The sequence below is a fragment of the Delphinapterus leucas genome, chromosome 6 (genome assembly GCF_059928025.1).
Source record: "Delphinapterus leucas isolate spDelLeu-1000000601 "Yukka" chromosome 6, BTC_Dleu_Yukka2, whole genome shotgun sequence".
NCBI lineage: Eukaryota > Metazoa > Chordata > Mammalia > Artiodactyla > Monodontidae > Delphinapterus > Delphinapterus leucas.
In genome coordinates, this window is record NC_143134.1 from 40,511,242 (window position 1) to 40,755,961 (window position 244,720).

General features: G+C 39.3%; 2 protein-coding genes and 1 long non-coding RNA gene across 21 annotated transcripts; 2 read left to right on the forward strand and 1 right to left on the reverse strand.

Moving 5' to 3' along the window:
• Positions 1–36,150: 36,150 nt before the first annotated feature.
• On the reverse strand, positions 36,151–120,814 carry LOC149748917 (uncharacterized). Of its 2 annotated transcripts, XR_016393529.1 has the most exons (3): positions 118,815–120,792; positions 118,261–118,343; positions 36,151–111,720 (listed from the first exon to the last, which is right to left on the reverse strand). It is a non-coding gene; the product is annotated as an uncharacterized LOC149748917 (long non-coding RNA). The 2 variants fall into 2 exon arrangements; XR_016393528.1 differs by having other exon boundaries at positions 36,151–118,343; positions 118,815–120,814.
• TUT7 (terminal uridylyl transferase 7) lies at positions 120,300–190,917 on the forward strand. Of its 17 annotated transcripts, XR_016393527.1 has the most exons (31): positions 120,412–121,055; positions 121,454–122,004; positions 126,282–126,463; positions 126,831–126,947; positions 127,448–127,625; positions 129,361–129,449; positions 131,213–131,264; positions 132,229–132,298; positions 133,053–133,179; positions 135,492–135,611; positions 149,067–149,219; positions 152,101–152,281; positions 153,692–154,791; positions 155,204–155,354; positions 156,469–156,555; positions 157,163–157,263; positions 158,947–159,004; positions 163,822–163,925; positions 164,589–164,678; positions 165,529–165,642; positions 165,809–165,886; positions 166,512–166,689; positions 168,518–168,673; positions 170,285–170,332; positions 170,417–170,508; positions 171,846–171,961; positions 173,092–173,417; positions 175,583–175,659; positions 176,021–176,084; positions 183,494–183,573; positions 186,428–190,917. XR_016393527.1 is itself a non-coding variant. In XM_089913038.1 (30 exons), the coding sequence occupies exons 2-30, from the start codon at positions 121,485–121,487 to the stop codon at positions 176,479–176,481; spliced, it is 4,887 nt and encodes a 1,628-aa protein (XP_089769164.1). In that variant the 5' UTR covers positions 120,300–120,396; positions 121,454–121,484; the 3' UTR covers positions 176,482–177,604. The 17 variants fall into 17 exon arrangements, 16 of the variants coding, with proteins under 16 accessions (XP_089769164.1, XP_089769165.1, XP_089769166.1 ...); XM_089913038.1 differs by lacking the exons at positions 120,412–121,055; positions 183,494–183,573; positions 186,428–190,917 and adding exons at positions 120,300–120,396; positions 176,324–177,604; XM_089913039.1 differs by lacking the exons at positions 183,494–183,573; positions 186,428–190,917 and adding an exon at positions 176,324–177,604 and having other exon boundaries at positions 120,411–121,055; positions 156,493–156,555.
• A 1,154-nt stretch (positions 190,918–192,071) lies between these two features.
• Positions 192,072–203,694, forward strand: ISCA1 (iron-sulfur cluster assembly 1). Of its 2 annotated transcripts, XM_022558908.3 has the most exons (5): positions 192,072–192,260; positions 197,686–197,760; positions 199,076–199,129; positions 201,837–201,942; positions 203,399–203,694. In XM_022558908.3, the coding sequence occupies exons 1-5, from the start codon at positions 192,180–192,182 to the stop codon at positions 203,545–203,547; spliced, it is 465 nt and encodes a 154-aa protein (XP_022414616.1). In that variant the 5' UTR covers positions 192,072–192,179; the 3' UTR covers positions 203,548–203,694. The 2 variants fall into 2 exon arrangements, with proteins under 2 accessions (XP_022414616.1, XP_089769178.1); XM_089913052.1 differs by lacking the exon at positions 197,686–197,760 and having other exon boundaries at positions 192,130–192,260.
• The last annotated feature ends 41,026 nt before the right edge of the window (positions 203,695–244,720 follow it).

Genomic DNA, 244,720 nt, shown 5'->3' on the forward strand with positions numbered 1-244,720 from the left:
CAGAGGAAGAAACACTCCCAAACTCATTCTATGAGGCCACCATCAGCCTGATACTAAAACCAGACAAAGATACTACAAAAAAAGAAAATTATAGACCAATATCACTGATGAATATAGATGCAAAAATACTCAACAAAATACTAGCAAACAGAAGCCAATGACATATTAAAAGGATCATACACCATGATCAAGTGGGATTAATCCCAGGGATGCAAGGATTCTTCAATATTCGCAAATCAGTCAATGTGATACACCATATTAACAAACTGAAGAATAAAAACCATATGATCATCTCAATAGATACAGAAAAAGCTTTTGACAAAATTCAACACCCATTTATGATAAAAACTCTCCAGAAAGTGGGCATAGAAGGAATCTACCTCAATATAATAAAGGCCATATACGACAAACCCACAGCAAACATCATTCTCAATGGTGAAAAACTGAAAGCATTTCCTCTAAGATCAGGAACAAGACAAGGATGTCCACTCTCACCACTATTATTCAACATACTTCTGGAAGTCCTAGCCATGGCAATCAGAAAAGAAAAAGAAATAAAAGGAATATAAGTTGGAAAAGAAGAAGTAAAACTGTCACTGTTTGCAGATGACATGATACTATACATAGAGAATCCTAAAGATGCCACCAGAAAACGTCTAGAGCTAATCAATGAATTTGGTAAAGTTTCAGGATACAAACTTAATGCACAGAAATCTCTTCCATTTCTATACACTAATGATGAAAAACCTGAAAGAGAAATTAAGGAAACACTCCCATTTACTACTGCAACAAAATGAATAAAATACCTAGGAATAGACCTACCTAGGGAGACAAAAGACCTGTATGCAAAAAACTATAAGACACTGATGAAAGAAATTAAAGATGATATCAACAGATGTAGAGATATACCATGTTCTTGGATTGGAAGAATATATGTTGTGAAAATGACTATACTACCCAAAGCGATCTACAGATCCAATGCAATCCTTATCAAATTACCAATGGCATTTTTTACAGAACTAGAACAAAAAGTCTTAAAATTTGTATGGAGTCACAAAAGACCCCGAATAGCCAAAGCAGTGTTGAGGGAAAAAAACGGAGCTGGAGGAATCAGACTCCCTGACTTCAGACTATACTACGAAGCTTCATTAATCAAGACGATATGGTACTGGCACAGAAACAGAAACATAGATCAATGGAAAAAGATAGAAAGCCCAGAGATAAACCCACACACCTATGGTCAACTAATCTATGACAAAGGAGGCAAGGGTATGCAACGGAGAAAAGACAGCCTCTTCAATAAGTGGTTGTGGGAAAACTGGATAGCTACATGTAAAAGAATGAAATTAGAACACTCCCTAACACCATACACAAAAATAAACTCAAAATGCATTAGAGACCTAAATGTAAGACCAGACACTATAAAACTCTTAGAGGAAAACATAGGAAGAACACTCTTTGACATAAATCACAGCAAGATCTTTTTTGACCCACCTCCTAGAGTAATGGAAATAAAAACAAAAATAAACAAATGGGACCCAATGAAACTTCAAAACTTTTGCACAGCAAAGGAAACCATAAACAAGACGAAAAGACAACCCTCAGAATGGGAGAAAATATTTGCAAACAAATCAATGGACAAAGGATTAATCTCCAAATATATAAACAGCTCATGCAGCTCAATATTAAAAAAACAAACAACCCAATCCAAAAATGGGCAGAAGACCTAAACAGACATTTCTCCAACGAAGACGTACAGATGGCCAAGAAGCACATGAAAAGCTGTTCAACATCACTAATTATTAGAGAAATGCAAATCAAAACTACAATGAGGTATCACCTCACACCAGTTAGAATGGGCATCATCAGAAAATCCACAAACAACAAATGCTGGAGAGGGTGTGGAGAAAAGGGAACCCTCCTGCACTGTTGATGGGAATGTAAATTGATACAGCCACTATGGAGAACAGTATGGAGGTTCCTTAAAAAACTAAAAATTGAATTACCATATGACCCAGCAATCCCACTACTGGGCATATACCCAGAAAAACCATAATTCAAAAAGACACATGCACCCCAACGTTCATTGAAGCACTATTTACAATAGCCAGGTCATGGAAGCAACCTAAATGCCCATCGACAGACGAATGGATAAAGAAGATGTGGTACATATATACAATGGAATAATACTCAGCCATAAAAAGAAACAAAATTGGGTCATTTGTTGAGACGTGGATGGATCTAGAGACTGTCATACAGAGTAAGTCAGAAAGGGAAAAATAAATATCATATATTAACGCATATATGTGGAACCTAGAAAAATGGTACAGATGAACTGCTTTGCAGGGCAGAAATTGAGACATAGATGTCCACGTATGGACACCAAGGTGGGGGAAGCGGCGGGGGGTGGCGGTGGTGGTGTGATGAATTGGGAGATCGGGATTAACATGTGTACACTGATGTGTATGAAATTGATGACTAATAAGGACCTGCTGTATAAAAAAATAAATAAAATTAAATTTAAAAATAAATAAAATAAAATGAATAACCAGCAAGGACCTACTGTATAGCACAGGAACTCTGCTTAATATTATGTAACAACCTAAATGTGAAAAGAATTTGAAAAATAGATACATGTATATGTATAACTAAATCACTTTGCTGTACACCTGAAATTATCACAGCATTGTTAATCAACTATACTCCAATATAAAATAAAAAGTTAAAGAAAAAAGAAACATACTTCTGTTGTGCTAAGCTGCTGAGATTTCAGAGTTCTTTGTTATGATAGCATAACCTATCCTCTCCTGACTAAATGTATTAATGATCGTGGCATTCCTTCATATAACAAATACATACTGAATGCCTACTATGTGTCAAGCATGATATTTGAGGCATCCTATAATAAGTATATTACAAAACTGCCAAAAGAGAAATTAAAGAATAAAAATATATAGACTGAGGGATGAACAGCCTCATTCCTTTGAAGGAAAAGTGCTGAAGATGGGTGATTTTTGTCTTGGCAAGCCTAGGAGTTTCTTCAGAAGAGGTTGTCCAAAAGCAAGCTTAAATGCAAAGAATGCAAATCTGCCCTAATTAACTAGTGTTTTACTTTGTCTGAATTATTCCATACTTTCCTAAAGACTAGGTGTTCTCTAAGTAAGATTGGGAAGCAGTATGTCCAGAAATTTTTCTGCTGTCCTGTCATATCTGTACAGAATTCTTGGCTTTAGAAAAAAAAAACAACTACAAATCGAAAGGGAACAGTGCAAGTGGCCTAACATATCAGAAACTGTCACCAGTCCTTGTCAGTCAGCATTCCTGTGTCTTTGTCATAATTAGCCAGTGTGTCTATGAATTTTCTGGATTAGGGCTGCTTAATGTCAGGCCTCTTAAGACATTCATAATTTCCAATGAAATATTCACATGAGATAAAATTCCACTGCTCTTATGTACTTTGATTCAACATCTATAACTGCCTTGTGATATGACAGCGAATCGAAGAGGAAGAAAAATGTGGGGGCACATTGAGGCAGAATGCATAAGAGGCCTTTTAGTCCACTGTTCATCATTTTGTGTGGCAGAAAGTCCGGATAAAGGGAGCTACTCGGTGTCCACTTCTCTGAATCTCAAGCATCTCTTCTTAAAAATCAGCAGGATTGGGGCTTCCCTGGTGGCGCAGTGGTTGAGAGTCTGCCTGCCGATGCAGGGGACAGGGGTTCGTGCCCCGGTCCGGGAAGATCCCACATGCCATGGAGGGGCTGGGCCCGTGAGCCATCGCCGGCTGAGCCTGCGCGTCCGGAGCCTGTGCTCCGCAACGGGAGAGGCCACAGCAGTGAGAAGCCCGTGTACCGCAAAAAAAAAAAAAAAAAATCAGTAGGATTTCAGCAATCACATTGATCCAAAAGAGTTTGGAATTTCAACACAGACTGTGAGACAAACCTCAAGTCGTGGGAAAACAAAACTATCGTTAATTTTCTCTCTAATCAGCTTCACGGCTTTGCATGATGGAATATCCACAGCCACTTAATGCTGCGTGTCCCTCCCTTCCTCCTGCTGCTGCTCCGACTGAGGCAAAAAGCATTTTTAAATGGCTCTGAAGAACCTAGGGGCAGGACAGGAATAAAGACTCAAACGTAGAGGATGGACTTGAGGACATGGGGAGGGGGAAGGGTAAGCTGGGACGAAGTGAGAGAGTGGCATGGACATATATACACTACCAAATGTAAAATAGCTAGCTAGTGGGAAGCAGCCGTATAGCACAGGGAGATCAGCTCAGTGCTTTGTGACCACCTAGAGAGGTGGGATAGGGAGGGTGGGAGGGAGACGCAAGAGGGAGGGGATATGGGGATATATGTATATGTATAGCTGATTCACTTTGTATAAAGCAGAAACTAACACACCATTGTAAAGCAATTATACTCCAATAAAGACGTTTTTTTTAATTTTTTAAAAAGTGTTTTTAAAGGATTGTTTTGGAAAGGTTGTTCCCAGGTCTCTGTGTACTGGCCAGGGTTTAACCTCGAGTTTATAGAACTCCTGGGACTCTTCATGGAAGCTATAATGACAGTCCAATTTGAAATCTGGTGTGTTGGGCAAGAAAACCACAAATGCTGTCTAGGCACTTTATCAGCCAGGCCCTGCCTTTGAAAGATAAGCCCCTCCAAGGCAGAGGTCACAGTTAGAACGAGCTATTGCAGCTTAGCCTTCTGGCCAAAACTCTCAAGAATTAGGAGGGGTCCTGCCCAAAGCAAGCTCTGAATACACTCATTCCCTCTTATTATTATTTTCATTTTTAGCTCACTAATAGCTTATTTAATATTGAGTTAGTGCCCACTGAGGTAACTAACCAGATTCTCTTCGAACAGAATTGTAAAGTGCCTCTGAGCCCTTGATAACCAATAGCTTGCCTTGGGTTTTTTTTTTTTTCTTTCTTTGAAAAAATCTCTTATTATCTTGAAATGTTTTCCTTTATTAGACATTTTTTCAAATTACAAAAATAATAAAATTTTTTTAAATAAATATTTTTTTCAAGTTTCCACAAGATGCATGAAGAAAAAGCTGTCTAACACGTCCATGTGCATCTTCCATAACATTCTCTAGGCACATATACAAGCGTTACCGAGTCCAAGCTTATTCTGCTCGCCACATGACAGGCCAATAAATAGGGAGATGAGGTTTTGGGGCAAGGAATAATGACTTTACTCAGAAAGCCAGGAGTCCAAGAAGATGGCGGACTAATGTCCTAGAGAACCATCTTACCCAAGTTACAATTCAGGCTTCTTTTATACCAAAAGGGGAGGGGGTGTTTTTGGCTGTTGAAGACTTCTTGGTGTCAGAATCCTTTGTTCTTGCAGCTGTTACCATAGGTCAGGTCACAATGTTCCTATAAACCTCCTACAAGACAAATATTATTCTCTGTTCTACAACTTTTTATCTCTATATGAATAGAAAAATATTATACCCTTAAAGTATAACAGAGCCTTGAGAATGGGCTATCCTGTATATTTCAGGCTATAGGCAACATTCTTAACTGGAAGCAAAAGCAATAGAATACAAAGGTTAAAGTAAAAGAAACAGACCCAATGTGGAGTCAAATTTGTTCTTCCCTATTACAGAAGTACATGCAAATACAAAAGTACACACACATATACATATAGATGGGTTCATTGACAATTGATTGGATAGCTTTTGTTTTACAATCTAAAATAATGCTATCTCCATTACTTGGATATTTTCTTTTTCAATCTACAGCAGTTGTGTCTACAATTTGGTTGTTCAAACTCTAATCCTTTATTTCTACTTTTTTATACATATATGCATACACACATTAATTTTATATAAATGGAATTATATCATATTTGACAAAAATCTGCTTAGTGCAGTCTTTTTTTTTCTTTTCTTTTTCTCTTGACTTCATTTTTTCCTATCCCCACAATTCCTCAGCATCCCATGTTAGTAGACTAAAGTTATTGTCTTTATTTTTCTCTATGCTCATACCATCATAAACACACACCTGGAATTTTGTTGGTCCATGTTTAATTTACAAATTGGATCACTTTATACAGATTCCTCCACATCCTTTATTTTCTCATTCCATACTACTCTCTCTACTATATCTCTAATTCTTTGTTTTCAGTACTTAAAAATATACCTTGGTGAGGTGATACCCTTTAGCTCTTTGCTTCCAGCTTGCATTTGTTTGTGTTTTTGCTTTTCCTTTACTAACAATGCTTCAGTAAATGTGCTTGTAAATATAACTTTCCATATTGATGCTTTAATTTCTAAGGAATACAGTCACAACAATGGACTGCTAGGTTGGAAACCATGTGATTTTTTAAATTTTAATAGATCGTTTTAATGGCTAAATTCATTAGCAGTTGCCTGGTTATTTTCATAAACACAGTGTTAATTCACCTTGCTACTAGCCATGTGTAGGTATTACAGTCTTTTAAATTTTTGCCAGTGGTATTTCATTGTTACTTTATTTGTGTGTGTATGATTTTATTGGTGTGTGTATGATTTTTTAATTTTTTCTTGAAATATATTTGATTTACAATATTATATTAGTTTCAGGTATGCAACAAAGTGATTCAATTTTTTATTGATTACACTTTAAAGTTATTATAACATATTGGCTATATTCCCTGTGCTGTACAATATATCCTTGTAGCTTATTTTCTTTGTTACTTTAATCTGTATTTTCCTAATTACCAGTGTGTTTGAGTACCTCTTAATAACTATTTTAATTATGTTGATTCACTCATCTATAAATTACCAATAATTGTATTGGGTTGGTTCTCTTTTCCTAGGTTGCCTCTTAAGTGACACACCTACAAGGTGAACAGAAGACAGATGGAATTCACAGCCAAGGTCTAGAATAACTGGGAGGTGACTATAGTTAATAATACTGTACTGTATATTTGAAACTTGCTGAAAGAGTAGATCTTAAAAGTTCTCATCACAAGAAAAAAAATTTTTTTTGTAACTAAGTGTGGTGATGGATGTTAACTAAACTTATTGTGGTGATAATTTCACAATATATACATATATCACATCATTATGTATACCCAAAATTAATATAATGTTAAATGTCAATTATATTGCATTTAAAAAAAGAATAACTGGTAAGAACATGTGCAAGGAAAAGAGGGGATGGGAACTGCAGTTAAGTTTGCCAAAAGGCCAGTGATAACTGGAAGGTAGCTCTACTTTGAACACAGATCTGAAGATGGGCATTAGGACACTCTCTCCTTTCTCAGTCATGAATTAAGCAGACTCTCCCATGAGTTCAAGTGCTGAACTGGCCTAAATTGTGGAGGAGCAAGTTTGGTGGAAGGAAAGGGGACAGAAAATGAAGAGGAAAGGAGAAGGAAAGTAGCATGTGGAGAATGCCTGCCTTGGGCCAGTTACTGGAGTAAGCATTTTGCAGATATATTCCCATTTTTTCCTTGCAATGAACCTATAGATACTTAGGTTCTCTTCTCTACAGAGTTTCAGAGATACCAGGTAACTTGGTCCTTCATCATTCAGTTGATGAGGGATGGACCTAGGAGTATAAGCCAGGTCTGTCTCACTCCCACATCTATGCTCTTTCCCAGCCAAAGTGAAAATACCAGTGGAAACTTGAGTAATACACTGTGGCCTGCACAGAAAAGTCAGGTACATACAAGGTTCCATGCCCACCATCCTGGAAGCCTCGTTCATAGCTTTGGGTTCTACTCCCCTAATACCTCCATTCCCATAGTCAACACCACCCTCATATGACCAGCCAACCCGAATTTGGCAATTCGGTTTCACATAGTGTTTTTGATCTTCAACACTTATTAAGACTCTCTTGTGGGCATTTCACTAAGTGAGATAAGTCAGCTAGAGAAAGACAAATACTGTATGATTTCACTTAGATATGGAATTTAAAGAAGCCAAACTCATAAAAACAGAGAATGGTGGTTACCAGGGGCTGGGGAGGGGGAAGGGGAGAGATCAGGGAGATGTTGTTTAAGGGAACAAACTGGCCACTAGTAGATAAATAAGTCCTCAAGATCTAATGGGCAGCAAGGTGATTATAAACAACAGTGCTGTATTATAAACTTCAAAGTTGCTAAAAGACTAGATCTTTTTGACTATAATCTCTTCAAATATTTTCTCGGGTCCTTTCTCACTCTCTTCTCCGTCTAGGACTCCTATAATGCGAATGTTGTTGCATTTAATGTTGTCCCAGATGTCTCTTAGGCTGTCTTTATTTCTTTTCATTCTTTTTTCTTTATTCTGTTCCACAGCAGTGAATTCCACCGTTCTGTCTTCCAGGTCACTTATCGGTTCTTCTGCCTCAGTTATTCTGCTATTGATTCCTTCTAGTGTAGTTTTCATTTCAGTTATTGATTTGTTCGTCTTTGTTCTTTAATTCTTCTAGGTGTTTGTTCTTTAATTCTTCTAGGTGTTTTTTAAACATTTCTTGCATCTTCTTGATCTTTGCCTCCTTCTTTCTCTGATGTCCTGGATCATCTTCGCTATCATTATTCTGAATTCTTTTTCTGGAGGGTTGCCTATCTCCACTTCATTTAGTTCTTTTTCTGGGGTTTTATCTTGTTCCTTCATCTGGTACATAGCCCTCTGCCTTTTCATCTTGTCTAACTTTCTGTGAATGTGGTTTTTGTTCCACAGGCTGCAGGATTGTAGTTCTTCTTGCTTCTGCTTTCTGCCCTCTTGTGGATGAGGTTATCTAAGAGGCTTGTGCAAGTTTCCTGATGGGAGAGACTGGTGGTGGATAGAGCTGGGTGTTGCTCTGAAGGGCAGAGCTCAGTAAAACTTTAATCCGTTTGTCTGCTGATGGGTGGGGCTGGGTTCCCTCCCTGTTGGTTTTTTGGCCTGAGGTGACCCAACACTAGAGCCTACCCAGGTTCTTTTGGAGGGCTAATGGCGGACTCTGGGAGGGCTCAAACAAGGAGTACTTCCCAGAACTTCTGCTGCCAGTGTCCTTGTCCTCATGTTGAGCCACAGCCACAAACCGCCTCTGCAGGAGACCCTTCAACACTAGCAGGTAGGTCTGGTTCAGTCTCCCCTGGGGTCACTGCTCCTTCCCCTGGGTCCTAATGCGCACACTACTTTGTGTGTGCCCTCCAAGAGTGGAGACTCTGTTTCCCCCAGTCCTGTCAGAGTCCTGCAATCAAATCCCACTAGTCTTCAAAGTCTGATTCTCTAGGAATTCTTTCTCCTGTTGCCAGACACTCAGGTTGGGAAGCGTGATGTGGGTAGTCGAAAGCTTCCCTAACATAGGAAAGAAAATAACCACCCAAGTCCAGGAAGCGCAGAGAGTCCCAGGCAGGATAAACCCAAGAAGAAACACGGGAAGACACATAGTAATCAACTTGACAAAAATTAAAGTAAAGAAAAATTATTGAAAGCAACCAGGGAAAAATGACAAATAACATACAAGGGAACTCCCATAAGGTTAACAGCTGATTTCTCAGCAGAAACTCTACAAGACAGAAGGGAGTGCCATGATATATTTAAAGTGATGAAAGAGAAGAACGTACAACCAAGATTACTCTACCCAGCAAGGATCTCATTCAGATTAGACGGAGAAGTCAAAAGCTTTACAGACAAGAAAAAGCTAAGAGAATTTGACACCACCAAACCACTCTACAACAAATGCTAAAGGAACTTCTCTAAGTGGGAAACACAAGAGAAGAAAAGGACCTACAAAAACAAACCCATAACAATTAAGAAAATGGTAATAGGAACATACATATCAACATACATATTGATAACTACTTTGAACGTGATTAAATGATCCAACCAAAAGACCCAGGCTCATTGAATGGATACAAAAACAAGACCCATACATATGCTGTCTACAAGAGACCCACTTCAGACCTAGGGACACATACAGACTGAAAGTGAGGGGATGGAAAAAGATATTCCATGCAAATGGAAATCAAAAGAAAGCTGGAGTAGCAATACTCATATCAGAAAAAATAGACTTTAAAATAAAGAATGTTACAAGACACAAGGAAGGACACTACATAATGATCAAGGGATCAATCCAAGAATAGGATATAACAATTATAAATATATATGCACCCAACATAGGAGAACCTTAATACATAAGGCAACTGGTAACAGCTATAAAAGAGGAAATCAACAATAACACAATAATAGTGGGGGACTTTAACACCTCACTTACACCAATGGACAGAGCATCAAAACAGAAAATTAATAAGGAAACACAAGCTTTAAATGACACAACAGACCAGACAGATTTAATTGATATTTATAGGACGTTCCATCCAAAAACATCAGATTACGCTTTCTTCTCAACTGTGCAGAGAACATTGTCCAGGATAGATCACATCTTGGGTCACAAATCAAGCCTCAGTAAATTTAAGAAAATTGAAATCATATCAAGCATCTTTTCTGACCACAAAGCTATGAGATTAGAAAACAATTACGGGGAAAAAAAGGTGAAAACCACAAAAACATGGAGGGTAAACAATACGTTACTAAATAACCAAGAGATCACTGAAGAAATCAAAGAGGAAATCAAAAAATACCTAGAGACAAATGACAACAAACCAAAACCTATGGAATGCAGCAAAAGCTGTTCTAAGAGGGAAGTTTATAGCTATACAAGCCTACCTCAGGAAACAAGAAAAATCTCAAATAAACAATCTAAACTTACATTCAAAGGAACTAGAGAAAGAAGAACAAACGAAACCCAAAGTTAGTAGGTGGAAAGAAAGCATAAAGATCAGAGCAGTAAAAAATGAAATAGAAACAAAGAAAACAATAGCAAAGATCAATAAAACTAAAAACTGGTTCTTTGAGATGATAAACAAAATTGATAAACCATTAGCTAGACTCATCAAGAAAAGAAGGGAGAGGACTCAAATCAATAAAATTAGAGTGAAAAAGGAGAAGTTACAACAGACACTGCAGAAATACAAAGCATCCTAAGAGACTACTACAAGCAATTCTATGCCAAAAAAATGGACAAACTGGAAGAAATGGACAAATTCATAGAAAGGTATAAACTTCCAAGACTGAACCAGGAAGAAATAAAAAATATGAACAGACCAATCACAAGTAATAAAATTGAAACTGTGATTAAAAATCTTCCAATAAACAAAAGTCCAGGACCAGATGACTTCACAGGTGAATTCTATCAAACATTTAGAGAAGAGTTAACACCCATCCTTCTCAAACTCTTCCAAAAAATTGCAGAGGAAGGAACACTCCCAAACTCATTCTATGAGGCCACCATCAGCCTGATACCAAAACCAGACAAAGATACTACAAAAAAAGAAAATTACAGACCAATATCACTGATGAATATAGATTTAAAAAAACTCAACAAAATACTAGCAAACAGAATCCAAAAGCACATTAAAAAGATCACACACCATGATCAAGTGGGATTTATCCCAGGGATGCAAGGATTCTTCAATATATGCAAATCAATCAATGTAATACACCATACTAACACACTGAAGAATAAAAAACATATGATCATCTCAATAGATGCAGAAAAAGCTTTTGACAAAATTCAACACCCATTTATGATAAAAACTCTCCAGAAAGTGGGCATAGAGGGAACCTACCCCAACATAATAAAGCCATATACGACAAACCCACAGCCAACATCGTTCTCAATGGTGAAAAACTGAAAGCATTTCCTCTAAGATCAGGAACAAGACCAGGATGTCCACTCTCACCACTATTATTCAACACAGTTTTGGAAGCCCTAGGCATGGCAATCAGAAAAGAAAAAGAAATAAAAGGAGTACAAATTGGAAAAGAAGAAGTAAAACTGTTGCTGTTTGCAGATGACATGATACTATACAAATGGCCAGAGAATCCTGAAGATGCCACCAGAAAACTACTAGAGCTAATCAGTGAATTTAGTAAAGTTGCAGGATACAAAATTAATGAAAAGAAATCTCTTCCATTCCTATACACTAACGATAAAAAACCTGAAAGACAAATTAAGGAAACACTCCCATTTACCACTGCAACAAAAAGAATAAAGTACCTAGGAATAAACCTACCTAGGGCGACAAAAGTCCTATATGCAGAAAACTATAAGACACTGATGAAAGAAATTAAGGATGATACCAACACATGGAGAGATATACAGTGTTCTTGAATTGGAAGAATATATATTGCAAAAATGACTATACTACCCAAAGCAATCTACAGATTCAATGCAATCCTTATCAAATTACCAATGGCATTTTCTACAGAACTAGAACAAAAAATCTTAAAATTTGTATGGAGACACAAAAGACCCTAAATAGCCAAGGCAGTCTTGAGGGAAAAAAAACAGAGCTGGAGGAATCAGACTCCCTGACTTCAGACTATACTACAAAGCTATAGTAATCAGAACAGTATGGTATTGGCACAGAAACAGAAATATCGGTCAATGGAACAGGATAGAAAGCCCAGAGATAAACCCACATACCTATGGTCAACTAATCTATGACAAAGGAGGCAAGGATATACAATGAAGAAAGGGCAGTCTCTTCAATAAATGGTGCTGGGAAAACTGGACAGCTATGTGTAAAAGAATGAAATTAGAACACTCCCTAACACCATACACAAAAATAAACTCAAAATGCATTAGAGACCTAAATGTAAGACCAGACACTATAAAACCCTTAGAGGAAAACAAAGGAAGAATGCTCTTTGACATAAATCACAGCAAGATCTTTTATATCCACCTCCTAGAGTAATGGAAATAAAAACAAGAATAAACAAATGGGACCTAATGAAACTTAAAAGCTTTTGCAAAGCAAAGAAAACTACAAACAAGGCAAAAAGACAACCCTCAGAATAGGAGAAAATATTTGTAAACAAATCAACAGACAAAGGATTAATCTCCAAATATATAAACAGCCCATGCAGCTCAATATTAAAAAAAAACAAACAAATGGCCACGAGGCACATGAAAAGCTGCCCAACATCATTAATTATTAGACAAATGCAAATCAAAACTACAATGAGGTATCACCTCATACCAGTTAGAATGGGCATCCTCAGAAAATCTACTAACAACAAATGCTGGAGAGGATGTGGAGAAAAGGGAACCCTCCTGCACTGTTGGTGGGAATGTAAATTGATACAGTCACTAAGGAGAACAGTATGGAGGTTCCTTATAAAACTAAAAATAGAATTACCATGTGACCCAGCAAGCCCACTTCTGGGCATATACCCAGTGAAAACCATAATTCAAAAAGAGTCATGTACCACAATGTTCATTGCAGCAGTATTTACAATGCCAGGTCATGGAAGAAAGCTAAATGCCCATCAACAGACAAATGGATAAAGAAGATGTGGTACATATATACAATGGAATATTACTCAGCCATAAAAAGGAACGAAATTAGGTCATTTGTAGAGATGCGGATGGATCTAGAGACTGTCATACAGAGGGAAGTAAGTCAGAAAGAGAAAAACAAATATCGTATATTAACTCATATATGTGGAACCTAGAAAAATGGTACTGATGAACCAGTTTGCAGGGCAGAAATAGAGACACAGATGTAGAGAACAAACGTATGGACACCAATGGGGGAAAGTGGTGGGGGGGGTGGGGATGTGTTGAATTGGGAGATTAGGATTGACATGTATACACTAAAATGTATAAAATGGATAACTAATAAGAACCTGTTGTATAAAAAAATAGATAAAATTCTAAAATTTAAAAAAAGGCTAGATCTTAAGTGTTCTCACCACAGTAGAAAATGAAAACTATGTCATGTGATAGAGGTTTTAGCCAACACGCTCAGTCGTCATCATATTGCAATATATTAATGTATCAAGTCATCACATTGTACACCTTAAACTTACACAATATTATATTTCCATTATATCTCAGTGTTTAAAAAGACTATCTTTTGTGTCAGTCTTCTTTAGAAAGGGTGGTTTTAAAGTCACCAAGATTAAAAGCAAATATTCATTTTGCCACAGACTGAATGAATATCTCAGTTTCTGAACAGCTGGTGATTACAACCAAATTTATCATTTACCCATTAGCATTACAATCTGTTCTTGTAATGAAAGACAGTTATATAAAAGGACAAATGTTAGGCATAAATCCAAAGGAATGTCCTTGGAGTAACAGCTTCAGATACCAATTTAGATATAACCGATCTATTAAGAGGATTTCAAAGGAATATTGAAAGGGATTTTGGGGTAGTGATTTTTATTTTCTCCATTTGCAACTTAACAGTTACCCCACTAATATGTCCTACTTGTCTTGTCTTCTTTTTAACTACTCCCACTTTTCCCATCAGAGAAATCCACAAATATCTCATTCTGGAATGAAATCCAATCATTCAAGATCAAATCTCCATTTAGGACTTGAGAAAATAACCTTAATATATAAAGCATCCTTGGATTTTTCCATGAAGTAATTGACTGTGCAAAACAGAAAATATTACTCATAACATGAAGTTATCAGCACTGTACTAGAGAAGACACAAAACAGCCGGTCCAGCTGTCTCAAAGGCTCTAAGGGGCAGACACTCAGTTGAAACATTTGCTTTGACTTCTCATTTGACTGTCAAGTCTAATTACATAAGGGTGATTTGTGGTCCACACTAATTAGCTAAGAGCTTTGGACATTAATCCACTACTCAATAAGCAGCTCTCTGCGATGAGGTGATTTTCAAAAAAGACCAGTTCTGGCTTTATTGGTCTAGGATCTATTAGGATGAGGATATATGCACACATGCTCCTGAATGCCAGCTGAAGACATGCAGACTGTACACTTTTACACAGGGAGCTCTTTCTTCCTGGTTCCCTCTATGTCTTGTGGGCACATCACCCAGGAGCAAGTAGGGTGAGTTGAAGAAAGTGGGGAATACCACAAGGAGAACTTCAGTAAAAAGGAACCTGTGTATACCTGATAAAGGACTAGTATCCAGAATATATAAAGAACCCTTACAACTCAAGAATAAAAAGACTAATAACCCAGGTAAAATAGGGTTAATTTCACGTTTTTCCAAGGTAGATATACGAATGACCAAGAAGCACATAAAAAGGTGCTCAACATTATCAGTCATTAAGGAAATGAGAATCAAAATCAAAATTAGCTATCACTTCACACCTACTAGGATGGCTAGAATAAAACGTCAGATAACAATAAATGTTGGCAAAGATGTGGAGTAATTGACTTTATAGGTGAGGAAACTGAGACACAATGAGGACACATACCTTCCCAAAGTCTCAAAGCTAGATTCAAACAAGGTTTTTGTCTTTAGAGTCCATACCACTATGCTATTTTGCATCTTCTATGTTCTGGAGCTTTCAGAAAGCTACTATGAAAATATCATAATCAAGCTAGCTTGGACAGTAATGGGATGGGTCAGAGGAGGAAAAAAACATGTGGAGGAATTGGAACCCTCATACACTTGTGGTGAGAATATAAAATGGTGTTTTAGAAAATAGTCTAGCAGTTCCTCTAAAACTTAAACATGGAGTTACCATATAACCCTGAAATTTCATTCCCAGGTATATACCCAAAAGAAAAAAACATACATCCACACAAAAGCATGTACATGAATGCTTATAACATTATTCATAATGGCCAAAAGTAGAAACAACTCAAACATCCATCAACTGATAAATGGATAAATAAAATGAGGTATATCCATACAATGGAGTATTATTCAGCATAGAAAGAAATAAAGTAATGATACACACTACAACATAGATGAGCCTTGAAAACATTATGCTAAGTGAAAGAAACCAATCACAAAAGATCACCTATGATATGACAATTCATAAAAAATGTCCAGAATGGGGAAATCTGTAGAGACAAAATAGAGACAGAGAATAGACTAGTGGTTTCTTAGGGCTGGGTGGATGGAGGGGGAGGAGGGATAGAGTGGAGATAGATAAAAGCTATGAACTTTCTTTTTGAGGTGATGAAAATGTTCTAAAATTGTGCTAATTGTGGCAAATATCTGTGAATATGCTAAAAACCCACAGAATCATTCACTTCAAATGGGTGAATTGTATGGTGTGTGGATTATATCTCAACAAAGCTTATTTTTAAGGAAATAAAAAGGAAGCTGTGAGTATGATAAAAAAAAAAACCTCTCGCTGGCTGTCACTGGTAGAAGTGAATGGCAGGAGGACAGAATAAGTAAAAGAAGGGCTGTGGAGAACCCATGGTCCCATCCAATGGCAAGTTAGTAAATCAGATGAGTGGCCTAAGAGTCACACAGCTGGCATGACAGCATCAGAGCCCCTTCATTCATTTAGTCATTTAACAAATGTTTATTGAGCACCTTCCATGTGCCAAGTTATGTTCTAAGAAAGTGAGATATAGCTGTAAACAATTGTTTGAAAAAGAGAGAGAGAGACAGTGGAGGACGTTTACTGTAGTATTGCTGTGCTCTCAAAAACTGGAAACAACCTGACTCTCCATGAGGAATGGTTAAATAACCATGATGGAATTTTGTGCACCTATGCATTTATTTTAAATTATTATTGCAATCTATATCAACGGACCTGCTAGTATATTGAACCGTATGAAATTACCAATCTTATAGGTCAAAATGGTCAAATATTGGCAAATATTGTTATGTTAAAAAATACACTGCATGTAGGCTCATCAATTGTAACAAAGGGACCACTCTGGTGGGGGATGTTGATAATGGAGGAGGCTATGTGTGTGTGGAGACAGGGGATATATGGTGAATCTATGTACCTTCCAATCAATTTTGTTATGAACCTAAAACTGCTCTAAAAAATGAAGTCTATTAAACTGTAAAAAAAAATGCACACTGTGTTTAATAACATATGTATCTGTATTTGTATATGTTTTCACTAGGATAGGGGAAAATGTGAAAGATAAATACTTGGCTGTTACTATTGTGTATGCTAGGAGGGAGAGAAATGCCCGTGTGTGTGTGTGTGTGTGTGTGTGTGTGTGTGTGCACCTGTGTTGAGGAAGTATTAACTTTTTCTTTATATATCTTCACATTCTTTCATTTGTGACAATTATGTATTACTTTCATAGTTAATAAGCATAATCAAAAATTACAAATAAAAAAGAGAACACAGGAGGTGCTTATGGAACTGAATCCACAATCCAGATTCATCGTCCTTTATCTTCAAGTTTAGTTTTAGGGGCAGACTGTCTAGACGTGAACATCCACCATATGCTGAGGAAGTTTCATAGAAATGGGAACTGGCTGTGGATCTGGACTGTCTCGATAGCTACTCGAAAGGAAACACAATAAAAATAGTTTTGTAACATTTGTGATAAGACTACAGTACAAAGATTGATCAATTGACGTCATTAAATCAATTGCCCTTTGTGAGAGTTTCTGAGGACAAAGAAGTCCAGAGGTATTTTATGTGCAACATGAAATACGAGGTAGGAAATCAGCAGAGATAAGATTTCAGTACATTGATGTGTACCTTGATGGATTCCAATTTCCCTCCCTAACTCCTAAACGAAATCACAAACATTTGCTTCAAGTCTGGAATAAACTTGGAGCAAAGAGCTTCTCTCTTCTTTTTTTAATGAATTGCACTTTATATCATGCTCCTCTTGGGCACCTAAGAACATTGGCAGCATCACAACTCAAGAGGCATGGTGGGATCGTGGTTACAGGCACAATCTATGGGCACAGGATGCCTGGGTTCAAACCTCAGTTCTGCCACTCACTGATTTGCACAACCTCCTCCACCTTCACGCGTGTCCAGTTTCCCTATGTGGTCATTTATAAGGTGGGGATGACCATGAAAAAGCTCCTCTAGGGACTGTTATGAGGATTAAATGTGCTAATATATGTGAAGCATTTAAAATTGTGCCTGGCATTAAACCTTATATGTTTTGTGCATTAAAAACTTCTCACACCTAAATAGACATTTCTCCAAAGAAGATATACAGATTGCCAACAAACACATGAAATGATGCTCAACATCACTAATCATTAGAGAAATGCAAATCAAAACTACAATGAGGTATCATCTCACACGGGTCAGAATGGCCATCATCAAAAAATCTACAAACAATAAATGCTGGAGAGGGTGTGAAGAAAAGGGTACCCTCTTGCACTGTTGGTGGGAATGTAAATTGATACAGCCACTGTGGAGAACAGTATGGAGGTTCCTTAAAAAACTAAAAATAGAACTACCATACGACCCAGCAATCCCACTACTGGGTATATACCCTGGGAAAACCATAATTCAAAAAGAGTCATGTACCACAATGTTCATTGCAGCTCTATTTACAATAGCCAGGACAAGGAAGCAACCTAACTGTCCATCAACAGATGAATGGATAAAGAAGATATGGCACATATATACCATGGAATATTACTCAGCCATAAAAAGAAATAAAATTGAGTTATTTGTAGTGAGGTGGATGGACCTAGAGTCTGTCATACTCTACTTTCTGAAGTAAGTCAGAAAGAGAAAAACAAACAGCATATGCTAACACATATATATGGAATCTAAAAAAAAAAAAATGGTTCCGAAGAAACTAGGGGCAGGACAGGAATAAAGATGCAGATGTAGAGAATGGACTTGAGGACACGGAGAGGGGGAAGGGTAAGCTGGGACAAAGTGAGAGAGTGGCATGGACTTATATATACTACCAAATGTAAAATAGATAGCTAGTGGGAAGCAGCTGCATAGCACAGGGAGATCAGCTCAGTGCTTTGTGAGGGGTGGAATAGGGAGTGTAGGAGGGAGATGCAAGAGGGAGGAGATATGGGGATATATGTATATGTATAACTGATTCACTTTGTTATAAAGCAGAAACTAACACACCATTGTAAAGCAATTATACTCCAATAAAAATGTTAAAAATAAATAAATAAAAACTTCTCACAAAAGGTAACCCTTCTACACTGTTGGTGGGAATATAATTGGTGGAGCCACTATGGAAAACAGTATGGAGGTTCCTTTAAAAACTAAAAACAAAGTTACTGTATGATCCACCAATCCCACTCCTGGGCATATATCCAGAGAAAACTCTTAATTCGAAAAGACACATGCACCCCAGTGTTCACAGCAGCTCTATTTACAATAGCCAAGACGTGGAAGCAACCTAAACGTCCATCGACAGATGAATGCATAAAGAAGATGTGGCACATATACAATGGAATACTACTCAGCCATAAAAAGAATGAAATAATGCCATTTGCAGCTACACGGATGGACCTAGAGGTTATCATCCTAAGTGAAGTAAGTCAGACCGAGAAAGACAAATATTTCATGATATCACTTATATGTGGAATCTAAAAAATGATACAAATGAGCTCATTTACAAAATAGAAACAGACTCACAGACATAGAAAACAAATTTATGGTTACCAGAGGGGAAGGGGAGAGGGAAGGGATAAATTAGGAGTTTGGGATTAGCAGATACAGACTATTATATATAAAATAGATAGCAACGAGGTCTTATTGTATATTCAATATCTTGTAATAAACTATAAAGGAAAAGAATCTGAAAAAGAATGTATATATATGCATATATATGTATATATATATGCATATACATATATATAATCACCTTGCTGTAGAAACAGAAACTGACACAACATTGTAAATCAACTATATTTCAATAAAAAACAAAACAAAAGAACTTCTCCCAGCTTTGGCATGTCTTTCAAAAACTGGATATTACATGCTATTTTCTCTCATTCACTCACACATATGTATTGATTGACTCCTGCCTTCCAGGCACTGTGCTAGGTGTTCAGAATAGTAAATGAATGAATGAATGAGTCTCACAATTTCTCTGTTGAATGGTCCATTGCACATTTCAAAGTGTGCATATAATAACCTATATTATAAATCACTATATTTTTTCAAAGCAGGGAACAAACAGAAGTTGTTGGGGTTATATAATTAGTGGTGAAAGAATACACAAGTTTGAAACAGGACAGCACACACTAGATCCTCAAGGAGGAATGCCACTAACATGAGTGTGCCCACAGGACTTGACACCCCAACTGGGCATTTGTGGTGTGACTATAAATTACTGAGGCTAAATCCACAATCCAGAAATTTGACCTTGTTACCTCATGAGTTTGGTGAGTAACATCAATGCTTGGCCAAGTTTAGAGCACTATGTCTGCAGGTAACCATGCAAATTCACACTGGCCCACATGCACAGGCCTGAGAGAAAGCAGAGAACCAAAAAAGGGGTCTAACCAAAAAATGCTGAACTATGTGCCCCTCTTTTTAAATCTTTTCTCCCTGGGTTTCATGGGACAAGAGGAGAACACTTCAGTGTACTGGTTTGTGATTTCTATGTGTTTGGATGTGTAAACAAAGGAAGAGATGACTATGGAAACACCAGTGATCACTGGAAACTTAGGTCACCAGCAGCGTTTTCGTGGCTCAATGATTTCTCCAAATCAGTGAGGCTATGGTTTTGAGGAGACTTGACAATAATGCAGCAGACCCTGTTTGATACCCACGCAGGTCCTTGGACTCTTTAATCAGTAGAAATTGATAAGAGGCCAGATGAGGAATTCAGGCAAGGTTTTACTAGGACTCATGCTGCAGCAGGGTGGGGCGGGGAGGGTGATGGGGAGGCTAATCTGGTCCCTTAAATGGGGTGAGGGCGGATCGGTGGGTGGCTCAGGAGGCATGGCTTAAGTGGCCTGCCACCCCCTTGGTGGTGCTGTGTGCAGGGATCATGTGCTGGACCCTGCTTTCGCTCTTGGCACCTCAGAAGTGGCAGCTGGGTTTTGGCCTTTTTGTATCTTGCTGTTCATAATTTGCCCCAACTGCGCATGCGTGCGGTTATTTTTTGGTCCCTTATAATTTCTTCGTACTCTGATGCTGGAGGAGACGTCTGTCCAGGTGCAAGCACTCTGGTAAAGGATCCCAGGCTCCAGCCTATCTCACATGCAGGAAACTGCTTAGTGTACCCTGAAAGCACTGGCCGCTATTCCATTCACTCATTTGTTTATTCATTCTGCAGTTAGAGCTCTTTCTATGTACCTGATGGTATGCTAAAAACTGAAATTACAGAGTTTTTAAAATTCAGAACAAAAAAACAGGTACTCTCCTCTAAAATTTATAAAGTTTCACTCAGAAAAGAGTCAAAGTTCCTAGCAAAATAAATACACAATTTGGTATTGCTTTCATGTGGGCAACCATCAGCCTAATATGTCATTGTATCAACTGACCACAATTCAGATACTGATTTCTCCGGAGCTGGGACAAAGCTTAGGAAGTCTCGAGAAGCTAGAAGATAAGTAAGTGATCTTTCCCAGTATTGCTCCTGAAGGAACACTAGTCAAAATCATGCTTAGAAATGTCATTCCTATTGAGGATAAAGAAACAATACCTACCTGGAAACATTGCCATAACAATAGGCATCTTTCTGTTTTTCACGAGGCAAAAGTTCAGCTTTAAGTAACATTCCCCAGCAGACACCCCCCTCAGCTGGTTGGGGGTTGCCCCCATGAGTACACCTCCTCACCTGGAGACATTCTTTAATGCCCATGCTTCTCTGCAGGCCTCAGCATCGTATTGTCACTGGGCAGCTGTAAAATCTTTATAGCAGCAGGAATCTATTGACAGGTGGGTAAACCGTACATGCAGTAAAAATTCTGTGTGTCAGAATTCAGAAGTCAGGGCAGAGTCAGGCACCTTGTTGCATGCCTGCTAATGTAGAGTTTCTTGAAAGTCAGAGAATCCTTTTATTAGGGCATTCCCACCTGTTCACTCAGCTTGCCCCACCCAAAAGATTAATACATAAACAACCAAGCAATTAAATAAGGCAACCAGTTGAAAAATTTGTTCAAAATATGGAAATTTAAAACACAGAGAAATCATATTTGTTTGAGGACCTAAAGGATCCAGATATAATACTTGAGCTGCCCAAGAGGTCGGGGTGGGTCTCATTTTCAACGCAGGAAAATTTCATTTTCACTGTTGCATTGTGAAAATAACTTACAATGCAAAAGGTGCCCTAATTCTGCCGTTTGCAAAGAGGAGTTCTCTGAGGGTTATCTGCTACCTGACCTGTCCCAGGCTCACACCCTGTCTAGACCACGCTCGCCATTATCAGCAACCTTTAGGTATTAATCAAGAACCTACTCTGACCTGCCTAGCCTAACAAGCAGGGTGTGATAGAAGATGCAAGAGGAAGAGGAAACTCTGTTGCTCCAATGATTATAACTCTAAATAAGGAAGCTTCAGGCTTGATACTCTCCATTCCATCTGAGAGATGGCTGAGATGACAGGGTGCTTTTCAAGCCCTTGAACAAAAGAATCCATTTTTTTCTAACTGCTTACTGAACAATCTCTCTGACCCCTGATGGAAGGGAAGAAGCATTTGAAGCCCTATCGCCCTGAGGGCTCCCATCAGTAGGTCCAGGTCCATTCATAAATTTCAGTCTGTCTAATAGAACCCTAAGATGACCCTCCACAACACCTTCTTGCCCAAGGCTCCTGTGGGCATGGAAGGAGGAGGGCCATTGGTGGTCTCCTCTTCCCAGTCCCCCATGCAGGGTGCCCCACCTACTTATAGATACGTGGTCAGCTCCAAGGAAATGACAAGTGGTCTTAGTGATTTTATTCCTCTTATTCCCCTTTTGCATAAGGATTACGGGCAAGTACTTCCAAAGGAATATAACATTCTTAGGAAGAAAAGGCACTCAGTTGAGAACCATGCCTAACCCTGAACTCTACCTCTGCTCTAAACATGCCCTTGTAGGGAGCTCCATGGCCATGGTGATACAATGGTACCAGGTGACCAGGCCCACGTGATGGAATGCCTGACTTAATCCATTCATTGAACAAATACTCATTTACACATCTGCCACGTTCCCAGATTTTCCAATGCTAAATTTTCTGGCCAAATCATTGAAGAGTCTAATTCCCAAGTATGAAGTGGTAACAGGGACAGGAATGGCACAGAGATGTACAAGTTATGTACTGCACAAAGGTACTCAACCAAGGAGGTGAGTAGGAATTGAAATCTAGCCCATGCTCCTTTTACCAAGCTGGGTACCCATGGGGCTACATCTGCCCAGGGGAGTACACCTTTCCCTAATGTACAAAAAAAAACATTTTCTAGTCAAACAGAGGCCGTATGCTATACAACATACCACAGTACCCCATTATGAACTTTATCCCCAACAGATGAGGTAATTTGCTATTGCCTCAGTCTCCCCATCTGTAAAATGGGGACAATAGCACTTCTTTGTGTTTTATGCCTTGAGATAGTCATTATAAGAAGCAGACTGAGCTCACCAGAAAGAAGGTCTTCAAATAATGTAAAGCTCATATTAAATATTAGACTTTATTTCCTCACTTTGTCCCAAGAAAGTACTGCTTACTAGCCATCAGTCATCCTATGATCAGAGAGGAAAACAAAACTATTTTGTAGCCCTTGCCAAGGAAAGTTAATGAAAACTCTTATTCCACTAGCTATGTAACGGCCAGGAGAAAGACCCACCTAGGACTAGCTGCACAGCTAAATGCCTCTTCAGGAACCCAACGGAAACTTCAGATCAATTCCTAATCAACTGTGCTCTCAAGTTTTATATGAAAACAAAGGTCATAAACAGGACTACTAACCAATTTTTGCAAAGAGATGGAGAAAGAAGGGGACTTTCTTTCCTTGAGAGAAGATAGTGTGCCTCTCTCATCCTTGAGTTTCAGGGCCTGAATTGAACAGTGGTTGTTCAATGTTTGTTGACATTTGTGCTGAGTAGCCCAACATGTGCTTCCAAGTGGCCGATCCTCCCCTTCAGTGGAGAGACAGGGATCCAGATAAAGGATTAGGAGGGTCCTAAATAATTCCTATGGAATCATCTAATTTGGTTAAACCTACAGAAAAGGGACTTAAATTTCCATGTTTAGAAACTTCCTGTATCTAATCTAAATCTTGCATGTTCTTATTCCAGCGTTAGTAGCATCCGAAAGCATGGCTTGGAAGCAATCATTCTGATTCTACTGATCCAGACTAAAAGGTTGACACTTTAACTATATGAACACACTCCTTTCAACTTCTAAATGGATTTATCTTTCCAGGTAAAAATCTAAACGAACTAATGTTAGTGTCATTCGGTCATTCTATGACCGCTTGCTCTAAGGACAGTGCTTCTGAACTTCTTTTTGCCCAATTCATCATTCAGTTATAGACTGTATCTTCAGCCTTGAAGACCAACAGATGGCTTGCTAATTATCTGACTTAAAGAAAACGTCACGACAATAGTAAAGAGAAAGCAAGTCCTGTGGTCCCCATCTTGGTGGCTGGCAGAACCTCATTATCTGAAGTCAGGCTGCTCTTTTCTTCCTCTGATTCACTTCTCTCCTGAGAGTTAAGGAAGCAGTTTGCAGAGGTAGATTCTCGTGAACAACACTCACCCAGGCTTTAAATGCGTTTCCTCTGGTTTCAATTCCTGCAGCACACACAGTGACTACTCAGCCACTGAGTGGCTTCATTTCTCTCCCAAGCATACGGCTACTTAGGAACGTATTTACCGCCACCTTGTGGAACCAAAGCAAACACACTTGTAAAAAGTCTGTTCTATTCAATTTTTTGTCACTCGAAATTTTTTTCTCATTTTTTATCACTTTTTCTTCTCCGGGAAGGAGTTTCCATGCTGCTCTTGTTACAGGAAGCATCTCGCACCTGGCAGGGAAAAAAACAATCCTGCTTGCTTCACGGACTGTCATTCTTGGTCAAAATGGAGCTATGACACACGGAGAGCAAAAACTGCCATTCCCTGGAAAGCTCCTAAACCTCACCGACAATGCCAGGAATTGAACCATAATCCCAGATAATTATATTTACAAGAAAGGGCCTGCCCATAATCTCTCCGAAAAATAATGTTATTCACATGTGTTTCGTATAGAGATCCACATACATTGGTGTAGCCATGTTTGGATTCTAATCTTAGGCTAGAAAATTAGCCTGACCTAACAGAAGTGTTTTAAATTGCCTGCCCTACAATATATCACATCACTTGCTTTCAATGCAAGACTTGGTCTGGTTTATTTTCCATTGCATTTTTCTGTTGCAAAGACATTTCTATAGCTGTATATATCTCTATAGATGGCTCTAAGGGAAGGGCTTAGAAGTAAGGCTATACCCATGTTTGGATAAACATATCTATCTGTTTTACCTCAGAGTGAACTATCTCATCATGGGAAAGTTTTATGGGAAAGTTTAAGTCTGTTAAATATACACCAAAGTTTTTAAAGTGTTTGATTATAAGCAATGTGTCTGTTTTTAAAAAAATACAAAACCTTTTCACTTTGGAAGAAGCTAGTTTTGTACAGTTCTTAGCAGCTATGATTTTTAATATCTGAGTAGATAACTTATATTACTGCAGCTTTGGCCTGAACCAACATAATGGTTACTAAAACTATACAACATGGGCATTAAATCTGAACAGATACAATGTAGGAAGCAGCTAGAACCGTCTTTCAGCAAAGCTCCTTCTTTCATGAAACATACTATTTTTACTGGAAGAGAGAACTGACTCTAACCAGGGTTGTGATTTTCTCAGCACAAATACCTTTACAAGGCCTAAGAGATTCTGGAGTTGAAAGTTCAGTAGAGGAGGGGGGGGAAGAATGTGGGGCTCTCTCAGAAAAGCTCAGGAATCTCATAATACTAATGTAAGAACATCTGGGAGGGAAAAAAGTGTGACACAAGGCAGGCCCTAGAAAGGGAGCCAAGCAAATGCTTTTTCCCATGTTGGTCAGGAGCCCTGTAAGTTTCAGTCTCAGGTTTTCAGAGTATGGTCAAAGCTAGGAGGGAACATAACAGGTCGAAAGTCCCAGGAGTGGAATAAGTAATACAAGGAAAATAAACAACAGATTGAAAAATAAAATGCATTCTTGATACTATGCGATAGGCCCTATTTTTTATCTCTAAGTCCTCAAGAAGAGAAATAAAAGAGAATCCAACTGGAAGAAAGATCCATGAGCTCTTTCTGAGGAAAGGAAGTAAATTAGTCACCAAATATTTATTCAGAATGTTGTGGTGGCCATTGGTGCTGTTCATCAGAGTGATCAGTCTCCCAGGTTCATGGGAGAATTGTACTTCCTAGCTCCCAGGTGATTGGGTGAGGCCATGTGATTGATTTTGGTCAATGAGTAGAGAGCAGAAATGACATGGGTCACTTCCAGGACAGAATACTGACTTGCTGCAAGACTCAAGTTCTCTATTCCATGTGGCACAGTGGCCTGTAATTCAAGGTGGTAGCTGCTTAGCCACCCTGGGTCTCTGAGAGAATGCACACAACCCCTTGGCTATCTGCACTGAAGTGTAACGTAAGTGAGAAACAAACCTTTGTGGTTTAAGCCATTAACATTTGGGAGATGTTTGTTACTGCAACATGATGAAGCCAATCCTGACTGATACATACCCCCAATAGAGGCAATATGCTTGTCTTTTTGAAGTGAACAAAGGTGTGTGACACATCCTTATATTCAGGTAAAGAGTACCTGAAGCTTGTAGTGGAAAGGCAGGGAGGGCATTGTTTAGTGTAAGAAAAATCTTACATTTAAAAGCAGCTTTCTGTCTTCTCAAAGGAAGACTGAATTCACCTACCAAGCTATTGTTACCTTATTTTCAGAAAAACACCAAGATATGCCCTTTGGTTACATTAGTGCAAATCAAGAACACTCCCAGTGGTTGTTAGAAAAAAAAAAAAAACTCTAATTTAATTCAGCTCTTTTAGGGAAAGGAGTTAAGCCTAGATTTGGAAATGTCAATTGTTCCACAGAGTTGAGTCAATGCTTATTACAGATAAAATACACATTCATAAAATATCACTAAATTTGCTGTACTTTTTTGCCATTTTGTATCTTCTCAAGCAACAGATATTGAAAGTACAAGCCACAGCGTGGGGGCAGGGGTCCATTAAATCCTCTGACTATAAAAGGAACTGTTGCTCTACAAGCACTGAGGAACCGCCAGTTTTAAGCAACAGATTCTTACTTTATTTCTAAGAAGGCTGGAACTGACAGTACAGTCAGTGCCCTGGATGCAAGATGGGGATGAAATCTCCACAGAACACCATTCCTCCTTCATGCACCACTGCAGTTCTGCTACCTGGTGTATATGAGACCCACTATCTTTGAATTTCCTGCCCTCAGACTGATTAATATTGACATACACATATATGCATGTCCCTACATATAGGTTCATTCTAAAGGCAGATCTTGAGAAGGTCAGAAATGAGACAAACTTGAAAGACCATAGACAAGGTCACCCATAGACAGACCTGGCCAAGGTAGTTAAGATGCCACTTCAGTCTGACTCTTTTATCTTATGGAATTCAACACCAAGAGGCAAGGCTTTTAGTCCTAGCTCCAGCTGGCCACGTGTAACTAAATGAAAGCAAGATGCTGTTTGCCACACTGCATGACTGTGTTTAGAGCTTGGCACCAGCAAATTTATGTTCTATTTTTGTAAACCTGTTTGTAAAATATACCCTCTACTTGACCAGGAGTATAATGATGTCTACAGCTAAAACTACCAACAAGAGGAAGGTCTAAGGATTTCAGAACTAAACAAACTATTGTTCTGTTGGTTTTCTTAATCTACTGCTTATTGTATTTAGTGTCTTCCTCATAACAGGCACCATATTAAATGCTTTTTATTGTTTATTGTCTTTATTATACACAACATCACCTATATAGCATAAAATGCTATTGTCCCCATTTTAAGGAGAAGAAAAATGAGGCTTAGAGAGGTTAATTAAACTGCCAAGGTAATTAGCACCTTAACTGAGATTCACAAACAGGTCTGTTTTCAAAGCCCGGGTATGTATTTCATAACACCATTCTACCTGACTACTTTCCAGAAACTGCAGCCATCTGGTTTGGGGCATCGTGGACACTCTTTGATCTTTTTTTTTTTTTTCTTCGGTACGCGGGCCTCTCACTGCTGTGGCCTCTCCCGCTGCGGAGCACAGGCTCCAGACGCGCAGGCTCAGCGGCCATGGCTCACGGTCCCAGCCGCTCCACGGCATGTGGGATCCTCCCGGACCGGGGCGCAAACCCACGTTCCCTGCATCGGCAGGCGGACCCCCAACCACTGCGCCACCAGGGAAGCCCACTCTTTGATCTTTTATAAACATTTCACATTTGGAAATGATGACTATTCGTGTCACCTTCAAATAAAGGAGTATCAAGGAAGTCAGAATTATAAGATCATAGACCTGGAAAAGGCCTGAAAGCTGAACAGTGATGTGGTGGACTCCATCACGCACTAACAAAAGGTGGACAAGTCAGTGACTATAACTCAGTGTAACCATCTCAAGAGCCAACTGGACTGTAGACTCCTAATGAGTGTTATTTATCGAAGTGAACATATGCTGTAATGTATCAGTTTTCCGGTGTTTATTTAAAAAATCAACCACTTTACTGAATCATCACACCTTGCATGTGCATTGTAAACAATAAATCCAAGCATCAGTTAAGGACAACACTACATTACTAACTGTATCGTAACCAAGATAAACCATTCTTCATCTGAAAAAAACTTTCCCATCTTCATCATATATATTTTTTCAATGACTAGAACATTAAGTCTTTCGTTGTGGACCTGTATATTTATATATATTTATTTTATGTATATTTGGTAGATTGTGTGTGTGTGTGTGTGTGTGTGTGTATTTTTACTGGTCAAGTTATTTTAAAAATCACTAGTCAGTTCTCTGTGTTTATGATAAAGGGTGTACCTTCTCATCAGTAGAAGTCATTAAGTTATTTGGAAGCTTTTCAATTTTAAATAAATGTTGATATTTTCTCCCTCTTTAAATAATTATTTGCTTTGAATTCATCATTAATCCATTTATATTATTCTTACCCAAGTAATTTTTTAAAAACAGAATTCACTTGATATTTGTGATCAAATCTGATAATCATTGTTTCATGCCATCCCCACTGAGTAAAAAATTTAGTATATGAACAAATAATTAAAGCCAAATTATTAGTTTTTATGCATTCGAAGTATTTTTTAGGAACAAATAATCATACTAAACATAACCTTTAGCTTAAATAGATATCTTAATTTCATAGAATATTCATATATAGAAATAAATGCAAACTATATGAATATTTGTCATTTTTTACTTTCTCAAACTTCTCTCTGGAAACTTTATAAATTTAAAAAATTTGTTAAAGTAGGTTAAAGCATGCTACTTTTCTCTTTTCTTGTAAATTGTTTTCAGAAATAACATACATAGAAAAGTTCAGAGACCATAACACCCAATGAATTTTCATAAAATGAAGAGACACATGTAACTTGCACCCAGATCATGAAACAGAACATGACCAGCACCCCAGGGCCTCCTCCCAGTCACAACCTTCTGAGAGTAACCACTGAGCTGACCTAACCCCATGGCTTCGTTTTGTCTCTTTTCATATTTCATATAAATGGGATAATCCAGTATGCACTCTTTGTGACTGCTGCCTTCCTTCAATATTGTGCTTCTGAAATTCATCTCCATCGTTGCATACAGTTGCAGTTTGTCTATCCTCATTGCTGTATAGTACTGTATCGTAGAATATACTACAATGTATTTCTCCGTTACACTGCTGCATGGCACATGCATACACCAAAACATTATGCCTATTTATCTAAAATTCAAATTTAACAGAGCCTCCTGCATTTTGCCAGGTAACCCTAATCCTTGCCATCACTTACCATTCTCAGTAGAAGTGCCTACTTTCTTTAAAAAACAAACAACTAAAGCCACTTGCTACCCTTGTAGAATTGTATCTACAAAATAAAAGTGAACAGTTAACAGTTGTTCAGTTCATTTGAATGGACAGGGAAACTGGTTTGTTCAGGAGTAGCTCTTTCTCCAGAAAAAAAAAAGAGTCCATTTTCTGTAATGAAGTATGTCTTTTAGCTATCTACATTTATTAAATCAACTGGAACATGGCCAAGTCTTTATTTTTGATGTGTAAACAGCCTTAATTGTGTTAACAGTTTGCTTACAAATATAGATGTTGTAGTTATAACAATGTTTATTATTTCAATGAAGTCCTTTTATTCTTCAAAGCATTTTACAAATTACAAATTAAGCCCTACAATGGCCCTTCACCACCACCCCAGGGAAAAAGGGAATACAGTCCCAAAGTCAAGATATGAACCAACTGGTCACAGAGTAAATTTCAAACCTAAAACCAAAGATCTGGTCTCCATGTTCCAAATACCAAGCTCACATCAAGGGGAAGCATCAATATTCCACCTAACAAAAACTATTGCCATTCTGCTTTTCCATCTAAAAATGGGAAAGAGAGTTAGGGGTCAGGGAATGCTGAACTTTCAACAAAGTGCTTATTTTCTTTCTTAGATATAAGCCTCATCAGCAAGGTTTCAGCCTCAGTAAAGTTCCGATATGTTTTTGGATTCTAAAAATGTGTACGTATCAAGACCACCAGGTTCAGACAAGTGATAGCCACAGAAAGCCAGAATAATATAGATTCATGAAAATTTAGGGGGTGTCCAGAGGAAGTTCTAATATTAAATTCCAAATGATCATTGGCTGAGGAATTCTGAATTAGAAATATTCTGCTGTTATCTTCCAGTGTGATTACTAAACTAGTACTGAAAATTACAGAACTAGTACAATAAGACTGGTCTAAATTTCTCTCTTGACTTTCCCAGCCACAAAAATCTTGGCATGGGGGAACACTGTCCTAAAATGACTATTGTTCAATCCAGATCCTGAATGAAAGTGAGACTCTGAGGTTGTGTTGGGAACAGTTGGGATATTTCTGGGGAAAGCATTTCTGTCTAATTCCATATTTGTCTTCAAATATTAACCAATGATTTATGAAACTTTCCTTGACAACTAATATTTTAAAAAATAGAAATTGTGTATTTTCCAGAGTAGTTTTCACCCTGAATTATCCCCTTAGTTCCTCTGGAAATATCTTCAGCAAATTGCTTACACTAAAGACTTTTGCCCCTTTCTCTGAACTTCTTTTCTATTGAATGAAGGAAAATGGTCATTTAAAATGTAAAAATGTAAGTCTAAGTATGATTGGTGGCTATGTACTGAAAAATAAAAGCGTGAGATCTAGAGGACATACAATTGGGGGTGACAAAACATAAAGTTCTGTTCACAAGTGCAGAAAGTTAGACAAAATATATTCTTTAAATTAAATGAGCCAAAGATACACTATTGGGTAGGGAAGAAAAGTTGGCAAAGAGTCACAAAATTAAAAAGGGAGAGATTTTTTTAAAGACTATCTTTACACAGTCAACTATGATCCAGTATGGACAAAGAAAAATACATTTATTTTATTAAGTAGACAACTGTTTAGCTGAAACGGGGATTTTTAAGAGGTGAATTAGTGATGTGCCTTCAAGTCCATGAAAGGTTTGAAAGGTTCCTATTTACCCCACAAAACTGGTCATCCTCCCATGACCCCCACCCCTGCCATCTTCCTCATCTCCATAAATGACCCATCCATTTCCTCATGTCACACACCCAGGAGTCATTGTTAATTCTCTCTTTTCCTTATTCTTCTGCTCATTCAATCCATAGCCAAACATTGTTTTTCCTGTCTCCAAATTATGTCATAAATTGGTCCACCCATCCCCATCCTGACCTACACCTCCCCCTGTTCAGGCCCCTGTGATAGCATCAGGGCAGCAGCCTCCTACACGCCCTCTCTGCTTCCATGCTGCCCATCAACAGACCATTCCTCATGTAGCAGGCAGGGCACCTTTTAAACTCTTATTATTAGGTCATATCACTTCCTAACCTTTTTTTTTTTAATTAAAAAGACAACTGAGGGTTTCCCTGGTGGCAGTGGTTGAGAGTCCGCCTGCCGATGCAGGGGACATGGGTTCGTGCCCTGGTCCGGGGAGATCCCACATGCCGCGGAGCGGCTGGGCCCGTGAGCCATGGCCGCTGAGCCTGCGCGTCCGGAGCCTGTGCTCCGCAACGGGAGAGGCCACAACAGTGAGAGGCCCGTGTACCGAAAACAAAACAAAACAAAACAAAAACCCTACTGTTCGATCAAACTTCTTAGTACAGCCCACAAGGAACTGCACTAGCACCATCAAGATACATTTGCTGAATAAATAATACATAAAATAAAGGAGGGTTTTTAAGGGAGACTCCCAAGGAAAGAAGTAAGCCCCGGAGAGTAATAGCAAAAGATGGGTAGGGAGGCAGGAAAGATGATCCGTAAGTGTGTATGTTCTAAGCAGTTCATTGCCTGGTCTTTGTGATCAACTCCCAGAGAGGCCCCTGAAACTCTTCTATCTTCATATATCGTCTCTGCTTGCCCTCCCATCCCACTTCCCAGACTCCACACTCTGGTTCCATTACTTCAAGGTAGTGACTGAGGAAGCCAGAGTCTTTTGGGGGTTTTATCAGCCAGTTCCCTGGGTGCCAGGGTCTCTCCCTGCTGGTTGGCACCCTGAATGGGGGCTCCTTGGTCTGTGGGGATGGTGACTGCTGGGCTGGACCAGTTTCCTAGACACCAGTGATGTCAGGAGCCTTCACGGGGCTGCAAGTGGCTGAGATAAGACCAGGCAGATCTCAAGAATAACAGAACATTGAGTAGAATTCCCCGCGCTATACAGTAGAGGTCCTTGTCAACTATCTATTTTGTATATAGTAGTGTGTATATGTTAATCCCAAACTATATGAGAAAAGAATCTGAAAAAGAATGGATATATGTATATGTATAACTGAATCACTTTGCTGTACATTTGAAACTAACATAACATTGTAAATCAACCATACTCCAATATAAAATAAAAATTAAGTTAAAAACTAAAAAAGAAAAACCAAAAAAAGAAAAGAATCCAGAGATTATCGAGAAGTCTTTTCTCTTAGCCACACCTTCACTAATTCACAGAGACGAGATTTAGACACTAACCCCAGAAACATGTCATCATCTACTATTTGCCATCTGTTGTTTATAATACACTTCCCATTCCTAACATTCCTCACTGTGTGTTCAGTTATTCTCAATTATTTGCTTACCGTTTTTGCTTACCGTTGTATAACTTGAGTTAGGGAATCCCTCCAAGTATGTCACTACAGTTGGATATCTGAATTGGGAAAACACCAATTTCGGTTAAATTTTGGTGTGCGTCAGGTCAACAGTAAGCCTCACAAAATGTTGCCCTGACAAGCTTAATTCCTATCTGAGTGTACTGCGCCTTTTTAATGCCATCCATCCAGCAACAGAAACGTGACATATAAATGTCAGGACTAACAAATATAATTTGTGCAGGCGTGTGTGACAATTACATGGCTTATTTGTCGACAACTACAGGAAGGCCTATTTCAGTTAAAAAAACAATAGCATATCATTAGCACTAATGTAAAATTACAAAACTAAAAAAAGCAATGCAGGAAGGACTGGTTAATAATCATTAGTGTCAATTTGAAAATGTGTTTTCAATTCTTGGGCTGTCTCATAAGAACAACAACAACAAAGTAAACATATTTAAAGGTGACACTAATCAATTGTGACCTGGCCAGATATATTTTAAGTATTGTTAGAAAACAAGGACAATCTAAATATATTTATTTAAAATCAAAGGTTGCAACTTGAGAGAACAGTGTAAACATTACATGGAAATAAAAGAAATCAGACAGGAACTTCATTTTTATTCCCTACTGTCCTTTTAGATGTGCTCTGTGGGGCTATTTCTTCCCATGACCCTAGAAGAAAACTTGATCAGCCCCCTTTATTATTCTGGTCCCTTTTATACAACATGAACAGCTTGTACTCCAAGTCACATAGCAGTGTCAGTTTCAGATTTAAAATGCCCCATGACATGTAATAGATAAAGTTTTCATCTTGTTTTAAATTTTAAAGAATGTTTCATGACCTCCAAATCTGGTCCACTGCAGAGAGGAAGGCTGCACTTGGAGGAGGAGATGCTGCGGGCACATTTTCTCTTTCCCCATCTATATCTTCCATTCCTCTGCCTGCATCCGGTAGCCCTCCAGGGTCGGAGCAAGGAGAGGAGAAGAGAAAAGGAGGCAGGGAAGTTCTTGGATGCTACTGTCTGAGAACAGGACCATGGTGCTCTCTGGACTTGACATTTGTTTAAAGCTGACTTTCTTTCTCTTGAATATTTCTGTGGGTTTTTCAGATACCTTTTCCCCCTATTGGTAGGGATTTTGTACTTGCAGTTCCTTCCATCTGGGCAAATGATTCTCTAGTCCAACTGGTTGCTGGAGCCTTTTCCTGCAGCGAATAGACTTCAAGTGGCAGGCCTCTAGTGTCTTTCTGTTGAAGAAGCCATGCCCCTCCAGATGGAATCCTGGGGAGGAAGTGATACAACCCTGCTCTGGTTTTCTCTCGTGAGAAAGCCTGGTCCATAAGAAACACTCATGGGTCCTGTGCTCCTACAAACTCTGAATGCATGTTGATTCCAGAGATGCGGGAAGCTCTCCCGTGGTTCACCATCACAGCAGCGGGGCAGTCAGACAGTCATCCTATAGACTTCTAAATTTGAGTCCAACACCGGCTCACTCTGCCTACCAAACTGCAGGGGCCACATATTAAGCTGTCCAAATTTTCCCATTAAAATCCATCTCCCTGGGCTTTAGGTAAGAGACAACCATAGCTCTCCCTGAAGGCTGAGGAGGACTTGCAGCACATAGACAGATGGTTTTAAAAATCCTCTCCTCTAATCTCCAAAATCTGTCTGTTATAACCTTAATGTGGGTGGGAAGGATACAAGATTAATGAGACTGGGCTACAATGAGATATCATCTCACACCAGTCAGAATGGCCATCATCAAAAAATCTAGAAACAACAAATGCTGGAGAGGGTGTGGAGAAAAGGGAACCCTCTTACACTGTTGGTGGGAATATAAATTGATACAGCCACTGTGGAGAACAGTATGGAGGTTCCTTAAAAAACTACAAATAGAACTACCATATGACCCAGCAATCCCACTACTGGGCATATACCCTGAGAAAACCATAATTCAAAAAGAGTCATGTACCAAAATGTTCATTGCAGCTCATATCCCACCTGTTCTTCACCCTCATTTTGGAGTTATATACATGGATATACATATATATGTATATCCATGTGTATATATATATATATATATATATATATATATATATATATATAAACACACACACACAGTTCTCCCTCCTCCCTAGGCATTCGAGGGGGATTGGTTCCAGAACTTCCCCTGGATAACATAGTCCACTGATGCTCAAGTCACTTTTGTAAAATGGCATAATATTTGCATATAACCTACAAACATCTTTAAATCATCTCTAGATTACTTTTATTTTTTAAATTTAAATTACTTTTAATACCTAAATACAATGTAAATGCTATGCAAATAGTTGTTAAGTACACAGTAAATGCTGTGTAATTAGTTTCCGAGTGCAGCAAGTTCAGGTTTTGCTTTTGGGAACTTTCTGGAATTTTTTTTTCCAAATATTTTTGATCCACAATTGGTTGAATCCATGGATGTAAGGAATGCAGATATGAGGGGCTGACTGTACATTAATTATGAGGAGTGGGCCTTAGCCAGCATTTCCATTTTAGTAACCTGCTGCGCTAATTTTTTTGAGACATTCACTGCTGAGGCTGGTTAGACTCTCCAGGTGAATCAGTTGCTAAATATGCCTGGGGGGAAACCTGCTGCCATAACATACTAGAACATGATTCCACAGGCTATCAAAATGTCAGCATAGGTCTACTGGAGGCAAAAGGAGAAATTAGGTTCACTTCTTAGACCACTCCCAACTCCAGTGCTATGATCATGACCAGGTGATTCAACAGAACACCGATGGAAGAGCCTACAGGCTTTTCTGTAACTCAGCCCCACGTCCATCCCAAGACCACCACCAACTCCTCTAACACTGGCAGGCTCCCTGTTTCCCAGGGAGCTAGGAAACATACCAGCTGACTCCAAGGACACGTTCACAAGTTGAAGACAAGACCAGGCTACCAAACACCTTGGGCAAACAAGAGGATAACACCAGCAGCAACCACAAAAACTGGGGAACAGTGAACGTTCTTATAGCCCTGGTACCCTCCTGAGGAGGCAGATGGGAGTTCTGGTATATTCAAGCCCCTACCTTATATTTCTGAGAGTAAAACTCTCTGAACCTTTGGTGGCCATATAATTTATCATCCATAATGAGGCAGTTCTGAACAACTTGTATGTGGAATCCAAAAAAAAAAAAACAAATGGTACAAATGAACTTATTTACAAAATAGAAATAGAGTCAGATGTAAAAAAAAAACTTATGGTTACCAGGGGGAAAGGAAGGGAGAGGAATAAATTGGGAGATTGGGAATGACATATACACACTGCTATTTATAAAATAAATAATTAATAAGGACTTATAGCACAGGGAACTCTCCTCAGTATTCTGTGTAATGACCTACATGGGAAAAGAATCTTAAAAAGAGTGGATATACGTATATATATAACTGATTCACTTTGCTGTACAGCAGAAACTAACACAACATTGTCAATCAACTATACTCCAATAAATTTTTTTTTAAAAAGTCAAGTCCTTTATGAAGTGTCTTTATTGGTGAAAGTACAAATGGGTTAACAGTCTGCATAACTCACTGCCAAACCCAAGACCAAAAACTCATGTCTGAGAATTTCAATGTGAATATACCCTCATTTGATTTTTACATGAAACCACATAATTACAGGATTCCTGCATCTTTGGAAAATACTAGCTCTTCCTAATTGATCTTTTTCTCTTAATGCAGAGAATTTGCCCTTTTAAATCTTCCACTTTCAACTGCTACAATCATTTTTAAAGGATTTAAGCCTAAGCTATTAACTATGGCTTCAGAACATCAGTCTGAAAGATGGGAAGCAGAAATATGATTTATGTATAACACATCTCAACTAGATAAGAAGAAAACATTATCAAGTGTAATACCCACCACTGTTAGCCAGTTTATCTCCTAAGCCTTACTGAACCTAATCACCTAAAGAAAATTCTGGCGTTATATTTCTCATCGTTATTTTCTTAAAATAAATATTATATGGATCATTTATTTCAGATGACCTTTAACATCAAGTTACTTTTCCTTTACACAATGTGTGAATATCATCCAAATGACCTCATTAATCCTATTAAATTGGAGGGTTTTGATTGAGAGGCTTGAATAGGGAATGTTTTGCCCTTTGAAAAGGATAATGGTTTATTAGTATCAGTGGCTCAGTTTCTAAATTAACATGGAGTGGTGTGAATATTTCACATATATACAGCTCATTAAATGGATAAACATAATCACCATTCCATACTAAAGTAGCAAAAGGTTGCCCAAAGAATAAAAATTCACTTTCTTATTTATCATTATTTTCCTCAGCCTTTCTCCTTAAATTCTACACATACCTTCCGGTAACATTGGTTCTCCAGTTGTTAGGAAAGTTCCACTTCTCCCTCATAAATGAGGAGAAAAAGTACCTTTTTACTTTAACTAAAATTTTACATGTATTTTATAATTTTCAAAACATTGCTTATATGAGTTGGCCCATTTAAAATAGCACTTTGTGAAGGTCAGAAAAAATTAATTTTCAATGGTTCAATGTAATATATCTCATTGGATCCTTACAACCATCTTGTGAGAAAGATATTATTATTGTTGTTTTACTTATTAGGCTGATTTTTTTAAAAAAACATCTTTATTGGAGTATAATTGCTTTACAATGGTGTGTTAGTTTCTGCTTTATAACAAAGTGAATCAGCTATACATATACATACATCCCCATATCTCCTCCCCTCTTGCGTCTCCCTCCCACCCTCCCTATCCCACCCCTCTAGGTGATCACAAAGCACCGAGCTGATCTCCCTGTGCTATGCAGCTGCTTCCCACTAGCTATCTATTTTACATTTGGTAGTATTTATAAGTCCATGCCACTCTCTCACTTCGTCCCAGCTTACCCTTCCCCCTCCCCGTATCCTCAAGTCCATTCTCTACGTCTGCATCTTTATTCCTGTCCTGCCCCTAGGTTCTTCAGAACTGTTTTTGTTTTTTTTAGATTCCACATATATGTGTTAGTACATGGTATTTGTTTTTCTCTTTCTGACTTACTTCACTCTGTATGACAGACTCTAGGTCCATCCATCTCACTACAAATAACTCAATTTCGTTTCTCTTTATGGTTGAGTAATATTCCATTGTATATATGTGCCACATCTTCTTTATCCATTCATCTGTCGATGGACACTTAGGTTGCTTCCATGTCCTGGCTATTGTAAATACAGCTGCAATGAACATTGTGGTACATGACTCTTTTTGAATTATGGGTATATGCCATCATCAAAAAATTTACAAACAATAAATGCTGGAGAGGATGTGGAGAAAAGGGAACCCTCTTGCACTGTTGGTGGGAATGTAAATTGATACAGTCACTATGGAGAACAGTATGAAGGTTCCTTAAAAAACTAAAACTAGAACTACCATACGACCCAGAAATCCCACTACTGGGCATATTAGGCTGATTTAGAAAGGTTAAGAAACTGACACAAAACCATTCAGTAAAGTGCATGCCCAATATTTAGGTCCCAAATCTTCTAATTCCAAATTCTTTTTTTTTTCCTACTATGATGTGTTAAATGCAATACATAGCTCAGGGCTTTCAAGGTGTCTTGTGCAGAATGTTCAGGGTCTAAACAAGCACAAGAACCACTGACATTACCTTTATTTAAGTGCTGGAAAACAAATTATAAGGACAAGGAAAAGAGAAGCAGAAGGAATATAAAGAGTCCTATTGTATTCTTGATCAGCTGGGACTATCAAACCCCCCTTTATGGGTGGAATCAATGCACAGAACTACATGGCCTCTCAGACCATCCGCTTTCCCTTTAATTTGTGTTTCCCTTTTTCAAAAATGGATTTTTTTTCTAACTGATGTAATGACGAGGGTTACATCTAACTGCTGAGGGTCAGTTCTTCATAGAAAAAAGCCGAAATCATCTAATTCATCTTTTGAATGATCTTGATTCACACATGTCACTGGTCCTATCAACACACCAATGGTTACCAAGTAGAACCAGCGTCGATAACCTGCAAGGCAGACCTGCCAGCATTTTTAGGCTGCTTCCCAAGAATTCAGACTCACAGGTAGCAACAAGCACATAAAACCTGAGAGTTCAAGAATTGGAAAATAATAGATCTGAATCAATCTGACATCTTCTTCAAACCTTCTCCAAATTCTCAGTCCCTTCTCTATCACATCCCCCATAATAGAAATCCAGGGCTGCACAGGAAAAGAAATGAAAGTTCAGATGCATCTTGTCTACTCAAACAGAAGACATCCTTTGCTAACCTGTCATTGTATAAATAACATACTCTCTTCCACTAAGAGACCCCTGCTCTGAAGAAATGTTAAGAGTGACCTAGCCTTTCACATCTGGACAGCACATCTTGGCAATGCAATGTGAGAGAATGGTCCTCAGAAGATGGAAACATATTTAGAACCCGCACATTACAGGTAAGTTAAGCACGAAGGGAAGACCTAAATTCGCTTTGTAAACTAAATTGGTAAAATATGTTCTATCGGGGTGGGGGGGAGGGGTGTGGGCATAGTATATATTCATACCCACCTACTCAAGAAACCTCGAAAATTCCAGAGTTGTTAAAGTGACAGACTCAAGATACAGAGAAAGCTGATAATTCTGAGCACAAGGCATTTTACTTCCGATTTTCATTTTTAAAGATGTGCTTGCCTGACTTTTTTCAGACGTGTCTAAATTTCTCTGCTCCTGGACCCTGAGGATGAGTACCAAATGTTTATGGCAGGCTAAAGTGACTGCATCTTTGGAGGATACTTCCCTGTTTCTTATTTAAGGCACTAGTAATTAATCTGAACTGTCTTTTTTCAGACGTAGAAGAACCAGATTCTCCTTTCCTTCCTGTCCCCTCCCCACCCTTGCAGGAGAAATGCAGAATGCTTTTCCTGTCATCATAACCTTCTTGGATTTTTGAATTGTATTTTCTGATGAATCTGTTAAAGCTTCAGGCAGTTTGAGATCTGAGGTATCTGAATGGCAGGAAGTGATTTACTAAGATATATCCCCAGAGAACAAAGATTGGAACCAATAGTGATTTTATTAATAATATGAACACAGATTTTCTACATATAAATCACATCAGCATATGTTTCTAGGCTCAATGCCCATAAGCTTCCAATTTAGACTAGAAAATAAAAAAAAATCACATTCAACAATCTTATATTGTAGATTTGATATGGAACTAGTGAATTTTGTTCAACAAAACCATTCACCTCTAGGGAAAAAACCTAGTACAATAAATTGACTAAACCCAAAATATTCTTATGGCAAATTGTTAAAATAGTTTCAGAGAAAAATCATGAAAAAAATAACATAAGAATTCTCCCATAAAACACAAGTCTTAGATTTATGCTAATTTGTGGTGGGTTTGACATTTAATAATACATTTCTAGTTAATTGCTTTACCAAAATCTCCCTCTGGCCAACTGTCCGGATAATGCATTCCTTGCTTTTTAGTCAAAGAAGGGAGAAAGCGGGGGGGGGGGGGGGGGGTAGGGGTGGAAAGCCTTACATCTAGGCTTCTTCAAATTATTTACTAAAAAAATTTTAAGCAGCTCTGAGGTTAAGGATCTGAGCTCATTATTTATTTATTTAGGAACATGCATCTGGATCCTACTAGGTGTCAGAGACCAATAAAGCCCTGCCTGTCTTTAAGGAATTCACAGTCTAGTGGGAGAAAATGGCATGTAAACACTTAGAATACGATGTGTGAGTGCTAGCTCCAGTACCAAACACTCCACAAACAACTCCGTTCAGGACGGTTCTCATCACCTCCAGTGATGAGGCAATTAATAATACTGTCTCTGTACACAGGAAGCACAGGACTCTCTCATAAACACTTTACAGCATTATGTTAAGGCTAGAGTTAACAATTCAGATAGGTATTATTTGCTCCATTTCACAGATAAGAAACACAGCTTTACCTTGTACACTATTGGTGGGAATATAAATTGGTGCAGCCACTATGGAGAACAGTATGGAGGTTCCTCAAAAAACGAAAAAGAGCACTACCATATGATCCAGCAATCCCACTCCTGGGTAGATATCCAAAGGAAATGAAATCATTCTCTTGAAGCAATATCTGCTCCCCATGTTCACTGCAGCATTAGTCACAATAGCCAGAACATGGAAACAACCTAAGTGTCCACGAACAGATGAAGGGATAAAGCAGTGTGGTTTGTAAATACAACGAAATATTATTTGGTCAGTAAAAAGAAGGAAAGCCTGCCTTTTATGACAACATGGATGGACCTGGAGGGTAATATGCTAAGTGGAACAAGTCAGGGAAAGACAAATACTATTTGGTCTCACTTATATGTGGAATTTTAAAAAGTGAAACTCACCAAAGCAGAGAGTAGAATGACGGTTGTCAGGGGCTTAGAGGTGGAGCAAATAGGGAGATGTTGACAAAAACTGCAAACTTTCAGTTATAAGATGAATATGTTCCAGAGATCTAAGATGGAAGTGTTAACTAACCTTACTGTGGTCATTATTTCACAATTGTATACATATATCAAATCATTACGTTGTACGCCTTAACCTTACACAGTGTTATATGTCAGTTATACCTCAATAAAGCTGGGTGAAAAAAACCTGCATTTCAATTCAAAAGCAGCCATAAATGATACATAAATTAATGTGCATAGCTGTGTTCCAATAAAACTTTATAGACACTGGAAAAAAAAAGAAACACAAGTTCGGAATGTTTAGATCTTTGCTGTTCAATGGGTATAGTTTCAGTTATGCAAGATGAATAAGTTCAAGAGATCTGGTGTACAGCACTGTTCATATAGCTAACAATATTGTATTGTGCACTTAAAAATTTAAGAGAGTACATATCATGCTTAACATTCTCACAATGATAAAAAAAAATTTTAAGGAAAAAGGAAAAAAAGAGATCTGCAGTACCATGGGGGGTGGACAGAGATGGAAATGAACTCAGTATCTCATGTCTCGATGACAGTGAAGGGAGAAAACAAATAGCAAAGTACAATGTCAATACCCAAAATTCAGTGTATTTTCTCTACACCAACAGTGAACAATCAGAATTGACATTTTTTGACTAATGAATTTTTTATTGAAATATACTTGACATACAATGCTATGTTGGTTTCAGATATTCAGAACTGAAATTTTAAAAATACCATTTACAATAGCACACAAAAATGGAATAATTATAAATCTAGGAAAATATGTACAAATCTATGACCAGAAAACTATGAAACAGTGTGGAAAGAATTCAAATAAAATCTAAGTAAGTGGAGAGATATTCTTTAAAAGAAAAAAGAAGATATTTAAATCAATTGTCTAAAGCCACATAGCTAATTGTCAGGAAAGCCAATACCTGAAGCTCCTCTGGCTTGACATTCGTGCTGACTTAACTAAGCTCTGTGCAAATGTCTCATTGTGGATAAACCAACCTTCAGTAGCCCTTTTGTTGTATTACTGCAAACTGCAAAATATTGTTTCACCAAGGGAAACTTACTGAATTCTCAAGACAATTTGCTTTTGGAAAATTATAACTCTATTCCACCAGAGCATAAATTATAATACATTACATAGTCTTAGGACCTAAGGCTCCATTTTAATGTGAGAGCTAGAGGTGAAGAACTTCTAAACACCTGGAAGTGCCTTTTTACCTTATTCTAGAGTCGCTCCCTTATGTATCCCAAGATATCTGAAATCTCTTGCAGCTATTTGAGCTCATGTAAAACTAACCCTGCAGAGAACCATCAGGGTTTGTAGCAGATGTTTAGAAGCAGGTTGGTTAGATATTTAACTAGCTGAATTAGACGTTCAATTAGTTAAACTGTTAATTCACAGGTTCAGATGAGACAAGGCTTCCCTCAGTGGGTCCAGCCATGACTCAGTTCCACACTAAACCAAGCTTACAGATGGGATGGAGCCCATCATGTGACCCTTGGTCTCCAGTCACAGAAAAACTTAGAGTCCATCTGACTGAAAGGCCTCCTTTGCCCTGCCCAGGACCCCAGGGCATCCAGGATGTCTTGGAGACCTCCCTTCAACAGACCTAGACAGCCATCAGCAAATAGATCCACCTTCTATCTTGACTGGTTTCTTGAGAGGCATTTACAGATGGGTCACCTGTTCTCTTTAAATCCTATAAAATGTTTCTGAGTATACAGTGCAGGGTACAGCCACCATTTTCTAAATAATTACACATAGTGATTTCCTTACCTTGCCCTAAAGGGGAAAACGTACACACCTGCAGCAAATTCACTAAATGTGTGGTCCCCAATTATGCTTATATTTAGGACAATATATTCTTTTTCATGTCTTAAATATGGCCAAGTTAAAGCCTACATTGTTTTGGCTACTGAAGATACTAATAAGTGAGAGAAAAAGAATTTTGATTGGTTTCATCCCATAATACTTATAAGGGAAAAGTTTTCCTCCTATTAAGACAGGAGTATTACTTCAGTGTTTCAATTATTAGAGTATTATTTTCCAGTACTTTTTTCCTAAAGAAAAAACAGGTCTCAGACCTCACCCTTCTGTCCCTTTCCACTAATAGTAGAATTATTAGAGGTTTAGTGTTTAATTTGGTAATTGAGTTTTTGGTTGTGCAGGTGTTGGAGGATGTAAGGATGATTCTAGCACAAAAACTGGTTGGTCCATTGATGGAAACAGGGATCATAGGAGGTGAATCATTCTGAGGTGAAGATGAGAATCAGAAGCAGAGAAAGATCTAGGCTGGAATCACAGATTTGGGAGTTATTATACAAAAGATGCTGAAATGGGCTCTAGAATTTCTATCTCCCCCTGCCACACACACATACACAAAACATAGGCCTGTCCTTGCCTATGTAGGTGATGCAGAGACCTCATTCTGATCAGTGTGTTGGACAGATCTTGCAAAACGCTACATTCCTAGTTCATACATTTGCACCCTACATGGGATGGAGTCAAATGCATGTAGTCGTGCTAATTCAGTTGTTCGCACCCTAAGACTAAGGCATACCCAAGCACATCTGAGAACAGGCTATGTGCACAAGGGCCAAAGGAGTCACAGGGGAAATTACCAAGGTTAATTGATGCTAGGTCCATTTCAGAATAAGAAGCCAAATAAGAGAGGAAGATTTCTGAATAAAATATGTGCCTGTTGTGCAGATTACCCTGCCAGTCTTAGGGACACATGCCTCATGTCCTAAGTTGAGACAGGTTTCTTAAAAGCAAAGAAACACCCACGGATACTCCATGGTGCTTTGAGAGCACAGATGGAGCCACGCTGGGGCAATGGCTTTCTCAGAACAACCTCTGTGCAGAGGTGAGCACCATGAACAAGAGTCACCAGCAGTCTTGGCACGAGCTTTGCCAAGCCTCACCCCTGCAGTAGGCATCCCAACTGGCAGTGGTGTCTTTTCTTTTTAAGATTTATTTTATTATTTATTTTTTTATTTTATTTATTTTTGGCAGCATTGGGTCTTAGTCGCGGCACGCAGGATCTTCATTGAGGCATATGGGATCTTTTGTTGGGGAGCGCAGGTTTCTCTCTAGTTGTGGCATACGGGTTTTCTCTCTCTAGCTGCGGCGCACAGGCTTAGTTACCCCGCGGTATGTGGGATCTTAGTCCCCTGACCAGGAATCGAATCCACGTTCCCTACATTGTAAGGCAGATTCTTTACCACTGGACCACCAAGAAAGTCCCAGCAGTGGTGTCTTAACAGGTGAGAATTAACGATGATGCTCCCAACACAGACCCTAAAACCTTAATACCAGGTATCAGGGTCATCAGGAAAAACAATATGGCAGTCTGTTCTTTCTAGTGTGAACCACACCTGAAAAGGCAGGAAACGGCAGATGCCACGCAGCACCCAGGAAGCACATGAGAACTTACTCCATGTGGACTCCTAACACTGTGTAAGAGGAATTTGGGAATCTGGGATTTCCCGAATTTGTAGAGGTAGAGCCTATTTGTTACTTATTTTCATCTTAATCTTACCCCTAAGACAGTGTGACTTCAGAAGGACAAGTCAAACTGAAAAACAGGGCTACACAAGTAAAGAAAAATAAACAAATTTTATAACCCCCACCATTTCCCCATGCATGAAGAAGTATCTATATCCAGTCACCCCTCATAATGCAGAAGTTTCTGATTTTTTTCCCTAAGAAAATATTAAAAATGACATCACAGTTTCCTTTTCACCCCCTGGCAATGAAATGCTTACAGCAATTGCTTGTCTCTTAACCTCTCTTGTAGTCATACGGGCCCCCTTTTGCTTGAAGACAAGAAAGAAGAATCTTGTAGGATCCTGCTTTCTAATATTCATGGTTATCAGAAAAGAACATGTCCTTGGAGAATTCAAGGTAAACCTGAGACACAATAGCAGGCATTGTTCTCACAGCTAATTGGGGGAATCTGGATGGTGCCCAGGTTTGAACCACACAGAAGTAATTATTCCTTGCCCTTCACAGATAACTTTAGAAAAGCATTCCCTTACGTTTATGAACTTTTCCCTCTGCAGCATGAGAAATGCAGGAATGTAGCTCAGCCTGCCTTGCTTAGAGGAGATCTGTTTCCCAAAATTGAGTGCATTTGTTTAACCTCGTTTCCAAAAAAAAAGTTGAAAGTTTAGCTCAAGATTTGCTTTTGCGGAGTGGAGGGATGGAATTTTATCAGATTAGTGGGAAAATGATGGTGAGTGTCTGCCAAAGAATCATACTGCTTTCTTTTTCTTTAAAAAAAAAAAAATACAAAAAAACCCCATGCTGATTTTGCAGTGGGAAGTCTGCCCATATGACAAATTAGTCAAGATGAAATGCAGTGGTTTGGCCTTTCTGGAAATTTAATTCTCAGGTTTTGAAAAATCTGGGGAAAACAAGAAATCTTATTGTTAAAGGACAGTAAATTAGCATAGTGGCAGCAACCCTGGTAAGAAAAGCTCGTCTGCAAACAGGAAAGAAAGTTTGGAGACATTCTGAAGTGGAAAGGTTGCTTATAAAACAGTCATTTAAAATAACTACATGGAGATAATCTAAAACACGGAGAGAAAGAAGCACAGGAATAAAGGGAAGAATGAGGAAATTATGTCCAAGGAACTGAAAGTCCTGTACGGTTTTTATCCTTTGCTTCATTCTGCCCAAATGTCAGGACCCAGGTGCCTTTGGCTAAGATTTTAAACAGAGTTTAGACCAGAGTTAAAAACTTAAAGGTAAAAAATCTGAACCAGGGAATTCCTTGGCCGTCAGTCCGGTGATTAGGACTCTGTGCTCTCACTGCCTAGGGCGCAGGTCAGGGAGCTAAAATTTCATAAGCCACCCGGTGCAGCCAAAAAAAAAAAGAAACCTGAAACAGAGGAGAGAATCAGAAAAGAAGAAGCAAGGTCAAGAACATAGGAAGTGAGAGCCAGGTGGCCAAGCCAAGGTCAGGAACACTCAAAGTCAAAGGAAAGGGACAGAAAATCACCAAGTTCAAGCTCACTTACTAAAAGAGGGCAAGGCCAAAGAGGCCAAGGAGTGCTTTAACACTGCCCTTTTCAGGCTTTTCCAAGGAAACCCTAATGATAGAGAAGAGTAGATTCACAACCCCTAGAGATTCTGAGACATTTAGGCAGCATTTGTAAATATTATATAGCTTAAAAATTAATGGAAAATTTGCATTTTCCCCATACAGATTTGTTGTTTCCAATATAAAGTTAATATAAGATCAGTCTCTTCCACTGAGCAAAATAGAGTGCTCAGGAGGACACACCATATGCAAAAGCGCAGGAGAAACCCCACCCTCATGCACCTGGGAGATGAGAAGCCATGCTTGAGAAGCTCTGGGCTCCACCGTTACCCTTGGCTGCACTTCCACATGATGTTGGACTCTCACCATCCCTAGGACTCAGGACGAAGCCTGCTTCATCCACAGCCATCAAGGTAGCCAGGGACTGCAACTGTGTTTGCTACTTGGCACAAAGGGCGCCAAGTAGCAAGCACAGTTGTCTCAGAGACTTGTCTCAAGGCCACAATAATGTCTATCTGTTACAAAATATTTTTCCAAATGCCATGGAAGCCATATAAATGGGTCAAACAAAGGAAAATGTGGAGACATATGCAGCTGTAGGAGCACAGGGTACCAACTTCTAGCTGTCCATGTCCCTGACCCACATCAAGAACTCAACTTTTGAGTTCTTCCATATATGAGTGAAAAAAAAGATGTAGAATCTAAGAGCTAAATGGCAAATTTTTTAAAGGAGAAGAAACCAAGTCCAACAAAGAAGAAATAAACAAAAATTATAATTCACATCCTGACATATCAAAGCTATTTTTCGCAGATTCTCCATTTTAATAAAGGGACAGGACTTCCCTGGTGGCACAGTGGTTAAGAATCCGCCTGCCAATGCAGGGGCCATGGGTTTGATCCCTGGTCCAGGAAGATCCTATGTGCTTACACAGCAACTAAACCCGTGCGCCACAACTACTGAGCCTGCACTCTAGAGCCCACAAGCCACAACTACTGAGCCCATGCGTGGCAACTACCGAAGCCCGCGCACTCTAGGGCCCATGCTCCACAACAAGAGAAGCCACTGCAATGAGAAGCCCATGCACCGCTACAAAGAGTAGCCCCCGCTCACCGCAACTAGAGAAAGCCCCCGTGCAGCAACCAAGACCCAACACAGCCAAAAATAAATAAAAAATAAGTTTTTTTAAAAAAGAAAAGAACAAAGACAGGCTGGGTGTGGAATTAAGTTTGGGTGTGGGTTGCCCAGAAGGTAGTAACGTAGGCAAAGTCAATGAACAAAACTTTATTGGGGCAGGGGTGGGGGTTGAGATGAAGAGTTATTATTTAATGGAAATAGGGATTTAGTTGTGTAAAATGAAGAGTTCTGAAGATGGATGGTGGCAATGATTGCATAACAATATAAATGTATCAGTACTTAATACCACTGAACTGTACGCTTAAAAATGGTTTAAAACGTGATACACACACACACACACACACAAAATGCAATATTATTCAGCCATAAAAAAAGAAGAAAATCCTGCCATTTAAAATAACATGATGGATCTTGAGGGCATTATGCTAAGTGAAATAAGTCAGACAGAGGAAGACAAATAGTGTGTGATCTCACTTATATGTGAAACTAAAAAAAAAAAAACTGAACTCATAGATACAGAGAACAGATTGGTGTTGCAAGGCGGGAAGTGAGGGGTGGGGAAATGGGTGAAAGTGGTCAAAAGGTACAAACTTCCAACATGTACAATGTGGTGACTATAATTAAAAATACTGTATTATATATTTTAAAGTTGCTAAGAGAGCAGATCTTAAAAGTTCTCATTACAAGAAGAAAAATTTGTAACTATGTGAGGTGATGGATGTTAACTAAACTTACTGCTGTGATCATTTTGCAATATATACAAATATCAAATTAGTATGCTGTACACCTGAAACTAATATGAAGTTACGTGTCAATTATATCTCAATTAGGATGGTAAATTTTATAGTATGTGTAGTTTACCACAATTGAAAAAAAAATCTTTATGGGAGAGTGCAGTCCCAGGGAGCAGGAATAAGGGAAGGGGAGGCAAAACCAGAAGGGAGAGAGAGACAGAAGAAAGAGGCCAGCGATACAGGGGGCTGGCTGCTCCATCCTGCAGGATTGTCTCAGGAACTTCATGAGGGGAAGGGAAAAGCAATTAACTCCAGGCTCCACCCTGCAGGTTGGACACAGTTTGCCTCACAAAGTAATCTCTTGTATGCATCTGGAGTACACATCAGTGAGAATCAAGTGGTTTCATTGCCTGAGGCAAGACACAGTTGAGTTGCACACGCATGTAACTGGTCAGAGCCCTATGAAATTGATTATAGCAGTGGTGGCTGGAGGAAGAGACAGACGAGGCCATAGGGACGTGAAATGATGTTCAGTCCACAGATGAAATACAGAAACAAAGGGAGACAAAAATACTCTAAGTAATGCTCTGATGCAATGCTAAGCAATGCTCCAGTTTTGAAATTATCATTAAATACACTATTTTACAACTTCTGATCATCTGCCTACCACCTTTTACCATAGCTACATACCACGTTTATAATTAAACACTGGATTCTTTTTAACATCTTTATTAGAGTATAATTGCTTTACAATGGTGTGTCAGTTTCTGCTTTATAACAAAGTGAATCAGTTATACAGATACATATGTCCCCATATCTCTTCCCTCTTGCACCTCCCTCCCTCCCACCCTCCCTATCCCACCCCTCTAGCTGGTCACAAAGCACTGAGCTGATCTCCCTGTGCTATGTGGCTGCTTCCCACTAGCTATCTATTATACGTGTGGTAGTGTATATATATCCATGCCACTCTCTCACTTTGTGCCAGCTTACCCTTCCCCCTCCCCATATCCTCAAGTCCATTCTCTAGTAGGTCTGCATCTTTATTCCTGGCTTGCCCTCAGGTTCTTCTGACCATTTTTTCTTTTCTTTTCTTTTTTCTTTTTAGATTCCATATATATGTGTTAGCATACGGTATTTGTTTTTCTCTTTCTGACTTACTTCACTCTATATGACAGATTCTAGGTCCATCCACCTCACAACAAATAACTCAATTTCATTTCTTTTTATGGCTGAGTAATATTCCATTGTATATATGTGCAACATCTTTATCCATTCATCTGTCGATGGACACTTAGGTTGCTTCCATGTCCTGGCTATTGTAAATAGAACTGCAATGAACATTTTGGTACATGACTCTTTTTTTTTTTTTTTTTTTTTTGCGGTATGCGGGCCTCTCACTGTTGTGGCCTCTCCCGTTGCGGAGCACAGGCTCCGGACGTGCAGGCTCAGCGGCCATGGCTCACGGGCCCAGCCGCTCCATGGCATGTGGGATCTTCCCAACCGGGGCACGAACCCGCGTCCCCTGCATTGGCAGGCGGACTCTCAACCACTGCGCCACCAGGGAAGCCCCATGACTCTTTTTGAATTATGGTTTTCTCAGGGTATATGCCCAATAGTGGGATTGCTGGGTTGTATGGTAGTTCTAGTTTTAGTTTTTTAAGGAACCTCCATACTGTTCTCCATAGTGGCTGTATCAAGTTACATTCCCACCAACAGTGCAAGAGTGTTCCCTTTTCTCCACAGCCTCTCCAGCATTTATTATTTGTAGATTTTTGGATGATGGCCATTCTGACCAGTGTGAGATAATATATGTAGTTTTGATTTGCATTTCTCTAATGATTAATGATGTTGAGCATTCTTTCATGTGTTTGTTGGCAATCTGTATATCTTCTTTGGAGAAATGTCTGTTTAGGTCTTCTGCCCATTTTTGGATTGGGTTGTATGCTTTTGTGATATTGAGCTGCATGAGTTGCTTGTATGTTTTGGAGATTAATCCTTTGTCAGTTGCTTCTTTTGCAAATATTTTCTCCCATTCTGAGGGTTGCCTTTTGGTCTTGTTTATGGTTTCCTTTGCTGTGCAAAAGCTTTTAAGTTTCATTAGGTCCCAGTTGTTTATTTTTGTTTTTATCTCCATTTCTCTAGGAGGTGGGTCAAAAAGGATCTTGCTGTGATTTATGTCATAGAGTGCTTTGCCTATGTTTTCCTCTAAGAGTTTGATGGTGTCTGGCCTTACATTTAGGTCTTTAATCCATTTTGAGTTTATTTTTGTGTATGGTGTTTGGGAGTGTTCTAATTTCATTCTTTTCCATGTAGCTGTCCAGTTTACCCAGCACCACCTATTGAAGAGGCTGTCTTTTCTCCACTGTATATTCTTGCCTCCTTTATCAAAGATAAGGTGACCATATGTGCGTGGGTTTACCTCTGGGCTTTCTATCCTGTTCCATTGATCTATATTTCTGTTTTTGTGCCAGTACCATACTGTCTTGATTACTGTAGCTTTGTAGTATAGTCTGAAGTCAGGGAGCCTGATTCCTCCAGCTCCGTTTTTCCTTCTCAAGATTACTTTGGCTAGTCGGGGTCTTCTGTGTTTCCATACAAACTGTGAATTTTTTTGTTCTAGTTCTGTGAAAAATGCCAGTGGTAGTTTGACAGGGATTGCACTGAATCTGTAGATTGCTTTGGATAGTAGGGTCATTTTCACAGTGTTGATTCTTCCAATCGAAGAACATGGTGTATCTCTCCATCTGTTTGTATCATCTTTAATTTCTTTAATCAGTGTCTTATAATTTTCTGCATACAGGTCTTTTGTCTCCTTAGGTAGGTTTATTCCTAGATATTTTATTCTTTTTGTTGCAAAGGTAAATGGGAGTGTTTTCTTAATTTCACTTTCAGATTTTTCATCATTAACACTGGATTTTTTTAAAACTAACTCATTCTTTTGATTTAATTTTTGGCAGGTTATTGAGATATAGTCTACATACAGTAAAATTCACTCTTTTAAGGTGTGCAGTTTGATAAATTTTGATAAACACAGTTGTGTAACCACCACCACAATCAAGATACGTATTTCTATCATCCCATAATTTCCCTTGGGCCCCTTTATTGTCCAAATCCACCCCTACCCCCAGGCCTTGGCAATCACAGATTTCTGTCCCTATAAATCTGCCTCTTCCAGACTGTCCTTTAAAAAAGAATCATACACTATGTTACTTATACAATGGAATATTATTCAGCTATAAAAAGAATGAAATAATGCCATTTGCAGCAACATGAATGGACCTAGAGATTATCATACTGAGTGATGTAAGCCAAAGACAAATAACATATGATATCACTTATATGTGGAATATTAAAAAAATGATACAAATGAACTTATATACAGAACAAAATAGACCCACAGACATAACAAACATGGTTACCAAAGGGGAAAGGGTAGGGGGATAAATTAGGAGTTTAGAATTATCATAAACACATTACTGTATATAAAATAGATAACCAAGAAGGACCTACTGTATAGCACAGGGAACTATGCTCAACATTTTGCAATAACATATAAAGAATCTGAATATATATATATATATATATATGTATTGGTGTGTGTGTAGATGTATATATATATATATATATATATATTCCTGAATCACTTTGCTGTACACCTAAACTAACACAACACTGTAAGTCAACTATACTTCAATATAATAAATAAATAGAATAAAGCCAACATTACACACAAAAAAACATACAGTATGGGATCTTTCTAATTAAATTTGTTTTCTGTTTATTATAAAGCATGGGTGTGATATGAGAGTCATATTGTAATACACATCAAAGCACATATACCATTACAAAAATTAAAATATATCACCTATACCATATCTTCTACCATCATTTGAAAAACACCAAATGGATTTGACTGGGCAAGGTTGGGAGTGAGTGTAAACTAGCATGAGACCAAAAGGTGCATGTGAAGAACACAGGCAAACATCTGCTGCTAGAAGGTTTACAGTGCAGACAAAGGACATTTGAGCATATAGGTGGGCAATGGGAACAGAGGATGCATGAAGAATTGACCCCTGGAATTTCAGGCAAGTGTTCCTTGATTCAGACCCAGGGTTTATGGGCTATTTACAACCTCTGTGTGAACACCGGCCAGAACAGAGGAGCACTCTGTATTCAGAGCTTCTGGAACACGAGGTTGGTGTCCAAGAGAAGGACTCAAACTTGGGAAATAAGTCTGGTCTCCAATTAGTTCATTCACTCATTCAAGAAATATTTATTGAGCACTTACTATGTGCCAGGCACTGTTTGTGGTTCTGAGGGATACAACAGTGAACAGAAAAAACAAGTCTTCAATGGAGTTTACATTCTAGACTTAGAGACAGATAATCAATCCATGAATATATAATATGATGTCAAACAGTGATAAATCCTAGGAAGAAAAATAAAGCTGGCTGAGGGGATACAAGTGGTCCTCTCTTAGATAAGGTGGTCAGAGGAGACCTTTCTCAGAAAATGCTTTTAAACAGAGACCTGAATGAAGAAAAGCAGCTACTAAGGGCCACTTCTAGGATGAGGGTCAGTCTATGAGAACTTTCCACCAAACTCCCAATTCAGACTAAAACTCATTGTAAATTAAGTGTAATTAAGACAATTCAAAACATGCACAGAGAAAAATAAATGCAGGTATTTCTCTACTCTTCATAAACCTAAATGACCATTTTGTTTAAGACAATATGACCCAGAAATTTGCCACTCTTGGCTATTGGGTTTACTGTTGCATTGTTTAATCATGATGTGACAAAACAATAAAAAATATAACTGGTTATTGGCTTAAGGACAAGACTACTTAGGCACTCATGAGCAGAAAGTCATAGGCTTTTAAGACAACCTGTACGGGATGAAACAACACAAAGACAAACCTGGTCTTCTGATAATGAGGTTGCCCTGAGAAGATTATGATGGCTTTTATCTTCCTGGTGAGTGGTGAGGGTGTGGGATAGTCTAGGACACAGGTTGGCCAATTACAACCTGAAGGCCAAATTCTGCCCTAAGCCCCTTCACTGGAGCACAGCCATAACCATTCACCCTTTCATTTATGTATCATCTGTGGCTGCTTCTGCCCTACCACCACAAAATACCACATACTGGGTGGCTTAGACAATAGAAATTTATTTTCTCACAGTTCTGGAGGCTAGAAGTCCAAGATCAAGGTACCAGCAGGGTCAGTTTCTGGCAAGAGCTCTCTTCCTTACTCATAGACAGCTGCCTTCTTGCTGTTTTTCCACATGGCCTTTGCTCACTACATGTGCGTGGAGAGAGAGAGAGAGAGAAGCGAGCAGTCTCTGGTATCTACTTAAAAGAGCACTAATCTCATTGGACCAAGACCCCACCCTCATGACCTCATCTAATCCTAATTATTTCCCCAAGGCCCAGTTTCCAAATACACATCACACTGGGGGTTCGGGCTTCAACATATTAATTTGAGGGGACACAAGCATTTGATATATAACAGGCCATAATTTTTTAAATGAAAACCAATGTTTTAACCAAGTCTCATTTTATCAGTTAGGATTTTTTTTTCAATCCATCCTCTGAAGAATCACAACAAACCACTTTCCAGAGTCAGCACAGAAAGTATTGAGTATAACTTCATCTCTCAGTTAAAAGTACGTCTTCTATTAAATGTAGGAGCAAAGGAGGTCTTTTATTGCCTCTGAAAATTCGGTAAGTACTCATTTAGATCCCACAGAGCACATAGCACTTGGGAGATTACCACTTGGAATTCTAACTAACCTTTACTTTGCTGGTTTTTCATTTTTTTCTCCTTCCATCTCACTCTAGGCCCACAGTATAGTTCTCCTTATTCTTCATCAACTGGTAAATCGCAAGAGATAGAAAACCTAATGGAAAAACATAACATAATCAAGAGCCCCGATGAAAGGTAATGTGGAGTGTTTTCCTCCTTGTGATCCAAAAAGAGAAACAGCTAATCTTGCAATTGTGTTCATCTGCCTGTCTTCTAGACCTGCAAGTCCCATTCATCTCTAATAGCAATTTGGAGAAAATGGGTAAAAAATCTAAGTAGGAGGTAAGGGGCACTTGTGTTTGGACTGTATACCATTTCTTTCTTTCTTTTTTTTTTTTTTTTTGGCTGCTTTGGGTCTTTGTTGCTGTGTGCGGACTGCAGCTAGCGGGGGCTACTCTTCATTGCAGTGCACGGGCTTCTCGTTGCAGTGGCTTCTCTTGTTGCAGAGCACGGGCTCTAAGCACGCAGGCTTCAAGAGCTGCAGCGCATGGGCTCAGTAGTTGTGGCTCGTGGGCTTTGTTGCTCCACAGCATGCGGGATCTTCCTGGACCAGGGATCAAACCCATGCCCCCTGCATTGGCAGGCAGATTCTTAACCACTGTGCCACCAGGGAAGCCCCTGGACTGTATACCATTTCTAAATTCTCATCTCAACAGCAAATTAAAACCAGAGAGGAATAATTTAAACTATTTATTTATATCATACTTTAAAATAAGAAGCCAGCTGGAAAGATGGCAGCTTGAAGCCAGTGTGTCTCCTAATGTCCCTTTCTAAAGTAGTATAACAACTTGATCAGACAAGGCAATATGAATTGCTTTATCTCTTAGGGAAGGTAATCTGCCACTCTCTATTAAAAAGTTAAAAATGCCTACCCTCTCTAACTCAGGAAGCCCACTTTGAGTAAAGTGGCAATACATAAAGATCTATGTAGTAGTGCTTTGGTTGCTGGTTATTTGTAATGGTTTTATTGTGGAAGAAAATGCTAACCAAAGACACAATGCGTTGTGTTTGGGTTTACAGACAAAAATTGCTTTCTTTTAAATCTACTACAGTAAGAAATATCTAAGTGCATTGTTCATCTAACACCCCCAAGACAAAATGATTTGGAGTACAATGGACCTTAGGAAAGGTTTAATAAGCTTTAATAATCATTTACATTAGCTGTTACATTTTTAAATCATCATCAATTTTCACAATAACCACTGTTTTATGACCACCTATGTAATTATCTAAACAATGTTCCTAAAATGTTTGAAAGAACTAAGCTTTATAAAGAGTCTATACATGTCTACAAAATAAAGTTTATAGGAAAATTCTTGCCTTTTTCTCCTCATGTGTCAGGAACTTAAGAACAAATCTTAAAAGCACTTACTTTTCAGCTTCTCCTTAGCCCTGAGAATGGAGCTAGCAAGAACCTGATGGTTTAGTGCTCAACTTTCATTCTTAAAAGGAAAATTCATATTTCCCTTTTAAGAATGATTTCATATTTCTGAACTTATATTTCCCCTAAGAAAGAAGTGGATATACATTTCTTGTATGATGTCTATCAATTGGCTGAATAAATTGTGAGACCTAAATAATATGAAATATTACACAGCTTTATTTTTCAAAGTGAGTTTGGATCTACATTTATCACACCACAGGGAATTCTACATTGTGTAAAGTGAAAAAAGAAATTTGCTGAATTTCTTCAGCAAAGAAAAATGAGAGCATAGGCCAAAAAAATCCAGTTTAATACATAGAGTATATGTATGCTGTAATCCTAGTTTTAAAAAACAACCAAAAACAACCTCTATGTAGGTATATTAGGTATATGAATATATGTGTTCCATCTGTGTGTGTGTGTATATATATATCTTTGTATGGACAAAAAAAGGATTGAAAAGAAAGCATTAATTCTAGGCTATTAACATTTGGTTAAAGCAGATGCAGCTGGGGGGAGGGAATACCATAAAATTTTTCATTTATATTGTTTAAATAGTTATAATGATCATAAATTACCCTTGGAAATAACAACAACAACAGAAAAAGTAAAATTAAAAAAGGAAAATAAAGGGGGAGGGGAGCATAGATGGTGCCACTAAGTTCTTGCAAAGTTTTTTTTTTCTTTTTTTTTTTCTTGTGGGGTGATGAGGGTCTGGATGTGCACTCAGGGAGGACCTCTCCCTTGCTCTGCAAAAACTCTAGGAGGCAGGTACACCCATCTCCACTGGACAGATGAGCCAGCTGAGGCTGGGAGAAGCTGAGCCGTGTCTCTCTGCCTCCCAGTTCCAGTCTCACACCCTCCCCACACACTACATCACCAGCACGGGTTTAAACACTGGTGTCGTAACTATCTGTGCAAGCCCACCTGTCAGGCACTATGCTAGGCACTGGTGGGGAAGGCTGGGGCCGCTCTTTGAATAAGTCCCAGATGGGCCCTCTGCAGGAAAGGCAGCCTTGCACGCACTCACACCCCACCTCATGCCCCTAATCTCTCCTCAGAGGCAGGGGCTGCAGAAAATCCTGACATTTATTGAGCATCTACTATGTGCCAAGCCCTATCATAGGCGGTTAACACGTTTGGGCTCATGTAATCCTTACAAGAATCCTCTGAGTTACATTCTATATTATTCCCTTTTGACAGACCAGGCACGAAGTGGTTCAGTAACCTGCAGCAGGTCACACATCCAGTTAGTGGCAAACCTGGATTCACACGCAGCTATTCTGGCCCTAAGTCCCGGGGTCTCAACCACTATGCCCGAAGGCCTCCTCCTTTGGGACCCAGCTCCCCAAGACTCAAAGAAGGCAAGCGCCTTGTCTCCAACATGCCTTGCAGCCCAGTCCAGCTGTGACCAACCATCGTGGCTGCAACCCCCTCTCTGGGTTCAAGGCACGAGGGCCTTTCCATTTTAAAACCCAGAGGGATTGGTCATCCCAAGTCCGGGACTCCTTCCACTTCCCCAGAGTACGAATGGGACCTGAATGCATTTCCTCCTTCCATGCATATAAGCCAAAGGAGAGACTCTCTAACGGTGGAAACGCAGGCATCGGCCACAGCGTGTCCCTCGCCCCACTCTCTGAGCCCTAGCCTCCTAGGTCGGACCTCTGGGCCACCACCCCTCACCTCTGAGCCAGCGCCCGCCAAAGGTTTCAACCGGCCGCGAGAGCACGTGGAATCGCCACCGCCCGCCCAGCGGAGCCGCCACCTACCTCCACAAACTCCCCCAGCAAAATTGGCTTCTGCGCCTTCCCTGCGCGCCGCGGGCTCACCTCCTGGCGGAAGTGATGCAACCGGAAGCCGGAGGCGGATCATGCTGGCCGAGGGGGCGTTGTCTGGGTGGTTCGGCTGCCGGCGAACCCAGGCGAGCGGCGCTGAGGGCGGAGGCAGCGGCAAGAGAAGAGAAGGCGGCGGGGCGTGGAGCGGACTCTTAGGGGAAGGTGGGTGCCAGGCCAGGAGGCCAGCCTCTCGAGGGCGTGCGGGTTCGGCGCAGTGGGAGCACCCCGGAACCCCGGCTAGGTTCCCGAGGGCTGGGCAGGGCATGGAACCACCGCCGCCCTCGCATCCCCGGGCACCACGAGGGTCAGTGGAGCTGCCGGGTCAGGCGTGTTAACCCGCGGCTGCGCGGTGCTCTGGTTCAGAGACTAAGACGGGTCTGGGCCCTCGAGCAGGGCCTTCCCCTTCGTGCAGCTCCCTCGGCATGCAAACCCCACCCACCTCTTGCAAAGTTTTAAATGTCAATAATTTATTTCCAGTAATCTATATTGTTTCCTTGTTTTAGTTAATTTTTTAACTTTAGGTAATTCCTTTAGTTAATTCTTTCCACTTGGAATTCTTCCAGGATTTCCTTTTTTTTCTATTTTTTCTTTTTTTTCACATCTTTATTGGAGTATAATTGCTTTACAATGTTGTGTTAACTTCTGCTGTACAACAAAGTGAATGAGCTATATGTATACATATATCCCTATATACCCTCCCCCCTGAGCCTCCCTCCCACCCTCCCTATCCCACCCTTCTAGGTCATCACAAAGCACCGAGCTGATCTCCCTGTGCTATGCAGCAGTTTCCCAACAGCCATCCATTTTACGCTTGGTACTGTATATATGTCAGTGTCACACTCTAACTTCGTCCCAGCTTACCCTTGCCCCTGTGTCCTCAAGTCCGTTCTCTACATCTGCATCTTTATTCCTGGCCAGCTACTAGGTTCATCAGTACCAGTTTTTTTAGATTCCATATATGTGCATTAGCATATAGTATTTTTCTCTTTCTGACTTACTTCACTCTGTATGACAAACTCCAGGTCCACCCAACTCACTACAAATAACTAAATTTCACTCCTTTTTATGTCTGAGGAATATTCCATTGTATCTATGCACCACATCTTCTTTATCCATTCATCTGTCGATGGGCACTTAGGTTGTCTCCATCTCCGGGCTATTGTAAATAGAGCTGCAGTGAACATTGTGGAACATGACTCTTTTTGAATTATGGTTTTCTCAGGGTATGTGCCCAGTAGTGGGATTGCTGGGTCGTAAGATAGTTCTATTTGTAGTTTTTTAAGGAAGCTCCATACTGTTCCCCATAGTGACTGTATCAATTTACATTCCCACCAACAGTGCAGGAGGGTTCCCATTTCTCCATACCCTCTCCAACATTTATTGTTTGTAGATTTTTTGATGATGGCCATTCTGACCAGTGTGAGGTGATTACTCAATGTAGTTTTGATTTGCATTTCTCTAATGATTAGTGATGTTGAGCAACTTTTCACATGTTTGTTGGCCATCTGTATGTCTTCTTTGGAGAAATGTCTATTTAGGTCTTCTGCCCATTTTTGGATTGAGCTGTTTGTTCTATTGATATTAAGCTACATGAGCTGTTTCTGTATTTTGGAGATTACTCCTTTCTCTGTTGCTTCATTTGAAAATATTTTCTCCCATTCTGAGGGTTGTATTTTCGTCTTGTTTATGGTATCCTTTGCTGTTCAAAACCTTTTAAGTTTCATTAGGTCTCATTTGTTTATTTTTGTTTTTATTTCCATTACTCTACAAGGTGGGTCAAAAGGGATCTTGCTCTGATTCACGTCATAGAGTATTCTGCCTATGTTTTCCTCTAAGAGTTTTATAGTGTCTGGCCTTACATTTAGTTCTATAATCCATTTTGAGTTTATCTTTGTTTACAGTGTTAGGAAGTGTTATAATCTTATTCTTCTACATGTAGCTGTCCAGTTTCTGCAGCACCATGTATTGAAGAGGCTGTCTCTTCTCCACTGTATATTCTTTCCTCTTTTGTCAAAGATAAGGTGACCATATGTGCGTGGGTTTATCTCTGGGCTTTCTATCGTGTTCCATTGGTCTATATTTCTGTTTTTGTGCCAGTACCATACTGTCTTGATTAGTGTAGCTTTGTAGTATAGTCTGAAGTCAGGGAGACTGAATCCTCCAGCTCTGTTTTTCTTTCTCAAGGTTTCTTCAGCTATTTGGGGTCTTTTGTGTTTCCATATAAATTGTAAAATTTCTTGGTCTAATTCTGTGAAAAATGCCATTGGTAATTTGACGGGGATTGCATTGAATCTGTAGATTGCTTTGGGTAGTATAGTCATTATCACAAAGTTGTTTCTTCCAATCCAAGAATATGGTATATCTCTACATCTGTTTGTATCATCTTTGATTTTTTCATCAGTGTCTTATAGTTTTCTGCATACAGGTCTTTTTTTCTCCTTAGGTAGGTTTCTTCCTAGGTATTTTATTCTTTTTGTTGCAATGGTAAATGGGATTGTTCACTTAATTTCTCATTCTGATCTTTCATTGTTAGTGTATAGGAATGCAAGAGATTTCTGTGCATTAATTTTGTATCTTGCAAGGATACCAAATACACTGATTAGCTCTAGTAGTTTTCTGGTGGCATCTTTAGGATTTTCTACATATAGTATCATGTCATCTGCAAACAGTGACAGTTCTGCGGCTTCCTTTCCAATCTGCATTACTTTTATTTCTTTTTCTTCTCTGATTGCCAAAGCTAAGACTTCCAAAACTATGTTGAATAAGAGTGGCGAGAGTGGATGTCCTTATCTTGTTCCTGATCTTAGAGGACATGCTTTCAGTTTTTCACCATTGAGAATGGTGTTGGCTGTCGGTTTGTCATATATGGCTTTTATCATGTTGAGGTAGGTTCCCTCTATGCCATCATTCTGGAGAGTTTTTATCATAAATGGGTATTGAATTTTGTCAAAAGATTTTTCTACATCTATTGAGATGATCATATGGTTTTTATCTTTCTGTTTGTTAATATGGTGTATCACATTGATTGATTTGCTTTTATTGAATAATCCTTGCATTCCTGTGATAAACCCCACCTGATCATGTGGTATGATCCCTTTAATGTGCTGTTGGATTCTGTTTGCTAGTATTTTGTTCAGGATTTTTGCATCTATGTTCATCAATGATATTGGCCTGGAATTTTCTTTATTTTGTGACATTTTTGTCTGGTTTTGATATCAGGATGATGGTGACCTTGTAGAATGAGTTTGAGAGTGTTCCTCCGTCTGATATATTTTGGAAGAGTTTGAGAAGGATCGGTGTTGGCTCTTCTCTAAATGTTTGATGGAATTTGCCTGTGAAGCCAACTGGCCCTGGGCTTCTGTTTGTTGGAAGATGTTTAATCACAGTTTCAACTTCAGTGCTTGTGATGGGTCTGTTAATATTTTCAATTTCTTCCTGGTTCAGTCTTGGAAGGTTGTAATTTTCTAAGAATTTGTCCATTTCTTCCAGGTTGTCCCTTTTATTGGCATATTTTTGCTTGTAGTAGTCTCTCATGATCCTTTGTATTTCTGGTATCAGTTGTTACTTCTTCTTCATTCCTAATTCTGTTGATTTGAGTCTTCTCCCTTTTTATCCTGATGAATCTGGCTAATTGTTTATCAATTTTGTTTATCGTCTCACAGAACCAGCTTTTATTCTTATTGATCTTTGCTATTATTTCCTTCATTTCCTTTTCATTTATTTCTGATCTCATCTTTATGATTTATTTCCTTCTGCTAAGTCTGGGTTTTTTGTTTTGTTGTTGTTGTTCTTCTTCTTTCTCTAATTGCTTTTGGTGTAAGGTTAGGTTGTTTATTTGAGATTTTTCTTGTTTCTTGAGGTAGGATTGTATTGCTATAAACCTCCCTCTTAGAACTGCTTTTGCTGCATCCCATAGGTTTTGGGTCATCGTGTTTTCATTGTCATTTGTTTCTAGGTATTTTTTGGTATCCTCTTTGATTTCTTCAGTGATCTCTTGGTTGTTTAGTAGTGTATAGTTTAGCCTCCATGTGTTTGTATTTTTTACAGTTTTTTTTCCTGTAATTGATATCTAGTCTCATAGCATTGTGGTCAGAAAAGATGCTTGATATGATTTCACTTTTCATAAATTTTCCAAGGCTTGATTTGTGACCCAAGATGTGACATATCCTGGAGAATGTTTCATGTGCACTTGAGAAGAAAGTGTACTCTGTTGTTTTTGGATGGAATGTCCTATAAATATTGACTAAGTCCATCTGCTCTAATGTGTCATTTAAAGCTTGTGTTTCCTTATTTATTTTCTGTTTGGATGATCTCTCCTTGGGTGTAAGTAGGGTCTTAAAGTCACCTACAATTATTGTGTTACTGTTGATTTCTCCTTTCATGGTTCTTATCATTTGACTTACATATTGAGGTGATCCTCTCTTGGGTGCATAGATATTTACAATTGTTATATCTTCTTCCTGGATTCATCCTTTGATCATTATGTAGTTTCCATCCTTTTCTCTTGCAATAGTCTTTATTTTAAAGTCTATTTTGTCTGATATGAGTATTGCTACCCCACTTTCGTTTGATTTCCATTTGCATGGAATATTCTTTTCCATCCCCTCACTTTCAGTCTGTATGTTTCCCTAGGTCTGAAGTGGGTCTCTTGTAGACAGCATATGGGTCTTGTTTTGTATCCATTCAGCCAGTCTGTGTCTTTCAGCTGGAGCATTTAATCCATTTCCATTTAAGGTAATTATCGATATGTATGCTCCTGTTACCATTTTCTTAATTGTTTTGGGTTTGTTTTTGTGGGTCTTTTCCTTCTCTTGTATTTCCTGCCTAGAGAAGTTCCTTTAGCCTCTGTTGTAAAGTTGGTTTGGTGGTGCTGAATTCTCTTAGCTTTTGCTTGTCTGTAAAGCTTTTGATTTCTCCATTGAATCTGGATGAGATCCTTGCTGGGTATAGTTATCTTGGTTGTAGTTTTTTCCCTTTCATCGCTTTAAGTATAACCTGCCACTCTCTTCTGGCCTGCAGAGTTTCTGCTGAAAAATCAGCTGATAACCTTCTGGGGATTCCGTTGTATATTATTTGTTGCTTTTCCCTTGCCACTTTTAATATTTTTTCTTTGTGTTTAATTTTTGTTATTTTGATTAATATGTGCCTCAGTGTGTTTCTCCTTGGGTTTATCCTGTATGGGACTCTCTGCACTTCCTGGACTTGACTATTTCCTTCCCCATGTTGGGGAAGTTTTTGACTATAGTCTCTCCTAATATTTTCTTAGACACTTTCTTTTCTTCTTCTTCTTCTGGGCCACATATAATTTGAATGTTGGTTCATTTAGTGTTGTCCCAGAGGTCTCTGAGATTGTATTCAATTCTTTTCATTCTTTTTTCCTTATTCTGCTCCTCTACAGTTATTTCCACCATTTTGTCTTCCAGCTCACTTATTCGTTCTTCTGCCTCAGTTATTCTGTGATTGATTCCTTCTAGAGTATTTTTAATTTCAGTTATTTTGTTGTTCATTACTGCTTGTTTGTGCTTTAGTTCTTCTAGGTCCTTGTTAAACATTTCTTGTATTTTCTCTATTCTATTTCTGAGATTTTGGATCATCTTTACTGTCATTATTCTGAACTCTTTTTCAGGTAGTTTGCCTATTTCTTCTTCATTTATTTGGTCTTGTGGATTTTACCTTGCTCCTTTGCCTGCAAGATATTTCTCTGTCTTCTCATTTTGTCTGATTTATAGTATTTGAGGTCTCCTTTCCCTAGACTGCAGGGTCACAGTTCCTCTTGCTTCTGTTCTCTGCCCTGGTGGTAGGGTTGTTCCAGTGTCTTGTGTAGGCTTCCTGATGGGAAGCACTGGTGCCTGTATTCTGGTGGGTGAAGCTGAGTCTTTTCCCTCTGATGAGCAGGACTGTGTCAGTTGGTGTGTTTTGGAATGTCTGTGAGCTTAGCATGACTTTAGGTAGTCTGTGTGCTTATAGGTGGGTTTCTGTTCCTGTTTTGTTTGTTGTTTGGTATGAGGCATCCATTGCTGGGAGCTACATGCAGTTGGGTGGAGCTCTTGGCGATTAATCTTCCCTGGGGCCAGGAATTCTCTAGTAGTCCAGCGTCCTGGACTCAGTGCTTTCACCCCAGAGCCTCAGGCCCAACTTCCATTCGAGAAACCAAGACCCCACAAGTTGCTCGTCCCAGCAATAAAGGGGATTAAAAAAATAAAAAAGACTAACAAAACCCCAGGCAAACAGTGAAAAGTAAAATCAGACACACAAACACAGGGCTTCCGTGGTGGCGCAGCAGTTGAGAGTCCACCTGCCGATGCAGGGGACACGGGTTCGTGCCTCAGTCCAGGAAGATCCCACATGCCGCGGAGAGGCTAGGCGCGTGAGCCGTGGCCGCTGAGCCTGTGCATCCGGAGCCTGTGCTCCGCAACGGGAGAGGCCACAACAGTGAGAGGGCCGCGTACCGCCAAAAAAAACCCCACAAAAACAGAAACAAGGAAACATGCATACACACAAAATAAACAAAAACAGAACCAAATAAAACAAAAAAAGCAAGAGAACAACCAAACAAACAAAAGAAACGAAGAATGAAATAAAACTATTAAAAAGAAAACTAGGAGGTGGAGTCAAGATGGCGGTGTGGCAAGACACGGAGTTAGTGTCTCCCCATAGTGAGGGCACATGCCGGCCACTGGTTGGGGACTCTGACGACCAAGGAGACAGGAGGAACCCCAAAGTGAACTGGTAGGAAGTAGGGGGACTGAGGGGGGAGGAGAAGTGGAGGCCAGACACAATCGGCAGCCCTGAGGCCAGGGAGGTCAGGAGAGGCAGGATGGAGGGACTCTCCAGGAAGAGCGGGAGAGGACCTGAGGGTGATCGTCTGGCCCACACGGGCAGGGGAGCCTGCTGAGCTCCCAAGCCAGTACCCCCTCTCCAAAGCCCCACCCAGGACACATGGGTCCTGGGAGGTATAGGAGAGAGGCCGGGGAGATCAGGAGAGGAAGGGTGGAGGAGCCATCTGGAAGGAGGGGGAGAGGAGCAGAGGGCGATTGCCCTGCCCACTTGGGCCCAGGGAGCCTGCTGAGCTCCCAGGCTGCTCCCCAGTCCTCCAAACACCCCTCCAGGCTGCATGGGTCTTGGGGGTATAGGAGGGAAGCTGGGGAGATCAGGAGAGGCAGGCAGGAGGGCCCCTCCCAGACCTGAGGACCAGGAGAGGAGAGGAGGGTGTTTGCTCTGCCCACTCGAGGCCAGGAAGCCTGCTGGGCTCCCAGGAGAGGTCCCCTGCCCTCTGAGACAAAGGGTGGGGGCCACTCCTGGGCCCCTTCTGTTCCTTGAGCCTAAGCCCCACCCTCCACAACCTCCAGGGCCTTTTCCAACCCTGTGGGTCCTGAGCATTGGTGCCGCCCACCACCCAAACCTCACCCTTGATTAGGTCCCGCCCTCCACAGCCAAGGCCTTCCCCCCTCTTTTTTTTTTTTTTGGCCATCCCACGCAGCTTGTGGGATCTTGGTTCATGTGCCCAGGATCAGGTTGAAGCTCCTGTGGTATGATCTCTGAGTCCAAACCACTGGACTAACAGAGAACATCAGACCCCAGGGAATATTCATCGGAGTGAGGTGCCACGGAGTTCCTCATCTCAGCACCAAGACCCGGCTCTACCCAATAGCGTACAAACTCCAGTGTTGGAAGCCTCAGGCCAAACAACCAGTAAGACAGGAATACAATCCCATTCATAAAAAAAATAAAAAATGAGACAGCAAAAAAATTGTCACAGATGAAGGACCAAGGTAAAAACCTACAAGACCAAATAAATGAAGAGGAAATAGGTAACCTACCTGAAAAACAATTCAGAGTAATGATAGTAAAGATGATCCAGAATCTTGGAGATAGAATGGAGGCACGGACTGAGAGAATACAAGAAATGTTTAACAAAGATCTAGAAGAACTAAAGAACAAACAAACAGAGATGAACAACACAACAACTGAAATGAAAAATACACTAGAAGGAATCAATAACAGAAAAACTGAGGCAGAAGAATGAATAAGTAAGCTGCAAGACAAAATGGTGGAAATAACTGTCGAGGAGCAGATAAAGAAAAAAGAATGAAAAGAATTGAAGACAGTCTCAGAGACCTCTGGGACAACACTAAATGCACCAATATTCAAATTATAGGGGTCCCAGAAGAAGAAGAGAAAAAGAAACGGTCTGAGAAAAAAATTGAAGAGATTATAGTTGAAAACTTCCCTAATATGGGAAAGGAAATAGTCACCCAAGCCGAGGAAGCACAGAGAGTCCCATGCAGGACAAACCCTAGGAAAAACACACCAAGACACATATTAATCAAACTAACAAAAATTAAATTCAAAGAAAACATATTAAAAGCAGCAAGAGAAAAACAAAAAATAACATACAAAGGGATCCCCAGAAGATTATCAGCTTATTTTTCAGCAGAAACTCCTCAGGCCAAAAGGGAGTGGTAGGATATACTTAAAGTGATGAAAGAGAAAAGGCTACAGTCAAGATTACCCTACCCAGCAAGGATCTCATTCAGATTCAATGAGAAGTCAAAAGCTTTTCAGACAAGCAAAAGCTAAGAGAATTCAGCACCATCAAACCAGCTTCACAACAAATGCTAAAGAAACTTCTCTAAGCGGGAAACAAAACAGTAGAAAAAGACCCACAAAAACAAACCCAAAACAATTAAGAAAATGGTAATAGGAACATACATATTGATAATAACCTCAAATGGAAATGGATTAAAGGCCCCAACCAAAAGACACAGACTGGCTGAATGGATAAAAAACAAGACCCCTATATATATGCTGTCTACAAGAGACACACTTCAGACCTAGGGAAACATACAGACTGAAAGTGAGGGGATGGATAAAGATATTCCATGCAAATGGAAATCAAAAGAAAGTTGGAGTAGTAATATTCATCACAGATAAAATAGACGTTAAAATAAAGACTGTAACAAGAGATAAGGAGGGACACTACATAATGATCAAAGGATCAATCCAAGAAGAAGATATAAGTATTATAAATGTTTATGCACCCAACATAGGAGCACCTCAATAGTAAGGCAAATGCTAACAGACATGAAAGGAGAAATCAACATTAACACAATAATAGTAGGGGACTTAAACATCACATTTACACCAATGGACAGATCATCCACACAGAAAATAAATAAGGAAATACAAGCTTTAAATGACACAATAGACCAGATAGATCTAATTTATATTTATGGAATATTCCACTCAAAGTGGCAGAATACAGTTTCTTCTCAAGTGCACTCAGAGCATTCTCCAGGCTACATCACATCTTGGGTCACATATCAAGCCTCAGTAAATTTAAGAAAATTGAAATCATATCAAGCATCTTTTCTGACCACAAATCTATGAGATCAGAAATCAATTACAGGGAAAAAAACGTAAAAAACACAAACACATGGAGGCTAGACAATACATTACTAAATAACCAAGAGATCACTGAAGAAATCAAAGAGGAAATCAAAAAATACCTGGAGTCAAATGACAATGAACACACGATGATCCAAAACCTGCGGGATACGGCAAAAGCATCCCCCAAGAAACAAGAAAAATCCCAAATAAAGAAGCTAACCTTACACCTAAAGGAACTAGAGGAAGAAGACCAAACAAAGCCCAAAGTTAGCAGAAGGAAAGAAATCATAAAGATCAGAGCAGAAATAAATGAAACAGAAACAAAGAAAACAATAGCAAAGTTCAATAAAACTAAAAGCTTGTTCTTTGAGAAGATAAACAAAATTGATAACCATTTAGCCAGACTCATCAAGAATAAAAGGGAAAGACTCAAATCAATAGAACTAGAAATGAAAAAGGAGAAGTAACAACTGACACTGCAGAAATACAAAGCATCATGAGAGATTACTACAAGCAATTATATGACAATAAAATGGACAACATGGAAGGAATGGACAAATTCTTAGAAAAGCACAACCTTCCGTGACTGAACCAGGAAGAAATAGAAAATATAAACAGACCAATCACAAGCACTGAAATTGAGACTGCAATTAAAAATCTTCCAACAGGGCTTCCCTGGTGGCGCAGTGGTTGAGAGTCTGCCTGCCGATGCAGGGGGACGTGGGTTCGTGCCCCGGTCCGGGAAGATCCCACATGCCATGGAGCAGCTGGGTCCATGAGCCATGGCTGCTGAGCCTGCGTGTCCGGAGCCTGTGCTCCACAATGGGAGAGGCCACAACAGTGAGAGGCCCGCGTACCGCAAAAAAAAAAAAAAATCTTCCAACAAACAAAAGTCCAGGACCAGATAGTTTCACAGGTGAATTCTATCAAACATTTAGAGAACAGCTAACACCTATCCTCCCAAACTCTTCCCAAATTTGGCAGACGGAGGAACACTCCCAAACTCATTCTATGAGGCCACCATCACCCTGATACCAAAACCAGAAAAAGATGTCACAAAGAAAGAAAACTATAGACCAATATCACTGATGAACATAGATGCAAAAATCCTCAGCAAAATACTAGCAAACAGAATCCATCAGCACTTTAAAATGATCATACACCATGATCAAGGGGGATTTATCCCAGGGATGCAAGGATTCTTCAATATACACAAATCAATCAGTGTGATACACCATATTAACAAATTGAAGAATAAAAACCTTATGATCATCTCAATAGATGCAGAAAAAGCTTTTGACAAAATTCAACACCCATTTATGATGAAAACTCTCCAGAAAGTGGGCATAGAGGGAACCTACCTCAATATAATAAAGGCCATATATGACAAACCCACAGCAAACATCATTCTCAATGGTGAAAAACTGAAAGCATTTCCTCTAAGATAGGAACAAGACAAGGATGTCCACTCCCACCACTATTATTCAACATAGTTTTGGAAGTTCTAGCCACGGCAAAGAGAGAAGAAAAAGAAATAAAAGGAATACAAATTGGAAAAGAAGAAGTAAAACTGTCACTGTTTGCAGATAACATGATACTATATGTAGAAAATCCTAAAGATGCCACCAGAAAACTACTAGAGCTAATCAATGAATTTGGTAAAGTTGCAGGATACAAAATTAATGCACAGAAATCTCTTCCATTCCTATACACTAATGATGAAAAATCTGAAAGAGAAATTAAGGAAACACTCCCATTTACCATTGCAGCAAAAAGAATAAAATACCTAGGAATAAACCTACCTAGGGAGACAAAAGATTTGTATGCAGAAACCTATAAGACGCTGATGAAAGAAATTAAAGATGATACCAACAGATGTAGAGATATACCATGTTCTTGGATTGGAAGAATCAATATTGTGAAAATGACTATACTACCCAAAGCAATCTACAGATTCAATGCAATCCCCATCAAATTACCAATGGCATTTTTTACGGAACTACAACAAAAAATCTTAAAATTTGTATGGGTACACAAAAGACCCCGAATAGCCAAAGCAGTCTTGAGGGAAAAAAATGTAGCTGGAGGTACCAGACTCCCTTACTTCAGTCTATACTACAAAGCTGCAGTAATCAACACAATATGGTACTGGCACATAACCAGAAATATAGATCAATGGAACAGGATAGAAAGCCCAGTGATAAATCCACACACCTATGGTCAACTAATCTATGACAAAGGAGGCAAGGATATACAGTGGAGAAAAGACAGTCTTTTCAGTACGTGGTGCTGGAAAACTGGACAGCTACCTGTAAAAGAATGAAATTAGAACAGTCCCTAAAATCATACACAAAAATAAACTCAAAATGGATTAGAGACCTAAGTGTAAGACTGGACACTATAAAACTCTTAGAGGAAAACATAGCAAAAACACCCTTGAGTAATGGAGATACAAACAAAAATAAACAACTGCGACCTAATTAAACTTAAAAGTTTTGCAAAGCAAAGGAAACTACAAACAAGACAAAAAGACAACCCTCAGAATGGGAGAAAATATTTGCAAACGAATCAATGGACAAAGGATTAATCTCCCAAATATATAAACAGCTCATGCAGCTCAATATTAAAAAAACAAACAACCCAATCCAAAAATGGGCAGAAGATCAAAATTGACATTTCTCCAAAGAAGACATACAGATGGCCAACAAGCCATCTGTGAAAAGCTGCTCAATATCACTAATTATTAGAGAAATGCAAATCAAAACTACAGTGAGGTATCACCTCACACCAGTTAGAATGGGCATCATCAGAAAATCTACAAACAGCAAATGCTAGAGATGGTGTGGAGAAAAGGGAACCCTCTTACACTGTTGGTGGGAATGTAAATTGATACAATCACTATGGAGAACAGAATGGAGGTTTCTTAAAAAACTAAAAATAGAATTACCATATGATCCAGCAATCCCACTACTGGGCATATACCCAGAGAAAACCATAATTCAAAAAGACATATGCACCCCAGTGTTCATTGAAGCACTGTTAACAATAGCCAGATCATGGCAGCAACCTAAATGCCCATCGACAGACGAATGGATAAAGAAGATGTGGTACATATATACAATGGAATATTACTCAGCCATAAAAAGGAACGAAATTGGGTCATTTGTAGAGACATGGATGAATCTAGAGACTGTCATACAGAGTGAAGTAAGTCAGAAAGAGAAAAACAAATATATTAACGCATATATGTGGAACCTAGAAAATTGGTACAGATGAACCGGTTTGCAGGGCAGAAATTTAGTCACAGATGTAGAGAACAAACGTATGGACACCAAGGGGGAAAAGTGGTGGTGGGGTGGGGGTGTGATGAATTGGGAGATTGGGATTGACATGTATATGTCAATATGTATAACATGTATAAAATGGATAACTAATAAGAGCCTGCTGTATAAAAAAATAAAATTCAAAAAAAAATCTAGAAACAATAAATGCTGGAAAGGGTGTGGTGAAAAGGGAACCCTCTTGCACTGTTGATGGGAATGTAAATTGATACAACAACTATGGAAAGCAGCATGGAGGTTCCTTTAAAAACTAAAAATAGAACTACCGTATGACCCAGAAATCCCACTACTAGGAATATACCCTGAGAAAACCATAATTCAAAAACAAACATGTACCACAATGTTCATTTCAGTACTATTTACAATAGCCAGGACATGGAACCAACCTAAATGTCCATCAACAGATGAATTAATAAAGAAGATGCAGCACATATATACAATGAAATATTACTCAGCCATAAAACATAATGAAATTGAGTTATTTGTAGTGAAGTGGATGGGCCTGGAGTTTGTTATACAGAGTGAAGTAAGTCAGAAAGAGAAAAACAAATACTGTATGCTAACTCATATACGTGGAATCTAAAAAAAAAAAAAAATGTTACTGATGAACCTAGTTGCAGGGCAGGAATAAAGAGGTAGACACAGAGAATGGACTTGAGGACATGGGGTGGGAGGGCGAAGCGGGGGCAAAGTGAGGGTAGCATCAACATATATACACTACAGAATGCAAAATAGTTGGCTGGTGGGAAGCAGCAGCATAGCGCAGGGAGATCGGCTTGGTGCTTTGCGATGACCTGGAGGAGTGGGATAGGGAGCATGGAAGGAAGGGTCAAGAGGGAGGCGATATCGGGACACGTGTTTTCATAGGGCTGATTCGCTTTCTTGTGCAACAGAAACTAACACAGTATTGTGAAGCAATTATACTCCAATAAAGATCTGCCAAAAAATAAATAAATAAGAAATAAAATAGAATATCATTTAAAAATTTGTTTTAAAAATAAAAAATTTTAACATTTTAAAAAAGGAACAAAAACACAAAACCAAAAAATAAAACCAAAGCAGGGTGCCAGCTGAAGAATGAAGCAAAGAAACAAAACAAACCAAAAAAAAGAAAAAAGATTAAAAAGAAAAAAGAGAAAGGGGAAAGAAGACAACAGAAAAGCAACATAGAAATATTAAAAAAATAGATAATTTATTAAGGAAAAAAAGACAAAACCCCAGAGAAATGGTAAAAACAAAATCAAACAAAAACAGAAATGAGGAAATACACACATGCAAAAGAAACAAAAACAGACCAAATAAAACAAAAAGCAAGAGAACAACCAGACAGAAGAACCCCAAAACGAAATCAGACAATTAGAATCAGAACTAAGAAAAAGACAAAACCTAAAATCAAAACCAAAATAGTGTGCCTACTGAAGAATAAAGCAAGGAAACTGAACAAACTGATAAAAATGATTTTTTAAATAATAATAAAATAAAAAGGGAAAAAACACAGAACAACAGAAAAGCAAAGTAGAAATGGAAATATAAAAAACTTTAAGATATATTAAAGAAGAAAAAATAAGAAAACACAGAACAACGGAAAAGCAAAGTAAAAATAGAAATATATTAAAAAAATAAAAAATATGTTATAAAACACAAAGTTCCTAAAAGACTAAATAAAAAAAAAAACCTAAAACAACAACAGGACTTCCCTGGTGGCGCAGTGGTTGAGAGTCCGCCTGCCGATGCAGGGGACACAGGTTCATGCCCCGGTCCAGGAGGATCCCACATGCTGCGGAACGGCTGGGCCCGTGGGCCACGGCCGCTGAGCCTGCGTGTACGGAGCCTGTGCTCTGCGACAGGAGAGGCCACAGCAATGGGAGGCCCGCGTACCGCAAAAAAAAAAAAAACAGACAAAAAAACACCAGAAGAAATCCAGAACCAATTATGTTCCCTGGGGTCTCAGCTGTCAGTGTACTTGCACACGCTGTGAGCCACAACCCATCTCTGCCTCCCCAAGAGGCCCTCCTCTGCCTCTGGGCTGGTCTCTGGACCTGTCGTGGGCCCTGTGAGGACCACTCAGACTCTGATCTGCCCCAATTCCTGCGTGTGCTTCCCCCAACGTCTACAGCTGCCAGAGCTAGACCGTTTTCATTTGTGGGAACACTCATTGTCTACTCAGATATTCCAGACGCAGGGTCTACCTGGGTGATTGTGAGGATATAATCTGCAGCTTGTGCAGCTGATGGGAAGATTGTCAATACTCTTCCTTAGTCGCCCCATCCCTGGTGTTCAGCTTTGGTTTTGTCCCCACCTCTGCGTGTGGTCCACCCATAGTAGTCTGTTCCTGAGGCTGCCTTGGAGCTCTTGGGTCTGCCCCAGTGAGGATAGGGCACAGAGGTAGTATGAGTTCTTGGATCGTGGGAGCCCTGGCAGCACAAAATGTGCAGGGAAGCCGGTGGCCATGGGCGCAAGAGATATGGCCCTAGTGAGGGCCAGCCCTGGCTGGGCTTTTTCTGGTGCCCGGCAGCCAGTGTGTAAGGGCCAGCCCTGAGAGGGCTTCTTTTATTGTTCGTTGGCAGGTGCCGGCATGTGGGGGGAGAGAGGCTACAACAGTGGCTCCTCCCACTGCGTGTCACTCAGCAGTAGCACCTGCTTCCATGGCAGTCCAGTCTTCCTCCATAAGCATTCCCTGCTGTGGATTTCCTCCCTCCCATCCCCTCAGTCTGTCTCCCCACAGCCAACAGCAGTTCTTGCCCCAGGCCAGTTCCCTAATCCCCACACTCCAGCTTCCAGCCCCTTGCACACCTGTGAACACACGTCCCAGTCTGGGGCACACAGGGCCGCCGTACAGACCATCTGTGTATTTCTTACTTTGTCCCGTCTGCCACAGATCGGCTGCTTCACCCTCTTCCGACAGCTTCAAATGCTTCCCTTCTGTCCCAGTTGATTTCCCCGTCAGAGAGGGGGTTTCCCTGAATTCAGGAATCTCTCTTCTGCTTCAGCTCCCCCACCCTGGGGTGCAGGTCCCATCCTGCTTCCTCTTCTCCTCCTTCTCACTTTTTTTTTTGTCCTACCCAGTTAGGCAAGGATCTTTATAGTCCCTTCTGGTGACCAAGGTCTTCTGGCTAGTGTTCAGCCAGTGTTCTATGAGAATTGTTGCATCTATAGATGTATTCCTGATGCATCTATGGAGAGAGGTGAACTCCACATCTTCCTACTCCTCCGCCATCTTAACTCCACTGTCAGGATTATTTTTGATAAATTAGATTTATCTAATTTAACTAGCAGTTACCAATTTTATTAATAGGATTTATACATATTCAGGAATAATCTAGCATTAAACAATGCTGTGTAGAAACGAAGAACTAAGTTGTAAGCAATCAAAGTTTAAATGTTTCTAATGTGAAAGAAAAAACTTGAAAAATCAATAAGGGACCATAGGCCTTCGATTTGAATAAGTTCATCTATAATTTGCCAATGCCTTCAGACCAACTTTATAGGTATATATTAAGCTGCTGAGATTTATCAAGTAAAATCACTCTCCAAGTTTCAAGTAAGTATGTATAAATGTGTCCACTAGTGAAAATATCAAATAACATTTTGATAGGACTGTAGAGAAAGATGACTACTGCCTTAAGTACCCTAGCTTAAAAGAGTGCTCTTTGGGGGCTTCCCTGGTGGTGCACTGGTTGAGAGTCTGCCTGCCAATGCAGGGGACACGGGTTTGTGCCCCGGTCCGGGTAGATCCCACATGCCGCGGAGAGGCTGGGCCCGTGAGCCATGGCCGCTGAGCCTGCGCGTCTGGAGCCTGTGCTCCGCGACGGGAGAGGCCACAATGGTGAGAGGCCCGCATACCGCAAAAAAAAAAGTGCTCTTTGGGAGACTGACCTTGAATACTGGAATGAGGTGACATAAGAGAGGATAAAGATGCCCCACAACCTTCAGCACCCTACCGTTTATACACCCCAGTTGTCTTTAGGCAGGATCAAGCATAATTCTGACACCATGTCTGCTCTGGAAGCCCGAGGCTGGGGGGTGCTGGGAAGGGCAGGGAAAACAATCTTAGTCACAGGTTGTCTGATGACAATGACCTTGGGCGAAAGTACTCAGGACACCTGAGAGGAAATGTCTGCGTCTTCCCAGGCCTAAATTCCTTCCTACTGAGGAGAACATGCAAGACACTGTGAATATGTAACTACATGATTTGACCACAACTACATGACTTGATCAAAGGTGAAGGAGCAATGACAGATCAGCATCCCCAGGAGCTCTCTTGAGCCTACAGCCTCAAGTTGACTCTTTTTATAACTCAAATACATGCCCTTCGTGACCTCCTTCTGCAAGGAACAAATCTTCCCAAACTCCTCCCAAGAACTTTCTTCAAGGTAAGCTAACTAAATCACATGTGATTCTGCCTTTAATTACTGCTTATGACATTTGCATATGGTTTTATGCATTAGAACCCTGTTGCCAAAAAGAATCAAGACAATCGGGGACAGAGAAAGCACAGACAGATCTTTAACTCTACTTGGTCAGATTTCTACCAGGTAAATAACTCCAGAGCTCTGCCTAGTTTCTCAATACAATATTAATAGAATAATGATATACCCTTTACTATAGTTCCTTACTCTGATTTATGTAAAATATAATTTACCCCAACCCATCTTCCTAAGGTGACAGACAGCCTCTTAATCAGGCCCAATTGCTGTGTCCAAAAGCACAGTTTTGACTACTGATGATAACTCTGAGATAACAAATTGTTCCATTGCTCTGTGTTCCCCACTTTGTAAGGTTGCCATCATCCCCTTACAGAACTGTATGGATTTGTTAACCCCACTCCAACTCCCAGTTGGGGTAGAAGGAGACTTCTCGTACTCCCAAAAAGAGACCAAATCACAATCGCACATCTCTGATCGTTGGGTTTCATCTTGCCCTAATACCACTTCAAGACCAGTCCCTTTAAAGTGTTCAGTTCCGGACAACTCAGGACATGTCTCAGGAGATCCAGGAAACATCCCACAGCCCCATCAACCTGCATTCTATGTAGGTCAACACTAGTTACCTAAGAAGTGCATGATGAGGCGCACCCTGAACCCCCATAGCTGGGCTATAGAAAACATAGAAATAGTTATCACACCACTCAACACATAACTATTATAAAAGGTGATTTGGGATAAATGGTGGCCTGTCCTAGGCTCCATTTATTCATTAAAATAAGCTCTTCCATCTGATGAGCAAGGCTTACATTCTTAACTCACTCTCCCACTCTAATGCCACGAACTGAAATGTGATTGCTAATTTAGTACTTTTTCCCTTTGGTGAGGAGAGGCTGGCTTGAGTTTTTGCTTCAACTTTCCATACTCAGCAAACATCTTGAGCTTTTCTCTGCTGGGAAAAGGGTGATGTTGGCTTTGATTTCCTGCCCCATAATTTGTGTCGTTTTCCAAGAAAATGTGTGAATATTCACAACCGACAAACAAATTCAGGCGTATAAAAAATCCTTACTCATGTGTGGTTCATACTTTCCTCTCCTCTGCAAATGGGATCTGTCAAAAACAAATTAAGTAATTACAGAGTGTTGCTGCAGCTGTGTGTATCCTTCATTACATTATGACTGTGGTTAAGGGATGACTCTCTCCTGCCTGGTTTTTAAAATATTTATAATGGAAGGCGGGTTGTCAGGGCATGTTCTACTGTTGCCAGAAAAAACAAAAAGTAAATGAAAATGACGTTGATGGCATGGCATGGCTGTGTGTGTGTGTGTGTGTGTGTGTGTGTGTGTGTGTGCCCATGTGCATGTACAGTAAATGTTCTACTACGTTGTAAAAGTTATTCTAGTTACCTGTTTTTTCTAATTTATTTTCAAAAGCCCATAAAAATAGAACAGAGTGTCTGCCAATTCTCAAAAGACTCAATAAATAAAATATCCTTAGTACAAACAGTAGGATTTACTAACCCCAATTTATCATTTCTTTTAAAAATCAGCAGTCTCCACTGAAAAATAATATATAATTAAATAACAAGTATTTATCCAAGAAGATAACATCTTTAAGACCTAATGATCCTGCAAGGTGAGTGGTTGGTTACTTTTTGTTGTTTGAAATCTGTAAGAGGAAAAGAATAAAAAGTAATGAAAACTGGTTGATTATTCTAGAATGTCTTGCTTTAAAAATCCTACATTAGCCTTTGGACACTGATAACCTCAAAATCCTTAATTTCAGCATTCTAAATTAATAAGGATGAGAGAAGCAAACTTATCATTGAAAAGTTTGTGCCTACTTTCTTAGGGAAAGTCCTCCATCTTGAGGTAGGTAACTTTCAACAAACTGGATTTTCACAACTGTAAGAATACATGCATTTAATGTAAATACCAAGCAAAAGGCATCTGGATAAGAGAGGAGTTGTTGCACATGTATTATGGATTAAATTTATATCAACTTTTTAAGATAATACAGTTTATTTTAAAATATAACACTCAAAGAATGTTAGCACTTCAACTGGAAGAAACAAAAAAAGTTAAAATAGAATTAAAAGACACCAAAGAAACATAAACATAAACCAAGAAACAGGCCATAACTAAATGAATAAAATGTAGAAAAAAAAAAACAAAAAAATTAACACATACCCAATTAGAAAAAATTAGAAAATCCCCATTGTGCCAGATAAACAGAGAAATCAAGGCCAGAGGAAAGTGAGGACCCAACAGCAGCTTCAACCTCAATCACAGACCATAGAGGCTCAGGATTAATGCCTCTATGAGGACAGGAGATAAAATGTCTACACAGAGGGAAGACCTGTAGTTGGACATCCCATGTAAAGCACGGAGCCTTGAAGAACTACCTCCTCCATGAAAAGACTAAAGTCACTCCTCCCACCTAACCGTAAAAGCAGTTCAAAAGCTTACCATCTCTTCAGGGACTTGGGTGAAAAACAAATCAACTGTGAGAAATCAAAACCCCAGGTACCCATTATACACAGATGTAGGGTTTAAATCATGTAGCTGCTACAACAAACCATGCAGTTAATACTGACATAAAAATTGTTGATATATGGGCTTCCCTGGTAGCGCAGTGGTTGAGTCCGCCTGCCAATGCAGGGGACGCGGGTTCATGCCCCGGTCCGGGAAGATCCCACATGCCGCGGAGCGGCTGGGCCTGTGAGCCATGGCCGCTGAGCCTGCGTGTCCAGAGCCTGTGCTCTGCAATGGAAGAGGCCACAACAGTGAGAGAATGGAGGATAGGAATAAAGAAACTCAGTCTTTCCAAGACAAGTTAGGAAGGCAGAAAGCAAAAGCAAAAAAAAAAAGAAAAAAAGAAAAGGCACATGAAATAGAAACACAAAATAAGGTAATTAAAATAAGTCCAATATGCTAGTAATCAAAGTGACTGTAAATGAAACAAATGTGCCTGTAAAAGCAAAGATTCTCAGACAAGATTTTAAAAAACAAAAAAAATCCAGCAATGTGCTTTCTATAAACATATCTACAATGGCTCAAAAAGGTCACATGTAAACTAATGAAAGGATGAAAGAGAACATACCAGGCAAATACTAAGAAAGAAGAGGAGGAGACGGAAGGAGGACGAGGAGGAAGGGGAAGAAAGGGAAGGAGGGAGGGAGAGAGGGAAGAAAGGAGAGAGTGAAAGAGGGCAGGAAGAAACCAGTATAGCAATATTAGACCAAGAGATCTTAAAACCAAAAAAAAACACTATTTCAAATTAAGAGGGTCATTATTTAATGATAAAAAGAGCAATATACCAGGAAAATATACTTGCTTTAAATCTGTATGCACCTAACCTGGTAACCACAAAACACATTATATAAATAGTTCTGAAGAAATATTGACTGAAATTAAGACTACATTTGATTTCTTCTGTTTACTAAAATATTTTCCACTATTAATTAGTTCCTAATTAAACATTAACTTGTTCATTGTAAAAGATTTTGGTGACAATTATGTCTTAAACTACAAATTAATGGTAAATAAAGCAAAGTCCCTGTCCTCATGGAACATATTCCAGTAGGCAGATACATTTATTTCAAAATAAAATTTGAAAACACATGGCTCATATGTGAGAAATAATACTAATATCTAAAATAATATGCAGCACTCATATGATTCAGTTATATTGTCCAATGTCTAAATGGTTCTCTGATAATAAATTACATATTATTAAGAGATGTCTACTGTTTTAAGAGCTCCACTTTGTCCAATGGGTTTCATATGTTTGTTCACATATATATTTGTTTCTCACTTTTATTGAACATGATTACAAAGTTGACACCCCACAAGATGAAATAATGAAAGACAATAAGAATGGTCTAATGTTAAATATACAAAGCATCAAAAGAATGAGAGGTTACTGCCAAGTGTGCTTGTGGCCAACTAATAATGGTTATAAAAATAATGATTTCATAATCATTGGCTTGTTACATGAGAAATGTAGCTAAAAATCCACCACAGTTCCATGATTTAGGAAGTATAAATAGCAACACAGCACTTTAGGACACTCTTTCATCATTTGCTTTACTCTCCTAATGTAAAAAGCATAGATTCACTTAAAATTCTTCTTTGAACATATGTATGTATTTCCACTGAATCATATATTAAGATGATATAATGATGAAAATACTGAAATCTTCATGAAGTGCATCTCTTTTCATTAACTGCCAAAGTACACATAATATACGCCAGAAGAACAAACTACAACATAACTTTTTTAGATATGGTCAAAACACAGTTGGCACAAACTACCAAAAGAAATGTAGTCAAGTAGCAAGTGATATTTAATTTACAGCCTGAAATATTTACAGAAACTATCAAGCATTGATGATGAATGATAAGACTGTACTTACAAATAATTTCTGCTATAAATAACATGCATAGTTTTAGCCAGTATAAACACAATTCTAACAATTAGAATGAAAAAAAAAAGTCCTGAGATTACATCTGGTCCCCCCAGAAAAGTCAGCTTGATACCAAAAGAAAAAAAAAAAGTTTCTAAATGCTTAGAAAGCTTACCTAGAATGAAAACAAAAGTTTCAAATTAACCTTATATTTATGGAGCCCCATTTTGCTGTATGGATGATTTGTCATCTGTGGATTAGTGAGAACTTCTAAAAGTTATGTTTTCCCCATAAATGGGTCAGGTAACTGAGAGTTTTATCTGGGAATCTATGTCCCCAGATGGTCCAGCATTTGCTTGGAAGAAGCTTTCCTTGGATTTAATTTTCTGATAATTATGCATTGAAATGACTCATGGTGCTTTTGCCCATTTTATCCAGCCAGGTCTACCCAGAATCTCTATGTGTGTGTTACTTAACTTGCACCAACTCTGAGGAAGAGGGAAATTAACCTGAAGTTTTTGTGCATTCCTAGAGTCAATGAGTTTCCACTTTTATGTCTTCAAGGAGGAGGGCGGTGCAGTGAGAATGTGACAGACTATGCCTGCATAAAGGTGAGACCCCACAGGGTAACACCTGCCCAGTGAGAGTGAAAAAGAGCTAAACTCCACCACACAGGAAGAGGACTGCATGGAAACTTGCTTACCCCATCCTTGAAGCTAAAGGGAAAGGAGAGAAGGGGAAATATCTCCTGGGGGTTAGTACTCATTCAGTGGCCCTCACTAGGGTTTTGGTACCAATTCTGAGTGCTTAGATAACCCAAAGAATCTGAAGTGGAGAAGTCAGCTTAAAGTAGCTGCAGACAGAATTATTAAGGAGAATAAAGAAGATATTATATTTAAAGGGATAATGGATGAGATTTTTCAGAATTGCTGAAAGATACCAGTCTTCGGATCATGGCACTCAATGAAACCCAAGCAAACATACGCTAGATGTATCACAGTGAAACTGAAGAATGTCAGAGATGAAAATAATTTTTAAAAACAGCCAGAGAGAGAAGATAGATTACAGAGAAATGGCAAAAAGACCAATGTCTGACTTCTTGATATACATCCACCAGAAGCCAGAAGATAACACATTGAAAGAAAGAAAATAAGCAATCTGGAGCTCTAGTTCCAGCAAATATTCTTTCCAAATAATAATGGTAGAATCCAGGTGGTGAGTATATGGGTATTCACTATAACATTCTTTCAACTTTGCTATATGTTTGATAATCTTCATAATAAAATATTGGAAAAATACTTTTCAAGAATGAGGTGCAATAAGGACATTTTCAGATAAACGGAAACATTGTAAGGACTGTACTTTAGGCAAGAGTATTGTCTAAGAGCAAAAGGATTTGATGTAAAAAAAAAGGTGAGCAGAGATACTATAGTAGTAAATAGACAAGTAAATCTTTAAAAGTCTCTGTCTAAAACAATGATAATACCCTGGTTTGTGGCAGAAAATATTCTAGAGATAAAATACAACTGCAATAGTGTATAAGGGGGAAGGAGAGTGAATAGAATTTAAGCTTTCTGAGGTCTATTTTATCAGAGAACAATAAGGATACTGATTAACTTAAACTTTGACAAGCATATACCTTAAATTAGCTTTCATAGTGACTTAAAGATAGAGAGGACATAAATTCCAAACAAAAACAGAATTAGAAAAAAACTTAAAAACAAACATACATGTTGCTGCAAATGGAATTATTTCCTTCTTTTTTATAGCTGAGAATTATTCCATTGTAGTTATGTACCACATGTTCTTGATCCATTTATTTGTTTATGGACATTTAAGATGCATCCATGTCTTGGATATTGTAAATAGTGCTGCTATGAACATTGGGGTGCATGTATCTTTCTTTTTTTCAAAAAAAAAATTATTTATTTATTTATTTTTGGCTGCATTGGGTCTTCGTTGCTACACACAGGCTTTCTCTAGTTGCGGCGAGCAGGAACTACTCTTTGTTGTGGCATGCAGGCTTCTCATTGCAATGGCTTCTCTTGTTGCAGAGCATGGGCTCTAGGCACATGGTCTTCAGTAGTTGTAGCACACAGGCTCAGTAGTTGTGGCTCACGGGCTTAGCTGCTCCGTGGCATGTGGGATCTTCCCAGACCAGGGCTCGAACCCATGTCACCTGAATTGGCAGGAAGATTCTTAACCACTGCGCCACCAGGAAAGTCCCTGCATGTATCTTTCAAATTATGGTTTTCTCCAGATATATGCCCAGGAGTGGGATTGCTGGATCATATGGTAGCTCTATTTTTAGTCTTTTAAGGAGCCTCCATACTGTTCTCCATAGTGGCTGTACCAATTTACTTTCCCACCAACAGTGTAGGAGAGTTCCTTTTTCTCCACACCCTCTCCAGCATTTATTATTTGTAGACCTTTTGATGATGGCCATTTTGAACAGTGTGAGATGATACCTCATTGTAGTTTTGATTTGCATTTTTCTAGTAATTAGTGATATCTAGCATATTTTCATGTGCCTTTTGGCCATCTGTATGTCTTCTTTGGAGAAATGTCTACTTAGATCTCCTGACCATTTTCTGATTGGGTTGTTTGTTTTTTGGACCTAGAGATTATCATACTAAGAGAAGCAAGCCAAAGACAAATATCATATGATAACGCTTATATGTGGAATCTAAAAAAAATGATACAAATAAACTTATACACAAAACAGAAATAGACCCACAGACATAGAAAATAAACTTATGGTTGCTCGAGGGGAAAGGGACAGGGGGAGGGATAAATTAGGAGTTTGGGATTAATGTATACACACTACTATATGTAAAATAGATAACCAACAAGGACCTACTGTATAGCACAGAGAACTATACTCAATATTTTGTAATAACCTATAAGGGAAAAGAATCTGAAAAAGAATCTATACATATATGTATAACTGAAACACTTTGCTGTATACCTGAAACTAACACAACATTGTAAATCAACTATATTTCAATTAAAAAAACCAAAATTAAAAAATTAAAATAAAATAAAAAATAAATTCAAAGGATGTGAATAATTTTTTTTAAAAAAAGGAAAGGAGGGAGGACTAGAAAAAAGTGAGACAAAAGGAAAGTCCATAATAAAGCTAAATGGGCTAAATGAAAACAAACTGAGTTTTTAAAAAAAATTCAGAAGGCAGGTTATGCAAGTGTAAGTGATGCGCCTAAAATCAAAGGACATATAATGGTTGATAAACATGGGAAATATATATACTAAGTATACATACACCAATCAAAAGCTAAAGAAGCTATAGTAGCATCAGACAAAATAGTCACTAAGGCAGTAAGATTTCTATTTCTCAGAGTAGAATGCTGAATTGAACATCCTTCACCAAACTTTGAAACTCCCAAATCAAGAGTAATGACTCTTCAGACATGGTAACTTTGCTTTTTATCCTCAGTCTCTATAACCCTCTACCTTCATTTCCCTTTGACATAAGACATACCTGGAATCCTCACAAAATCTGGTCCCTCATTCTGAGTTCTCTGTCCCAGTTCTTCCACCTTTATTATAATAGCCTTACCCTCTGGGTTTCTGCCTTTCTCCAAACTTATTCCACTTCCCCCAACCCTCAAAACTCAACTTTTCCAGCAATTCCCTGGCAGTCCATTTGTTAGGACTCAGCTTTCACTGCCGGGGCCTAGGTTCAATCTCTGGTCAGGGAACTAAGATCCTGCAAGCCACACAGTGCGGCCAAAACAACAACTACAACTTGATTTTTCCATCTCAATCCTGGTGTTGAGGATTAGAGAGATCCAGGTCCCTTCTGGACCTCTGAACCAATTGCAAAATTGGGTAAAACAGATGAGATGTTTTATCTTTAAAAGATAAAGCTGCCTTTCCCAAATTCTTATATTTAAGATCTTTTCTGAATACAGTGGCCAAAGACATTTGTAATGATTTTGTCACCATAGCTATACTTTGAGAATGGCCAACAGTTAGTCTGTCTCAAAAAGCATGTCACATGAGAGTGATTAGTGAGTAACCAAGCAATAGACTGGAATTCTCCTTCCAAGCATACTGACCTGAAACAAGCACAGGGCAGATTGTGACTTGTTAGGGAAAAAGTGAGGGAGGGGGCAGTGGCTAAAGGTGACAACGAGAAAGGGCCAAAGAGAACAAGAACAAAACAGAGTTTACTTACTTTTTAACCTGGATTGACACTGAAAATGTTAACATATTATTGGAATTGGACATTTACCAAAACCTGTCAAGAGGAAAGGAGAAAATAAGTTGATCCCATAAAGTACAAATCCCTTTTTCTTTTTACTAAAGGGTGGAGGGCAGAATTATGATTAGTATTGAATTTCTATATTTTTTTTTCTCTAAAACATTTTTAGCCAAATGAGAAAGGCCTTGACTCATGTAGAAGACCAGGATCTAGGTGAAAAGAGCTTATTTTCAGCCATAAATATCAATATTAATTCACCTTCTAGCTGGAAAGAGAAGGTATAAACAAGAAAAAAGGCTAAACTAAAAGGAGAGATTTAAACACCTGCTCAAGAAGTACAAGAGATATCACAAGACCAAAAGTGAATGTCAAAAGAATTGTATCCCAAAGAAATGTTAAAAAAGATGGGCTGATAATATTACTATAGCATTCATTTCCATGCTGAAAGATAAGCAAAGGCAAAGAAAAGAGCCCCACATAAGCCTCTCTGAATAAGTACCTGGAAACACAGGGAGAATCTGAGAGAAAAAGAATGAGCAAAATGTTGCATAAACAGTTGCAGAAGCGGGTGAGAGCTGGCGAGGAGGGGTTGCTGCCTCATTTGCTCAGCCCACTGCCCTGTTGCTAGGGGAGAGTAACACTGTGGGAGTGAGTCAGGCAAGACAGAAGAGAACAGGAGGCATCCTATCTCTGCTAAGTCAGCTGTGGAGATAATGTAGCGCAGACATTGGAGACCCGCGGAATGGGAGCTGATGAGACAGGGAGGAAGAATGCATCCCAGCTCCCACTCTGCAGCCACATCAAAGATTTCAAGGATCAGCGAAAATGCCCAACCCATTACGCAAGCAATCCTGGATACCCAGAATCTAATCTGGTTGATGAGTTTATTCAGGCTACTTTTTTGTGGACTTGGTACAAAAATGCTCCAATGACTTTTCACCAGGGAAGCAAAACAGAAAAAAACAATCTTCATACACCACCCTCATCAACATTCTCCAATGGTAATAAAACAATTCTATAACTCTGCTAATTCCTTAACATAAAATCATGATCCCCAAAGACCAAATCATAGTCTCAGACTCCTTTCTCTGTCTTTTTGAGCCTAGATAACCAGCCTGTGCACTTATTTTCAATCCCAGAAATCAAAGGATAGGTACACTGCTCCCTCTACTGGCTTTGCAAGTGCAGTTAAAGATGAATTTAACCTCAGAACTCTCAGCCTTTTAGCAAGATTCCTTTCTCCAGTGACCAAGAAATAGAGGGATGATGCAAGTTTCTTTGTTTTTTTAAACATCTTTATTGGAGTATAATTGCTTCTCAATACTGTGCTAGTTTCTGCTGCACAACAAAGCAAATCAGCCATACGCATACACATGTCCCCATATCTCCTCCCTCTTGCGCCTCCCTCCCACCCTCCCTATCCCACCCCTCTAGGTGGTCACAAAGCACCGAGCTGATCTCCCTGTGCTATGTGGCTGCTTCCCACTAGCTATCTATTTTACATTTAGTAGTATATATAAGTCCATGCCACTCTCTCACTTCATCCCAGCTTACCCTTCCCACTCCCCGTGTCCTCAAGTCCATTCTCTATGTCTGTGTCTTTATTCCTGTCCTGCTTCTAGGTTCTTTAGAACCTTTTTTTTTTTTTTTTAGATTCCATATATGTGTGTTAGCATACAGTATTTGTTTTTCTCTTTCTGACTTATTTCATTCTGTATGACAGACTCTAGGTCCATCCACCTCACTACAAATAACTCAATTTCGTTTCTTTTTATGGCTGAATAATATTCCATTGTATATATGTGCCACACCTTCTTTATACATTCATCTGTCGATGGACACCTAGGTTGCTTAAAGTTAACCTTAACCAAAGATTTACAGAACCTTTACCAAACATCACATTAACAAGTTAATGTAAACATGTATACTCCAATAAGGATGTTTAAAAAACGTTCAAACCCTTAAAAATAAATTCTATTCAGTTATTTTTACTGATATTTGCTGGAACTATTGAAATTTTCTGATGTTGATGACCCTGGAGAGTCAAAGACCAGAAAACAAATTTAAGAAAGGAAAATAATAATACAGCCATTTCAGATGTTTCAAAGCAATGTTCCCACACATTTCCTATTATCTCTCTTCTCAATACTTGCAAAACTTTTGCCACCCCATTCTTCCATCACTGAAATGTACAAACATATACAGTGTCCACCTTCAATTTTTTCTGAATTCCCAGAAAAGTGTTTAGATGTACAGATTTTTTTAAGTAAAAGTGAAAATCTTGCAGTGTCCCTGGTAATTGAAAACTAATAGGCATAATGGCAATGGTCTAAAGATGCCAGCAATTGAATTCCCCTTACAGGATGGCTTAATGACTATTTCCCCCTTATCGATTATGTAGCAAGTAGTCCAAAGTTGATGTTTCAGAATGTATCGTCTCTCTTCCAAGGTTACAGTTACACCCCTAACTGATGTATTCAACCAAATTCACTTATTTGGTCATCTGGTAAATATTTACTGAGCACCTATAATGTGTTAGGCAATGTTCTAGGTGCTGCAGACTTAAGAGTGAACAAGTGACCTCATCCCCTGTTTCTCATTGAAAAGACAGAAGCCAGCTTAGTGAGTTCCCATTCATTCTCCTTACCTTTCAATGAGTTTGTACACCTCCACATATACTTGGTCAAATTCTAACTCTGTGAAGTCTTCTTTGACCAGCCTGGGCCATGAGTCTCACACCAACTCTGATTTTTCTGAAATGTCCTGTTATTAAGCCACTACACATTTCCTATCTAGACATGGGTTGGTATACAGCTGTATGCCAACAAATTAGATGTTATTCATGTCTGTTATTGCCTTGAATTAGTATTTAAAGATTTCATTGCCATCTGACTTTTCACACATATCTGTGGTTTTTCCTCAACTAAATTAAAAGTTCTTTGAAGCAAGAAATACATGACCTGACATAGAATTATATAAGAAATCTTAAAAAGGATATAAAAATAAAATCATATTAACAACCCATCTGTTTTGAAAAGAATAATATTACATTAAATACAGTTCATCAGCAAAGTTTTATATACTGTAAAAATTAAGCTGGTTATTCATAAAAATTAGATTTTTTCATGTTAAGATGTTAATTTTAGGGGCTTCCCTGGTCGTCCAGTGGTAAAGAATCCAACTTCAATGCAGGGGACACAGGTTCAATCCCTGGTTGGGGAACTATGAACCCACATGCCACGAGGCAACTAAGCCCGCGCACCGCAATTACTAAGCCTGCACGCCTCAACTAGAGAGACTGCGTGCTGCAAACTACAGAGCCCATGTGCTCTGGAGCCCACATGCCACAACTAGAGAGAGAAAATCCACATGCCACAACTAGAGAGAAGCCCGCATGCCACAACGAAGAGCCCACATGCTGCAACGAAAGATCCTGCATGCCGCAACAAAGAACCCACGTGCCGCAACTAAGACCCGATGCAGTCAAACAATAAAAAATAAATAAAAAATTTAAAAAGATGTTAATTGTAATCCTCAGGGCAATTTCTAAGAAAATAATTCATAAAACATAGTGAAAGAAACAACAGCAAGAGAATTTAAATGTCATACTAGAATATATCTATTTAACACAAGAAAAAAGGCAATAAAGAAATTAGAGGAACAAAAAGGATATAAGATATATAGAAAACAAATAACAAATGACAGGCAAAATCCTAGCTTATCAGTAATTATTTTAAATGTAAATGGACTAAACATTCTAATCAAAAGGCAGATATTGGCAGATTAGATATTTTTAATGATCCAACTATATGGTGTCTATAAGAGACATTGTTTTGATTCAAAGACACAAATAGATGAAAAGTTTAAAAATGGAAAAATGATATAGCATGCAACCAGTAACCAAAAGAGAGCTGGAGTCCTATATTAATATCAGGTAAAACAGACTTTAGGAAGAAGATTTTATGATGATGAAAGAGTCAATACATCAAGAAGATATAACAATTATAACATATATGAATCTAATAACAGAGTCACAAAATACATGAAGCAAAAATTTACATAAATGAAGGAAGAAATAGACAATTCAGCAATAATATTTGGAGTTTTCAGTAATCCACTTGCAATAATGGGTAGAACAATTAGGCAGAAGTTCAAAAAGGAAACAGAAGACTTGAAAAAAAAATAAACAAACTAGATCTAACAAATATTGATAGAACACTCCACCCAGCTACAGCACAATACATTCTTTTTTTTTTTTTTTTTTTGTGGTACGCAGGCCTCTCACTGTTGTGGCCTCTCCCATTGCAGAGCACAGGCTCCGGATGCGCAGGCTCCATGGCTATGGCTCACGGGCCTAGCCACTCCACGGCATGTGGGATCTTCCCAGACTGGGGCACAAACCCGTGTCCCCTGCATCGGCAGGCGGACTCTCAACCACTGCGCCACCAGGGAAGCCCAATACACATTCTTTTTAAGCATGCATGAAACATTCTCCAGAATAGACTGTCTGTTAGGGGAAAAAAGGAAGTCTTAATAAGTTTAAAATGATTGAAATCATACAAAGTATGTTCCTTGACCATAATGGAATGAAATTAGAAATCAATAATAGAAGTAACTTTGGAATTTTCACAAACAGGAGAAAATTAAACAACACACTTTTAATAACCAGTGTATCAAAGAAGAAATCACAAAGAAAATTAGAAGAAAGTTTGAGATGAATGAAAAGACACAACATGGCAAATTTGTGGAATGCAGACAAAGCAGTGCTTAGAGGAAAATTTAAAGCTTTAAATGTCTACATTTAAAAGGAAGATCTAAAATCAATAACCAAATCTTCCACCTTAGACTAGAAAAAAGAAGAGCAAACTAAAACCAAAGCAAAAATAAGAAAGGAAACAATAAAGATTAGAGTGGAAATAGATGAAATAGAAACTAGAAAAATAACAAAGTAACAAAAATAACAAAATAGAAACTAGAAAAATAACAAAACTAGAAATAGATGAAATAGAAACTAGAAAAATAACAAAAGAAATACAAAATTGACATGTCTTTAGCTAGACTGTTCAATAAAAAAAAGAAGATTCAAATTACTAAAACCAGGAATGAAAGAGGGGACATCACTATCAGCCTTATAGAAATAAAAAGGATCATAAGAAAATACTATGAACAATTATATGCCAAGAAATTAGATAACCTAGATGAAATGGAAAAATTCCTAGAAAGACAGAAACTACCAACACTGACTCAAAAAGAAATACAAAATCTGAATACAGATTCTGCTATAAAATTAGTAATTGAAACACTTCCTACAAAGAAAAGATAAGACCAAAATGGCCTTACTAGTAAATTCTACCCAAGAGTTAAAGAGGAATTAACAATGCTTCTCAAATTCTTCCCCCCCAAAAAATAGAAAATATGAAACACTTTTAAATTATACTATAAGGCAAGTATTACCCTGATACCAAAACCGAAGACATCATGAGAAGAAAACTACAGACCAATATACTTCATGAATATAGGCACAAAACCCCTCACCTGATACTAATAAACCAAACCCAGCCATTTATAAAAAGAATTATACACCACCGCTAAGAGTGATTTATCTTAGGAATGCAAGATTGTTTCAACATATGAAAATCAACCAGTGTAGTACACCACATTAATAGAATGAAGAGCAAAAACTACATGATCATCTTGAAAGAGATTGACAAGATTGAACATCTTTTATGATAAAAACACTCAGAAAACTAATACAAGGAAGTGTCATCAATCTGATGAAGGTCCTCTACTAAAATCCCACAGCTAACATCATACTTAATGAAGAAAAACTAAATACTTTCCCACCAAGATCAGGAACAAGACAAGAACGTCTGCTCTCATCACCTCTGGTCATCATTGTACTAGAGGCTCTAACCAGAGCAATTAAGCAAGGAAAAGAAATAAAAGCATCCAGATTGGAAAGGAAGTGAAATTATCTCTATTCACAGGTGACATGATCTTGTATATAGAAAATCCTAAAGAATCCAAACAAAAAAAATATTGGAACTAATAACTGAATCAGCAATGTTGCAGAATAGAAAATTAATATACAAAAATCAATTGTATTTCTATACATTATCAATGAAAAATACAAAAATGAAATTTAAAGAACAATTCAATTTATAATAGCGTAAAAGATAATAAAAATACTCAAGAATGAATTTAGTAAAAGAAGTGTAAGAATATACCCTGAAAACTACAAAGCATCATTTAAAAAACTTAAAGAACACCTATATTAATTGAAACACATACTGCATTCATGAATCAGAAGACTTAATATTATAAGATGGCAATACTCCCCAAATTGATCTACAGATTCAACATAATCCCTTTCATAATCCTAGCTACCTTGTTTTGCAGAAATTTATAAGCTGATGATCCTAAGACTCAAACGGAAATGCAAAGGACCCAGAACAGCCGAAATAACATTGAAAAAGAAAAAATTAGAGAACTCATGTTTTCCAATTTCAAAACTTACTACAGGGAATTCCCTGGTGGTCCAGTGGTTAGGACTCTGCGCTTCCACTGCAGGGAGCACGGTTCGATCCATGGTTGGGGAACTAAGATCCTGCAAGCCATGCAGCAAGTCCAAAAAAAAAAAAACTTACTACAAAGATACAGTAGTCAAAACAATGTGAGGGCTTCCGTCGTGGCTCAGTGGCTGAGAACCTGCCTGCCAATGCAGGGAACATTGGTTCAAGCCCTGGTCCGGGAAGATCCCACATGCCGCGGGGCAACTAAGCCCGTGTGCCACAACTACTGAGCCTGCACTCTAGAACCCACAAGCCACAACTACTGAAGCCAATGTGCCTAGATCCCATGCTCCGCAACAAGAGAAGCCACTGCAATGAGAAGCCCGCACACTGCAAAGAAGAGTAGCCCCTGCTCTCCACAACTAGAGAAAAGCCCGCACACAGCAACAAAGACCCAACACAGCCAAAAATTAATTAATTAATTAATTTTTTAAAAACCCAACAATGTGAGATTGGCATAAAGCTAAACATTTAGATCAATGGGATAAATAGACCCATACATCTATGGCCTGGTTTATATACCAGAAATAAATCCATATATCTATAGCCATTTGATTTTCGACAAGAATGCCAAGGCCATTCATTAGGAAAAGAATAGTCCCTTCAACAATGATCCTGGACCACCGGATATCCATGGGCAAAAGAATAAAGTTGGATCCCTACCACACACAGTACACAGAAATCAACTAAAAGAAGATCAATGTCCTAAAGAGCTAAAACCATAAATCTCGTAGAAGAAAATCTTCCAAGAGGGGAACTCTTCATGACCTCAGATTTAATGATGCATTCTCAGATATGACACCAAAAGCATAAGCAACAAAAGAAAAAGTAGATAAGTTGGACTTCATCAAAATTAAAAGCATTTGTGCATAAAGGACATTATTAAGAAAGTAAAAGACAACATGCAGAATGGGAGAAAAAACTATATATATATATACACATCAGATAAAGGTTTAGTATGTGGAATAAATGAACTCCTACAACTCAACAGTAAAACAACAAACAACCCAATTATAAATGGGCAAAGGACTTGAATAAACAGATTCCTAAAGAAGCCATATGGCCAAAAGGCACATGAGAAAATGTCAACATCATTAGGCATCAGGGAAACTCAAACTGAAACCACAAAGAGATACCACTTCACACGCACTAGGATCACTATAATCAAAAAGATAGATAATAAGAAGTGTTGGCAAGGATGTGGAGAAATTTGAACTGTCATACATTGCTGGAGGGAATATAACATGGTGTAGCCATTTTGAAAAACAGTTTGGCAGTTCCTCAAAAATAAAACACAGGGTTGCCATATGACCCAGGATTTTCACTCCTAGGTATAAACTTAAGAGAAATCAAAATATATTTCCACACTAAATAAAACTTGTACACATGTTCATAGCAACCAAAAAGTAGAAGCAATCCAGTTGTCCTCAACAGATAAATGAATCAACAAAATGTGTATACTATTCATGCAATGGAATATTTTTCAGTCATTAAAAGGAATGTAGTATTGATATATACTACAACATGGATGAAAACATTATGCCAAGTGAAAGAAACCAGACATGAAAGATCACATATTGTTCTTTTTAAAGATATTTTGGCTGTCCTGGGTCCCTTGCATTTCCATGACTCTTAGGATCATCAGCTCGGCCATTTCCACAAATAGAATCGATTTCATAGAAATGAAATCTATTTTGCAAATAGGCAAATCTATAGAGATAGAAAGTAGATTAGTGGTTGTCAGGGGCTCAATGAGTTGTCAGGGGGAAGAGAAAATGACCACTAATGGGTGCAGGATTTCCTTTTGGGGTGATGAAAATGTTCTAAAATTAGCTACTGGTAACGGTTGCAGAACTCTGTAAATCTGCTTAAAACTACTGAATTGCAAACTTTCAAAGAGTTAATTTTATGGTATATGGATGTATGGTATATTTCAATAAAGCCATCATTTTAAAAAATCCAGTCCATCCTAGAAAATTGGGATGGCATAGTTATTATATTCATTTTTCTTTCTAGCCCTCACAATTTATAGCAAGATACCTTGTACATAGAAGTGCCAAAAATACATACATGTATGAATGCATATTATTTTGCATTGTTCACAAAATGCTCCAAATATTAGTTGGAGTTTCTCAAGTGATTCAAACTCCTTGAGGCAAAGCCCATGTTTTAAATTTCATGAACATTCACCACTATTAGACCTTGCATAATGATTACACTTAGCCTGGAAATAGTTACAGTGGGTAGAAATGCTCAGTATCTTAATCCACCTGTAACTCATGATTGTTAAGGAGGCCATGCTGTCATGGGAGGACTCTGAAGTCAGACTATCTAGGTTTAAATCCAACTTCTATGATTTAATAATGGTATGATCTTGGATGAATAACTTAACCTCTGTGAGCCTTATTTTCCTCATCTGTAAGGACAGGATTAATAATAATATTGATAGTAACCACCTTCCAGGGCTGTGTGAGGCTTAAATGAGGCAAGGGGTGTAAAGTACTAATATGGCCTTATTATTCATTCATAGAGTTGCTCGACATTCACTGAGCACTGATTTTAATGCTCTGCCCTCAAAAGACAGAAGTAGGAGAAGACAAATCAATGCAGTGAAGTGCTCTCGCTTGGAAAGACATCCAAAGAACACAAGAGAGATTCCCAAGGGGTGAGAGGCTCTGTGTGTATGTGGATGGTCAGAGGCACAGGGTATCAAGAAAAGTTTTACGGAAGAAGTACCACTCGAACAGAACATTTAGTTAACTTAAAAAAAAAGTATTCATTCCCCAGGTTGAGAGAAACAGGGAAATAGGACATTCCAAATGGATGGAGTGATAAAAGGAAATCATCATTTATTTAGGGGGCTGTGATTAACTCAACACAAGAACAGATCCGAGGTGAGAGCAGTCACAGAAAAGGCTAGGGAAGCAGGAGCCGGATCGTAGAAGTCCTTGTTTTCCCCCTCACTAGGGCAGACTGAATTTCCTGGCAAGCGGGAATCACCCCTCCCCCACTCCAGCAGAGTCATTTTCTTTGGTTCGTCTTCTTTCCAAAGGTCATAGAGCAAAACAGAGGAAAGACTGAACCTTTGAGGCAGCTTGAGTATTTCCAGAGTGTTCTGGTGATGTCAATGCTGACAAAGCCAGTCATTCGTTGGCTGATCATCACTGAGCACCCAGAGGCTGCAGGACAATTACCAGGAGTGACAGTTTTCCTTGATAAATGCATCTGTACTTTGCACAATTCCCAGTTTCCCTTGCGTGCTCCCAGCATGCACTACTCCCACATTGGGCACCGGAGGTTGAAACAAGATGGCAGCTCCCAGAGGAGTGCCTTCAATTACCCATAACAAGCATCTGGGCATAAGCCCCCATCATAGGTGATTATGGCCACAGGTTAATCCAGCAGTTCCTCCTAATTGATAGCTTGGAGTATTGAAGAAGCCAGAAGTGACCACAACTCTCCAAGTTTTTGGAAAAGCCCAGCTGGCTGAGTGTCAGCTTTCCGTTAGACCAAACCTTGGTGTGTTGTTTAACCACATCACCCTTTCCTGGAATCTGGCCCTTTGGCTGACACTCCTCTGTGGAGACAGAGTGTCCCTTTTGTGGTTCAGAAATACCATGTAGGCTTTTCTTCTGCCTCAGCATTCGCATTTCTCATTCTTTCGACTTCTTCCAATCTGTTCTTCGCTTCTCTCAGAAATATGCTCAGTCTTTCCTCCCTCATTTTTTCAGTTTATTTTCTTCAGACTTGTTTTATTTTTTTCTTTTCCTTCAAAAGACCTGATGTCCCTTTCTTTTCCTGCTCCTTGATTTCTCCATTTCTCTCTCTTTCCCTCTGCCCTCCTCCCTCCTTCTCTCACTTCCTGTCTTTCTATTTTTTTCTAAACTGACCTCAGATGAAAACAATAGATTAATCATATTGTATATTTCATAACACTCTCAGCAGTTTCCATGCATGGCCCTCTTTTATTTGGTTCATGTTTTTTCTAATTTCTTGTTTTTAATAATGTAATAAGCACCAATGAATCTAACAACTATTGAAACAGAAAGGGGGATCTCACAATATCCTACAGCAAAACATTTGGTAGCCTTCTATCGTAAGCCCTGGCTCCCCCACACAGGGTATCCACCATGCCGAATCCTGGCCATCATTCCTTCCTTTATTTTAATACAGTTTTATTGTTTCTACATGTAGTTCTAAAAAATGTCTTACTCTAGTTTTTTAAGTTTATGAAAGGTATGGTGCTTTTATCTACTTCTTGCTTTGTTTTAGCCTTACTTTATAGATTTCTTTTTACTTTTTATTTTGAAATAAGTTCAAAGTTACAAAAAAGTTTCAAGGATAGTACATAAACTCCCATAGAGCCTTACTGATATATATTATTTATATTTTACTTATGTATTTGTTTGTTTGTAGAGAGAGAGTTATTATTCTCCAACTCATTTGAAAATAAGTTGCATATATCTTCCTTCTTTAGCCCCTAACACAGGGGTCCCCAACCCCTGGACCATAGACCAATACCAGTCTGTGGCCTGTTAGGAACCGGGCTGCACAGCAGAAGGTGAGTTGCAGGCAAGTGAACGAAGCTTCATCTGTATTTACAGCCACTCCCCATCGCTCACATTACCACCTGAGCTCCGCCTCCTGTCAGATCAGCAGCGGCATTAGATTCTCATAGGAGCACGAACCCTACTGTGAACTGCGCATGTGAGGGATCTAGGTTGCGCACTCCTTATGAGAATCTGATGCCTGATGATCTGCGGTGGAGCTGAGGTGGTGATGCTAGCGCTGGGGAGTGGTTGCAAATACAGATTATCATTAGCAGAGAGGTTGAACTGCACAGAGGCCATGATAAATCAATTGCTTGCAGACTCATATCAAAACCCTGTTACTGAGTGGCAAGTGAAAACAAGCTCCCGGCTCCCACTGATTCTGCATTATGGTGAGTTGTATAATTATTTCATTATATATTACAATGTAATAATAATAGAAATAAAGTGCACAATAAATGTAATGTGCTTGAATCATCCCGAAACCATATCCCCACACACACCCCTGCCTGATCCATGGAAAAATTGTCTTCCATGAAACCGGTCTCTGGTGTCAAAAAGGTTGGGGATCACTGCCCTAACACATCATTGTGTATTTCCTAAGAATAAGGAAAATCTCTTACATAACCACAAATGAGGAAATTTAACATTGATACTATGCTTATACTTTAGCAACAGTCCATTTTTAACTATCCCAATACAGTAAGTCCCCCACATATGAACCTTCAAGTTGCGAACGTTCAAAGATGTGAATGTGCATTTTCATGTCCAATCATGTAACTTACTTCAAGTGTCTGGCATTATCTGTAAAAATTGGGTACCTAGACTAACTTTATTGGACTTATAAACAAATTGGACTTGCGAACGCACTCTCAGAACGGAACTCGATCATATGTAGGGGACTTACTATAACAGCATTTACAGCAGTTTTTTCAAGTACAAAAATCTGATTCAGATTTGCACATGACATTCAGTTGTGTGTCTCTAGTCTTCTTTAATCTCAAACATTTCCTCCACAATTCTTTGCTCTTCATGACATTTAATATTTGTCTGGTATCTTGTTAACATCACTCAATTTGGGTTCTCCTGATGTTTCCTTTCTACTGCATTCAGGATACACTTTTTTGGCAGGAATACCACAGAAGTGATGCTATGTGCTATGTAAATCACATCCAAAGGCCCCTCATTAGTGACTTTAGCTTTGATCCCTTGATTATGGTGCTACCCTGTTTCTCTAGATGACATATTTGCATATATTCTTTGGAAAATTACTATTTCATTTAATAGCACACTGTTAAGACTCACCCACATTGATGCATGTCACTTTTCTCTCTCTCTCCCACACCCACCCACAGACACACACACCAACCTACACACACACACACACACACACACACACACACACACACATTTTCTTATCTTCTTTCTTCCTGTCTTCAATTTTCCAGCCACATTCTTACTCAAAATCAATTTGGAAGTATACAACTCTTAGCTGAAGTATGTACCATCTCTTGTTCAATTACTACAGACTAAATCTCCAAAGATTGGTGTATAACGTGCCAAAGATATGTGTTGTTATGAAAATAGGTGGCTTAGCAAAGAAGCAGATACCAAAGAGATCATAAAGGGACCCTTCGCCTTTTACTCACTCACCCAACTAACCTGTCGACATTTATTAACTGAGTAACTATTATGTTCCCAGCACCAGGCTTGACTAGAAGGGGGCATAAAAGTACAAAACCACAAAGGGCTTAGAAGCCCAATATACACACACACACACCACCAGCAGTTCACCGTGGACACCTCTCTCACACTTCAAGGCTCAGCTCAGAAGTCACCTTCTCCTGCCAACGCAGGGGACACGGGTTTGAGCCCTGGTCCGGGAAGATCCCACATGCCGCGGAGCAACTAAGCCCGTGCGCCACAACTACTGAGCCTGCTTTCTAGAGCCCGCGAGCCACAATTACTGAGCCTGTGCTCTAGAGCCCGCAAGCCACAACACTGAAGCCCGCGTGCCGCAACTACTGAAGCCCATGAGCCTAGAGCCCGTGCTACGCAGCAGGAGAAGCCACTGCAGTGAGAAGCCCACGCACCGCAATGAAGAGTAGCCCCCACTGGCGCAGCTGGAGAAAGCCCACGTGCAGCAACGATGACCCAATGCAGCCAATAAATTAAAAAAAAAAAAAGTCACCTTCTCTGTAAAGCTACCCATCCCTGCACCAACCCTACGTACCTGAGAACCTACTACTTGCCAAGCACAGTATTACATGCTTTCCTCACAGCAGTTCAAGAAGGCTCTGCCTTCTTATTTCAGCTCTCCTAATACAAACTATGTCCTTTCCGTGGTCTATTTAGTGCCACATTTTTCACAACTTTGTGCTTTTTATTGATGATTTCACTGTTTAAAATGACCCCCAAGCGTAGTGAAGTGCTGTCCAGTATTCCTAAGTGCAAGAAGGCTGTGATGTGCCTTACTGAGAAAGTATGTGTATCAGATAAGCTTCCTTCAGGCATGAGTTTTAGTGCTGTTGGCTGTGAGTTCAATGTTAATAAGTCAACTGTATATTAAATAAAGTCTCCTTAAACAAAAACATACATAAAACAAGTTTATGTATTGACCAATTTACAGAAATGTGACCAGAGACTGTTAGGACCCTAATTCTGTATTTTCCCTAAGAGTAATGCTTTAGTATCAGTAGTTCAGTGTTCCTGGTGACTGTAGAAAATAATAATACTGTGAGTAATAAGAATCAACTGTAGTAGGTGACAAATAAATATATGATGAAAAGATGAAGGAAAGAAGCCATCTGTTGGAAAAATGACATTAACAGATGAAAAGTTGCTTTATGAACCCACATGAAGCCAAATATACATAAATAGATTTTATATTAATATGATAAAGAAGTGACAGAAAGTAGATTATCCTATAATAAGGAGAACATGCAAAGGGGAAGGGGTAATACATGTACATTTCCTACTCAATGGGAAGAAAATGTTCTGTGACAATTTCTTTCCAAAAGAATGAATATTTATTATGCAAATTCAAGCACGTCTGGCTGCCGTGAATTTAACACTCCATAATTAATAACTTTCTGTATCTCACTGAGCACATTAAAAATCTGTATGTTTTACATTTGCAAAAATATAATAGCACCACATTTTTTAACCACAAAGGTTTTCAAGGGCCCACTGTAACTCTTTTCCAAATTTTTATTAATACCTTTTCCTTACTGAAAAACACAATGTGATTATCTCCATTTAAAAAAAATGCACTAGAATATTTATCTTTGACCTCTTCATAAAGCAACGAGAAGAGAGCTTTCAATTGACTTTGTAAAGCACATTCTAAACTGTTGCATGATGGGAGAGGACCTGACCTGACAGTTCCTTATCCACATGATTGTGGTAAAAGTAGACATAACATTACGGCTCAAACAGAACAAAGATGAGCTTACAAAGTACATGGTTTAAATAATTCCAGAGCTTTGGAACACAGATCTCTTTTTTCAAGACACGAATCTCATGTAACCATAATCATGATTGGCGGTGGGGAAGTTTAAAAACAGAGTGTCCCCCAAACCCTCCAGACTTAGTTATACCACAGCTAAATCAGGTGATTCCAACACATGATTCACATCCCACAAAAAATGAAATGTTTACAAAAACAAGGCTCCCAAAGGATAAAGTAGCCTTTTCTCAAAATCCATTCAAAATTTTAAGCCAATCTTTCTATGTTTTGCTTGCCATAACTACCAGGTTTCCTATTCTAAAATAAAAGGTTCATACAAACACACACACAATTTTCACATCTAAGTTTTAGCATTCTGACATATTTTAAAAGCAACTTTGCCTTAGCAGATTCAGGTCACAAGTCAAGACTATTACTGTAGTGATTTGTATATACATACATTTTTTATTACGGAAATTTTTAACCATACACAAAATGGTAGAAGAATAGTACAGCAAACTCCCATATACCAATCACCCAGCTTCCGAAATTATTAGAGATATTAGAGATATTTTTAAATGCAAAGAAAAATTTATACAGCATCATACCTTTTCCTGCCTACAACTACAGAAATAATAATATGACCACCAACACTGAATGCATTATAGAATATGAGCTGTTTGACCTGCAAACACATTAAATTTTGACCCTGAAGTGCCCAGGGGAGTAGCTGCATAGAGCAATTTTCCTAAATCCCTTGTATAATAAAATTGATGCTAAAAATTCACGTTGACGTAACATATGATTTTTTAAATTTTTTTTATTGTTATAAAGTTATGCATTTTCATTTTGTAAAGTTTGCAAACACAGTCACACAAATTTGCATATGGGTGGGTATTTTATGGTATTATGAAATAACTGTTCATTTTTTTTGGTGAGATAACAGTATTATGTTTAAGTAAGAGTATTATTTTTAGGAGGTGCATTAATGAAGTAATTGAAGGAGAAATGTTATAATGTCTGCAACTTGCTTTTCAAATGATTCAGCAAAAACTGTATATGCGTCTGTGTGTGTGTGTGTGTGTGTGTGTGTGTGTGTGTGTGTGTAGATCCAGGGTTGGCAAAATATTTCTGTTAAGGGCCAGACAGTAACAGTTTTAGGCTTTATAGACCAAAAGACAAAATCAAGGATATTTTGTAGATAACTGTATAACTAGTTAAAATGTTGCTGCTTAAAAATGTAAAAACCCTTCTTTAATTTATCAGTGTTGTACAAAGACAGGTGATAAGCAAGATTTGGCCTTGGCCTTAGTTTGCCAACTCCAAATGTAGATAGACAGATACATAGATACATATAGATAGATATAGATAGGGTAAATATGAGAAAACTAACAACTGTTGAGTCTAAGTAGAGGGCACGTGGATGTTCATTGTATTAGTCTTTCAAATTTTCTGAATATTTAAAGAATTTCATAATAAAAACTTGGGGAAGATACAAACACATAAAAACACAATGAAAATAAATATCATCCACAATACAAGTACCTAGATAGAGATTAACATCTTGGTAAAGTAGATTTTATTTTTAGTTCTTGGAAGGTGTGTTTTTTCCAACTGTAATGAGATCCTACTCTGTATAAAGTTTTATAGCCCGCCATTTTCATTCACCATTGATTCATAAGCATTTTCACATGTCAGCATCATATAATGGACATATATATTCCACTGAACAAATGTTTTAAGATGTCTTAACTATTTCCCAAGCATTGAACATTCAATGTGTTTCCAGTTCTTCACCCACACAAATAAGAATTTTTTAGCTTTTTTTCCATTTTGTACTTTTTATTTTGAAAAATTTTAAAGCTCTGGAAAAGTTACAAGGGCAATACCATGAACACCAGATACCTTCCACCTAGGTTCACCAATTGCTAACAGTTTAACACATCTGTTTTATCTCCCCTCTGTATATTTATTATTGTTATTGTTATTTTGAGAATCTTGAGTATATTACTCTTAAATTTCTTACTAAAATATATGAAAACCACTGAAGAGCTGATTTCCTCAGGGTTTCCAGTTTTCACAGTAAATGTCCTCTGAGACCTAACTGACCTTGAGTGGCAGAAAAAAGACTCAGAAATATACATATATGTTAACAAACCTAGTAGCTATTTTTAAGGACAAACTCAAATTAAAACCTTCACTTTGCCAACAAAAAGTTACATCATGTATTATTAGGAGTTAGATCTCTAATGCTTTACTTACTCTGTAAAGAGACACAGCCCCAAACACATTTTTCCAAAATGAGAATGTGACGTGTTAGTGTCATATCACACCTCTGTTGTAATTTAATTTTCTCTTTATACAGATTTTGCTCTGTCTCCATCCTCATCCAGCTTTGTGGGAAAACTCACCAAAGCTGCTTTGAATGTTTTTCTTTGACTCCACTGCCACCTAGTGTGGAGAAAAAAGAATTCTGGGCTCTGTAAAAAAAAATTGAATGTGTACTATCAATATTTGCTTACTTATCTGGATTCAAAGCCTGTTTTATTGCAGAATAAACTCTTGGGAACTACACCCACCATGGTCTTCTTGCTTTGCATTAAGTAAGAATTCTACGAAAAACAATCATACTTCAAAAATTAGACTATATTTCACGTTATTGTGAAACAAGGTGGGAGATAAGGCTTGGTATTCCCAATGTCCCTGTGGCCCACGTGGCCTTTCACTCCAATCACATACTCAGGTCGTTAAGGTGGTATTTTCCTTCTTTCCAGTGTGACAGGTTGGAAAGCGGGTGGAGAAAAGAGGGAAAGAAGGAGAAATTCAAAGGAAAGAGGAGGAGAATGAGAGAGGGTCATAGATGATGGGAAACATAATAATAAAGACACTAAAAAGACCAAAGATGGGGTATAGACACAAGAAAAGAAAATGGAGAGGGAAAGCAGTGCAATGTTAGAATAAGAGACACAGAGCCTAGAAAGACAGGGAAATATAGGGGAAGATGCAAGGAACCAAGGCAGAAAGAGGAAAGAAAAGAAAAGGGGAAGGTGAGGGGTGCCAGGGTTAGGTGGTCGTTCATTGATCAGCCTTGGGAGGGACCACCAGGCCAGGCCCGCACACCTTGGGCAGTTTAGAGATCTCAGTCCCCCCTGACCCCACATCCCACCCCATTGCACACACACTTCTGCTCCCCAGCCCTGCTTCGTCCTTTCCCTGATGCCCACCGCCTCCTTTCCCACAGGACAACTAGGGTATTTGTTACACAAGCTGTCCACCAGCACTGGAACATAAGCTCAAGGAGGGCAGAGATCTTGGCCTTTTTTTTCTTCCTGTTTTGTTCTCTGATGTATCCCGTGTCTAGAGCAATGTCTGGTACATTATGACATGCATTTAATAAACATTTATTGAATAAATGAAGGCATGGGGGGCACTTTAGAAATGGACAAGAAAATGTATTTGTAACGTTTGTTTTGCGTTGTGACAGTGATACCTTTTCTCCTGGGCAGATCACATTTTCATTCACAGGTTACCAGCTGGTTTTCAACACATCCTGCTACAGACTGAATGTTGTGTCCCCCTCAAATTCATATATTGAAACCTAACGCCCAATGTGATGGATGGTATTAGGAGGTGGGGCCTTTGGGAGGTGCTTAGGTCATGAGGGTAGAGGCCTCATGAATGGGATTAGTGCCCATATAAGAGACCCCACAGAGCTCCCTCGGGCCTTCTACCATGTGAGGACACAGGGAGAAGTCTGTGACCCAGAAGAGAGCCCTTGCCCAACCACACTGGCATCCTGATCTTGGACTTCCAGCTCCAGAACAGTGAGAAATAAACTTCTATTTTACATAAGCCATGCAGTATTTCATTACAGCAATCTGAATGGACTAGGACACTTCCCTTCCGAGGAGACAAGCACTTGTTAAAAATTACTGGCACTCAACTCAACAGTGGTTCTGAAAGTCAAATTCTGACATCAGAAACAGAGGTACCAATAGGAAACATGTAATAGGATCAAATCACGTTTTAGAGACGACAAAGCAAACTAGAGAAGAGATAGGTCCTCACTTCAGGCTAAATCTTAGAAAGAATGTTCTAGAGCAAGAAAAGCAAGTTATAAAAGGTTGTTTTGTTTCTTGCTATTTAATATGTTTAAAATTTCTCCTTTTCCTACATTTTCCTCCTTGTAAATTATACTAGATGTCTTATCTTTCCAATACCAGGCTCAAACAGATAAAATGATAACTGAATTACTGAACCTTATCAGTATAATAAAAGACTCTGAAAAGCTCATTTAAAAAATTACTTAGGAGTTAGAAGATGACAGGAAAAGATAGCAAAATCTTTAAGAAGGGCTGTAGAAAGGGAAAGCTTAAGGAAGATGTTTCTCTATCTGAAATTTGAAAAATGTCTGTGTGACAATGGCACACTTCATTACACTAATTGGAAACATTAGTGGCAGCTGAATTCAGTACTCAAAAATCAATGAAAAAGAATGTTTTCAAGTATCTCATGGATGGGCCTTCACTAGATGGAGATACAAAGGCTGATTTGAAAATCTGGTGCTTGAAGCACGTTTGTAAAATGTTGCTGATTCTACAAGTGCTCACACAAATAGGTCTTGCCAGCCAGACACTAACACTGCTTTCAGATCGCACATCAAAATTTTCCAAGCATTCACACATACGTTATCTAATTTGGTCCTCCCAATATGTCTGTGGTATAGATAGGACCAGGTATTATCTTCAGCTGCACCGTTTTGTGGCTTTAAAGGAGGGAAGCTGGATTTACCCTATTTTCCCATCTCAGCCTCCCATGTCATGGACATGATAGTCATGGCAGCCCAGGACCAGAGGTCTCTCCCACCTTCCACCAGACCACTGTGTGTCCTGGAGCAAATATCATGGCGCTGTGCATCCTAGTGTGTGAATGCACAAGGGGTTCTACATCTCAGATGGGACTTCTAAATAGTTTGGAGGAAAGAGCTGGTCACTGTCTGTGACCACAGGCAAGTAAACTCTTCGGGCTTTGGATTCCTCATTTATAAAGTGATCATGTAGTTCTGTGTGGTCTTTAAGGTAGTGGATTCCAGACAATGAGTCCATGGGTCAGTTTGAAAAAAAATTTTTTTTTAATTTTAAGGATTAACATAGGCTTGCCAACCCTTTATGTGCAAAATAAATTCAAGACGTCGACAACTACAACCATCTACTCACCCCACCCCTCCTCTCACCCTCACTACAATCAGTGAAGAATTGACACAGAGATCCAAATGAGGATCCAAAACCACTTTGTTATGGGGTTGGTCAAGTGCCAAGTGCTCCACAGAGTAATAGGGTGCCTCAGAAAGCTGAATAAAGGGATGCTAGCTGGCATCTCTGGAGGAGTTGGGTTTAGCAACCACGCCTGACGCCAGTCAGATGCAGCACAGCGTGTCAGGGAAGGTGACTCCTCTGCCTAGAGGAGCTGGGCCTGTGGTCCCCACACCTGTCCTGGTGGCTGCTTCTGGGGGCTGAGAAGTGGGCAGCTCAGCTACTGCCCCAGAAGACTCTGAAGCAGGTCAAAACAGAATGTTAAGATAACTTTAAGGCCATATACACTATAGGCCAAAAGTCATTGCTTTTTCTGTTTTCCATTCCAAATGATATTCCATTCAATACTCAGCATCACTCACCAGAGACCTTGCAGTGAACACCAGACAAAAGTCTAAAATACCCTAAATAACACAAAGCCAGCAACACATAAACGCCCAAATTTTAACCTAAACCTACATCAACGACCCCATTTCCAAAGAGAGGCTGAATTCCAAACAGGAAATCCTTTGACCTGGGTCAATTAAAGTCCGAAGACATTAAGGTTCAACATTTTCTCTCTCTCAGATTGCTGTATGGTACAAATCTTCTCAAGAACACAATCCTGACAGCAGAACTGTCTCTTTCATGAGTGTTACAGACAGAAGCTCATGGATCCCAGTGGCACAAAAGGCACTTTTAGGAGCAAGCCAGAGGTTAGAGGTACCATCCACATGCAAGCTTCCAATGGGATGGATCCTGAGAGAGGAGCCATGGAAATTGTGGCACTCCTGTATCTCCTTGATTGCCCTATCTGTGCTTCTCAGCTGAGGTGAAGAATGTATCCCACATCTTCTTCCACTCCCCAGCTCTATGCTCAGGAAGATGCTAGGACTCTCTGTGCATTTTTAGGCCATTCCCAGAACTATTGGTACAACGGATACCAGCTGCCACGTTGAGGGTCTGGCTCAAGTTCCCATAGAGAACAGTTATATACATACAGTGGAATTATTAGCCAAGCTTAAAAAAGAAGGAAATTCTGACACATGATACAACATGAATCAGCCTTAAAGACATTATGCTAAAAGTGAAAGAAGCTAGTCACTAAAGGATAAGTAAGATTCTTCTTATATGTGGTACTTAGAATAGTCAAATGCATAGAGACAGGAAGTAGAATGGTGGTTGTCAGGATCTGGAGGTAGGAGGGAGTTATTGTTTCATTGGTACACAGTGTCAATTTGAGAAGATGAAAAAGTTCTGGAGATGAATGGTGGTCATGGTAGCCCAGCAATGTGAATGTACTTAATATCACTGAGCTGTACACTTAAAAATGGTTAAGATTGCAAATTTTATATGTATTTTACTACAATTTTAAAACTTTTAATCATAAAAAATCTCTTAGCCTGCTTGTAGAACTACAAACACCGTTGTACGATTCTCTTCCATGATTCTTTCCAGCCCTTAGCTATGCAGTGATGCCAGAAACAATGAGACCGTCAAAGCATCGAGGCTCTTTTACTAAATTCTATAGCCAACCCAGCCCTTCTGAACTCTCCATTTTGATTCATAGAGGAAGGCTCTTCCTCCAATATTTCCACATCTAGGCCTATGCTGGGAAGAGAGCTTCCACTCCATGCTCTTGCCATCCAAAAGGAAGAGAAGCACCTAATCTGATCGATGAGCTGACATTCACAGGGTGTAGTTCACTGGTGGGCAAGGTCTGGGTGAGAGTTCACTGCACCTGTATGTCTCTTTGTGCAGTTAAGCAGGCTAAGCCCAGCCCAGTCTAGCAATCCAGAATTCTATCTCTGCTCCACCTTCTCTGCCTGTGACTGGGTGTGAGTCAGATCAGCCTTGTGGAGTGGACCCGGTTGAATTTGTTTGCAAGGGAGGGAGAAGACTGCCCTCTGGACTGGATTTAGAGTGTTGCTGAGCCCTTGCCCAGCCCAGGACCAAAGTGATAGTTTGATCCCCATCTGGGTCTCAGTTTCTTGAGCCTCTTCTCCTCCAACAGGGGCAAGAGAAGCAAAACTTTACCTTTACCTGTCTTAGGCTTTCAGCTGGGGCTCTTAACAACAACAACAACAAATTAACAAGAGAAAAACAAAGCATGCAGCTCACATCAGTCAGGAGAAATCTAAATGAAGAATAACTCAAAGCGGTGGCTTAGAACTCTAGCTTATATAGCATCTTCAACCAAGAACAATAAATCTCTAGAGAAATGATGGGACAAAGGAAAGCAGTTTTAGACTTCCAAGAGCAGCAAACTGTGGGGAGGTAACCATATGGGAGGACACTAGTGGAGTAAGATTTGTTTGCAGATTCTTCTGGTGTCTCTGGGCTGATAAGAGTCTATCTCCAGTAAAAGGAATATTTATAGGGAGTTCCCTGGTGGCCTAGGGGTTAGGATTCTGGGCTTTTACTGCTGTGGCCCAAGTTCAATCCCTGATCAGGAAACTAAGATCCTGCAAGCTGTGCCAAAAAAGTTTAAAAATTTGAAAATTAAAAAAAAAAGAATTTATACCCTGCCTTTAGGCAGAAAGCAGGGAGCTTTTCCTACATTTGCTGCTTCTTAATTGCTTTCAGCTCAAAACAACTTTTTCTGTCAAAGAGACATATTTTGGGGTGACATATTCTGGTTTTCTTCACAAGAAAGGGGGCAGCAAAGAAAAAGTAGAGAATGAAGGTTTCATTCCCCTCCAAATCAGAAAAGTAGAACAGATATTCTTTTTTAAAATCTCATTTTAAATTGAATACATTTTGCTTTATGCAAAAATCACTTTCTTGTTTCTTTGTTTTTCATTCTGTTCATATGCTGAAAGTGTCCTAATTATCATCAGTCCATGAACATACATTTGAGGAACACTTGAGGAGTATTCCTCTGAAGTACATTTTGCTCTAAAATTCTGTGATACTATTACTGTTGTCTCTGATTCCACCACGCCTCCCAGAATCCCAGGAAATGAAGGGGTAATAAAATATGAGTGTGGAAACCAGGTTTTAATGCCTTACAAAATGCTTTATGCAGATAAATATTTGACAGATAAAAAAAATAAGGTCTTTTCTCCTGTGCCAGGGCAATACAGGACCTCATCTAAACAAACCATCTGTTTATCTAAATCCAGGGTCTGCTTGGACTGGGACACTCTTATGTAGATGGAAAAAAATATATATATACCAGCAGTGACACAGCTCTGGGGCACACTGCATCAAAAATGATTTCAAAATAGGTACTCAGTTTATTTTTACTTCATGAGGCTGCCCGAAAATTCAGGTTTCTCTGGTTCATCTCCTTTGTGTATTTATTTATTAAAGTGAAATGATCATGTCTTTGTCATTTTATACACACCAGGCGTAAAGTTAAAAGTTACTTTAAACTGCCTTCATTCCATGAAGTTCTCCAGGTATCTGGGTTTGTGAGAACTCATCTATTTCTCTGGCAATTATTAGCTCATTCTCTCTACCACGTTCCCATGTAGAGAGGGAGAAAGAGAACTCTCTGTCCCCACCCCCACATAAAAAGCCATTCTCTCTTTGCAAGTAATTTTCTTTTCAGCTGACACATCCTAGATTGTTCTAAAAAGAACAGCGGCATGAGAAAATACAAGAACAGATGATTCAAAGACTCCCTGGGAACTGCCGAGCCAGCTCCTAATTGCAAATGCAAGGGTAGGCGAAACATCTGTATTCTGAGTCACTCCATTTTTCTAGAAGGGAGGATGTCGTTAGCCCTCCCACTGCATGAACCTCTGTGGTCTGTAAGTGGGCCCCAGAGCTGGTTCACGGTGTGCTAGATCTAGATCTAGAGACCGCAACTGAGCTCCCAACCCCCGACACACACACACAAACTCAACATATTTTGAAGTCATCTTAATTAATTGACCACCTGCCTCTGAGAGTCTTTAAGTCTGTATTTTTAATAATGAGTATGCAAAGCAACATGTGTGTGTCTGTGTGTGTCTGGGGAGGAGAAGGAAGTAAATAATCTTAAAAACCTACACAGGTTTCTGACCTTGATTCTCTAATGCCTGGAATGATACAAATTCAGGGATACGGCCTTTTGGGGAAAGAGATCCTAGGAAAAAGTGAAAAGGGAAGCAGATTTTTTTCTAGAAAACTATAAAAAGAGTTATTCCGAAAGAGAGCTGGTTAAGGCTTTTTGATTAATGAATAACAAAAAGATGATGGCAAGAGAAAAGTTAAGACATTGATGAGTGAAAACGAGAACTAACAGCAGTGAAGGCAGAGTCCAGTTCACCAATGTGTTTTTAGGCGTTACTGTCTCTTCTGATGTGACTCCTATGGGGAAATTTCACTGTTTATACAGAGAGTGTAAACAAATCTGTTGACCTAACAAAACACTGGTTTTCATTCCTCGCACCTTCCTCCCCCAGCCATGGTAAATAGCTTGACATTTAGGCTCATGGGTTTTGGTGTGAGTCAGAGGTTCAAATCCTGGCTCTGCTATTCATAGCTGGGTGTCTTAGGACAAGCTTACTACCCCCTCTAAGTCCCAGTTTCCACACTTACATGATGAGGATAATGGTCAGGTCTGTCTTGAAGGGCAGCTTACGAATATAAGGAGATAATGCAGGTAACCGCCACAGTGCAGCTCCTGGCACACAAAAAGGGCTCCAGAACTGTTGGGGTGGAGTGGGTTGGCCGTTTGTTGTTGATTTATCTAGATAAAGGCTCACACTTATGAACACCTGTTCTCCAGGGTAGGCACCAAAACCTCAGACCCTAAAGTGACAACATCACGAGAAATGCTTGTACAAAATAGCTCTGGGTAAGGAAATGCAACAAAACCTGAAAGAAGAACTGAGGATGCCAGAAATACCCACTTTGAAAACTTTGACAGGCTCAAGTGACTGCAAGAGGAAGATGGCACATTACGATACGGACTCCCTGAATTGGCCACGGGCACTACCTGGTGACTCCAGATACTAAAATGGTCTGTCCTCAATCTGATTTTGCCCAAATGTCCTCAGAGGAACACTTGAGAATGTGATCTTTTCTATCTGATGGAAGAAATGGGGAGACAGATGGTGGCTGGAAGTAATTGTAGGAAGGACCTGAGATAGGACAGCAGTAGGAAGAACACACCTTAGGAAGTGTGAGAAAGTTATTCATTACCCTCCTTTCCTCTCATCCTCCCTTTCACCAATCTCTCCCCCAATGCCATGGCCTAGAGCACTGGACAGTCTTCAAACTTGACCAGAAATGATACCATTGTAATGTAACATAATGATGTATTATTTTGTTATTACTTATAGTAGCTAGTACTAGACCTCATCTTCCACGAGGTCTATCTTTGTTGGGAAAAGGCCTGGGTCAGTCCACTCAGAGAAGGGGAATACCTACAGGGTCACAGATGTTGGCTGGTACCATGGCTTCTGCAAAATTATCCTGCATGGGGTAAGATGCCTGTGACACTCCTGGAATGGAAGAGGAAGAGTCAGGAGAGAAGAGGAAATTGGAAGAGAGAGAGAAGAAAGAAGAGTCAGTGAAATGATGGGAGGCTGGGTAGCAATGGAGGAGACAGCTCCTCATATTCTCACGAATACCACTAAACCCATGAAAACTTACTGAGTTCAGAGGTTACAAAACAGAATACACATGCAGAATCAGGAGCTAGAGAGGCAATGTGATTAAACATACATGTACCTACTAAAGGCTCAAAATGTCATGAGCAGGTATGGAAAGCTCAAAAAGACCTAGAGAAAATGAGAATGTATGAAAGTGGCACGCCAAGCTGAGGGAACTGCCTGGGTTCATGCATACCTGCAACCATGCACACCATCACTCATGCATCATTATTGGTTGAACTCCTATTGTGTGCCAGGCACCGCACTAGGCTGTGGAACACCATGGTGACAAAACCAGAGTTCTTGCTCTCCTGGTGTTTGCACACTAGTGGGAGAGGCAGACATTGATCAAGTAATTGCACAAGGGACTTCCCTGGTTGTCCAACGGTTAAGGATCCACCTTCCAATGCAGGGGATGCAGGTTCAACCCCTGGTCAGGAAAGTAACATGCCACATGCCACAGGACAACTAAGTCCGCACGCCACACTACTAAGCCCATGCACTGCAACTACTGAGCCCACGCACCACAACTAGAGATTCTGCATGCCGCAACTACAGAACCCACGTGCTCTGGAGCCCGCATGCCACAACCAGAGAGAAGCCTGTGCGCCACCCACGTGCCACAGCTAGAGAGAAGCCCACGCGCCACAACAAAGATCCTGCATGCTGCAACTAAGACCCAACACAGCCACAAATAAATAAATAAATATTTTTTAAAAAGAATCCTCATAACAAGCTCTTAAAAAAAATTGCACAAACATTGGTAAAATTATGATTGTGAGGAGTGCTATATAGGAGGAGCACATGATACTATGAGAGAATGTAACAGAGAGATTGGCCCAGCCAGAGAGATCAGAGAAGCTTCCCTGAATAAGTGATCTTATTGATCTTACTGATCTGAGCATTGAGTGATAAGATGTTAACTGGGTGAAGAAAGGGGGGAAAAGCAGCCCAGGAAGAAGAATATGTGTACAGGCCCTGGGGTGGCAGGTTTGAAGACTGAGAGAAGGCAAAGTGTGGCTAGGGAAAAGAGACCCCGGGGAGAATGGGCAGCACGACGCTGGAAGGCGGAGAAGGAACAGGCTCCTCGGAGACTGCAGACCATGTGATGCTGTCAGTCTTTATCTTAAGGGCAGGAGGAAGTCATCATAGGGAAATTGACAGGAACCCCCAAGAAAGTCTGAAAATGGCAAATGAGACCCCTGTTTACACTTTATTTCCACTTTCCTCGGCATCTCTACTGACTACCAATCAATGACAGCTTGTGTAATAGCATGCCCAAAATCAGAAAAGTAAACATTTAATTAACTTTGTTAACCTACTGATTTCATTTAAATAATTAGTATTTTTAAATGAATTTTCCATCAACATACAAAAAAACTCTCAATTCTGAACCACCATCAAAACACAAATGCCCAGTATGTAAATTCATAATTCAGTATTTAGTCTTCCATTACTTAAAGAATACTGAATTAGGAATCAAACAGCCTGAGGGTTTTTTGTTGTTTTTTTTTTTGCCTTATGCGGGCCTCTCACGTTGTGGCCTCTCCCGTTGTGGAGCACAGGCTCCGGACGCACAGGCCTAGCAGCCATGGCTCACGGGCCCAGCCGCTCCGCGGCATGTGGGATCTTCCCGGACCGGGGCACGAACCCGTGTCCCCTGCATCGGCAGGCGGACTCTAAACCACTGCGCCACCAGGAAAGCCCCCAGCCTGAGTTTTAATTCTGACTCTGGCACTTATTAGTCACAGGGCTTTGGGTTATTCCCCAAACCTCTCTGTCTCAACTTTCCTCATCTATAAAATAGGGTAATAACCCTTGCCCAACGTACCTCACAGGTTAAAGTGAGAGCCTTTTGTAACACCAAATAAAGAGATTATTAACCTTTCTCCAAATTGCAAAGGCAAATACACGACTTATTCAAATCAGATAACTTTTTTTTTTTAACCTCACATATCAAACTGTTTTGCAATATTGTTACAAAATAATGCTTTAAGGTCATTGCCCTCTAATACATTACAAAACTACTTGTGTACATAAAACCACCAAAATTCTTTGAAAAGTTTTTCCCTTATAGGTTATTACAAAATATTGAATATAGTTCCCAATGCTATATAGTTGGTCCTTGTTGGTTATTTATTTTATATATAGTAGTGTGTATATGTTAATCCCAAACTCTTGATTTATCCCTCCCCCATTTCCCCTTTGGTAACCGTAAGTTTGTTTTCCATGTCTGTGAGTCTATTTCTTTTTTTTATAAATTTATTTATTTATCTTTGGCTGCATTGGGTCTTCGTTGCTGTGCACGGGCTTTCTACAGTTGCAGTGAGGGGGGGCTACTCTTCGTTGAGGTGCACAGGCTTCTTGTTGCAATGGCTTCTCTTCTTGCAGAGCATGGGCTCTAGGCGCACAGGCTTCAGTAGTTGTGGTGCACGGGCTTAGTTGCTCTGTGGCATGTGGGATCTTCCCAGACCAGGGCTCGAACTCATGTCCCCTGCACTGGCAGGCGGATTCTTAACCACTGTGCCACCAGGGAAGTCCCTGTGAGTCTATTTCTGATTCATTAGTATGATGATCTCTAGGTCCATCCACATTACTGTAAATGGCATTATTTCATTCTTTTCTTCAGCTGAGTAATATTCCATTATATATATATATATACCACATATTCTTTTTTTTTGGCTGCGTTGGGTCTTTGTTGCTGCATGTGGGCTTTCTCTAGTTGCAGCAAGTGGGGGCTACTCTTTGTTGTGGTGCATGGGCTTCTCACTGCAGTGGCTTCTCTTGTTGAGAAGCACGGGCTCTAGGCGTGCAGGCTTCAGTAGTTGTGGCACGTGGGCTCAGTAGTTGTGGTGCATAGGCTCAGTAGTTTTGGCGCATGGGCTTAGTTGCTCCGTGGCACATGGGATCTTCCCAGACCAGTGCTCAAACCTGTGTCCCCTGCGTTGGCAGGCAGATTCTTAACTACTGCACCACCAGGGAAGTCCCAATGTCCCACATATTCTTTATCCATTCATCTGTCGGTGGACATTTAGGTTGCTTCCATGTTTGCCTATTGTAAATAGTGCTGCATGTATCATTTATATTTACAAAAAAGAAAAAAAAAGATAAACAAGAAACAAATAAATTTGCTTATCTATGGGGGTTGGGGGAAATTGAAGAGATGGAAAGGGGACAGGACCTGTCTGAATATTTTGAACCATGTTAAGCATTTCACATATTAAAAAAAATAAATTAAATCAACAAGAATGGGTGGGTAGGAGGCCCTGAAAGTGAAAAAAATGAATTACCTTGATTATAACCAAGTTAATAATACAAGAAAAAAGAATTAATCCAAAAAATATCTGAACATAATAACAAATTATTCTGACTATACACTTTCAGTGGGATATATTTCAAGGACAAAAAAAATCTCAAACGTTACTTGGTAAGTTTGTTTTGGATAATGCTGGTGAAGTAATTCTGAAACTGTTTTGTGTATGTTATAGAAATGAGCAAATGAGTAAATATATTGATGTTTTGAGGAAGCAGGGAGTTCACTGTGGGAAAACAAAGAGACAAATATGGAATGGAGGTAGAATTCTATACTACTGGATGGGATATCAATTAGAGTATCATTATGAACTCATGGATTTTAAAAAGTGTTTCTAGTACTGTCCACTGAGAGGACCTAAAAGCAATTCCACCCCAGAGCAATGAGCACACATGGCATCCAGGGCTTGTTTTCTAAACACCATTCCCCAAACCCTTTGGGAAAATGCATAATTTCAAGGTGAGCCTGGAGCATTTTCTAGTGCCAGAAATTAAGGAAGTACTCAATACTGAGGAAGGTACGTCAAAGAGATATAAGAACCCGTTTAAGGGGCTGCCACTTGCCAAATTTGGGACAATATGAGCATCAAAGTGAATAATGACAGGAATGGATTATAACACACTGAATAAAACAGAATCCATGAGTCTACACTGATTTTTTTTTTAATTTTAAAGCGATTAGGAGGAAAAAGGAAAGACTTCCTTTAAAGAAGAATGCTAACTAATAAACATAAAAGAGATGATAGAAATAGAAAGTCACTATTTCACAACAACCGTATTAATATTTGATTTCAGGAGAGAATCATCAATGGATACTAAAACCATTGGGAAAAATATGGGGAAACAGGATCTTCACACAGTCCAAAATATCCCATCACAAGTCACTCATTAACTACAAAGGGAAAAAATGAATATAATGGAGAAATACAGTAGATAACACCTTAATCAAATAATCCAACTGATCATCATTAAAAGGACATATTCACATCATATATCCTCTGTTGTGATACACTCAGATGTGTGATATATCACCTATTAGTATTCCTGCCAAAAATGTTTACCCTAAGTCTAACCATGAGGAAACAATCAGACATCTGCAAAAGAATGCACTTGGACTCTTCAAAAATGTCAATATTATGAATAATAAAAAAAAAAAGACTGTCAACCTGTGCTACATTAAAGAACAGAGACATGAAAATAAATACAATGCGATGCATGATCCTTGCTCAAATCTAGAATACCAAAAAAAAAAAATGTTAAAGGACATTACTGGGACAATTGCAGAAACTTAAATATGGACTGCATATTAGAAAGTAGTATTATGTCAATATTAAATGTCCTGAGTGCGATAATTGCACTGTGGTTACAGAGGAAAATATCCTCATTTTTAAAAGATACACGCTGAGAGTTTGGGGGCCTAGGTGTCTAGATATCTGCAACTAACTCTCAAATGGTTCAGCTAAACACTACACATATGCACAAAGGGAGGAAAAAAGGGAGGAGGGAAAGGAAGAAAATGTGTTAAAATTGTTGAATTACGTAAATGGTATATAGATATCCATTGTACATTTCTTGCAAATTTTCTATAGGTTTTCTATTTTTCAAAATACAGTGTGGTTGGGGGAGAAAGGGAGCTTTTCATATGGTCACTGCAAGAAGACAGCATAGTTAGATATACTTAGATAACCTGAGAACCAGTAAGTATTCTTTAGTTGGGTGAATCCTTGCCAAGAGTTCAAGCTCCAGCAGAAAGCCTCCGGAAGATATTGGAGACAGTCAAAGTTAGCAACAACAAAATTAACTAGTTAATACAGGACACCCAGTTAAATCTGCATTTCAGATAAACGAGCAATTTCTTTTTTAGTATAAGTATGTCCCAAGCATTTTATCTGGCAGCCCCACTCAGAGAAGCACTGTGGTCTGTTCCATGCCCAGGGGATAAAGTACAACAGTTCAAGAATACTAGAACCGTTCAAGATTAGAGCCATTGATATTTTTTATTTACTATTTTTATTTAATCAAAGTCTACTCCATTTTCTGTAATGAAGACTACTCTTCAACCTATATTTTCTCCTTACATATGGTTGGTACAGCCCTAATTTAGGCTTCATTTTCTCTCTGCATTGCGAAGCTTTCCCCCACTTCCACCACCTTTGACTTCTAAATACTACTTTCCCATCCTCTTCACTACCTTTCTCCCTTCTCAATTTCTACCTGTTTGGCTCAGGAGAGAATAGTTTCAAAGCAATAGATGATACTTAGCTGGGACTGCTTCTGGAAATTTGAGTCACTGTGTTAACCCCACCCAATGTCATTAGTTAAATGCCTTGACCTAGGCTGGTTGGGGATCCTCCCCTCCCAACGGAATCCCTGGATGTCTTGACATAGCATTTTTGGTACATTTGGCATCCATCAGGCCAGAGCAGCTCAGAGAAAAGTTTTATATATTACACTCTCTGAAATTCTCTTTTATCAGAAATGCAAATCAAAACTGCAATGAGGTATCACCTCACACTGGTCAGAATGGCCATCAGCAAAAAATCTACAAACAACAAATGCTGGAGAGGGTGTGGAGAAAAGGGAACCCTCTTGCACTGTTGGTGGGAATGTAAATTCATACAGCCACTATGGAGAACAGTATGGGGGTTCCTTAAAAAACTACAAATAGAACTACCATATGACCCAGCAATCCCGCTACTGGGCATATACCCTGAGAAAACCATAATTCAAAGAGTCATGTACCACAATGTTCATTGCAGCTCTATTTACAATAGCCAGGACATGGAAGCAACCTAAGTGGCCACTGACAGATGAATGGATAAAGAAGATGTAGCACATATATACAATGGAATATTACTCAGCCATAAAATGAAATGAAATTGAGTTATTTGTAGTGAGGTGGATGGACCTAGAGTCTGTCATACAGAGTGAAGTAAGTCAGAAAGAGAAAAACAAATACTGTGTGCTAACACATACATATGGAATCTAAAAAAAATGGTTCTGATAAACCTATGGGCAGGACAGGAATAAAGATGCAGACATAGAGAATGGACTTGAGGACACAGGGACAGGGAAGGGTAAGCTGGGATGAAGTGAGAGAGTGGCATGGACATATATACACTACCAAATGTAAAATAGATAGCTAGTGGGAAGCAGCCGCATAGCACAGGGAGATCAGCTCGGTGCTTTGTGACCACCTAGAGGGGTGGGATAGGGAGGGTGGGAGGGAGGCGCAAGAGGGAGGGGATATGGGAATATATGTATATACATATAGCTGATTCACAATGAAACTAACACAACATTGTAAAGCTATTATACTCCAATAAAGATGTTAAAAAAAAATTCCCTCTTATCACTGAAGCGTCTCCTTTTTTGGTCTTATCAGCTTCTCTTATTTTTCTTAATGTCTAAATGCTGGACAGCCTCAGTGTTTAATTCTGGGCATTATCTCTTCTCTCCCTTGGGTCCAGTGCTTCCCAAAGTTCAATCATATGTATATCGTCTTCATGATTTTTGACATCTCTCAATAATTATTACTAGTTTTCTTTAAATGGATATGGGGTTTTTTTGCAGTACGCGGGCCTCTCACTGTTGTGGCCTCTCCCGTTGTGGAGCACAGGCTCCGGACGCGCAGGCTCAGCGGCCATGGCTCACAGGCCCAGCCGCTCCGCGGCATGTGGGATCTTCCTGGACCGGGGCACGAACCCGTGTCCCCTGCATCGGCAGGTGGTCTCTCAACCACTGCGCCACCAGGGAAGCCCGGATATGTTTTAATTTATATCTTTTTAATTAATTTTTATTGTAGTACAGTTGCTTTACAATGTTGTGTTAGCTTGTACTGCACAGCAAAATGAATCAGCCATACATATACATATATCCCCTCCATTTAGGACACTACAGTGCATTAAGTAGAGTTCCCTGTGTTATCCTAATTTATATATTTTAAAAGAAGATTTTATACCACAACTATAAAGAGGAATTTAATATCATAAATAGAAGATAAATCTAAAAATAAAACCTCAAAATATATAAAATGTAATTTTTTACTTAGATTTAAAATAATAAAACAAATTATTAATATATAAACAAATTATTAAAATGCACACCCCAAAATAAATTACTCACGAGAATAACTGAGCTTTTCAGGATCAGTCAAGAATAGTGACTGGATATTTGGCATCACGTTCCCTGTCTTGGGCTTACAGTTAGAAACTGAATATCAGGAGGGAAGGTAATTTGCTGAAGATCAAAACAAAGTAGAGGCAGAGCTGGATCTATAGCCTGAGACTAATGAATCGCAGTTGCAGAGAGTGGTCTCAAAAACAGAGAATTCAGAAAGGAACACCAGCTCCTGATGGTGTGAGGGCTCAGTCAGGGGACAGGAGCTTGGTGCATGGTAGAGTAAAAAGAATATAAACACTGAAGTCTACAAGGCTGTGGTCACGTTGTGAATAGGCCGGTAAAGCCATGTTACCATAAGCCTATGACTACTCTTTGAACCTCAGTTTTCTAACTAACTCACAAATTGTAGAACTGCGAGAAGACAATCAGACACAAGTACTGAGTGCTCAGCCCAGTGGTTACACAATCAGTAGAAGTTTCCTTCCTTCCTCTCCCATCTTTGTATCACCAACACTGCCACAGACCTACCCACCACTAGCTATATCTCCTTTTAAAGGAGATATGGATTTTTTTTCTTCTGAATAATCCAGTCCTGATTTCTCTCCATCACTGCCGTGTCCAGTGCTGGGAGAAAGGACTTCATCTGTGCTGGGCTGCTTGGCAAGGAGAGGCAGCAGCTTCCTGGTATCTTTTGGGGGTTGGGTCTGTAAAGATGAAGATGGCCTAGAGATGACTTCTAAAAGCCTCAGGTAACCCTCAGCTTTCAGTTGCAATGGGAGGGCTGCAGGTTTTAGGGGGTAGCACATGAGCCCAGGGATATTCTCAGGTTCCTGATCCAGTGGATACTCAAAGGCCTCTTGGGAAGTTCGACCCCAGGAAAGCTGTGGGGGACAGGGCTGTGGGGAACCTAAAAAAGTCTAGAGTGCAGCATTTGATAATTGTGAAGATGAGAAGCAGGCAACGGGACCTAAGAAATAGCTGGGAGTTGGGTATTCAGTTTCCATGGGAAAAGGGGCAGCTGAAACTTGGAAGTAGGGAGAGGAAGGAAAGATGGGGCTGCTAGTCTCCGTGGCAACAGGGAGGGGAGCAGAACTTTCCATCACTCAGAGAGTAAGATTAGTTGAGGGAAAAGTTTGAAACATGTGGCCCATCCCCAGACTGGAACATGGGGGAAGTAGACTACCGAAGAGAAACATGGGATGATTTCAGGAGTGTGAAAATAACAGCAGGACACAGTCAAGCAGAGAACTGAAATTGACACTTTCAGGTACACTTGAGATTCCTTGTGTTCTTGAAAAGAATCCAGATGTTTCTGGATTTTTTTTTTTTTTTTTTTTTTTTGCGGTACGCAGGCCTCGCACTGTTGTGGCCTCTCCCGTTGCAGAGCACAGGCTCTGGACGCGCAGGCTCAGCGGCCATGGCTCACGGGCCCAGCCGCTCCGCGGCATGTGGGATCTTCCCGGACCGGGGCACGAACCCGTGTCCCCTGCATCGGCAGATGGTCTCTCAACCACTGCGCCACCAGGGAAGCCCCTCTGGATTCTTTTTGATGCCAAGGAATACAGACAGCAAAGTAGCCAGGAGATTGCCAACTGGGGGGAAGTAGTGGACCACCCACAATGAAAATCGCCTGGGAGTTGCAGCTAGATTCCAAGAGGGATGCATGATGCCATCACGTGTAGTAGGATGGGTCCAAGCTGGCAAGAGCGAACGACTGGCGATGGACTAAGCTGACAGAACTAACCACGAGCCCATGAGTCTCAGACCTCAGCATCAGATATCCAGCAACAAGGCAAAGAACAGAGCCTAGAAAGACCAAAGAAGCAAGAGGACCCCCTCAAAGAGGCTGTAGATGTGTATCTAGGCACACTTCTTTCCAATCATATGACTCCAGATCGTCACATCTCCAGATAGCATGCAAAGGAAGTGGAGAAGGAAATCTGAACAATAGGGCGTATACCCAAGAGACCAAACCATCAAAGATATGATTTAAATTAGCAAAGACTTGAGATATGTTAACTGGCAAGTTAAATTTTTTTTCCCCATAGTTCCCAGAGGGAAGTAGAGCCCCAGAGTAACATTAGCTCAAATTTAGGAGGAAAAAAAGTACATTCATCTAAGTGAAGTCTTAAATTTTCAATTTCAGGACATTTTTTACCTTTACCATATTTTTCAACACTTTGAAAACAGGGACTGTGACTATTTCTCTCATATATCAGGCACATATCAGGAATTCAACATCTGTTGAAAAAAATGAAACGGATGAATGACCCTAAATAAATGGCTGACTCTGGAACAGCACAGTCTAGGTTTTAGTTCATAGCGTAAAATAGCTCACTGATTTTCCTAAGGTTTGAAAACAAGCACTGGAAATAAAATTCCTTTACTTTACACAACTTCTTAGGTCATAAATATAAGGTCCTGAAACAATTTAAACTAAGAGACTTTGCGGTAGGCAGAAACGGGATCCTGTTAGCCCTCTGTAATTTGTTAATGACCTCTAAGGCAGACAGCCCCGATATTTCTGCTCCAAATTGTTGGAAATATGTCTGGACCATGATGCAATCACTGCAAAGATTCTGAGAAAATCAGTATTCCCTCCAGTGACATCCAAAAAAGAATCAAACCAAACTTTTCAACTGGATTTTATGAACTCCATGACCAATTTAAATTCCCATTACAGTACAATATTGACAGAAAGAGGTATCTTACCTGTCAATATCTGTTGATTAGTATTGCATCTTGTTTTAGAGAGCCTCATTTATCCTCAAGATGAATCTTAAAAGTACATTTTGAATAGAAGTTAGGCTTTGGGAAACACACTGAAGAAAACGCAAATAAAAAATATTTTAAACTCTTAAAAAGATGTGTCCTCTACTGCTCCTCTAGAACTCTAGACAGTCAAGAGTGACTTTTCCTAAACCGGTTGTTCCATACAGAGTTACTCGGCTGGGTGTGGTGGTGCTGCTCCTCCATATAATAAATGTAATAATGTATCATCACACTCCCTTTGGACTCCATAAAAGGCCATTGTCTGCCTGTCAGATTACTGGCTTGATTGTCATGTATTTTCAGAACCAAAGTATCTAGATAAAGCATTGTACAAAAGTTGTACCTACCTGTTTTAAATCACCTTTAGTATAGACAGTGGTTAAAAACAGACTCTGCCTCATTAGGGTTTGGATTCCAGCGGTTCCATTTACTTCACAATAAACGCTATTTCGCCCACCATCTTTAAAAGGGGGATAATGCTATTCTCCTAGTGGGACTGTTGTGAGGATTAAATGAGTAATTATTTGCAAAGCCCTCAGAACAGCGCCTGGCAACAGCCAGTACTAATGTGTTCATTTTAAGACCATTATCCCCACAGAATCTCATGGCTTTAAATTTAAATACCCTTAAAGAGAAATCAAAACTGTTGCATTTTCTCAAAGCTCCCTAATTTTATTAGTTGCTCGAGGCTTTCCAAGCATTTAGAACACTGCAGATAGCAAGGAAGGTAAAGTCAATGGAAAAGAGAGAGAGAAAAAAGGAACCCAGTTGTTTGCTAGTTGCATTAAAATATTCTCCGTTTGAAAATTCGAGTATGAATGCCCTCCTTGGTCATCCTTTGCATTTACACATTTTCTGCGAAACCAGATTTTGTTTTTAAGACCGTACACAATCCAAGAAAAAAGCACAGCATTTCTTTCTGAGCCATACTGTGATCCGGATGAACAGCGGAGGCTTAAAAGCTAGGGTCGGCCATTAAGACCTCACTGAGACGTTCAATCACTCGAATTATCAGAAAAACAGCACGAGCGCCACGAGGCCTCAGACCCACGCTGAACTTGCCCTGGAGTGGAGCATCCAGGGGCAAAGCGAGTCTCCGACCCGACCCGGGCACACGGCTACGCCTCACCGCGGGCTTCGCTTCTCTCGCAGAGAACCAGAGGCTTCCTCCACACGCCTCCCCGGTGCTTTTAAAGCCCAGGAGAGAGAGGAGCCCAGGCGAGGACAGCTCCGAGCGACCAAGAGCGGAGAGCCTACACTCAGACCTCGACCCAACTCCCGACTACCGACTGCCGGAAAATGCGCCCGCGCGGCGGCGGCGGCGGCGGCGGCGGCGGCGGAAACGGGAGCGGCGGGGTGGTGGGAGTTTCCGGCGTGCGCGGCGGAGCGCTCGGACTGGGGCACGGCCGGCTCCTAATAGCGCACAATGAGACAGCGCTGAGCGCCGGAAGTGGGGCTGGAGGAAAACACGGAGAGGGAGCCCGGCCGGGACAGGAAGAGGCGGGGGGCCGCGGCGGAGGTGGTGAGTGCTCACGGGCACCGGTTCCCCCCGTGTCCCTGTCAGACTCGCGTCCGGGGAGGGTCTTGGGTGGGCTCTCGGGTCTGCACAGTCGAGGGTGGGCCCGGCCCAGGAGTTACGTTGGCTGCATCCTCCGCCGGCCTCCTCTCCCCAGTTGCGAGGTCCAGGGAACCCCCGAGCCGGTGGGGACTGAGCTGTCGGGCTCGAGTCCGCGTCTTCACTTTGTGTCAGACCCTGCGGGGGCTGGAGAAGAAGGGATCTGGGTGGAGGCACTCGGCCCCAGCCCCTTGTCCGGCCGGGGAGACCCCGGAACCCTATCGAGGAGGCAGGTCACTTCCTGCTTCCTGGTCCCCGCGGTGGCTTCTTGGCCAGGACTGCGGAGACGCCTCCTGTTTCTCCGCCTCCGACCCAAAGGGTGGAAAACGAGGCAGATCGGGGGTGGGGCGGTCCCATGGGGATCGAAGAGGGAGAATTGCTGTTCGTGACAAAACCAAACTTGTTTGGGGTGGGAGGATGAGGACTGGGGGGATTAGCTTGAGTTGTCCCTTGGTCAGAAAGCCAGCCCCACTGACCAGAGTGGAGCCTTGGTCGGGAGCCCTCCGTAGCCCAAGAGATCGAAGCCTGTCGTTCTGAATAGTCTCAAGCGGAGCCGAGGTGCCGGGGTACGTAGAAGGGACTGAGAAGTGGAGTTGAGAGATGTACTGCGTTTACAAAGTTTCGGTTACTTTGTAGTAACACTTAAAAGTAATTGCCAGCTTGTTTTTAAAAGACTGGGGAGTTCTCTGAAGTATAGGCTTGGGCTGAGGTATTTGGTTTTGGGGGGCTTTGGGGGATTCTGAAGAAAAGAGCTTTTGTTATATCTGTATAATATCTATGAAGAATATTATAGAATTAAGCCTCCTAACTTCTAGTATAACGCACTAATTATTGGAACGTGATGGAAATTAGGAAAAGAAGGGTTTCTTACAAGCTTTTGAGCATCTGTGCAATAAATGTGTGGTACTTTGTGAACTTAGTATGATACCTTGTTATAGTTGGTCTCCAAAATGCCTTCTTCCAGGTGAAGATTAAGAAAATTGAAGTCAAAGATCATGGGAGATGCCACAAAACCTTATTTTGTGAGGCGTGCTAAAGAGCGAGGGACTCCAGATGATGAGGATTTCAGAAGGGGTCACCCCCAACAAGATTATTTAATAATGGATGATTATGCTAAAGGCCATAGCAGTAAAATGGAAAAAGGCATTCCAAAAAAAAAAGGAACACCAGGGAACTATGGGAATACCCCCAGAAAAGGACCATATGCTGTTTCTAGCAATCCATATGCATTTAAGAACCCAATTTACAGTCAACCCGCTTGGATAAATGACAACCACAAAGATCAGAGTAAAAGATGGCTATCTGATGAACTTGCTGGTAATTCAGACAGTTGGAGAGAATTCAAACCTGGACCTAGAATTCCTGTTACAAACCGACCAAGAAGAGACTCTTTTCAAGAAAGTGAAGATGGGTATAGGTGGCAAGATGGAAGAGGGTGCAGAACTGTAAGACGACTATTTCATAAAGACCTGACAAGCCTCGAAACTATGTCAGAAATGGAAGCAGGAAGCCCTGGTAATGTTTCCAACTTGTCAAGTTACAACCCTGACGTCAGCAATGTCTTTTATTTTTCATTCAAATGAGTTTTATTATTTTCAGCAATGCAGTTCCAGTTTTTCATAGTTTCTGCTTATTTAATGTGATTATTTTAAGGATTGTAATCATGTTTTTTGGGCAACTTCAATATGTTGCATGTATTTCCCTTTAAAAGTTTACTTTGCCACAAGGGTTATTTTACTTTAGTAAAACTATATTTCCCATTGGTACTTTTTACAGAAGAGGGTGATGATATCCCCCGGGGATATATCGTAATTTCTGAGGGGTATGTATGTGTTTTCTAAATTATGTATTTTAATTTTGTACTTGAATAATGAATGTATCTGTAATATAAACAACAGAATATAAAGCTTAAAAAAAAACTTATTCTATGTAAAAACACGATGTAAACTGCATATATCTCCTGCTACAGAGGGATATGTGTCTTTTGTGTGGATCTCAATCTCTAGAGAAGGACAGTGCAAGATTTTTTTTCTCAAAAGTGAACATGGTAAACAGGTTGAAAAACATTGTTTAGAAAGTCAGAAATTCAGATAAGATAAAAGCTTGTCCTTTTAGTTTCAGTAAAACCAAAAGCCTTCTAAGCACCCTATGTGCTTGATAATAATTGCCCCAGAGTTATTATTTATACCTTTTTCTAAAAGGTGAATAGATTTTGTCCATGTAGCATAAGAACAGAAGAATCAACCAGCCTCGTAAATCTTTAAGCTAAAAAGTACTTGAAGGAATTGCAGTGCTCTGTCATGGTGTATCAAAGGTAGAATCACAATTTTATTCAATACAAAGCAGGTAGCTGTGTCTCTGGAGAGGTTAAATTTATCCAGACTTGTTTATGCAGAGTGGTAGATGAGGAAGTGGAACTGAAATCAAGTACTGTGCTGCTCTGGCCATGAACTCGGCCTGGAATCTGACAGAGGGAACTGAACACGTATTCATAGTTTCTGGCCTTTCGTTTCTAAAAGTCTGTGTATATTTAAGTAGTTCTTTATTACTGTGTCCAGGCGAGACATGGACATTCTAATTTAGTTACCAATTGTTGGTCTTTCAGAAAAGAAAAAGTTGATCTTAAGCAGCATTACCAAAAGAAAGATTTATAGGTCAAAAGTTTGCAACCAGATAGATATTAAAAGAGACTGTTTACAGACCAAAAACCTCTTATTCTGTATTCTATATTCTATATTCTTATTCTGTATTCTGCCTAGTCTTAAAAGCAAAACTTAAGTGATTTTGAATAGGACCTGCATTTTTACTATCTTTTTGTTGAAGTCAATCCAAAAGTCCTGTGTTTGCGATATATGAAATTATATGTGTGTGCTTTCAGTTTCCAAATGAAGGACTGTTCAGTTTCTATTCCTTGAAAAATCTTCATGAAGAAAATATTAAGCTTTGGCATAACATTGCTTACTGTAGTGAGAAATTCAGTTTAAAGTATAAACTTTACACTGTACTCAGAGGATCCTAAAAAGGATCTCACTAAAGGGACTGAAATTTTCCTTAAATCAAACTTATATCTTAATATGGAAGGAAGATATTAAGTTTGATTCCTTAAATCAAACTTAATATCTTAATATTCCTTAAATCAAACATATCTTAATCATCTTCTTAAATGATGCAAGAAGATATAATGAAAATTATCTTAGAGTTGCTTTGTTTTTTAATGCTAACTTTCTATTTTTCAGTTCTACTTTACTGCCCCTACTTCATTCCTCATATATCCTAGATTGCCAATTTAATATATTTGGGACAATGCCATTAATGATCTTAGCTGGAAAATATCTGCTCAAATGCACTTGTCCTTTGTGAATGGAGTAATGGACCATATGCAAATGAAATATGAGAAACTTGGAGTACTGTATACAGAGAATTCATATTACTACAAAAAGCCTGGGATGAGCCAGGTAGTCTTCCTTTAAGTAATGATGGGAATTTTTTTTAGCAATACCCAGCTTTGCCTTTCTAGATTCCTTCAATGAGATTTTAACTGTTTTTACCATGCAGGCCTATGAAACTCAGTTCAGAAGTTTGTATTGCCTTGTCAGTTCCTGCCTTTTTTTTTTTTTTTTAAACAAACTAAGTGGTAGGGAGTTCTGGTCTATTTTAGATGTGAATGGGTTTGCTACAAGAAGGGATTTTTCTTATACTGTTAGATAGAAAGATGAATTTCAGAATTCCATCCATGCTCTAATCTCTGTTTTAAATCCCTTTATTGGATTTAGTCACGTGTCCCTGGACAAGTTACTTATTTTCTTGGACCAGCATGTTCCCTATCTGTATAATGGGGATAATATTAGCATCCATGACAGGATCACTGTAGGGATTAATCTGAGGCAGTGCACATAAAGTGCTTACATTGCATCTGTCACATGATAAAATACTCAGTATTGGTAGCTGCAGTTATTGTCATCATCAGACAATTTGTGCAGCCATCCACTTCTGTGTATAAAATAAGGTGTTAACTGTGCTCTTTGGAGGGAAATTAAAGTCACTCTTTCTAGAAAAATGATAGCAAATATAGTAAGAAGCCTTTGTGATCAAGAGAGAGGAGATGAAAAAAGGAATTTGGTTTCATATCAGTTTTTGTTTTGTGAACTAACAATGGACTTCTGTGATGATGTTGCACATGTTAGTGTAAACCTTTAATGAGTGTTTGCCTAAGAAACTTTGCCCTGAAAACTGAAGTCAGATGCAGTTATTTAGAGTTTTTAATGATAAGCAAATTAAATGAGAATAGACACACCTCTGAGTTAAAAGAATTGCTTATCTCAAAGGTTTATGCGGATCAGGAGTACTGTCCTTAAAAGACTGTGATAATTTAATTGGGCATAGGGGGAGTGTTAAAAAGCAATAGACCGTTTTTGACTACTTACCTTTTAGTATTCTATTTGTCCCATTTTGATTGCTTTAAAAAAAAAAAGACAACTGTATTTGTCCTAATACTTGTTTATTTTTTTTAAATTTCTGGTGTATTTGCAGAATTTCATTATATTCATCTCAGGGTAGTTTGAGTACAGTGCTTGCTGCTTTTCTTTTAGAGCTGTTGGCAATAGCTGTTTTTAAAATTAGAAGTCCTATACGTCCCTTTCCTGACATTATTTCTTTTCAGTCGACTGATTCATCATACTTGCTATACAAATAATGAGTTCCACTGAAAACTTGACATGGCAGTTGCCTCAGGCAGAGCATTTCAGTAGGTTTATATTTTCAGAGAGTAAATTTTGGTAAGCCATTTAAAAACTATTCAGTCCACTTATCACAATTTTAATTGCGGAAATGAATTTCATTTTACTCTTATGTGGTACTAGTAGCTTCATTTTCAGAACTTGATAGAAATTACCAAAGCTATTAAAAACAATTTTTTGTAGATCAGTCCCACAAGCATCTTCAGTTTTACTGAAGTTGAAAAGTTATAAGTTTAAAAAAGGAATAGATTCATTTATTAGTTATAAGGACTGTAGAACTAACAGCAGGGTTTATAAACAAATGAATTAGTCTGTACTTGTAGAAAACTTTTATTTCAACTGCTAATTGTTTTTTTCCTTTGAAATATGCTCAGTGTGCAGGCCGTTCAAAGAAGCTAAAATGAAAGTAAAGATAAAATGGGTAATAGTTATCCTCGGTAAATACAGTTTTGGCTTGGACTTCTTGATATTAATGTGGGGGAGGGCCCAATAATATGAATGCTAAATTTACAATTTAGTGATGGATTTTCACTCCAGATAAGAATGTAGTTGATTTCTGAGTTCTTTGGAGATAGACTGTCCATCTTTGCTCCATTGAGACTGTTCACTTATAAAAAATGAAAACAGATGTGGATAGTTTTCATTAGAATACCAGGTATACTTACAGGTGTACTAGGAAGCGTTAGATACATGTACATTATATATTATGATATATTAATTACATTAGAATTACAGGTGTACTTCAAAGGATAATTTTTACTATTGCTTGAGTATGCTCAGCAGTATACCAGGAAGAGATGATAAAATCAAATTTTATGGTTGAAGTAGAATTCTTTTAAGTTTTCCAAAAAGGTGGTTTCTGTGGATTGGTGTATCCAAATGTGAGGAGCTTAAGAGTATTTAAGCATTTTATCCATGGGAGAGGTATACCTTTCCTTTTGTTCTGTGTTCAGATGTCATTCAGATATCACATGATTTCATTAATATGTAAGTTCTGCTTTTTACTCAGAGTGGTGTTATTCAGTATTGCCAATAATATTTTCCCACTAACTTAAGAAAACAAGAAGCAGAGGTCCAGACCTAGGAAGCCACGGAGGACTAGAAATGGGGAAAATGAACAGGATGGAGACTTGGAAGGCCCTGTGATTGACGAGTCTGTGCTTTCAACTAAGGAGCTACTGGGCTTACAGCAGGCTGAGGAGCGATTGAAAAGAGACTGCATTGACAGGCTGAAAAGGGTAACAGCCTTTTGTTAGTTAAAATTTGTTAGTTAAAATCCTTGTTTTGGTTTAATCTATTAGTAATTGGGAACATGTGCTTTGATGAATTATATATCCTACTTTGATATTTAAGCACTACAAGTCAAAAGTGATACTGTTTGATTTAATAGAATTACTTTTTTTTTAAGAATTATTTTTCAAAAATGATTATTAGCATAGTGATAAAGAGTGATAGTACTATATTAACAGTTTTTAAAGTGAATGAGAAATCATCTCCTGGCCAGTTTTTGTTTACCTGTATTTTGTCTCTGTACATCTTTCTCTCTATATGTCTCTATAAATATGTGCTTATGTGTATGTCTCTATAAATCTATTCAAATTGTAGCGACCGAGAAACTACCCTACAGCAAAGTACACCTGCAAACTCTGTGATGTTTTAATTGAATCCATTGCATTTGCTCATAAGCATATCAAAGAGAAGAGACACAAGAAAAACATTAAGGTAAGTTTACTATAACCCAAACAAATATGTTTACTTGTCAGTTATTACTTGTCATCTTTATGACTTTCCTTAAGATTATGGTATTAGTAATTTTGCTACTTATATTGCTGAATTTATTTTGACCAAAATATTTTATACTGGTCAGATATGTTTGCTGGGCAGTCTTGTGAATTTCCTTAGGACAGTATCAGGATGAATGAAGCCAATGGTAGGACCTAGATATATGTCCTTAGGTCAGTAATAATAAAGTAAATAATTTGCCATTGCTATTTCTAAAGTTCTTTCTTTACACTTTTTCCTTATTCCTGTCTTCCCTCTATTATCACTTTATGTGCATAAAGAAGTGTGTGCGTGTTTGATAAGATGAAGACTAAAACAGCTAAAGTGAGAAGGAGGGCTAAGAAAAATATTCCAGAATACTGTACAGGGTGTTGTCTCTGTGAATGGTAGAAGGTAAAAACTGTGTGAATCATTTTTAATCTCAACATTGATATTAAAAGGAGAAGCAGGAGGAAGAGTTGCTCACCACGTTACCCCCGCCTACACCCTCCCAGATAAATGCGATTGGTATTGCCATTGACAGAGTGGTACAGGAGTTTGGCTTACACAATGAGAACTTGGAACAGAGACTAGAAATTAAACGTATCATGGAAAATGTGTTCCAACACAAGTTACCAGGTATTTTCTAGATTTGTTTTTCTTTTTATCTACCTAAAAGTACCCCATTCATTTTTCCTACCAGTAGTAATTTTTGCCTAATAGAAATTGATTTGCCATGTCCTGAAGCTCTCAATTTTATTGTATGTTTTTGTTTCTCCTGGCTTACCCTAAGGTAACAAAGACTTTTACATATGTTGTCATTAACCTGTCTTCATTGTGAGTTTCATTGTGTCTGTCCATTTACATGCCCCGTATTATTAGAGCACCATGGGACTCTTGTATATCTGTTTACCTTTCTATTTATTTATTTACTTTCTATCTCTAAGTTCAGTTTCTTTTTTTTTAATTGAAGTATAATTGACTTACAATATATTAGTTTCAGGTGTACAACATAGTGATACAGTATTTTTTATACATTACAAAATGATCACCACACCTTTCTACCTATTTACATTGACACAATATTTTGAGTTAAAATAAAGAAAAGTATCCTGGAGTCATTTTCAGGTTATCTGTGTCCATAAAAGGTTCTATTTAACCGCACTTAAAAGAATTGCACCATCTAAAATGAGCTTTCAAAACTAATTTGTAAGAGATTTTGTGCAGTGTTGAATTGATTTTTCCAAGTTATGTCTGTGGAACCATGGAAAACTATTTTTTTTCAAAGCTCCACAAGTGATTCTGATCCACAGCCAGGGTTGAAATCACTATTTGAATTTATCGCCATACCACCCATAAAACTGTTTGTTCTACTGAAAGATCATTCATATAGTATATGATTCATATTAATATATATCTGTTAAAAAAAATAAAGGGCAAGATTCTGCTCATCCCCCTGTATAGGTGTCTCATCCTTTATGTTGTAGACAAGCTCCTGAGAAGTCATTTGTAATTTTGATTTTTGCCATAGATTTTCATTGTAAAATTGAATGTGCTTTGTCGTGGAAAACCTGTTAAAACCCAAAGAAGTTGTTTGACTTAACAAACCTGGAAAAAAAAAAATACAAAGTCCCCTGGTGAGAAGGGGTAATTTTTTGGCACAACAATAGTAAAACATTGGGGAAAATGCTGTAAAATAAATATAGGTGGTACACATACACACGTCTTCCTCTGAACTGTGAATCTCTTGCTGCCTAACATTTTAAGTTATATCAGTGATACTATAATTATTTTCTAAACTTTTCCTAAAGGGATTATATTATGTTAAATTAAGCTTTTTTTCATAATACAATGAGTATTCATATTGAAAAGTAACTTTATGCTGATTTTTGTGATTATTGTTTTACTGAAACATGATCTTTATAGTAAATTATACCTATGTACGCTTTCAAAAAGGTGAATTGTTTGTATTAACTCTTCAGTATATACATACTATCAGGTTTACAAACGTATGACAAAGTTAGGCATCCCTTTTCGACTTCCACATTTAAAAAATCATTTCAAATAGTATTTTCTGCACAAAACATGAAATAGTAAAGTAAGTTTTAACATGTTTTACAACTGATATGAAAAGAGTGGCTATTAAACTAAACTGCAGTCAATACAGTCTTCCCTTTTAAATAAAATAAAATGAAGACAAGAGCAAAGAGTCACCCATTCTTGTCCTTTGCTTATGCCAGACTTGAACACTGTTTTTCTTTTGTGTGTAGTTCTAATTGATGGTTACATTTCTGAAATAGCAGTGTCTTGTAATAACTTTTGAGAAATTTTAGTTTATTTATGACTTGTATTTATTCAATTTTTTTTGTTTTAGATTGTTCTCTGAGATTATATGGGTCATCCTGTAGCAGATTGGGTTTCAAAAATTCAGATATAAACATTGACATTCAATTTCCAGCCATTGTAAGTACAAAGTGAAATGTTAGAATTTTCACAGAGTGGTACAGAAATTCATTTTTTCCCCAAATGTGAGCTATATATGGATATATTTTAGATACTTGAAGACAGTTTAAGTGTGATGTTTTTTTCCTAAAACTGCATTGTTTTTAAAAGTATAATTTTTTTTCCTAAAATTGCTGTTTTTATGTTCTTCTGCATGCCTTCAATTTTAGAGCATTTCTTTTTATTCTACAGATCTTTCATACTTTCTTCAGACACTGGTCTTCTAACCATGTGAATCTGATCGGGTAATTTAGGTCTGTTAACTTGAAAGGATTAAATTATCTTGATAAGTCAACTTTCCAATGGCAGGAAAGGGTTTCAGATTTCAAATTGTGTATCTATATAAACATTTATGACCTGCAAGCCTTATTTGTTCCTGAGTTTCCTTATGTACACCCACCTTGTAAAAATAGTTACGCTTTTGAAGAACTACACCTAGCCTAGATTTCTGGTTTAAACGTGGTTCAAAAAGATGTTGATAAGTCAGAACTTTAAAACTGGAAGGCACTTTGGTAGATTATCCATTTACTTACTGGTGGTTCCTGCAGGCCAGTTTGCAAATGGTTTATGCCCATTTACTTGTGTTGCTACTTAAAAATAAAAATGATTCCTAGTCTCTTCCCCCAGATGTTCTGTTTCACAACTTCTCATTCCTTGCCATCCTTGACTGCTATAGCTACCTGGTCAGCTGACCAATAGATTTTACTGTTCTTTTAACCTTAAATTCTGCTTAATAATTTACCAGCATAGCAGTTATTTTGATTTCATGTCATTCATTCATTTAGCAAATATTCAGTGAGTTTGAGTATATGTCAAGCACCATACTAGGTTCTAGAGGACAAAACAGATACCATTCCTCCCTCCTGGAATTCATACTAGGGAAGGAGATAAGTAATTATGTATGTATAATTAATTATAATGAGAGCTATGCAGGGAAACAAGGTTCTGTGAGAGAAAATAAAAGAGTGTAGATATAGCTGTCCTGAAGGCCCCTTTGAAGGGATTACATTTAAACTGAACTCTAAAAGATGAAAATGGGTGGGGACAGTGAAAGGGTAAAAGAGTGTTTCAGCCTGAGGGCACATCATTTGCGAACAGTGATTTTGGCCTATTCAAGGCATGCTAAAGGGAAAATTGTAAGGGCTGTGGTGAAGGCACCTTGAGAAAGAATAGTTTAAGATTAGGATAGAGGAGTAGTCTGGGGCCCAACTACAGGAAGCCAGAATTTCATTTTGACCTAAGGGCATTAAGAAGCCAGACTGAGAGTTTTAAGGAGGGTCACAACTAGATCTAATGTATGATTTTAAGTGGTTTTGGTTCCTGTGTGGAGCAAAGATTAATAGAGAAAGGCAAGACTAAAGTGGAGACCCGGGTAAGCAATCTGTTGAAGTAGTCTCACAGAGTGAGAAGTAATATTGTTAACAGTTTGACAACCTCTAGCCACAACTTTGAGATTTGCTGAGAGGCTAATTACCTCGGGAATTAGTGAATCAGGAGTTAACTGCATAGTAGGTCTCTTTTTGCCCACACTCATCCTCTTTTTGCTCATCTCTCTGTGTCTGACTGATGTGTGCACACAGCACAATGATTAATTCCTTTACTCTGGTAGCAAGGTGCTTTCTAATTTGGAAAAGAATTTGGGTAATTTCAAACGACTGTGTATTATCTCAGTGAAGCAAAAGTACTTATGGATTATTTGATATATTCACTGATTTATTTCCTAGATGTCTCAGCCAGATGTTCTCTTACTTGTCCAAGAATGTTTAAAGAACAGTGGTAAGGCCAAATTCTTTCCACATTTTGCTCTTAAATTTTTCTTTTGTCTATAATTTGAATATCTTATTTCTCAAACTTTGAAAATAAGAAGTCATGTTTTTTGATTTACTTATATGGGTAATATCCAAACAAAAAACTAAAGGAAATGCCCATGAATTATTAGCAAGTTAATTAGAGTCTTGTTAGTTGTCCTACTATGCAGAATAATTATTTTGTAAGTAAAGCTTTTAGCTTGGTGATAATGTCATAATTTAGAAAGATTATATTAGCCCTAGGCTGAGAGTAAAAAGAATTAAAATATGTAAAATTTACTTTTGAGGGTAAAAAACTAAAGGATAATCTTTTTAATTCTATGGTTTAAATTAGTACTTTACAAATAATAAATAGTGTGGCCCAGCCCAGATGAATGAATCAACAAATAGTTGTTCCCAGTTAGGTTTATCAGTAGTCCAGAGTAATGTCCAACTGGGGCTTGATGGCTTATGTGCTTTCCATAGGCCTCATTCAATTGTCTCATCCCTTGAATTAGTCTTTCCCATCCTTTTAGTTTTGATTGAATGAAACATTTAAACATTTCTTCTTACTTCAGTCAGTATGTATTTTGACCCCATGTATTTTAGTAGCTTTTGCAGCAATTTTTTTTAATGTCCTATTCATATTTCTAATTATGTTACCCACGTAACATTTAAATGTTCTAATTCAATAATGTAGTCATTTCTAATCAGACATTAGTTTTTCAAAATAAGGATTTTAAATTAATGTGATTACTTGATTCTTGAATATAATACTTTTTTCCTTTTCAAGTCACTTTTATTTCATTATCATCTCTTGAGAACCTTATTTTGTAATGGTCTTTCAAAAGGTCAAACAGATAATTCACAACTGGTACTTGTACTTTATCTAGTTGTGCTTTTAAACAAAGGCTTAGTTAACTAACCTATCTGATATTCTTTTCTTTTTCCAGACTCTTTTATTGATGTTGACGCAGATTTCCACGCTAGGGTGCCAGTGGTGGTGTGCAGAGAAAAGCAAAGGTCTCTACTTCTTTAAGCTGTTTATTAAGTACCAACTTGCCAAAAGCACTTGTACTTTACTCCATCTTAATGTCCAGTTTCTAGAATTGTAAGCTCCTATGTGGTTAATTTCACAAGCTTCCTGTTAGCATTCTCCGTCTACTGTTGGTGTTTAACACAAGAGGAAAAAGTGTTTTATTTTTAAAAGAGTAAAATTACTTAAAAAGAAAAAATATAGGAAGGAAGCATTTTGACCCATTTCAGTAAAAAACACCTCTGTCAAATAGTTACTTGCTCTAATCACCTTTATTTGCCATCCTTTTTAGAAGCATTTTAAACAGTGCTGAGTAACAGTTCACCCGGCTCTCTCTCCATCTGGAAGCATTACCATTACCACTGTAAATGGGTAGTTTGTAGGCTGTAATGATTTGCCATTAGGCAGATTCCTCCAACTAGGGAAAACACACTTGCCCTTATAAAGATGAATTCATACTCCCATTTGAAAGATTTTACAGTATTCTCCTTACTTGCATTTTCCCCCCAAAATAATTTTAATATATGAAAACATGAAGTTTTTGTTCTTGAAAAATAAAGTTTACTTAGAAGACAGCTGCCCTATCTTTTTTAATACAATATTGAGATGACCCATAAAGGTTTAGTGAGTTAGAAGTATTTACTATCAGTGTAAATTAGTTGGTGGTGGTGTAAAAGACACCTGATACCTGTATAATACTTTCTCTTTTTCCTTCCCATTCTCACCCTCTACCCCCACCAGTGGTCTTCTTTGTAAAGTGAGTGCAGGAAATGAAAATGCTTGTCTGACAACAAATCATTTAACTGCCCTTGGAAAACTAGAATCAAAGCTGGTTCCTTTGGTGATTGCATTTAGGTACTGGGCAAAGGTAGGTTTGAGTTCTTTAAGTGAATGCACATTCTGTGTGTGCATAAGCAGTATGCTTTGATTTTTACATGGTTCATTTAATCTTAAATGTTTGGATGCATATTTATAGACATCAAGGGAGTTGGCATCTGAGTATTAGAACAGAAATTTTAATGTGTACAGAAAGGAAAACTCAGTTTCTATTTCACTATGACATATTGCTCAAAAGATCAAAATGCTTTATGATGCTTATTAAAAATCAGATTTGTGGGGGCTTCCCTGGTGGCACAGTGGTTGAGAGTCTGCCTGCAGATGCAGGGGACACGGGTTTGTGCCCCAGTCTTGGAAGATCCCACATGCTGCGGAGCGGCTGGGCCCGTGAGCCATGGCCGCTGGGCCTGCGCATCCAGAGCCTGTGCTCCGCAACGGGAGAGGCCACAACAGTGAGAGGCCCGCGTACCGCAAAAAAAAAAAAAAAAAATTAGATTTGTAAGTCAAATCCCAGAGTTATGGCCCAAGTGTTTACATTTTTTTTCTTTTCTTTGTAGTTCTGATCCCTCACCAAACAAAAGTAAAATTTTGATGCTTTAAAAAAATACCTCGAAAGCTATTTCCATATATTTGTCAGTGGAAGCAACCAGCTGGCATTTCAGTGATGTGTCCTAAATCTAACATTACTCTCATCAGCTGGAGGCAAATTCAAAAACACATAGTTTGAATAACAGCAGAAGAGAATTCTGTCAGTCCCTCTCCCGTTTCCCCCTTTCTAGTGGTAGAATGGCACAGCTATTACCCTCAGAAAAATGCAACTCTCCCAGAATCATATTTTTTTGTACAAGTCTATCTCAAACCATAATTCTTTCCATGTTAATTGTGTAGCAGGGATTTTTATGGATTTCTCAGCTGACATCCTTGGAAGCAAGTTCACTTTATTTCATGAACTTATAAGGTTGTCTGTGCTTGATCAGCTTCACTAGCTAAAACCCCCCCATCCCTTAGTCTCAGTTTGGGGCTGGATCTTGTTCACGTTGTCCTGCTCAATTAAGAGAGACAAAATTACGCTGCTTAAAGATTTTTGATGTAGGTTGTCAGGAAAACCTGATAAAAACATGTGTGTGGATTAAGGCGCATTATGGCCATCAGTGAAAAGTCAGTTTAGAGTGCAGGACTCCCACAAGTGGGTTAAGAAGTCATTTTCTGCAGATCAAGAAAATATACTCATCACAATATTCCTACCTTTGTACCATATGAATCAAATACACTGTAAATAAACCAGGTCTGTGCTGAGGAAAAGACAATGTCTAAAAGCATTTATAAATGAAGCTGCAGCTTCATAAGATGAATCTCATCAATAGTATGTGACCCACCAACTGTTTACTTTTTAACTAGTTTCCAGAAGTGATTCTCAGGCACAGGAAAGTTTGAAATGAAGCTTCTCATACCATTTCCAATAATATACCCAGAGACTCCCAAAAAATGAAAACCACTATCTGATCTTGCTTTACATTTCTACAATGTTTTAAATATGGTATCCTATTGAAATGCTCAAATAATCATGAGAGCATCTAACATTTCCCCAAAATGTAAGGTCTTATCATGATTATAAAATTGAGATTCTGTGTAGAGAAAAGCCAAAGCTTTACCGATTAAGACATGGCAGTAACAATACATAGTTCCTGTTGCTTGGGTCCAGGACCCAACAGGGACAGAGGATGTCCCACTCTTAACTGGGTGAATTGATAATCACAATGTGCTGTCTTTTGAAAGCAGCCTCCTACTTCATCACTAAGTAGGCCATGCTTTCTAAGTTGTTATTTCTGCTAGCGCTAATGAGTTTGCCTACATTCTCCCCTAATCACCTTTCTGACCAAAGCATGCATTTTCAAGGTAGTAGCTAAGGGTGAGGGGACCATTAAACTGAGCAAAGCCAATTGGCTTACAGTTGGAATTGAACCATCATTTTGACTCCATTAACAAGTTTTTGAACCAAGTGAATGGAGTTACCATGGATATCAAAAAAATAAAACAGTAAATATTATTTTTAGGGCCCTTCACAAATGAGTTTAGTTAAAATGAAAAATTTGAAATTGAAACTGTCACTCAAAACCACAATCTGTGGTTACCCCAAAAGTACAAGGAAGTATTTTGTCACTGTGGAGTTTTATTTGGAGGGGTAAATCATGTGACACACAGAAATGAAGTAACGGGTTTTAGACCAAATTGCGTAAATGACAAGTTTACAAAAGAATGTACTTTTTGACAAGTACAAAAGAATGCTTATCCTCTTTTTGACAAGTACAAAAGAATGCTTATCCTCTTTTCTCTCATTTGTAGCTTTGCAGTATAGATCGCCCTGAAGAAGGAGGTTTGCCACCTTATGTGTTTGCCCTGATGGCCATTTTCTTTCTTCAACAGAGGAAAGAACCCCTTCTGCCTGTTTATCTAGGATCATGGGTATAAAACTTTTTTGCTTATGTATCTGATACTGATTTTATTACAGGGCCACAATCCCTTGTGTATAATTTCAGAGTGTAAAAACCTAACCAGAACTGACATGAATTTATTTATCCTACTATTGTGAATATTCATACCTTTCACTGCTGAAATATTAATGTATTTGACTCAGGATGCTGCCCTGTACTCTGCTTAGGGACACTGTTACTTTTCTAAACTGAAAAATCTCTTGACTTACGGAACACATGGTCTTGAGGTTTTCAGACAAGAGAATGTGAATATATTATCATTTGGTACACACTTTCTTTGGGTACAGTTTTATAATTTGATACTTCAATTTATATATCACCTCCAGAGAGACTGTAGGAAGCTTTTGGTTCGCTATCACTTACTTTCTATTACTAGTCTTTTGATTCTCTTTATGCCCCGTTCCCTGTGAAACAAAAGAAAATATAAGTGCTGAAATTGCTACCTATAGCACAAGATGCAGAACGTAGCAGTCAGTCACCTCTTGAATAATATTTTGCTATAATCTTTAAGATGAATTAGACTTCAGTGATGTGACTGTTCTTTCTTTCTGGATAAATTAAAGTTGAGCTGGTTTATTCAAATAGTAAGATTTAAGAAGAAGCCACCTCAAAGTCAAAATGAGGTTATTCTCATTCTCTTCGAAACCTCACTGTTAATCCCTAGGTGTTTATCTTGATAAAAATCTTACGTGTACACTTACTTTATAAAAAGGGTCACTGGGTGAGAGCTTACTTTGGTACATCAGTATTTTAACTAGTCTTCTTACCATATGCAGAATTCTTGTCATTTAAGGAGGAGATGTTCTAGAGCAGTAGCCCTTAATTATGGGTCTATAAAAAAAATAAGATTTTAAGGAATTTTTTTCTTTATACTTAATAAGTTGAGAATTAAGCAGGGACCTTTGTCTGCCAGGCCCTGAGAATAAAGACTAAAGCAGAATAAGTCCTATATAAACTCTGTCTTGGCATTAGGGATTGCAGTCTGCTGTGCTGTGACCCAGTTGCCTAAAGGGAGCTCTCTTTGTGCTTGTGGTACTGAAATGAAAAAATTCAGGGTATCCTTGCTAGTCTGCTCTCCTGGTAGAAAAAAGGGTGAGAGAACAAAGTCAACTCTTAGTTGATAAATAACCCTTTTCATCAGACCCAAATAGGATTCTGTGAAAGTCTTTGAAGTTTTCTTTTCACTTTGATCCAAGAGAAACAGGAGTTTAAGATGGAACCAAACCAGTTGGACTCCTATGCCAAACAAAAAGCCTTAGAAGAGGTTGATGCATTGCCATGCTCACTAATGTCTTAGTGAAATCTGCCTTTTCTTGTGTCCTCATCATCTCTAAAGTAGGCATCGGTCACTGATGTGAGGATGCAGTAAAAAAAAAACAAGTGCTTCTATTCTGCTGCTGGGATTCTCCTCAGGATTTGCTTAAGAGAAGCATGAATACCCTTTCCTGTGGCCAGTGTATTATTTCCTCGGGAGTAGTACTGGAAGTCCTCTACGGTGACACAGAATTTGGTTTTGACTATACCATTTATTTATTTAAGATTTTTTTTTCTTCTCTACTCTTATTTATTTATTTACTTTTTAACATCTTTATTGGGGTATAATTGCTTTACAATGGTGTGTTAGTTTCTGCTTTATAACAAAGTGAATCAGTTATACATATACATATGTTCCCATATCTCTTCCCTCTTGTGTCTCCCTGCCTCCCACCCTCCCTATTCCACCCCTCCAGGTGGTCACAAAGCACCGAGCTGATATCCCTGTGCTATGCGGCTGCTTCCCACTAGCTATCTACCTTACGTTTGGTAGTGTATATACGTCCATGCCTCTCTCTCGCTTTGTCACAGCTCACCCTTCCCCCTCCCCATATCCTCAAGTCCGTTCTCCAGTAGGTCTGTGTCTTTATTCCTGTCTTACCTCTAGGTTCTTCATGACATTTTTTTTTCTTAAATTCCATATATATGTGTTAGCATACAGTATTTGTCTTTCTCTTTCTGACTTACTTCACTCTGTATGACAGACTCTGGGTCTATCCACCTCATTACAAATAGCTCAATTTCGTTTCTTTTTATGGCTGAGTAATATTCCATTGTATATATGTGCCACATCTTCTTTATACATTCATCCGATGATGGGCACTTAGGTTGTCTCCATCTCCGGGCTATCGTAAATAGAGCTGCAATGAACATTTTGGTACGTGACTCTTTTTGAATTATGGTTTTCTCAGGGTATATGCCCAGTAGTGGGATTGCTGGGTCATATGGTAGTTCTATTTGTAGTTTTTTCAGGAACCTCCGTACTGTTCTCCATAGTGGCTGTACCAATTCACATTCCCACCAACAGTGCAGGAGTGTTCCCTTTTCTCCACACCCTCTCCAGCATTTATTGTTTCTAGATTTTTTGATGATGGCCATTCGGACTGGTGTGAGATGATATCTCATTATAGTTTTGATTTGCATTTCTCTAATGATTAATGATGTTGAGCATTCTTTCATGTGTTTGTTGGCAGTCTGTATATCTTCTTTGGAGAAGTGTCTATTTAGGTCTTCTGTCCATTTTTGGATTGGGTTGTTTGTGTTTTTGTTATTGAGCTGCATGAGCTGCTTGTAAATTTTGGAAATTAATCCTTTGTCAGTTGCTTCATTTGCAAATATTTTCTCCCATTCTGAGGGTTGTCTTTTGGTCTTGTTTATGGTTTCCTTTGCTGTGCAAAAGCTTTGAAGTTTCATTAGGTCCCATTTGTTTATTTTTGTTTTTATTTCCATTTCTCTAGGAGGTGGGTCAAAAAGGATCTTGCTGTGATTTATGTCATAGAGTGTTCTGCCTATGTTTTCCTCTAAGAGTTTGATAGTTTCTGGCCTTGCATTTAGGTCTTTAATCCATTTTGAGCTTATTTTTGTGTATGGTGTTAGGGAGTGATCTAATCTCATACTTTTACATGTACCTGTACAGTCTTCCCAGCACCACTTATTGAAGAGGCTGTCCTTTCTCCACTGTACATTCCTGCCTCCTTTATCAAAGGTAAGGTGACCATATGTGCGTGGGTTTATCTCTGGGCTTTCTATCTTGTTCCATTGATCTATCTTTCTGTTTTTGTGCCAGTACCATACTGTCTTGATTACTGTAGCTTTGTAGTATAGTCTGAAGTCAGGGAGCCTGATTCCTCCAGCTCCGTTTTTCGTTCTCAAGATTACTTTGGCTATTCGGGGTCTTTTGTGTTTCCATACAAATTGTGAAATTTTTTGTTCTAGTTCTGTGAAAAATGCCAGTGGTAGTTTGATAGGGATTGCGTTGAATCTGTAGATTGCTTTGGGTAGTAGAGTCATTTTCACAATGTTGATTCTTCCAATCCAAGAACATGGTATATCTCTCCATCTATTTATATCATCATTAATTTCTTTCATCAGTGTCTTATAATTTTCTGCATACAAGTCTTTTGTCTCCTTAGGTAGGTTTATTCCTAGATATTTTATTCTTTTTGTTGCAGTAGTAAATGGGAGTGTTTTCTTGATTTCACTTTCAGATTTTTCATCATTAGTGTATAGGAATGCAAGAGATTTCTGTGCATTAATTTTGTATCCTGCAACTTTACCAAATTCATTGATTAGCTCTAGTAGTTTTCTGGTAGCATCTTTAGGATTCTCTGTATAGTATCATGTCATCTGCAAACAGTGACAGCTTTACTTCTTCTTTTCCGATTTGGATTCCTTTTATTTCCTTTTCTTCTCTGATTGCTGTGGCGAAAACTTCCAAAACTGCATTGAATAAGAGTGGTGAGAGTAGGCAACCTTGTCTTGTTCCTGATCTTAGTGGAAATGATTTCTGTCTTTCACCATTGAGGATGATGTTGGCTGTTGGTTTGTCATATATGGCCTTTATTATGTTGAGGAAAGTTCCCTCTATGCCTACTTTCTGCAGGGTTTTTATCACAAATGGGTGTTGAATTTTGTCAAAAGCTTTCTCTGCATCTATTGAGATGATCATATGGTTTTTCTCCTTCAGTTTGTTAATATGGTTTATCACATTGATTGATTTGCGTATATTGAAGAATCCTTGCATTCCTGGAATAAGCCCCACTTGATCATGGTGTATGATCCTTTTAATGTGCTGTTGGATTCTGTTTGCTAGTATTTTGTTGAAGATTTTTGCATCTATGTTCATCAGTGATATTGGCCTGTAGTTTTCTTTCTTTGTGACATCCTTGTCTGGTTTTGGTATCAAGGTGATGGTGGCCTCGTACAATGAATTTGGGAGTGTTCCTCCTTCTGCTATATTTTGGAATGGTTTGAGAAGGATAGGTGTTAGCTCTTCTCTAAATGTTTGATAGAATTCGCCTGTGAAGCCATCTGGTCCTGGGCTTTTCTTTGTTGGAAGATTTTTAATCACAATTTCAATTTCAGTGCTTGTGATTGGTCTGTTCATATTTTCTATTTCTTCCTGATTCAGTCTTGGCAGGTTGTGCATTTCTAAGAATTTGTCCATTTCTTCCAGGTTGTCCATTTTATTGGCATAAAGTTACTTGTAGTAATCTCATGTTCTTTTGTATTTCTGCAGTGTCAGTTATTACTTCTCCTTTTTCGTTTCTAATTCTATTGATTTGAGTCTTCTCCCTTTTTTTCTTGATGAGTCTGGCTAATGGTTTATCTACTTTATCTTCTCAAAGAATCAGCTTTTAGTTTTATTCATCTTTGCTATTGTTTCCTTCATTTCTTTTTCATTTATTTCTGATCTGATTTTTATGATTTCTTTCCTTCTGCTAACTTTGGGGTTTTTTTGTTCTTCTTTCTCTAATTGCTTCAGGTGAAAGGTTGGGTTGTTTATTTCAGATGGTTCCTCTTTCTTAAGGTGGGCTTGTATTGCTATAAACTTCCCTCTTAGAACTGCTTTTGCTGCATCCCATAGGTTTTGGGTCGTCGTGTCTCCATTGTCATTTGTTTCTAGTTATTTTTTTATTTCCTCTTTGATTTCTTCAGTGATCACTTCGTTATTAAGTAGTGTATTGTTTAGCCTCCATGTGTTTGTATTTTTTATGGATCTTTTCCTATAATTGATATCTGTCTCATGGCGTTGTGGTCGGAAAAGATACTTGATACAATTTCAATTTTCTAAAATTTACCAAGGCTTGATTTGTGACCCAAGATATGATCTATCCTGGAGAATGTTCCATGAGCACTTGAGAAAAACGTGTATTCTGTTGTTTTTGGACGGAGTGTCCTATAAATATCAATTAAGTCCATGTTGTTTAATGTATCATTTAAAGCTTGTGTTTCCTTATTTATTTTCATTTTGGATGATCTGTCCATTGGTGAAAGTGGGGTGTTAAAGTCCCCTACTATGAATGTGTTACTGTCGATTTCCCCTTTTATGGTTGTTAGTATTTGCTTTATGTATTGAGGTGCTCCTATGTTGGGTGCATAAATATTTACAATTGTTATATCTTCTTCTTGGATCGATCCCTTGATCACTATGTAGTGTCCTTCTTTGTCTCTTCTAATAGTCTTTATTTTAAAGTCTATTTTGTCTGATATGAAAATTGCTACTTCAGCTTTCTTTTGGTTTCCGTTTGCATGGAATATCTTTTTCCATCCCCTTACTTTCAGTCTGTATGTGTCTCTAGGTCTGAAGTGGGTCTCTTGTAGACAGCGTATATATGGGTCTTGTTTTTGTATCCATTCAGCCAATCTGTGTCTTTTGGTGGGAGCATTTAGTCCATTTACATTTAAGGTAATTATCAATATGTATGTTCCTATTCCCATTTTCTAAATTGTTTTGGGTTCACTATTGTAAGTCTTTTCCTTCTCTTGTGTTTCTTGCCTAGAGAAGTTCCTGTAGCGGTTGTTGTAGAGCTGTTTTGGTGGTGCTGAACTCTCTCAGCTTTTGCTTGTCTGTAAAGGTTTTCATTTCTCCATCATATCTGAATGAGATCCTTGCTGGGTAGAGTAATCTTGGTTGCAGGTTTTTCTCCTTCATCACTTTCAGTATGTCCTGCCACTCCCTTCTGGCTTGCAGAGTTTCTGCTGAGAGATCAGCTGTTAACCTTATGGGGATTCCCTTGTGTGTTATTTGTTGTTTTTTCCTTGCTGCTTTTAATATGCTTTCTTTGTATTTAATTTCTGACATTTTGATTAATATATGTCTTGGCGTATTTCTCCTTGGATTTATCATTTATGGGATTCTCTGTCCTTCCTGGACTTGATTAACTATTTCCTTTCCCATATTAGGGAAGTTTTCAACTATAATCTCTTCAAATATTTTCTCAGTCCCTTTCTTTTTCTCTTCTTCTTCTGGAACCCCTATAATTCGAATGTTGTTGTGTTTAATGTTTTCCCAGAGGTCTCTGAGACTGTCCTTAGTTGTTTTCATTCTTTTTTCTTTATTCTGCTCTGCAGTAGTTATTTCCACTATTTTATCTTCCAGGTCACTTATCCGTTCTTCTGCCTCAGTTATTCTGCTATTGATCCCTTCTAGAGTATTTTTCATTTCATTTATTGTGTTGTTCATCATTGTTTGTTTTATCTTTAGTTCTTCTAGGTCCTTGTTAAATGTTTCTTGCATTTTGTCTATTCTATTTCCAAGATTTTGGATCATCTTTACTGTCATTATTCTGAATTCTTTTTCAGGTAGACTGCCTATTTCTTCTTCATTTGTTAGGTCTGGTGCGTTTTTATCTTGCTCCTTCATCTGCTGTGTGTTTTTCTGTCTTCTCATTTTGCTTATCTTACTGTTTGGGGTCTCCTTTTTGCAGGCTGCAGGTTAGTAGTTCCCGTTGTTTTTGATGTCTATCCCCAGTGGCTAAGGTTGGTTCAGTGGGTTGTGTAGTGTAGGCTTCCTGGTAGAGGGGACTAGTGCCTGTGTTCTGGTGGATGAGGCTGGATCTTGTCTCTCTGGTGGGCAAGTCCACGTCTGGTGGTGTGTTTTGGGGTGTCTGTCGACTTATTATGAATTTAGGCAGCCTCTCTGCTAATGGGTGGGGTTGTGTTCCTGTTTTGCTAGTTGTTTGGCATAGGGTGTCCAGCACTGTAGCTTGCTGGTCGTTGAGTGAAGCTGGGAGCTGGTGTTGAGATGGAGATCTCTGGGAGATTTTTGCCGTTTGATATTATGTGGAGCTGGGAGGTCTCTTGTTGACCAGTGTCCTGAAGTTGGCTCTCCCTCCTCAGAGGCACAGCACTGACTCCTGGCTGCAGCACCAAGAGCCTTTCATCCACACAGCTCAGAATAAAAGGGAGAAAAAGTAGAGAGAAAGAATTAGTAGAAGTAGGAAGAAAGAAAGAGAGAAAGAAAGAAAGGAGAGAAGGAAGGAGGAAGGAAAGAAGAAAAGGAAAGAAGGAAAGAAAGAAAGGAGGGAGGGAGGGAGGGAGGGTGGGAGGAAGGAAGGAGGGAAGGAAGGAAAAAAGAAAGAAGATAAAGTAAAATATAATAAAGTTATTAAATTAAAAAATTATTATTAAGAAAAAAAATTTTTAAAGCAACAACAAAAATAAACGGACGGATAGAACCCTAGGACAAATGGTGGAAGCAAAGCTATACAGGCAAAATCTCACACAGAAGCATACACATACACACTCACAAAGAGGAAAAGGGGAAAAAATCATAAATCTTGCTCTCCAAGTCCACCTCCTCAATTTGGGATGATTCGTTGTCTATTCATGCATTCCACAGATGCAGGGTACATCAAGTTGATTGTGGAGCTTTAATCCGCTGCTTCTGAGGCTGCTGGGAGAGATTTCCCTTTCTCTTCTTTGTTCTCACAGCTCCCAGGGGCTCAGCTTTGGGTTTGGCCCCGCCTCTGTGTGTAGGTCGCCGGAGGGCGTCTGGTCTTTGCTCAGACAGGACGGGGTTAAAGGAGCCGCTGATTTGGGGGCTCTGGCTCACTGGGTCCGGGGGGAGGGAGGGGCGCGGAGTGCGAGGCGAGCCTGCGGCGGCAGAGGCCAGCATGACATTGCACCAGCCTGAGGTACGCCGTGCGTTCTCCCAGGGAAGTTGTCCCTGGATCCAGGGAACCTGGCAGTGGCGGGCTGCACAGGCTCCCCGGAAGGGCGGTGTGGATAGTGACCTGTGCTCGCACACAGGCCCCTTGGTGGCGGCAGCAGCAGCCTTAGCGTCTCCCACCAGTCTCTGGGGTTCGCGCCTTTAGCCGCGGCTCGTGCCCGTCTCTGGAGCTCCTTTAAGCAGCGCTCTTAATCCCATCTCCTCGCGCACCAGGAAACAAAGAGGGAAGAAAAAGTCTCTTGCCTCTTCGCAGCTCCAGACTTTTTCCCGGACTCCCTCCCGGCAAGCCGTGGTGCACTAACCCCTTCAGGCTGTGTTCCCGCAGCCAACCCCAGTCCTCTCCCTGGGCTCTGACCGAAGCCCGAGCCTCCGCCCGCAGCCCCGCCTGCCCCGGAGGGTGAGCAGACAAGCCTCTCGGGCTGGTGAGTGCCGGTCGGCCCTGATCCTCTGTGCGGGAATCTCTCCGCTTTGCCCTCTGCACTCCTGTTGCTGTGCTCTCCTCCGCGGCTCCGAAGCTTCCCCCTCCACCACCCGCAGTCTCCGCCCGCGAAGGGGCTTCCTAGTGTGTGGAAACCTTTCCTCCCTCACAGCTCCCTCCCACTGGTGCAGGTCCCGTCCCTATCCTTTTGTCTCTGTTTTTTCTTTTTTCTTTTGCCCTACCCAGTTACGTGGGGGGTTTCTTGCCTTTTGGGAGGTCTGAGGTCTTCTGCCAGTGTTCAGTAGGTGTTCTGTAGGAGTTGTTCCACGTGTAGATGTATTTCTGGTGTATCTGTGCGGAGGCAGGTGATCTCCGCGTCTTACTCTTCCGCCATCTTCCCCTCCCGCCTATTCAAGATTTAATAACAAAAACAAGTATGTGGTGGCCAAACAAGTATGTGGTGTGTCAAATACGGCAAACTCTGCTGCCTGAACCAAAGTGATCTGTAGCTTTCAGCATTTAAAACTAGTCAGGTATCAGTGTGCTGGCTTCTGCTAGGGTCTTCTAGTCAAAAATGTGAAGCAAGTGAGAGAAAAGAAATTCAGTGCCTTGTTCATGCCAGATATTTTATATCACTCTCTCTGCAGAAAATCTATTGAGAACCTCAAAATTACGTGCATGAAAGTATCTAAACTGTTAACTCCTTCAAAATTTTTAAAGCACTCTGCATGTTAGTCATTGTACTAGGCCCTGAAGGTAATACACAAATGAATAAGACTAAATTCTCTGTCAAGAAGTTTAGAGTATTGTATCTCTGTGCTCAGATCTGTGTTTTCGAAAATCTTTCAGCCATTCTCTCCCAACCTACTCAGATTTCTTCCATGTTGGAGATTATCTCTCTGACCTTTTACTCCCAATTAAAATTCCCATTTATTATCATTAGATATTGATATGTGAGTTGTGAATGATGAATAGGCTTAACCCTGTGTTCTTAGCATATTTTATCCCCTGCAACAATATTTTACTAGTCTCCTAGTGGATATTATTTGGAATCTTCCTTATTTTAGATTATGTAAATGTAACCCTTAGGAAATAGTTATTTACACTTTAAGTATGCCAGATAATATAGTAGAAAGAAGAGTAGTGTTAAAGTTTGGCAGCCCTGAGATTCACCCAGGATTTGCCACTTAAATCCTTGTGACCTTGAACAAGTTATTTAATCTCTGAGCCTTGGTGAAAGACTCATCTGCAAATTTGTGAAATGAGATCAGGAATGTAGAGTTCCTGGAACTCTACAGGTAGGAGAACAGATGTAGTCCTTTCCCCCTTCAATAGAAAGGCAAGTTCCACTTACGGTATGTAGGTGTGAACTCCTAAAACTAGTGATCCTTCTGGAAATAACAGCTATAAATTCTCAACAAAATACATAAAACAACAACGTGAAGGCTCTGGAGACTGAACAAATGCAAACAGACTTTGGAGAGAAGTCAAAACCTGTAGCAAGTGACCAACACAGAGTGAGTTTCTGTTTTTCAGTGGCTTTACCCCTGAAGGCAACCCTGGTAGAAAAACCAGTACTCTTTCTGGCCAGAGGAACTAAGGCCACCAGATAATAAGGGGAAGAAAAACCAGAAAGGGAAGATATAGAGAAGTGGAACCTTTAATTCTGTGTGGGAACTCAGTACATCACTGACTGACTTCTGAACCAGTCCAGTGTGCCATATAAGGAGATTGGAAGTCAATACTCTATCCTCACAAAAAGAAAAAAACTGAACATGCTGAAAATCAACAACTCTTTTTAGAGCCATTAGAGAATTGAGGTCATGAGGAAAACCACTGCCCCCAAAATTGGAGAGACAGGCAAATATATAAGTTGTCAGAGCATAAGCCCAGAATCCTGCCCATGGAATGGCCACCAGGGAAGGAAAACATGGACTCTGATTCTGGAGGCTCAGTTTGGATAAGCTTGAAAGTGAAAAACAATAAGGGGGCCAGTCTTAGGGGGTTGATTTCATGAGTTTTATCTGCAAAAATGCCCACCAGGTTCTCAGGGTAAAGATCTAAGAAAAATCCCCTTTGAGGGAAAAGCTAGCCATTTTGAAATTGCCTGGAGCATTCTGCTGTTAGAAACAAAAACCTGCCCTCAAGGGAAACTGTTTTACCAGAGCCTGACCACCTTGTTTTATCAGGGCCTAACTGACCTGGGTAAAGGAAAAATACCAACTCCAATCCTCTGTAGTTTCCTGTCTCACCTCAGGTGGGCAGGACTGAGAAGCACTTTGTGAAGGTCACAGCCCAGGACCACAGTCTCACTAAAAGACTGAGATCTGAACATAGGACTATAGAATGCTTCCCCTTCCCTCACACCTTACTACAGCATCATTAGGCCTCTGGTGTAATAATGGGATTACAACAGACAGACCTCATATAAGAAGAAATCTCTTGGGAAACCCAAAAGCAATACAGGAGACAAAAACAAAGATACCAGCATAAGTTATAGCCCCTTGACATGTACAGCTACAACAAACAGTACATAGCCTGACTCCTAGCCAGGTAAAAGAAAACCTCACACCCCAGGCCTATACTTTACCCAGCTTTCCACAAAAAAATAACAAGGTATACTAAAAGGCAAATAACATAGTATGAAGAAACAGAGCAAACACTGGAATTATCAGACCAGGAGTTTAAAAAACAAGAATATGCTAAGGGCTCTAAAGGAAAAAAATGGTCAACATGCAAAAACAGATAGGTAATATAAGCTGAGAGATGAAAACTCGAGGAAAGAATCAAACGGAAATACTAAAAATCAAAACTAACAAAAATGAAGAATGCCTTTGATGGGTTCATCAGGAAACTGGACAAAGCTGTGGAAAAAATCAGTGAGCTTTATTCAATGGAAACTTCTCAAACTGAAAAGCAAAAAGGAACAAAAGAATGAAAAATAAATGGAACAGAATAGCTAAGAACTGTAGGACAATTACTAAGGGTTGTAATGTATGTATAATGGGAATACCTGGAAAAGAAGAAAGAGAAACAGAAGAAACAGTTGAAGTAATAATGACTGAGAATTTTTAAAATAAATGACAGACTTATAAACCATACATGTGAAGCAGACTGAAAACAGTTAAGAGCCAAGGCTTACTAAACTGAGCTGAGGTCGGAGCTGCTGTCTACCAGAGAGGTGACAATCTGCATTTTGTCTAAGCAGTTAATTACCTATAAAGCAAAAGTAACTACATGTATTGGAGTAACATAAAGAATCCAGAATTTTCACAATACATTATAGTATCACAATATCCAGAACGCAATCCAAAAATACTCAGCAATACAAAGAGCCAAGAAAATGGGACACACTCTCAAGGGAAAAGAAATCAACAGATGCCAAGCCCAAGATAAGATACCAAAGACTTTAAAAGCAGTTATTATAACTGCTCCATGAGACAAAGGAAATACACTTGCAGTAATTTGAAGAGATAGAGAATATCAGCCAGAGAATTAGGAAGTGTAAAGAGAAGCAAATGGAAATTTTAGAAGTGAAAGATACATTATTTTAAATTAAAAAAATTTACTGGATGGGCATCATAGCAGAGTGGAGGTGACATAGGAAAGAGTCAATAGATATGAAAATAGATAAGTAGAAACTAATCTAAAGAAGAAAAAGAAAAAAAGTTTAAAAATAAATAAATAAACCTCAGGGACTTGTGGAACAATTTCAGAAAAATCTAACCTATGGGTAGTTTGAGCCCCAGAAGGAGAGGAGCAAGAGAAGGAGATAGAAAAAAATAAAGTTTCACAAATTTGATAAAAAGACAAACTTACAGTCTCAATAAGCCAAGTAAACCTCAAGTAAGATAAATTCAAAGAGAAGCATGCTTAGCACATCATAGTCAGGCTGCTGTAAACCAAAACTAAAGAGCAAAACTCAAAAGCAGCCAGAGAAACACCTTACATAAGGTGAGAAGGGTAAATAAGTACATATCAAGTGGTGGTCATTCTCTGAGGAAAAATAAACCAGGGTAGGAAGGACAGAGTGAAAGAGGAGGAGTTATTTAGAGTCAAAGATATTTGAGCAGAGCCTGAATGTGTTCCTCACTGCATGGGTTAGCTGATTTAGGGAGAAGAGCCTTCCAAGCAGAGGGAATAGCAGATGTCAGCTCCAAGCCAGGAGGACAGATCAAGAAAATGGGTCAGAGAAGTAGCAAAGGACCAGATTACCTAGGCCCTAGAAAAGACTGAATTTCATCCTGAGTAAGAAGGAAACTGTCATGAGCAGGGGAGTGACATGATGTCTTCTGTTTTAGGATTGCTCTGTCTGCTAAACCAAAGAAGTAGTCCATTTGATGTGGAAATACATTGGGGAACTGGGGCTACCACAGACACACCCCACCCCACAATTCACTATGTACATTAACCTGTCTAAAAGGCTGTGATACATCCCTTTGTACCTACAGTAAAGAAACCTGTTCACATTTGTTCCACATTTCTTAGACCTTTTGAGCCTAGACTTTTCTTTAGCATCTTAACAATGTCAAAAGAAACACTTTATATTTTTTAAACACTTACTATATGCCATACCCTGTATCTGAATGCTTTGTGTCCATTATTTTATTCCATAACTATCCCATGAAGGAGATTCTGGTGTTATCCCTTTTTACAGGAGCCTGAAACCTAAAGAAAATGGGGACCTTACTGAAGGTCTCACAGCTAGTACATGAGGGAGTGAGATTTGGGCTCAGGTGGTTTTATTCCAGAACCATGACCTTAGGCCTAGGCCATGTTGCCTTCTCTTAGACTATTTACTAAAGAATTATTTCCAAAAATCACCAATTCTTTTGCAAATCAAAACCTTGATTTTTCCTTTAAATTTACAGATGTCTCAAAGATACTCCTTTTATAAAAAATACCTTTTATATTTTCAGTGAACTAAAGTATGTTACTTTTCATTTCTTCCAGGATTAATATGCTCTGATTGATATAAAATCGTTTCTGCCTTATAATAGTATGTGTCTAATTTTTCCCAGATTGAAGGATTCTCATTAAACAAACTAGGGAATTTCAACCTTAAAGAAATTCAGAAAGACTCTGTGGCCTGGGAGTACACTGATAATGCTGCAGGGGACGCAGACTCAGCAAAAGAAGAGGCACCAAAAAAAATGCCCGTTAAAAGGGGACAGGTCTGTTCTCCCTTGTTTCTAGTTTTACTGTCTATTTTTAATTTGTTAATTGTGGAGTTTATGGGTTACTCAGTTCTTCCTCTCTTCTTTCCTCAACTATCTTAACTATTTCGTGGCTGTTTAGTTTCCTAGTCTATTCAGTCCTTTGAATAGACAAGTAATGAGAAAAGGTAAAATTCAAATCATTGAATCCACAGTTACTTATGTGGTTTCTTCTGTGTGCAAGGTGCTATGAAAGAGGCTGAGAATTCAGAGATAAATTCCCATCTGTCCTCTAAGAGCTTAGGTCTTAGATAGTATTATGAGGTTTAAATATATGAAAAGTTAACTAACCTCAAATTACTAAAATAACAGTGAATAAGTCTGTGGTCTAGCGTACTTGTCCGTATCCATACTATTAGGGGTGGGCAGGAGAATTTATGCAAAAGGAAAGAATTGCCATTAGAATTTCAAACAAAAATCTGAACAATGTAATTATACTAGTAATAACAATAGGATTCTGACCCAAATTGGTAAATGGTCCTTGACTCCATGAGCTTCCCCATAACCCTTTGGGGTAAAATGACAGTAATACCCACAAAATACTTCTGAGACCTGGATTCTTATCCTAGCTCTTCGCAAACAGGTCATGTCACTCTTTTAGTCCTTATTTACTCATGCCTAAAATGAGGAGATAATGGTGAATCATACGTTCTCCAGGTGTGTTTTCTGGAATCCTTGAGAGTTGAGGGGAAGAGGGTGGGGGTGGCACTCTACCCCTGCTGCCGCCAGAGCACGCTGCTGGTATCAGTTTTCTATTTGGGGTTCCAGGAGTGGCTAAAAGCACAGGCTGTGGAGCCAGAATATTTGAATTTACAAACACAAATGCAGCTCTCCTACTTCCTAGCTGTGTGTCTTTGGGCAGGTGACTTAATCTTTCTGTGCCCCAGTTTCCTCACCTGTGAATGGGGATGATATTGGTACCCTCTCATAGTCACTGATTTATAGAATGCTTCACTCAGTGCCGAGCATGTGGTAAGCACTTAGTAAATGCTAGTTGCTAGTCTTATTTTATTTGAGAAAGAAAGTGTTCTCTACGTTAAAAAAGCAGAAACAACAACAACAACAAAAAGTGTAAGTACCACTAGTCTAGATATGTCAAAGGTCTCTTAAGTTCCATGTTATGATATTATCAAGTCATTTCAGTGAGATGCTTAAAAATCCTTAGTAATGCTGAATATATGGATAAAGAGGTGAGATCTAATGAAGCTTTCCATTTCTGGGGTTTTCTTTGTGTCCTCGACTATAGTGTGTGGGACCTAGACAACTTCCATTTTTAATCAGTTTTGCTTTGTAAGCCCACCTAATAACTTTATCTTATTTCACAGAACCTTTGTGGTTAAGATTTAGTGAATAAGTATGTGGCATTAATAAAATACCATACTACTTGTTTTGAAGCTTGATATAATAAAGTGTGATTGGAAACAAATTTGTATACCCTAGAAGGAAAAGCTATTGCTGAAAGTCCAATTAAATACTTTATCTTTTCATTTGAATGCTAATTGGAGAGATAAATCATGCTGCCACTTCTGAAACTGAGACCTCGACAGTGTCGAAATTGCATGGTGTGGTGAAAGAACACTGGACTGGGATCAGGAGACATTGTCCTCATTTTGCTCCTGACGAGCATTGTTGAGACCTTTGACAAGTCACTCTTTGGACTTCAGTTCCTTCTCTTGTAGCATATGGGAGTTGAACTAGATTACCTCTTAAGAGCATCTTACAGTTGTGACATTGTTTCAATGGTATATGGATTTCTTGTATTTAAAAAGACTATACCTAAATGAAAAAATACAGAGAGCAACCAGTCTGCCAGATGCTTTCCCTTGTTTTCTGATTTAATCCTCATAACTATCCTGTGTTATAGGTGGTATCATCCCTACTCTGCAGATAATGGTAGCGACCATTTTTTGAACATGTGTGCCAGGCACTGTGCTAAGCTCTTAACAGACACTCTCTCACTCAGTCCTCCCAACAACCCTATGAGGTGGGTACTGTGATCCCCATTGTTCAGATGAGGAAACTGAGGCTTAGACAGCTTATATACCTTCACCAGGATCAGACACAGCCAGTAAATGGCAGAGCTGGATTTGAAAGCTAAGCATGTCCCACTCCAAAGCCAGTTCTCTTAGCCTCTGTGCTATACTGCCAATCCAAGAAAGAAGAAGCTAAGTCACAGAGCAGTTAAGATCTGTGAAGTGGTAAAATTGTATTTGGACCCATTTTTTTCTTTTCTAAGTCCTTTGTACTTTCCACTATATTCCATCACAGTATGTCCCAACTTGTCATGAGTCTGTGAGTGGAAAACTTAGTATTAATTTCTGATATCAAGAGTTATTTATTTGACTTTAAAATCAGTTGCTACTGGCAGATTCAATGAACTTAATGTAGCTTCTCAGAGCAAGTGAGAGGAGTGTTTTTCCTTTTGCTCTGTGCCTCTAGCTGCAGCCCATTTCTGTGTGTAACTGTGTAAAGGCACCCTCCAGAGGCAGGAACAGGGAGAGCTCAGTGCTGAGAGTAGTAGCAATCAGGGCACAGTTCTCTCCACCTGCCCTTAAGACTTCAAAGTAAGGAGTGCTGCCTGGTTACATAAAACTGCCTGTCTATTCCTATGATAATGACTAGATTTTAACATACTTTAATCCTGGGAATTCAGTGAAGGAATGCTGTTTTCCCACAATCAAAATAGAACCTAGAATGTGGTTATCTAGATAGGCTGTCAAATTCATATCTTTGCTAAGGTTTTTCAGATTTTTTTTATTTGATGCTTGAATGATCTCTTATTTTTCAGATTGTACTGACATCTGAAATAACCTGTATATTTTCTCTTTGCTGTTAATAGGTATCATTAATATTTGATTTAAAACACCAGCCTTCAGTACCGGTTGGGCAGCTCTGGGTGGAATTGCTTCGATTCTATGCTTTAGAATTTAATTTGGCTGATTTAGTGATAAGTATCCGTGTCAAAGAATCGGTATCTCGTGAATCAAAGGATTGGCCCAAAAAGCGCATTGCCATTGAAGGTACCTCAAAATGTTTATCTTTAATTTCCCCACCCCACCTTTTTTTTAAGGTGTCAGTCTAACAGCATGCTTTTTATTTCAGTCTTTTTTCAGCTCCTACATGTAAGGTAGGCCTGACCCCAAAAGTGAAATAGATAGCCAGAATCTTGCATGTGTTACAGTGAGTCATTCCAAGGGAACAGATTGTTCATCCTGGGTTTTTTAAGTGCTGCAATAAAACATCTTAATCACTTAAGCAACTAAAAGAATGGCTGGCTGTGTCCTTACTTTCTTTGTAAATTGCTTTAACAACTTGAAATGCTTAAAAAGTCTTTTCGAAGTGATGTGTAAATCCCACTTTCCTCTTTGCTGTTCTCATTTCTGGATTTTTAGATTCACTCCTTTCATGGATTGTTGTTGATGTTTACAAAGGTTGAGGAAAGTACCTTTTCTCATGAAAAATAACATTCTTCATCGGATTCCTCTCCATAGAGAAAAAGTATAGTTATTTTTGGAATATTTGCAATAACATTTAGAACTTATTCATGAAAACACCTTTTCTCTTAAAAAAAAACACTTAAACTCTTAAATGAGTTAAGGTTCATTTAACTGAAACCACTGTATAAAAGACATACTGATGTGCCCTGTAGATTTCATTAAATGTATGAGATCTCAGCTTTACAAAGTCAGGAGGTGGAAACCCCACTAGAAATCTTAATTCTCCTCCTTCAGATAATTTAAAGAACCTCCTAAATGGAATTTTCTTATTTTTGCTTGATTTTTTTCAAGCCTTATATTGCATAAGAGGGTTTTTTGCATTTTGCATAAATTCTGTGTGCAGTCATGGGGATCTCACATTTTTAAACCCTCCCCTGCAGTTTCTCTGGCTCAGCTCTTCTGGCCAATTGCCTAACCTGCTGGAGTTCTAGGGGAGGAGAAAAGATTGAGAGAAGTGGTGTCTCTTCCTGGTGCCTCCCTCTCGCCCCTGAATTCAGTCCAGCCAGTTCAGTGATGGGGCTTCCCAGGGCAGAAGAGTGGAGGTAAGCTCTACAAACCACAGGGCCTTGCTGAGTGGGGAGGCTGAGCACTCAGCAGAGCCTGGCGGGAAGACCTCGCTTCCCGAGGGCACAAGAGCCACACTGATGACATCTTTTTTTTTTTTTTTTAACCTCCGCAGTCACAGAACAGAATAGGGAAGGGGTACTGGTTCTGAACAGAATGGGTTCTCTTCAGAGAGCAGATGTTTAAGAAAGCATTTCTTTTCGTTTTTAAACTGTATCTTCTTACTCCCCATCCCCAGTTTTTTAAAAAGCATATGATACATGATAAATTTTACTGTTGCTTACTTGTTGTCTTTATCTATAGCAGGCTAATTTTTAAAACATGAAATAGAAGTGTATGAAGTAGCAGATTTTTTTTTTTTCATTACAGATCCCTACTCTGTTAAAAGAAATGTGGCAAGGACCCTAAATAATCAACCTGTGTTTGAATATATACTTCATTGTTTAAGGACAACGTATAAATATTTTGCTCTTCCACACAAAATTACAAAATCCAGCCTTCCAAGGCCTCTGAGTACTGATACCTGTACTTCCAAACATTCTAAAGAAGTAGCAAAACGTGATCCAGATGTACAAGCGAAAGATGATAAACTCAAAACCTCAGTTTTGGCTCAAGGTCCTGGTGCTGCCAGTTTAACTGCGAGCACCTGCAAGGTACCATCACTTACTCTTAAAGAGACTGCTGAAAGCTTTGAAAGCCCATCAACAGAGGAAATGGGAAACACACACATCAGTGTCCACCTGGAAAACTCAGACTATATCAAGGCAGAGGTCACTTGCGATGACTCTGAGGATGTTAAAGTACATCATCAAGAAACAGGAAGTAAAGATGAGAAAGAAAAATGTGGAACGGAGGGCAAGCATCCTTTGACTGCTGATGATCAAGCTTTAAGTAGTAGCAAACATGGAGAGCTTGTCCTCTGTGGCAGCCCAGGAAATGACGAGACTCATGGCACTTTGCATTTAAAAGGCTTCGAAACTCCTACAGCTAAAGAGTGTGACGAATTTGCGACTTTAGATGACAAGGCTGATGTTGATGAAGAAAGCATTGAAGGTACAGATGAACTTGGAGATGCTCTAAGCCATTTTACCCCTTCAAGACAGGGCCAGACATCAGGAATCACTCACTCTGATGAAGAAGAGGAGGAGGAAGAGGAGGAAGAGGAAGAACCCAGGCTCTCCATTTCCCGAAGGGAAGATGAGGATGATGTTGCTAATGAAGATGAGTTAGACAACACCTACACTGGATCAGGGGATGAGGATGCCCTGTCTGAAGAGGATGAGGAATTAGGTGGATCTGCTAAGTATGAAGACTTGAAAGAATGTGGAAAACACCAGGTGGATGGAAATCTACTAATGGAACTTAATAAAATCAGTCTTAAAGAAGAAAACGTATGCGAGGAAAATTCAACTGCGGATCAGTCTGATTTCTTCTATGAATTTAGTAAACTCATCTTCACCAAAGGCAAGGTAATCAGTGCCACTCCTAGACATGGCACTAGGAGACTTGAAAGAGTTCTAATGCATGTACTTTCGATTTTTGTGTACTAAGACAGGGCTCTCCCCTCTTGGTAGTGGTTAACAAGTTGCTCTTTCACTCCAGTGCAACCACTAGGTCCACTTCCCTCCTTAATCTCTTAGGAATTTGCAGAGGAGAAAAGTAATGCTGTTGGTAGTAAAAATAACTGCCTTTTTCTCCTGCGTGTACCAAAAGGGTGTCCCCATCTCAGATACTTTGGAGTGGCCACACCATTATATTTTCATTCCTTTGGAATGTGAGAAGTAGAATGTGTACTTTGGAAAAAAGATTCAAGACCCCTTTATTTGGTAAATAAAGTTTTATCTTAAATCTTTTATTATTTGCTTTGCCATCTTCCTGCAGTCTCCTACAGTAGTATGCAGTTTATGCAAACGAGAGGGTCATCTGAAGAAGGACTGTCCCGAAGACTTCAAAAGAATCCAGCTGGAACCTTTGCCACCATTAACACCCAAATTTTCAAATATCTTAGATCAAGTTTGCATTCAGTGTTATAGTAAGTTATTAACATTTCTTTTGATTTGTCAAAATATTAAATTGGCATTTTCTCAAGAGTTATCTGAATCACTAACCTGTTAGCTTCATTATAGGGGCTAAGTCTGTTCCATTCTCCATTGTATCCACAGTGCTCTGTGTATCCTGTTGCATTTGGGACATGCAATAAAAAATTGTTAAAGAAAGACACAGAGGGAGAATTTTTAAGTCTTAAGACTGGAGTACTATCATTTCCTAACTGGTATTCCTTGAAATGTTTTTCTAGGTGCCTGCCATTAATCATATTTCGTCACAAGGAGTATTCCATAGTTCAAGTAGGGAATAACTCTATATCCTGCCCCCTCCCGTAGAGGTTTTTAGGGCACATTATCATAATAAAGCCTCCTGAGAAATGCTATGGTAAAGAACTTATTTAACTCTTTAGTCTTCTGTAACTCTTTTCCAAAAGTTGAGCGTAGAGTACTTTTTAATTAATGCTAATTAATAACCTTTATAACAGCCCTTTAAGGAGCACCAGTTTGGGGAAGTGTTGGTATACTGAGGTATAAAGCTCCACAAGGAAAAACATTCGATGGAGAGGCATGGCAGCTGCTTAGAGTGAAAGAATGTGATCCATCACATTGCTGTACCTTGAGATGTCTGTCTGTGCCAGAAGACACTTATTCTGAATCAGGGATTTCTTTTTTAAACCTCTTCAGAGAGTATAAGTGATGAAAGGAAACTATTGGTTCTCTTTAGAAAAAATACATACATACGCACATGCTCACAAACTATTGCGTTCACCCTGGCGGGGGCGGGGGGTGGGGGGTGGGGGGCGGTGCGGGAGTTTGTGTAGTTCCCTGAAGGCTGCCTTCATAGGGCTCTGGGTCTCTGTGAAACCCAGGAGCAGAACCCTTGTTCAGACTGCTTTACATCTCAGGAGCAGTTCTTGGTGATAGACTCTTTCAAAAGGCATCTTTATTTTACATTGCTTAATGCGGTCTACTGAGAAGACACATAAAATTTAGAGTTTTGTTTATTTTTTTTTTAAGCCAGTTAGGTTTTATTAAAAAATATAGTTTTTCAGAGAATGTGAACAATCTTTGTTTCTGAATGTATCTGTTTATTTTAAACAGAGGATTTTTCTCCAACTATTTTAGAAGATCAGGCACGTGAACACATTCGGCAAAACCTAGAAAGTTTCATAAGACAGGAGTTTCCAGGTAAATAATTTTTTACCTTTAAGAAAAGAACGATAGTGTGACTTTCCTTCAGAATGAGTACATGTGTTACAACAACATTAATTTTGAGACTAAGAAAGCAGTCTTACAGTGATGGTGGGGACAGGGCTTAAGTTGTTCTGTGATATACCTAGGGTGGCTTTTGGTCTTCCCAATCCTAGTTTGCCAATAGAAAAGACAGACGCAGTGTAGTATTTTGCTTAGATACCACAAGTGAACTTCATTTAGTATTAGGTTTAGAGTCAAAGTTCAGACCTGTAAAAAGTGAATTTATTTAGAAAGTAGTAAGCTTACATTATTAAATGTTCTGAGATGATCCACATTTTCCTTGAAATGTCCTTGCATTTAAGAAGAAAGTGGCATTTGATAATCTTGCATGTCTTCTATAACTTGTATTTATTTATTTATAGTAAATTTTGAGAGAAAATAATTTATAATAAATGGCTAGTTAATAAAAGAACATAATTATAATGAGATTGTTATAGGACAGTTAACAACTGGGTATTTTTGATTCATGAGAGAGTTGTTTCTATCAGAAAATTAAATGTACTCAGGTAATTAGGTATGAATTTTCATATATCCCTAACAGGAACTAAACTGAGCTTGTTTGGCTCCTCCAAAAATGGATTTGGGTTCAAACAGAGTGACCTTGACGTCTGTATGACAATTAATGGACTTGAAACTGCTGAGGTACAGTGACCACGTAAAACTTCCATTTGCTGTGGAGTGTGATTTGACAATCTTGACTGACAATAGCATGGTATTTTCCAGATTTATCAGGGTGTATCATACGGAGTATGCCATTTGGCACAATCTGTCTGGTCAGATAACTTAGAAGTTGAGAAGTGAATGTGAGGAGTAGAAAGGCTTCTGCTTGCAACTTGTAGTGCAAACTAGATTTGAAAGCAACATCTGGGAATTCTAGAAAGCTAAACCAGCCTCTCCCGTGTCCCAGTGGCGTAGCCGCTAGGCTGACTCAGGTACATAAATATACCAACGTGAGGTTTTCTGAGAAGTTTTTTAGTAGGCAGGCAATGTGGTGCAGTGATAGGAGAGTGCTAAACTGAATTTAAGACAGACTTGGTTCATCAGTCCTTAAACATGTGGTCTTTGGTTGATAATCTCTAATATCGAAGTGAGATCCTCTTGCCTCAGGAGATGGTTGTGCTCTTCAGCTTGGATCATGTATGTCAGGAGTCAACGAACTATGGCTTGCTGCCTGTGTTGTAAATATCAGTTTTTATTGGCATACAGCCACACCCCTTCATTTATGTATTGTCTACATCTGCTTTCACTCTGTAACTTCGCGGTTGAGTCCTTGCAACAGGCCATATGGTCCACAAAGCAGAAAAGGTTTGCCAGCCCTCATGGATATGAAGGCATTTATAAAATGTAAAATACTTTTGAAAAGGTGTAAAGTCTGAGAAGTACTGAATTTTTTATTTATAACAGTCCAAATGCTGTATATCCAAAGGAGTGATTGCTGCTGTTGCTCAGGATCTTTTTATGCCTTTTTTGAGTTTCAAGTTTTTATCCTTTGAGGATGTATCTGGCTTGGGGAAATAGTCAAAATTTATCTAGCATGACTATGGTGAATAGGTGGCTAAGCAAGATTGGGTCCGATATATGGAATGACCTGCTTATATCGGGTGGCCAAAAAGTTCGTTCGGGTTTTCCTGTAATGTGGAAAAACCCAAACGAACTTTTTGGCCAACCCAATACATCATCAAGATTGAATTTTTACATGATTAATAAACTAGTCTTGAGGGCATTTTTAAATTAAATTCCAAATATATTCTGGGAAGTATATAGCCATCAGAAGGACTTAATGTTTCAGCCCAAATGTTTTTAAATATTTGAAATATTATTCATATTTCCTGTATGACTTTCTTTTTGTGCATTATATTTTTTACTAGTTCTGTGGAGAAATAATCTGAGCTTAATTACTCTCCACAGCATTTCATCAGCTCTTAATTAAAGTATAATGAAGGTCTACCCAGAATGAATAAGACGGGCCACAGAAGCTCCCTCTTATTAATTCTGTCACATAGAGAGTACTTCTGAGTGACATAATTACATAGCGGGGAAAAATGGAGATCCTCGCTGGTTCAGAGACTTTTCTGGAGACGCTGATTTCAGCCTTTCTTGTGCCTCCAAGAGCAACCCAATGAGGGTTTCCACATCCTTAGGATATTCCTATGAATGAGGATTAACGCTCACCTAAAAGGGAAAAATGTATGTAGAATAATTTGAAGTTAATTTTGTTATTTCTGGAGGAAATGGAAACTATAACAAGGTTAGGAACCTGTCTTCCATTTCTGATTCAGTAGTTTGTGCCTTTATTTTTGTTTGTTTGTGCCATTTTTCTTGCAGGGGTTGGACTGTGTAAGAACTATTGAAGAATTGGCAAGAGTCCTCAAAAAACATTCAGGTACCTCTGTAAGCTTTTTCTAAAAAATATTTTTGTCTTTTTTATTAGTGTTTTGCATACTTAGAATTTATGAATGCCAACGAAACAGTGTAGTGGCTCATATAACATTTGTGGTATTGGTGTCTTTAAAAAAATCTTCTGTGATTAAGTATGAAAAACTGAGGAATTGGTTATAATATGTGTGTGCATGTTTTTGCCTCAGTCAGTTTTATTTCAAGACAGAGTATACACCACGCAAGAAATTTTGGGAATCGCTTTGCCTTATCAGCATTGTGTAAATCAAAGTGTAGGGGCTGCTCGCAGTGCTGTGAAGTATAGTGGGACGCACCATGGACTAGGGTGATGGATTGTACTTACAGCTGTTTAGCTGTGTGTGACCCTGAACAAGTATTTACAGCTGTAAAATGTACAGATTCTGTAAATTGTGCACAGAGCTGAAATGCCATTAGCATATTCTCCTGCCTCTCTTTGTCAGAGGCAGCTATGGATGCTGTTAACAGTGAGAGTCTTCTTTTAAACTGTGGTTCATCCAACTTCTGTGCTAAGAGTTGAAAATGAAAGTGAACAAGATATTGTCGTTGCCTTTGTGGAACTTAAAATCCGTGCACCATCCATGAAAAGCTTTCTTATATCTTAGTCAAGAGTAGACCTAGGGCTTCCCTGGTGGCGCAGTGGTTGAGAGTCCGTCTGCCGATGCAGGGGACACGGGTTCGTGCCCCGGTCTGGGAAGACCCCACATGCCGCGGAGCGACTGGGCCTGTGAGCCATGGCCGCTGAGCCTGCGCGTCCGGAGCCTGTGCTCAGCAACGGGAGAGGCCACAACAGTGAGAGGCCTGCGTACCGCAAAAAAAAAAAAAAAAGAGTAGACCTAAATTCACAGCGTAGGCATGCACACATACATACATACATACACATAAATATGCACCTGGAATGCCCCTTTTTGTTGCATTCTTTTTTTAAATAAATTTATTTATATTTGGCTGCGTTGGGTCTTCGTAGCTGCACGCGGGCGCTACTCTTTGTTGCGGTGCGCGTGCTTCTCATTGTGGTGGCTTCTCTTGTTGCAGAGCACGGGCTGTAGGTGCGTGGGCTTCAGTAGTTGTGGCGCGTGGGCTCAGTAGCTGCGGCGCATGGGCTTAGCTGCTCCGCGGCATTTGGGATCTTCCCAGACCAGGGCTTGAACCCGTGTACCCTGCATTGGCAGGCAGATACTTAACCACTGCGCCACCAGGGAAGTCCCTGTTGCATTTTTTATTTCCAGGAGTTTAAAGAGGATACTGTGTTATTTAAGTAACGGGGGAAAAAAACTTAATTTTGATTTACTCCTAATGAAAACCTAGCGCATCAGTATTTTTTAATATGTTTTGATATGATTTTTTTGGTCATTGAAATAAGCATTTTGGGAATTTTACCTCTAAAGATCATATGCTTTTTTATTTTTATTTTTGAAGATTATGCAAAGAAACTAAATTGCTACGCTTCCGTGACTATTAGTTATTTAGTACTGAGCTAGGTTTTGACTTTTGATTTTGAAATAATTTCAAAGTTAAAGGAAAGCAGCAAAAATTGTGTAAAGAACTCTGTCTATCCTTCATTCAGATCCACCAGTTGTTAACATTTTACCACATTTGATTGATCATTCTATCTCTTGCTTGCTCTCAATTTTTTTCTGTACCATATGAGATTAAGCTGCAAACATCACATCCCTTTCCCCTAAATACCTGTGTGTATTTCCTAAGAATGAACCATGTTAAAAATAGGTCACTTTTAGACTAGAAATGACTTTTACATACAGATTACAATGTAATGCAGATTGCATGGAACAAAAATGGAATAATAGCTACAGGACTATGATTAAGAAAGCAGTCTCCCCATGTATTTTGTTGGGTACCTGTTATGTGCTCAGCACTGTGTTGGGCACTTAGGGATGGTAGAAAAATAAGTCTGTATAGGTCTTTGACAGCTTTCAGATCTCAAAGGTAAGATAATCTCACAGGCTATGTAACAATGTGTGGTAGTATTCATTTATTAAAATGAGTTGTAGAAACTACAGCAAGTATTAAGTAACTTCTGAAGAGAGAGAGATTCTGGGGAAAGAGTTGGGTAGGGGAGGTTCATGGAAGAGATGGGCTTTTTCTGATCTCAGATGATGATGAACATGATTTGAAGAGGATAGGAAGAGAAGTCATTTCTAAGATGCATGGATGTGAGTGCGAGAATCACTGTAATATATTTTTTAGGACAGTGAGAAGATTGGTACATTTTGAGAGGAATTTCAAGTGGGAACTATTAGGAGATAAGGTAAAGTCTGTAGATATTTGGAAGCCACTGAACTTTCTTCAGAGGGGAGAAACCCCATAAAAGCAAAACTTAAACTTTTTTAGGGAGCTGATATACTCTTAAGGAAGATATAATCTAAGTGACAGAGCAGAAGGACCTTAACCAGATGCCAGTGATCCTAAAAGGAAAAGAATATGAGAGATTCCAAAGGGAAATGTCCTAGAATTGGAACCTACAAGTAGGAAATACGGGTTCAGGCTGATGTCTGGGTGTTTGAGAAATGAGAATGTTTGCAGAGAACGCCGGTGTGCCATGAAGCTATAATCTCCGAGGGTTAACAGCACAGCAGGCAGTTAGAAATATGGAGTTGTCAGTTAGGATTGAAGAACAAAATGAAACAGTTTTGTATTGAAATGCTTGAAGGAAGAAGGAGAGACAGAAGCCAAGAATAAAACAGAATTCCATGGAATCATTTGAGAGAAGTTGAGGACCAAGCTTTAATTCTTGAGTGTAGAAATTAGGGAAGGACACTGAAAAAACAGCTATTGGAATGGTAAAATAAGAACCAGGATGATGTGCTATGAATAAATCCTAGAGAACAGGCTTAGAAGTGGTTAGCAGGGTCAAATTCTAGAATGGGAAGGAGATTGAGAAAAAGGATATCTAATTTAGAGCCAGTATAGCAAAGTAATTAATGGGGCTTCTAGAATCAGACTCTCTAGTTTTAAATCTTGGGTCCCTGCTTTCTGGCTGTGTGATCCCCAAAAGTCACTCAACTTCATTATGAGCACTCAGTTTCTCATCTATAAAGCAGGAACAACAGAAATAGCATTTACGATTAAGCAAGGCAATACATTAAACTACAGGGCCTGACATAACGCAAAGTGTTCAGTAAGTACGAGCTTCCTTGCCTCTCCTCCCTATCAGTGTGTTAGACTTCTGTCTCCCACACAGACCTTTTTTGCTGAAATTTCTTTCATCTGTGTACTTTTTTTCTAAATTCCAGACCACTAGGTTTCTGCCCTCTAGCCATCACCACTTAACTCTCTCAGAAGGAGCTCAAACCCCAACATCTCAGGATGGGCTCATCTTTCTCTTTACTGCCTTCCTTCTGCTACAGCCACCACTACCGGCTCGTCCTTCTGAATCCTCTTTCTTGCTTATTGACATTGGCTTCCTTGGAATCACCCAAACGAATGAAGTGATAATTAGCCTGTCCTAGACTAGGTTCAGTAGATTCAGTCATACCTAGATTTGAATCCCAGCTCCACAGTTCACCAACTGCACATTCCTAAGCACGTTCATTTCTCGGGGTCTCTGTTTCCTCATCTTTTGGGTAAGGGTGAATGGTCTTAGGAGGTAATGTTTGTAAAGGAATCTAGGTACTCAGGAAATGGTCTTACTGTTACAGCCCTCCTTCTTCCTTATCACCCCTACTTCTACTTCCCCAACCCATCCAGTTATGGATGCTCTCACACATATCTTACTGCTTCTCTGCCAGGTCAGGTTTTTTTTGTTTTTTTTTTTTGCAGCACGCGGGCCTCTCACTGTTGTGGCCTCTCCCGTTGCGGAGCACAGGCTCCGGACGCGCAGGCTCAGCGGCCATGGCTCACGGGCCCAGCCGCTCCGCGGCATGTGGGATCTTCCCGGACCGGGGCACGAACCCGTGTCCCCTATGTAGGCAGGCGGACTCTCAACCACTGCGCCACCAGGGAAGCCCTGGGTCAGTTTTTATAATGGTCACTTAGTCTCTCTTCTGGGAGCCTCCAGTCTATCCATTGCCAGGGACCTTGTCTAAATAGATGTGGTCAGTGATTCTCCCCAACTTACACCAGTGCATTGGCATTTCTTTGCCTCTGAGGATGTATATGTCCCCTATTTGGACTCCTCCCAGTTTTTACCACATCTCCTATTACTCATTATTTCTTTCCCTCAAGTCCACTCTGTAGCCTGAACGATTCCATGGAAGTTCCCTGAACATGCCGTTCTGCTTCAGGCATCTACCCTTCCCCTGTGCAGTTTTCCTTGCCTGGTAAATCCCGTCAGCCTTCTCTTTTTTTGCCTGTTCTTTTTCAAAGCCTAGCTCAAGCAGTTTACTTCTCTGTTGAAGTTGATTCCTTTCTTTTACTGACATAGCTTCTAGCTCCAGGATGAGTAATTGTTGTTTTGAGGATTCTGATGATTACCCCTATGGGCTTTTCTCCATATTATATGTGTAGTCATATGGAGAGAATAGGTAGGGCCCACATAGTCCAGATTCTGTAGTAGTTTCCTCTTTTGTGGTGTTTATCAGACTGACAGCCCTATACACATGCACATGATCCATTGAGTTCCTGAAGAGCAGTGGCTGCCTTGTTCATTCTTGTACTTCAGATATTGATGTGTTTAACAAATGTAAACTTTGCCAGAAGAGTCTTCCCAGATGTTTGTTAATAACAGAGAATTCTTTGACTAGTCTTAGTGACTCACATTAACATAAGAGCAACTTATATCCCCTGCTGCTGTATTTAATGACACTATCTTATTTCCCAACCTAGGGCTGAGAAACATCTTGCCTATTACAACAGCAAAGGTGCCAATTGTAAAGTTCTTCCATTTGAGAAGTGGTCTGGAAGTGGACATCAGTTTGTATAACACATTGGTAAGATTTTCTTTAGACTTTTTCTTTATGGAGATGAAGGGGAGCAAGTATCTCTTAATTTACACAGTCTTTCAGTAAAATTAAGCCGTTCATTTCACCCAGTTCATTCTTTCAGTAGTTATTTATGAGTGCTTGCTAAGTGCCTGGCAGTGTTCTGAGGCTGGGGATATAACATAGAATTGAGTTAATATTAGTATTCGTTTAAAATGAGGTCAGAGTGGCAAGTGCTTTTTGTTTGGCTTGAACTTTGTTTTAATTTTGGAGCGTGTATGTGTGTGTGTGTGTTTGTGTGTGTGTGTGTCTTTGGTCTCATACCTGGTTTATTTCAGGGCTTTATGGGACCTCTCTGGCCCCTAAGGACATTTAATTTGAATAATGGGCAGGGAGTGGGGGGTGCAGATCTTACGTTGACTTAAATGGAACTGATTATTTTAATAGCCTATATTTTCTAGGAATGTTTAGACTAAGGAGGCCTGAGATCAGATGTCACTTATAATTCTTATCTAGTAAGTTAATGAAGTTTGTCTTCAGGGGAAAAATATTAGCTTCAGCCTAAATGTCTTCATCCTAAAATGAATTACAGTGTAAACCTTTTCAGAATATTCCATCTTAAAACTTTTTCTTCTAACTGGTAGACTTACAGTGTAATTTCCCTTTTAACAGGCCCTTCATAACACAAGGCTCTTATCTGCTTATTCAGCCATTGATCCCAGAGTGAAATATTTGTGCTATACCATGAAAGTATTTACAAAGGTGAGTATGCTTCCTCTTGTGATTTATCAGGAAATTTCATTACATCTTCAACCTTGTTGAAAACATAAGTCCATAACAGAAACAGACTCAGTGATATAGAAAACAAAGTAGTCGTTACCAGTGGGAAGAGGAAGTGGAGCGATAGGGGTATATGTATTATGGGATTAAGAGACACAAAGTACTATGTATAAAGTAAATGAGCAACAAGGATATATTGTACAGCACAGAGAATATGGCCATTATTTTGCAAAAACTTTTTTTGGCCTCACTGCACGTCTTGTGGGATTTTAGTTCCCCGACCAGGGATTGAACCCGGGCCCTCGTCAATGAGAGTGCAGAGTCCCGACCACTGGACCTCCAAGGAATTCCCTACTTTGTTATAACTTTAAACGGACTATAGGCTATAAAAATATTGTATCACTATGTTGTACACCTGGAACTAATATAATATTGTAAATCAACTATACTTCAATTAAAAAAAGAAAAAGAAAAGATAAGTGTGTATTTTTAAAGAACCATAGCCATGTCAAATGCTTCTTTTAACTATTTGAGAAGCCCTACTCAGCAAGCTAAAATTTTGTTGCTTAAATTTTACGTGGTAACCTAATATTGCTTCTGGCTGATGGTTCCACAGCTTTGTTGGGGTTTGTTTTGCTTTGATTTTTTTTTATTTATTTATTTTTTTGGTTGGTCTTATTTGGTTTTGTTGGCATATTTTAGCATTTGAAAATGTAATTTTTATATTAGTGCCCTGTAGAAGCACCTTACTCTTAGTGACAATAGAGTAGATGCAAGTGTAGCAGAAGACATTGGTGGTCTTTCCTTTGTTCCTCCTTTTCCTTCCCCCCAGATGTGCGATATTGGCGATGCTTCTAGAGGCAGCTTATCGTCATATGCATACACGCTTATGGTGCTATATTTTCTCCAGCAGAGGAACCCACCAGTCATTCCTGTCCTTCAAGAGGTATTAGTAAAAGAAATTGTATTTCTCATCTGTAGAGCTGGGTGATCTTTGAGCCCTCTTCCTTCTCTAAAATTCTGTAGTTAAAATTTTTACTATTTTCCTACAAGTTTTTGTATCAATGCATTAAGTTTGTAATCAATACTAATAGTTTAAAAATTAATTTCAGATATACAAAGGTGAAAAGAAACCTGAAATATTTGTTGATGGCTGGAATATTTATTTTTTTGATCAAATAGATGAACTGGTACGTATTTTAATAGTAAAGAATTTTTACATCCTTGACTGAAAGTTACCTATCCTATGCTGTAGTGTAGATGGTCAACAACTATATTATCACTTGTAATATTTATTTATATTATGATAGTAAAAAAAAAAAATAGCACATACAGATGATTCCTTTGAAGTTGAAAACATTTTTTTTAAGCCAGGTGAGTTTCTAGGGACTATATCCAGGATTTCTTTAATGCCCAAGAATTCCAAATGGTCAAGTAACTTTATTCCAAGTGAACAAATATTTGCTCTGTGGTTTCCTACAGAGAGTTTGGAAAGACTCTCAGTTACAGAGATATAATAACCAGGTATCACCAAGACTCTTAAAATTTATTTCCAGATTCTTCCACAAACATGCATTCTGAGGTTTGGCATTTAAAACCCTGAGCTCTTTCTGTCTCCAAGTCATAGGGTAGAGATTAATAAACTCATGTAAATGATATTTTAAAATATAAAAGAAAAGTTATATAATTATATTTTTATGTATTTAAACTCTAGTTAATTAAAATAAACCCAGATTTACTCCCTAAGATACAAATGACTATTGATATTAACACTTTACTATAGAGCATGATATCTCTTGTTCCTTCTATTTCTAGCCCACCTATTGGCCAGAATATGGAAAAAATACAGAATCTGTTGGGCAGCTATGGTTGGGACTTCTTCGTTTCTACACAGAGGAATTTGATTTTAAAGAACATGTTATTAGCATCAGGAGAAAAAGTCTGCTTACAACTTTTAAGAAACAGTGGACATCAAAATACATTGTTATTGAAGGTACAAATAAAATCAAACTTAAAACTGAATAGAATATAGAGATTGAACTGTGAGGGTGTTCTTCATCCTTGCAGAGCTCTTCCAGAGCAGCCATGAGCCACTGATCGGGGTGCGCCTTGCAGCCATCCCGTTACTGTCCACATCAGGCAGACTTGTCTGTTTCCAACTTAAAGATTTATTTTTAAATGACTGATGCCCTCCCGTGGGGTCTCTCACAAATCCAAAAGTCTTTGTTCACCATGACAAGCCCTTTACCTGTGTTTAACAGGTACTGGAGAATAAGGTTGCTATAGAGGTAAGCCAGCTTCAAAATAGTGGGACTTTTAAAACCTTCCTAAGTGAGGGTTTGAAGAGTACCACCGAAAGTCAGTTTTCAAGGTCTTTATTTGCTGTTTATTGATGGAGAAGTTTACCTATAAGTAGTTAGATATAAAATTTGCCATTTATTTCGCCTGTGCTGAAGCCTTCCTTGAATGCTAAGATCCGTGGGCCATTGTGTTTGTATTGATATTTGATTGTTTATTTCCACTTTGGGAGATTTTTGTTTCTATCTTTGTAGATTTTTTATTAACTATATATATATTTATGTATTCACCAAATTGTTTTCAGTGGTTGCTCAGTATTGGTTTTTTTTTATTGTTGTGTACTTGTTTTACAATATTATATTAGCTTCCTGTGTATAAAATAGTGATTCGATATTTTTATAGATTATTCTCCATTTAAAGTTGTTATAAAATATTGGCTATATTCCCTGTGCTGTACAGTATATTCTTGTTGCTTATCTATTTGATATATAGTAGTTTGTGTCTCTTAATCCCATACCCCTATCTCGCCCCTCCCCGTTTCCCTTACCCTACCGGTAACCACTAGTTTATTCTCTATATCTGTGAGTCTGTTTCTGTTTCGTTACATTCATTTGTTTGTTTTATTTTTTAGATTCCACATATGATAAATGTGGAATTCCACACATTCCACAAATGATAAATTTGTGGGATTTTTAATTTTAAAGACAAAATGGAGTTTAAATGTTTAAAAATGAATTGAGAAATGGCTTAAATATTTTGTTGATTTTGGTCTTTTTAAATTTATTTTTAATCTAATCATATCACCTAAATAATGTATTACTTTAGGTTATGCTTTTATCATTACTTCTGCTTATTGACAGTATTAAACTACTGTGAACATTTGTAAAATTAAATTCAGATGACAATGAGTTATAGATACAATTTTAACTTTTTGGTATCTGATATGTCAAAAACATAGAACTTTGTCTTAAACCTTTCCACTATCACAGTGGGTTCTTACGGTCTGCCAATTATTAATATTTTTTTCTTAATTTTTTGAAGCCTCATTATCTTTTGCTTTTAACTTTACATTATTTACAAACGAGCCATTAGTAATAGGCTATATTAGAAGGAAGACTTTTAACTAGTCATTCTAGAACTGAGAAATTTCAGTGGTGGTAGTTTGTAGTGTCTGTACGATAGCTAATATCGTAGTATCTCTGCTACACCAAGCAAACAACCAAAAATACTTACACATAGCACACACATAAAAATCACCAGAAGAAAGCATGACCAAACCTACTAGAAAGGTAACCTTCTCATAGCAGTTATTAGTATAGGGTTATACTGAGTAAAGGGTCCTATACGCCAGTAAACTCTTAGTGGGTCTAAATCCCAAATGGTATACCCCAGTTATTATACATTAGAAGCATAACAGACAACCAGAAGGAATGCCTCTTTTTACTTCGTTACTCTTTTTTTTTCTTTTTTTTTGCGGTACGCGGGCCTCTCACTGTTGTGGCCTCTCCCGTTGCGGAGTACAGGCTCCAGACGCGCAGGCTCAGCGGCCATGGCTCACGGGCCCAGCCGCTCCACGCCATGTGGGATCTTCCCTGACCGGGGCACAAACCCGTATCCCCTGCATCGGCAGGCGGACTCTCAACCACTGCGCCACCAGGGAAGGCCCCTTTACTCCTTCTGTATGTACCATATACATCCTCTATTTTCTTAATGAGATGATCCCCAAAAAAGGTTTTGGGTTTATTTTTTCCTTTGCTTTCTTGAATATGTTTTTAGACATTTATTGGAAATAATTAAATATCTATACATAATGTTTAAATTGTGAATTATTCTGTGTATTTTTATTTTAAATCCAATATAAAATAGTATTTTGATTTAGAAATAGTGCTTTACCTGAATTTATTTCATGAACCAGTTTATTCAGATCTCACATACATCTTTGACATCAGCATTTTTTCATCATTTCTACCACTTTTTGGATCATCTAACAAATAATATTTCGGATACATCATGTTTATATACCTATCTAAGACATTTGAGATGCAGACATTTCAGATCATATGGGAGGGACTTCCCTGGTGGCACAGTGGTTAAGAATCCACCTGCCAGTGCAGGGGACACAGTTTTGAGCCCTGGTCAGGGAAGAGCCCACATGCCGCGGAGCAACTAAGCCCGTGCGCCACAGCTACTGAAGCCCACACACCTAGAGCCCGTGCTCCACAACAAAGAGAAGCCACCGCAAAGAGAAGCCCGTGCACTGAAATGAAGAGTAGCCTCCGCTCGCCACAACTAGAGAAAGTCTGCGCACAGCAGCGAAGACCCAACGCAGCCAATAAATAAATAAATGAATAAATAAAATTCTAACACAAGCCATTTGGTTAAAAAAAAAAGATCATACAGGAGTCTATTTTTTGGCTGCATTGGGTCTTCGTTGCGCATGCAGGCTTTAATTGTGGCGAGCGGGGGCTACCCTTCGTTGAGGTGTACGGGCTTTTCGTTGCAGTGGCTTCTCTTATTGCGGAGCATAGGCTATAGGCATGTGGGCTTCAGTAGTTGTGGCTCGCGGGCTGTAGAGCACAGGCTTAGTAGTTGTGGTGCACGGGCTTAGTTGCTCCTCAGCATGTGGGATCTTCCCGGACCAGGGATCGAACCCGTGTCCCCTGCATTGGCAGGCAGATTCCTAACCACTGCACCACCAGGGAAGTCCCAGGAGTCTTTATATAAAGCTTTTACTGGAAATGGAGATCCAGATAGCCATTGGTATGCTACTGGGACAGGTGTGTGTGTCTGTGTATGTTTTCATTTATCTTCTGTTTTATGAGCTTCATGATAAATTATTTTCTAAAATGATGTTTTAAAGGCTGTTAATTAGCAGGAGCATTCAGTACTAAAATGTTTTAAATATATTTGTGACTTCTATATGCCTCTAAAACTAGCATGATTAGGTAATATCAGACTAATATATCTTCTCCAAACAGTATTTTGTTGTTCAAAATGAAGCACGTTCTCATAATATGAAGGACTCTTTAAGGATTCAAATATAAAGCAATACCCTCTTTTCTGATGGATACTTTTGGGGGAAAACTTGCCTTATATTTAGGAATATATATATATATTACTTAGTTGTATTATAGACTTAAAACTCATTAAAAAGGCAGTCATTTAATACTTTTATTAATGATAAAGTATGTAACACTTTCTTCTTGTTATATAGACCTCACTTAATGTATGAATACTGGTATTTCCTATTTGATTATCTTTTTATGTTTTCATTAATTTTCTTTACTTAGATCCATTTGATTTGAATCATAACCTTGGAGCTGGATTATCAAGGAAAAGTAAGTTATTACTTCGTTTATAAATATTAATGCCATCTTTTCCTTTTAATCCCTCCAATTGAGCCTTTACTCTTTTCTTCTTAGTGACAAATTTTATAATGAAAGCATTTATAAATGGGCGAAGAGTATTTGGTATTCCAGTCAAAGGATTTCCAAAGGACTACCCCTCAAAAATGGTAAGTTTTGGAAATACAAAAAACCAATTCTAAAAGCCATTTAAGCACCTAATTTGTATACATTACTTCAGTAGTAATCTAAATACTCTGGAAGTTTGGTGAGTCTAGCCAAGATAAAAACCTTTTAATAAACATCCCTGTTTTGAAGCCATTTATCAGGAGAACAGGAAGAGATAGCCGGAAGTGGAGTTTGGGTGGGAAAATTAATAATTTTGTTGCTGCTGCTTTTCCTCGGTAACACACATTGGTGGCACTGCTGTTCCACCAAGCATTCAGCTCCATACCAGCCTCTGCAAACGCAGTTTGCACATATCTAAGGACATCCCCCACCCCCTCATATGACATCTAGATTCTTCCAGTCTGCTTGCAAAGAGTAGTAAATCCCTTAATGGGACAAGAGAGAGTCAGTGCTGCCTGTGCTAAAGATCTGTCTGTTCTCATATAACCTAATAATCAGGTTTTTATGGAACCACACTCATTAAAAACAAAACAAAACTGCATTATAAAAATTCGTTTCAGTGAGAGAAAACGGGAAGGGGTTAGGAACTAGAGAGTTTTATGTTAAAAACAAAGGGGTTTTTTTCCTGCATTAATTTTCTTAATAAAGACTTTTTAAATGAACCTTAAGTTCTTGGGTGTATAAGCATGTTCGGCATTTGATTACGTCTCTGCATCTAGTGTTTGCTAGATACTGCTGTGGTGGTCTTCTACACCAGTGCTTTTGAAACTTGTTCAAACAAATCACCTGGGGATTTTGTTAAAATGCAGGTTCTGATTCAGGAGGTCTGGAGTGGGGCACAAGACTGTATGTCCTGCAAGCTCCCAGGTGATGCCACTTCTGCTGGTACCCACCTTAATTTTGGTGGCAAAGAGGCTAGAGTCCAGACCATTGTCTTTCCTTTCCTCTGATATTTTCCTTCAGAAGCCACAACAAAGCAACAGCACATAGCTTCTTTCTTTTTAGGTTTTAGCCTTTTCATTTTATGAGAAAATGAAGTCTTTGTACCTGGCCTCAGCTTCCCCCAAGTCCTAGGAAGCTGACTCACAGGGATGTGTAATGCTTTTGTTCAGAAGTGTGGAAGGGAACAAGCTACCTTTATGGTTAAACCGTGTTCTGCATGATGAATAGTAATAAACAAAAATGAATTTAGGTAAGCCTATCCTGAATTAGACCTCTTAATGGTTTTAGACTTTGGAATTAAGCAATATAATAATAACTATTAAAATTAATATATCGATGTTGGTATGTCAGTGAGATTCCTGATTGATATTGGTTAGTTTTTGTGTTTGGATCTCATATTAATAGTTCAGATTTTTATGTATTTATATTCTGCTAGGAGTACTTTTTTGATCCAGATGTGCTAACTGAAGGCGAGCTGGCCCCAAATGATAGATGTTGCCGAATTTGTGGGAAAATTGGACACTTCATGAAGGACTGTCCTATGAGGAGAAGGTAAGCAGATATTCAAAAGGGGTGGTTTTGTTTTTGTTTTCTTGCTGTACCAGTTTTTAAATGAGGTTCTCTTGTAACAGAAAATAAACTTGTATTAAATCCAGCAGTTCTCAGATAAATTTGAGCTTTTTTTTACCATGAAAATGAAGTGATTTAAAACATGGCTTTAAGTGCAGATGACTAGGATTAACTAGGGTGTCCAGGAGACAGTCTTCCAGGCCCGGTCACCTTTCCTAATTTGGGGCACAGCCCTAATCATCACTTGATCATTTGGTTATCACACTCTCCAACAGGGATATACGAACAAAAGAGGAAACTGAAATTCTTCCCTTTTACAGCAGTGAGGAGTTCAGAATCATTTCAGTCAATGAAAAGTAAAATGGGTTTTTTTTTTTTTAGGATCTCAATTACACTTCTGTGTACAATAACTGGGGTGTACTTAATAATTGCTATGGTGACCTACTCAGTTTGGGCCCCATGCTTTCTTATGATAATGATTGCAGGAGGGCAGAGCAGAACGTAGGTTAGGTTGCTTGCTTGGGACACATTCTTGTTTTGGGGTGGTGGTGGTATTTTTAACTGGACGATAATATTCTCATTTAAAAACTTGCCACTTAAAATAAGTCACCATCTGGAATTCAAGGCTCTTATTTAGTACTTTATTTTTATTCAGATAATAGTCACTGATCATGTAGGTCAAGGAAGAAATAATTTTGACAGTTTAAGAACATAAATCTCCTTATAACCATTGTTTCCTTGTGAACCTAAAGTTTCATGTCTCAAGTTTCCAGTGCTGGTAAAGAATGCTCATGGGCCAGAAAGGTTTAAGAAATCACTCCAAGGATAATTTGAGTTTCATTGCATCAGTATCAGAGTAGGTATTAAATTAAGGAGTTCCACTAGTTGCAAAAACTGGTTTTAAAGCACTAGAGTGCTTGTGAAAATGAAAAAAACTGCACCCTTAAGCCCTGAGGTTGCTTCTTAATAGAGAAGATGAACTTAAATTGTTAAATTCTTGTTTTTCCCTCTGATGCCTCCTATATCTGGTTGTCTCCTAAACCTGAAGTGGTCTTAGGAATTTATTTAGGGTTTTGTTCAGATTTTTCCTACTAATATTATATCTTCTACAGAGTGAGGCGACGGCGAGATCAGGAAGATACACTGAACCAAAGATACCCCGAGAACAAAGAGAAAAGAAGCAAAGAAGACAAAGAAATTCAAAACAAGTACACAGAGAGGGAGGTATCAACAAAAGAAGATAAGCCCATGCAGTGCACACTTCAGAAAGCCAAGCCAGTGAGAGCAGCTGTTGACCTGGGGAGAGAGAAAATTCTCAGGCCACCAGTGGAAAAATGGAAGAGACAAGACGACAAAGACTTAAGAGAAAAACGTTGTTTTATTTGTGGAAGAGAAGGGCATATTAAAAAGGAATGCCCACAGTTTAAAGGCTCTTCAGGTATGCACACCCATCACACCTTGATGTTTGCACTCACATCTCAAGGGAAATCTCTTTTTTAGAGTTCTTAACTATTTTATTTATATTTATTTCTTTAACAGATCTATTTACTGGAAAAGATTTTGTTTTTAAGAAGGTGAACCCACCTCTCCTGCCTTTACTTCTGATCCTCTATATGTCTTGAACACTTATTGCTGGTTTTTTGAGAGGCTTATCAGAGTCATTTGGTTGACTTTTCTGATAAGATTATCAGTGAATCGAAGACCTGGTAATCCCCAGTACCTAAAAAATGTAACCTAAGTGACCAGAAAACAAGCTACCACTTGAGCTTTGCTACTCAGTGTGTGTACTTTTGAAATGGAAGCGCTGCCGGGCCATGGGGGAGTGATCTCAGGACACCATACAGTGCGTGCAGGAGCCGCTTGTATTGTTGTTTAAATACATGTGCGCACAGGCCTAGAAAGGGGACTAGAAGTAGAAGGGTTACACAGTTAATGGTGCCTCTACCTGCAGCGGATTGTCTTTGCATTTCATCATTTTAATAATTTTCTGCAGTGAGCATGATTATTCTTATGATGAGGAAAAATATATTGATACTATCAGTCCATAGTTGAAAATCATCCACAGATCTTGCCCCTTTGAGTTGTGAGATCTTAATCCACTTTTTCTATTAAATGGGTGAAGTGTCTGTTATGGGCATCTTTTTAACAGACTGTTAAGCGTAAGGGTTCTTTGTGTGGGGGGGATAAGTTATGGTTTACAAAGCAGTTTATACACTCTCACTTTCTTTTCTCAGAACAAACCTGTGAAAGTGGATGAAATTTGATTAGCATGGAAATGAAACCCTGAGAAATAATGTTTTTGATTAAAGTGATAACCCTGTTCTTGTCCTCGATTGTAAATGATGTTTATGTGCAGCATAAAAAAATGTCAGCACTGACAATTTCCTTAAAATACTCACTCTAGTCCTTGTTGTTCCTGGAACACTAATACCTCTCTTCCATTCTATGAACCACATCAGCAATATAGTATCTCTTTTTCTTAAGGTAGAAACTTTTTAGATCAGCTCTCCTTATTTTTTTTAAATGAGCTTTATATGAAAAGAAGTATATTTTTAAATTGTTTTCATTATTGATTTTAAAATAGGACTTAAATGTTTATGAAAGTTACAGCTTCAGCTTGTCCTACTTCTAAGGAATTCAAATTCAAACTTTTTTGCCCTAACAAGGGATGTATACCAGAATAAAATGATCTTCTTTTATAATTATAAGAGGTAAAATGTTTAAAAGAAATTAAAAGCAATAGCTAACATTCACTGAGCACTTATGATGGGTAATTTCATCTCATTTTCACCACAGCCCCATTAAATGTGGTATTATTGATATCTCCAGTTTACAGATGAGGAAACTATAAACGGTATAGATAAGATGTAATCTAGTCTCACCAAAATTCCTTTTGTAGGCTATCCTTCAGAAAACTCAGGTTTTGTGTTTACTCAGAGCAGGAGCATTGCGTTCCTCTTTGGTACAAGAGTGGTGAAGGAATGCCCCTGTCCTCCCGCAGCTTGGATGGATCTCTTCTTTCTAGCTAGTAGCAAGTTTTAAGTTACCTACTAGTGAATCTCTCAAAATAGTTAGAGCAGGGAATTCCCTGGCCGTCCAGTGGTTAGGACTAGGGGCACTTTCACTGCTGTGGGCCAGTCTGTGGTCGGGGAACTAAGATCTGACCAAAATAAAAAAAAAAAAAAAAGTAGTTAGAGTGGATTCTGGCTGCCTAGGGGGCAGTAGCAAGTCAAAGAGAGATGGGATATCCTGGGGCAGGGATGGGGTATTATCAAAGCTACGGAAAGCACTAGAATCTTGGTTTCTTCAGACTGCAGTGTTTTCACATTAAATCAAGTAGTCATAATATAAAAGTAAAAAAGGGGAGGAGTGGGGCTAGAGTATGGTGAATTTCCTCCAAGAGCAATTAAAAATAATCAGCTTCTTTCTGTCTAAAAATTATGTTGCTCCCTCTCATTTCTTCCAATATGTTATTATTTTGTCCACACAGTATACTGAGTAGAGTTTCTGTCATATCAACAGAAAATCATTCTGTGAAAGTTTGAAACAGGGCTACTACTTTGGATTTAAAGTAGGAACAAAAAGTGCTGATTTCTTTCTCAGGTCTGTCTAAATCTGATTGTGTATTTGGATCCCCTTCTTCACCTAGCCCTTTGAGACCAACTGGCACATTTGTTCAGGTAAACCTAGCTCAGGCCTGAGCAGGAAACCCTCCCATCCTCTGTCTCTCCTGCAAACACGTACTGAGTGCTAGCAGCTCTGTGCCAGGTGCTCAGAGGTGCTGGGCTGCCCCAGGCCCTGTCTCCATCCTCGTGGCTCCTCTGCTCTGCCCAAGGCACAGGTTGCGATGAGCTTGCTGTGCACCAGCTCACCGGGTGTGCTTTAAGGGGTCCTGCAGATGTGTCTTGCTTGTTGATTAACTTGCGAAGTTCTGCCACCCACATGCCTAATTTCAGCTCTCCTTGGATTTAGTTACAGTTTTCAGGCTGTTTCAGATGCTGTTCCTTTCGACTTTGTAAACCAGTCTATTTCGTTTTTTAGGCAGTGCTTTTACATGAAGACCAAAAGAAACAAAAAACATCTATATTTTTGAGTCCCCAGTCAGGTATGTGGGTTTGAAAAAAAAAAAAAAAATGTGTGTTATTTTATTTACTGCATAGTGTACCACATGCCTTTTAAGGCATTTCCTTTGAATAAGTGGTTTTAACAGGGATTGGACATCAGAATCACTTGGGGAACTTTTAAAAATACAGCTACCCTGCCCCCACCTTCATTTCTTTTTTTTTTCCTTTTTGCGGTACGTGGGCCTCTCACTGTTGTGGCCTCTCCCGTTGCGGCGTACAGCCTCCGGACGCGCAGGCTCAGCGGCCATGGCTCACGGGCCCAGCCACTCCGCGGCATGTGGGATCTTCCGGGACCGGGGCACGAACCCGTGTCCCCTGCATCGGCAGGCGGACTCTCAACCACTGTGCCACCAGGGAAGCCCAACCTTCATTTCTTAAATCAGATGCGTCAGGGGCTAGGCTTAGGCCTGTGTATTTTTTAAATGTTCTAGGTGATTCTTATACCATCCTTGAGTAGGAACCATAGTCTAGTTATTTGTTCCTCTTCTATACTTTTTGTTTCTGCTTTGAAATTGCCACTGTCTTGTCAGCAGTGTATTCTCCTCATGGAGATTATTTACCATGCACCAAAGTAAGGAAAGAAAGTAATCATTGACCTGAACACTCTCTCTCTCAGCTGCGTCATTTATTCATTCCTTCAACAAATATTTATTAAGCCACACCTCCCACCCACCCGCCCCCTCTAAGTTCAGGGTGTGGGCCTAAACACTGAAGATACAGCAGTGAATCAGCAAAGCCCCTTCTCTCATTTACTCTGCATTCTTGTCAGAAGAGAGACAAATATTTCATGTGGGACAGATGCTAAGAAATATAAAGCAGGAAAAGGGAAAGAGAATGTTGGGAGGGAAGAGGCCTCTCTGATAGAGTAACATTTAAGCAGAGAATCAAGTGAAAGAAAGAGGCAAGCCAAGAGGAAATTGGAGTTAGACTCTTACAACAGAGCTGAGAACAGTTTTGTCCTGGGTGGGTGACACTAAGTGGAATGAGGGTGAGGAGGGTTGGTTGGAGGGGAGGTCAAGGGTATACAAGTGTGGGTCATGCAGCTCCTTCAGCAATGGTAGGGATGGGATTTTTATCTCTACATGAGATGGGCAACTGTTGGAGGGTTTTGAGCAAAGGAGTGGTATTATCTGAATTGTTTTAAAAAGTTCATTATGCCGTGAGGAGGCAAGGGTGAAAATTCAAACCAACAGGGAGGCTCCTGCTATAGTTCAGGGGAGAGTGGAGGACGGCTTAGATGTAGGTAGAAGGGGTGGAGGAAGTGAGGACTGCTAATGTTCTGGAGACTTTAAAGGTAGCGCCAACATGATCTGTTGATGGGTTAGATGATAAAGCATGAGAGAAAATCATGAGATTTTGAGAATCAGAGCAGACACTGTGATTTTTGCTCTGAGCAGCTAGAAGAATGGAGTTTGAATTTCCTGTGCCGGGGAACCATCAGGGAGAACAGATTATGGGGAGAAATAGAGTTGGGTTTTAGACGTGTAAGTTTTAAGAGACCTGCTAGATATTGGGTAGAGATGTTGAGTAGCCAAGTAGATATAGGAGCCTGGCATTTAGAGCAAAATCCAGGCTGCAGATACAAATTTGAGCATGCTCAGTGTATAATAGATAGTAGTTAAGTCCTGGGTCTGACTGCGATCACTTAGAAAAGAGAAAAAGCTTGAAGAGGCTCAGGCAAAATAAACCAAGGAGACACAGGAAAAATGGTTCATGGGGAAGGAGAAGCAGCAAGTTGGGTCCCGGAGTCCAAATGGAGAAAGTGCCTCAAAGAGGGAGAATTGACTTCGTGCAAATTGCTGCTCATAGGTCTGTGCACCGAAGACTGAGAATTCAGCATTTTATTTGGCAACACAGAAGTCACTCACTGTGACTTTGAAAAGAGCCATTTCTTTGGAGTGGAGGGCAGAAAAACCTGATTGTAGAGAGTTGTGGTGAGAAGTGCTAGAAGAACTGTAGGCTGCTTAACTTCAGCTGTGGGTTAGTGCCAGGTGGGGCTAGTGCCCCATCCCCACCCAGGCCCCAGGCCTAAGGAAAGATGCTAAAAGGGAGGGAGAAATGGGAGGCTGTGAAGGCCTTCTCTTTCTCTTTCTTTCTCTCTCTCTAATCTTCAGTAAAGTAGAGTTAAAGGAGGAACATTCTATAAGCAAATAGAGCATGTGTACTCTTTTTAACTTGATTGTATAGTTGATGAGAAAAGTTAAGTTTTTGAAAACTTCATTGATATAACCTGACATTTTTATATATAATGTAAAACAAGCCACATATTTTATGCTCAGCTTTTACATATTGTGTCTTATTGCTAATGTGCAAAGAATGTTTGCTTTTAGATTGGAGAGGTGCCTGTGTTAGTTTACAGAGTGTGAAGAGGCTAATCTGTATCTACCATCAGGTGTCGGTTTCTGAGAGATAGCGCTCTCAGAGCCTCAGCAGCCTCCAGAGTCCCACCGTACAGAGAACTCTTCCCAGCTTTCACCAAACCAGGCTGAAATAAGCCAGGGCACAGTGATCTCACCCTGGGAAAGCTGAGAGCTCCAGGCAAAGAGTATTTGGTTGTTTCTACTTTGAATGTTAACAAGAGAAAAATTAATTGAATTATTAAATTATTTAAGTACTTCCGTTTCTGTCAGTACCACAATGAATTATCTCCAGTATATAAAATGATCTACATAGAAGTAGGCATTTATTTTTATGATATGCTAATTTTACAGTTGGGTTTTTTTTTTAATGATTGGAGAAAACATTTGAAATGGCATCAAATCTCTTTACAATCAAAATTTAAAAGGCCTGAGTATTGAGGTTGGTATGCAGAGTGAGGTAGAACAACTCAAAGAGAAACAGAAATCTTCAGAGAATTGCCACCCTTACCCAAAAGGGGAATATGGTGTCCATGAAAGGTAAAGACATAGGAGACTCTGTAAGAACAGGCAAGAGCAGCTCTTTCCTGGGAAGGTCTTGTAATTGCTGTCAGTGGAATGCATGGACTTAAAAATAAGAAAAGTTCTACTGGGAAAACCCTCAAAATGAAAATGTGTGAAAAGAGAATGGGGCCTATCGTGAGAGGATTTGATTGACAATAGCAGCAGCCATGAAAGATGGATGAGATTGACAGGCTGCCTCTGAAAGCTACTTCAATAGATGAAAGTGTTTGGGAAACAGACTCCACTGCAGTTTGTGGGATTGTTTCCCGTAGATCCTCTGAGAGTTTGAGGATCACAAGGTTACCAGATGTAAGCAAGGCAAAAGAGCGTTGTTTTTACAAGCTTCAGCCTTGAACAGGCATTTCCAGAACATTTTACATAAGAAAATACTGATCCTTGCTTAGTTGAGATATTTGTTTTGCCAAGGATAAGGTGTTTCTGAATATCGGCTTTGCCATCAGGTCGCATGGTGTGATTTCTAGCTTTGTGATCTTATCCTCTGCTTCCTTCTGTTTCCTGATCTGTTACAAGGGGATAATAGCACTACTATCACTTGCCTGGTACGGCTCTTGAGAAACCCTCATAAAAGCACTTAGAACAGTAGCTGCATGCAGCGAGGGCGGAGGTTGGCAGGGGGTGCTGATGGGGTTGATATTCCCGCAGGGCATCTGTCGGCATTGCTTCTGCTAAAGGCTTTACACATCTTGAGAGTAAAACTTTATAATTGTATAATTTTTTAAGTGGGGGAGAAATACAGATATTAGACATATGCCTAGAAATGGCATTACCAATTGACAGTAAGTTAGGATTTCAATAAATTGTCTTCTGAGTAAAAGACTTACATATTTATAAATCTTTTGAATAACTGTAAAACTTAACTTTATTTTTTTCCTGTAGTAAGTTCATTACAATAAATAGGTTTACTTTATACCAGAAAAGAAAAGAAAACATAGGTGGTTAAAATTTTTCCTTTCCAATAAATTAAACTTCAAGTTTAATTTATTGACAACTGTTAATACTGTCAAATTTACCCATGGTAAATTTATACAAGTTATCTATGTTGTTATAGATGTGAAATATGTCTCAACTGTAAGTAGTATTAAGTTTCCAAAAAGCTCTTCCTTTTCACAGGCTTATTTATCTGTGATGCACAGGTGGTTTCCTAACAAGAGCCTGCTGGTGTGGACAGCCCCTGCTCTCACACATCAGTTATATTGACCTTAGAAGAAATTAGCTGCTCTGAGCTCCAAATGTCACATTTATAAAATTGGCAGTAGCACCATCTGTGTCATCGGGTGCTGAGATTAAAGCACCCATTCAGTAGTAAGCACTCAACCAAGTTCTCTTTTCCTCTCCTGATACCTCCCTCCATTCCTTTCCACTAAGCTACGTATAGTTCTTAACTCTCAAATATGATAGTAGTAGATAGAAAATACCATGAATTTCCTTGATCTTCATTGTTTCCTCCCTCCCGCACATACACACAGCCAACACAGTGCCTTAGATGTTCAGTAAGTTTGGAAGAATAATCAAGAATACGAGTGTTAAAATCAGACTTACTTGAGTTGGAAATCCAGCTCAGTCATTTACTAGCTGCATTACCTCTGTCGAGTTATCGAACCTCTCAGTGCCTCAGTTTCCTTGTCGATAAATTGGGGCTGATATCTCACAGGGCAATTGTAAGGATTAATTTCATGTATGTAAACCCCTTAACACAGCATCTGGCACACATCACTCAATAAATTATTACTACTCTTATTACTGTGGTTAACAGAAAGTCTCCAACCATGTTGTAATTCTCTCTAACTTCTAGGACAAATATATAATGGAAATTTTTAACAAAACAGGAGTATGTGGAGATTGGAGAACCATAGTCATAAACTGTTCAGTATGAGAATCTCAGAAAACTAACATTTTTCTATTTCTTAATCCTCTACCGTTTTGGCAAAGAAAATTACTTTTCAAAAGAAACTACCTCTGTCTCTTCGTTTATTCCATTTTAATCCCAGGATTTGAAATCTTAAAAATTGGAGATACTATAAGAGATTGGTGGATATCTTTTCTCCTTCATGATGATGTATACTTTTTTCCTTAACCAGAATATTAAAGCCTACTTATTAAAAGCAAAAACACAGTTCTCTTTATGATAGTAAATCTAAAATAATAGAAGCACTTTTTAAAAACCATATGGGGAGATCTTAGTATCAGTGAATATAGATCATTCTTTTTCATACCCTTCTTGATATTCCAGTATATGAATATACATTATTTATTTAACCATTCCTTATTAATGAGCTAGCTCTTTTCAAACATTTGTTATGTCAGTGTCTTCAAAACTTTTTTGCTCGCATACTCTCCCCCAAAACGTTGAACCACCAATATATCTCCTTGTATGTGTTTAAGTTTATATCTCCATTTTTCATCATAATTGCAAAACATGTAATTTCTGGAGGTTTTTTGTAAATATTGGCATTTTAAAAACAAAACTTTTAAATCAGCCTTAAATGTATCAAATGAAATATAAATATTATTGCAGAAATTTTACATCTTTTTTTTTTCTGCCTTGAATTCTTTTGTTTCACTTCCATGGAATTTTATCTTAAGATGGTACCTTTTTATCATATATATTTCAAGCATTTTATTGACCAGCCTATCATACTTACCTGCAACAGAAGTGTTTATATAGATTGAATTTTTTTTATATAAATTGAATTTTTAAGCTTTTTATTAAATCTCAAAGTGTAAACATTTCTTCTAAATTATTTTTATAGTTATAAGAATAATATAATTAGCCAAAACAAATGTTACAAGTTTTGATTAAAAATTGCTTTTTATGTTTACTTACTGAAAATGACTGTCCTTTATTTAGATGGGATTTTTTTCCCCATGCATTCATTCATCTTTGGATCAGTACTACTTATTGCAGGACTGAAACAGTGAATCATTTCTATTCCTAATCTTTCTGTTTTTATACTTGGTAAACATTGAGAAAACTCATTAGTCTTTATGATAGCAAATTAAAAGTAATAAGAAATACCTTTAGGAGTCTGGGAAGGGAAGATGTATTACAACAGTGCCACTCAGTTATTTTCATTCCTTTTTAATTAACTGACCAAAAATCACATAATAATGCATCATCAGAAATTATTTTGATGGTCATCAGCTATCAGTGTAATTTTATGAAAGCTAAAAATTTGGGTTTTTATTAGAGGCTTTCACATTTTATCACAGATACCAGCATTCTGTGTGCCTCCCTGCCTCCCAAAGCTTTTTTTTTCACCCTGGGGCAACGTACCACATTAAGAGGTGGATGGTTAGAAGGTATGCCTCTCTGTCTTGTGAAAGGGGAAAGAAAAAGTGGTGTGATTCCTGAGAACCAGCCCAAAGCCTGGGCCACAAAGGCATTCTCAGAAAGAACTCAGAAACTGAAGCACTGTGGTCAGCTCTCTGATTGCCCAATACGTTAAGCACTTGTCCTGTTAAGCTATTCAGGAATACAAGTACCCAAGGTTGAAGACCACTGTTTAAACATTATAATGTATATTTGCATGTTTGTCTAGTTATTTCCTCAGGATAAATACCCATTTAGGGGGATAATAGGTTTAAAAGTATGCATGTTTCGACAGAGATACAATTAATGCCATGTTGTGATTGTTGACAGTCTCAGAGAGTCATTCACAAACTTTCCATACCCTCACTTCATTAGGGTAGTCTTTTTTTGCCAGTCTGCTTGAAGTTCTACTATTACCATTAAACACTAACATTTCCCACGTTTTCATTTGTATTTCTTCATGTTATATCTTTGTATTTTCGTTGAGGATTCATTTTTGTCTTTAGTTCTTTCTACTTAGAAATTCATTCATGCTTTGTCAAATGTGTTACAGTGGCCTTCGCCACCACCACCAGTTTATTATTCTTTCAGCCTCATTTATGATTTATTTTGCCATATATAACATTTGTTTGTTTGTTTTAGTAGTTTGATCTAGCCAGCTTTAGGGTAGTTTCAAGTCATGCTTACACTATTTTAAGAATTTCATGTTCTTCCCCCAGGTTACATAAAAATTCATATTTTATTTCTAGCAGTTTTATCTTTTTTTCTGGCCGCACCATGCGGTATGTGGGTTCTTAGTTCCCAACCAGGGATCGAATATGTGCCCCCTGCACTGGAAGTGTGGAGACTTAACCACTGGACTGCCAGGGAAGTCCCATAGTTTTATCTTTTTACATGTGAATTTTTTATATGAAGTTTCTTCAGGTATGATGAGATTTTATATATATATATATATATGGGACTACATGTTTAAGTGATGCAGTAATAAAACTATAAGTACTATTCTTAGAAAAGAATGGTTTCTTAACATTTTGGGGAAAAATTTTTTTAAAGGTACAAATAATATAACAACTACCCATCTACTAGAGAATTGGCATTATTTTTTCACATTTTCTTTTCAATCATTTGTTAATAAAAGGTTAAGATGGTGACTACCCCAGGCCCATTCTGTCTGTCATGTCCCCCTCCATCCCAGAGGATCCATTATTATGACTTCAGGTACCGGTTCTTTTTAAGCCCTTACTTATGTATCCTTTAATGTACGTATCCTTGGTGAATATTTAAATTTAAATGACATATCACACTGTATAATAAGAATGTTCTACAACCTGCTTTTTTATATCTATTTAACGAAATTACTTTGAAATTTATATATGTTGTTGTATATAGATTTAGCCTCTTTCTTTACAGTATTGCATCATACAAATACAGAATATTTTATGTAGCCATTACCTAGTACGTGAACATTTAGATTACCTCTGATTTTTTCCTATTATAAACAGTGTTGTAGTGATCATTCTTGTGTGAGTCTTCTTGAGCATGTTTTAGAGATTCTGTAGGGTTTGAGTACCTAGAAGTCAAATTGTTGGGTCATAGCGCATTTTCATATGTGCATATGTGCCTTTTCAGTTTAGTTAGATACTGTCGTATACCCTCTTATTGGTTGAAACAATTATCACTCCCATCAGCAGGTTTTATTCTTACAAATCTGATGAGTGAAAAATACTTTGGTGTTGTTCTAATGGGTATTTTTTTGACTCTGGTGATGCTAAGCATGACTCTGGTGATGCTAAGCACCTTTTTCTATGTTTACTGGCCAGTTGGAGTTCCTCTTCTATAAATGGTCTGTTCAGATCACTTGCCCATTTTCCTGTTGCATTATCATTTCCTTAATAATTTACAAGGGTTCTTCATTCTGAATACTGAGCATTTATTATTATATACTTCCTTAATATCTTCCTCCAGTATGTCTTGTCTTTCACCTTGTATCTATTGCCACTTCAGTTTTTAATTTTGAGATAATCAGATGATTGGTTTTCCCTGATTAGTTTTCATGGACATGTGATTCATGATTTTAGGGTTATCTTTCAGAAATTCTTCCCTAGCCTGAGGTTATAAAGATATACATCTGTATTTTTTTCTATTAGCTTTAAAACCTTATTTTTCCTATTTAGATCTTTAATCCGTCCGAAGTGTGTGTAGAATATGAGGTGTAGTGGTGTAAATTTTTGTCCTTCAAGTGAAAAGCCTGTCCTCAATACTTTGTGCAGTTCAGAATATCAAAGATGTGTATTTTTGACCAGTAGACACTCTGTGGTATAAATATGGTATTTATACACAAGCAGAGTACTTTGAATCTTCCTGACATAGCACTCATTTTTCACTGTGAGTTGACTATCTAGATGTCCTGCTTCGAAAAGTTTGCTTTTGGGGGGCCTAAGTTTATATTTGCATACTTAATATTTTGGCTTTGGACATTTTAGAAAGTATAGTTTAAGCAAAATGAAAATAAAATTTATACTTGTCCCGTTCTAGAGCATTAACTATTGTTTAGGTTTTGGAGGTAAAATCTTCCCAGCTTTTTACATCAGTGTAATGATAATAGTTAGCATTTATTGAGTACTTTCTGTGTGCCAGTTTCAGTTGCTTTACATGTATTAATTAATTTAATCGTCACAATAACTCCAAGGGGGTAGGTGTTATTGCCCTTATTTTACAGATAAGGAAAATGAGGCGCCAAATATCTGATTGGTAGGGTTTTTCCTTTTTTAATTTTTAGTTTTAATGGAAATATTATTCATGTGGTTTTATAAACTGCTTTTTTCATGTTATTAATTATCCTCTGCATACCTAATAATCCTATTTTGTTCATGATATACTTAGTCATATCACAAGTTCTGGACATTTGAGTTGTTTGCGTACTTAAATTATTGTAAGGTTTGTATGAATATTCCTTTACCAAAATTTCTACCTACTTCCCTGTCCTCCTGCTCTTCCTTCAAACAATTTGGTGGTTAGGAATTGGTATCTTGTTTGCATTTCTTTGATTACCCATTGATATTGAATATTTTTTGTGCTGTTTTTTTCTCTGTCATATATTGCTTTTTCTTTCACCAGCTATCTATTGGTGTTCATCTTTTCTCTATTGATTTGTAACTTCTTTAGTACTAAGCATAGAAAGCCTTTTTCATAAATAAAATATAATGTGATGTACTTAGGAAACTCTTTCCCCACCCCAAGATTGTATAAATATTCACTACTTCTTATACTTTGACTCTCTTATATTTAATTCTATAATTCATTTGGAATTAGGTGGGGAGGAAAAGTATGATGTGAGGAAGGAAACTTATCTAACCCTTTTCTTCCAAAATTACTTATTTGACACAATACCAGTTATTGAACAATCCATACTTTCCCCCATTGATTTGAAATGTATATAATCGATGTGTATAACCTTTGTTATATACTACTTTCTTACAAGTAATCACTTAAGAATTTCTCAGTTTTCTTGCTTCGTTGATCTATTTGTTTAGACTCCAGAACAGAACTTATTAACTGTTCTGTGGTATGCATTTAATTAGCAGTCTTTATTTCTGTCCTTCACCTGTAAATATAATAAATTTCCTTTTTTTCTTTTAAATCAATGACTTATGGCTGCAATATCACCATTCACAGCTTCGTGTCTTCAGAGTAATGATGCAAGATATATATTTCTGACCAAAGTATTCTTTGCAATCTATTCTGTTTGGTTGCAGATGCAGAGCAGAGCCTTTAAAAGTTCACCTGGCCTTCTATACCAATATGTAAATAGTGAGCATGCAAATGTATTAAAATGATGTCACTCTAGCAACTCGTCTGCATTTAGAAAGAATGTGACGAGGCTTTTGTTTAATAGATAATGTTCTACATATACCTTTTTACAATATATCTAGCCAACTTACTTGATTCAAAACAAGTGACCAGTATGAGAAGTTTCTGTGAATAATTAACAATAAGAAGTAATTGTATGGCGTTTACGATAAAGTGAGGCTTGTTTCATTTATGTTGGGTTTTGTTTTTTCCCCTCCTCTAGGTAGCCTTTCCAGTAAATATATGACTCAGGGAAAAGCCTCAGCGAAGAGGACCCAGCAGGAATCATGAGGGAAAGAAAATGCCGCACTCTAAATGGCCACTCAGGCGTTCCTATTCACTTTGAAAATTAGGTTCATTTCACAGGACACAGCAGCATAGATCAGGCTTCAACTTAACATTTAAGGGAGATGTCCGATTTTTTTTTTTTAACTTAATGAAATTGTTAATGAGGAAAAAAATTTTTTATATAGTCTTACCTACTACAAATCCCTGTAGATTTAAGGATTTTAATAGAAAGCCATGATGTATGTATTGAAGACAGGTTTAAAAAAAAAATGTAATTATGGGCCAGTATTCAGGAATACAATTTCATGCTTTTTAATTCTTTCAAAGCACACTAAAATTGGTGTGCTGATGAACTCCAAGTAAATTAATCCTTTTTTTCCCTTATAAATCCTTTTTGTTTGTTTGTTTTGAAGAGGGGAAATTATATTTATTGTTGTTGACTGAATCCTTGTGTGAAAGCGTGTCAAATATGTGTGAACTGCCACTACTGTATTTACGATTTACAAACCTTACTTTATTGATATTTGTAGAAGTGATAACGTGAACATGAGTACCTATTTATGTGAGCCTTCCGTGGATGAGCAGTGCCACTGAGGGGCTTTTAGTTTTCTTCCCTCTCTAATTTTAAGTAAGTTGACATATAACTACTATGGTCATAAAAATGAAGTAAGGAAAACAAGAGTCCTGTTTGCTGCTAAAAACATTTTCAAAGGAAAAATGACAAAAGTAATTTTTACTTTTTATGATATTCAGAAATTAGGGTGGAGGACTTTTTAAATCCCTGATTATTAAAGAGGCTATCTGCCAATCATGAGTTTGATTGGTCTGACTGGAGCCCTCCTGGAACTGTTTCTCTAATTCACAAGCCCTTCAGAAGTAGTACATGGTCTAAACTATGCCTCGGTTTATTTATCATTTTGAAATAAAATCACATTTTCAACCTGTAACTTTATCCATATTACTTTCCACTGAGAGTCCTACATTTCCTGTGGAAACTAGGTCAAGGATTAAGGGCGGTACAGATCTGCTCCTCTTTATCCCATGCTCCCTTTACATGTGCTCATTCGATCTGGTGTTTATTGACACCTGACGCCTGCCAAGTCCTGAGAGTGTGCCAGTAAGAGGCACAGATTTATGGGTGGTGAATGCATAGGAAGGGCTGCAGCAGGTGCTTGCTGGGCAAACGTTCCCAGATAGAAGAGGGCTCAGAAAGTAGCACACCTTGTGTGCCCTTCTTTTAAACAAATTACTTGGAGACATTTTCCAGCTAAAAAAGAACCATATCAAAATTAACTTTAGAGGGGAGTTCCCTTTGGCTTAGTGGTTAGGATTCGGGGCTTTCACTGCTGTAGCCCAGGTTCCGTCCCTGGCCAGGGAACTGAGATACTGCAAGCCACGCGGGGCAGCCAAAAAAAGAAAAAAAAAATTAACTTTAGAGTAGGGAAGTTGTGGTAGAAAGAATTAGGCATTATTCCTTACTCAGTTTTGAATGAACTGAAACTCATGAATTAACAAGTGAATTAAGCACCCTGGGCTAAAACTGCTCTACCTGACTTTCCTCCGCTGCTCCTCTTTTCTTCTCTTGCCTTCGCACATGAAAGTCGACTGGACACGTAATTCTTGTCACTTTCTTTGGAAAGACTGTTGATGGCATTCTGTTGTCTTCTGGCATAGTAACGAGATTGGGGCCAACCTGATTTTTGTTCCCTTATAGGTTTTATTTTTCTGCTTGGATGCTTCTGTGTTTATTTCTCCCTGTAACTTTTGTATCAGTGACATTTGTCTGAAACAAAAGTGAATCCAATGTCTCTCCCCACCTAAGGTTTTTTTTTTTTTTAATTTGAGAGAATATCTATATTCATAATTTTAGTTCTCAAAAATACTTTTGTCTATTCTCAAATGCCTCTCCCTATCATCTCTTTCCTTTCCGGTTAGGAAAGCTTGTCAAGTTTAACCTCCACGTGACTGGCTTGATTTTTAGTGTCATTCTGCTGTTTGCTCTTTCTAACATGAGGTTTGTTATTGCACTTGTAACTTTCTTGAACTTACCTAACCCACCACCTTCCTTTTCCTCTCATTCTTTTAGTTTGTTCTTATTATCTTCCTTTTCATAGAAACCATATTTTCATATATCCTTTGAAGAATGTTGAAAGTTTCCTACATTTTATTCTGATTTCTAAAGTAGATTCTGCCTAATGTATTTGATAGCTTTTTGATTTTCAGTTCGTCACACTGAATCAGTGGGACAGTGACTAGTATTTGCCAGCAGACCTGGATAGTGTATTGCCCTTGATTCTCTTCACTCCCTGTACTTGGATGCTGGTCACAGCCCCTTCTCAGCACCCCAGCTGGGGGACAGGAACATCTGCTCCATGCTGAGTCCAGTTTCCAGGGTGTGGCTATCTTGCAGATGCAGCTGGTCTGTCTCTTACAAGCTGCAAAAATGCCCCACCACCAGGGTTCTCCCTTCCTCTTTCTCTCAAGAACAAAAATATGAAATCCATTTTTTATACCCCCAATCTACACTTTTTAATCTCTTGCTCAGTGTGTACAGTAGCAGGAATGTGCACAGAGATGTTACTAAATGTTCTCAGATAACTTCAGTTTATTCAAATATATGTGTGTATATATATATATATATATATATATATATATATATATATATATATATATATTACCCTAGTGGAAAAAATCCTGGGTAGATAAGTCAGTAGGGTTCAGTATTATGGCAAAAAAAAATGTTGAAAGGAAACAGAATTTAACAAACCTCCCTAAAATTACAAAGATGTGCTCGGTACTTCTTTTTCTTTGAAAGCAGGCTTGTTTGGACAGCAGCAGTCAAGAATTTAGCACACTTTCCACTGAGTGGAATTCTAGGCTTAATTAGGTTCTGGCTCTGCCATTATTCCAGCTGAGAGTGTGGCAAATCCCTCTGACCTTTTAGCAGTTCATTTTCCTTGCCTGTAAAATGGAAACCATACCTGCCCTTCCACAGTAGTGAGGATCAAGTGCGGTCTTACTAAGAAAACACTTTTTTAAATGTCTAGAACCCTGAAATTAAATCCTGAAGTGCAGTGTTGAACATTTTCCTATTGTAAGTTTTTAACCTATTAGTGGAAATCTAGAAGTGGTTACAGCTTGGGACCACTTCAACAGTCTCCACACCCGCCTAACTTCAACACCACACAACAGCTGCTGCTCTGAGATAAAGGAGCACACATTTTTTATATAGTCATGAAGACACTTTCTTCTAACATGCCAGTTTCTTTCAGGGATCTGCACCATTTTCAAGTAACATTAGGTATGCCTGATCCACTGACAAGCAGATTATGTGGCTGAGCACATACATGCAAAACAGCCAACAAGTTAAAAACTGAGTAGTGTGTATTAAATAGAGGAAAGAAAGCTATTAGTCATACACAGGATCCTCAATCAGAAAATTTAGGACTGGATTTTTAAAATAGTGTCTAAGGCACTATACTAAAGGGCTTGAGTTTAAGCATCATTTATAAAATAGCCATGCCAGCGCTCCTCTGTGTGGCTCAAAGTAGTGAGGCTCCAATGAGATAATGTGCTCAAGGGTTCTTCTGAAACCTGAACAGTGCTACGCAACTGTATAACATTTTTTCAATAATTGATAAAAATACATGGCATCTTTTTTTTACATTTTTATTAATAAACTTTATTTTTTAGAGCAGGTTTAGGTTCACAGCAAAATTGAGCAGAAAGTAGAGAGTTCCCTTATGGCCCCCGCAGCACACCAACCTCCACCACTGTCCACATCCTGTACCGGAGTGGGACATTTGTTACAATCCATGAACATACATGGGCACATCATTGTCACCTGGAGTCCATTGTTTACATTAAGATTCATTCTTGGTGTAGCACATTCTGTGGCTTTGGACAAATGTATAATGACATTGTATCATATGAAGTATTTTCAAAATTCATGGCATCTTTGAATATCTATTACCAATTAGCACCGTTTATGGAGTGCTGCTGTGTGCTGTGCAGTCTTCCAAAAGCTTTTCATTTAATCTTCATATCTTTAGGAGACAAGGCATGAGAAGGAACATGATCACCCACCTAGTCACAGATCACCACCTTGTCAAATCACCCACCTAGTTAAAGATGAAACCAAGAGACGATTCCATACTACCTCGCCTAATCCCACAGTTTCTTCTGTGCACAGCAGGGCTTGGAAAACAACTATTCTCTTACTGTCAATGCGATCGCGTCTCAGTAGCAGAGAGAAAATTACTTAACTAATTCTGAACTATCCAATCCTGTAGGCTCTAGAGGATGAAAGATAAACTGGGTTCTAATAAACACTTCACACTCCGCCCGTGGTGGTGCGCGTGGCGGGGAGCGAGGGGAAGCCCTCGCCCAACCCAGCCCAGCATTTTAAAATAAAAATAAAAAACACTTCACTGATTAGTTCTTTCCACGTCAAAACACTGAGCAAGAATCCATCCTCCCCAGCAAGACTCCACACAACCTCCTCCTTCCTTTTTCCCTTTAGCACTTAGAAATGCCGCCTTTCTTTTTTTTTTTTTTTTTTTTTTGGTACGCGGGCCTCTCAGTGTTGTGGCCTCTCCCGTTGCGGAGCACAGGCTCCGGACGCGCAGGCTCAGCGGCCATGGCTCACGGGCCCAGCCGCTCCGCGGCATGTGGGATCTTCCCAGACCGGGGCACGAACCCGTGTTCCCTGCATCGGCAGGCAGACTCTCAACCACTGCGCCACCAGGGAAGCCCGAAATGCCGCCTTTCTTGATGTTCTCCTCCCATCTGCTGCCCCTACTGCACTTCTCTCCTACCAGGATCTCCAATTCTTCCTTGGACCTTCCGTTTACCAGGCTTCCTGTATATGCCTTGGGTATAGTGCTGGCTGCACAATGCCTGGGGCTCAGGAATGTTTGCCGAATTAAAGGACAGAAGTCCCTGAGCAGCCACAAGATCTGACAAGCAACAGGTATTCCATCAAGCTATCGACTGGTACTTGCTATAAAAGTATTCCCCGAGCTGCCCAGTCACATCTTACAGTAAAGCTGGATTCCAACCTAAAGCAAACATTGTGTTAGTACCATATTTCAACATCCCAAGCAGCCTGGGGAAAGGCGGGGGAGAGGAGGAGGATGTTTATTGAGAATCTGCGGTAATTCTACGCTCTTAAGAACTGCGAAGCTGGACCAAAAAGGAAGACGGAAACGTATGTAGCTGTCCGGGCCTCGAATCCATTCTGCCCTTGTGAACCGCACCTCCCCGGCCGGTAGACTCCTGAGTTCTTAAGCGGCGGGGCAGCACCTTGCCCAGAAGGCAGGGCGTGGAACGGCGCGCCTCCAGAGTCCACAAGTCCGAGTTCATTCCATGTGCCCCAGTCCGGCTTGAGTCAGCGCGCGTGGATCTGCCGCAGAGCTACGACCTTGCCCTCGACCCCTGTGCCCCGCGTCACATGACCACGGCCGGGGCGCCAAGCCACGCTCTCCGCCTGTCACTCATACGGCCCGCCCCACGCCCGTCACTCATACGGCCCGCCCAATGGCGACGGCGTGGGCGGGCCCACGAAGGGCGGGGTCTAGGGCGCCGTGCGCCGGAGCTTGTGGCGTCAATGCGCCCGCAGTGTCCATGGAGAGAGGCTGAGGTGGCCGAGTTCCGGCCCGAGGTATCGGGGCGCCGGGAGGGCGAGGATGTCGGCTTCGTTAGTCCGGGCCACTGTCCGGGCTGTGAGCAAGAGGAAGCTGCAGCCCACCCGGGCCGCCCTCACCCTGGTGAGTGGCTGGGGCGCGCGACCGGGCCCATTATATTGGTTCACCTTCGCCCCCGCGAAGGGGGGCACGGTGGCAGGGCACAGCACGGCCGGGCGGCGGGACCCCTGACCCGCTCCGCAGCCGCCGCATCGTCCCCACCCCCAACTCGCCTCTGCTGTGGAGATAAACAAGCGCGGGCGGGGCTGCTCCTCGGGAGCCGGGCGCCCGGGAACTACGTTTCCCAGCAGGCCGCGCGCCGCCGCGTGCGGAGGGGGGAGGGGCGGCGCGAGCGCGGCCCCTTGGGGGTCAGGCGCGGCTTTTCCGGAGCTTGGGGTTGCGGAGGGTCTTGCTGCGCCAGCGGTGTTTGAGGTCGCGGGTTACTTAGAGGTCGAAGTGCCAGGTGCCGGGCGCAGCTGGGTGAATGAACCAGGGTTCCTACCCTTGTGGCGCTTGGGGAGAGCCGAGCCTAGCCTCGCCCGACCGCAGGACCACAGTGTGATGCGGGAGCGCCGGTGAGAGCGCGGAGACAACAAAGCCCACCCCCTTGCAGAGATCAAGGCTGCAGTGCACAAAGGGTTACTTCCTGGTGTCTGGGGTTGAAGAGGCTTTGAAACGCACTCTGTGCCTCCAGGGGCCCTAGGCCGTGGTGGCTCTAACAAAGGACAAAGAAGGATAAATTTCCACCCTGAGTGAGTTTACAGCGGTCTCTGGGTGAAAGGTCAAACACACTCAAAGGAAGCTTGCTGCAGATGCTTACAGAACTTACTGTGCATGCTGGATCCCCGACGTACTGCACAGTTTTGTGTTTTAAATTCACATAAAAGTAACCACTTGTAAGCGTTCGATTCGGTGGCATTTAGTACATTCACAGTATTGTGCAACTGTCACTTCTATGTAGCTCCAAAACATCTGGCCCCAAAAGAAAACCCCCTGTCCATTAAGCAGTCACTATTTGCAGTTTTGAAAGATTAATTTCATAGGAAATCTTATCAGTTCAGCATTCTTCTCACACACACCCCACTCTTGGTAAAGAAGCCTTTGTGCAAACATTCAATTCCTGAAGACTGGGGAAAACAGATTAAATTGAATCATGGATTCCGTTCAATTTAATGCCATAAGAAGGCCTGTTGCCGGAAAGTTCGTTTCAGCAAAACAGGAGAAAGTCATGATCAGGTGGAAGAATATATTTTTATAATGGGTCACTGTTTTAGGTGCATAAGGAGGTTATCCTGTTTTTATGTGATACTGTATTCTACATTCCTTTTTTCTGTACCATCAAGCCCATTTTCCTGTCTGAAAGATACACCGTCAAATCTTAGAATTCTCCAAGATTTGAAATCATAAGAACTAGAAAGCACTACTCATACTTTGCGTCTCCTTTCAATCTCAGTAAAAATTATTCAGAAATCAAAAGAATTCTACCACTGGTACTGATAGAGCCAGGAAGAGTCAGAAGGTGTGGAGACACTTTTTTGCCTTTTCTTTCTCCACCATTTGGCATGGGTCATACCCTTTCTCTCCATTCCTACTTAGTCATCAGACATTTAAGACCTACGTTTCCCACCCTCTTGGGACACAGTCATGGGCCAGGCCTTTGGCACCTCTAGAAATTACTAGGAACAATAACCCAGCCCACTTTCTCAGACCTGCTCTCAATCCATGCTTGCTCCTTTATGCTTCATTACCTGTCCCGGCTTACCAAGCCAATTCTGCTACCAGCACTGCTTTGTCATGTCAGTTCTCAGTTCACAAGGGCTCTGTGTTGCCTTTGATCAACATTTCCAATTAGCATGCAGGAGTTCATTGTCTGAATTTATCCTCCTTAACTGTCTAGCGGACTTTAGTCCCTTTCCCTGTGATCTTAGCTGGTGCCAACGCACATCCCTGTTTCTTTCCACCAAAGGTCTGTGGTAGCAGGCTTGCAGTTATTTTAATCCTGGCATGTGTTCCTAGTCTTAACACACTGGCATGCATGTATCTGTGCTTAATTTTCAAGTGTTTTTGCAAACGTTTAACACCATGTTCATTTAAGTGCAAAAGCAGTGAAATCATCAAAGGACTAATGAGTGAAGACAGATGAGAGCAAATGAAATGAGATAGTTCAATGAAACGGGTAAGAAGAGATGATGAATGTTAGCTAAGTATATAAATTTTGACATCAGGAATTCAACATGTTGCAACCTTTGAGAAGTGCTGTACCTGTGCAGTCTAGTCAGTGAGAGGTTAGGAAAAGGTATTGATGAAATAAAAGCATGATTCCATGTTTTCAGAGCCAAATTACCTGTGTTAACTGATGTTAATCCAGGAGAGGATTGGTGGTTTGCTGGAGAGAAAGACTTCAAAGACTGGTCACAGGCACTTTTATGCAACCAGGGGTGGGTCCTTGATAGAATAAGGTTTCAACCCACCACATCAAAGTCAGTACCCTTCATCCAAGGAGGATGACATCCCCCTTCCCTACTCCCCTGCAGACCCAGGAATTGCGAATGGAATTGTATGTATAGGAGCCAGAGTAAAATATGACTGAAGAACTTGAAGATTTAACACTACACTGCAGGCAGAGGCCTTTATTTCCATTGTTGTACAAAGCAGAATCATTGCAGCCCTAATTAGGGTTAGGGATATACCCACAACTGTCCTAAAGCTCAACCAAAGATATGAAGATTAATGGTACATAGCCAGCATCATTCTTGATGCACAAGAGAGAAGTTAATTCATTACATACAGTGGGTACCTTAGGGCTTAATTTCTAGCAGCTCCTGGTTGAGAAGGGTCTGGAAACAATATGATGTTAAATACATGGGGGCTCAAGGAGGTGTTTATTCATTGAAGGAGTAGCCCCAGAAGTCCTTTGGAACAGTGACCAAGCTGTAAGATTGGTATATGGAGGCAATTTAAGGGGCATTACACAGGAAACAATTGGAAGTAGCCTGAATGTCTAACAGTGAAAGGCCAGTTAAATAAGTAAGAGTAAATCCTGTTGGCGAGATATGTAGTCATTGCAAGTAATGATTTTTTTTTTAAAGGTTTGGGAGTCATAACTCTTAATTCTTTGACTTACTAGCCCTGTGCAAATTATTTAATCTTTAATACCTAAATCACAGAACTGAAAGAATAAAAAGATGATGCATATAAACCATTAAGCACCTAGAAAGTACTCAAGAAACAGTGAATATATATGTATGTTACTATGTATCAAATGAGTAGCATGTTAAACTTTCAAAAGTAGGCTACAAAATTGTGAATATATACTATGATTACCTGCATGTACAGGAATAGGCAAAGACAAAAGGGAAACAGCATCATAATGCCATAGCTGTTAAAGAATGACTCAAACAAAATATACTGAAATTTATTCATTGGCTGCCCTTTATCTACCATCTTTTAAACCTTAAAATGCCAGATTTACAAGGAAACGAAACTAGGTTGTAGTTGTTGGCTCATGTTTAGTATACATAATCGTAGAGTTAACTTCGGGTTTTAATCTTGTTTCCGTAAACAGCAAAAAATGAAAATCGCCTGGGGAATGACTAAGGAAATACAGTATTGAGGATGGAAAGTTTCTGCTACAAGGAATAGAAACGCTATGGCATTGGATAGAGTAAAAGTATGTTGCTATGAAGTAGTCAAAAGATTCGTTTATCTGCAGTGCCTTCTCCCATAATTTCAACCACAAAAACAGACTAGAAGTCTTTTTTTTTTTAAGGCCAAAATATCTCACTCAAAGATACTCTTTCACTTGAAAGAATGTCTTGTTCTGTGATACACATATGAGAGAAATAATATTTCATTGAGTTTCAAGGGCCTCGTGAATTTTATTTCACTGGCCAAATCTCAGGTGAATTAGACTCATTGATTATACATAACTTTCTTGGGTGGGTATGGGTAACTTAGTTGTTTGGGGGAGTATGTTGTAATTGGAGGGCCGCTAGGCTTGCAGCATGTTGTTTTGTTGAAGTTTTTATACTATTTCCCAGAATGATCTTAAGTCCCAAACGTTCCCCTGTTTAGTCATTCTGACTTGTTCTGAAATTCAGATCCATTGCTTGGAAAGTTCTAATGACCATATCTTTACCCTGAAGTGGGCTCTCAGCAGGGTTATACATCATCAGTAACACTCCTCCCAGTGGGGTATATTGGATTATTGCCTGACACTAGGAAATTAAGACATGTTTTGGTTCCCAGGCACGCAGGTAATTTTTCTCTTAAGCCCCTTTCAGTATGAAATGTTGAACATCAACCACTTTGTGGTAAGTGGACCACTCTCCATGAATTGCTTTTGTTTGCTGTTTAAGTGTTTTCTACTAAGAGTTGAGAAAAGAAATATATTGCTTTTGTAAAAACCAAATTAGATAATTTGGAAAGTCACATGAGACTCGGGAGTTCCCTGGTGGTCCAGTGGATAGGATTCGGCGCTTTCACTGCCATAGCCCAGGTTCAGTCCCTGGTCAGAATGAAAAGAAACACGTGGGGCAGCATGGTATGTGTGCCCTGAGCTTACACCTCCCATCTGCTGGCAATAAACCAAGGCTCCGCATCAGGTTGGACTTCCAGTGAGTATTTTCCCACAGCTGTGCCTTTTTTTTTTTTAATTTACTGGAAATCTTTTGATTGTAATTTGACAGTAATTAGATTAATTTCTTCAGGACTCACATGGGAAATATCACCATGAAAATTAGGAAAGCTAGTTTTTACTGGCAATCATTTAGAAGTGTAACTAAGCATTTTTTAAAATTTTTTTCCATTAATATCTCTCTAACTATTTGAGGTTAACATACTGTGATCTTAAAAAATAAATAAATAAAAATAATTCTCTGCAGAATTTCCTCCTTCCCCCCACCCCCCCATCCTCTTCCCTGTCGTTGATCTGCTTGGTTCCTGTTCTGATAGAACTGTGGGAAACGGCCTTTATAAACCACCCACTGGTAGTGATTTATTTAACTTTTTTTTTTTAAGTGACACACAATAAGAAATACATACACACCGTATGTTAATAACTGAATCAAAGTTTCACTGTTTATCAAGTGTAGTGCACTGTTCTGTGATTTTTGTTTTTGTTTTTTGGCTGTGTTGGGTCTTCGTTGCTGCGCACGGACTCTCTTTGGTTGCGGCGAGCGGGGGCTACTCTTCGTTGCGGTGCGCGGGCTTCTCATTGTGGTGGCTTCTCGTTGCGGGGCACAGGCTCTAGGCGTGCAGGTTTCATTAGTTGTGGCACCCGGGCTTCAGTAGTTGTGGCACGCGGGCTTCAGTAGTTGTGGTACGCGGGCTTAGTTGCTCCGTGGCATGTGAGATCTTCCCAGACCAGGGATCGAACCCACGTCCCCTGTGTTGGCAGGTGGATTCTTAACCACTGCGCCATCAGGGAAGTCCCTGTTTTTGTTTTTGTTTTTTTAATGATAGTCTCAACCTTTTACATTGGTTTCATGACTTTTCTAAATTTGTCCAGACTCTGCTTCAGCATCTTCATCTGGCCAAGCCCCAACCAGACAGGGTGAAAGAGCACACTCGGGCCATCCATCAGGTCTGTACCCCCAGCATGAGTTCTGGCTTGAGTTCTGGCTATGATTACTACCTAGTTGTAGGTCATAATGTCCACTCTGAGATTTCACAAACCAGGAAAATGCCTGTATAGAAAACTGGAGGACCGGCTCAGCATTGCCAGCTAGAGGAGCTAGTGAAACAAAACGTAGGAAGGACATGATCTCTTCATGATAATATATTCTCATTGTTAGAATAATAGCTGGCTTATGTTGAGCTCTCTGTTCCTGGCGCTATTCTAAATGCTTTTCATGAATTCGTTCGTTTAATCTTCACAAGAATCCTGAGGAAGAGGGACTTTTATCCCTGTTTAAGCCAAGTAATGGGCTGGGACACAGCTAGGAAGTGGGCCAGGAATGCCCTGGGACAGGCTTTCTCCCTAACAGCCTCCTCAGGAAATTGGGGTTTGTAATGCTGATCTACGCATGAAGTACATTGAGACGTTTTCTTATTTTTGAGGACAACTGGGCTTGGTTAAACATTTCTCCTGAAAACTCTTCCATGCTCTTGTTTCTATTATTGACTAGCTTAGTTCTGAGCATCATCTAGATGCTCAGATGCTGATGTAATAATCTCTGTGGATAGGGACTTCCCTGGAGGCCCAGTGATCAAGACTTTGTGCTTCCAATGCAAGGAGCGCAGGTTCAATCCCTGGTTGGGGAACTAAGATCCCACGTGCCGCGCGGCCGAAATCAATCAGTTAATCAATCTCTGTGAACATTTGGTGGGACTGGCACGAGAGGCACACTGGGTTATTTGATGCTGGTAACACTTTTTCCTCTAGGTGTGCGTTTTGATGGATCTGAAATAGATTTGGGGTAAACAGAATGAGCAATAGAGTTAATAATGATGAATAGGAAAAATGCCTGAAGGTTGGCTTTCCCAATGTGGTACTTGATATCATTCATTGACTGTCGAGTGCCTTCTGTGTGTCAGGCAATGTGCTTGTTGCTGGGCATAAAGTAGGAATTCGAAATAGATGCTGACTAGAAAAATTATATTTGTGATGTGAGTAGATAGTACCACAGAGATTATGACAGGGAGCTGACCTTGACTGGGGGGTTGGGGGCAGGGGATGAAGAGGATGTTGCTAGTAGATATTTTTAAAAATGCTTTTAATTGAGTAGAGTTCATATGTTTGTGTATGAAATCCACAAGGTACTCTGGTGAGAATGGAACATAAATTCACCACATGAATTTGCTAAAGATAGACTTGAGTTGTCTTAAATACTAGGAAATATAAGGCTAAAGAAGGCAAAGTTTGTAACTAACAACTTAATAACCTTCCCTTTTTTCAGACACCTTCAGCAGTAAACAAGATAAAACAGCTTCTTAAAGATAAGCCTGAACACGTAAGTAAAACCAATCAGACAAATATTCAGTAAAAAATTGAAGTTGTATTTTCACAATGAATTTATCTTGTGATAAACAGTGTGCTTTCATTAATTAGGGGTTTTTATTTAAAAAGTAAAAAATGCTCATGATTTTTAAATGCAAGTAACACAACAGGGTATTATGAAAAGGAAGTCACTCTCTCGCCCCACATTCTTTATTCATTCTCCCTTCCAGGAGGCTGCCTCTTCGTGTCCTTGCACAGATCATCTGTGCATTTTATTACCTAGACCAAGGTTTCTCAGCCTCAGCACTGTTGATGTTTTGGACTGGATAGTCCTTGTTGGGAGTGGATTGCAGGATGTTTAGCAGAATCTCTGGCCTGTGCCAGAGTTGTGACAACCAAAACTAATTCCCTGAGGGGAACCACTGGCCTAGACTTTGCTTGTTACATTTGCGTGTGTGTCTCTTTTCCTATTTAGGTGAGAACATACCACACACACTGTGGTTGCACTTTGCTTTGCCCCTAATAGTATAGCTTGAAGATCTTTCCATATCCTTACATAAAGATCCTTATTCTCTTTATGGCTGCATATACTAGTGTATTCCGTTGAACAAGTTTATCTAGCCAGGCTCTCATATTAAAGGTCTTTTGGGTTGTTCTCATTCAGTGCTTCCACAAACATGATTCAACAAATATTTAGCATCTGTAGTGTGTCAGGCCCGTTGTTCTGGACCTGTAGGCATAGCTTATTTCATCTACATAAGCTGTATTCTTAGATGTAGAATCGTTGGGCAAGGGGTGTGCGTACCATCTTAATCTTAGCACATTCTTCACTGCCTAAGGGATACTGTAAATGACTTCCAAGACTATTAATATTCAATAATTAGACTACAGAGTAGTTTCTAAGTTCCATTGTACAACCTGTATTGCAGTGTAACAGGAGTTCGATCATCTTCCCCCTAAGAATTATTAAATCTAAGTATATCAGTGTTCCAACTCAATTCCAACTAAATTTGGGTAGACTAATGACTAGAGTGTAAATTGACCAGTTGACACAGTTTCACTTTTGTAGAGTTGAGGGATGTTTGTTCGTTTTGACATGAAAAGGGTTGAGCAAACACTTCTTCAGGTGTCATTTGTGGCATAAGCAATCCCTTTTCCAAACTCCAGTTACCTAAAGCTGTATTTTCACATACTCTTTAAGTGTCTCTCTATTCCTAATAGTTGGACTTCCTGCTTGTTTGAGTCTTCCTATTTGCAAAGATAAAAACTAAGTTAAACAAGTATTTATGACGTGTGCTCCAGAATTTCAGCCAGGCACTTTATTATTTATCATGTTGAATATGTGAAATTCCCTCACACATTCTCTAAGCTGTCACTGTGAAGGTGAATAAAGCTATAGTTCTGTCTCCTTGTTTGAAGACAGAAGAGAATACTCTGAATGCTTCAACTCATCAAAACCACCAAACATCTTAACATCTAACTCATGCTCTTCATCAGGTGTCTTCCCACTTTATGTTTGCTTTCCTGGAGCTAGCACATGTTACTGCTGTTCAGGGAATCAGGATCTGCTTGCTAAAATGATACTTCTTATGATAATGCTGTATATGCACACGAAAAAGCAGATAGGACTCAAGAATAGATAGAAATTGGGTAGATATTGTTAGAAAACTACATTGAGGTAGACATTGGTATTTTAAAAGTGCTGTTTGGTCACTTTTTAAACTTCTTAACGTCTGTGTTGACTGCAGTCTTTTGCTTTCTGGCACTTGAGAAAGTTTACAGAATTAAGGCCCCATGTCACATAGAGGCAATGTGATTGCCAGGTGATGACCTATGAACCTTGGTGAACCTAACCATAGGGAAATATCCTGGGAACATCTCACATGGTGAGGTGGAGCAAAAACATTTTTGAGAAAGTCCAGTTTTCTTAGGTAGTCATCTCTGCCATCAGGTATTTTTTTCCTTTTTTTTTTTTTTTTTTTTAAAAAAAGGTGATTATTCAGTTTTGGAATTAAAACTCTTCCCTTAAAAATGTTATTCCCAGAAGAAATGGTTAATAGTAATGGTTAAGTAATAAACATGCTTTAGGTGTAGTGGAATATTATGTAGGCATTAGTTGCAAATGATAATTACAAAAGCTAATTGCATGGGAAAATGATGTCTTAAGTGGGAAAAAAACAAAGCAGAGAATAAATTTTTTATTTCTGCTCTAATAAAAACTATGTTTAGGGAATTCCCTGGCAGTCCAGTGGTTAGGACTCTGAGCTTTCATGGCCAGGGGCATGGGTTCAATCCCTGGTTAGGGAACTAAGATCCCACAAGCGGCGTGGCACGGCCAAAAAAAACCCATGTTTAGATTATATATGAGACAAAGACTGAAAGAAAATAGGAAGAAACACACAAGCTCATTTTTAGGGTACTGGTGACTGTAGTTTTAGGGTGCAGTGTTCCCTCTGTATTTCTTTCTTCGTATATAATTGGTTTTTATTCTTTTTGGATCCCTGCCAATGTTGTAATGATATTTGTACAGTAGTTAAATTTTTTAAATGCTAGTTTCCCATTCTGCTTATACTTCCTAAAGGGACTATTTATAGCCAGAAATCTAATATTTATCTTTTAGCTTTTGAAGAAATGAATATTATCAAATAGGGCTTTTATTACTATAACTGTTTAATCTGTACTACATTAAAACTAAGTTTATTTTTACAATGCCTTTTCAGGTTGGTGTGAAAGTTGGTGTCCGAACCAGGGGTTGTAATGGCCTTTCCTACACTCTGGAATATACAAAGACAAAAGGAGACTCTGATGAGGAAGTTGTTCAAGATGGTGAGTTTTACGCAGACTTTTTCTGGACACTTTCTTCTCCCTAAAATGCTTAGCCTTGTGTAGCATGGAGAGTAATGATGATAATAGTAAGAAGGGTGTATATAGTGCTCACTGTAAGGGAGGCATGGTTCGACGGGCTCTCATATATTAACTAATTTATACACAGCAACTAAATGAGAATGGTACTGTATCGTCCCCATTTTGCAGATGAAGAAACTGAGGCACTGAGAGATTAAATATGTTTGCCTAAGGTCACACAGCCAGTAAGTGGCCTTATGAACATTTGAAGCCAATCAAGTTCACTCCAGAGGCTGTGCTCTTAGTAACTAAGTGATAGATTATTGGATAAACTTGTTTATTTGTTTCAGTTATGAAAGGTTATCATTGTGTGCAGAAAGATTTTAAGATGATAAAACTTCAGAATGAACCAGCCACTTTGGTGTGAAGCATCTGTGTCAAATAAGTAATGTCATTTCCTGCTTTAGAAGAGTCTATTTCCAAATTTCAGTAAAAATTGCAGTGCTTTAATTATATTTTGCCCCTCCCCCCCAGTCCCTGCCCCTACCCAATAATCTGATAAAATCTATTTAAAACAAAATAAATACTGCCACAACCTCAGGGGAGTTTCAGCGTGCATGGGTTCTGCAGCACTGGCTTTGTGTGCGCCATTAGCCAGTTTTCATGGGTTCTTGATGTGTATTCTTTTTATTGCACTTAAGTTACTGATCAATAAAGACATTTGTTAATATATTATTTTTAAAATCAATATGTAAAAGTATCTTAAACCTGAAAGTGTTCATCTTAAAGAAGAGATCTAATAAAGATAGTTCATATTTAAGTAATGATGCAGTTTTTTATAAGGAAGAAAGCTTTCTTAATCCATTAGTATTTACGAAGGCTCCCACCTCTACCAACTAGTTAGGTAGAGATAACTAGGGAGTTATGTTATTATCAGTTTTCTGGTCCATAAGCAGAAAAACAGAACTGCTTGTACTGATTCATGATTTAGTCTTATTAAACTAGCCCATTATATCATAGTCCTTTGTGTTTCTCTAGGCTTGGCAGTGTGTTGTGTGTACAAATGTCATTTCAGGATTTTCGTTAATCTCATTGACTCCATCTTTACAGAACTCTTACTGAGAATATACACATTTTCTTCATGTAGCAAATTGAAGTATAGCGAAGAAAGGCAAATTCTAGTTTTACACAGAATTGTCATGGAATTTGCTGTTCACAACTGTCTAGCCTAATACAATTGTTTTTGACATAGATTATTGTGTAGGAAAGGGGACAGAAAACTGAGCACTGCATCCCTTAAAGGAAATAATGAGACAGATTCAAAAGCCTCTTGTTTGACGTTTGTTAGTGGTTACTATTTGAAGTTCAGTTGTGCTTTGAATCAGCAGGTTCCATGGGATGGCAGGCTTTATATGACTCATGTTTTCTTCTCCCCCAGGAGTCAGAGTGTTCATCGAGAAGAAAGCACAGCTAACACTTTTAGGAACAGAAATGGACTATGTTGAAGACAAATTATCCAGTGAGTTTGTGTTCAATAACCCAAACATCAAAGGAACATGTGGCTGTGGAGAAAGCTTTAATATTTGACTCCTCAGGACTGCTCGGGCTGTAGGCCCCAGGAGAGCTGTGGAAGCTCTACGGCTTATTGAAGAAGTCATAGGACTGTCGCATGCTTAAGGTTTGTAACATATGGCTGCCTTACAAGGAAAATAAAGTGATGCATTTGAAAATGAAGCCAGTGTGTTAGATTCCAGAAGAATTGATACTTGTGTCCTTTATAGGGGACAGAAAATGAGAATCTATTGCTCTCTTTGTGTCGTTTTTCTGATCTGTAAAGAAAAAAAGTTTTACGCTGCAAGTAAATTCTCCTTCCTGCATCCTTTCTGTTAGAGCTAGTTTCATGGAAGTTGCCTTCCTGGGGGAATTTCAGAAAACATATTCTTAATAGGTGTAGATTGGTAGATCTTTTGAAAGGATTGAACGTACATCTCCCAACAAGATGGATTTTAAAATTCAGAGACAGGAAGTCTTGACTCCTGGTGTGGTGTGGTGGTGCATTGTTTTCTACCCAGACTGGGCACAGCGTTTCTACATTTTTATCTAAAACTTCATTGTCTGATACCTCATTTGCTTACCCTGCAGCATCCCCAGCCATTAAAGTATTGGACAGAGATTTCCTTAACTGTAGTGCAGAATAGTTCTGAGTGATGGGATCAAAAGATAAATACTTCACCCACCTGTTTTTAAGTCCATTTCTTTTGCCCACCCTAAGCGTCTGCTCGGATATGGGATCTCAAGCGGACTTAGATCCTTTTAATCAGAAGGTCTCTTAAAAGCCATCTAGCCCATCCCCTCAGTTCTATACCCTGGGAAGCTGAAGGGCTTTTGTCCCCCCTCACACTGCAGGCTGGGTAGGGGCACAGCCGGGACCACCCACATCTCCCCATCTTGTAGGTGACACGCCAGCCCTGCGCTCCGAGGCAGTCAGTGAAGGTAAACGGGTGGTCTGGCTTCTTTATCTGGTGAACATTTGGATGAGATTTCTCTGTAGTTTGGAGAGTATATTTAGTTTTATTTTATTTGGGGTGAGAAGAATCTTATTTTAAATCCCATTTATGTGAATTACCATCTTGTTTCACCAGGACTGTGGAACAGTCGTTTATACTAGCAGGGAAGAAGACATTGTAGCCACCCAGAACTGTTCTTTTGGAAGGTAGTAGTAATTGTGAAGCAGAACATGGGGATCTTTTCTTATAATTCCCAATACGGTGTGTACACTCTGGGTCCCAAGTCCAATTGCTAAAATTTTTAAGCCTAATGTTTTAACCTGACTTTTTTTTTTTTTTTTTTTTGTGGTACGCGGGCCTCTCCTGTTGCGGAGCACAGGCTCCAGACGCGCAGGGTCAGCGGCCATGGCTCACGGGCGCAGCCGCTCCACGGCATGTGGGATCTTTCCAGACCGGGACACGAACCAGTGTCCCCTGCATTGGCAGGCGGACTCTCAACCACTGCGCCACCAGGGACGCCCTTTAACCTGACATTTTATCACCAACTTTTCTTTAACAGTGTTCCTTTTGTCATTTAGTTATTGATTTTCCTGGGTTTGATGTATTAAGTGTTCTGTGAGGTGACATATTTGCTTTTTTTGAAAGCCAATTCTTATGAATTGCAGTAGCTGAGTTCCTTTATGTTTGTCATATTTACTAAAATACCAGGCGCAAAATGCACCAAAACCTAGAGCAGTAGCTTTATGTAAATGCTCATGAATTTGTATTAATATAACTGTCAACCCACTTACAATTTGTGCAATACTGTATATATGTAGATTGAGTTGCCAATAAAAAGAAAATGTAGCCTCTTTGTGATCATAAAATTGCCTTTTCTTTTAAGAGAGCAGGGTTTGTGAATAGCAGCCATTGTTGCTACTAATAAGTAATGTTCTATTTTCCTAACCAGTCTCCCTGCTGCCAGGATTTTCCCCACCCGATTCTGTTGCATCCACTCTTTTAGTTGTTGGGGTCCCCTTGCAGCCCACTGACAGACCATTTCAGATTGCTCTGGGCTCCAGAGTCCTCATTCCCTTTCTCCTTCTGTATCGCCTTTCTCCCTTTTTCACTATAAGGGTCATTCACCTCATCCAAGCTGCTCCTACAGCGTCCCACGCAAATTTCATCCTTACTTTCTCACATGTTGTTATTCCCGGTAGGGAATGCTTTTTCCAACTCTGTCGTCTGAGCTTTATGTTCATCTCCCTGCGGTAGTTACCTTCAGGCATATTTGTGAGCACCTGCTCTCTGCCATCCCTTAGGCTTCACAGATAACCAGAGACCGTCTCTGAAAGATCTTAGCGTTGACAAATGAGACAGACACCAATGAAAAGAATAGGGTAAGTGTTGCTAATAGCATTTATTCCATACTTGCTACATGCCAGCAACTGTTCTAATTAACAGTCTTCACTACAACCCAGTGAAGTAGGTCTGATGACTGTCGTTTTCGTAGATGAGAAACAAATATGGCATGGACAAAATAGTTGACCTAAGGCAAAGTGATAAGTGGCCAAGTCAGGATGACACCCCACACCATCTGGCTCCAGCCCTGTGCCCCTCGCAGTTAGGCTGCACTGCATGTCACGATAAGAGCCGAGACTGCAGGTGCCCTTCTAAAAAGGTATCTAAGAGGGCTTCGCTGGTGGCGCAGTGGTTGAGAGTCCGCCTGCCGATGCAGGGAACACGGGTTCATGCCCCGGTCCGGGAAGATCCCACATGCCGCGGAGCGGCTGGGCCCGTGAGCCATGGCCGCTGAGCCTGCGCGTCCGGAGCCTGTGCTCCGCAACGGGAGAGGCCACAACAGTGAGAGGTCCGCGTACCGCAAAAAAAACAAAAAAAACCAGCGTGCTTGATTTTGGCATACATCCAGTCAATCCTTATTATTTGAAGATTCCCTAGTTGTGAGTCTGCCTGCTTGTTAAAATTGATTTGTAACTTCTAAATTATGTGTTGATCCGTTGGTGAAAATGTGGTGATCAAAGGCTCCCAGGAACCCAACCCTGTATTTCCTCTAGGAGCAATGGTTCAGTATTCTAGAATTCACTGTTGGTAGTTACTTTGTAGAACATAACTACTGGGAATAATAAGAATCAGCTGAACAGTGCATCCACTGAAATGAATTTTATATGATGTATGCATATACACAAATGCATGGAAAAATATGAAAGAATATGCACAGGCATACAAACAGTTATACAAACAGGTAATGTATAGAATTATGGTATCTTAAATTTTCTTATTTTTGCCAACCTGCATTTTCTAGTTTTTTTCATAATAACTATGTATTACGTGAATTGTAATAATTAAAATGGATTTGGTGCATCTACAAACAGAAAATGAATTCATCATATTCAGGTATTTTCATTGTATAATAAAGATGAAAGAATACGGGAATAAGAAGGGTTTTTTTTTTGGTTTTGGCATTTTTTCTTTTTTAAAGTCAGAATAGTACTTTCAAAGGTAATAGGCTGTTTCCAACCTTTAATCCACTTCGTTGTTGCTTCCCTTTACTTTCACCCCGGATCTTCATTGTACAAGCATACCTGGAGGTTTATCATTAACCACTTAAAGTTGATTAAAACTGAACCTATGATTAAAAACCAAACCCACATTCTTAACAGGTGAGTGGATAAACAAACTGGTACTTCCAGATAATAAAGCCATGAAAAGACCTGGAAGACACATAAATGCATATTACTAAGTTTTAAGCCTACCTGAAAAGGCTACATCCTGTATGATTCCAACTTGATGACGTTCTGGAAAAGACAAAACTATAGAGACAGTAAAAAGATCCGTGGTGGCCAGGGGCTTGGGGGGAGGGAAGAATGAATAAACAGAGCACGGAGGATTTTTAGGGCAGTGAAACTACTCTGAATGATACTATAATGGTGGATACGTGTCGTTACATGTTTGTCAAAACTCAAGGAATATAGAACAACAGGGATGAACTCTAATGAAACTATGGACTTTAGCTGATAATACCGTGTCAACACTGTCACATCAATTACAACAAAGGTATCACATTAACACAAGATGTTAATGATAGGGAACTGGGAGTGGGGAGGGTTATAGGAACTCTCTGTAGTTTACACTCAATTTTCCTATAAATCTAAAACTCCTACAAAAAAAACAGTCTATTAAGACCAGAACAAAACAACTCATTCAGTTTCTTTTGGAAATCGTAAAGAAATGTGTTGCCTTGTACAGGACAAGAAGCCTTGGCTACTAAGTTTGACAGTTAAGGGCTTCCCTGTTGGCGCAGTGGTTGAGAATCCGCCTGCCAGTGCAGGGGACACGGGTTCGATCCCTGCTCCAGGAAGATCCCACATGCCACGGAGCAACTAAGCCTGTGCCACAACTACTGAGCCTGCAGTCTAGAGCCCGTGAGCCACAACTACTAAAGCCTTCGTGCCACAACTACTGAAGCCCATGCATGCCTAGAGCCCGTGCTCCACCACAAGAGAAGCCACCACAGTGAGACGCCCACACACAGCAACGAGGAGTAGCCCCTGCTTGCCACAACTAAAGAAAGCCCGAGCCAAGCAACGAAGGCCCAATGCAGCCAAAAATAAATAAATAAATAAATTTATTTATTTATTTAAAAAAAGTTTGCCAGTTAAGGACAACAATATAAACTTCACCATATTGTTTCTCTATCTCTGTGGCCAATTCCTTTTCCAGATTGAATACTGGCAGTGACAACTTTGTTTATTCCACATTTATGAGATTTTAAAAAATATTTTGTGTTTTTTAAAATTTTTTTGTGGTACGTGGGCCTCTCACTGTTGTGCCCTCTCCCGTTGCGGAGCACAGGCTCCGGACGCGCAGGCTCAGCGGCCATGGTTCACGGGCCCAGCCGCTCCGCAGCATGTGGGATCTTTCTTGACCGGGGCACGAACCCGTACCCCCTGCATCGGCAGGCGGACTCTCAACCACTGCGCCACCAGGGAAGCCCTATTTTGTGTTTTTATTTTCTTCTTAAAATCAATGTGATTTTCTTTGCCTCAAGTAGCACTACCATGTCATTTTTTTCTAAACTAAGATCTCATTGTGCTTTTTTTTGAATTTTATTTTATTTTTTATACAGCAGGTTTTTATTAGTTATCTGTTTTATACATACTAGTGTATAATGTCAATCCCAATCTCCCGGTTCATCCCACCCCCACCCCCCCCCCATTTCCACCCTTGGTGTCCATACATTTGTTCTCTACATCTGTGTCTCTATTTCTGCCTTGCAAACCGGTTCATCTGTACCATTTTTCTAGATTCCACATATATGCATTAATATATGATACTTGTTTTACTCTTTCTGACTGACTTCTCTCTGTATGACAGTCTCTAGGTCCATCCACATCTTTACAAATGACCCAGTTTCGTTCCTTTTTATGGCGAGTAATATTCCATTGTATATATGTACCACATCTTCTCCATCCATTTGTCTGTCGATGGGCATTAAGGTTGCTTCCATGACCTGCTACTGTAAATAATGCTGCAATGAACATTGGGGTGCATGTGTCTTTTTTTGGTTTTTTTAACATCTTTATTGGAGTATAATTGCTTTACATTGTTGCGTTAGTCTCTGCTGTATAACAAAGTGAATCAGTTATATGTATAAACATATCTCCATATCCCCTCCTTCTTGCATCTCCCTCCCACGCTCCCTATCCCACCCGTCTATGTGGTCAAAAAGCACCAAGCTGGGCTCCCTGTGCTTTGCAGTTGCTTCCCACTAGCTATTTATTTTACATTTGGTAGTGTATGTATGTCAATGCCACTCTCTCACTTCATCCCAGCTTACCCTTCCCCCTCCCCATGTCCTCAAGTCCATTCCCTACATCTGCATCTTTATTCCTGTCCTGTCCCTAGTTTCTTCAGAACCACTTTTTCTTTTTTTAGATTCCGTATATATGTTAGCATACAGTATTTGTTTTGCTCTTTCTGACTTACTTCACTCTATGACAGACTCTATGTGCATCCACCTCACTACAAATAACTCAATTTCGTTTCTTTTTATGGCTAATATTCCATTGTATATATGTGCCACATATTCTTCATTCATCTGTTGATGAACACTTAGGTTACTTCCATGTCCTGGATATTGTAAATAGTGCTGCAGTGAACATTGTGGTACATGTCTCTTTTTGAATTATGGTTTTCTCAGGGTGTATGCACAGTAGTGGGATTACTGGGGCATATGGTAGTTCTATTTTTAGTTTTTTTAAGGAACCTCCATACTGTTCTCCATAGTGGCTCTATCAATTTACCTTCCCACCAACAGTGCAGGAGGGTTCCCTTTTCTCCACACCCTCTCCAGCATTTGTTGTTTGGAGATTTTCTGATGATGCCCATTCTAACCAGTGTGAGGTGATACCTCATTGTAGTTTTGATTTGCATTTCTCTAATAATTATTGATGTTTAGCAGCTTTTCATGTGCCTCTTGGCCATCTGTATGTCTTCTTTGGAGAAATGTCTCTTTAAGTCTTCTGCCCATTTTTTGATTGGGTTGTTTCTCTTTTTTTAATATTGAGCTGCATGAGCTGTTTATATGTTTCGGAGATTAATCCTTTGTCCGTTGATTCGTTTGCAAATATTTTCTCCCATTCTGAGGGTTGTCTTTTCGTCTTGTTTACAGTTTCCTTTGCTGTGGAAAAGCTTTTGAGTTTAATTAGGTCCCATTTGTTTATTTTTGTTTTTATTTCCATTACTCTAGGAGGTGGGTCAGAAAAGATCTTGCTGTGATTTATGTCAAAGAGAGTTCTTCCTATGTTTTCCTCTAAGAGTTTTATAGTGTCCGGTCTTACATTTAGGTCTTTAATCCATTTTGAGTTTATTTTTGTTTATGGTGCCAAGGAGTGTTCTAATTTCATCTTTTACATGTAGCTGTCCAGTTTTCCCAGCACCCCTTATTGAAGAGACTGTTTTCTCTCCATTGTATATCCTTGCCTCCTTTGTCATAGATTAGTTGACCATAGGTGCATGGGTTTATCTCTGGGTTTTCTATACTGTTCCATTGATCTATATTTCTGTTTTTGTGCCAGTACCATATTGTCTTGATTACTGTAGCTTTGTAGTATAGTCTGAAGTCAGGGAGTCTGTCCTCCAGCTCCTTTTTTTTCCCCTCAAGATTGCTTTGGCTATTCATGGTCTTTTGTGTTTCTATACAAATTTTAAGATTTCTTGATCTAGTTCTGTAAAAAATGCCATGGGTAATTTGATAGGGATTGCATTGAATCTGTAGATTGCTTTGGGTAGTATAGTCATTTTCACAATATTGATTCTTCCAATGCAAGAACATTCTATCTCTCCATCTGTTTGTGTCATCTTTGATTTCTTTCATCAGTGTCTTATAGATTTCTGAGTACAGGTCTTTTACCTGTGTAGGTAGGTTTATTCCTAGGTATTTTATTCTCTTTGTTGCGGTGGTGAATGGGATTGTTTCCTTAATTTCTCCTTCAGATCTTTCATTGTTAGTGTATACGAATGCAAGAGATTTCTGCTCATTAATTTTGTATCTGGCAACTTTACCAAATTCACTGATTAGTTCTAGTAGTTTTCTGGTGGCATCTTTAGGATTCTCTATGTATAGTATCATGTCATCTGCAAACAGTGACAGTTTTACTTCTTCTTTTCGAATTTGTATTCCTTTTATTTCTTTTAATTCTCTGATTGCTGTGGCTAGGACTTCCAAAACTATGTTGGATAATAGTGGAGAGTTGACATCCTTTTCTGGTTCCTGATCTTAGAGGAAATACTTTCAGTTTTTCACCATTGAGAATGATGTTTGCTGTGGGTTTGTCATATATGGCCTTTATTATATTGAGGTAGCTTCCCTCTGTGCCCACTTTCTAGAGATTTTTTGTCATAACTCAGTGTTGAATTTTGTCAAAGGATTTTTCTGCATCTATTGAGATGGTCATATGGTTTTTATTCTTTAATTTGTTAATATGGCGTATCACATTGATTGATTTGCGTACATTGAATAATCCTTGCATCCCAGGGATTAATCCCACTTGATTATGGTGTATGATCCTTTAATGTGTTGTTGGATTCTGTTTGCTAGTATTTTGCTGAGGATATTTGCATCTATATTCATCAATGATACTGGTCTGTAGTTTTCTTTTTTTGTAGTATCTTTGGCTGGTTTTGGTATCAGGGTGATTTTGGCCACATAGAATGAGTTTGGGAGTGTTCCCTCCTCTGAAATTTTTTGGAAGAGTTTGAGAAGGATAGATGTTAGCTCTTCTCTAAATGTTTGACGGAATTCACCTGTGAAGCCATCTGATCCTGGGCTTTTATTTGTTGGAAGATTTTTTTTTTTTTTTTTTTTTTTTTTTTTTTTTGCGGTACGCGGGCCTCTCACTGTTGTGGCCACTCCCGTTGCGGAGCACAGGCTCCGGACACGCAGGCTCAGCGGCCACGGCTCATGGGCCCAGCCGCCCCGCGGCATGTGGGATCTTCCCGGACCGGGGCACGAACCCGCGCTCCCTGCATCGGCAGGCGGACTCTCAACCACTGCGCCACCAGGGAAGCCCTGTTGGAAGATTTTTAATCACAGTTTCAATTTCAAAACTTGTGTTTGGTCTGTTCATATTTTCTATTTCTTCCTGGTTCAGTCTTGGAAGGTTATACCTTTCTAAGAATTTGTCCATTTCTTCCAGGTTGTCCATTTTGTTGGCATAGAGTTGCTTGTAGTAGTCTCTTAGGATACTTTGTATTTCTGTGGTGTCTGTTGTAACTTCTCCTTTTTCATTTCTAATTTTAATGATTTGAGTTCTCTCCCTCGTTTTCTTGATGAGTCTGGCTAATTGTTTATCAATTCTGTTTATCTTCTCAAAGAACCAGCTTTTAGTTTTATTGATATTTGCTATGGTTTTCTTTGTTTCTATTTCATTTATTTCTGCTCTGATCTTTATGATTTCTTTCCTTCTACTAACTTTGGGTTTTGTTTGTTCTTCCTTCTCTAGTTCCTTTAGGTGTAAGGTTAGATTGTTTTTTTGAGATTTTTCTTGTTTCTTGAGGTAGGCTTGTGTTGCTATAAACTTCACTCTAAGAACTGCTTTTGCTGCATCCCATAGGTTTTGGATTGTCATGTTTTCATTGTAGTTTGTCTCTAGGTGCTTTTTGATTTCCTCTTTGATTTCTTCAGTGATCTCTTGGTTATTTAGTAATGTATTGTTTAGCCTCCATATGTTTGTGTTTTTTACATTTTTTCCCTGTAATTTGTTTCTAATCTCATAGCGTTGTGGTGGAAAAAGATGTTTGATATGATTTCAGTTTCTTAAATTTACCAAGGCTTGATTTGTGACCCAGGATGTGATCTATCCTGGAGAATGTTCCATGTGCACTTGAGAAGAAAGTATAATCTGCTGTTTTGGGATGGAATGTCCTATAAATATCAATTAAATTTATACAGTCTATTGTGTCGTTTAAAGCTTGTGTTTCTTTATGAATTTTATGTCTGGATGATCTGTCCATTGGTGTATGTGAGGGGTTAAAGACCCTCACTATTATTGTGTTATTGTCAGTTTCCTCTTTTATATCTGTGAGCATTTGCCTTATGTATTGAGGTGATCCTATGTTGGGTGCATATATATTTATAATTGTTATATCTTCTTCTTGGATTGATCCCTTGATCATTATGTACTGTCCTTCCTTGTCTATTGTTACATTCTTTATTTTAAAGTCTATTTTATCTGATATGAGTGTTGTTACTCCAGCTTTCTTTTGATTTCCATTTGCATGGAATATCTTTTTCCTTCCCCTCACTTTCAGCCTGTATGTTTCCCTAGGTCTTTAGTGGGTCTCTTGTAGACAGCATCTATATGGGTCTTGCTTTTGTATCTGTTCAGCGAGCCTGTGTCTTTTGGTTGGAGCATTCAGTCCATTCACATTTAAGATAATTATCAATATATATGTTCCTATTACCATTTTCTTAATTGTTATGGGTTTGTTTTCGTTGGTCTTTTTCTTCTTTTGTGTTTCCCACTTAGAGAAGTTCCTTTAGCATTTGTTGTAGAGCTGGTTTTGTGGTGCTGAATTCTCTTAGCTTTTGCTTGTCTGTAAGGCTTTTTATTTCTCCACCAAATCTAAATGAGATATTTGCCAGGTAGAGTAGTCTTGGTTGTAGGTTCTTCCCTTTCATCACTTTAAATATATAGTGCCACTCCCTTCTGGCTTGTAGAGTTTCTGCTGAGAAATCAGCTGTTAACCTTATGGGAATTTCCTTGTATGTTATTGGTTGTTTTTCCCTTGTTGCTTTTAATAATTTTTCTTTGTCTTTAATTTTTGTCAATTTGATTACTATGTGTCTCAGTGTGTTTCTCCTTGAGTTTATCTTGCCTGGGCCTCTCTGCATTTCCTGGACTTGGGTGGCTCTTTACTTGCCCATGTTAGGGAAGTTTTTGACTATAACCTCTTCAAATATTTGCTCGGGTCTTTTCTCTCTCTCCTCCTTCTGGGACCCCTATAATGTGAGTGCTGGTGCATGTAATGTTGTCCCAGAGCTCTCTTAAGCTGTCTTCATTTCTTTTCATTCTATTTTCTTTATTCTGTTCTGCGGCAGTGAATTCCACCATTCTGTCTTCCAGGTCACTTATCCATTCTTCTGCCTCAGTTATTCTGCTATTGAGCTCTTCCAGTGTATTTTTCATTTCAGTTATTGTATTGTTCATCTCTGTTTGTTTGTTCTTTAATTCTTCTAGGTGTTTGTTCTTTAACTCTTCTAGGACTTTGTTAAACACTTCTTGCATCTTCTAGATCTTTGCCTCCATTCTTTTTCCAAGGTCCTATATCATCTTCACTATTATTATTCTGAATTCTTTTTCTGGGAGGTTGCCTATCTCCACTTCATTTATTTGTTTTTCTGGGGTTTTATCTTGCTCCTTCATCTGGTACATAACCCTCTGCCTTTTCATTTTGTCTGTCTTTCTGCGAATGTGGTTTTCGTTCCACAAGCTGCAGGATTGTAGCTCTTCTTGCTTCTCTCGTTGTGGTTACTCTTTTCTCAGTCGCCTAAAAGGCATTTTTAACTTTTCATTCAGTTATGATTTACAGATATTTATAATAATATAAATATGATGGGATTTTAAGAAAAACTATTTCATCAATAAATATTGTAACAATAATGCAAATCAAAAACAGGAAAAAAACCCTCAGACTTTCAGGGTGAACCCTGTCCATTTTCATTTTTCCCTCATATAAAGGCACTATATATTGAAATCATTGGATAAATACAATATTGTATTTTCTTTACAATAATGTGTATGTATTTTTCATATTTTTATATAATTTGACAATTAAAATTTTAAAGGAGACATATTTCAAGTTAAAATAACACAATTATTATTAAACATGGTTTGTTTTTAATTTTTTATGTTGTAAGTAAAATGTATAGAAAAGTGTTCATGCATATAACTTTTTTTTTTTTTTTTTTGCAGTACATGGGCCTCTCACCACTGTGGCCTCTCCCGTTGCGGAGCACAGGCTCCAGACGCGCAGGCTCAGCGGCCATGGTTCACAGGCCCAGCCGCTCTGCGGTATGTGGGACCCTCCCGGACCGGGGCACAAACCCGCATCCCCTATATCGGCAGGCGGACTCTCAACCACTGCGCCAGCAGGGAAGCCCCATGCATATAACTTTTTATTTTTTAAAAAAGATATTACTTTAGAATAAATTTTCAAGAAATAGATCACTGATTTTTTAATTTTTTGACACTACAGGTCAGAAATTAATTTATACCCAGACAGTGTGTTATCTTGAGGCACATTTTTCTTTAATACAGTTTGGACTTTATGCATCTCATTAGGTAAAATTATAGAGTGCCTCATATCAAAATAATACTGAGATATATCAGTGATTCAAGTGTAAAAACTAAAACCCATAAAGGAATAGAAGTAAACATTAAGAATATGTTTACGGTCTTGGAGAGAAGACCTATTTAAGCCTGCAGCAAATAAATAAGTAAAACAATTGACAGATTTGATTAAGTGAAAATTAAAATCCTTTGCAGAGCTAAGGAAAAAAATGCAAGTTGAAAAAATATGTTTGCAACACATGACAGCCTAATTTCCTTAGTATGAAGAGTGCTCATAAATCAATAAACAAGGACAAACAGCCCCATAGGAAAATGGGCAAAGGACCAGAGAAAGTAAGAATAAAAGTGACCGAGGGGCTTCCCTGGTGGCGCAGTGGTTGAGAGTCCGCCTGCCAACGCAGGGGACATGGGTTTGTGCCCCGGTCTGGGAGGATCCCACATGCCGCGGAGCGGCTGGACCCGTGAGCCATGGCCGCTGAGCCTGCGCGTCCGGAGCCTGTGGTCCGCAACGGGAGAGGCCACAACAGTGAGAGGCCCGCGTACCGCAAAAAAAAAAAAAAAAAAAAAAGTGACCAAAAAATATATATGAAGTTACTCAATTTCTTTCATCACTGAAGAAATGCAAATTAAATCAATGAGATTATTTGTATTTATCTGATTGACAGAGATAAGGTTCGGTCATGCTCAGGGTTCCTATGTAAAATGGCACTGTTTCTTAGAATACACATTCTCTGACAAATATCATAGCTTGAATTCCCCAGAAAGCAGAGCCCAGAGGCAAAGGCTTACATGCTGCCAATTAATCCCAGGAAGCAGGAGAGGAGCTCAATGAACAGGGAAGGAGGGAGACCAGGAAGGAGAGTGAATTAAAGAAATTAGGTGAAAACTGTAACATATTTTTAAACTTTTTTCACATATCATATAGTTGGTAGTGTTTCTATTTTGAAAGTTTTCTCTGTGGGTAAAACAAATAGGCAATTTTGTGGTATTCCAAATTCCACATCTTCAGTGTTCTCAAGAGCCAGGATTCTCAGGGTCAAAGAGAAGGGATAGGGCTTCCCTGGTGGCGCAGTGGTTGAGAGTCCGCCTGCCGATGCAGGGGACACGAGTTCGTGTCCCGGTCCGGGAGGATCCCACATGCCGCCAAGCGGCTGGGCCCGTGAGCCATGGCCGCTGAGCCTGCGCGTCCGGAGCCTGTGCTCCACAACGGGAGAGGCCACAGCAGTAAAAGGCCCACCTACTGCAAAAAAAATTATAATAATAAAAAGAGAAGGGATAGAGATGTAAAATAAGAGAGATTAAGTAAAACTCTGTAGCCCTACATTTGAGTTGGAAACATCACTTTGAGACTATGATATACTTTTTATAAAACAAAATAAACCACTTTTTTCCATGTCTTTCTGCTGAAAAAGCTTTGAAAAAAATGACAACCCCAGTAGCAGTGAGGACCTCCAGCACCTTGGTTACTCTCCAAATCATCTTCCATTGAAAGGAACCAGGGCTCCTTGGAAAAATCACTGATACCAAGTCTGAGACAGGAAATGTACGAGATGAACCTGAACATCATATCATATTAGGAAGCAAGGAAGTTATCAAAGCTACAGGAGTCATATCTGAAAGACCAGAAGCCAACTTGAAGGGTTCCCATTAACCAAAAATAGCTTAATTTAACCTCCATACCCCGCCTCCCAGCCCTCAGTACAGGATCCCCTCTAGTCATGAACCATGAAAACTGAATCCTGTCTCAATAGAAACCTCCCATCTCCTGTGCTGAATATGTGGAATGCCAAGTTTGAATCTTCTTTAGGCTATACCTGGGGGAAGGGGGCACTAACCAAAAAGGCTTCAGATTGACCCAGATCTATTTGATTTTTCTATTCCCCACCTCCTCAACCTCACCCCATCCCCTCTCACTCACCCTTAACACACGCAGCCATCTACTCAGTCCTTCCCTCATCAAAAAGGCCTTCCCTATTCTTGCCAGGTGAGAATGGCTTTACATGATATTCTTTCCATATCATCTCAATGGCTAAAGTGATCTGAGTCAACCAGGTCTTGGCTCTTGCCATTTCAAGAGAGGGCTTTTGAAATTCGTAAAGACCTTTATCTCTCAGTCAAGCCTTTCAAACAACCATTGATTCAATGCTCAGGAAGTCAGAGGGAAACCCAAAACTTAAGTGTCAGAGAAGAACAAAGTATTTATGTCTTCAAACCTGTTATCCTTCAGCTACTGGACCTGTCAGTCAATCTCAGCATCACTAAAAGTGGAACACACAGACATTATGTGTTCCTGAGGGGATGCAATTATGATTTGCACAGCACAGCACCAACTGTGAACTAGTCATACCTTAAACACTGAACCTGAATCTAATCAAGTTTTAAATATGGCTTTCAATGCAGAGGAAATACGAAGGTGCAATAAAAGTTAAATAACACCCTGAAAAAACAGATAAGTCATAGAACATTCTGTGGGACAAAAGCATGTATAAAGAAGGGGAGGGGGTATATGCTGCAGATTCAGAAACTAGAGAAACAGAACAATGAAATGAAACATGTGGACCTTGCTTGGGTCCTGACTCAAACATTATAAAAATACATTTTTAATGCAATCCCTGATTTTTTATGCAATTAGGAAAATTTGAATATAGACTAGGTATTACCCGATATCAAGGAATTACCACTTATTTTGTTAGACGTGCTTTTTAATAGAAAAATGTTCTAATGTTTTAAAGATGCATATTGAAATATGTTGGGGTAAAATAACATGATATTATGGATTTATTTTAAAGTAGTTTATACTTTATTTTTTCAAAATATTTATTTATTTATTTATTTATTTAGCTACACCGGTCTGAGTTGCAGCACACTGGCTCTTTAGTTGCGGCATGTAGGATCTAGTTCCCTGATCAGGAACCGAACCGGGGGCCCCTGCATTGGGAGAGTGGAGTCTTAGCCACTGGACCACCAGGGAAGTCCCTATTAAAGTAGTTTAAAAAAAAAAGAAGAATTCAATCTAAATGTACCAACCTGAGAAAATGTCTATAATACATTTTCTCAGGTTGGTACATGCAAAATGCAAGTTGAAGATAAAAATATATAACATAATTATATTTCATCAATATAAAATTTTGTAGTTAGATGATAGATATAGAAATTTGACCCTATACATGTGGATAAAATTGGAATAAAATGCACAGAATTTAAATAACAGTTACCTTGGGGGAAAAGTGTTGCTTGGAAAGAAAGAGGACTTTGAAATATAACTTAATAATTGTTTACAGTTGTACTGTAATTGATGAATATTTACTTTTTGTTCTTTAATTATTTGTCAAATAAAAAAAACCTTAAAACCACAAACTTAAAATTTAAACCTATTCTACCTATTACATGTATAGACAAATGAAGAGAGAACATCTGGAAGGACAAGAGTTAATGGTGATTTCCTCTGAGAACAGGCATTTGGAGGAGCTGGCAAGACAACTAGAAATTTCATCCTGCAGACTTCAGTACTGATTGAACGTTTTATAACAAGCATGAGGTAAATTCACCATTGAAAGAAAAAGGAATAAAAGTTAATACACAAACTCAAAGCCTAGAAAAAGCAATTAAATCAAACATCTTTTTATATACAACCTATCAACTTCTTGAGGATGCATATTTCATCAAATATCTGCTCTTAATAAAAAAGAGAAGAAACAGTAAAATGTTATCAACTGGTTAAAAACAAACACCAAGTTGTTGCGATCAGCTTTGGGTTTAAAATCCTGGATTCAAATCCCAGAGTTGTCACTACGACTATATGACATTGGCCAAATTACAACATCTCTCTTAGCCACATGACAACTATGAAAGGGGTTAAATAACAGGAGAAGCCCAAACCCAAATCCTTGTTCGGCCATTTACCATCTGTTGTGTCCTTGGTTGAGTGACAATTTCCCTGTGCCTCGGTTTTCCCATCTGCAAAATGGAGGTAACAACCTCCTAGGATTGTGGTGAAGATTAAAGGAGTTACATACAAAACATTTAGAACAATGCCAACCCCAAATAAACCCTTCAGTAAGTGGGGTTATTATCACCTCCTATGCAGGAACTACAAAAACTTAAATGAGATTCTGCACATTGAGCACTTTGCACAGTACCTTGGTAGCTGTTATTATACTCATCAATCCAGGATTAAGTGTATTTTTTTATTGTGGTTAAAAAATATATATACATAAAATGTGCCATCTTAACCATTTTTAACTGTACAATTCAGTAGTGTTAAGTATATTCACACTGTTGTAAAATAGATCGCCAGAACTTTTTCATCCTGCATAACTTTGTACCCATTAAACAATACCTCCCTTTTACCCCTTCTCCCCAGCCCCACCATTATACTTTCTTTTTCTATGAATTTGACTACTTTAGGTACCCCAAACTAGTGGAACCATACAGTATTTGTCTTTTTGTGACTCACTTATTTCACTTAGCATAATGTCCTAAAAGTTCATCTGTGCTGTAGCATGTGCAAGGATTTCTTCCTTTTTGAGGCTGAATAATATCCCATTGCTTGTATATACCACATTTTGTCTCTTTGTCCATCCGTTGTTGGACACTTGGGTTGCTTCCATCTCTTGGCTATCATGAATAGTGCTGCTATGAATATGGGTATGCAAATATCTCTTCAGCACTCTGCTTTCAGTTCTTTTGGATATATACCCAGAAGTAGGATTGCTGGATCATATGGTAGTGCTATTTCTAATTTTGTGAGGAACTTCCATACTACTTTCCCTAGCAGCTGTACCATTTTACCTTCCCACCAACAGTGTGCAAGAGTTCCAATTTTATCACATCCTCTCTAACACCTGTTATTTTCTGTTTTGTTTTCTTTTAATAGTAGCCATCCTACTATCAAGTATCAGGTGACATCTCAGTGGTTTTGATTTGCATTTCTCTTATGATTAGTGAGGTTGAGCATATTTTCATGCATTTGTTAGCCATTTGTATTTCTTCTTCGGACATATGTCTATTCAAGTCCTATTTCTCTTAAAAAAGAAAGAGAAGAAACACTAAAATATTACCAGCTGGTTAAAAACAAACACCAGTATGGTTATGATCAGGTTTGTGTTCTCTCTCTCCCTCTTTTACTGTGTCCCCCCATGGCAGACAGAGAGAGAGTTCTTTGGCATCCCTTCTTATAAGGAAAGGACACTAATCTATCAAATCAGGGCCCCACCCTTAGGTTCTCATTTAACTTTAATTCATAAAGCCCCCATCTCCAAATACAAGCACACTGGGGGTTAGAGCTTCATGAAGTTGGAGGGGGACTCAACTCAGCCCATACCACTGAGTAAGTGCATACAGGTTCCATAAATCTGCTGTGGCTTGTCACCCTTGCCATGAGCTTCTTCAAGCTACGGCCATCTCACGATGCCTATATCACCGTAATCATCACCCTCACCTTCATCCTTATCATCAACAAATTGTAGTTTTCTTTCCAGGGAGTTTCTCTCAGGCCCCCTTGATGGAGCTTTATCAAGACAAATGTCTAGCATATCAAGGAAACAAAGTCTTGTGGACTTTTACAATAACCAAGAAGAGGCGGATCCACTAAGGCCTAAACTGAAATTCTTCAGTAACCTGAGTCCTCAGCTAGAGCAAAATCTTCTACTACAAAGCTGCTCTCCTCTTTGAGCAGGGGGCTGAATGCTGAAGGTCATAAGAAATTCAACAGGTGCAAGTACTGCTCATGAACTCTAATAATTTATTTTGCATTCGTGGTGCATTTAGGTTTATAGGACATTGTCAATAAATTATTGCAATGTGCATTTATGTTTATGATTTATAAATATTGTAAATACTATGATGATTATTGAAAGGCATACTGACAAATCTTACTGATTACCAATGTTTAAATATGTCAGTTTTGTTTGAAGGGTAAAAACTGTCCGTACTTTTTAATTCTCAAGGCTCTTATCTCTAAAGTAGACACATTTTTTTTTTTTTAGTTTCTTTATTATTCACTTTATTTTCCAATTTGGGTCACATATAATGATTTTTTTCTTTTTTTTTAACATCTTTATTGGAGTATAATTGCTTTACAATGGTGTGTTAGTTTCTGCTTTATAACAAAGTGAATCAGCTATACATATACTTATATCCCCATATCTCCTCCCTCTTGTGTCTCCCTCCCACCCTCCCTACCCCTCTAGGTGGTCACAAAGCACCGAGCTGATCTCCCTGTGCTATGCGGCTGCTTCCTACTAGTTGGCTGTTTTACATTTGGTAGTGTATATATGTCCATGCCACTCTCTCACTTCATCCCAGCTTACCCTTCCCCCTCCCTGTGTCCTCAAGTCCATTCTCTATGTCTGGGTCTTTATTCCTGTCCTGCCCCTAGGACACATATCTAGACGTATCAAGTAAAACAAGATTCCAAATATGGAGGAAATGGTCCCCGTTCTTGTGACAGCTACTTAATAAAGTAATAAAACAAAGGTAAAAGCTAGACAACATGTAAAGCTGGCCACCAAGAAAGTAAGTCACAAACTGAACACAGCACTTTCCTCCAGGCTAGATCTTACAGACACACACACCATCGGTTTCAAAATCATTTTAGAAGAGACTCAGAAAACCACCCTGCCTCATCCATAGGTTCCTTAACTTCAAGGGTCCCAACTCTAGTGGGGGGCTGACCCAGATCATGCCATTTCACGGTCCTGCAAACATTCAAGGGACCCAATTGAAAGCCACAGGCATGATGGCAGCCAGGCCAGGAGACCCAGTGGCCACTCAGATATCTCAACGGAGTCAAGTTAACATTGATTGTTATGGAGACAGCCAGTTTCCTTCATGAATGAACAGCTGTTCCGTCACTCTGTCCAAAGGAACACTGCCAAAGTCTGGGGGCCCAGCTGGCTCCCAACAAAGGCACACACTGCCAGAGATGGGGCTCAGCGGGAGAAGTGACCCAGCCTTCTTTGACAGGTCAATTGAGCTCTGCTGTAGAAAATGCTTCACACAGGCCTGTTTTCTCTCCCCCTCAACCGCAGGGCAAACATGGCTTGATTGTTAAAATGACCATGAATAACTGTGGCTGGCTTTTTTCCCTGTTGGTGGCTGCACATACTGATTTTTCCACTACTTTCAAAATCCTTTCTAAAGGATGTTGGGAGGAAGTTCTAGAAGACAAACGAACCCCCAAACAGAGGGGTGTTATCACCGACCTCAGAGCAGCCTTTCAAGTATGCAGACTCTGTCCTTAAGACACCACCTTCTCATTAATTGAAAGGATGCTAATTCTTGCTGAGCCCCTCTTGCTTGCTCTACAAAGTTGAAGCTGGTTGGATCTAAACTTTGTGCTGTGTTCTCTCTTTGTATCTGCTCTTTGTAGAACATTACCTGTGGTGGAGGATATAACTATGGAGACTGGAGTCCCTGCCCTCAGTAAACTCACGGTCGCTTGGACCCGCAAGTGCACAAGAAGATGGGGTGGAATAGAAAAGTGGCACTGAGCTGATACCCAGCTTGCCAAAGTCAAGCCTGTGTCCTCACAAACTCCAGAGCTAAGCAAAGGGAGGATGAATCACATAAATACATGGCTTTAAAGCACTGAGGTCAGGACTGTGCACCCATTAAAAAGAACAAGGCAGAGCCATATGTGCTGACAGGGAGCAAGCCCAGAACACACTGGACACTGACAAAAGTAAGAGTGGAATAGTGTGTATGATGTGTTCCCATTCGTGCCAAAAGCAGGGAATGGGGAGGAAGAGGATATAAATATGCAGAGAATAAACACAGAAACATTACCAAGAAACTGGTAACAGAGATTTCCTTTAGGGACAAAAGCTGCATGACTAGGAGTTGGAGAGGGGGGTGAGTGGGATGGGACATACTTTTCACTATTTTTGAATTTGTTATAGTATGAATGTACTATCTTTCAGTATCTTTTGAATTTAACTTAAAATAATTTCTAAGACACCTATGAGTAGCGTTCTTCATTTGCGGTATAGAGAAGCAAAAATGTGTGTGTGTGTCTGTGTGTGTGTCTGTTTATTCAATGCAATCTCAATCCAAATCTCAGCATGCTTTTTTTCTGATTCTAAACTGATTCTAGAATTCAAATGGAAGTGCAAAGATCCTGGAAGAGCCAAAACAAGTCTGGAAAAGAACAGAGTTGAAGAACTAACAGTACATGATTTCAAGAAATATTATATAGCTACACTATTTAAAACACCATGGTATTGGCGTAATGGTAGACAAAATGATCAGTGGTATAGAGTAGAGTGTGCATGCATAAAAAACTCTAGAAGGATATACAAAAAACTAATGGCATTTACTATCTTCTTGCAGGCTGGGAGTTGGTTGGATGAAGAGCAGGAGGGGGAGCTTTATACATATTTAATGTGTGAATCATGTGAATGTATTACCTATTCAAAAAATGAAATTCAAAAGCACTTATGCCGCTTCTTTTTTTTTTTTTTTTTTTTTTTTTTGGCGGTACGCGGGGCCTCTCACTGTTGTGGCCTCTCCCGTTGCGGAGCACAGGCTCCGGACGCACAGGCTCAGCGGCCATGGCTCACGGGCCCAGGCGCTCCGCGGCATGTGGGATCTTCCCGGACCGGGGCACGAACCCGTGTCCCCTGCATCGACAGGGGGACTCTCAACCACTGTGCCACCAGGGAAGCCCTATGCCGCTTCTTAAGGCACAGTTTATGCTAAATTTCGAGAGCAAATTATCAGGAAGTATTGCAAATCTTCCATTTTGGTAAGAAAAAAAGTCAAATTGTCCATCAGATCAATTTAAGCCAAGGTTTGGATCCTGGGGCTATTGTTGTTTACAAAGACACTAAGTTATTTCTGAGAACATTAGGAAATGTTGTGTCTGAGCAAGGTATTTTTTAACCCCATGCCGTGGTCACATCTGGTCCCAAAGCAAAGAAACTCTTTATTAAGAAAGAAGGTGAATTTCTGGTTCCCTCCTCCATCTGAGATCTCAACCAACAAGACTTTTTCCTTTTCCTTCCTTTTCTTTTTTTAATTGAAATATAGTTAATTTACAATGCTGTGTTTTCTTTTTTAAGGCAGTTTTATCGAAGTATGATTGGCAGACAATAAACTGTACACATTTAAAGTGTATAATTTGATGTTTGACGTATGTATTGAAAATTGCAAAATCTCTCAACACGAAGACTCCATCCAATCCCCAACACTAAGAGACTTGACCAAACTCTAACTTGGCTCCTAGTAGCCTAACGCTGTGTCCCTGGGTTGACCCAGCCCCCCTAAGTTCCTGCCTGGGAAAACCCAGGCTGCCTAAAGAATTTACTGTTTGTTCCAGCCAAGACCTGATAAGCCCCCACCTCCCTTTTCTGAGAGCACTTATGTTAGAAAACTTGCAATTGTAAGTCCTTTGTCCTGTCTCTTTGAGAAGTATATGTATCTTCTACAACCCAGGAATGTCTTTCTCAAACGGAGCCTTTCCTTTGAAATGTGACCATCAAGAAGGATAAGGCCCCTGTCATGCAGTCTTTGTGGGAGGGTAGGAACCAACTTCAATAAGCACCAGTTAGCAGACACAGGTGGCAGAATCATATCTCTCTCTTTTCTTTTGAGAGATATTTAAAGTATTTGAATATTAAAAATTCTAATTTTTCATAAAGATGCATTATAGTTGCAAGGAGCTTACAAGAATTATCTTCCTATTAAACATCTCCTAGAAAATACATATTCCACTAAAGCAAAGATTACTAGCTACCCTCCAAAATATGCGTTACCACATTAATAATGCAGAATTTTATTTTTTTTTTTTGCAGAATTTTATTTTAGGAAGAAGCGCATGAGGGAGAGACTTCATTTCCCATTCCCTTCTTTTGTTTTGCCCACAAACCGTCTGCTTGTAGCAAATACACCCATAATTATCATTAATATAATTGTCTCAGCTTTTAGCATCCTCCTTAATAAACACGTCAGGATGAGGAAATGCTAAGAAAGGCAAACCTTTGCCTGGAATGGGCATTACCTCTAATCACATCTCTTAATGTCCTCTAGGACTTCTCCTTAGTTCACTCTGGCGTTTACTTTTTAATTTAATTTAGTTTAATTTAATTTAATTTAATTTTCACCTCAATGCTTAAAAGGCCCTCCCGACCCTCCCCATCCATTCCTCAACCCCAGGCAACCACCGATGTGCTTTCTGTCCATATAAATTGCATGTCCGAGACTCCCTCCCCCAGTTTTATTGAGATAGAGTTGACCCACATCACAGTATAAATTTAAGGTTGTTGAAGAAAATTCAATTGACTATGAAGTTAAGAGAAAAGGGAATTTTATTAGAACCAAACTGAGAATTATAACCGCGGAAGCAGATTCTCAGAAAGCTCTGAGAACTCTTCCTCCTGTTGGAAGTCGAATACACTTTTTGAGACAAAGGGTCATACATCAAAATGACATACTGATATGTTACATAAAGTTCACCAAGGATACATAGTCCAGGTAAGCACGTACAAAGCAAGCGGCAAGTCACCATGACCCCCCACAGAGCTGCGAAAGAACGCTATTCTTTAAGTCATATTACTAGCATCAGAAGAAAGAAAAAAAAAAAGATCTTTATGGTTGAGCAGGCTCTCCCATCTCTGAGGAGCCCTGGTTAATGTGTAATGCAGATGCACACTGCACATCAGGGAGGGAGGAGGCCCAAGCAGACACACAAAGAGAATTTTATATTTAATTTTTTCTTGTCCAGTCTTAAAATATAAATTTTATTTCATCAAGGTGCACAGCATAATGGTTTCGTTTACGTATATTGTGAAACGATCACCACAATAAGTTTAGTTAACATCCATCATTTCACACAGATACAACAAAAAGAGAAATCAAAAAGGAAAAACGTGTTTTCCTTGTGATGAGACCTCTTAGGATTCACTTTCTTAAACAACTTTCCTACATATCACACAACAGTGGTAACTACAGTCATCATGCTGTACATTACAGCCCTGGTAATTATTTATCTTGTAACTGAAAGTTTGTACCTTTTGATCACCTTTCAACAATTCCAATTCTAAAAAATGTAGACTTTTAAAATATATATGGAATCATACAAATATTATTCTCTTTTTGTCTGGTTTCTTCACTCAGAAAAATTACTTTGAGAGCCATCCATGTTGTTGTGTGTGTCAATAGTTCATTCCTTTTTATTGCTGAGGGGTACTCTATTCTGTAGCTATATTACATTCTTATCCATTTACCCACGGATGGGGGTAGTTTCCTGTTTGGGGATGGGGGTAGTTTCCTGTTTGGGGCTCTTGCAAATAAAGTGGCTATGAACATTTGTGTACAAGTCTTTGCATGGATGAATATTTCCTTTTCTTTTGTTTAAATATCTGGTAGTGGAATGGCTAGATCATATGGTAGATATATGTTTAACTTTTTAAGAAATGGCCAAATTCTTGGTTCTACTGTTTTTTTTGTTTATTTCTTTTTTCAAATTCCATCTGATATTCTGATGGAATGTTCTGATAGATGCACTTGTGTGCACATAAAGACAGTTTTACTTGTTCTTTTCCAACCTGGATGCCTTTTATTTATTTTTCTTGTCCAACTGTACCCCTAGTACAATGTTAAATAAAAGTGGTGAGAGAAAACATCCCTGTCCTATTCCCAGTCTTAGGGGGAAGATATTCAGTCTTTCACCATTAAGTATGACGTGAGACAGGTTTTTTGCAGGTGCGCTCTATCTGATTGAAGAAGTTCCCTTTTACTATTAGTTTGCTGCGAGTTTTTATAAGAAATGAATGTTGGATTTTGTCAAACACTTTTTCTCCATCTATTAAGATGATCATATGATTTGTTCTTGTTTTTTTAGCTAATATAGTGAATTATAATAACTGATTTTCAAATGTTAAAATGACTCTGCATTCCTGGATAAACCCCACTTGGTCATGTTGTATTATTCTTTTAATATATTGTTGGATTCAACTTGTTAAAACGTTAGAATTTTTTCGCCCATATTCCTGAAGGATATTGGTCTGCAGTTTTTTTTTTCTTGTGTTACCTTTGACTGGTGTCAGGATCAGGGTGATGCTGGCCTTATATTTTAGAATGAGTTAGAAAGTATTGCTTATTCTTCTTCTTCAATTTTGAAGGAAGAGTTTGTGTAGAATTTTTATTATTTTTTCCTTAAATCCTTTTTAAAATTCACCAGTAAGGCCACTGGGGCTTGTGTCTTAGTCCATTCAGGCTGCCATAACAAAATAACAGACTGGGTGGCTTATAAACAACAGAAATTTCTCTCTCACAGTTCTGGCGTCTGGAAGTCCGAGATTAAGGTGCCCTCATGGTCAAGTTGTGGTGAGAGCCCTCGTCCTAGTGCAGAGAGCTGACTTCTCATTTTATCCTCACATGGTGGAAGGAGCAAGGGAGCTTTCTCTGGCCACTTTTAAAAGGGCACTAATCCCATCCACGAGGGCTCCATGCTCATGAGCTAATAACCCCAAAGGCCCCCACCTCTTAATATCATCACCTCGGGGGCTAGGTTTCAACATATAAATTTTGGAGGGACACAAAGATTCAGACTGTAGCAGCTTGGAGTTTTCTTTATGAGATGGTTTTTAATTACAAATTCAATTTCTTCAATAAATATAGGGTTACTCTGGTTATGTATGCTTTTCTTCAGTGAGCTAGGGTTTATGTCTAGTGTTTATATCTCTCAGGAATTTGCCTATTTCATCTAAGTTGTTGAATTTATTGGCATTAAATTGTTTATGTTATTCCCTTGTTATCTTTTTAACATCTGTAGCTGTCGCCATCTCATTCCTGATATTAGTAATATGTGTCTTTTCTTCTTTACTTGATCAGTCTGTCTAGAAGTTTATCAATGTTATCAATCTTCTCAAAAACCAGATTTTCATTAATTTTGTCTATTGTTTTCTATATCACTGATTTCCACTTTGATATTTATTTCCTTTCTTCTGCTTCATTTGGATGGAAGAAAGAGAAAAGAAAGTATACATCCCCTCCTTTTGAGGCTATGTCCCAGAAACTATTATACATACATCACTTCCCCTTACATCCCACTGGCTGTAAGTAACTTAGCCACATGGGCAGGCTTTGCTTCCAGGGAAGCTGGGAAAATGGAAAGTATATTCAGGGTGGTCACATGTCCCACTGAAACTCAAGGTTGCTACTGCTGAAAAGAAGAGAACAGATAATGGGGGACAAGGATTAGTCTCTGCCATCTGTAAAACGAAGTACAGAGCAAATTCTCAAAAGAATCTATTGTTGTGGGGTTAAAGAGATGATTCCAACTGGATAAATGGAATATAGCTTGGAATTCCAGGGAACACAAACCCTTATTTCCCAGAGTTAGGTGTGAAAAGAACATTTGTCCCTTTTTACTTCGAACTATTTGGACCTGTAACACAGTACTTCTCAAACTTTAAAATGCAGATTAATCACCCGGGCATCTTGTTAAAAATGCAGTTTCTGATTCAGTAGGTCTGGGATACACCCCAAGACTCTGCATTCCTAACAGCTCCTAAGTGAGGCCAGTACTGCTGGTCTGAGCATCATATTTTGAGTAGCAGAGTATAGAACCTGTAATGGGTTGAATTGTATCCCCCGAAAAGTTATGTTCACATCCTAACCTAACCTCCAGTACTTGCGACTGTGACCTTATTTGGAAATAGGGTCTTGGCAGATATAACTAAGATGTAAATTAAGATGAGGTCATACTGTATTAGGGTGGGCCCTAGATCCAACCACTGGTGTCCTTGTAAGAGGAGAGGATACACAGAGATCCACACAGGGAAGAAAGCCATGTGAAGAGAGGAAGCAGAGACCAGACGTGGTGTAGCTATAAGCCAAGGAATACCAAGGATTGCCAGTAGCTACCAGAAGCTAGAAGAGGCAAGGAAGCATCCTCCTTTATGCTCGCATCCTTCAGAGCAAGCATGGCCCCGCCTGTGACTTGAATTCTGACTTCTAGCCTCCAGAATTGTGAGAAAACATGTTTCTGGTTTTTTATGCCACCCAGTTTGTGGTAATTTGTAACGGCAGCCCCAGCACACTAATACACACCCCTTGATTTGGTGGGGGGGGGGGCTGGAAGAGTCTCTCAGAATCATACATTGTCAAAATTGTGTCATACTTCATTTCCTTCACTCCCAAGGCAACATTTCTCAAAGCATAGAGTAATGACTTAGGATCTTCTCTTAAAATCCACATTTATGGGCGCCACTCTAGCCATGGAATCAATATTCCTAAAGATTGGGCCCAACATTAGCTTTTGAAACAGGCACCCCAGGTGACAGGCTCTGTAGCTGTTTCCTTAAGGTCCTGCAATGTACACAGGTTCATTATGTGATGTGGATTCAAGGCCAAGATGCCGACAGCTGCCTCTCCATTTAAGGTCCACCCTGAAATCTCACTGTGAAGACCTCAGTCCTTCAGCTAAATGGGTAAAGGATTAAAAAGCAAATGCCTCATTGTTACCGACCTGGGTTCTTGGACTCTTTAATCGGTAGAAATTGATAAGAGGCTGGACAAGAATTCAGGCAGGTTTTGTGGTTACACAGGTAAATCCATTTGTCAACCCAGCAAGTGTCTGTGCATTTCACTGTATCTAAATATTCCATACAAGAAAATACCAAAAAGTTTCATTTCTACCTCATGAAAACACCACTTTTGGTGTGTTTTGTGTCCCCTCAAAATTCAGTTGAAGCTGTAACCCCTAGCATTTCAGAATGTGACTGTATTAAGAGATAGTCTTTAAAGAGGTAATTAAGGTCATTAGGGTGAGCCCTAATCCAATATGACTGATGTCCTTATGAGAAGAGGAGATTGGAACACAGGTACAGAGGGGAGACCATGTGAAGACACAGGGAGAAGACAGCCATTTATAAGCCAACAAGAGAAGCTTCAAGGGAAACCAACCCTGCTGACATCTTGAGCTCAGGCTTCTAGCCTCCAAAACTATGAGAAGGAAATTTCTGTTGTTTAAGCCACCTCATCTATAGTACTTTGTTATGGCAGCCCTCGCAAACTAATACAAATGTATATTAATAAATAATTTATACCAAGATGAAGCCTGATTAAGTAACATTTTAATTATAAGAGTACAACCTACCATTTTTTTATCATTTTTTAAGACTTATTTTAAAGAGCAGTTTTAGGTTCACAGTAAAATTGACAGGAAGGTAGAGTTTCCCATATACTTCCCCCTACTTCCACCCCATGCGTTAACATCCCCATCAGTGTGATACATCTGGTACAACAGATGCACCTACACTGATATATCATGCCAGAAGTCCATAGTTTACCTTGGGATTCACTCTTGGTGTTATACATTCCATGGTTTTTTTAAAAATGTGTAATGACATGTATCCATCATTACAGAGTCCCTAAAATTCCTCTGTGCTTCACCTATTCATCCTACCCCCATCCCAACCCCAGGCAACCACTGATTTTTTCCTGTCTCCATAGCTGCCTTTTCCAGAATGTCATACATTTAGAATCATACAGTATGTAACCTTTTTCAGACTGGCTTCTTTCACTTAGTGATTGGCATTTAGGGTTCCTCCATGTCTTTTTCATGGCTTGACAGCTCAGTGCTTTTTAGCGCTGAATAATATTGCATTGTCTTGGATGGACCAATGTTTATCTATCCATTCACTACTGATTCCCTTGGCTGCTGCCGAGTTTTAGCAATTATGGACAAAGTTTCTATAAACATCCATGTGCAAGTTTTTGTGTGGTCATAAGTTTTAAACTGCTTTCAGTAAATACCAAGGAGCATGATGGCTGGATCCTATGGGAAGGGTATATTAAGTTTTGTAAGAAGCCGCCACACTGTCCTCCAGAGAGGTTGTTACATTTTGTGTTCCCTCCAGCAATGAATGAGAGTTCCTGTTGCTCCACTTCCTTGTGAGCATTTGGTGTTGTCAGTGTTCTAAGTGATTTTTTTCCTTATCACTAGTCCTGGAATCTTAGGCAATTCACAAACCCATTTTCAGCAACCCTCTCTCCATTCTCTCCTCATTCTTCTTTGCCACACGTGCCCCTTTCTAGCTGCTCCATCCATATGTGAATGGTGCTCTATTCTGATAGGGGAAAAGGAAAAGATCTTTTTTTTAATTTAATTTAATTTAATTTTTTTTTTTGCTGTGTTGGGTCTCCGTTTCTGTGCAAGGGCTTTCTCTAGTTGCGACGAGCGGGGGCCCGCCACTCTTCATCGCGGTGCACGGGCCTCTCACCATCGCGGCCTCTCTTGTTGCGGAGCACAGGCTCCAGACGCGCAGGCTCAGTAGTTGTGGCTCACGGGCCTAGTTGCTCCGCGGCATGTGGGACCCTCCCAGACCAGGGCTCGAACCTGTGTCCCCTGCATTAGCAGGCAGATTCTCAGCCACTGCGCCACCAGGGAAGCCTGGAAAAGATCTTTTTAAATTGTCTTTTTAAAATTTTAAAATCAAATGTCTTACTGTCTTGATATATGTATTTTTCATCTCTGGAGGGTTTGCTTAAAAATACACATATGTAGGTAAACACACAAGGAGATACAGTACAAACAGTGCAAAATCAGAAGTCTGGAACAGTTAGGCTTTTCAGGGAGATAGTTGGGGTAGGACAAGCTACTTCTGAGCCTCCCAAAATGTGCCCCTTCTCCTGCCCCTTCTCCTCCCCTGGGGTAAGCTGGCCACACTGTTGTATTTCTTCCATCAATAATTCAAACTTTCATGTCTCTCTACTCTGACTCCTTTCAAATGTCAAACTGTAGCCCTGATTGATCCTCTCTTTTATGCAGGTTGCTCTTCCTGGCCAGCTTGAAAAGCTTTCACGGCTCATTACCATAGCAATAGGAGCACAGTGCTGAAATCAGCACCAACGAAGGGCAGGGGGGTACCTGCTCCCACACACAGCCATTTCAGGCCTGCTAAAGGGGCAACTCTGCATTTCCTAGCTCACAGACATTAAAAATAGGGAGAGATTATCTCTTGGGCAAACTACTACACACCTCCAGACCTCTTTCATCTCCTGTATATATCTGATAGAGTTTTTCTTTAACCCAGTGCTGAGGAAAACCTCAAGATGGTTCTGTTTAATCTCACCCAATATAGGGGTGACCCAATATATAGGCCAGGGGACCTTCTGTTCCACAATGCACCATCCCTCTAAGGGCTTAGAGTCACCCTACAACTCACGAGGCTTGCATCCTGGGCTACGGAATGGGGGAGAAGTGAGTTACTTGGGACTGAACACAATTTGGTGACTGACACAGGTACAGCATGGGGGCTTCTGGCTGTGGAGGAAGGAGGCATCACCAGTCTCTGAGAAGGTAGACTGAGGTGAGGCAGTTCTGTGGCTCACTCAGATGGAGAGCAGGTGGGCCGCAGGCTGGAGAAGCCCCCATGAGGCCTCCTGGATGTCAAGAGGAGGCTGATGGCCTCTAGAAGTGAGATCCACCCTTCAGATTCTGTACCCCCATCCAGACTTCATCAGTCTCACCCCTGTGTCCAATCCCCTCCCCTGAGTCCAGGGACTCCCTTCCAGATTCAGGTACAGAAGGCTTTTACTGCTTTCATGTCTCCCAAATCTCTTTCTACATGCATGCATCCCTCCATTTCTCCCTGGCGCCTGGGCTTGGAAAATTCAAACACCAATAATTGAAACTGTTTTTTCTTTCTGGTTTTCCTGTGCTATTCAGAGCCTCAGGCAATGAACAGAGTGCCTAGATCAGGAGTCTATGGACCCCTTCTTAGAATAAAAATGTTAAATGCATAAAAATAAAAGAAAAAGAAACCAATCATGTTGAAATACAGTTGTCAATATATTAAAAAACAGATTGTGATATAGTAATATACATGCTTGTTTAATATATCAATAAGATTAAGTACCTTGATTTCAAAGTGTTGATATGCATAAATGTTATTTAGAGATATTTGATACAAATATGGTATGTTATGAAAATATCTGTGTTTTCTATTGGTTACAAAGTCATGGGTACTGTGAATACAGTGAGGTCTGTTGCTACATTAAAATGGAAGGTATGCTGAGTCTCAGTTAGAGGTTATTTCAAGAACTGTGAAGGGCTGAGGTTTTGCCCTCCTTCAAAGGGTACAAATTAGCATATCATGGTGTCACGGATGCTCATAGAAGACAGGAGACTTCTGAGGCAGAGACAAAGGACAGTTGATTAATCACAGCCAGAGCAGTAGGCAAAGGTGTCAACATTCATGCCAGTCCTCTGAGCCCCATTTCCCACAAGGTAATGTGAAGAGTACTATTTATGTTAACATGGAATGAACTCGTTTTTAAATAAAGTAATAAATATTTTTTTAACTTCTAAAATATTGATAGTGGAACTCACATGATCAAAAACTCTTTGGGGTCACAAATAATTTTTAAAAAATAAGTTATCACTTTTTTTTTTTTAATTTTCATTTTATTTTTTGGGTGCACCACGCAGCTTGTGGGATCTCAGTTCCCCAACCAGGGATTGAACCTGCATCCTTGGCAGTGAAAGTGCCGAGTCCTGTCTACTAGACCACCAGGGAATTCCCCATCAATAATTTTTAAGTGTGTCTACTTAAAATTTTGTGGTCCTGAGCCTGAATAACCAAAACAATCTTGAGAAAGAAGAAAAAAGCTGAGGTATCATGCTACCTGATTTCAAACTATACTACAAAGCTATAGTAATTAAAATAGTATGGTACTGGCACAAAAACAGACATGTAGGTTAATGGAACAGAATAAAGACCCCCCAAAATGAACCCACACTGACATCGTCAGTTAATCTATGACAAAGAGGCAAGATTATACAATTGGGAAATGATACTGTCTTTAATAAATGGTGCTGGGAAAACTGGACAGCTACATGTAAAAGAATCAAACTGGACTACCTTCTCACACAGTGTACAAAAATAAAGTCAAGATGGATTAAAGACTTGAATGTAAGACAAACAAAACAAAAATAAAACGGGACTACATCAAACTAAAATACTTTTGCACAGCAAAGGAAACTATTAACAAAACGAAAAGGCTGGCTACTGAATGGGAGAAGATATTTGCAAATGTTATATCTGATAAGGGGTTAATATCCAAAAGATATAAGAACTCATATAACTCAACATCAAAAAAAAAACCTGATTAAAAAATAGGCAGAGGATTTGAATAGACATTTTCCCAAATGGCCAAAAGGCACATGAAAAGATGCTCAACATTATTCATCATCAGGGAAATGCAAATCAAAACCACGATGAGATATCACCTCATACCTGTCAGAATGGCTACCATCAAAAAGACCACAAATAACAAGTGTTGGCAAAGATGTGGAGAAAAGGGAATGCTCGTGCACTGTTGCTAGGAATGTAAATTAGTGCGGCCACTATGGAGAACAAAATGATCCAGCAATTCTACTTCTGGGTTATTTTCCAAAGAAAACAAAACACTGGTTCAAAAAGATATATGTACCCCTATGTTCATTTCAGCATTATTCACAGTAGCCAAGATATGAGAGCAATAAGTGCCTATCAATAGATGAATGGATAAAAAAGATATGGTATAAATATACACAGTGGACAATATAATTTAGATTTTTGGATTCTTGTCTTTCTCTATTTCCAGTCACAGTTCCTTGGCACACATAACACATTTTCCTCCTTTTCTTTGGCTCCCAGCTTCCTTACTTTTTTATTCACATCACGTGGTTTCTTCTGACTGTACCATGTGAAGAACTAGTTGGCCGCCAGCCCCAGCTGTGGTCCACCAAGGCTGACGGTGGAAGAAGATGCCCTTGATGATGAAGAGCAGCTGCATCGCTTTCTAAGCAACATCCTCTCTCTCCGCAATCTCCACCCCCATCCCCACCCCACCCGCCCCGCTGGGCCCTGATTTACTGTGTTCTTGATGTCTCTCCTGATTGATTGACACTCACTGGCCTCAGGAATGAGCTGGAAAAACCAGTCAATACTAAAGTGTCAGTGTTCTGCGGGCTGTTCTGATTATCTATTGCCGCATAAACAACCACCCCCAAACGCAGTGGCTTAAGACAATAATCATTCTGTGACCCTCCCGAAAGCCCTGGTGCTGACTGGACGCAGCTGGGCACTTCTTGCTCAGGGTCCCTCCTGCAGTCACAGTCACATGGAAAACCCAAAGGCTGTCTTAGTCCATTCAGGCTGCTGTAACAAAATACCACAGACTGGGTGGCTTACAGACAACAGAAATTTATTTCTTATGGTGCTGGAGGTCAGAGGACCAGGTGAGAGCCCTCTTCCAGGTTGCAGACTGCTGACCTCTCACTGTGTCCTCACATGGTGAAAGGAGAAGGGAGCTTTCTGGGGTCTCTTTGTAAAAGTACTAGTCCCTCCCAAAGGTCCCATCTCCTTATACCATCACCTTGGGGGTTAAATATCTGGCGTTGGGACATGTTCAGGTCACAGCAGTGGGTGACTCTGGAATTCGAGGGGGCATTATCTGGAGGCTTCTTCACTCACATGTCTGGCAGTTGGTAGCTGTTGGCTAAGACCACAGCTGGGGCTGGAGGCCAAACACCCACATGTGGCCTCCACGTGGCCTGGGCTCCCTCACAGCGTGGTGGCTGGGTCCCAGTGGCGAACATCCCAGAGAAAGCCAGAGGGCAGCTGTGCTGCCTTGTATGACATCAGTTACGTTGTGCTCTATTTGTTGGAGCAGTCATAAATCCCCACCCAGATTTATGGGGAGGAGACACAGCCCCAGTCTCAATGGGAGGAGTGTCAAAGAATTCTGGGGCCAAGGCAAGTCAGTACTTTTCTTCTTTCCCTACTTAGTTAAGGCTGGACCAGCTTTAATAACATACCAGGGCTTCACTTTATTGATGTAGGTAATCTGCCTTGCTAGGAATGGCAGAAATTGCTAGCAGTTGCTAAACATTGCTTCTTTCTTCTGTGTGCCCACAGCTGGGCACACAGCTACCCAGAATAGAAGCCTCTATTTCCCAGCTACCTTGCAGCTAGGAATGGACATGAGACAAAGTTCTGGCCAAGGAATGTAAACGGAAATGTCATATGCAACTTCTGAGAGGTGTCCTCAAAGGGAGAGAACAAGCTCTCATTTCTCCTTTTCTCCTTCATCTGGGTGGAATGTGAAAGTGACAGCTTCCATTTAAACAGCCATCCTGGACCATGCAGATGAAGGCCACACCTCGGAGCAGTGGAGCTGGAATTCCTGCTGCCTCTGCAGACCTGCTACTTCAGCCAAGACTGTCTACTTGGAGAATCATCCGTGAGGGAATGGAACTTTATGGGCTTAAGCCACTATTATTTGGGTTTCTTGTCACTGGCAGCTGAACCCAATCCTAAAATGATAAACAAAGCAAAGCTCCCTTTCTGTGCTTAAAGTCCATGTCCCATAGGGTGGAACCCTATAGGGAATAAAGATCTTTTCCAGGTCCTTCCATAGGGTGACTACCCTTGTACTGCTCACTGGATCATTAGGCTCTCTGTTGAGACCAGAGAATCTAATGGCATTGGAGTAGGAGCACTTTTTGCTGTGTAAGGTACCCAATTAAGGTCAATAGCAGACCTCTCCCCACCCCCATGAATCACTGTTTAAAAACAGACTTATAAACAAGACTGATTATAATCATCAAACTTGCCAAGAGACTAAACTTCATTATTCCAATCACTAAAAAGAAATTATAATTACAAAACATGATAGAGGTGCTAAATATCGCTACAATGGCAATCATATTACAATATAGAAATACACCAAATTAACATGTTATATGCCTTAAATTTACACAATGTTATATGTAAAATATAATTCAGAACAACAAAAGAAGTCTCCTCACATTTCCAAATGCTCCCTCGGTGCAGGATACCACCCTCAGCTGAGAACCACTACTCCAGACCAAGGAGACTGACCCACCCACTTTAGTTCTTTCTTTCTGAAGACGATTACTGGGCACGACCCATCCCATACTCACAAGGGTGTGATCTCACTATGTCACCCTAGGTGACACGAAGTAGTTCTTAACACAAGTTGTGAGAAGATCTTGCTGGGCGTGGAGAACTTGCCAGATTTGGTAAGATGGTCAGTCAGTGGGAACGTCAACAAAAGCTAGGACAGCAGAATCGGATGCCACAGTGCTTCACTATATATTTGCGTGAAGAAAAGAATCCACATCAAAACGAAGGGCAGAAACGACTGAAATACAATTGACATTTCAAACTGTATTTTCAAGAAATATCCTCCTTTCTCAAACATCATTGAAAAATAAGCAATAGTGGAACAGTCGTTGAGCCAGGCAACTTCTCAAGTTTTTAAGTTTTCAAGTATTCTTACCTTTGCTGCAAAGTTAAAACAAGCTGTGAATCCCTCATTCTAGATATACGTCTCAAGGTTAAAGAACTAATCTACCGCAGAAGTCTTTTGAAGGGGCTTTTGAGAACCAAAGACGTGCAAGCATTAGTAAAGTAGAAGAACCTTCTTTTCTTCAACACTGCATCTGGGTGCAAAAAACACACAACACTATTCCCGTATATCCTGGGCTGGGGTACTGTTTTATATATGCCAGACTTCATGCCGTCAGGCTGGTCTCCAGATTTCAGGATACCCTCAGCTTGGCCATTTTGTTTTTTCTCACCTGCTCAATGGTCATTGCTTGGCCCCCTCCTCTGCTCCTCCAGCTGGGTCTCCCATAATCCTTTGCAACTGGACCACACCATAATGGGTACATCACACCAAGTAGAGTAAACTGTGACAGCAACTCTGGAAGAGCATTAGTTTTTTGTTTGTTTGTTTTTGGTTTGCTTTGTTTCTAAAATACTAGTTTCTTTTATTTATTTATTTATTTTTACATCTTTGTTGTAGGTGTCTCAACACATTCAGACACCTTTCTACTGCTTTGCTCAGTATTGCTCAGGCTATTAAAAACTGATAATGTGTCCTTCTCAACTTCAAATCATATGAAGGTTCATGACATTATGAGGCTATAATCACATTCTTTTACAGCTCCAGTCAATACAAGAGACTGAAGACAGTCATTCAAATGCCTAAAATTATGAGGTATCTACTTAGAATAAAGATTATGTCTATCTTCCTTTGTACTATAACAACTGGCCTTTCAAAGGTTTCAGATGATCAATAAAAAAACCTTCTTTCAACATAGGATTGCCAGACTTGGCAAAAGACAAAAACCCCCAAAACCGAGAAAACAGGATGCCAAGTTAAATTTGAATTTCAGTTAAATAACAATGTATACACATATGATATCAGACCCATGCAATGTTTGGGATATACTTAGACTAAAAATTTATTTGTTGTTTATCTACAATTCATATATATCTGACAACCCTCTGCAGGTAACGAAAAGACTCTATGAGTTAGAATTCTTTGGGCTGCTTGTGACAGAAATCCAGCTCATACTGGCTTAAGTAAAATGAGGAATTAATTGGTTGATATAACTGAAAGTCCAGGGATAGGACTGGCTTCGGATATGGCTGGATACAGAAGATCAAATGATAGCAACACTAGATTTTGTCTCTGTCTTTTTCAACGTGTTAGGCTGATGTCTCCACATGGAGGCCCCAAACAGCTCTAGGCTTATCTTTTCCTAGTATGGGTTGCCTTAGTGGCAAAAAGAGCTTCCCTTTCCCAGCAGCTCCAGCAAATGTCCTGTTACAGAGTCTCAATGCATTAACTGGGTCATGTGCCCATGTGTGAATCAATCACTACAACCCCTGGAATTGGACATTGTATTAATTTCCGGTGGCTGCCATAACAAATTACCAAAACTGGGTGGCTTACAACAACAGAGGTTTTATCCTGACATGGTAGTGAAAGTAAAGTTGTGCTCTCTCCAAAGGCTCTAGGGAAAAATCCATTGCTTACCTCTTCCAGTTTCTGGGGGCTCCAGGCATTCCTTGGCTTGTGGCCACATCGTTCCAATCTCTGCCTCTGTGGTCACATAGCTTCCATCTCTCTTCTGTCCAAAACTCCCTCTGCCTTTCTCTTATAAGGACACCTGTGACTGCATTTCAGGCCCAGATGGATAATCCAGGATAAGCTCCTCCTCTCAAGATCTTTATTTAATCACATCTTTTGCCATATGGAGTAATATTCACAGATTATTGGGATTAGGACAGTGAAATGCATCTTTGGGGATAACTGCTCTGTTTACCACAGGCATTTAGGATTGAAAAGTCAGTAAGAAATACGTACCTGAGGAAGGGAAAAACGGATGCTACAAAGCACACACAGCAAGAGGTTTGCGACAAGGACTTTCTATTCTATTCCATTCCACTGATTTCATGTATTTAATACCTGGAGAGAGCCTCCAATGTCCTGGGCACTGTGCTGCCCACAGGAGCTTGTAGTCTAGTCTGGAGTATTTATCTAGCACCTACTGTGTAAGTACCAGGGAGGAAACCATGCTAACAAAGGGCAGTCCCTCCCCTTGGGAACTTTACTGATTTTACATTGTGGGCAGACTGTGGTGGGTACTACGGGAGTTGGCTCTGACTGGGACTTTTGGGCTGAGTTGTGAGGAAAGGAAGGGGGAAGGGGGACCTTCTAGGCAGAATAGCAGAGCAAAGCTGGTCTGTGGGGAGCACAGGAGAGTGGCCTGGCTTGAGGAAGTTTGGACAGAGAGTCTAGGATGCTAAATTCTATATAGGCACGGAAAAGCCATGGAAAGTTATTAAGAGAGGGGTGATGTGACCAAAGTGGTATTTGGGGAAAATTACAATATTGTAGGGAATGGTTTGTTGAGTCTGAGGTAGAACCCTTGGGTCTACCTTTCTATCTTACTGCATTTCTATCTTACCCTCCCATCTATAATGACTCCCCAATCCGAACTAGTCCCCTTGCTGTTCTGCTTCACGCTTTTCTCTTTCTAGGCCTGTCATCATGCTGGTGTATTTCTCCACACTTCCAGGCCTGTGCCGAGCTCCTGCCGCGCACGCGGCTTCCCCAGCGCCCAGCTCTGCAGCGCCATGGTGGCCGGCAGCAACCAGCAGCTTCTCCAGGCACCTGGAGCCGTTTTGTAAGAGAGCGCCTCCCGTGAGAAACCAACCCATGAACAGCCTTCCTGGGCAGCTTAGAAGGTGATTTCTGGAAAGTTCTGGAGGGCAGATTTTCAGCAAGTTCTGCTGATGCCACAGCAACTTCTCTGCCACTCAGGGAGCCACAAGCCCTGTCCACGGAGGTCTCAGTCTTATTCCTATAGCCTGTGGATAGAGAGGCAGCTTTCTCAGATGCTCTACCTCAGCCCCATGGGGCAGCCGCTGCTCAGAATACCTTCCGTTCCTATATTCTTTACAGTTCTCTTTGCTTTTTACTAGCCAGACGCTCATGAGTCCAATCTGCTGCTATGTTAATGATTCTTTGTATTTAAACTTACCCTGTTTAAATTACTGTGTTTTCTAGATTAGATTAGATTAGATCTAATCTAGATTAGATCCAAGAGGATACACCATCCTTCTACACCTTTGTTGTTTAATGTTATAGCCACTAGCCACGTGTGGCTATTGAGCATTTGAAATGTGGCTGGTGCCAAGAAGGAAATGAATTTTTAATTTAATTTAATTAAAAAAAAAACCTGAAGCAGTGTACTTTTTTTCTGTTAAATATTTTATTGCATGTAAAATGTCCCATTTGTATTTTATTAATAACATGTTGAAATGATAATATATTACAGGGGTCCCCAACCCCCAGGCCATGGACCAATATCGGTCTGTGTCCTGTTAGGAACTGGGCTGCACAGCAGGAGGTGAGTGGCGGATGAGCCAGTGAAGCTTCTTCCGTATTTACAGCCGCTCCCCATCACTCGCATTACCACCTGAGCTCTGCCTCCTGTCAGCATTATGGTGAGTTGTATAATTATTTCATTATATATTACAATGTAGTAATAATAGAACTAAAGTGCACAATAAATGTAATGTGCTTGAATCATCCGGAAACCAACCCCACCCCCACCCCCAGTCCATGGAAAAATTGTCTTCCACGAAACCGGTCCCTGGTGCCAAAAAGGTTGGGGACCACTGATATATTAGATATAGTGGGTTAAATAAAATACATTTACATTATTTTCACTTGTTTCTTTTTACTTTTTTTTTTTTTACTTTTTAATGCAGTTACTGGAAATTTTTAAATTATATATGTGGCTTGAATTCTATTTCTATAAGGCCAGCCCTGTCCTACACCCATTTTCTGTTCAGTCTTTCCTGATTTTCCTAAATAGACATGACTTCTGCCTCCTCCACAGCTCTTTGAATTTCTCTTAGGATATTCGTGGGGGGTATTTGCTAGTTATCTGCCTCCTCTTTCTATAGGCATCTCAATCTCCTTTTGTGGAATTAGTGGCCACATACAGCTACAGAAACCAGAGCTGTCCCTGCTAGCCTGGGAGATGGGCATAGAAGCAAAGTCCTCCAACTGGAAGCTCCCTCTGGACACTATGTATCTTGAGCAAGTGTTGCAAACAAGTGGGGTCAGTTGGAGGTCCAGTGATGCAGCAGTGTGGCATATATACTATACTCACCCTATCTGCTGTGTCACTTTTGCAGTGATTTCTGCTGCCTAGCCCTCTGCAGCATCTAGGTTTTCCAAATTGGAAATCAATCAGTATGATTTCATGGATTCTCACCATTGACTCTCTGAGAACCTGACATTTGTCCAATCAATTCCTTTTTTTCCTTAAGAGTACAAAGGCTGTTTCTGTTGTTTGCAACCAAAAACTCTGATTGATTCTGTATCGTTGTTCTATTATGTATTACATTTATTTCTAGCAAGTTCTAGCTATGGGGAAAGTCTCAGTATTGCAGGATAAACTGAAAAGTCAGGCTTTGGGAAGCACAGGAACCAGCCCCACAGATCTACATGCCAAAAATGATGGGTGCCATCACTGAGATAAGTGCCCAATGATCTTTTTTAGTTCTTGGGTCATCACTTTGCTCATCCCAGAAATAGAGTGTAATGGATCAGCTGAGAGTAGGGGTCTGTAGTAGGCAGAATAATGGTCCCTCAAGATGTTCATGTCTTTTTTTTTAAATTTTCTTTATTTACTTATTTGTTGGGCTTTCTTTTATTTATTTATTTTGGGCTGCATTGGGTCTTCGTTGCTGTGTGCGGGCTTTCTCGAGATGTGGCGAGCAGGGGCTACTCTTCGTTGCGGTGTGTGGGCTTCTTATTGCGGTGGCTTCTCTTGTTGTGGAGCACAGGCTCAGTAGTTGTGGCTCGCAGGCTCTAGAGCACAGGCTCAGTAGTTGTGGCACACGGACTTAGTTGCCCCGTGGCATATGGGATCTTCCTGGACCAGGGCTTGAACCCGTGTCCCCAGCATTGGCAGGTGGATTCTTACCCACTGCGCCACCAGGGGAGTCCAAGATATTCATGTCTTAATCCCTGAAACCTGTAAACGTTACCTTAAGTGGCAAAAGGGACTTGGCAGATGTGAGTAAATTAAGGACCTTGAGCTCCAGAGATTATCTTGGATTATTGGGGTGGGACCAATGTAATCACAAGCATCCTTAGAAGTGAAGAAACTTTTCCAGCTGGATCTGAGAGATGTGACTATTGGAAGCAGGATTAGAAAGATGTTACTGATTTTGAAGATTGCTGGTTTGGAACATGAAGGAAGGGGGTTATGGGCTGAGGAATGCCAGCAGCCTCTAGAAGCTGGAAAAGGCAATGAAATGGAACTTCTTGAGAGCCTCCAGAAAGGAATGCAGCCCTACTGACACCTTGGTTTTAGCCCAGTGAGATTTTTGACCAACAGAACTCTGTTGTTTTAACTCTAGGTTTGTGATAATTTGTTAGGGTAGCAAATAGAAAACTAATACAACAGTCTATCCCTTGAGCTGGAGAGGCCATCACTTTGATTGACAGTCTGACCAAGGCTGTATTCCTTGGAGAGTAGGAGGTAGGTTCTGTATGAAAATCGGGTGCTATTACCTAGTGAGGGAAAGAATGCTGAACAGACAAAACCTGGGGGCCTGCTGCAACCAACCACCACAGCCCCTTGCACATTGTTTAATTAAAATCTGTCCAGTTGAATTTTTAGGGCCATAAAGTGATTAGGTTAAACGTTCTGGGTGAGAAGCCTTGAGGAGACAGAAGAGAACTTTATAAGAAATGTAAACCCAAATTTACATATGCAACACTGCATATTTAAATATTGCATCTTAAAAGAACTTTAAGAACTACATTTTAAAAATTCCAAATTTTGTCATAAAGATTCTTATGAAACTTGGAAAGGACTGATTCCCCCCTCAATAAAGATGTAGTTAACTCAGCCAGCTTCCCTAGTACCTAGACATATGGACCTCTTCTATAAAGTGTTTAAGAATCACTGGCTTAGTCGCTGACTAATTAGCTGTTGATAAATCACAGACACTAATGGGAACATACTTAGAGGCAAATGAGGTGGAAGTTATGGTCCACAGTCTAAGAAGGCAAAACATTGCTACGAGAGCCAAAAGGAGCAATAAGGGAAGTTACCGTGCCTGAAGGTGGGGAGAAGGTCAGAGCCAAGGGATACAAGTCAAGTCTATGGAAAAGCCAGGGCTGACAGCCAACACACGCTCAGCTTTTGAACACTTAGTCTGACCAGGTGGCAGTCTAACAATGGGTAATGAAAACATCATTTTGGAATATACTCGAATATCACTCTAAAGGGGTCATTATTGTCAGCTCATGAAGATACTTTTCCTGCAGTTAACGAGATCCATGCTCAGGTGGTAGTAAGACATCTTGGTCACCTGTTTGAAGGGGAGTATGTTCTGGTTGAAAACAGTTTTGGCTGTGAGCGTTCCCTCAGGAGTTTGCGTGTGTATCTGCTTGTTTTTTGGTGTTGGGGTTTGGGAGGGGTGGGCCAAGGGACTCTTTCCCCAGACACTAGAGCCAGGTAGGTTCAAAAAGAGATGGTTCTAGGAAAACTGTTCTCAATCCTGGCCACATGTTACAACTATCTGGGAAGCTTTAAAACAAAAATACCAATGTTCGGGCTCAGAACTCCAGAGGTGGGACCGTGGTCTCTGAATACTTTAAAAGCTCCCAGAGAATTCCAATGTCTGGTCAATGCCGTCACGGTTAAGAACCACTGCTTTACAATTTCCTAGTATGGTTATCCTATAGGTCGCTAGTTTTGTGGCATCTTCTCAGGCAGGTGTGGCTCATCTCAAACTTCCATGTGCCCGAAGGCCACCTGGGCGCTGTTTAAAATTCAAATTCCCAAGCCCCATCCTTAGAAAGTCCTAGAGGATCCCCCTTGCGCAACGCCCAGGAATCTTCATTTTCTGTTGCACGCCGTCCCAGGGTCGCAACCCGACAAATTAGCGGTGAGAGATAACAGCTGTGGGGAGATTAGGACCAACTGCGAAGGGCTGGTGGAAGATAAAGGACTACTGAGGAGACGTGAGTGTGACCAGGAGTGTGGCGCTGGGT

Excerpts from the sequence above, each read along its gene's own strand:
- TUT7 (XM_089913038.1), top strand. The coding sequence starts at position 121,485 with ATGGGAGATGCCACAAAACCTTATTTTGTGAGGCGTGCTAAAGAGCGA. Across the intron at positions 152,282-153,691 it reads AAAGCGCATTGCCATTGAAG|ATCCCTACTCTGTTAAAAGA; the intron begins GTACCTCAAAAT and ends TTTTCATTACAG. Across the intron at positions 163,926-164,588 it reads TCAGTTTGTATAACACATTG|GCCCTTCATAACACAAGGCT; the intron begins GTAAGATTTTCT and ends CCCTTTTAACAG.
- ISCA1 (XM_022558908.3), top strand. The coding sequence starts at position 192,180 with ATGTCGGCTTCGTTAGTCCGGGCCACTGTCCGGGCTGTGAGCAAGAGG. Across the intron at positions 192,261-197,685 it reads CCCGGGCCGCCCTCACCCTG|ACTCTGCTTCAGCATCTTCA; the intron begins GTGAGTGGCTGG and ends AAATTTGTCCAG. Across the intron at positions 199,130-201,836 it reads TTAAAGATAAGCCTGAACAC|GTTGGTGTGAAAGTTGGTGT; the intron begins GTAAGTAAAACC and ends ATGCCTTTTCAG.